General features: G+C 37.6%; 3 protein-coding genes across 9 annotated transcripts in view; 2 read left to right on the forward strand and 1 right to left on the reverse strand.

Moving 5' to 3' along the window:
- Window positions 1-1,125: 1,125 nt before the first annotated feature.
- si:ch73-287m6.1 (RIMS-binding protein 2) lies at window positions 1,126-74,964 on the forward strand. Of its 7 annotated transcripts, XM_036139822.1 has the most exons (22): window positions 1,126-1,296; window positions 28,766-28,888; window positions 36,512-36,616; window positions 41,247-41,297; window positions 45,558-45,762; window positions 46,864-47,021; window positions 47,153-47,232; window positions 47,339-47,448; window positions 52,933-53,742; window positions 54,743-54,766; window positions 57,056-57,207; window positions 58,804-59,553; window positions 59,807-59,962; window positions 60,206-60,352; window positions 62,841-62,943; window positions 64,744-64,872; window positions 67,351-67,520; window positions 67,815-67,983; window positions 68,538-68,638; window positions 68,935-69,006; window positions 71,217-71,381; window positions 73,649-74,964. In XM_036139822.1, exons 3-22 carry the CDS (start codon window positions 36,515-36,517, stop codon window positions 73,883-73,885), a joined length of 3,891 nt encoding a protein of 1,296 aa, XP_035995715.1. In that variant the 5' UTR covers window positions 1,126-1,296; window positions 28,766-28,888; window positions 36,512-36,514; the 3' UTR covers window positions 73,886-74,964. The 7 variants fall into 7 exon arrangements, with proteins under 7 accessions (XP_035995715.1, XP_035995719.1, XP_035995716.1 ...); XM_036139826.1 differs by lacking the exon at window positions 64,744-64,872 and having other exon boundaries at window positions 67,474-67,520; XM_036139823.1 differs by lacking the exon at window positions 54,743-54,766.
- A 19,696-nt stretch (window positions 74,965-94,660) lies between these two features.
- si:dkey-1d7.3 (transmembrane protein 132D) lies at window positions 94,661-143,021 on the forward strand. The gene is made up of 10 exons (XM_012871155.3): window positions 94,661-95,035; window positions 97,969-98,875; window positions 111,628-111,774; window positions 118,278-118,449; window positions 124,341-124,484; window positions 128,884-129,092; window positions 134,631-134,811; window positions 134,963-135,076; window positions 135,163-135,354; window positions 140,011-143,021. The coding sequence occupies exons 1-10, from the start codon at window positions 94,972-94,974 to the stop codon at window positions 141,463-141,465; spliced, it is 3,585 nt and encodes a 1,194-aa protein (XP_012726609.2). The 5' UTR covers window positions 94,661-94,971; the 3' UTR covers window positions 141,466-143,021.
- A 50,407-nt stretch (window positions 143,022-193,428) lies between these two features.
- Window positions 193,429-288,358, reverse strand: part of si:dkey-112m2.1 (transmembrane protein 132C) — a 226,139-nt gene continuing 131,209 nt past the window's right edge. Inside the window, exons 5-10 of the mRNA XM_036139828.1 lie at window positions 255,074-255,263; window positions 236,664-236,807; window positions 224,063-224,271; window positions 210,750-211,059; window positions 197,346-197,537; window positions 193,429-196,931 (exon numbers count right to left, since the gene is read on the reverse strand). Coding sequence (XP_035995721.1) covers window positions 195,858-196,931; window positions 197,346-197,537; window positions 210,750-211,059; window positions 224,063-224,271; window positions 236,664-236,807; window positions 255,074-255,263 — 2,119 coding nt within the window. The 3' untranslated portion in view covers window positions 193,429-195,857. The remainder of the gene's footprint in view (window positions 196,932-197,345; window positions 197,538-210,749; window positions 211,060-224,062; window positions 224,272-236,663; window positions 236,808-255,073; window positions 255,264-288,358) is intronic.

Consider the following 288,358-nt stretch of genomic DNA (forward strand, 5'->3'; position numbering starts at 1 on the left):
ATATCGTCCACTGTACCTTAACTTTGCGTATCTTCATTCGCCATAGAGGAAGAAGGCAGATACACAGGTGGGACCAGACTGCCAGTACAGGAAATTTTTTTTTTTTTTTTACATTTCAGAAACATGCCCATATTTACATTTTTTATTTATTTATTTTTTCTTTATTTATAGTTTCTATTTACATTTCACACTCTATAGTTTGATTCACGGCTGAAGTTGGGACCAGTTATGGCTATCTGCATGGTTCCACATGAATCTCAGTTAAAAGTCAAAATGTTACCTGTTGTCAGCGAATTAAATGAAAGCCATGGTGAGGACATGAATTAGGATGTCCTCACCATTATTGCTGTGATGAAGTATTATCCCCTTTAAAGATTTTTTTTCTGCTTTTGTTTTTGTCACATTTACATGTTTCAGATTATCAAACACATTTTATTATCACACAAAGAGGATCTGAGTTTATACAAAATTAAATTCTTAAATGGCCATGTATTTACCTAAAATCCCATGGTTGATATAATAAAGTTTCATTCTAAGATATGACAAATGGTCAATGGCAGCGATTTCGGCTAGGCGCGCCCTAACCGTGTATTAGGTTCTGGACTCAACTTTCCCACACTGGACCATGTTGGTTTGGTGAACTTTTTCCTCCCATAGTAAATAAAACAACCATTGAAAAACGTCTTTTTGAAAATTTACCCGGGCTGTCTTGGTCTGACATTAACTGTTAGTTTGATAATCTTAAGCATTTAAATGTGTCAAAGAAGCAAGAACAGAAGAAATCTGTGGCGTTGGCAAATCCTTTTTCACAGCACCGGATTTCAAGCTCTCTTTGACACCTTTGCATGTAACCGAGGCCTTTTGATGTTACTGATGCTTTTGACAGCGGCGAGAGCTGATTATTTCAGCCAAGTGGATTTATGCAGCTTTCTATACATTGTTCGAAAGAGAAAGGAGGGGGGGAAAGTGAGCAGAGGAGCGAGGAAAGCTTGTAGAAGATGATTGAGGCAGGGTGTTAAGGGGGAGGGTCTTTGGGGGAGGTGGGGAGATAGTGAAAGCAAGGAGAGGGCAGGGAAGAGAATGTGTGGAGAGGGGGCGGAGGAAAAGGAGGAGAGAGAAAGAGAGAGAGAGAGTATGAGAGACAGGACCCAGAGCTGCTGCTGCTGATGCTGCTGCTGCAGCCGTTTGACAATTCCCCACCCATCCAGAGCACAGAAGAAGGGAAGAGACTACAGCAAGGAGGAAGAAGGGAGCGACTCCTCAGTAAAGATGCTCCTGTGCTAGCCAGCACACACGGTAAATACACACCTCTTTGGTGCTGCTGTTTGTCTCTCCATCATTGTGCCCCGGCGTGTTTGTCTTTGATCTAGCTCTGTTGAGTCCTAAATATAGTGCACAGGGTTAGCATAGCAAGCAGCTGGGGAAAACCTGTGTGTGCAGTTGCTGCAGGAGGAGACAGATGTGCACACAGTGAGGTGGAAGCGAGATGAGGATTTGCACATTTTGTCTTTTCCTTGGGCTAAACGAGGAGAAAGCAACATCCAGCTTTGCTGTTTCTTGACTGAAGCCGAGCCACCTGTTCGGGGATGTGTGGGTGTGTGTGTGTGTGTGTGTTAGAGGGATGAGGGGTGGGGTTGTAGTGTATGAGTCTATTGGTTTTGTGTGTGTGTATGTGTGTGTTTTTTTTTCTCTTTTGGTTAAGTACACAGAAGAATTTCCGCGTCTGCTGAGATGACTTATATATAGTAGCTTACTGCAGCATTTTTGTGGGTGTCAAATGATGAATAATAATCTTTCCATCTGTAAAATCTTGAGACAAAAGCTGACATGATCACTTAGGGATGCAGAGAGAAAGACCAATGTGTGGTGATCAGTCAAACAAATTGACGTGTGTGTCTGTGTGTCTGTGCTTGTGCGTTATAGGCTCTGGTAACTTGAGCTTTTCCTGGTTTCTGACTACTAAAGGGTGGTCAGGTGCTGGTGTTGAACATTAACCCACTCACTGCTGTGGGTTAATGTTCCCACCCATCTATTTGGAGTTTGGTGTGTGGGGGCGCATATGACACTCCAGGTATACTCCGACCTGCATTCCTAGTAGAATGGTGCCATTAATTCAGCTGCAACGTTCACATTTAGCTGAAACAGGTTTAAAGGACTGTTGACTCAGCTGCATGTCATTTTTAGGAATTGTAATATTTGTATTTCTGAATTAGGGATTTATGCAGAGAAGTTATGGTTCTGTTTCGGCAAAGAAACAAGAACATTTATCTTCAGGTCTTGTTACATGTCTGGCTGTTTGTTTTAGAAAATAAATGTAGGAAGTAAAGTTGATGTGTCTGTGAAGAATTTTTCTTGTGGAAAGGCAATGCAGTTCTTGCAAAAGATACAATTGCGCATTTTCTATATGAAAAGTGAATATTTTATGTGTAATTGAATCGGACACTTTGTGGTGCCTTACTCGATGTAGTAGGATGTCCAAAACTTGATTTCTTAATTTTTTTAAGAACAATAATGGAAATTTCCCGGTCTGATGCTTAATTAAAATCTATGCCATGCATATGCTTGAAAACCACAAAGCTTCCAAGTGCAGTGAAATACCACGTTTTTTTCATAGTATTACACAACCTACATTTGTATTGTTATTACATGAAATTGAACTCACTAATTGCTTTTAGGATCCTTTTTTCTTTTCTTGACCGTGGCAGATATTTTGGACCTACAGGGGTAGACTCAATATGCTGTTCCGATACCTAGATTAAGACAGCTAATAATAAAACATCAGCATTTTCTTCCTAATAATATCTCTGACTTGACATAAACAGCCACAGTGCTCAGTGAACTCAGGTCTTCTTTTGGGTAACATCCTGCTGAAGGGCTAGGCTAAAGCTAGGATGTTTATCCTCTGTTTTGATGTGACTTGTTGATAGTTCAGCTCATCAAATATTTCAGCGTGAACAGGGGCACTGCACATCAGCTTTTTGTTTCAATTCAGAAGTTGTTGTGCAATATACATATATGACTGGCTCCAAGTACGGTGTGTGCTGTAATGTTTGTGAATGCTGTTGTGGCAAGACGTTTTAGGAAGGAGACAGATCCTAGTGACAGGAAGTAGGATGTCGATGTATTTAGCGTGACACATGTGTAAGTAGTGTTCTGCACTGAGCATGAATAAAGACATGCAGCTGGAAATACTGACAAACAACAGGTATTTGGAGTTAGGTTTATTATTTTTTATACAATACCTATTATATATATTAAAAAAAAGCCTTTGTTGGGATCTGAAGGCCACTCTTGGGACTGGATAGCGACGTCCCTGCTAACTGCTACAAGAGAGCACAAAAGTATTTTCTTCTGCCTACCACAATTTAAAAACTAATTATGTGTACATGTCTCATGGTGCATGTATGGGAAAGAGTGAAATAAATAAATAAACAAAATTGCTTCATCACTACTGACTAAGCTACTGTCAGAATGAAAGTGCTCACTACAATGCTACAAAATCAGTATATTTTTTTTAACCTTTTTTGGCTGTATGTCATTAAGTGAAAGTAGTCTAAAGCGTGTTACAAATGTATATATTCTTAGGCGGTCTAATCTCTCCCTGAAACATATGTCTGAATATGTGACTGTGTGGGAGGTTAACACACTAAAGGAGAAATACTGTATGGCAAAAGAGATGGAAACGAGGCATGCACAACAGTTCTGCTTATGTCTCATTTCTAAGGACCTCACCTCTGTCTTTCTGTCTTTATATCATTATACGTCTACATTTTTTTTAAGATGAAAAAGTCCTACATAATTTTGTCTCTCTTGCAAATCTCACCGGCCCCCCTTTTATCTTATTCTGTTTCCACTCCTTTATCTCCATACATCATCCTGGTTGGCAATGCCAACTGATTTCCAGTTGGATGCCTGAGGGTGAGAAGAAAAGAGAGAAGCGAGAGAAGATAGGCAAAATGAAACATGTGTTTTCAGTCCCATGACAGAATTGCTCCTCTGCTCGTCGCTTGAAATGAAGAGGGAACCTGGCAGCCAAAAGAGACCAAAACATGCAGGTGCTGCAGTAATGCCCACAGTAACAGCTTCGAGGGGATCTGAAAACACAAGCCAATAATTATAAAGAATAGAGTAGAATAATCCCTCAAGTGTCCATAACTGGAAACGTTTTATACATGATACCAAACATAAAAAAGCAAAATGATAAGAAAGTGAAATACATACACATTAAAAACAATTATTACAACAATTAAAAGTGTAGTTCTCCCAAACATCTAAGTAAAAACCTATTATATAAAATAATCATTAAAAATACAACTGTGTGGAGATAAAAAAGTACCTGTAGAATTTGTGCTTTTTCATATTTTTACAAAAACCCAGCAATTTGGAGATATATTCTGGCAAATAATCCTTCTTTTTTTTTTTTAACACTTTCATGCACGCTTCACTTTTCAAAAGTTAACAAACACACTTTATGCGTGTAACTCATAAGTTTCATGCTGTATGTTGGTACCAGGTTTAAATTTGGACTTCCCTGAACGTGTACATGCATTTGTTTTAGCTAATTGCTGTTTCTAAATTGTGTTGTTTCAACCAATGTGGATCTCCGTTAGCTCCTGTGATAAATTGACAAACTGTCCAGGTTGCATACCGCCTCTCGCCCGATGACAGCTGGCTTATGCAGACCCGAGTGACTCAGAGGGCTTTTGTTTGCGCTGCTTGTTTGCTGGCTTTCATTCACGCAGTTCAAAGGCATCATCAGATATGTTTTGCACGTGATATTTCGTTGCTACTTCTTTAGAATCCTTGCTCCAACCTGAAGGAGAGCAGTTTCTATGGCAACCCCCATCAAACCCCTCCCTTCGCTGCTACTACTGCTGTATTATGTGCGATGTGTGTGTGTGTGTGTGTGTGCCCAGGATGGGAGCACGCGCCTGAGTGTGAGTGAATGCTGTATTGATTGCTAGCATGAACCCCCCCCCTTCCAAAAAAGCATTGTTGCTCGGCTGCTGAAGGGAGCAGAAATCGGAACATTTCCTCCTCATATTTTCAGGCAACCTCCGAAGATGCACAGAAGTTTTGATAAAAGGAGAGACAAAGCACTGCAGCGGGAGAAGGCAAGAAAAAGGTGGGGCAGAGAAGGAAAGGCAGAGGGAGAAGAGGAAGTCAGAATAAAGACAGCATTTTTTAATTACTTACCACTCTGTGTTAGTTTTCCAACTTTTTTTTACTCAGTCCCCTCAGAAATGTTTTCTTTGACCACAATAACCAATTTCATGAGCGAAATTACGTTTGCATATTTTTCCTGATAGGATTTATCATGCATGCGTCTCATGTTTAATTTAAGTTGTTTGAATAAACATCAGAGAAAGCCTTGCTGACCCCAACCTTTGGTTGAAATGGGTTGGGCTGTGTCCATTCTTTTATACCTTTCATACCTTCCCAGAAATAAAATTCTAGCCTAAATGGCATCACAGTCTATGGCTTGAAAAGTTGCATGTTTACTAGAGTTTTATGACTGTTTTTAGGCTTTTACTGTTTTTTTAAAAATCACTTTCTTTGAGTAAAGACACAACACTAAATTTGTTTGACTGAAATTGCTTCACCAAAGTAACATGATCTGAACAATACAGTAATAGATTACATGTTGGAAGAATAGTTTTTAACAGTTTTTCTTTGTTTGCTCTACCAGTACAGATCTTTGCCAACTCCTATTACTCTTTAAGAACAGCATAGTGTCCCTGAAGAGCAGCGCTCACTAAAGCAGGGGTGATAGCACAGAACTGCTGCTGTAAAACTGGTTGAAATGAAAACAAAATGATCATGGTTGAGAACTTAAACATGTCTTAGCATCTTAAATGAGCAAATTAGAGCAGTTAGCATAAAACCAGTAAAGCATTTTTCATTTTTAAATATGTAAAAAAAGGAAATCCTTACCTAAACTCTGACATTTTATAAAGGGTGACAACATTTCTTGATGCATTGATGTTCTACGGCAGACAGAGGTCAAAGCTGGGGATAAAACCGATGAACTTTCCTGTACTCCATTAGGCCTTCCTGTTATCTGCTGAAAATGTTCATCTTTCTCTTTGGGCCAGCCTGCTTGAGCCTCATACAAGTGATAGAAAATATGTTGATTTTAAACGTTTCGCTCCGGCTCATCCAAATTGTTTAATGTCAGACCAGCCAGGTCATCGATCAGGGCCGTAAATCAGAAAATCTTAGAATTTTGGTCATCAGCTGATTTCTCAGGTCATCATTGTTCTAAATTTACAGCAAGTTTTCAGAATTGAAGAGTAATCTCTAAAAAAAAAAAAAGTTAAACTACAGATCTTGGGCCCTTTGCAAGAGTAATGAAACATGTGGTATATTCTTGTTTCAAAAGACAATTTTTCCAACTGATAGAAGTTCAGCCGAAAATAAAAGCTTGATTCCAGTCCTTAGTCATGCATTTGTATATGGATCCAGGAAACTGTAGCTTAAACCTGGTGCCGCTGCTGCTCACACCTGTGAATTGTATCATCTGCAGTTAATCTCCTAAACACAAGATGTAGTTATTAAGGAAATAATGCTGGAAGTTGTCCTCATTCCCCCCCCCCCCCCCCCCCCCAAAAAAAAAACAAGCGTTTAAATGCGGGTTTTCATAGCTGACATCACATTTGCAGCAGTTTTGTAATTACGGCGTTCAGAACAATCCTGTTGCTATTTATGGATATCCCAATATACTGTATTACTGCCCAACTTCAAGTGTGTAGCTTAAAAGCTTTAAATTAGCCTTCAAAAACAATATTATCATATTGTTTTGCTGCACGACGCCAGCATGACACAGGCAGGCAAGGTGAGCCCTGGGGCAAATGAGCATGCTGATAATGGCCTGTTTAATTCCACATCACTAACCTTCTCTCTCTGTGTCTCTCTTAATTGTTTGCTTTAGGTTTTTCTCCCCCCCCCCCCTTCCTCTTTCCTTCCTGATTACGCATTTCTCTCACAGTCAGGACTTTCCATTCCTCAAAATAACCCCCTGAACAGGGTCTCGGACCTAAATACCTCTCCGTCTTGTGCCTCCGTCATTGGCTCCATCTCCTCTCGCTCTTCTCTCTCATTTAATCCCAGGTGTGTTGCCGCTAGAATGACTTGAATGATTAGGACAGAACAACTAAATGAAGAGGGGGGGGGGGGGGGAGGGAAGAGGAGTAGACCATGTCAGGAAGGAAAGGCGACATGACAGGACCTGTGCTCCTGTAACCGTCACTTATTGCTCTGTGCTATGGAGTCCTGCTCAGCAGAGACAAAGGCGTTTCTCTTGTTCAGTGTTTTGTGTTTATGTTTTTTTTTTTTATTCAGAAATTCCCACGGATTCCATGTTGCATCTGTTTGTTAAAACTACAATTTGAGCTTGAAAATATGTCAGCAGATGTTCTACTTTTAAGAGCAATATATGCTGCGCAAGAAGAGAAATTTGCTTCTCTCCCATGGCTGCGTGAACAAAAATGTGATTTTCCCATTCGTGCAGCTCTGAAATAACTTTGTTCTTGTTTTTGTCACCTTGGGTAAAATAACAATTTCCTCTGTTCTCGCAAAGTACTTGAAGGCCTTTAGTTTAAACCCTGCTATTCAATTTGTTTTAAATTTGTATTGCAGACATGTAGGTATTTGAAAACCTATTTATTCCTCTTGAACTTTTCCACACTTTGTCACGTCATAGCCACAAATTTTAATCTACTTTAATTGGTTTTATAGTAGTTGTATGTGAAAGACAAACATATAGTGCAACATGATTGTGAAACGGAGGGGAAAAGATGGATTCCTCCCTATGTCTTTAAGAAATAGTGTGGCACATTTGTATTTAGCCCTCGTGAGTCAGGCGTTTGAGCAACCAACTTCAACCATCTGCAAGCCTTTTTGGGGTATTTCTCTATCAGCCTTGCACATTTAGAGACTAAAATTGTCTCTAAATGCTTAATCGGGTTGCAGGAAGATTATTGGCCTATATCTGTTTACAATGCAAAAGTAAGATTCAATCAACACCATTCTACTGTAGCTCTGGCTGGATATAATGGGACATTTCTAATACCAAATAGAAATGTCGTTTGGGCAGATTCTCCCACCTGAGCAATGGATCTCTGCACCTCCTCCAGAGTAACCACGGCCCTCTTGGCTGCTGATTTCAGTTATGTTCTCTTTGCCCAGGCTGTCAGTTTTAATGAACAAAACTAACCCTGTTTGAAAGCGCCTCAAATTTCTATTCGGCTCCCCTTTCAGGTTTTCATTTGCAAAATGTTTGACAGCCATGTTTGACTTTCCTTCCAGTTCACAGTTAAGCACTAGTTTGTGTTGGTCTGTCACATGAAATCCAAATGAGGTGGGTTGAAGTTTGTAATTGTGACTTAACAATCTGAAAAGCGGAGTACTTTCGCAACACGCTAAAGGTTTTACATTACTGCTGCATATAGACTCAGCATTTTAGGAGTGCACTGGAGAGAGCTTCCCCAGCCAGTGCATGATGGGTAAGAACTACAATATTATAATGAATTCTGAGCTTCTCTTGCAGTGGAAGGAGGCCAACAATAGCATAACATATTCTCCGAGCGCTTTTGTTTGTTCTGCTCAGATCAAATAAGGGGAGAAGCATCTGCTTGAGACTACAAACCAAAAAAAAAAAAAAAGCATTTTCTCATTCCTTATAGACGGGGTGGTTATTAGAACGTTTTAAGAATATGCTTGTATGTAGTCGTAGTAAAAACATCTACTGCATACGGCTCCACTGGTGTGTCTCCAGCCTACTGTACTGCTAACTGTGCAATAAGGTCACATATAAATTATTTAACACGTGTGCAGTGTGTTTTCCTTCAGATTGGGGTCATGCGAGTGTGTACATGTGGAGGCCAGATGTTAATGTCTATGAGAGAACATAAGTGGAAGCATTGCACATTTATTTGAAGTATACGCTCCCCTACTGCCATGTGCCTTTTTTGTGTGTGATACCGAGAGCTTTACGGGAATTTTGGCAGCTTGAGAGTTGGTGTGCTGACTCGTCTGTGCCTGCTGGAGGATGTGTGTTCTGCACACGAAGGCCCATTCAAGCATTATGTGAGCACGAAGGCCCATCCAAGCACATGTAATCCCTTACCAGCTCCCAGGCTCTTCATTAGAATTATTCCGATCTTGCTCAGAACTTATTTTACGCCTTTCTGATATCCTCTGTTTGTCCTCCGGGAAACAATGGGTCCTCCTCGCATCAAATCTGTTGTGGCATCAGTGAGACTTAAAGCTTCGCTGCCCACTTCAGTCGAGGCCAGTTTCACTCTCGCGTTCTTGCTCCCGCAGTCTGCATTTACATCACACATTAAATTCAGTGCAGTGCACAGCCCCGTTTACCCTGGGGAGGATGGTGTTTTTCCCAGGAGAGTTTTAGTTACTCCACACAGTCCAGCTGGATCCCCTCATCTTATCATCTAAGGGTTGAACGGACTCTCTCGTGCATTCTTATCGTTTTATCGTACAAACACCCCTTCTGATCGTTATAAAACTTTTCTTTCAGGTATTTTTGCAGATTGCGTTGAATTACAAATCATTTGTTTATACAGGGCGACTGCGGATAAATGGACAGCATTCAAATGGGAAACAGATATTTGATGACACGGGAGGAACTGCATCCCTGTGCTGTATGCGGTGGCATCCACTTGAATACGCTGGTTACATTTTTCCCTCTTTCCCCTTTCATGCAAAGCGGTGAGTGGACAGGTATTAAAGAGCGGTTCTCTTGTGTGTGGGTCTTGATGGTGTACTCGCATGCCAGCCACTTCATTTAACTCCAGTTTGTTGCAACTGTGCACTCCCTCCTACTGGCAAATGAGTGTGTCCACAAAAAAAAAAAAAAGTATTCGAAAACTGCATGGCTGGGAGACAGCCAAAAATGCTGAGTAAGGCGGCCAGTGTTACTCTGCTAGAGAAATCTGTTGCTCTTCGTTTTAATTTTAGAATTTCTCTATGTACCTCTTTTATCCATTTGATCGATTATTCAACTGTATCCATAAACCTATACATGTGTCTATGTATATAGTGAAACTGCATTAATATTTGCAATGCCCCTATGACTGGGCCCTGGCGAGCTGACCGAATGGCTCTATAGTCGCAGGTTTATGCGGAAACCTGTTTAGGTTTAAACTTGTCCTGTGGGGAAGCCTACGGGGATCGGTAGTAAGGGGGAATGGTATCACTATTCCTCCTCTAAATGTATAATAATAAACAGCAAAATATAACAATGATAAAAATACAACGATTGCTAAAAACAGATAAAACGAGACAGAGCGGTAACCCTCCACTTCCCAATGAACAGGCTCCCTCATGGGGGCCAGAGAGCTTTTCTGGTTAGGAATGTCAAGCCGTGGGTGGGTGAAGTAATATCTAATTGAACATTACAATGATGCTAATGATGTGGCCAGTTGACGTCATTCAGATCCCCCCCATGATTAAAAAAGGAATCCTGCTCGAGGTTAACATCAGTCTTGCACGAAAGCGTATTCGGTTGTATAAATGACACCCCCTACCTATATTGGCACAAATGAATGTGTCAAACTGTAAAGTAATAAAATTAATTTTCCAAGCTGTGTCTGTCATGTTGCACTCGTTTTGAGGTTATTTACCAGCACAAGTCATTAGCTTTCCTTCACAAGTAGTTTTTTTTTTTTTTTTTTTTTTTTTTAAATTAGCTTTAGCAAAGAAAAGGGGTGTGCCATAGTAACCGTAGCCTAGTGCAAATACATTAAAACAGAATTGAGGTTAAGGTGAACGTGCCCCACGCTGAGCAAATGTTAATTTCTCCTGACAGTGGCAGCGCCAACCTCTTCCTGCCAGTTCCTTAGACTTCTCCATCCATAGAAATACTGACCTTTCTCTTGCACAAAGAAATGCCGAGGACATGAGCACACGCTTGCAGACGGAGACTCCATATCGCAGCGGGCTCTTTATTTGAGCACCAGATTTGTTTGTTCACTGAAAAATAAGCACTTGTATTGCTGCACAAAAATAAAACAAAATAAATAAATAAAAAAAAAAACAATCATAATTATTACATATATTGGCAGAAGAAATTACAAAAATAATTTATTGAGCATTTATTTTAGACTGTGACTGGTGAGGTGTTGGGGGTCTGTGTGAGAAGATTTAAACCGATTTTGAAAAAATTACTTTGGCCGACCCAACTTTCTTTGAACATTGGCAGCTTTTTGAAATAATCTCTTTCTAGTACTTCACCATTTTGTGATTTTTTTTTCTTTTTGGTCTTGTTTTTTAAGCAACTTATATCTGAGCTAGGAGTAATCCAGGCCAAAAAAGACTCCCGACTCCAATAAATGAGCCAGTTTTGTGTCTAGTTGAGCCAGACAAGTTAGAATGGAACCGATTTTGAACGAATCTTTGTGGCGGCCCACCAAAAAGACTGACTTTGTCCTAAAAAGCTTGCCAAATGCAATATAGTATTCCAGCACCAACAAGTTGATCCCCAGCTGTAAACTGGACATCCAAAAGATGATCCACTGCATGGTGACACATCTCTCAGTGTCTGTCTGGTATTTGCAGGATTTTTCTTTGTATCAAGGACTTTAGTTCTGGTACAGATTTCTTGTCATTTGTTTTTCAAAACGGTGCTATTTTTGCTTGACATGTCCACTATCTGCTTTTCAAATGACACAGTGCACAGTATTCCAAGCTGACCAGATACATGACTACACAGAAAATTGTGAAAAAAAGCAAAAAGCAATAACTTTGAAAGAGCTGCAGAGTTTAATAGTGTAAAACTGTGTGGCTCTCTGGTAGAGCAGGTTTACCACACACAGATACCATATACAAAGTCCTCCACACAGGTGTCCTGGGTTCAATTCTAGACCCGGGCCATTTACTGCATGTCTTCCCCCTTTTTCTTCGCCATTTCTTCTTGTTAAGCTACTAATGAATGTCCTCCTGTCACACGTCAATCTACCCCTGGGCAAGGCACTTAACCCCAGGTTGCCTACCAATCTGCCAATCTTTGTATGCATGTGTGCATGTTTTATTTGTAAAGAGCATTGGGTGGTTGGTATGACTATAAAAGCGCTTTATAAATTCAGTCCATTTACAAAGTCTTAAAAGATCTATGACACTCTGGGAGTTTAATGATTCTCTTCAATGTCGACATATGTTGAACTAAGGTATTTATACAATTCCAGTTCACTGAAAAAACAACTTAAAACTGAGTGCTAAATTACTTAGGCAATGATGTGAAGCCAGAAAAGTATGTTCTAAAACTTGTGGATTTCACCTTATGGCGTTCTTATTTTAGTTCTTGCCAACTTTACTAAAATTTCTGATCAATCATCGATCAATCAATATTTATAGAGCACTTTGCGCACCCAAAGTGATCAAAGTGCCGTCCAGGTCCATAGAATACAAGAAATAGAAAAAACAACAACAACATGAGGAATAATGTACAGCATCTACAGCAAAATTAATAGCATGATAGCAAATATAATAACAAACAGATACGAAAAATAAAATACTATTGACAAATACTATATGCCTGATACTCCTGCACAAAATAAAACCCTAGAAATAAAAGCCTTAAGTCTTAAGAGTCCCAGAGATTTAAAATTATTCAAGGTATTGGCCATCCATAGATCCTTCCAAATTTTAGGAACCACAACAGAGCAAGCTCGGCTCCGACGAGTCCAGGGAACATCAGAAAGCAGCAGGTAACCTGCTACCATTCTGTTAACTTTACTGTAGATGCTGTTCTTCATTCCTTACGTAGTTTTCTTTATTTCTTTTATTGTATGGCCTGTACAGCACTTTGATAACTTCAGGTGTGCAAAGTGCTGTATAAATAAAGCTTGATTGATTTATTGATTGATTAAACATTTTTAAAAAGTTGTCAAGTACTGAATTAAGAAAGCAATCTTTCGCATCATTGGTACTCAGGCTAGGGTTCAGCTTGAAACATACTTGTGTAAGAGCTCCAATAAGTAGAGAGGTGCCTGACCGTTCAAACTTTTAAAAAACTAAAAGTTAAATCTTAAAAAGAAAAACAATTCTAAAACTCACAGGCAGCCAGTGCAGAGAGGACAATAGGATTAATATGCTCATGTCGCCTTTTACCCGTCAGCAGACGGTCAGTAGTGTTTTGGACCTGCTGCAGATTTGGAAGAAGAGAGTTGCAGTAGTCCAGTCTAAAAGTAATAAAAGAGTGAATCACCCTTTCAAAGGCCCTGAGAGGTAGATAAGATTTGATTTTGGAAATCAAACTCAAACTCTTATTTATACAACCATTCTAAGCTCCCTTCCTCCCTCCATAAGACGAACACATGTAAATGTCCATTCACGCTTCACTGTGGTGATTGTACCCACTGCCATCTGCAGCCACTGTTTACATTGTGCAAATAACCTCCGGGGGTCACATGGCTGTGACGTACATGCGTGTGTGTGTTGACGCCTGGACCGGGACAAACAGGACTTTGCGTCCTAACCCTATTTACCACTCATCATTTACCACTCATGTTTAATGAATGAGGCACCTGTAGAGACACATTAAGTCCACGGGCTGGGGGAATGTCAGCAGATAATGCTACGACGCAACAAGGGGAATATTTTATAAGGATGTGATGCATAATCCATCCATGACATTACGGTGGTAATGTATGGGCAGGGTGTTGCCTATACACTACCACCGCAAATGGAAATAATTGCTCTACACATATCAAATGATCCAATTTTTCTTGCCTGGTGTCATTCTTATTCTGTTAACCATGCGCCGTAGGGACATTATTATAAACGACTGCGCTTAAAAACGCTTCTTTAAACAGTCTGGCAAGGAGACCGGTGTTTGGCTGCGGATCAAGAGTGTTTGAAGTCACACGCCCTTGTGAAAAGACAACCACCTGCTAAGCCCTTCAGAGGACAGTGTCTGAGTAACATATATCATACTGGCGTGTAGACCTGGCTAATGCTGCTCAATAAATCCTCCAAAATGATCCTCCTTTTCACAGCCAATTCCTTAAGTGGGAATGTACAGTTTCAGTTTACTGTCCTCTTAAAGTTGCCATCAACCTTGACAGTATGTCCTATGTCGAAAACAGCTTTTTTTGTTCAGATGTTTGCTGCCTACAATTAACACTAGTTTTCTTTTATTTAGCTCAGACGTCTTCTAAATGTCTCGGTGCAGGTCACTGAATCTCTGTCGTGTCTGGAAATGCAGGAGGAAGACTGTTGTGACCGATTTTTTACCTCTTTTCTTAGAGCTTTGGCCTGCCAAAACCTATATTCACTGATTTTCATTTCTCTTGAAGATCCAATGCTGAAAATACATTTTTTTTCCCCAGACTTCCTACTGTGAATGGTCATTATTTATTTATATTAGAAGCAGAGGTGAAATTACGCTGTCTGTGGGAGAGGATTCACTGCGAAGACAAAATAATTGCACGGCTTGCATTTTAAGCGGACTTGGCATCCCATGTTAAAATAACTTTTAATTCAAGGGCTCCATAATAGTGTAGCTGCTAGCGCTGTAGCCTCACAGAAGATTGTAGGTGCAAATCCCAACCGGGACCTCTGTGTGTGTCGTTTGGATGTTTTCCCTCTGCGTGCATTGATTTTCTCTGAGACTTGCAGCTTCTTCCCACCAATCCAAAAACATTTATGGGAGGTAAAATGGCCACTTTAAATTTCCCTGTGTCAGTGTATGGGTCTCTTGGTGTGTGCCTCCATGCTTCCCTGTGAAGGACTGTCCAGTGTGTAACCTGCCCCTCAGTCATTGACCCCTGGAGATAGATCCCCCTCTACCCTACAATGGATAAGTAAGGGATAATGCCCGACAAGGTGTCCGTTATCAGAAATTAATGGCTGACATGGAGGTGTGACCCGTCTGACGCGAAGCGTAGTCCATTAATTTCTGATAATGGACACTTCGGAGGGAATTATCCCGCTTATAACATGGTCACTTATGAAATAAATAAATATAAAATCAATTATTAATAATTTGATGTTTTTTTCCCCACTGTGTAAAATTGTAAGTTTTTCACAAGAAGCGGCTGAGAGAAAATATTTAATATCTCTCGGTGTGACGCATTGCCAAACTAACCCGCATCACTTGTCTTGTCGTTACCAGCTAACATTTGAGCCACAGTAATAATTAAGAACAATCGGGCATTCTGACCAGAACTTTTTTATAGGTATCCTATAACACTTTTTAACGGACACCCCGCAGCCAATCAGAATTGAGAACTTACCCAGACCATGGTAAGTAGCAATAAACAATGGATTGAGATAGATTTTTTTATTTTACTCTAAAGAACACTAGAATAAATGTATATACATACATACATATATATATACATACATACATACATACATACATACATACATACATACATACATATATATACACATATATATATATATATATATATATATATATGATATATATATATATAATATATATATATATATGATATATATATATATATATATAATATATATATATATATGTATATGTGTGTGTGTGTGTGTGTGTGTGTGTGTGTGTGTGTGTATGTTTTAAGCAGAAAGGTTGAGAATTCCACTGCCACAAAAACGTTGTTACTCCCACTATACCTATGGCTGCTGACGTTTTTGCAGAGCAGGATTTATGTTCACTTATTTTCACCCAATGGAACAGACTACAGACTGTTACAAGAAGAATAAAGGAGTCATAGTGTTTCATTGTAAAGGTACAGGCCGTGCCGGACCACAATATCAGCTATGCTGCACAACGTTTTGAAAGGGCTACCTAATTATTATAAGACTGGCTAACAAGAGCCATTCCTTCACATGTTAAGTAAGACTAAGTCGCAGTCAGCCATTTAATGTTTTAAAACCCTTTTTTACAGCGGCGGTCACTTTTCCTGCCAGAGAAGCAGAGCACATACGGAAAAATTTGCATGCCTACGTGGGTGCTGTTTGTGCATTGCTGCCTGTCAGAGCTGCGTCCAATAAATACCCCTGACTTCACTTTGTGATTTATTAACATATGTATACATTCTTATAAAAAATTTATTTGTAGAACATTGATCATTTGTAGAACAATACCTGTTTACAGGGTAATTAATTTGATTTAAAAAAATTTCATTTAAAATTCAGTACAGACATTCAATTTAAGCATTAATGCAAAGTGGAAAACACATTATTGTACAAAAGTAAAACAATGAGCCACCAAGGTTTGCACCTTTTTTGTAAACCTAGCTGTATATTTATATATATATATATATATATATATATATATATATATATATATATATATATATATCTGTATAAGTAATCTTTGTAAACGTCATGCTTTTATTAATTGGAACTCTAGGTTCATATGTGTTTCAGTCTTTGCTTGTGTCCACGTTGTAGAGAGTTGATGTCTGCGTCTTTCCACCCACGGTTTAACTGGAACAAAATGTTTCCTACATGACATCTAATTAATGACAATCCTCCTGGGGAAACAGGAGCGATCCGCAACCCACAAAAAGCCCATTTAAACTCAGCAGCAGGCATCGCACAAATCTGTGTATGCGGGATTTCATCCTTCATCAATTCTTCATCCTAACAACATAGCCTGTCACGGTTAATAATATTAGTATATTTTAAAAATCGCCTTGGATTTATAAATAAAAGCAAACTTAACATCCCATCCTCATAATCCTCTGATGGACAGAAAGAGAAAATAAAATGAACAGTTCTTTCACATTCCTGCTTGATTCCTCATTAATATTTATTGGACATATTCACAGTCTAAACAAATTAACATTTCCTTAAAAAGACGACATTTTGTTTGACTAAATAATGAAAAATACATCATATTCATGTTTTAAATGCCAAAAGAGTAATGAGAATTACTGCACTTATGCTAAACTATAGCTTAAAATTTTGTTTCTCTTTTGGACTTTGATTTTCTGTTTTGCCTTGTTGGTTGGAAATTACACACATACACATATATTTTATATATATATACACATATATTTTATATATATATATATATATATATAATTATAGTAGTAGTTGACACTTCTGTAGAAGTATTTTAAACCCTAGTATCTATACTTCTACTTGAGTAATAGAGTACTAGAATACGTTTGACACCTCTGGTTATTATCGTAGTTTTTCAGCAGATCCCTGTCTCCAGTCAGCCTTCCTCATCTGTCCATCTCAGCCTCTCTCTTGCAATGTCAGTTGGTTAGACTTACCTGTTTAATGTTAAACTAATGCCTCCTCCTAGTCTATGTAGTCTCATTCACTAATTCCTTCAAATTTTGGACATTTTTATTTTGCCTGCTCCCTGCCTGCATTTAGGTCCTCAACAAACACTTTGCAATGACAACTTTAATATTTACTTAAAATAGATTGCTGTTTGTGCTTGTTGATGTTAAAAGGTGTTAAAAACAATACTGTCACTTTAACGAGCTCCAGTGGAAGACTAGTATTCAAAAGAACGTAAGCTTAAGGGCCAATTTCACAGTTTTGCATTGTTGCTGCAAACCAGGTTCTATGTCACCAGATATGACTCAGGGGTGTGTCTTTCTATGGTGAAAGACATTCTAAAAGCTGAATAAACTGACTTAAGTCAATATGTTGTATTTGTGTTCCATTTCTAGGAGTTAGATTGATATCTGATAAATGTGGGGACAAGTTTATTGAAAAAAGATCAAAATGTACATTACACCTTACCATCCAGCCATTCATCCATGCATGAATGCATCAGGGTCAAGGTCATTGGAATAATGACCTGACCAGAGATTGCTAGAGCCCACCTTTGTTTTTGGGGAAATTTATCAATTTCACAGATGGCAAAGGAGTGCAAACATAAGGACAGAAAATGTCACTCTTAGGGACTCATTGAGCTGCAGCATGGTGGTGAAGGCCATGAAAAATCTCAAAGCAGGGGCAATGGATACTGTGGTATTATGGTAGCGCTTTATTGAGTCCTGAGGTCCCCATGTCGCTTGGTGGGTTGCATAATGGCACCTAATACACGGAGGTCACCAACTTCCTGCGAGGTTTAGTTGCTAAAAAACTCTAAACTTCATGTTGCCATCAGATTATCTAAGGCGTTGTGGAAAGGCCAAACGGCTGCAGCCAAGCGTGACATCACCAAGTGTTAAAGTGTCGGATGCTGCGGTGTAAAGAACACCACCAGTGCAGTTTAGTGTAGACGTTCTGGAAAGATTAATCATGCCTCTCTGCCTGGTAATCCCATGGATATTTTTCAAGAGTTGTGCTCAGCACCTTGGTTCCAATGAAATGTACTCTTAATGCGTCAACATATCGAGATAGTTTGGTTACTTTCATGTTCCCAGCATTGTGTGAACAGTTTGGGGATGTCTGCTTCCCAGTGGCATATGACTGTGCTCTGTGGGGCAAAAAAAGGTTTATAAAGGCATGAATGAACAACTTTGGTGTGGAAGAACTGAACTGGAATAACCTAAACCCAATGGGAGCGCTTTGGGATGAATTGGAGTAGTGACTGCAATTTCATTTGTGAAATAAAACTCACATTTCTGTTATTTAGAACACTTTCTTCTAATTTAGTAAATGTTTCTCACCTTTACTGCATAATCCTTAGTATAAATGTTTATTCCATATCTAAATAGTATATCTGTATTTATATATTGATACATGAAATCAATTTCTACTTCCTATATCTACATATAAATGACATTTTTATCTTAATCTCAAATCTATATGTAAATCTGAAATTTTAAATGTTTAATCTATATCCCAAATCTAAATCTAAGTATATACTTTTTCTAAATCTTAAATCCAAATATCTTAAATCTTTAGTCTAAATCATGTTTGATTATAATGTTCTCTGTAGGTTTTCTTTTCATAGTAGTTACACCTAGTCTAACTATTATATCAGAGAGCGATCATCTGCTATTACCATCTAACATAGAAAGGATTTCTGGATCAATGTGTGCTTTTGTACTTTTTGTGTCTCTGCTCTGTCTTCTCTAACCGCCAGTCGGTCGAGGCAGATGACCGTTCACACTGAGCATTGTTCTGGTTCTGCTGGAGGTTTTTCCTCCCCGTTAAAGGGGAGTTTTCCTCTCCACTGTTGCTTCATGCTTGCTCAGTATGTGATGGACAGCTGTGCTGGAACTGTAATTTCCCTCTGGGATTATTAAAGTATTTCTGATTATGAGGAATTGCTGCAAAGCCATCAATAATGCAGACGACTGTCCTCTGTGGCTCTACGCTCTTTCAGGAGGAGTGAATGCTGCTTGTCAAGACTTGATGCAATCTGCTGGATTTGACCAATTTGTCTGATTTGATTGAATTTGACTTTGTGAAGTACCTTCAGATGACATGTGTTATGAATTGGCGCTGTATAAATACAGTTGAATTCAATTAAATGAATATATATATATATATATATATATATATATATATATATATATATAGAGAGAGAGAGAGAGAGAGAGATAGAGAGAGAGAGAGAGAGAGATAGATAGATAGACATAAATATGTCTGTAACTTTTTATCGAAATCTAAATTCTAAATATATAGCCGCTTATATATTGAAATCTTAAATCTCAGAGTACAAATTTCAGAAGATATGCCTAAACCTCTTCCCGATAAGGTTCCTATATGCTTGGGGTAAATTGAGATGTTGAAGGAGTGTGGTTAATTAGCATATTTCTGAAGATTTAACTCTGAGATTCAAGATTTGAGTACACAAGATACATATATGTTTAGATGTAAGAAAATATATACATTTAGATATGGGTTAAAGATTTAGGATGTACATTTACATATAGATTTAGGATTTAGATATGAACATAACATGTCTATAGATATGGGGTGTAGAAATAGATTGCATGCATTAATAAAGATGTAATGTTTAAATATGGATACAACATTTATATTAAGCAGTTCTCACTGTAATATGAGAAAAAAATGCATTAAACGTGAAAAAACTGCGCTAAGTAACAGAAATAGGATATTGAACATTTTTCCACTAAATCGTTTACATTTCTGCACTCCATACAAGCCTTACCTTGTTTGGTGTCAGCATCGGTGTCTAACCTCCCAAATATGCTTCTGAAAAAAATGGTCAAGATGCTCAAACTCACATGTCGAGAAGAGCTGAAGCTGTTATAGCTGCAAGAGGTGGGCAGACATCATTAAACCCTGTGGATTAAGACTGAGATGGCACTCAAGTTCATATGTGTGTGTGAAGGTAGACTAGCACATAGTACAGACGCACATAACCTCCTGGGAGGTTGTCCACTATGAGCAGATTTAGTGTTTTTTTTATTGGTTATTGGGTATAGCATTCTTATCCTGGTTGTGCTAGAAGTAGATGCCTCAGCCTGGGTGTGTAAGGATATAGATGGAGAGGAAAGATGAAGGAAGACAGAAGTTGTCAGAGGGAATTAAGCTTTAGTGGTGTTGATGCATCTCCCTCTAAGCCTGTTTGCCTTCTCTGAATGCACATATTGATCTTAAATTTCACAACCATGCAAAGATTCCCACATAACAATTTTCACTTGGAGTCCCCGTTGTGCCGCGTTTGCTAAAGAGACACCCTTATTAGCTCCTACTTTATATACTGCAAACAGATTTCTATGTTGATTTGTGCACACTGAAGGTCTGAATTGGCACAGAAATGTGCGTGTCCCTTGGCTTCACAGTCTAACAGTGTGTTTACAAGATGTTACAGAGCGCTAAGTAGAGCTGTGAATGTGTGATTTGCTGGAAGTGAGAGGAAGTACAGAGACAGACATCATTCTCACAGCCCTTAAAAATAGATTTTTAAAGGTCATTTTTTTGTCATTTGTTCCTTTCCCCCCCCCTGTTTGTACTGAAACAACCTCAGCTGAACTTATTTGTGGTCGACAAGAGGGGCTGACTGATAGCATGAGGTTCGCCACACCCAGTGATTCAGAGTTAAAGGCAAAGGTACAATGTCCTCTGTTGTTTCTGCCGCACAAACCAGAGGGGTTTTCTGTAGTTTGCACTCGCTCTGTGTTGTAGAGACAGATACACAATCAGAGCAGAAAGTGGGCTTACTCACCGTACCCCATGTCTTCCTATCTATGCCAATGTTTTGGCTTGATTATGTCTTTCTTCAGCATCCCTGCTGTATCTGCCTGCATACAAAGAGATGAATGAGCCCAACTGACCCTCCCTCCATACTCTCTCCCTTTCTCTTGTCTCGGCCGTTTTATTGAGCTCCTCAAATATACTGATAAATTACATCAAAAACCCCTGAGCTGCTCAGTCTTTTCTTGCGCAGTAGAGAATTGGATTTTCTTTTTGCTGCAGGTAGGTTCAAGAGAGTAATGTAAAGGGCTTCATAAAACTTGTAACACTTTACACACTGCAGCTGTTGGCGACAAATAAAACAGCTCTATGCATCAATTTCCTGCACAAAATTTTCATCAAATCTGACATTTGTGTTTTATCTCCACCCTAATAAAGTTGCACTTCTCTACAATGAAGTTTTTGAAACAAACGGACAAATGGATACTTAAAAAAAAAAGAAACTGAGAAGAATACAAAAATAATAAAAAATTACCTGATTCCAAACAAACGTTTCACGTTTAAAAATGTATGTAAATTGCTTGAAATACTGATGCAATATCATTCTATCATAATAAAATCCATTACGTTAGGAAATGTACTTGTAATGTGTTGGTTAGAAACTATAACCTCTTGTCCTTTTTTTTTTGTTACCGTTTAAGGACCCAAGCATCACCTCCCATACCCACTCTCCAAAGATTTATATTTGGAAAAGAAAGTGTTCTTTTCTTATAGTAGCATAATCTCATCCTAGAAAATGTAGAAAAATTTAACTTTTAATTTGAGCACATTTACCCAGTAAATCCCCACATTAAGAGATTTTACCTATCACGTCCTACATTAATTGGTAAAAATTTCATGGAACTGTCTAGTAAATAATTGTAACCCATGACATCTTTTTCACTTGAGTATTTATATAATGCAACAATATGGCCGCCTTCTCTTAGCCACCGTTTCAAATGGGAGAGAGAAGAAAATATGCCTATCGAGTAAGGCTAAAAGAAATCTGCTCACCTAAATCTGACCCAAAAAACGTTCAGACCAATAATTTAAGAGTAAAAAAAAAAATAATTAAAAAAATGGAACCGTGACAAACAATGAGAAAAGGACCCAAGTTGATCTTGCCACTACGCAAAGTGAATAGGACGGTATGCGAGTCAAAGACATCTCCGAAAATCCTGGCAGAGCTGTAGCATTAGTGACCTCTTGGGATAGCAAAGTATCCGTTGTAACCTTTAGATGCTATCTATGTGCTAACTGGGTGTTTCAGAGGCCTGCCAAGAAAAAGCCTTTTCTGTTCCACTATGGCGATCAAGTGGAGTTTGCTCGATTTTACCTCGACTTTACCTGGAACTGTGCGCCTATGTATGTGTATATTTATATACCTATTTATGTAGCATATACCTTCTCTTGTTGCAATACGTCTGCACAACGCAAACACGGAATAATTACAATACAAGCGTGAATGTTTTAAAAAATGTTAACCCCCATAATTTTACCTCCATAAATAATGCACATGCAAGTATCTGCTACATTGTTCCTTGTCTGCAAATAGTTCTTATTCTTATCTATTCATGTCTTAATCTTATATAACTTGCATCTGTTTTGCTTATTCCATATTATGTGTCTCTACATTTATTTATGTCAACTGTACGGTTGACTATGTGTAGAACCTTATCCCAATATCAAATTCCTCGTACTGGCAAAATACTACTTGGCAATAAAACTCATTCTGATTCCTATTTTTGACATATGAGACCAAAACTTAGCTCTTCAGTAAGAACCTCTTCCAGTGGTGGAGGATCTAAAGTGGTGTGGGCGGGTTTCTCTTCTGGGAACATTGTTAGACTGTGTAGCATCATGAAATAAAGGAAATACCAGAACATTTTACATAAAAATCTTGTAAAATCCACAAGAATACTACAAATGGCTCATCCCTGCGGCTTTCAATGGGTCCATTTTTTCAATACTTATGGTCATATCTGCGGAGAAAGGGTACACAAGACCTCTTCTGTGCCCCCCCTACTTAAATCCCATTAAAAATGGCAGGAGTTACCGAATTCAGACTATAAGGCACACTTAAAATCCTTAATTTTTCTCAAGATTTGATGGCACGCACCTTATGGTCCTAAAATACGGTATGTTGAAGAGACAAGAGCATAAGAACGGAACTAGGAACACAGATGCTTTAAAAGACAGCATAACAAGAATTGGCCAAGGATCCCTCTTTCAAAATACGCTCCAACCTTGTTACACATCATAGGACACGATTTCAGAGGGTTTTAGAAATTCAACAGCAGGGATGCCTGTAAGTGGGAGTCCAATGTCTTTCTCGACATGGCAGGGTTTTTCTCCATGGAATAGATTTGTTCTAATTACAGGTTGAAACTTTCCAAGCTTTGAGTGTGAAATTGTAAAACAGCATAAAATATATGTATTTGAAGATAGTATAAGAACCTGTTCATTTGAAGTAATATTTTCTATTTTAACCAAAACACGTTACAGCATAAAACCTAAGATGCAACCTGTTATTGACTCCTGTTGCTCAAAAGCTGATTAGCGAAAAGGCCCGACTGCTGCTGCTATTAATGGCTCTTTTTAACGCGGAGATGGCTGAGAATAGCCATCAGCAGAATGAAGTGGTATTAGGAGTAAGGATATGGTCAGTCACAGTGAAATCACTCTTGAATGCTCATAGCTGTGAGAGGAGGAGAGCGATGCCCTACTTTGAGTCTGGCATAATTACATAATGCTTGAGTACCTGCAGCACCAGCAGCATGACAACTTCTGACTGTGGATGTGAACTGTGGGGAGAGCAGACAGGTTCTACACACCTCTCAATCCCTTTTTTTACGCCTCGCAACTTAATTTCCTCACGGGAGTTTTTCTACACCTGTTTACGTTCCTTCGCGTTTGACTGACAGGCTGTCAGTCTTTTAGTTCTTTTTTTTAATCTCTAACTTGAAACCTCTTTTTCACATTTGTTTTCCGCTTTTTTTCCGTGCCATCAGAGTTTTCCCCTCCTCTTTTCCGTCCACCCATCTCCCCCGCTCTGTCCTTCTCTCATCCTCCAATTTCATTGTCTTTTTTAGCTTTCCTCTTCAGCTGCCGGTGCCACATACCAAATAGAGGGTGACAGCATACAGCTGTGTGTTTTGTACCCCAGACAGGATCTTAGCGTACACACACACACACACACACTGGGAGAGGGAGAGACGGATCAGCACTAACCTGCGTCTTTTATCTGTTGCTTATATAATCACTTTAAGATGGAGTGGCTCTTTGTGGCTTGAATACATTACACAGTCAGACATGAAATCATTAGAGTAAAAAAAAATGGGTTGTATGAAAACATGACAAGACGTTTAACTCTTCTCTTGGTTCTTGCTTCCCCCCTCCCCTCCTCCCCAGAAAGCAAAGCTCCATGCTGCCTTGCAGGAAAAAGATCGTCTGAACCTCGAGCTCATCAACCAGCAGGTTAAGGAATCCAAGCATGAACAGGTGAAGAAATTCACACATTTAATGTGCAAATTGTCCACTGCAAGTACACACACCCATAGGCAGAAATGATCCATGCTTCCTCAGGAGATGATCGGTTGGAAAATATGTTTCATTTTACATGAGTCATGGGCCGGTACCAGTATCCAGTAGAAGTGCACAATATCAGGGTGATATAACAGGTGATTGCAATCCTGTTGTTTAATATTGTGATGATTATATATCTATTAGTGTAAACCCACAAGGAGTCTATTATTTCATTTTTCATGATCACAATGTCTCCAGTAGTTATGGTGCCAGTCCAACAGATGTGGTATTGGTATGCAGAATTTGCATGGATGGCAATTGAACTATAAAATTACCAAATGTCCATCCCAGGAGTCCTTAAAGGTTCACATTCCAGAACTTCTAAATCTGTTTAATGTCATTTTAATGAGATGCCAGAAAAAGTACCAAAGAGGCCAGGCTTTTCACCTGCCCTTGTAGAGCTCGGAGTAGTAAAATGCTGCTCCGTACGTTTCGCTGAACACTGCCAGTCAGCTGGCTGAAAGTAGATCTTGCTTAAAGGAAAGACCAATACATTTGTTTTGACATATTTCATGGTTTGTAATGTCAATCGGCACCACCCGTCACTGAAATTAAGGTAATGCTGCTTTAAAATAGACTTGGAAAGCTGCGAGCAGCAAGTCTGTTAAGCAGCCGACTGCAGGCTGGCTGTTCAGGCAGATAGCCTGAATGCTATACAAGCTAACACCAGCTTGTTCTATTTGGACTGGATTATAAAAAAGGAAAACAGTAGGACACCAGAAAATGACTGCCAGCATTAAACTGGTATTTATTCTGTTTTTCTCAAGTTTGTGTATCCCATTCAAAATTGTAATGACTAATACATTTTCATAACATTATAATCAATAAAAAATTTTTTGTCAGTTACAAAAAGCAATGCATTTCCACTTTCTCCACATTGACAAGGTAAACCTAGTGTCTGGGTCTTTATCACAAAAGTTATGACACAGACCATTTTCTCTTGTCGACTAATCTTTACTTATCTTCTGAATATTGATTTGCACTGCTGACTGTTTATTCACAATTTTTTACATATACATTTGCAATACCGTACTTTAACTGTAATATGCAATCACCTTTCACTGCACTTTAATTTAAATAGCTTCTGTCCAAACTTTATTTATACATTTTATAGTAATAGCTACCTGTATATCATGCTCACAATTCTGCCTATAGTAATAGCCATCTGTACATATATTCATAGTACATGCAAACTCTGTTATAATAATCATCTGTATATTATGCTATTGTACATATCTGTAAAACTCTACTCATAGTAATATCCACCTGTATATTATATTCGGTACATATCCAGCTGTAAATTATTTATTTTATTTTATTTTATTATTCAATTTAGTTCACAATACTGGTTATTTATATATACATATCTGTACATATCTGTCAAACTCTATAGTAATATCTACCTGTATATTATATTCAGTACATATCCAGCTGTAAATTTAGTTCACAATACTAGTTATCTATATATTATACTCATAGAACAAATCTATCAGTAAAATTCTGTTTATAATAGTATCCATCTCTATATTTATTCAGTAATAACCCATGTCCTGTACTTATGGAACCATTGTTTATCCTGCACTTGCTGCTATTGCACTTATGGTTAGACCTAAACTGCATTTCGTTGCCTTGTACCTGTACCTGTGTAATGACAATAAAGTTGAATCTAATCTAATCTAATCTAATCTAAAAAGCTGTCCGCTTTACACTTTAGCGAAACTGTGCAGCTTCTTGATAGTCCAGATACTATTCTCTATTTTACTTTCTTGTCAACCAAACTGGACTCTTTTAAGACAATTCCTCCATTTCAGACTAAAATCCAAGTAATACTTCTGCATCATCTACTTGTGGCAGGCAGAAAAATTATTCATGTGTTATTTGGGACTTTCAGCGTAATTTACCAAACATGGTCTTGTCACGTATTTGCAAGACCATGAAAGTTAGAAAAGTTACACGCTTTAGCTGCAGATTTTCTGTGCAAATACAGTAATGGCATGAAACTGTTGTCGTTCTACTCCAGGTTAATCATACTCTTGAGAGTCTCCTATCTATTTTAGAGTCTGTAGTGTGTGTGTATTCATATGATATACACAACGCCTTATAAATGGGTTAGTGACAGGGGTAATTCCCACAGATCAATACGGCTGCACCAGTGCGGTCATTATCAGATTACACACTTCTTCATTTAATACTGCTTTGGGCACTTCGGATGGTTTGTTATGAATCATTATTACTACATCTCCTGTCTTAATCATCTCTGTTTGCGTAGACCTTAATCTTTAGCCCCTGCGCACAATCTTGAAATTGACACACATCTTTAAATTGAGACAATGACCGGCTGGAATTGTAAGCAATTAGCTGCTGCTTTCACTAAAACGGGATTTCACAAGGTGGGTTGGGGCATCTTGACATGCGTCCAGGAAGCCCTGCTCAGACCTCTTGCTCCATAAATGAGGCCATCTGTGCACAGACAAGAAGGGGGCTAAAAGCATGGTCGGTCCTGCCAGAAATGCAGCACGAGCGAGGGGTTGGTGACTTGTAACGACTACTGTGACAAAGGCAAGGGTAGGAGCTTGTTTGGATGATACGTTATTATTGAAAAAGACATAAGAGAAAGAAAGATACTTGAGGGATTGAGACAGTGTTGTTGCATAAGTTGAGAAAGTTAAAATAGTTAACTTGATAGGAGTTAGCTAATATGTCTGTTTTTCTGGCGGTTTAAAAATAAATGTGGTAGGATTTCAGTCAGCAACACTTTCAAATGGTCCACTTGGGGCGAAACAATGTCATGGTTATGTTTTGACATCTGCAAAATTTTGTTAGAATAAGAAATTTTCTAGTCTAGTACCTGTAGTATTTTTGAGGTGTCACCAACTGCTGGAAGCCTGAGTAGTACGAAGGGGGATCTCAGAGGGCTCGGTTTGCAGTTTGAGCTGCTAGATGTCACTGATTATTGTGCACTGCGCATTTAACCCTCATATATTTATAATTTATTCTATATTTATTTTTCACTGTGCTAATTTGTCTGCTGTTATTGTGTCTGAATCAGATTTGTTTATCTCGACAGGTGGTCAAATATATCTTGCCAGATTTGTGGCAGGATCTCACTGATGGCTAAAAGTCTGTAGTTGAGGTGTTACTTGCTAGAGGACACTTTACCAAACCACAGTAGCATAGTTTAATCATTAATGCACTTTAAACATATGTAATTGCCTCTTGTTTTTAAGAATCTCTGAAGTTATGAGAAATATAATCATGTCACCCTGAAGAGAGAATGGTTGAAATAAATCATTAGATTCTGAAAAATCATGACACTCATGCCTGGGTGTCATAAATATTGGATTTTTAAAATGAATTGTGATTTCATTTTTCTATATAAATGTGAAGTCCTGGAATATGCATTTCTAACAAAAGCTGAATGTAAATTGTTAATAATTTCAATCATAATGAATGTTAATAAATGTTAATCTGCTGCTTTTTTTTTCTGTGCACACATTAGTTGGTTCCCTTTAGCAGCTCCAGCTACTGTCACAAATCACACAAAATAAATGATCTCATTTTCGTTGCCGCAGTCTAATTTTGTGCGCTCTAGGTGTGCGAGCTTATCTATTGTGCACTCCTCCATTTTTTAGTAATTAATGAGAAGACGAAGGGTGCATGGCTGATGGGGGGGGGGGGCTCAGCTCAATCTTGTAAGGCCACCTTTAGAGGAACCAGCTCAAGGCTGATATCAAAGTGAGAGGCGTTGTGCTCAAGTCAGCAGCTGAAAGTCATCAAGGATAAACGGAAATGTCCTGATTAATTTCTCTGCAGATTTGAGAACTCAAAAATCAAACCTCAAACCAACAAGACAGAGCACGTACTTCATTATAAACTTTAAGAAGTAGGTCTCCTGCAAAAGCGGTATCCAGACATTCATTCTTTTTTATTTATTCATTTTTCATCCATTAAAAAAAAAGTTGGATGGCGGCATTTCACAACTCCCAGTTCTTATTTTACATTGTCACATGTTTGCACGTCGTTAAATTATGTGATTAACCTTCTGTTATTATTACTGGACCTTTCCTGTCTAATACCTGAAATCCGTTTGTGATTCATGTCCGTGCAGGTGCGATGCGACTATGTCCAGCTGAGACAAACGTTTGCCACAGTGAGCCGGGAGAGAGACGTGGCCCAGCGGGAAAGGAGCCAACTCCAGGCCAAAGTCAAAAATCTGGAACACGTGCTAAAGGTGAGACATGAGTCCTGTATTGCTAAGCTACTGCATATTAATCAACAAAGCATTGAAAATACAAGCAACCAACAAGTGTTCTAAATTATCTCAAAAATTCTCTGAGTGTGTTCGCACATGTCTTACAATTCATCATTTCATCATTTAAGATCAAAATTTCTTCCTGGAAAGTCTTTTCTTCTCTACTTATAATCAACAAAAAAAGGTTTATTTACCTGCATTTGTAGATTATATATCACATTATGTCTTTGACTGTAACACTGAACATTCAATGAGCATTTGTTCGTGAACATTTAGCTCTACTCTGTAGACTAAGCTGCAAATTTGTAACAATTCAAATACATAAATACATAAATCATCCCAACATCCCTCTGAAGGCAGCAGACAGCACTGAATCTTATTTTAGGGTAACCGAGTAAAGAGGAATTAGTACGAATGCACACCACTTCTCTTTTATTTATTTACAAGGAATTATTCAGTTATACTAAAGTCTATAATTGTATTTATGTGTTTATTTTCTATGGGGGGTGTTTGATGTCAGCCACAGTTAATAAGTGCAACATTTACAGCTTAATTTAAGTTATGATGTCATTTTGCACACTTTTCTATAGTATTTGGAGGAATTTAAACTTTGACTTATGGCAAATGTTTTGGGTATATACGTACACAGTAATTTGATGGTTTTTTTTTTGGCCCATTTCTCTTGAGCGAATGGGTGTAACTGAGTCAGGTTTGAACTAGGCCACTTTGCTTGCATGCAACCTTTCATTCCTAGCAGCACATTTTCTATGGGGTTGAGATCAGGGCTTTGTGATGACCACTCTATACAACATTGAATGTGTTGGCCTTAAACCACTTTGGTACTAATTTGGCTGTATGCCTAGAATGTTTGTTGACATCCATTTTTGGCCAAGGTTCAACTTCCTGAAGTTATTATGTGGATCGCACCACTCCCTTCTACAGCTAAACACCCGGAAGATGATGCTAGGACCCCTATACTTCACAGCTGGGGTGGTGTTTTCAGACTTGCAAGTGCCCCCTATTTCCTACAAATTTACCAATGGTTACCATTTTTTCAGGGCATCTTTCATAAACAGAATGTGATATTTTAGCCCGTATAGGAACAGGATTTGTTTTACTGTAGCTCTTGGCATTTGTTTACCGACATGCCAGAACCTTCACAAGGTCTCTTTGGTTTTGTCCTGGGGTTGATTTGCAAATTTAACACCAAAACATGTTCATTTCTGGGACACATAATCCGTCTCCTTCCTGAACAGGCTGGATATTCCCACGGTGCTTGAACTATGAACGGGATACCTTAAGCAAAATTGTAACCAAGGAGGAGCCAATCTTCCTGATATCTTGGATAATTTCTTTTGGGTTTCCCATGATGTCACAAAAGAAACATTGTATTTGAGGGGCTGCCCTAAAATACATCTTCAGCTGAGCCTCCTGTTAAATAATATGAATCCTACAAAACCTAAATTTCATCACCTGGGCTTTCACACATTAAGGCCCTTCTGAATTGAAGAAACCAAAACAAAAAAAAATCTCACCTTTTTTTTCTTCTCCCAAGTAAAGACTTGTTCTTTCCTTGTGTTCCTATCTTCCAATAGTAATCAGACAGTCTCGCCTCTCTGCGTGAGGCTCTGTCATTACAAATCCCCGTCTCCCTGCATCTTCCATCGATTGTCTGTTTGTCAGGATATTCGAGAGATATGCCCATATGAGAAAAGCTGACCTACTCCCTGATACAGCAATGAAAGGTTTGTCACTTTCTCGTTTGGCATTGATTACGGAGACAAAAAGACTATTTAGAGAAAATTACATTGGGCGGTGTGGGAGGAGAATGCGCAGATAATGAAACACAACATGAAAAAATAAAATAAAAGCTGGACTTTTTAAAAAAAAAAGGATTTCTGCTGCTCAAACCAAAATGGGATGAAGCATTATAAATCTTATTTTGAATGTTAAATAATCCAGTAACAAAACGGTTTTCTTAACAGCCCCAAAGTAATAATCAATTATAAATGTGTTTTTCTTGGTCTATTTCCCTAAATAAAAGAGCTTTAATTTTAAAATAAATAAACACTTTATTTTACTCTCTTAGCTTTGCAAATGTTAATAAAACTCAATTTTCAATCTCAGAATATCATATTTTAATGCACTTGGTACAATACTTAGTAATTTTATGACTACTAATGTGGTCAATAAGATTTAATTTATGAAGAGTTTTATCTAAATAAAACATATCTTTATTGTTTTGTTAAATCTATACAATTAATAAGACTTGAATTTTAATACAAAAATATTCTGGCCTTTGAATTAGAGTTTGTTAAAAAGGAAATAGTGAAATAACAGCTTTGATTTTCTGCAACATGGCCTTTACTCTGCTAAGGTGAGATCCAAGATCTGCTGCTTTTGCGCTGGTTCTTTGATACTGCAATCTCAGTCCGTTGTATCTAGTAAGAATCTTTAGTATCTTATGTTTGTCTTGTATGCTGTTGTGTTTTTTCTGTGTGCATTTTCAGTTGTCTGTTCCATTACTGCTCAATTAGTGCTCTTGAGACTGTTAGCACAATATATATATATATATATATATATTTTTTTTTTTAAATATCCTAACACTATTTAAACTGCAGACATAATGCTACAAACATATATTAGCATTTGGTGTGTGGTTTTACTTTGCAAGCTCCAGCTTTGGTGCAGGACTTGGGCTGGTGATGCGTTACTGTGCTGGCTGCGCTGTTGTTTATTCGCTGTTGCTCATTCAGACCAAAACACGGTGGTTATCTTTTGCCTTGTCTTTTCCATTGATGACAAAATATTTAACATCAGTATCAACTGTAGACTATGAAGGAAACCCTTGAGTAGCCAAATTCTAACTGAAATTGGTCAATAACAAGCTTGGGATACATTTATACATCCCTGGATCTGTGTTCTATATTAATTAATATAAATAAAAAACCATAGATAACAATTTAGATCTGTGTATTTAGGAAGTATCTTGCTGGCTAACAAACATGAACAATCTCTACACCTTGTAGTAAAAGTCAAATACAGATTATACAAAACAGGTTTGACGTTTTTGAGTGGTTTGAAGTGATGGATATATTTATTATACATGGTTCAGTATTTGTTGAGTCTTATTATAGGTGAAGACATTTGACATGCCAGCGCCATTGCTTCCATCAAAGGTTTTCTTGGAGACAAAGATATTTTAGTTGTTATTCATCTGCGCTGCCAATATTTCCTTTTTTTTTTGGTAAGACTTTGGTCACCCATCATTAATTATATCCAGCATCAAGTTTTAAACTTTCCAAGGCAAGCATTCATTTCTGTTCTAAGTTATAAACAAAAAAGCCCAATTCAATTAAATTCAATTCAAATCAATTCAATTCAATTCAATTCAATTCAATTTTATTTATATAGCGCCAATTCATGAAACATGTTATCTCGAGGCACTTTACAAAGTCAAATTCAATCATATTACACAGATTGGTCAAAAATTTCCTATATAAGGGAACCAGTTGATTGCTTCAAAGTCCCAACAAGCAGCATTCACTCCTGGAGAAGCGTAGAGCTACAGTGAGAGTCATCTGCATTGTCCATGGCTTTGCAGCAATCCCTCATACTGAGCAAGCATGAAGCGACAGTGGGAAGAAAAACTCCCCATTAACGGGAAGGAAAACCTCCGGCAGAACCGGGCTTAGTATGAACGATCATCTGCCTCGACCGACTGGGGGTTACAGAAGACAGAGCAGAGACACAACAAGAGAGACAAAAAGCACAGAAGCACACATTGATCCAGTAATCTGTTCTACATTAGATGGTAATAGCGGGCGATCTGTCTTCCTTGGATGATGTCACAGTTAACAGAACGTCCCAGTAAAGAAAAACTCCAAATGCAAATGTCTTGTCATTTGAACTTTCTAATTTTAATTAAAAACGAATTGTAAAGGAGCTATAAGTAATACTGACACCTAGTGGCTCAAATCGGTACAACAGCTTGCCAATCACAACAATCTCATATGCCGTTTTTACACGGCGTGTTCCTGTTGTGAATTTTTACTTCCAGAGGACAGGTATATAATGTTGTATTTTGTGCTATTACTGGTCTACTTCTCTTAATGGCTTCCATGTTAGCAGGCTGCTGCTCTTTTGTCACAATAAAATACCAAATGCTGCGTTCTGTGTTGGGGATCCTGGGAACTCTCATATGATTGGCTCAGGAAGCAGAAATTAAACACGAGCTACACTCTGAACCGATTTAGTTCCAGACCGTACATCTAGGTTTGAAAGGAGAAAAATGTGACTAAGACATTGTTAATAGAAAGGACTGATTGTTTGTAGGGAATGTTACTTCCATCCTGGGTGACAGGTGAGAAGGATTTAGGTTGATTCTACAGTAAATATCTTACTTATAGCTCCTTTAACTAGTCAAATAGTTATGTTCCATTAAAAATCCCATTTGACATTATTATTTTAAGTATGGGTCTGCATGTCAAAATAAGAATAAAAAGTACATTAGTTTTGTTTTCTATATATGTTTTGTTTAAAAACATTACAACAATGTAATTCTAATATTTTTACTTTAGCCAGAGGCATTTCACTAAGGTATAACCCTTAAGAACATTTTCTTGTTGCACCATTACCAAGATGGGCCATCGGAAAGAGAAGCACTTCAGTGGACAACCTCAAGTTGCAAAGTGAGCGATGTAAACAATCTGATCTATTCACGTGAAGAACTTCTCATGGTCTATTTCTGTTTAGCAATGTCTGGACTGCATATTTTGCTATAAATGTAGGATTACGCATTACCAAGAATAACAAAAAGCCGTTTTCGCTCAGGTTCCTCAGCAGCTTAGAGCTGTTCTAAATATGCAAGCAACCTCTTGATCAGGACACCCTGAAGTCACTCTGAGGGGTGAAGAAGAATTTCTTATTTTTTTGAATGAGAAAGAACATGAGGGTAGAAAAAAATCTAAATTTAAGAGCTTTCCCACCCATTTTCCTAAACTTGAAGGAAAATCTTATAATCCTAACTCAGTTTCTAAAAGAAGTAGATAGATGCTAAAAAATGCACAAAAATGTTAGCAGCGGAAAGATCTCTGTACTGTAAACGCTTCACAGCATTCAGACAATGAAAGTCTGATGCAGGTTTCTGCATATAAGAAGTTTAATAGTTTCAGTTCATTACAGGAGAGGAGGAGAAAAATGGACCCAGTGGTGTGTTTGGATTTTAAAGGTTTTAAAGGTTTAAGCAAATAGATGCAGTTGAAAAAGCTTAAAGGATTTATACAAACATTTTAACAACTTTTCTTTTTTACATTTGTTCAGGCTTGTACTTCCTATTACATAGTTCATTTCCATTACTGAAATCAAGAATTGTGTATATAAGTGCTGAAGAAAAGTAAGGAGTAACACAGGGGATCAATGCATGATACAATCTCCACCCAAGTCAAACGTAGTGTTTGCAAAAGTGCCGGCACAAATGTGAGTTCATACGGTGATGGTTTATAAGAAGATTTATCCAGTGAGTAGAAAGGGGGAAGGAGGCCAAACAAATAGGCACCCTACGGATTGACTTAAAAGCAATCTCTCTAGTGCAGTCTGCCACCAAATAACTGCTTGTGACAAAACCTTCCATTCAAAACAACACAATTCTGGCAGCGTGCATGTTTCTCTTTAGTGTACACTGCAGACATGTTTTTTGCCCATACAATTCACTTTTGAGGTGGCATTTGGCAGAGCCGGCTCCCCAAATATGGAGGCTGTAGACCTTGAGAGAGCCTTCTGGGGTTCAAACCATAGATATTATATAGGTAGACGCCTCATGGACATTTCAGCCCGGCTGCCATTTGGGATGGGTCTCTCACGTGACCCCAGTGTATTTATTTGTACTGAGGAAGCTTTTTGCCCATCCCCATTTTCACACGGTTTGGTTTGTTACAAACAGCAGAGATGTGGTTTTGATACAGGATGCTGTTACACATTAAAAAAAAAACATGTTTTCATGCTGAAATACTTTGTTTTATGTTATTTAACAAAGACAGACATTTGGTATGGCATATTATTAAATATGCACCATAAATAAATATGTGCTTTCATGCTGAAATACTTTGTTTTATGTTCTTAAAGAAATAGACTTGTGCTATTACAAACCAATACATGTATAAATTAATACATTTTATATTGTAGTAAGGAAACAAGTTCCTTACTAAAATAAATATAAATAATATTTATTTTAGGACTTTTGTTAACAACACCAGACATTTTCCAAAGCAAAGGGCCCATACAAAGTAAAAATCACAAACAAAAGCATTATCTGATGAACTTTATGTTCACAAACAACAGCTGCAGTCACTTTTGGTGTTGTAGAAATTGAATCTATTATTTGTCCTTGCCATAACAAATGTCCTCTTTCCAGAGAATGCTTTTTTTGTGGCTCATTAAAAATGTGTCCTCCTCACCTGCTTGGTTTCTTCCATGGAGCTAAACCATACCTTCTGTATAGAATTTGCATATAGCTAAAATACAATTTCTATTTAGTCAATTAACAGGATTTATGCCTTTGACAGGTTCTTAGGAAAAAGTTCTGTTCTGTCACAAAAAAACCCACAGTGTTTAACTGTAAGAGATTTCCAGAAGGTGCTGTTGTGGATGCTACATCATCATCTACATATCAAAGTGCTTTGGGTGTGGGAGAAAAGGCTTTTCTTTTCAGGAAGGGGTATAGAGTTGTGGGACCCCCTAAAAGAGCTGAAATTAGCAGGTTGGAGGTTGTAAAAACATTTTCCTATTCCATAGTATCTGTAATCATGCATTTACAAAAAGGTTTATTAAAAAGATGCGTGGACAAACCTTGTATTAGGCTTTCATACCCAGATTATACCAATTCTGAACCAGATGTTGCTGTAACCTCCCACCATTCTCAGCTTCACTGGTCAGACTTCAATTAGCCATTTAATTTGGATAAAACACCGCTTGCAATTATATATATATATATATATATATATATATATATATATATATATAGAAGGCTGATTTCTACATTATTTCAGCTATTATGCTTGAATTTTACTTCAAGACTGAAATAAGGTGCCAATTCAGTGTATGAGCAGCTTTGAATTACTTTAGGATATTGTTTAATTAACTCATGTCTCGTGCAGCATGATGGCACCTGGGATGTTCCTAATTTTACTAAAGAGCAAACTATTTATTGGTAGCCTGATAGGTATTAGGTACATATCAGATGGTTCTCCAATGCATACGTTCTTGATCGGCTACCTTGCAAACAAAAATAAACAAAGAAACTTGTTATAAGAAGATAAAAGAAGGATTTATTTAACTGATTTGAAAGAGCTTACAAGAAAGTGCTAGAATTTTCCCTTTGGTAACATTTTAAAATCATATCCCTCAGTAGCTAGTGGACAGAAAAGTACACCCACACTTTTGGGCCAGTGCTATAGCTAGCCTCTTCCTGAGAAACCACTGAGGCATGTAAAGTCAAGCTTTCTGCCACTACTAGTGAAGAAAGACTCCTGCTTGTTAAATCTTTGGACACGCTGTCAGAAACCATCTCTAAATAGCATCCTTCCTCTGTCTGTCTCCCCTCAGCATATGCATGAAGCCTTACAGCTGAAACAACAGTTGCAGACAGAGTATGAGCAAGCATTGGTGGCCGTTTATACCAAACAGAAGGAGATCAATCAGCTACAAAAGGTATGGCCATGACTAAGAAGAAAGCAGAGAATTAATCACTGAAAACCTGTTTTGTTTTTCCAGTATAGATTTTGTGCAGTGACTTCATGCCAAAGCTTCTTGTTCAGTTATTGATGTATTAGCAGTGCATTTTTTTTCTGATTTACACTCGCACAGTAAATAGCACTCAACTAGAAAATAAGGAAACCACAAAAGGCTGTCCAATTTCCGGCCTGATCACAAATGCGTGTTTAGCATTAGTGACTTTTAGTCTGTGATTCATAGGAAAATATACACACCCTTGTTGATATTTTCAGTTTGTAGTATGTAGTTTGTTTGTAGTAAGTAGTTTGTAGTATTTTAAGTAGTTTCATACTATTTTGGAAATGAGTGGCATTAATTCTCACAAAGGAACAAAGCTGTTGTTCTATATAAAGATCAATTTCAGAACAATCTGTTACTATTTCTATAATTTCTTGGTCTGGTCACTTGATTTGATTGTGCTTTGATTAAGTTCTAGAGGATTTGCCAAAAGTCATCACTCGTCCATCCATAGCACCAAATTCAGGTTTTTAATCACTTTAGCTTTCATGTTATCTAAGCCATTACAAGGCCTTTGTTTGGGCAGTAGTATAAATCTTGGTACTCCACATTATTCCAGACTTTTTGAAAGCTTCCTGGAGAGGAAGTGAACGACCATACAAAAAAATCAGATTTCACAAAAAAATCGGAACTGAGCATTAAGCGCTGCAGTGTGAACGTAGCACAAGTGTCTCCATTTACTACGTGTCATTTATTAAAACCACCTGTATGACATATGGCAAACTGCAGTACCACTCCAGTCCAATGGGTGGCAGGAAGAAGACAGCAGTCAAACAGACAAAGGCAGAGAAGTTGTATCCACGTCCTGCCACTCATGCTGCCACTCATCTACTCCTTTTAGTAAAAAAATAAAAAATAAAAATTAAGCGCCACCTATTTCTACCTGCGCAGCACGAAGACTGCAGTGTGTGTGTGTGTGTGTGTGTGTGTGTGTTTGTGTGTGTGTGTTGTCGGTCTGGCCGACTAAACGTGGCAGCAATGAGGGTTTCCCACTGCAGCTCCCCAGCGTCACCAGCCTTGGCAGCGGGTCTCTGCTGTTCCCAACAAGTCCAAGCAGAATTAAAATTGGCTCATAGCCCTGATGAACTGACTGCACCGATGAAGTTTGGAGGTGCACGTTATCACCTGAAAACATCTTAAAACTACTTTTTTGATAAATTAAGGGTATAAAATCAATCGGTTTATGAACTAGTCAACTCCCTACTATTTCTTACTCACCGCAGTGGTGGACTGTTTAGGTGTGCATCACATAACCTCACCCATTGAGCAGAGCCCCAAGCTTTTTAAAAAGTCCTACCCCTAGAAGAGGGTCTTTTCCCCTTGAAAGTAAAGCTTGGGGAAAGTGAAATCCCACAAGTGGAAACTCCAGGTGGGCTTTTGAAAATCCCAGGCTTTTGAAAAGTTTTGGGCTGTAGATGTCTAATGGAAAAGGGCCTATTTAATTAAGAAACATTCTCTTGATCAAGATGACTTAATATTTAGAGACCTATATCCAGTCTTCCTTTCTTCTCTAAAATTCAAGTATGTGAACATTTACACAGAGATGGCCTGTTTGAAGCATTTCAGTCAGGTTTCAGACCTCATCATTGATTGCACTGAAACAGCTCTGGTGAAAGTCACTAATGATATTCTATTGTCCTCAGATAATAGACTTGTGTCTGTCCTTGTCCTGTTAGATCGCAGTGCTACATTTGATAACGTTCATCACAGTTTTCTCTTTTAGAAAGGCTTGAACCTTTCTGAGTTCTGATGAAAATTAAAAAGAGAGATCATACTGTAATTCTCCTATTTTAGATTTTCTTAATTGGCTCTCCTGTTAAACTCAGAATGTGATTTAAATGTCTGCTTCTCACATGTAATCAACAAGATGTTAATAATCAACCTCCATCATATATCAGAGCTCTGATTACCCCGTATGTTCCTAACAGAGCACTTCAGTCTCAGACTTCAGGTCTACTGCTGGTTCCTAGAGTGCCTAAAAGTAGAATGGGAGACAGATCTTTTAGTTATCAGGCTCCTCTCCTGTGGAACCAACTCCCAGTTTTGGTCCTTGAGGCAGACACCCTGTCTACATTTAAGACTAGGCTTAAAACTTTTGTTTTTGGCAAAGCTTATAGTTAGAGTGGCTTAGGTTACCCTGAGCCATCTCTGTAGTTTTAGGCTTAGGCTGCTGGAGGACATACAGACCACTTTTCCTCACTCTGCTACATTCTCTCCAGTTCTTCATTATTTGCTGTTATTTAAATTTTTCAAACGATGTGTTTAAAAACACCAAGTTATTGATGTTTTCTGTCTGCTTCTCACCTGCCTTTTTTTAATTTAGCTATGATACCTTCTTGTAGAGGGGTATCGGCTAAGCTACCGCTACCAATAGCGTAACGTTCTCTTTCTTTATGATACATTACCGTTGTCATTCAGTGTTTAACCCTGACCCCAGACAAAGCATTTGGCTAAGCTTTTACTGCAACTAACTGTGGTCTCTTAGACTTGAAAACTGGCTTGCAGCTTCTCTATTTAGCCCTGTGTCTTTCCTAAATGAAGCCACTAAGAGAGCTACTCATGCCACATTCTGTTTACATCTTCTTTAACACCGAAAGTACTCCTGGATCAGTGCTTTGGTGTTCTTTTTGTGTGGATGCTCCTTCTTTTCAAACCACCAGTTGGTTGTAGCAGTTCTGCTGAAGTTTTTGTCTCGTAAAGGAGAAATTTCCTTTCCGCAGTTGGTACGTGCATGCCCAATATGAGAGATTGCTGCAAAGTTAGCGGCACAATGAAAGCAACCGTTCACTCTCTATATATGCTCATGCAGAAGGAGTAAATGTTGCAAGTCAGTGCCTCAGTACAATTAGGTATTTTTTTAACAGTTTCAACAACAAACTCAACTTGACTGCATTGTTTGAGTACCAGGATCAAACTAGAATGTTTGTAATTGACTCTGAATTTGTCTATACAGCTGGATTGAATTGTATTTTTTCTTTGTAAAGGGCCTTGAGACAGCACCATTTGTAAATTGTCACTATATAAACATAGTGAATTGAGAAAAAAATCAAATTTCTCGGCCCCCACTTTATAAAATTCGGCATTGCAGCATGGAGCAGTGATAATGTGCCTCCTGTGCAATAAATCCAGTTCCTCCAGACTAAATATCCCACGGTTAACTGTTAGCGGTATTATAACAAAGTGGGAGCAATAGGGAGTGACAGTAACTCAGCCACAAAGTGGTAGGCCACACATAATCCAAGAGTGGGGTGAGCAAATGCAGAGAGGTAGAATATGCAGAGGTTGCCAACTTTCTGCAGAGTCAATAGCTACTGAGGTCTAAACATCATGCAGCCTTTAGTTTTGCTTAAGAAAAGTGTGTTGAGAGTTTCATGGAATGAAACCTCATGGCAGCTGGATTCAAACTTACATCACCAAGTGATATATGGTTTGCATGCAAAGGTTCAGATACCGTGGTGCCAATTGATGAGTCTGGGTTTGGCAGTTGGCAGGAGAGCAGGATTTCTCTGACTGCATTTTGTCAGATTTAAAGTTTGGTGAAGGTGGCATTACATTGTGGGACTAGATTTCTGGAGTTTGGGTCGGCCCCTTAGTTCCACTGAAAGATACTCTTGATGCCATAGCATTAACCTGGCAAGCCAGATTGATAATCAAGAATCAAGATTATTCTTAATTCTTGATTACAGTATCAAATGAAAATCTCGCAAGTAGCAGGTGCCATGAGAAACCACGAGTTAAGCTAGTCAAAGCTAATCACTTATTTGGATAGTGACCCTTGTGACGATCGTGGATTCTGACAAAACAGAGGTGATAGCAGCAGCTATGTGTGCGTCCTCCTGCGCCGGCATGTTTATTTTGGTTTGGCTGTGGGCTCGGCACCTCTTGCGTTCATCACAGCTGTATGTCCCGCCTTAAATCATAAATACCGCAATGTGATTGGCCCGACCAGTTTTGATTCAGTCACGAACGGATGAGGCGAGAGTGGGACAAGATAGATTCTTGTGTGTTTGAGAACATACAAATGCCCTGAAGATTCAGCTTGCAGGCAAGTTTACTACACCATGCCTTGCGAAGACATTTTGACAATTTCACACTCCAAACTTGGTAGGAACAGTTTGAGGATGGCCATCCTTAACACCATTATGAGAAAAGAGTCATTTTTTTTCCCCTACCTATAATAGACGTGTCAATAAATGTGGCTGACCCTATAGCTTTTTCTGTTACCTAGGTTTTACTTTTACTTACACAATGTGTTTTCTTCCTGCCACATAGTGTGCTTTTATTTGTATTTAAAGGCTTTATGACCTCTTTCATAATAATTACCTGACTCTAACATTCCTAAGAATAGATCAGCTACCTTTCACTGGAGCTGTGGCAGCAGGAGCAGGCAGCTACTCAACTACCTAAGCGCTACAGAACCAGTGAGCCTCTTCCAGGCTTATCCACAGTACAGTGTAGGCAGTATGTCAGCTGTGTGATGTCTAGTCCACCTTACAGACTGTGATCACAGTGTCAGCTGTCACTATGTGTTCCTGTGTGTTCTCTGCAGTCTTGGGATCAAACTGACCAACAGCATGAGGAAGCAGTACAGTTATTAGAGGTACATATAGTTAGTCATGTCTCATTAGGTCTATTATTTTTTTTTGTGTGTATGTGTTTTGATGGGGGCTTGACAAAAAACAAGATACTAATCATGCTGACGTCCTCCATTTTTCTTTACTAAGAAAGTCTTATCTACATTGCAGGAGGAACATTAGTGAGGAGATTAAAATATATATATTTTTTTTTCTGCTGATGGTGCTACAAAAAAGTTAGAAAATCAGCTAAATCTATCCAGCTCCATCCTCTGGGGTTCATGAATATCCATGGGGTAATTCATGCAAATACATCTTGTAGCTCTAATCAGGCACAAAATAGTTCACTGACCAAAACTGCCATGGAAACCATGCTGCAAGCAAAGTTTAACAAAAGCTCCCTTGGTTGTCAAATAAATACAATAAACTGCTGACAGCAGAGAAACGGGGGTTTTCAGTGCTCCAAAATGACTCTGTTGGCAATATAATAGTGCTGGTTACTTAAGAATCCAAAAGACTTGGTATTATTTTCAACAGTAAGACTGAGAAAAAGTGCAAAGTGTTTCTTAACCGTAGCAATAAAAGCAACAAATGAAACCTTCCAACATGGAACTGAGATTGAAGCCTCATAAAACCAGCTTTTTAGACTTTAATGTTGAGCTACAAAAAGCTACATGAAACTGGTTTAGCATAAAAATTGCTTAGCTTCCCAGAACAAAGCAAGAAAACCAGGAATTTACAGGATTCTGTACTTATTTTTTTCTGAATTTGAGAGATAAATAATCATATCACAGTTGTGCCTCAGTCAGTGACGGCTTGTCAACAGAGGCCGCTTGGGTGCTACCCCAATGAAAATTGCAAGAAAAAACTGTAGCCATGGTAAACACAAATTATGAAATAAAAAATGTAGCATCTGTCCTTTTATAAAATGTGTCTGACTTGATTTTTCAGTGCTCCCTTTACAGTTTGGGCTTATTTGAGGTTAACTTTGTCCTATAAGTCGCAATGTGATGCCAGACAAATTGGTGCATGGGTTATCTTTGTAACCTTTTTGCTTCCATGTGACTTCTTTCTGGTCTCTAATTGGTTACTTAAAGATTCTCCTTGGAGCACATCACTCTACACTTGTAGCCAATCAGCACTTTTTGTGTCATCTTCATCCAATCAGATTAATTCATAAAATCAATCCAAGTCCCTGGAAGCGTAGACACACAGGCACAAATGTCTCTCAAACATACGGATGCAAACGGAAGAGTTAGACAACAACAGCAAGACAGAACATGAGAGAACTGGGGCAATTATAAAAAAAATCCTAATTTATTTCCAAAATGATAATTTCACAACACTTTCACTGGAGGAAAAATTGGAATTTAGAGGAATTTAGACCAGACCGACCAAACTCCTGCAGCAGGCAGGTGACTGCGGACACCAGTTTTCTTTTCACTACATTGCTTTCCCTTTCCATGTTGAGTGTTGATTTTAAATTATTTGTTTTTAAAGCTCTTAGCCTTGCCCCCACTTCTTTTTTATCCAAGTTATTGAGCTTTTCCAATCGCACCAGGTCCTTGAGGTCCTTGACCAAGCTTTTCTGTGGCTGCACCTCGTCACTAGATCATCAGCTTCCACTAGGTCTTCGATCGATAACTGAACTTGGGCTTTTTAAATCAAAGCTCAAGACTTTTTAATTCAGGCAAATGTTTAATAATAAAACTGTGGTTGCATTTCTTGTAAAAATCTACCTTGTTTCATTTATATTTTGTTTCATTTACCTTGTTTTTAACAGGTTTTTAATGTTTCCTTTTACCCCCCTGTGTTTTTTTTTTTGTTATATATTGATTTTGTTAAGCATTGTGGACACCATTATTGTGGATGTGCAAAGGGCTATACAAATAAATGAGTGATTGATTGATTGTGGAGGAATTTATTTATAAGTACAGTTCATTATTGTGTTGTAAATCTCAAACTCTAGTGCACCCCCGCAATTTTCTTTTTATCACTGACCTCAGCTGACTATTTTCTTGATCCTGATCTGCTGTGTAATTTATTAAAGGCCTTTAAAGATGTCACTGCCTCATTTACAGAAAATTATTTTCTCCTTTTACCCTAAATCCCACTGTGATAATGGGTCTCAGACTTCTATGAGTGCAGTTCAAGTGAGGTCATGTTATTAGTCATCAGAAGCACTTTAATATGATTTTACTGGGCAGGCAAATAGAGTTTGGTGAGGGAAATTAAAAAGCTGCAGTGATGAAGTTAGTACTTTTTTTGTACTTCAAATTTGTCAAGTCATTCTCTTTTGTTTATGTCTTCACACATTTGTTTATCCTAAACCAACATGCAGCCATCCGTACAAGAAGTTAAATTTGGGCGCACTGTACAAAAATGATAAACTCATGTGTACGTAAAGTCAAAAACCTTCATATGTTTTCCATCTTTTAACCAAGTCTTTTCAATTTGACAAGCATTTAATATTATTATTTTTCTGCTGATGCTAATTATTTGTTGCATACATACTGATTTGTTTCATGACTTATTCCCTCTTTTATATGTATGTTCAATCATCGCTAACACTTCTCCCTTTCACACATTATTAAAGCACCTATAGTATCTTCTGTTTATATGAAAACTAAAATCCGTACAAACATGATTAATTTCTCATCTGTTAAAAAGTTCAATGTCTTCAGGCTGCAGAGAGTTTCAATGTACAGCAGAGAAAGTAAAGGTATGCTGAATGCATTTATCAATATAAAATTCACACCTGATTTAGTTGACAACCCAGCATGCTGTAAAGAAATTATACAGATCTGTACCAAAGCAGAAAAACAGTGTAACAAATACTGAACACATGTGGAAAGAAAGTTGTAAAAATGCATATGAAGGCAGTAATCCATCTGATATTAGTCTGTATTTAATAAAAAATCCCATCGATATATACAACATTTCATGTTTTCTGGTTTAGACCTTTTCATGGCATATAAGCCTTCTCATTAGATGAATAAAAGCAAAGAGCTTTCTCAAAACTTTCACAACCTTGTTGTTACAACGTATTGGAAAGGCACTTGATAGGCTTATTTTAAAATTTCTTAATTTTGTAGTGCATACTATTCAAGCCTTAATCTCGAAGTGAAACAAGATTTTTGCCAAAAACCTGCAATAACCAGGTACTCCAAACAAGATTCCTAACCTAGGAGACAAAATAAATAAACCAATGATCAAAAAGTTTATCCCAGAGCCAAGTACTACTTGCAGAAAGACCTGGAAATAGCAGCTACATTTTTGATTGGAGCTTTTTTCATTAAGTCAAATGAAATAGCATCCATCTTCAATTTGACAAAACATGAATGGGACAGCCTGAAAATAAGAGCGTGTAGAAGAAGTCCACAAGACTTCCAAGATATGAAGACAGTTTTGGTGGAAGCATAGGGTCAAACTACACCAGAGCAACACATGACAGCAGTTTCCATCAGGAGGTGTTTGAAGCTGTCATTACAAAAATGCTTTTCTGCTACATTTTACATACATTTAAATGGTACCTATAGTGCAAAATCCACTTTTTTTTTTAGCCCTCGAATTCATCTTTTTGTGTACTTGGAGTCTCTTCGAATGCAGAAAATGCAATTTAGTCTGCCCAGGAGCTATGTATTATATTTTTATATTCTGTTTGGGTCATATTTTTTTAAGTCGTTCAGTTTTCTCTATTCTCTATTACGTTTTTGAACAATTATGTCATGGACTTCCAGGTAACCAATTTTGCGATTTCCGACATTTTTATTTATTTTTTTTGTTGCAGTTTTATAGTCCAAGCTGAAGGATGCTGAAGCTACAAGTGCATAAGTGAAAAGGTTCTGTTGTTCGGTGTATTTAACCCACACTATTCACTAAGCATGATATATGTCCCCTTTAAGTAAGTGTGTTCAATACCTGTTCTCTCTGCTATTCCACCCTTTTAAACATAATTTATGGACCTGTTAGATTTGAATTCTTTGGATTACCAGGGTTTTCACTGCCATTTCATATCAGAAATATTAGAAATATATGTACCAAGGAAAAACCTTGATGTTCAATACTTGTTTTCTTGATTGCAACATTAGACCCAAGCTCCAAAGTTGTTCTTTAGAGATTTTGTTATGTATAATTAGGCCAGTAGTCAGTCAGCAAGTATAGATTAAACAGGGGGTCTTTAGAGGGCTAGAACCTGTAAAATAAAATAGGATGAATTATTATCTTTGTCATTCCCTCCTTTTGTCAAGCACATCTCTTTCTGTTCCCTCTCTTCCCTGTCAAAGGTCAAACTTTGTGACCTGGAGCAGAAATGCAGGTCACACAGTGAACATTTCCACCAGCTGTCGAAAAGGCTGCCAAACGTCCGTTTGCAATCAGAGCCCGCGGAGTTCCCTAATAGTTATTCCACCTTGGGGTCCCAGAGCCCAGCCTCATCAGAGGAGAAACTCTCCCAGGCCATTGCTGAATCTGAAGCCCAGTTGCAGAAAGGTTTGTCGATGATTTCACTTAAAGGCAGATCTTTTAGTTGTTTATTTATTTAATCAATACTTTTATAATACTATTCAAAACTATAGGTACAGTATCTAATGTTTTATTTTTTGCAGATTATGCCTCCAATCACTCAGACCTTTTTAAAGCAATGTTTTTTTTTTTTTCAGGGTGGTCATAAGTCTTTAAAAATTCTCCTTTGATTCTACCCTCATTTTACTCTAATACCTCACCATTTCTAAAATAATATTTTTTGTTGAACCACATTATAAAGATCTATCTTTTTTTTCCCCAGGCATAAAAAAAGGCTTTTAATTATACTGGACGGAAACAATTATAAAAGAAAAAAGAAGATGTAATAGAAAATTCTTGTCAAAAAGACTATTTAATTCAGCTTATAGTTGAATCTATGAGAACTATAATATACATTATATATAATTTAATATTCTATTTGGTGTTGGTCATGTAATATCATTTAATATGAAAAATAAGTATATCAGTACCATTGAGGTGATTCCCAGAGAGCTTTTCCCTTCATTCATCTGTCAGGAACTGATGGTGTTTATTTAGGAAGCTAACTTTCAGATGGTGCTGATCTGTGATGGATTGATAGGTCTTACACTTTTTGCCTGAAATTACTCACCTTCTAATCTTATAAGTGCATACAGCTAAATAATAGTGAAAGATAAGGAAAATACCTTATAAAAGGGAAAAAGCGGAGCCAGTTCAGTGAAAATTTTTAAAGACCCTACATGATTCTGAACAATCTATTGATCATGAACACTTTATAATATTTCAACAAATGCTGACTCCATATAAACTAAGCATGTTATTATTAATTATAATTCCCTCAAGCAATTACGCTTTTTTGCCCTCTTTGTGTGTCTCCTAATATGCTGTATTTCATCCGAGTGTTATTAAAAACCACATATGTGCTGCAGATGGGAATTACTGACAGAGATAGAAAAGCCTTTTGGCATGAAAGGTGTTAACTGTACCATTGCTTAACGAGGGAATCAATAGGTGTGCAATGAACAGCTAATGGGATCCACGAGGAATGACAGTCTCTCTTTATTTGCTATTTAAATCAATGTCTCCTAGGTGATGAGAGTGCACCAAATGCTCAGCTTCTGATCCCTCAGTTTTCGCCCTGCCCTCTGCAGACTGAAGACAGTGAAGCATTCAAACTGCTGTCTGTCAAATCCAGCACCGTAACAACGGACCGCTCCAGCAGCCCCCGACAGCATCCCCCATCAGAGGTGAGCGTGAGTGACACCGCAGTGTCACATAAACTTCTCGATGATCCTTTTAAATGTTTAGAATCGATCTACTTAAATCCCAGCTTCTCTCTGGGTGGGATTGACGGTGTGTAATTTTTATTAATCAATAGATGGAGGATGAGACAAGTTCATCAACAAGGTCCAAACCTCGCTACACTGGCCAGGTCCGCCTTTGCACTGCCCGTTACAGGTGAAAGAGACAGGCATCAAAATACATGCTATGATTTTCACGTGTGCAGTTTTGACTCTTCAAACTCAAAATTTAACACATTTTTTTATTATTTTTCTCTTATAAGCTATAACCCTTATGATGGACCGAATGAACATCCTGAAGCAGAGCTCCCCCTTGTGGCTGGAAAGTATCTGTATGTGTACGGAGACATGGATGATGATGGCTTTTATGAAGGTCAGGAAATAAATGTTAAACTGTGTTTGATGTTGGCTGCAAATGTAAAGCTAGAACAAATATTGACGTATATTGTATAAAAAGACCCATATCAAATGTTTTGTTACTGTCTGACATTTAATCACACTAGACGTCTCCGTTTTTTTTGATCAGTTATGATTATCATAATTATTTATATTTGCTAAATGCCAACGCAATTAGCAAAAATATTTTTAGGAGTCTCTTAATAACTTTTAAAATTTAGATGTGTAAAAGCTACCATCTCTTGTCGGCGGTGAAACGCCTCTGTGCCCTTCTGGTCAAGGAAGTGATCCCACATTGAAGAACTGCTTTTGATGGAAATGAAACTATTCTTCAACACTTTTATTCCAAACAAGCCGGAGGAATTTTTACAGAACAGCGCTGAGGCTCTTGACAGGTATCGACACGTGAAAAAGGGATGAGGAAGAGTTTCTATGAGTCTTCATAGAAGCCAAAAATGTCTTCTATGCTCCTCCCATTGTCGTTAATAGAAAATATTTTCCTGCTAAGTATTATCTACTAGATTGTGCAATGCACAGTGTCCAAGACTGTCTAAGTGTACATGCTGCCCCGAGATAACCGACATATCCCTTTGTCCATATCTATGTATGTCACAGACCTAGTGTCTGCACCAATCCTCTGGTGTTTTCCCACTAACTCCTTTCAACATCTCCAACAACCTGTAATTTCATGTAACGTCTAATAGACATTTACATGTATTTCTTTCTTAGTTGGTAAAATAGCCTTTTAAACTTTATCACTTTGGTCACATGCTTTGGGAATCCTTACACAAGCTTTTCACAGTTTACTGGAATTTTTTTTTGCCCATTTCTCTTGAAACAACTGATGGAAGATAATCAGGTTTGTTGGCAACATCGCTCACACACAGCAATGCCCAAAAACAATACAATGTGATTCAGAACCAGTACTTTGTGATGGCTACACCAAAACATTGACTCGTGTCCTCGCGCAACTTTGTAACAAATGCTTAGGGTCATTATCCATCTGGAAGACCTGTTTGTGCCCAAGCTTTAGCCTCCAATCTGATGTCTTGAGATTCTTGCTTTAATAGTACCTAATAATGTTCTTTCCTCACAGTGGCATTTATTTTGGGAAATGCACCAGTCCATCCTGCAGCAAAACAATCCCCAAACAGGATGCTGCCATCCCTGGTGTTCTCGGGCTCGCAAATTTCTTTCTTTTTTCCTCCAAATGTGACACTTGTCATTTTATTTGACCACAGGGCATGTCTCCAAAAATGAAGATTTTAGACCCTTGACTCCATTTGCAAATTGTAGCATAGTTTTTCTGTTGTTTTTGGCTTCTTCCTTGCTGAGTGGCCATTAAGAACGTGGTGGTACAGGACTACCAAAGTAAAAATACAATTCAAATGTTGTGAGTTAACCTATACAATGCTTGCTTAGCCATAAAATCACCATCTGGACTTTCCTAACATTTTAAAGGTATATGACTCTTATTTTAGGTAAACCTATGAGTTTTAAGAAGTAATTGAAAATAATCTAAAAATAGAATCTCTTGTTTTTCTGGCATCCTACTTTCAGTTAGGATTAAACCAAATGTTTTTATTTCCGTAATCCTAACTGACCTAAAAGAGGGCGTTTGCGATATCAATCAGTGTCAGTTCTGTGTCTTTTTACATAGTGTATGTGAACATGTGTCTTCTGCTGTATGTAAGAGATAAATGTAAGCATTAATGGGAGGCTACCTTTCTATGTTGTCTTATGTGAATGAGGAAAAGACCAAACAAACTAAACAGTGTGTGCATTACTGATAATGACCGAAAAATTAAGAAAAAGGAAAAAGTGTGCCTTAGATTTAGAGTTTTCTGCTTTGCAATGGAAATCTACACACACAAAATTGTTTCACATTGTGTCAGTATATTTGCAATTCAATGCAAAGTTTTAAATAGCTTAGATCTTTTTCCACTTTCCTTTTTTTTTTTTCCTTTCAATTGGTTAAAAAATATTTTAAGTACTAATAAATAATTCTTTAGACTTTTTTAAGATCCTTCACAGGACACTACTTTTATTGGCTCATTTCATACATGGTATGGCCAATAATGACCATCCAAAAATGGTGTTTGTATCCATGCTGAGTGAATCTCAGATACCTGCTTTGACATACAAATAAAAATACATGATTAACAGCTATATTGACTTTTTCCTAATATCACTGAGACATCAGAGACTTGATATGCACTGTTATTATGACCACTGAGATGCATTTAAGCAGCAGGTTTGACACAAATTTGCCTAATTATTATCCTACTGGCTCGATTTTTGGTAACTCCTCGTTCATTGGGATTCCTGCAAAGAATAGTGAGGATCTGCAATACATCCAGACCTATGCTGCAAGAATTGTCATGAAAGTTTACAGAGGGGAACACGCCACTCTCATTCCCAATAAACACCACTGGCTCCCCATTACCTACAGAATCCATTACAAAATTGCTCTTATCACCCACCAGTGTATTCATGGTTACGCTCCAGAATACCTAAAGGACCTCCTCACAGTCAACTCATCCATCCGCTCCCTCCGTTCACACAATGCCAACCGCCTCCATCCACCTCGCACTTCATTATCACCTTTGGATCTCCCTCCCTGAACACCTGAGAGCTCCACACACATTTGCTGCTTTAAGAAAAAAGACTTAAAGACTCCTTTTTAAACAAGCCTGTCTCACTTATCCACAAGTTTTTTGTTTATTGTATTTTTTATTTAGGACTGTTTTATCCTGTAATACTTTGAGATTTAGTTCAAATGAAATGTGCTTTACAAATTGCATTTTTTCTTATTTTCTTTTGTAAGTTTAATAGATGCAATATGAGTGAGAGTAAAGAAGATTACAGGTACATAAGATTATATATTTGTTTTTTTGATTGTTTATAAGCCATAATCATCAGAATTACAAGACATTTAAAGCTTGAAACATTTGTCAATATATATATATATATATATATATATAGATGAGTTTCCCTTGTTCAAATGAATCACAAAAAATCCTGAATTTTTTTTATGATTTAAAAAAGAAATGACTTTTAGATCTACCTGTAACTACACAAATTCACAAGGCAAAATGCAGACACCTAAGACTTTAACCTGTGGAACGACATACCACCAGCCATAAGCAGTGTGACACACCTATAATGCATTAATAACAGTGCATAAATGCAAAAGTGACACCGCTACAGGTCTTCATATTCTTATCTGATGATACCAAAGTGAGTGGCCTGCTATCTACTAATTTATTAGAATAAATGTCATTAAACAGAGAGAACTTATCCATTACATGCCCTGTAATTCACTGACCAATATTATCCCCACGTAGTGAAAGCATTCATTGTCTTTCATTAAGATGCAAACTAACAAGCAATTAATATAACTTTTTACTTAAAATAACCCTGTCTTTAGAATAGTCTCCCAGGTGGATAATGATTTTCAGGTCAGTGGATGTTTCACCAGTGTGTGTTAGGATGCATTGTGTTCTGATGACTAAAATAATTCAGTTAAATGCTTCCAAAAGTACCTCTCAAGGTGGTCTGATGCAAACTGTTTAAATGTGTTCTTTTTCCGTTTATGCAGGAGTGGTTAGTGCAAAAGGACTAAAATTAGTTTAAAAAAATCCAAAGAAAAATGTTGAAAGACCTTGAAGGAGCCTGAAAAAACGCAGACCAAGATTACGAGAATTTCTGCCTCTTTGGAGGCACAGAAAATAAATCAACACCTTTGCACAGTACTCTCTGTGCTCGTACATATATACATCAACTTTGACGTTTTTTTTTCATTTAGTAAATTTCCCTTTTTGTAATGAAGTGACTTTGTTCTACCAGGCTTGGGAAGGACAACACAACGTGGTCCGACCTTAATGTAAAAGAACTGTACTGCTGATTAAGTCATTTCTTCAAACACTGGTACAAAGACGTCTCCTGCTCCTACATGGCAGTTTGCATGACTTGTCATGCTCATATTAAAAATGCCCATCATCTGCCTTCTGGCTGCGTCCATTCTGTGACCTCTGCTTAGTCAGCACCGGATGTCACCATGAACAACTTTCTGCATACTTTCTCACAACTGCTGATTGGAGTGACTCTCTTTCTAATCCCTGTAGAATTATGGAGGCTTCTCCATCAGACGCAGTCCTAATCCCCCTAGCTACTGATCGTGTGGCCAACGCGGAGTTGTCCTAGTCACGGTGGGACTCATCTGCAGTGATTCATTAGCCGTGGGCGGTCAGATCACACGGCATTGTGGAGGAGCTCTGTATTTACAACACAGGAAGGCGACTTGGGCCTCAGACCAAGCTGTTGACAACATGGGACCGTGGCCCCTTTTAGTATGATGACTAATCCAATGGGGCTTGTCTTAATCATCGGCACACACAAGCAAAGCACACGCCGTCACTCGTTCCTTTACACATGAGCAGACACATGCAAATAGTCTGAAGGTTTCCCAGTCCTCATGTGGGAAAACGGATTGAAGGAACAAGACGCTATTTGCTGATTGAGGTGTACTAGTATGGATAAAAAACGTGCCATTATTTTCCTTAATCGAGCAGATCGGCTATTTACTCTGGGGTCTTCTTGAAAATATTTTAGAAAATGTATGCTAAAATCTACATTGAAAAGGGCATATTTTAGTTTATGTCCTTAAGACACAGGGAGAGGATAAATTAAGGAGTCGATGGTGAACATCGTTTCAGATTGGTAGATACGTATCGGAACATTCCTGTCATTAAATCATTCCTCATAGCTTTAACATGGATTTTATTAACTTTAATGCATAGATTTTGCCTTGTTTTGCCAGAAATTTATACATTTCACAATTTCAGAAGCGATCACCTATAGATGCTACGCTTTTCAATTGATTTTTTAATTTATTTTTTCCCCTTAGTATTAATTAAGATAATCTTTTAAATTTTATATATTTGTTCTGACTGGAAGTATTGGAGTGGCTCAGCCAAAGCCCTCACTGGGATCTGATAAATAATCTGCAGAGCGAGCTGAAGATTAGGGTGATGGTAAGAAGTCCTTCCAGCCTCAAAGATCTAGAGCTCATCACCAAAGATAAATCATCAAAATACCAGGGGAAACATGCAAAAAAACAAAAACAAAAAAAAAAAACTGGCCGGCATTTATAGGAAGGGTTTGATTGCTGCAATGCCAATGATTTAACATAATTGACATTACTGGCAATTTACTCTTTGATTTTTGAAGAGTACACATGGTTTGACATTTCATTGTTTTAGCAAAACTCTTTTTTTAAATTGCTACTCCTTTATTTATTTACTTATTGCAACAGATGCCTTTAACCCTAAATCCAGGAACAATATTTTTTCCTTGAATCAAAGCAATTTTACATCTAAATCCGCAGAGTGTAGAAATCATTTTAGGCTTAACTGTAGATGCTTCTCATTTAAAATTTGTCCTCCTTCCTTTATCACAGGAGAGCTGCTGGATGGCCAAAGAGGACTTGTTCCTTCCAACTTTGTGGAATTTGTCCAGGACAAAGAAAAACTAATCGGGGAGGGCGAGGAAGACTTAGGCCCGCGGGACCACACGTCCCTGGCCCTGATGACTGTGGATGGAGGTGCCTCCCAAGATGTCCTGCTGGGCTCAAGCAATGCCCTGGTTCCATATAGTAATGGGACAGGGGGAGCCCTGGATCCCGAGGACCTAGCGGAAGACGTTGTGCCTTACCCCCGTAAGATAACCCTCATCAAGCAGCTGGCACGGAGTGTTATTGTGGCATGGGAGCCTCCGGTAGTGCCTTTGGGCTGGGGGAACATCTCTGGCTACAACGTGTTGGTCGACGGGGAGCTTCGTGCCAGCATACCATACACCGGCCGGACCAAGTGCTTGCTGGAAAAGCTGGACTTGGACAGCTGCATTTACCGCGTCTCCGTGCAGAGCGTCACCGACCGCGGCTTGTCGGACGAGCTCCGCTGCACCGTGCTGGTGGGAGCCAACGTGGTGGTGGCGCCGTGCGGCATGCGGGTGGACGACATCCAGCGGGACACGGCCGAGCTCTCCTGGCTGCCTAGCAACAGTAACTACAGTCACACTGTGTACTTAGATGGGGCGGAGCATGCTGTCGTGAAGCCCGGCAGGTATAGACTACGATTCCACAACCTGAAGCCCCTGACGGTTTATAAGGTCACAGTAGTGGCACAGCCCCACCAGGTGCCATGGCAACTGCCTCTGGAGCAGAGAGAGAGGAAAGAAGCTGGAGTGGAGTTTTGCACTCAGGCAGCAGGTCAGTAATGTTTTTCTCTTTATTTTTTCTATGCAGTATAAGCAAACAACGTCCACGCTCCTTGGCCTGGTTCACATTTCCTAAAATTCCAACTAAAAAACAATGCATATTTGTAGGAATTTGTTGTAGAGAAACATAAAGAGCCTCATAATTATGATGGAAAATTACACGTGATTGTCTATGTTTAAAAAATAAATAAAAAATAAAACAAATTGAACAACATGGTTGAACAGCCTTCCTGCAATCGCAGCGGCACATCTAGGGACCTTGGTTGAATTTCCAGCACAATCTTAATTGTTTTGAAGCCTGTAACAGGTTTTTCCCCTTAGGATTTACCCTGCATTTAGCTCCATCCTCAATCTGAAGGAAAGCCACAGCATCATCCTATCATCATCATGTGGCTGGGGTATTCAAGCTAATTTGTTAATTTTCTGCCACATATAGCCTTTTGCATGTGGGCAAACTAGTTACATTTTGTCTCATCTTAACAGAAGCCCTATGTTCATGTGTTTGCTGTGTCCTGTACAAGACCCGAGGCTTCTCGACAATTTTATCGCTGATCTGTCTGGAGTGTTTATTGGTATTCAGTTAAAATGGATATCTATTTACTAATTAGGTGACATCTGAACGCTTCAGATTTATAAAAAAAAAAGAAGAAAAGAAACACATGTATCCATTTTCCTCCACTTAACAATTATGCATCACTCTGTGTTGGTCTGTCACTTTACTTTGCAGTAAAATACATTAAAATTCCAGAGATATGAGCAGTCTTGCAAGATGCTGTATAATAAGGCATTACAAAATAAACATTTCTTTTAAACAGCTTTTAAAGCAATGTTATTGATATTGAGTTTACAGTCTGGAACCACTGTTTATTGTATTATTCATGAACATCTAATTGACAATGTCTCGTGATCTTTAAGTCTGTGTGCTGTGCTGTAGAAGAGTCCGATCCCACATTTTGATCTTATGCTATTTTTGTGTATTGTATTCCGTCCAGGCCCTACACCATTTTGCAGAACAGGTCAGAGATTAAGCACCAGTGCTTTGCTGGTTTTTCAGTGTTTCCCCCCTGACTGTTATAAAACACTACTCAGCTAATTTGTCATTAGTATCTACAAGAATCTTTTCATTTTGGCCAGAGGATGATTACTACATGTTCACTCAAGGCATGCGGATAATCTTGCATTTATTTTTCATTTAAAAGCAATAAATTGACTCGAATGCCTTTTTCAAATTTTAGCACCATTTTGCTGTTTGCAATCAAATGCATTCACAATTTTGCCCATGTTTGCCACATAGAGCACATGACCAATTAGAGGGTAGTTGAATAGTAACATGATACAGTTCACATGATTCATTTTCCCATCTTATAAACTACATTGCAAAGAAATCCAACAGCTTCATTTAAATTAGGGCCTCTTGACTGCTGCCTTTTTTGTTTTACATTACATTGAATTTTTTTCATTTAATTGTTTTTTGTTTATCAATTATATGCATGAATGATCCAACATTTCAGGGAACGGGACAAACAAAAACAGAGCTGCACTGTGTGTCTGCTTATTATGCCCTGCATTTGGAAAAGAAGGAATCAAAGCCCAGATTGCTTGATTTATTTTGGATAGAGTACAGCTTTGTCTAATCAATATCCTGCATCTTAAGTAATAATATTTGGCATGATGAAATAGTACACTCAACTACAGTTAAAATTAAATTGTTATTATGCTTGAATAATCGTTTTGTTTTTGCCAGAGATGAACCTAACATCTCAAAGACAATTATTATGTTTTTGCCAATAAAGCAAATAAGTTAACAATATATTCAGAACAACCAAGTTTTTTGTTTTACTTAATTAATAAGATGATTAAAAAAAACAAAGCCTTCAAGGTTTGAACTGGAACAATACCTGAAAGACTAAAAGGCATATCTGAAAGACAGACTTAAGTCCAAATCAATGCTAAGACAAAAAACACTGATATTTGTATTAGCCCCTTTCAGATCATAACATCAAAAAAGACAACTAATTCAATTCAGTTTTATTTATATAGCACCAATTCATGATACATGTCATCTCAAGGCACTTTCCAAAGTCAAATTCAATCAGATTATACAGACTGGTCAAAAAGTTTCCTGTCTAAGGAAACCCAGCAGATTGCATCAAGTCTTGACAAGCAGCATTCACTCCTGAAAGAGCGTAGAGCCACAGAGACAGTCGTCTGCATTGTCCATGGCTTTGCAGCAATCCCTCATACCAAGCAAGCATGAAGCGACAGCGGAGAGGAAAACTCCCCTTTAACGGGAAGGAAAAACCTTTATAGATCACAGGTCTTTTTACACATAGCAGAGCATGTATTTTTATAAACTACTAATTCTAAATTATTAGAAGGCTTTAATTTTTGATGTGATGTTTGTAGACTTTGCCAGAATATGTATTTATAAAAGTAATACTTGATTTTTGCTAACTAAAAGTCAGATTTGTTACACACTGTCCCTTTAACCGTTACAGCTCAAAATGGTTGGCTTTTTCTTTTTTACTACCCCTCAAGGTGGATCTGAGTTGTAATATTGGTGGATTCAATAACTGTTCTGTTTCATGACCTTCTGGTTGATCGTAAGACAAACAGTCGTAGATCGCAGAATGAGAGGAGGATTTGAAAGGGGCTAGTGTTTGCAAACATAAGGCTTATGCAAAATCTGTAAAGATTTGTCAAAAACCTTCACAGACACATCTGCACAACTGACGGCAAACATTTTTTCTCTTCTTCGTGACATAGTGAGAATTTCCTAATACTCAGGTCAGACTCGTTTGGCTTATAATAAACACATTTCTGGCTAAAACATAGCTAAATTATCGGCAAAAAACAAACGTATTTCTACAGTAAAACAGCTCATATTTGAGAAAAACAAAAAAAAAGCCTTCGGACCTAAGAACACCTTAATTCTGCTGGCATTTTTCTGACTTTGGCAACACAATGTCTTGTTATCATCTACTTTTGTAAGGCACACTGAGAAGTATCTGCATGTGTCTTCACAAAGTATTGATTAGCGTGTTTTGAAATGATTTCATAGGTTGATATTTTCCTTTATGGTTGCGGAAGTATTAGATTTAAATATTAAATATCCATGCAAAACAATCCCTGCACTTCCATCACTTCCTCATTTATAGTCATATGTTCCTCTGCATGGTTGTATGTATACTTACTTACATAAGAGGAATGCTTTACATCTTTCCCATCGTTGTATACTGTCAATAGCAGGCCAGTAAATCATATTGTGGAAGGTATTTTCTTACCTCTGCCTCCTCACCTTTCAGGTCCCCCACAGCCCCCGCAGGATGTTCAGGTGCTCTGTGGGCAGGCTCCAGGGGTCCTGCAGGTCCGCTGGAAGCCTCCTATCCTCTCGCCGACAGGCACATCTAATGGGGCAAATGTAGTCGGCTATGCAGTCTGCACTAAAGGACAAAGGGTGAGTGAGCATGTCTAAGTAGTATTAACATAGACTATGCTCTCTATTTAGCTTTGACAGAATTGTTAGTGATAGTGAGGTGCTAATCCTAATTTCAAGGCTTCAGTCGAGATTTTTGATGGAATCTTTTATGTGCATCCAACAGATGCAGGGTTTAAAACATTTTAGTAAGTGTTTGGTCGTGTTGAATCTATCTAAAGGATAACATATATCATCTTTCAAATAGAAGGATGACCTAATATATTTGGTGTACACAGCAATGCTACCTGCTTGTAATTACTGTTCAAAGCCTGACTCACTTTCTGGGACAAGTTGATGTCTTGGAAAGGTCTCTCACCCCCTCTGGTGACAGCTAAATCAAATCAAAACACCACATCTAAAAGGTTAAATCCTCATATGTATTCACCTGTAAAAATAAATGTAATGGATTCATATAAAAACATGTCTTTTTATCTTGTTTAGGAATAGTAATTTGAGGTCCACAAAAGATTGTTAATGGACAGCTAGCTTGTTTGAGCAAATTGTGATAACATGGTTGACCCGATTCCTATGCAGGTATTAACTTTTGAGCTAGTGCCATAAAAGCAGGCAAAAATTCTGGCTAAAAATATCAGGAGAACGTGTGATAGTCAATATCTTGGTGAAAGTAACAGTGATGATATGACTTCAGATAAATTAACAAATATTTAAGTATACTGCATTGCCTTTCTGCTTTATGTTTACTGTGGACATTGATCCCATATACTAAGAAAAATATACTGTTAAAAAATTAAATACTTTATTTCCATTAAAACAACATGGCTTTAATAAAACGTACATCTGACTACAGCTGCTATATTGGGATTTAAACAGCTTAGTTGCCTGGAAATAAAGTTTCCTTATCACTTTAGCAAAACATCGCAATGACCTTATTAAATATCTTTTGCTGCTTTAAAAGATTAACATCAAGAGATATATTCTTGCCCTACAGAACATGGATCCAATTTATATTGCATTCCAAACAGTTCTCTTTGATTGTGATAATCGGAATGCTGATATTGCAACCATAATACATTTAGGATGTACAGGTAAGCCTCCTTTGAATGCAGCCTAAAAGGGGGCAAAGTTTCCCTTGTCCTATTTGGGCCGGTCCCATCAGTAGCATGATGCTGAAGCTGGAATTGCCAGGCAGAAGGTCTAGATGAAGACAAACTAGGATATGTATGGACATAGAGGTAGTTGGTGCAAGAGAAGAAGAAGCAAAAGATAGGGTTAGCTGCTGGAAAATGACTAGCTGTAGCGACCTCTGAAGGGGAAAAGCCAAAAGAAGAAGAAGGTTGCAACTTTTTTTTTGTTATTGTTGAGACAATGCTATCAATAGAAAATGGATACCATGGCTGTAATTTTTTTTCAGCAAAACAAGAAAACTTTCACAGTACTGAGATGTTCTAGAGTTACAAAGGTATAAGAAGATCCTATTGAACAAAAATTCTGTATGGCAGTATTATAGTGAGAGAAACAGATAATCTTTCTTGCAAGATGTCTGTAATGCCATAAACAGTTATTACTGGTTCTTTAAATAGATAAACACATCTTTGTTTTCTTTCTTCAATCCAGATAGCTGAGGTGCTGTTTCCGATGGCTGACTACGTTAGCATTGATCTGACAAGGATTCAGTGCCTGGAGGCCAGAGAAGTCATTGTTAGGACACTGTCAGTCCAGGGAGAGTCCCAGGACTCCCATGTCGCCGTCATTCCAAACAACCTGCTTGTGCCTCTACCTCCAATACCCCTACCACCCCCCATGCACCCGCATGCAGGCCCTCCTCCACTTCCTCATCCTCAACCTCACCTCCTATCTCCTCACCATCCTCATCCCACCCCCCAGCTTCCTGCTCCGCCCCATGGCCAATCACTCCCACCTCACCATCCACATCCCCAACCCCATCCCAGACTTCCCCATCCAGGCGGACCCCCACATCCCCAACCACAGCCCTTACACATGCAGCCTCACCCTCTCCACCAGGGTCCCAGGCCCCAGCACCAACTGCCTCTGCTGCCCCACCCTCACCCCCACCCTGTACCTCAGAGACCAGTAAGTGCCAGAGACCTGGATGCCAAAGAGCACACAGCCCACCATGGAGGAGCTATTCCACCCGGCCAACCTGGATGGGACCCGGGTCGATCTCCTCTGCAGCCTCCTGTACCCATGCAGGGCCACACTCTGGAGGCGCCGCCCCCTGTCCATTTGCGCTCCCCCTCCCCTCAGAGGATTCTTCCTCAGCCCCAAGGCACGCTCATCCCAGACACTGTGGCTAAAGCCATTGCTCGAGAAGCAGCGCAGAGGGTGGCAGCAGAAAGTGGCAAGGTCTGGAAAGAGCCTCAAACAAAGTTATGAAATATTGTAGTATGACTTTACACATTCTTTTTTCATATTTGTTCTAGTTTAACGTTAAACCTTACTTATTTGATTTAAGATGGTTAAGGGAACAAACATAAATAGAACTTTGAAAAAAAAAATACAATGACAGTATCCAAAACTGGAAATATACAAACGGGATTGTAAATGTTGCTAAAACAACAGATTTGCTCGAATTTTTACACACTTTTCTCAATTTTAGGGGGACAGAAGAACAGGGAGATATGGAGAGCAGGGCCATTCATTTCACCAGCATCACTCTGATGAGGAAGAGGAAGATGAGGAGGGATTTGCCCGAGGACGTCGGAGAGGACCCTCAGTTGACGAGTTTCTCAGAGGCTCTGAGCTAGGGAGGCCGGTAAGAACGGAGCGTTAAGTACCGACTTTCCTCTTCTTTGAACACAAATGTTTTTTTTGTTTTGTTGTTTTTGTTTTTGTGGGAAACGTCTTAAATGTGTCAGGTTGTGTGTTGTGTGTGTGCATGTACATCTGGGTGGCTGCATGTCTACACTCCTTGGCCCATGTCTCTGTGCGTGCTTAGGTATGTCTGTGGACTTAAACAACTGCGTCTGTGTGTTTGTGTCTTTGTAATGACCACAAGCCTCACTATAGTCACAATGAAGATTATCACAGCGAAAGCAGCCGGGGCTCTGACCTGTCTGACATCATGGAGGAGGATGAGGAGGAGCTGTACTCTGAGATGCAGCTGGAAGAGGGACGACGACGCAACTCGCACAACACACCCAAGGTGCAGTTCTTTGCACTCACTGTGAACTCCTTGAGTCAAGCATCCTTGTTCATTATGATGTAGTGAACTGCACAGGCACAGATACTTTAAACGACTGTTGCCTTGGCTTGCATTTTACTTTGTGTTGTTAGTGCGTGTGCTTAAGATGTGTAAATGAAGGCAAACTTTGAGCCCACTGAACACATATGCACCAGATGGTTTGGATCTCAAATCGATCTGGGCAGCTCTGTGTGAGTTTTAGTTCCAGACTTGTAGGAACTTTTTTTTTTTTTTTTTTTGTCTTCGCAATCAGACGAGCTCGTTTTGCAAGGAGAACCAATAAGTGAGTAGCAGCTGCCATTGAGCAAGACTGACCCCACCGAAAATGTACCTTAACTGCGGCGTCCACCACTTTCACTTACTGACACTCCAGGTTAAAAACATGTGAGAATTTTTTCAAGTACTCCACTCTAGTCAGTTCTTGACTATTGAAGACTGCCACATTTTCCTCGATCTGGATGTTATTTTGTCTTTCGCGTTTTGAGGAGCAACGAGGAGAAATGTGCTCTTGTGTCATGTTATATATTTGTACCACAAGGAATCATGGATTATGGCTTGTACTTGTATAGCGCTTTAACTAGTCTTGATGACCTCCAAAGTGCTTTACACTACAGTCAGTCATTCACCAATTCACACCCTGACGGTGGTGAGCTATGTTAGTAGCTACAGCTGCCCTGGGGCAGACTGACAGGGGCGAGGCTGCCATACACCGGCGCCACCAGGCTCTCTGACCACCGCCAGCAGGCAATGTGGGTGAAGTGTCTTGCCCAAGGACACAACGACAAAGACAGTCAGAGCGGGGGAACGAACCCCGCCAATCGTCCCGCCAATTGCAGGACGAACTCCCTAACCTCTACGCCACCATCGCCCCACATTATATAATAAATAAGCTATAAATGAATAATAGGAAACTCGGGTACTAATGAAATACTTAATAGTTAATCAGTAATGCATTCTAAATTGTTTTTGAGGTATTTAGTAAATCATATATATTTAAAGTTAATGAACACATTTGGATGGTGCTGTAATTTTATAATAGCCTATTACTCTGAACTATATTTGAAAAAAGAAAACAACATCAATCTGATACTCTTGAGGATAAACATATGGACTCTCCTTTGATTTTGAATCAAGCTGCTTTCACACGGACACACGGATGGGGGAACATCGGGAGTATTGTATAGTATACTATAGTAAGAGTAGGAGGACTCTGCCTTCAACTGACAAAGACAGAGAATGTGACAGTCTGGGTTTGTTGTTGCTATTAGAGACCCGACAGGCAGGAGACCTGAAACTTATCCAGATACGGTGTTTGCATTCGAAAGGTTTATCAACAGACACCTGCGTCAGGCAGGAGACCTCTGCAGGATCGAGCTGGGGATGTGGCAGTGAAGAGAGCTGGCTTACTCACTGCAGAGGTAACAGGCAGGATGGCTGAGGCTTGATCAAAGTCCGGAGAACAGGCGTGGCTCTGTGAAGGCAGAACCAGGCATGCAAATCCAGGAGCTGGGCAAGGCTCATTGTTCGTGAAACGAATCCAGGTCGTGGTCCAGAAATCAGAAGCTTGGTAGATATCCAACAAGGTAGGACAATCCAATGAACGTGATTGAGGTCATGACAAGGCAGGCATGAAAAGGAGCACTGGACATCTGCTCACTAAACCGTTCAATAATCTGGCACTGATCTGCTGCTGACTGCAGTGAGCATAAAAAGAGCAGAAAACAGGTGTGAGCTATGAGCCTCATTGCATTCCTTCACTTAACTGCTTTAAAAGCTAACTTTAATAACACCCACTGTCACTCTCACTGTCAGTCCAGTGATTTACTCAGGCGTTTGCACTTCCTCTTACCTCCTTTATTGTAGTCATGCCTACCAAAGAAATTACACACAGTTGTGGAATCTTGTTTCAGTTAAGTGTTTAGGTGCATGAATTATTTCCCTCGCCAGCATTGAGGGAAGAAGAAAGGTAACTGGAGCAGCATGGTCAAAGTTTGTCTCTGCACTGCGGGAAACCAGCTTTTTCAGTTCGCAGTGGAACTTTGAGAGGCCCAATGTGAACCACATCCCATGCTCACTAATGTCTTTGCATAGTGTTTTATATGTGTTCACAATTGATATTTCAGGTCTCTGTTACCAGTATCAGCTTCCAGTCATTTTTTATTGATATTTCTCACTTGCTTGTGTGTGTTTGAGTGTGAGTCTTTGTGTCCTTGTTTCAGTGCCTGCCCGTGAGTTGTGCATGGTTTTGTTGGTATACAATGTCTTCATGTTTGTGAGTTTTTATTTACACACATAGTATATATATATATATATATATATATATATATATATATATATATATATATATATATATATATATATATATATATATAAAATCAGCTCACATTTGTGTGAGCAGATAAGGAATACCTGATATTCGTAAATTCTGCTTGGTGTCTGTATATTTCAGTCAAACAGTCCAGGTGGAGGCCGCCATGACCGGGACAATGGCAGACGAATTCAGCATGGCGGATCCCATCCTAAGAGGCGTCCTCTAATGGTCCCATCCATTGGTCAGTATGTGCTTATGGCAATAAAAAAAAGGTGGCAATTGGTTCATAATTCTTCCGTATTTCTTTGTGACATAGTAATTCATGTAATTCTACTTTACTACAATTTCCTCAAGCTTTGCTCCTTCTCCAGATCATTACTGTGCCAATGAACCGTCTTTGTTTCTTTTCTCATACAGAGTTTGATATTGCAGAAATTATTAGGATGTGACTTTACGAAACAGCGCTGCTCTCTGTTGCTGCACAGACATGCATGAATCGTATCTGTCACTGTTGAGGAATATGTTCACCATTTTTAGATTTTCAAACAGTACCTGGAAAAGTATAGTGAACAAGTAAAATTTCCCTCTTTGACATGTTACAAGGACAATTTTCCATGTATTTTATTAGGGTTTTGCATCATAGACCAATATAAAGTAATACATAATTGTGGAATGGAATTTAATAAGAACTAAAACATGGATTTCTTTACAAGAAAACCATTTCTCTTTACAAAATCGCCTGAGTTCAGTCAAATTGGATGAAGATATTATGTGAAGAGAAATCTCCATGTCTTTATTTTGCCACAGATTCTCAGTTGGATTTAAATCTGGAATTTGACTCATTCAAATATGTTTTGCTCTAAATAATTAGATTATAGCTCTGGCTGTATAGGTCCTTGGTCAAGAACTTTTCCAGTCTTAAATAATTTGCCCGCTCTAACAAGATATCTCCTAAATTACCCTTTTTATTAAAGAATTTCCATAGTATTTTTGGCATTAGGACCAACATAAAATAAAATAAGTATGAAAACCACAATATCTAGACTGAAGAGAAATATTCCATACTGAATGCATTATCTTTAGAATAGTTTTTGGTTTGTGAAACCTTTGCTCTACTTCTCAGGTGTCAAACTTCAGTTCTTGAAGGTTAATGTTTTAGGACTTTTGGATTAGTCCCAAAACCCAGATACCTGAATCAAATAACTTAAGTATCTCCACGTGTACTGAAGTTTTGCTAATGACCCAACTATGTGATAAAGTTGTGCTTACGCAGAGACACTTAAAGGTTGCAGGACAACGACCCTTGAGGACCGGATGTTGACACCTTTTCTCTAATTGTAATAAAGTAAACTGGATTCTCAGTTTTTCCAGAAACTGTCACAAACTGTCTTTCACAAAGCACTGAACTGTGGGGTGCACAACTAGTAGCTGTCCTGTCAACAGATTGTTCCACCTGAGCTGTGGATCTCTGCTAATCCTTCAGAGTTAACTCGGCCCTACTCTATAGTTAACGTTCTCCCTGGGATCATTTTTTATAACCTACACTCCTACACATTTCCTTCCCTGACCTTTCTGATGTGCTTTTTTTTCTTCGTGATGCTGTTTGTTCTGTAACACACATCTGAGGCCTTTCCAGAAATGCTGCCTTTATAATGAGGTTAAATTACACACAGGTGGATTCTGTTTACCAATTAGCTCTCTTTGGCCCTGGACCTTTTCTAGTGGTACCACATTAAATTGGGCAGAATACAACTATAAACATAACAATTACAATTATGCATCCTTTTCCTTCCACTTCACAGCTATGGACTACTTTGTGTTGGTTGTTTTCAATAAATGCACTAAAGTTTATAGTTGCAGATAGGCCAAATGTGAAAAAAAGTTTATGGGGTACTAGAGCTTCTGCAAGGGGTTTTATTTGCTAATTCCTGTTTTTTTTTCCTGATTACCTTTCGCAGCAAACCTATTGATTACACTTTAGGAGCAGAAAAGTTTTAAGTTGCTTTGTAACCACATCATCTTCAACTGGTATTTCTCATAGAAGTAACCTCTGAGAATAACAATGAGGGAAACCCCTCCCCCATCAACGAAGATGTTAACTATGGCAGAGTAGCTCGACACAAGGCGTGGTCATCCCGCAGGCACAAGGGCGGCACCAGGTCTCCCCATGGTATGTGCCTGGCAAGCTGTTTCTACCTCCCAAGCATGGCAGCAAAGATGACCACCAGCACTCTGCAAATAGAAAGAAGTAGCTGTGGACACTTGGAACTGCCTGTTTGTTTGTCTTACGGAATAACCGTTAAGCTTACATTAGAATCGCATGACTGCACTGCAATGGAATGGAGTGGTGGACACACTGGCAGGACCAAAGGTCTGCAAAAGAAGTATCCACAGCTGCAATGGTCAATGACTGATAGGCTGTTTAGAGAATGTCACGCACACCCTCTCCGTTCTGATACAATCACATCCTCTATACTTGTAATTTGGACCAGTCAATTATAACCATTGGAACTGCTACTGATAAATAAATAAATAAAAATAAAAAATAGCCTTCCTAGGTTTGTTTTGTTTTTCTTTTAATATTTTAATTCTTAGTTTGAGTTTGTAAACTGCATTTTAAGACACCGGTGTTGGGCAAAGGCTTTATAAGTATTTAAAAAACAGTGACAACAAATTCTACTATTAGTTAAAAAAAAAAAAAAAAAAAAGATCAGCATTAAAAACCTGAAGGGACTTTAGGGAAGGGACTGAAGGGACTAAAATAAAAAATGTTATGGATCAAAATCTCGTTGTGCTTAGTGCCAGGCAATGAAACAATTTCATAATTTTATTTAGGGGCATGAGCTTACAATAATAATGATGAAGGTAGACTAAACAACTAAATAAGACAGAAAATATATACGCCCCCACTTTTTCTAAGTATTTTTACAAGATGGAGAAGAGAAGCAACCTGTGAACTGGGTTTGCATACTTAATGCTGGTAACATATTTACATTGTTAAACAATACTGCAAATTAGTTGTGTTCACCAACATATTGCTAGTTCAGTATTTTTGTTTTGCCTTTCGACTTGCAAATCAATAATGTGGCACAATACTTCAGGGAATTGTATGTTTTGATTGTGGTAATGTTTTGAGACAAATACCGTTAGATTTTTTTTCTCCATATAATGCAGGTTTAGTCTGAAATCATGAACAACTTTAAAAAGTATGTAAAGAAATCTTAAAGTCAGTATGAAAATAGACAGGAAGCCATTATAAATCTGCAATCACTGGGCTGATATGATGATGCCTTCGCATACCCATAAAAGACAAGCTTTATAGATTAACTGGAAGTGATGAATAGATGAATGTTTCAATCCAAAGTATAAAGAATTACAAGAATCACATCTAGAAATGATGAATCATTTTTCAAGTTTTGTTTGGGTAGAAGATAATATTTAGCTTTGATGTAACTCATAAAAAAGGACTTTGCAACTGCCATGACATTAAATTATAACTTTGGAGGAACAATGAAGCAGAAAAACCAAAGATATCAATTACCTTATCCAAAAGAGTATTATCTCCAAATCTAATAATTTCAGTCTTGTTTTTATATCCTTCACAGTATACAGCAGCCTTGGGGTATAACTATCAAGTTTAATGTAGCAATCCATTTATTGTCTGGATAACAATGAAAGGAAAACAGTCCTGAATATTGGTGTCAAAAGCAGCAAATATAATAAAACGTAACAAAAAATAACCATTAAGGAACACCACAACAAATGACAGATAAAGATGAATGTTTGACTTTAATGTCAAAGAGGTCTCTAAATGTAACTACACTTTAAATGTAGTCATTACTCTTTTCCTCTCCAATATAAAAAAAAACAGTTGCATTACTTCAGAGCAATGCTTTTATACATTAAAGTTGTCCTTTCCAGCTACTAGTTAAGGTTAGCATGAATCAGTACATTTGACAATATTGTTAAACTACTCCCCACAACCCTGCAAAGATTAGCGGGTATAGACAGTGGATTGATGGATGGATGGATGCTTCACTACAGGTTTTAGGTTGATTTGTTTTCAATTACGTACAATGCATGTCAGAGTCTTGTGTCTTGTCTCATTTCCATGAATCACGTTAATGTGTTTCACCCTGGTTTCCCGCCACACTCAATTCCTAGCGCATTGCAAGCTGAAAAAAAGAAAGAAGCAAGACCTGTTAAAAAAAAAACAAAAAAACACATGCAGTGTCCATGTATGCCTGTTTGTCGTTGTGAATGCATGTGTGTTTGTGCCACGTTGTTTCTTTGAATAAATAGCTGGTCACAGCTATTTCCTGCATGTTTACAGGCACAAATATGGCAAGTTAAGAGAAACAAATCAATCATGCAGTGCATGATCTTATCAGTAAGGATTATTACGACGCCTGAATCTACTCACCGATTTCAATTTATTGGGGGCATGTCTTGGATATATACTATAAACATGCTCATTTCATCAAGAATAGTGAGTCAAGTATTATATACTTTACCCGTGGCTCAGCAGTCTGTTCCATTTGTGGCCAAATCCCACAACCACTCCCTGTGCCTCATGTCTGTTTTTATGTTTTTGTCACATTTATTAGTTTAAGAGTTTTTATGACTTGTCCTTTTTTATGTGTTTAAGACGGCTACAGGAATCGGGACCAGCGCTCTCCGACATACTATGACGAGTCAGAGCCCGAGGAGCCTTATCGGATATTTGTGGCCCTCTTTGACTACGATCCTCTGTCTATGTCCCCCAACCCAGATGCTGCTGATGAGGAGCTACCATTCAAAGAGGGGCAGATAATTAAGGTGGGGTGTTCAATGTTGCATTCGATTTAGAGCACTGCTGAAATATTAGCGTTCAAAGCTGTTAATAGGAAATTTGTGGTGAAATGCAAGAAAAGTTGTAAAAAAGATCAGCCCGTATTCGTATGTAGCAGATAAGGTTTTGCTGTGTGCCTAACCCTAACCCTAAGATACAATAACAGGAAATCAAATTTAAAATAGTGACAAAACCCCCCAAAAACAAACAAAAAAGTAACCTTTTACCATTTCGGCTCGTTTGTGTTACTCTGCGTCCTGTTTCACCCTTATGTCTGTCAGGTTTTTGGTGATAAGGACACAGATGGGTTTTACAGAGGAGCAATAAAAGGCAGGATGGGACTGCTCCCCTGTAACATGGTGTCAGAGATACGAGCAGACGATGAGGAGACCTTGGATCAGCTCATCAAGCAGGGCTTTCTGCCTCTCAGCACACCCGTGGACAAAATAGGTACTACCGAAGCAAGGCCGTTATGAGGAAATGTGTGTTTGAACAGTCAAAATGGAATTTCTCTTTATTGGTGCGCACAAAAAAATATAAAATCATAGATAAATTTAGGAAACACAAACATTGCTGAAACACAGATAGCAATAATGACAAAAGAATTAAAATGTTTATGAAAAGCAGAGCTTTAGGATAAGTAATTCAAGTCTTTTACAAAAGGGAAGACCATAACAAATAGTTATGGAAAATTCAGATGTAAATTGGTTTCTAGCTAAATTTATTTTGTTTTTTAGTATTATGTCATTTTTGTACTTTTATTTTTATCTATTCACTTCTACAAGCATTCTTTCCTCCTCGTGTTCTTATTTTTTTATCTCATTTATTCATCACATTTATTTATATTTTTATGAACTAATTCAAATCATTTTTCTTTAACTACTTAATTCTTAAGCATTCTGTTTAGCACTCCAGTGCCACCATAGGGTATGGGTTAAATGCTTTGATGCAAGTCACAGGAGGATATTATTCCTTTCTGAGTTGTTCCGTGTCGTCACCCACAGAGCAGAACAGAAGAGGTCTTCGCCGAGATCAGGCCTCCAGGAGGATGGTGGCCCTTTATGACTACGACCCCAGAGAGAGCTCCCCTAATGTTGATGTTGAGGTACTGCTAACCATTGAAGGGATGACAACGACCATAACCATCACCATTAACACTTTTGTCTTTTTAGAATGGTTTACGATGCAAATCTGGAGTTTGTCAAAAATCAAATTAATCTAAATTATGTTCTAATGCTCAAATATAAAAAATAGACCTGCATAATTCTGTGAAATATAAAAGTTAAGTTAATTTAAGTAGGTTAATTGTTGTTTAGTAAACTGTATAAGCACAGAGCTTCTTGTGAAAACAACTACATTTTAGCCATTTACATTTTCTGTTTTATATCTTTCTCCTGATAGGCTGAGCTGACATTCTGTGCTGGTGACATTATTGCTGTTTTTGGGGACATTGATGAAGATGGGTTTTACTATGTGAGTAGATGACTGATTGAACTTTGAGACACGGTGCATTGTTCTGCTGGAAGTAACCATTAGGGCATAGTCAACCACATGCTTCATGGTCAATATTACAACTTGATGGGCTTATTCTTAGAATCTCTGTATGGGAATAACTTTTAAACTCAGGTAAACAGGTTGTTTTAAGCTTAGAGGCTGTATCCTTTGAGCTAATGCTTCTAAAATGCATCCTGCATGGTAAGTCAATATTATCAACTACTGACCCTTTCTCGGGTAGAACACATGGGGGATATTTATCAAGAATATCGTTAGAAATCTTAAACTAGCTTCCTTAATACATTTCAGACAGATTGATTGATTTAAGAAGGTCTAATAGAGTAACAGAGAGTAGATGTTTTGCAAACACTGTACATTTTCCTGGTTTACAAAGAAAAATTTTAGACACATTTCTCAGTAAGGGGACATTTGGGTTTTAGGGAGATAATCTATATCCAACTATCTTTGCATTGCCCCTGTACTGAAATGTGCTATATAAATTTTGCCTTTCCTTGCCTTAGAATTTTGATTTCACAAATGCAACTATAACCCCCGATCCTTGGTACATTAAGAATAATAGCATGCTTAAAACAGTTAAGTAAGAATTAGTGAAGTTAAGTGGTGGGCACAGCTGCGATAATACGAAAATAGATAATTGTTTGTGGCCTAGTTAGCATCTATTTTATTGGGTTTCGATAAGTATAGGTATGATAACGTTCACAAAAAGATATTCAGCCGGCATTTACTTCACTGTCCTGGCTCTCAATACACATCCTAACAGACTTCTCCACAACAGTAAGAGTCACAGCTCCACAAAAAAACTACAAGTTACCCAGAAAGTCATGATTTATTATGCATTTGTTAAAGAATGATGATAGAAAGGGACCTCCAGAAATGCTCTGCACTGTGTTCCAGGCTTCCAGCAGGGCTTGTTTCTCTCTACTGTTGACTATTGACTGAGAAGGAGACTAATGACTCAGAAGGATCTGGAAAAACTAATCCATGCATTTATATTTAGTCAAATTGATTACTGCAACGGTGTTTTCACAGGTCTGCCTAAAAAGTGGATCAGACAGCTGCAGCTGATCCAGAACACTGCTGCCCGCGTCCTCACTAAGACCAAGAAAGTAGAGCACATAACCCCAGTTCTAAAGTCCTTACACTGTCTCCCTGTATCTCAGAGAATAGACTTTAAAATCCTTCTGTTAGCTTATAAATCTCTGAATGGCTTAGCACCTAAATACATTACAGACTTGTTATCAGTGCATCAACCCTCCAGAGCACTCAGGTCTTCTGGCTCCAGCCTGCTCTGCATACCTAGAACACGAACCAAACACGGAGAAGCAGCATTTCTTTCCTTTGTTCCACTTATCTGGAACAAACTTCCAGAAAACTGTTAAAGTGCTGAAAGCCTGAGTTCTTTTAAATCAAGATTAAAAACACATTTGTTTAAAATTGCCTTTGAATGTTCCAGTTAAACTGTTTTACTGTTTTTAATGTTCTTTTTTGTTTCTACATTCTATCCCTACTTGCTTTTATTCCTATGTTTTAATCATGTAAAGCACTTTGCATTGTCTCTGTACTGAATTGTACTATATAAATAAATTTGCCTTGCCTTGCCTTGCCTACTGTTTACAAGGTAGAGGTAATAGAGCTGGTTGCTTGTTTCTCTCACATTTAACGGCAACAGTGGAAGGGCACGGAAGTATAGTATTCTCATAAGCTTCCACTGCCATGTAAAAGTTAAAGTTTAAACATAATTTATCCTGAACTAAAACAGCTATCCCCTCAAACTGCGTACCTTTGTCATGTGCTATGTGTCTGAAGATGTGTGACACAGACTGACAGTCGCTCGTTAGCGGCTAGCAGCTAGCAGCTAGCATTAGCTTCCTCAAAGTTCGTTATTTGTCATCATTTTAACAGCTGTGAAGCTAATATTTTTTGTTTGCTGAAAATGTGTTTGCGAAGCTAACTTTTTGGTTAGCGGTGCTAAACCAATTAATAAAGGCATAAAGGCATAACTCCTCCCTCAGACAAATTTTTAAAAATGCCACCAGAGTAGTAGGTTCCAAGAAACACAAGGCTAAGTGTGGGCTGAGCATGGAGGGGATTAAGGGGGCTTGTTTTCAGGGGATCCTCTAACTTGCATCTACTGTCTTATTTTCCTTTTACACCATCTATGTCCCTAGGGTGAGCTCAACGGCCATCGTGGCCTGGTGCCCTCCAACTTCTTGGAAGAAGTGCCTGATGACGTGGAGGTCTATCTGACCGACACCCCGTCCCACTACCCCCAGGAAGAGCCCGCCAACCGGCCCCCTACCAACTCCGCTGCCACCGTGTCAGAGGGAAAACGGGTACATCACCATCGCCGCTCTCAGCGCTAGGCCCTATGTTCATCCATCCTCCGTCCCCTCTCCTCTTGATTTCCGTCTCTTGCTTCCTCCACCTGCAGTCTGTGTGCTGTTCATTGTGTGTGTTTGTCCATGTGGTGACAGTGGTGACTCTATACAGACTAACAACTCCCCCCCACTCCCTTCACCCTTCGGATAGGGAGCAAAATCCAGTGTTAACGCCTTTCTTAATCTCAGAGAAAGGAAGAAGCAAAGCCTGTGGACAGAGAGAGGATAGACTGTGGGAACCCTGCATATAGGACTGGTTGAGGAGGACATGTAAAAACGAAATGCTCAACTCATTCCTAACACAAAGAATTTGGTAACTCTTTGCACTAAAACACAAAGTCAAATTGTGGTTATTGTGTACAATTCTATTTAAAAGTGCTTTAGAAACACATTGCTACCCAGTTTAACTTAAAATCAAATTATTTAAAAAGAGATGTTCTAAAAGTAAAGAAACGCATGCTTTTTTTCAGACTTGATACATTTTCTAACTTTCTTGGCTCAGCTTGTGTATTTCCTCAAAGAGGCTTTGTTTCTCTTGCCCACACATCAGATCTATTTTTCAGCCCTGTTGACGATGGATATGCCATGTTTGCTCTGAGCTCAAGAGAACCGCAGCACTGAGACATCCATTCTGTATTGTTACGATGAAACAATAAAAGAAAGAGAAAAAAAAAGAAAAAAAAAAGATTGGATATTAAAACCATTCTTGTTTGCGCCGTGTGTTCATGTGTGTTGGTGTTGTTGTTGCTTTCAGTTGTCATAGTGATGTGGGTTTTTCTCGATAGTAACAGCGCTGCCACATCTGATTTCTTTTTTTTGTTTTTCCTCACCCGCTTGGCAAAACAAAACAAACAAACAGAGGAAGATTGTTCATTTCACACCATAAATGGCTCTGTCTGCCCTTGTACAGTAAGTTGGCAACTGGAGATATCAGACTCGCAGCTCTAATGCAAACAGCTTGTGGGAGAGGCAAAGGCTTTATTTGGCGTTATGTCCTGCTGTGACTCAGATGTGTCAAATCTGTCTTTTCACTTGGTTTTGATTCTTCAGGTTATTGCTTTAATTCTGCCAAAGCCTCCAGGGAAATCCAAAATTAATCCTGGAAAAATGTTTTATATTTATACATAAAAAGAAACCAGTTGGAAATAGCAGCTACTGCATTAGAGCAGAAGCCTGGAATCTACATTTGCGTTCCCTGGGTGTTGTAATGTAAATTGATGTACTTTGTTTCTCCTTATGGCCAACTGATGGTGGAGGTCTCCGCTTTTGTGGTGTGCTGATGTTGTGTTTAACTTATTTTTTGGCTTCCTCCTTTGTCTCTTCTTCATATCTAACATGTGTGGTTGGACGTTACAACAATATCAATACAATGTTTAAAGTAATGAACAGGGGCAAAAGAAACTCTCGACATGCAAACAGTGCAAAAAGTGTATTAAAATGATATTTATTGGTAAAATCACAAGGAAAGGGAAGGTGCACCCAACTTTCAGTTCTTAAATGAGTTAAATCTAACCTTGAGTATAAGAAAAAACAGCTTCAACAATGTAATTACTGACATTCACGTGAAATCCTTAGGGCACCCTGTGACCCTATGACAGCCCACCTGTCATCTAGAATATTTGGACATGTGGCTTTTTAATATATATATTTTTAAATATCTATCTTAACAATAATAAGAATTTCAAGCAGGATAAATGCACAAAAAAATAAATGAAAGAAATTTTAAAAGTATCTGAACATTGAAGAAAAAAAAAGCCATTTCTGGTCAGCCATGACTTAGAACGCCCCAACATCTACTTCAACTTAAAAGAGATACATTTAACTCAACAGACATTATACAGTAAGATTATTCACAAAATGTAAACATTTAAGGCAGTTGTCAATTTGTCCCAGGGGTGGACGTCCCAGCTGCACTCTAAAGGCCTTACTTGGATGATAAAGGTTAAACTTTAAGACAAGCAGTTTGCTAAAAGACTGAAGAGGCTTGCTTGGAAAGATTGTCAAAAGAAAATAGCTTCTCTCTAAAAAGCATGAAAGATTTGAGCCATTGTATTTGAATGAAACACAACACTTCTGGATTAATGCCCTTTGGTATGTCAACTGTGTTTTGGGGAACTGCTTTCAGGACATTTTTAAATCCATACATACATAAAAGAAAGAATAACAAAAGCCTCATTTGCTGCCCCGCTGCCTCCAAACATCCCCGTCACTTATCTCCTCAGGTCACCGCTGAAAACACAGACACGACTAACAACATCACCACACCCGTGCGGGCGCCATCCCCTATCGTCCGTCCCCTCCTCCCAGGAACTATGAGACCACTCAGCCCTCCAAGGGGTCACCATGTCCCGCTGGACCCTAGGGACCCTCACAATCTGGCAAATAAGAAGAACAAGAAAGGAATACTCTCCAAGGGAAAGAAACTGCTGAAGAGACTTTCCCCTGTGAAACAACAATAATGATAAAAAAAAAATAGCATAAACATACAGTACAATACATTTATCTCTGTGGGGCTCTGTACATAGCATCCATACAATCAGCTGTGATGTGACGGTACATTACAGCGAGGTCATGTGATTCACCTCCTTGACTGCGTGAGCCTAGCAAGTGATACAAATGTGTTCAGTAATGGATAAAAACGACATAGATTTTGTACAGTTGAGTGCCAAATTCAAGAATGAAGTGACTTTCAGAAACAAGCATATTACTGTGATGTATTTGAAATTAAGGGATGCTTTATTTAAAATGAAAAACTAGGATTTTCATGACATGTATTTCTCCTCTTTACCTTTGACCCTCTATGGTACCATGTTGCCCATTTTTTTCCACTACACATCTCAGTGAAAGGTGCAATACTTAAAAAAAAAATGGGGAACATTCCGGGAAGCTTTATTCAAGTTCTTTTTTCAGTTATTCAAAGAAAGGTATTTCACTATCTTGCTCCACAAACAGTCTAAAACAGTCTAAAAGTAAAGTCTGTCTAAACTTCATCTGTAAAAATAGATTAACACCTATAGTGATAAAACCTTAAAGGAGCATAAATAATAGTGAAATCTACTGTTTTAAATCAGAACAACACACAACCTCTTAACTTAATTTTACTTATTGCTCTGTTATTTTTTTTCTATCATGCAGTTTATTAATATTATAATATAAACTTGTTGATATGCATCTGTAACGGTGAGGCAACAACATTCTATTATGGTCAGTTGCACATGTTACTTTAAGGCAACAGTCTGGCTGCATGCAAATTTAGTGCTGTGTGTTTGGATTTATGTAACGTCAAAGGCATACCATTCAAAAATAGTTTTATTTCATCTTTTAAAATTTAACAAAGCCTGGCTAAAAGCTAAACTAAAAACCCTGTACCTCCAAAAATAGAGCTGTGAATAAAAAACAAAAGTATTTTGTCTAAATGTAAATTTAATACCGTTTGCTCAGAGTCACGTGCTGTTTTGGATACTTTTCAATTGACATATATCAGTAATGCCACAGGCAGATTTGAAGGGTGGTCAAAAGAGTTGATTTCCACAAAAAACAAAAAAAAACAAAACAAAAGGAGATAAAAATGGAGACACAAGGTTTTTGTTCGACAGCAACCAAAGATAAATTAGATGTTGGCTGCAGAAAGGTAAAACTGAGGCTGCTACTATGGTCGCTAGGTCATTTTCTAGTTTGAACTTTGCCCATCGTATTTATTAGAGTTTCCTTGCATTTTTTTTTCAATTTACAGAATTAATCCAGCCTTGATCAATACCTTTTGTAGGAATAACACGGTAGAAATCACACCTCCAATTGAGCAAGTAGTGATGAAGATCATGAGCTGTAAGAATAGTTGTCAGGGAAAGTGAGACTGGTGAGGATGTGAGCGATATCAGGATGAGGATGAAGGTAGAGTGGGTGAAATTACAGGGGGAGGTATTACATGCACCAATAAATAGATGGACAATATGACTTCTACTCTTCTTTGTTTTCCTTAAAGGGGATTACAATGAGGCTGAATTCATTCTTTAAATGAATGGAAATGTGTAGAAATGATAAGTTTAATGTAATGGTAAACTTTGGTCTTTAGTAATATCCTGGATTTAACTTTACTGCTACCAACATAACGGTTATCTTTGGTGACATATAAGAATTTGAAGTTAATAGTTATGACTGACTTTGGAAGACACTAGTTTTAAAGTGGACATATCATGCATAATCCACCTTTTAAGCCCTTAAATATATTTTGTTGTGTACTTGGAGTCTCTGGGAGTGCAGAAAAGTTGAATGTAGTCAGTCCAGGTCCCGCATAGATATCTTTATATTCTGCTACAGCCTCCTTTACATTTAAAGAGACAGCACCCAAACGAGTGACGTACCTCAGAACAGGGGTAGAAGGGGGAACATGGGTGTAAATTAACAAGGAATTCAGACCAAAGGATTGTAGTTCTACTTTATGTAGACCGCAGCTGAATGATTTAAATGTGAAAAAGAAGAACTAAAAAGTATGATATGTCCCCTTTAATTGATTGTTAAGTTTATTCTCATAACATTGTCTCCATGCAACACTATAAGAGTTGTTTTGAAAATGCTTTCATATAAAAAAAGGCCTGTATTTTCAGCCCTGGAAGCAAATTAAAGTATGTTTATGAATTAAATAATATTCAAACCAAAACTCATGCATCACTTATGCAACCTTATAAATTGGTTTAGATTATGTTTATGTGTTTTTTTTTTAACTGGCAGCATAATGTGTACCATAGAGGGTTAATCAGCCAAAACCTTAAATCCATTATTTTCCCAGGAAAGAAAACCTGTTCCTTTTGAGGAAATCTTAATTACACTACACTGTTATTATATGTTCTGTTGAGCAATGCTGGCTGCGAAATATAATCTTTTCTCTGTGCAATATTATTATACATAGTAGCAGATATTGGAAAAGGAGACACACTCCTATTTTTACCAAACTTGCATTCAAAAGTGTGCATGTTTCAATGAAAAAGGAAATTTTACAGAAATGACCGCAGATCGGCATCAGGGCATTAAATGGCGGGCAAGCGCAGCCGTCTCAGTGGCCTTTTTCAACACAACACGACCACGACATTCTTTGTTTGATTGCAAGACTGACTTACAACGGGTTTTTGTTTCATGACTGATCCCCTGTGCTTTGTCACTTTTAGGATAAATAACTTAGAGCAGTAACGTTTTGTCGTCTTGGCTGTCAAACTGTCATGAAACGCCTAGTTCAAGAGAAAATTCTGTGTCTATCTTCTTATTGCACAAAGTGGATGTTTTCCTTGACTGGATAAAGACATAGTTTGTGTGCCTGTGGACATGTGATGCATTTGTGTTTTGCACTTTAATTTTTATATATTTTTTCGTATAGTAATATTCTGCTACTCTCATTGAATGCACTGTGTTGTTTGTTGATATTGCGCAGATATAGAGTGTGTGGGACACTGAAACCACACAAAAATTCTGAAATTAAAAAGAAATCGAGGCATGCATTGCTCTTTGATTCTGTCATGATGTCTTTGATGAAATATGGTCTCAATTACATTGAATTTTGTATTGTTTAGGTTGTTTTACTTGCAATTGAAGAACCTTAACTAGTATACTACCCATAATATACATGTTAAACAGCATATTAGTGTGATCACATAAAAAATCTGGTACAAAATAACTTTATGCTTTTATTCTTATGATCTCTGTTGAGTAAAATATTTGTTACAGCCATCAGATCATTTACATTTTTATACAGTTGCTCCAAAAAAGGCGGATCAAAAATATGTGCTCTACTACCAAATTTCTTTGACACTCCCGATAAAAATATGTAACAGCATAAAAACAAATCAATTTCTTGCAGTAGCATAATTTCAGACATGTTAGTCATTATTCTAACAGTGATATTTATATTTATACCTATCACTGATATAAATGTATACCCTTGTCGAGAGTTTTTAGTCATAGTTCCAGTTGTTTTGAACTTTTTAAGCATCACTCTGACAGGACAATTTTAGGCAAGTTGCAACTTTCTAAACCCATTTCTTGATATTAAAAGACCAATGCACGTGCCCCTTAATTGAATTGCATGTTTTCTTCTCTTTCCTGCTTTGAAGAGCGGTTAAGTGGAGAAAAGCCTCAAGGTGGTGTCATATCCATACCCCAGATATAAATATGAACTTCTGGAATATCTGCTAGATGTTTTTAAGAATTTGTTAAAGCTAAAAAAAAAAAAGTATAACAGAAGTCATTTATTTTATACACATTATAATGGGATAACAAGCACCGGATATTAAAACAGCAATCAAAGAGTATTTTTAGTTTTACCCTAAAAATAAACAAATAACATGGGCGGCAACAAATATCAAGGGACATCCTGTATGAGTATATTCTCTTCTAACTCTAGATTTGCATTTCTTTCTCATTTCACAATGTCAAATTCAACTCCAATAACATCTGATAATCTGACAGCCACATATATTGTAAAAGGCATAGATCTGCAGCAACATGAAACTGACAAGTAAATAAGAAAACAAGCAAGAAAATTATTAAGATCCTGAATTTTTAATTACTTTCATCATAAAGGAGGTTTAACACAAACACATATTGAGCCATCGTCGTACCCTTATTGTTGAATTTCCATGAAACATAACTTATGCATTTTGATGAAAATATTGTGAAAAGGTTATTTTTAAAAAACATTGATTGCACAAGAAAATGCTCCGCATACTGTATCAGGAGTATCATGTCATGAGGATGACAAGCAGTTCTCAAAAACTGAACTTCTACTTGATAAAATTGCATGAGTCAGAGCTTTAACTAAATGCAAAAAATAAATAAATAAAACTTCACCATGTCCCATTTATCCTTGTTTTGCATATGCAGTTGAATGGTGTACGTTTATTGTTTTTATCCAGGTTCTCACCATCATTCTTTCTCCATATTGTCACTGACATGCATTGACCATGGGAAGCATTTGGCTTGCAGCAGATTTATGTTTCATTTCTTCTGTTCTAAAGCTGCTCTTTGTACAATTTGAAATCCAATCTATCAAAACTGTACAAACAAGATGGTCATAAAACCAAAATATTCCCCGAATGGGTGAATGGGTGTAGTGTCTCCAAACGCTGTAGCTCTTTTGTACTTTGATCCATTTGTAGATAATTTCTAAATGTTTCTACTTTTTTTCCCAACAGCCTTTTATTTTTAAATTGCACTGAAATTTCCTCTCTGTGTAAAAGACTCCAAGCATTCTCAATGGTGTCCTTTGAAATCACATGTATCAGTCCACCGTACGTGCTTGCTTTGTGAAAAAAAAGAGAAATCGTTATAGATGGTATTTATGATAATCATGTGTGAGTGTACATGTGGAAAAATACATCTTTTATAACCAAATTAAATTTGATATTTTTCAAAAAAAAAAAAAAAGTTTTATGGTATTTTTATTTGAATGTATTGTATTAGCATAGTAGCCAGAAGTCCTCTTTTGACTCAATTAAGCCCGTAGTTATTCAACCACCTCACAGATTTACATTTAAATATTTTTTTATTTAACAAAAAAGTTTGCTTCTGAGTGGAAATGAGATAGAAATACCTAAAAATATAATAAAGCAATGTGAAAGGAGTATCAATACTGAAAAAATATCCTGCACATATGGTACTGTTTCCTTTTTCTTTGGGTGTCATTTACAAGTATGTGACCCTTGTTTCTTGTTGATTCTGTGGTTTTTGTGCTTGCACCTAAACAATTTGAAAAGAAAAACAAATCAAGAAAGCTTAATCCGAAGGGTTTCATTCAGTCTGATCATGAATCTAAACTACAAGCCAAATCACTGATTTACCAAAATGTATTCAAATTAAAACATTAACAAAGAGACAGTTGAGTTTGGTGTTTCCTGCACTGATGAGTTCGTCTGATCAGCATTACTGTTATTAGAGAAATTTGAAACTTATAAGACAAAATTAGCATTAAATGATGTTGACGGCTGACCCCGAGGATGAGCATTCTTGTAAACACATTTTCTGTGATTTGCACTTAAGGGTGAGAAACAAAATGCTCCCAGTTGATTAGCTGATGATGCGTTAAGCCACTCAAACTCCTCAACAGAGCAATTTATCCCTCCTTATCTCTGATGAACAACTTAATAAACAGTTACTACTTACTTCGGTTCACAAATGATCTCTCTTCTGCAGTGCAGACGTTTTTTTTTCTGTTTATGAACACAAACCGCTGGCAGGTGGGGAAAACAAGCTTTGTAAAGAGGTTGGACGTTATACAGTCATATTCAATAAATTAGAATCTTATTTAAAAGTTAATTGATTTCAGATACTCAATTCACTAAGTGAAACACATTATATAGATTAATGGCACACAGACAAATGCTTCCAAGCCATTTTCTTCAGTGAAGAATGATCATGATGATTTTCTGTTTACAGCTAATGAAAACACGACTCATTAAGTTAGGATACCACATCAGACTAATAAAAAAAGATATTTCTAATACAGTAATGTGGGCTTAATACTTGCTCAAGGGTGATTATTTTAAAAAGGTACTTTTAATCTGACTAATGAGCCTCATTAGAATTCAATTTATTGAATATGACCGTATATAAAGAGCCAAGCTGATGCCAGTATAGTATGATCTGCTGCTGGAAAGCAACATCAGAATCATATAAGATAAGCCAGCACCTTAAAATTAAAAATGTAAATGCTGAAGGTGGCACAGAACAAAAATCTGATGAAGAAATGGATCCAGCACTGAAATATGCATTGATTGTGTGTTTGTCCATAATTATATCTTCTTGGTCAAACTCTTCAAATGTTCTTTGCACCAGCTGATTTCCGTCTACATGCAAATTTTGATTGGGTTCATATAAAGTTTTGGGGGTGTAGGCTGGGTGGTTGGTCAAAATGCTTTTGTATTTTAATTTAGGAATCTAAATTGACCCTAAGAGTTTGTAAAGCTGTGTTGTGATTTTTATTTTTTCATTTGCTTTATTTTTATATTGACTCTTTGTGTTAACTGACCACAGCTGGAATGGGTTTTATCCCACCAGCCCCCAAAACCTGTACAGTACAGGAATAAACGGATGAACAAAGATGTAGTAGTCACAAGTGGCCACGGAGGGGAGTCATCACAAGGAAATGCAACGAAAGATACTACTACGCAGTAGAATAGTGTCAGCACTCTATAAAGAAAGAATGTAAGATCAAATTTAAGAGTTCAAATAAACAAAGTAGTATCAGCAGAAAGAAATACTGAAATGCTGTGAAGAGGAAACTGTGGTAAGATGTAATTTTCTCTTATAAACCACATCTAAGTGTTCTTGCACCTAGATATGGAAAAATAGCAGTGTCCCCCATATTTAATCAGTAAAACGAAATAGTCTGAAACATCCAGCTTTCCTGTGAATCACTGAATAAAAAAATAGCTGTATAAGCTGCTTCTAATTCGTATGTATGTTGCATAACATGCCAACCAACTCTTGGCACCTGTAAAAAAGCTATTCCGGCTCAGGTTGATGGGGCTACATTTCACCAATTCTCTGCATCGCTTGGCTTTTTGGTCTTGGTTTGATGACACGCCACAAATTTTGTAATAGTTTGGGTTGGCCACGACACAACATTGATCATGTTGGTCTGGAACGAACGTGCTGCTCACAGTGGGTTTGAGGTCAATATTATGTGCAAAAATGAATTTCAAGGGCATTTCCTCTCTGGCATAAGGCAAAAATGATCTCAGTTTTCTTGTAATGAACTTAGTCTGTATCCCAGGTTTGCAATATATCGGCCCAACACCATAGTATGAGACACATCTACATATCATGTACCACCATACTGAAATCATTCAGTTGTGATCTATAGCGTTCCACTCCACCCCGTTCTTCCATTTTTGCAGTATGCTGGGAGGACGGTGTAATGAACAACTGATGAGTTATCCTCTTCTAGCTTTGGCAGCCTTCAGCTTGGACTACAAAATTGCTCAGAGAAATAAAAATGGCAGATTTGCGAGACCAGTAAGCCAAAATTTCATCACCTTGTTTAGCAGTTCCACAGCAAATGCTGTGATGTAATAGCTAAAGCAGCACCATCTAAATGTTAGGTACTATGGGGGCGCTAGACCTGTAACTTCGAGGTTAAGTGCCCCTGAAAGCCACTGGCAATACTGCACTGTTGTAAAATTAAATAGTTTTCCTCTGTGTTTTGGAATGGGTTGGCAGACCACTTGGGACCAGCAGATTGAGAAGTCATAAAGTTACTTATAAAGACAAGGCCACACTCATCCCTCTAGATTGTCCTCAGTCTCCCATTGAAATAGGGAGAAGGAGAGGACGAGGCAGAGCCAGGGGGAGAGGGAGAGGGTGGGGGAGCTTCAGCTGTGGGAGAGGAAGACGAGCAGACCACGGGCTCAGTCATTTGATTATTAAAGGCTGCAGGAACTTCAACAGAGGAGAAGAGCTGACATGCAGGTTTGTGAACTATATTTACTTTATCTCGTAATAACCATGGCCTTGACAGACTTTGACTCGAGGATGAGGAAAAAATGGAGGCATGTAGGGTTAGTTCTCGTGTTTACAGGAAGCTCAAGCCGCAGTACAGCGGCATTCTGGGTCACATGGATCTGACCCTCTCCAGTATATAGCCGAGTTTTTGAGAAGGATGTCCCGCACGGAGCATGGAAACATGCGAAGTGCAGTATATTGATCTTAAAAATAATTTAATATATCACAAATTAAACTAATACTCGGGACAAAATTTCGACGGTGATGCTTTATAAAAAAACAAGCAATAGAAAACAGAAAACTGAATAGCTTGAAAGATATGACCCAAAAAGAATCTAAATATATCTACATAGCTCCTGGACCGACTACATTTGAATTTTCTGCACTGCAGTTTGCCTGACATGTCCCCTTTGCTGCAGTGTTTGGTGTTTGTCTGACTCAGCCCTTCAACCCATAAGGAACAATCTTGGTTTCATCGATCTATAAAATTAGCTTTTTTTCTCATTATCCCAATCAGTACGTTCCCTGGAAAACCATAACCTCGTCAGCATTTGTTCAACAATTGGGACTTTGAGGGGTTTCTAGTTAACAGCTTGGCTTCAAATAAGTGCCACCTAACTGCTCATATGTAACTGTAGACCTTCTTCGATCACCTCGGAGCTGATTATTATTATTTTTTTATTATTATTATTATCTTTAGGGCTTTTGTTTCTTTTTTAAAGCCTATAAATACATTTTAGCTGAGCAGCCCATGATTCTCTGAACTTCTTTTGATGTTTTTTGTTCTCCACTTTTTAATCAAAAACGCTGAAACATTTGTGGCCTTCTACTTTAAATAAGAGCAACCTGTTTGACAGAACAAAATACTCTCACTCACTGAACTCAACATCATTATTAATTTGAACATCCTCCTTTCAATAAATGATTGAGTTACAGACCATCAGCAGTGTGCATGTCAGGACCGTTTGAGCTCTCAGCCACCTATTACTGTATTACAGCAACTAGTGAATTATTTACCATGTAGGAATCTACCCTCTATCAAAACAGTGATAAGCCTGGTTAGTGATGTTGGACTGCTATTGTTTAGACCAGGAAAAACAATGCTACAGTTTTCACTCCAGATACTGATTAATGATAACTGTGTTGTTGAGAGAAAGTGAGCAAAAAAACGTCAAAACCCGATAAAAACCTTTAATTTTGTAATAATAGTCAGAAAACGGATGCTTATCATCCAGACCTTTCACTTGCTGTTTCTTCTCAATCCTCTGGAGGGCAGCAGTGGTTTTCCTGTGGCTTAGAGGCGAGGCAAAAATCCCACATTTAGTGGCAAACCTACAGGTCTCTAAGTTATAGCAGCATGTATATAATTAGATGTCACAGACAGGAACACCATGTCAGAAAAAATACATTTCTAAAAGCTTGAACTTGAAAATAGTCATCCAGGCACTTTTTTTTCTTCCTTTTTTACATTCTCCTCGTCACACTGTGCATGTTTGTTTTTTTGCCATTTGCTCAGTGTGGATGTTGATTCATACAACCTCAATCACTTCCACACCCCTGACTGTCTCAGCAGGGTTATGCTGAAACAATCATTCTGTTCTCATGGTGGTAAAGCAGAAGGGGAAAGAAATTGGTAAAACATTGAAAGATTTTTATTCCGCTGCCCCTTCGCTGTTCATCCTCCTTCCCTCTTTTTCTCTTTCTATCCGCCAGCTCCTCTTCTCTTCTTCCACTGCTCACCCTTATTTTTTTCCCCCTCACTTTCCAGCAGATCTATATTGAGCTGTAAGTCCGAGGCGTCCCTGCGGGCCAATGGATGTTTAAAATTCTTTCCCGTTGTAACCTCTCTATCACTGGCTTTTTTTTTTTCTTGCCTACCATGTCACCAGAGGGGGGCACGAGGAGACATCCATCTCTTGCTGGCCTTTCACGAAACCTCAAAGTGCCAGTTAAACACTGGTCGTTCATTTGACCCTCATGCTGCCAAAACCACAGCAGGGATCTTCCAGGTAAAATATTTTAATTTGACTTTGATATGTGGAGAGGCCGTTTGAGACTGCAATATATCTCTATAGGCAGGCTGGCTGGCTGAAATGGGTAGAAGGCCTCTTCTTCATATATGAATAAAAAAAATTCAAATACATGCAAATAAAATTAGCCAGAGGAAACAAACACTGTAGCATGTGTTACTGGTTTCCATACAACAGGTAACCTTCAGCAGCTTCTGCCAGAGTTAAATATTTATTTATGTATTTTTTTTATTTTGGTTGGTTTTTGATGGCCTCTTCCCACTTTTGTAGCTAAAGACTGGGAGTCTGACCCCAAACACACCACTGGTTGTGCCAGGCACCCTTACCTGCTATCGTTCCCTGATCCAATGCATCACTTGTCCTCTGCAGCTGAGTTTTAAATCACACCCCACCAGCACATGTATATCTTCAGATGTGAAATATTTCCCGTCTTGGGCATTTTGCAAATGCTCTCGCCAATATCTCCACAAAATGCACAAACTGTCTAATTCAGATAGATCAGGTGTTTTGAGGAGACGTTCTGCTATAAGCATTCACTGTCTAATCTTTAGTGATAAGCATTCAATCATCTAAATGTGGATTAAAGTTATATATCCACGTCATATGCTTATAGAAGCGACAAAAATCGTTTTGATCATGATAAAATAAAGATATAAACACCAAGCCTCCATCGTTTTGACAGTGCTTTTTGAGGATAGATAAGAATCCAGCGGCGGGCGTGATGAGCACATATAAAAAGACGCGGGGCCGTCTAGCGACGGTATCCCAGAACTATCATAAAGCCTTAAATAATAAAACAGCATGGGGCAGCTCGGCGTGATCGAAGACTGTTATAAATTAAATAAATTGATCTACAGCAACTTTAAGAGCCTCATATCAGAACATTTACTCACGTCAATCAACTCTGCGGTCACATCTGAGCCTTGTCGGCTTTTGCTTCTGCTTCAGTGAACACCAACATTCATACTACATTCCCAATGACATTCCAGTATTTTCCCTCTTAGAATAATTCTTTCCTGTTTTCTTTTGTTTTTCCACTGGATCTTGGACCATTCTGCATTGTTTCGCTGGGAGATGCTTAGAGCCCTTAGCCGCTTCTTTGTTTTATCCCCTGCTACACATGCGCAAGAGTTGTACTTCCTCTGTTATTAAAAATAAACACGAAAGGCTTTATTTACTATCAAACTGAGCAAAAACAAAGCGTAAAAACACAAAAATAATAACTAATACGCCAGCAGGATGTGATAAAAACTCTGTATGTAACCAGAGTGAGCTACTGAGACATACATTAAAAAAGTCAAATTATATGGGGCTATGCACCTTTAATATAAGGAAGTCACTGTGATTGCCTGTCCAGGGTGGACCCCGCCTCTCGCCCAATGACTGCTGGAAATACCATTACTGCCGACCCTGCACAGATGGGCGTAAAAGGAAGTAAAGAACAGAAGAGTAAAGTTTTTTTTGCTGTACTGAACGGTATCAATATCTATAGTGATACATTTTTCAATTTACAATCCAGTTTCTAATCTAATTCAATGCAAACTGAACGAACCAGTTAAAGCAAACATCACTCACAACTAATAGTGTATTTTTAACAAATGATTCCCTAAAGCATTGTCAAACATTATTGAGTTGAAGTAAACATGTTACATCAACTTAACTAGTTGCAGAGCTGCGTAAGAGTGCAAATATGTTGCAGTACAACCATAAAAAATGCAAATGAAGTTTATACTACGGACCGCAATCTCTCTTTTCCATCTTCAAGAAATGCTTAAATTATGTTTAGGAACCATTTTCTGTTCCTAAATTTAATATGGCAATTTATTAATTGCTTGGTTAAGCTCACAGCCAGTTAGAACAGAACAAGTTCCAATGCTGATTTCAACCTTTATAAAATAACTGCATTGTCAAAAATATAGCAGTTTATGCTAATGTTATCCTACTTTATAACATTCAAACCACCATTACTGATGCAGAAGATGATCATTAGCGAGTTAAGTCCATGGTTATTAAAACAAAAGACGATTCAATCTGTCACAATATTTCATCTGAAAGATGGAATGGCAAATTAAAAACATGCAAGAGAAACAATTTTAAAGTAAAGTTTTTTTGAATCACTGTAAATCTTTTGATGATGATTTGATAGCATTATTTCTGGTTATCCTCGAGTGCTTTGTTGTTGTTTTCCAGCCCATGTTTCACAGGGAACATTATTAGTTAAAAAAATCTTAGACCAACTATATTTTGAAAATATTTTTATATATTTTGTCATGCAACCTGTTCAAGGTGTACCCCGCCTCTCGCCCAGTGAACACTGGAGATAGGCACCAGCAACCCCCGCGACGCCATGAGGGATTAAGCGGATCAGAAAATGGATGGATGGATGGAAAATGGATGGATGGATGGATTTTGCCATGTTGCAAAAGCAGTTTAGAAAATGACATTTGCATGAACCACTAAGATATTTTTGTAAATCAGTTAGTTTAGGGTGGCAGAACTTGTGCTTTGAAACTGACTCTTTTCTGACAGGCCAAGGCAGAAAGCTGTCTACTGCAGGTAAGATACTGACTGCTGATGAAAACCCCTCTCCTCAAAAGTTGAACGAGATTAGGAATTTGCCGAAACTGAATCAATTCCATGTCTATGCTTAGCCCCCTGTGGTGAATAGCCTGCATGGGGCTAAGCAAATTTGTGGTGGATTGATTAATCAAGAACTGCTTGCCACACCTGCAACATTTCAGGCCACAGCAGGGTTCTTATCTCTGTGCTCCATTTAGATTGAATGAATTTACCCACATTTGCAGTGCAGTCGTGGAATAAGGCCTCATGTTTGTATACTCACATCCAGGAACAACATTTTTATATGTATCTTTTGGTCCTGTAAGCAGGGATATTTTTAACACATTTTTAACATTTTTTTGTGTATCACCTCCAGCACTTCTGCATTACCCGGCAGGCAGCACTAGCCTTCCCTCAGTACCTTGTGGGAAGGCTGCTGGTGGGATTGAGGACACATCCCCCCCCCCCCCCCCCCCCCCTTTTAGACACTTCCCGCAGGGGTCGGAAACTGATGTTCAGCCATGATCCGAAAAGAGCATTCATTCATCATCGTTGGAGGAATGTGAACTGAGGAAGTTGGGCCACAGGTCCCGCCTTGGTGATTCATCTTTGGCGGAGACAGCTTGGAATGGAAGGTGTCCACAGACTTCAACTGAGGGGTGTTAAAAGACTGGCCTTTGTCTGGTTCGCTGTGTTGTTAAGTCTTATTATAAAGGTGTAGCGACAGCTTTATGTTCAGAGACTAGACCCCAGCACTCCCCTGAGATCAGAGAATACTGAAGCCGTTTGAAATGATTTCTACTCAGAGAGCTTCTTAAATACTTATGAGTGAAATAGACGCGGGCACTTGCTCTGTAATCAATCAGTTCACATGATCCCTGCCATTTGCATGCATCACCATCAACAGGATGATACGGAGCCCATCTTTTCTGGATGGATGCATGGAAATTAATGTATTGCCATCTAGCTGATGGGCAGTATTAAGCGGTATTAAGGAATTATTAAGATGGAGTATTGGTGTGGTTCACGATCCATCACAGAGCTGGATTACTGTCTGTAAAGGGCAATAGATCTACTAATCACAGGACATCTTCGGTGAACATGGAGGACACAAAGACCACTAACGGTTCATGTGGATGTCAACCTTCAGGTAAAAGGTTCATCGGGTCAAACGTGACATCAACGGTAACACATCAGTGTTCAAATTTGTTTCCCAGTTGGACTTTTAAGATGTATTTGTGTCACGTTTTGATGGGGGTTGTTGTAGGACCCAAATGTGGAGAGACCAAGGCAGGGAGCCGTTATGGTTGAGCTTAATGAAAAATCCAAAAACAACGTACAAACACTGGAGAAAACGCAGGAGCCATAGCAAAGCAAAAACGTAGACCTGGGGTATGCACGAAGAAACGATCAGGCAAGGCGACAGGAAGAAACAGTAGAAACCAACAGGGAGTGGAAAAAGGAGCGGAGCTTAAATACTAGGAGGATAGGAGCTGGAAGAAAGGCAGGGGGAAATTGACTAATTGGTCACAGGTGTGAAGAAGTGGCTGGGAGACAAACTGAGGAGAGAGAGAGAGAGCTAGTGGCAACAGGGGGAGAGAGAGAGCAACAGAGGAACAGGAAAACCAGTCTAAATGTAACTGAGGAGAACAAGATACCGGGAATCAAACTACAAACAAAAACCAATAACTGTGACAACCATGACAATTTGCTTTTTTACTGTATTATTATTATTATTATTATTATTATTATTATTATTATTAGTAGTAGTAGTAGTAGTATTAGTATTAGTATTGCTGTGTTTTTAAGCTGCTAAGTTCCCCTTAGAAAGTACACAATTTTTTACACCCATTTTGTGCTATGCTGAGTTTCATGGGGGCCATTACCTCTTTGTGTGTGTTTTCTTTCCCATAGAAACCAGTTCCATAGTTTGTCTGTGTCTTCCTGCTTTCCTCTCATCCTGACAAAGCCACAGTAGGTGGCTGCTTTTGCTGATTCTCAACGAGCAGAAGGTTTCTTCCTTTTACAGTAAACTTGTTTCTCTCCACTTTCACCATATGCTTACTCAGGACAAGGAATTACTGCAAAGTAAATGATTGGATACAGATCGCTGGGCTTCCCTTGATAGTTAACTTTTTTATCAGCTGGCATGAAATCAGCTACATCTGAATAACTTTGCACTGTGGGTAATTGCATCTGAACCAGACTGTTTGACTTTAATGTGTTGGAATAAATTAGATTTGAATTGAATTGAGGCCAAGCTGAACTCAAACTGCATACAAATTGGACCTGATTGTCTTGTAAACTGCCTTGAGATGACAATAATTGTCAACCGACTAGTAGTATTGGCATTTTACAGAATGAAATAGATAGTAGGGAAGAAGCACTGTTAAATCTCTATAAGAGAACGTGTTGCAGGAATGTGGTTTTATTTCATTTTAGTATAGTATATGTGAGACCATAGAGAGAGGATCTGCTTATTGGCTTTCTTATGTTGGTTTTCCAACTTCTCCTTGTGCTAGGATGGGTTTTCTCCAGGTTATTGTCCAGATATGTTCAGGTCATATTCATTTGTTCTGTAGATGAGACTTACAAGCTTTTTTGTTTTTTTTTTTTTTGTAACAGCTTCATGATAAATTTGTAGTTGGCACCCTGGTTCTCATTTTTTAACAGGTGCCATGACCTGTGACACAGATAAGATACGTTTGTATGGCCGTGAAAGAAAGTGCTTTCTTTAAACTATTTATGTATCAGTGATGTTTCAATATTAAATACAGTATAGAAACACTAAATGTACAGGGAGTTTAAAATATATTGCAATGTATTATTGTCATCTATCAAAAGGAAAGTTTTCCTGGAATAAAGTAATGTACTCTCAAATCCTTTCCAGTAACATGCTGCTATTTAAAACTATGACTTGGCAGAGCCACTACGAATAAATTATGGCAAATTTACAATGTGAATTTCTGTTGTCTATTTCCTAAATCTCTCACTGGGCTTTGGCTTCCGCCAGTAGTGACTCAGGTAATTTATTAATCAGTTCTAACTGCTACATGACTCACAGCTTTCTATTTAATTTCATAAATATTTACAGGATTTAGGATCTCGACATGTGTTGCTCCATATTAAATGACCTCCAAAGCCTTCTGAGCCACCTGGCAGCAGCTTTGCATTCATAGCTGCAGCCAAACAAAGTAAGTCTGATCACCGCTCTGTCATCTCTAATAGTACCGGCAGCAGGTTGCATGTCTGGAACAACAACTGAGATTTGAAGACATTCCCAGACTCGGTTGCCAGTGGCCTCTGCCACCATCAGCTTTATTTGTATCTTCAAGCCAAAACACATCGACAAACTACTCAAATCAGAGCTCAACGGCTTCAAAATGTAGTCGGTGCAATACTCTGGCATTGCAAGAGCTCACAACTGTCTGTAAGTTTCTCAAAACTTTACGAGCATTTAGAGATCACGTAATATCTCACTTAAGTCCCATATTTGTTCTAATTAGCCTCCGCAGTCAAGTGAGAAAGCGTTTACTCACCTCATATATGTGCATGCTTAACGATGACACCCTGGCACTCTCGCCACCCTGTAATGAAACAGGCACCAGGTACACAGGGCTTAATTGGCACATAATGCGAGTAGTTTGTTCGGAGAACGGTTGCTTAGGGGCAATGCTGGAGAGTGGAGAGGCGAAGAGGCGAGAAGTCATACCAGGCTTATTAAATAAGACGCTCCTTAGAGTGGTACAAATCTCAGATCAATGTGCAGAACAAGAGTGGCTGGATTCCACATTTATTAAACTGAATCATAGCAAAGACTACTCAGAATCAAATGTGTGCACACAAGACAGCAGCGTACCACTGGGACAGACTCAATCCGGGTTTATTTAACCCAACGAGCTTCGAAGCTGAAGTTTTTTGATGAGTTTGTTCTGCTGTGGGTCAAACCCACACAAGCAAATAGAATCACATTAAGCCTCATACAATAACGTAACACACCTCGCCATGATGGAAACAACCTCAATCAGATTTAAACCACTCTGTGAATATTCCTGTCTACGCACGGTTTTGTACGTCTGAATTGTTTTCTGCTCCGCACTTATTCGGTAAGATCACTGTCAAAATAAAACATATGTGTAGGTCTCTGAATTTCTAAATAAAAGTGAATAAATTTAAGATGTGTATTTATTGCTGGCTGTCAACTAATACATACGTGTGGAATCAGATGTTTCATCTGGGAGAATACAAATCTGGAAGTTATGATTACAAATTACCAAATTACAACTCAGCAAAAATACAAGTACAAATCACAAATTTATGAGAACAAATCTACAACCCTTGATGAAGCAATTACACACCCTACCAGTTGGTGGCAGAAATGACATGTGACAACAGGTGTTTCATCTGTGAAAATGTAAGTACTGTTTTCTTCGTCTTCTTTCTCTTACTCATTGTTTATGGCAATTGATGAAAAATAATCAGGTGCATTACTGCCACCAACGGGTAAGGAGCATAAAACATCTTAATCAGGGGCTGTAGCTTCATACTTTCATACTTCATACTTTAAATTCGATGTTGTAAACTTGTATTCATAACTTCTAAACTTGTATTCTCACATGAAACATCTAATGTCACACGTATGTATGAGTTGAGAACCAGGAACAAATACAAATCTTGAATTTATTCATGTTTATTGACTTATATTTACAAATTCAGAGACCTAAACATACATTTATATTGACATTTACCTTACCCTATACACATGTTTCAGGATTTCTCCATACCGCCAACATTTAGTATGAGAACCGCAGACTCTTTTGCCCCAGAGTACAGAGGAAGGTGTGAGGAGATCGTCAAAGCATGTGGTGTGTTGCACAACTTGGCACTGAGGCATGGCACCCTGGCCTCCCTCCTCTTCAGAATGATGACCCTGACCTACAGCCTGCTCCCCCACATAAAGAATTTTGACACAGAGCACAGCTCTGTGAGTCATGTTACGTTTAATACAGCAATAAGGTTCACTTTTTCACAGGTTTCCAGTCTTTTGCAGCCATGGTGATGTCCATAACCTTTTGTCATTCTGGCCAAAATCATCAAATAAAATTACTCTTTACTCTTACAAAAACATAATTTGTATTAAAACAATCATCTATGAAAAGAAATATTTTTCTGTGAACTTTCTTTGGTTTTTCCTGCAAGATGAAAAACACAATCTTTTTATGCAACCAAACAAAGTGGGCAGATTTTTTGTAGAAAATGAATCGGTGAATTGTTTGGTAAATCCAAAATATAAAAATTATCTTGCACCTTGAGGAAGTTAGAAGCCTGGATGAAATTACAGAGGATTTGTTTTTTAGTCCCGGGTCTCCAGTGGGTCATCAACTATATAGCTTGGTCCTCTGGATCAGTATCTAAAACCCACTATCACCAATCATGGTGTGAAAATGGACAATGATTTTAATCTTGACAGCTAGATTAGTTCAGTGGTGAAATTCAGTTTATATCAACTGAGACAAGGTGAAACATACTCTTTTAAAACAGGACTTTGAAACTGTAATCCATGCTTTTATTTCAACACGCCTTGACTACTGTAACTCTTTTTACTACGGTGTATCCCAGACAACCCTGTCTCGTCTCCAGCTGGTGCAGAATGCAGCTGCTCGCCTTTAACTGATACACGGAAGAGAAAGCGCATAACTTCTGTTTTAGCCTAATTGCACTGGTTGTCTGTTCAGTTTAGGGTTCATTTTAAGATTTTTTTATTTGATTTTAAATCTTTGATTGGTCGGGCTCCTACCTGTCTACCTCTCTGAGCTTCTGCAAGTGCATCGCCCTTCCCTCTCACTCAGGTCAGCAGACCAGCTTCTCCGGGATGTGGCAGAAGCTCAGAGGGGACAGAGCGTTTTTCTGTGGCAGCTCCAAGGCTTTGGAACCTGCTGCTGTTACACATCAGACAGGCACCTTCACTGTCCATGTTTAAATCTGCTCTGAAAAGCCACCTTTTCTCATTAGCTTTTGATGTATCATGACATAGCTCACCTTATTCAATTTATTTACATTTTTTACATCTTTTAAGTGTTTTCTATTATGTTTTACTCAAGTTGCTTATAATATTCTTACATGTTTTATATTGTATTTCACTCTAGTTTATTGTAACTTATTGTATGCGTTTATCATGTATGCTGTTAATTTTTGTTCAGCACTTTGGTCAGCCATGCTGTTTTTAAAGTCCTTGGCTTGGCTTGTCTATTCCAATTTCCACTCTCTTGAATGAATGAAACCAAAAAATCTGCTCGATAAAAGATGAATACTCAGTGTTGTATCTAACATTTGTCATTTATAAAACACACCATGCCCTAAATAAAGCTACTTCGTTCTGTATTATGTATTATGCACTTCTGAGCCAAAGTTGCATCATTATTCTAACCTGACAACAGCCAGATGCATGTATCGCTCCGCCTAGCTTCACTCACATACATCTGGGACATCGCTCATTGAAAGTGATTTCCCCAACCAAATTTTTGGTCTGGCCAATCAGGACGCAGGGCGGGTGTTTCATGGATGTGACGTAGTGGAGAAGCCACCGTGAGATTCCAACAACAATGGCGGCTCGCATCGAGGAAGCAAGCGTTAGCATTGATGCTGCTATTTCTTCCGTGTTGTCCAATCTATCTGATATTGTTTCATTAAAATACATCAGAGAACGGCTCTGAAGGCTTTTGTTGGTGGAAACCATGTTTTCGCCCTTCTCCCGACCGGATTTGGCAAGATTTGTTTTCCGGGGCGCGTACGCGGACGCGCAACGCGGACGCGCCCCGGAGCGGTTAGCGGTTAGCGCGAACCATATTGGGAGGCCTTTAGTCCTCGACGCGGTCGGCCCGGGATCGACTCCGACCCGCGGCGCTTTGCCGCCTGTCTTCCCCCCTCTTCCTGTCAGCTCACTGTCAATCAAACGCGTGCCACTACAGTGTTTCCCGCAGGAATTTGCTTATGCGAGGCGGACCGACTCGCTGAGCGGGGGGGTGGACGACACGTTTTCCGCGGCCGCCTTGCCAAAATAGCGCTGCGGGAAACCCTGCACTAGAGCCGCAAACACATAAAAAAAAAAAAAGTTTTTTTTTTCCTGCGTCGGTCTCATCAGCGTCATGGGTTAGCTTCGGTGTGAGTGGTTGAAATAGCACGTCGATAAAGATGACAGACAAGTGGCTTATCCAATCATATGCAAGGAGTTTTGATAAGGCCCAGCCTTCAGTAAAGGCAATTCCTATGGCGGTGTCCCAGATGTATGTGAGTGGAGCTAGGCGGAGCAAGACATGCAGCTGGCTGTTGTCAGGTTATCATTATTCTGCTTTAATAGGATATCTTGCTTGATTCTCCTGTATTTTGCCCCATTGATCTTCATATTACCTCTGACCAGCTTCCCTGCTCACACATAAGACAGCCATTCCCACAGCATGATGCCTCCACTACTTTGTTTCACCATAGGTTCAATGTGATGTAAAATGTTAATTATGTTGTACACATTTTGACTCTATTTACTAATTCTGTACCTTCTCAAGGCAAGTGATTGCACTGCATTTTATTAAGGGGATGTCACAGCAAAGCGGGCTGAATTTATATGTGTCCATTTCTAGATTTTTGTTTAAATAAAAGAAAAAAACATAAACCATATTACTTTCTGCAAAGTTCAAGTTGGCTAGACTCTTGACACAGTGGTAAAGATGAGGAATGGATGGATGGATGGATGGATGGATGGATGGGTGATCCTTCATTTTCCAGCATTCAGGCAGACTAGGACTGTGTGGAATGAGAATCTGAAGCCGTTCCCGTACACTTAAAGGCAAGGCGAGAGAGAGAGAGAGAGAGAGAGAGAGAGAGAGAGAGAGAGAGAGAGAGAGAGAATCACTTTGCTGCTAAACGTGATTCATATAAAATCAAAATCAAATTTACTAAATGCAAAAACATAATATTTTGGGATGTTGGTATAATCCTCGTTTCTTAAATCAACAGTCATGGAGGAACCACATCCTTCAACCTTGTGCACATTTCATTTGTTCAAGTCCCTTGCCCCCTCCCCTTCAACACTCCCCCTCATACACCGGCAGATTATACCCACGTGGGTCTGCTTAATCTGACCGACTATTTACTGATTTTCTATCATGGAAAGTCGTCTCTGATGCTGCCCTGTGGTATCAGTCATCAGTGGCACTCCCAAAGGAGCAACAAGAAACGGGACTCTGCATTTAAAACTGTTCCACGCTTGTCAGGGACCCGGTTTAGGTGGATTTGAAAGGGAACCAACAGTCTCTTTTTTTTTCTCTCTCTCTTGTTTCATCCTCTGCAATCAGAGGGAGTGACCTTAACCGGACACCAGGCGATGTTATGACTTCTGTCCTGCACTTTCTTTTAACCGTGTGCGCACTGGAGCTGAGAGCAGAGAGTAACCACAAACTTGCAACCTTTTTAAAATGATGTTCATCTTTTCCTGCAGGTCACTGTTTCCAGTTGTGGCGGTTCTTACAGCTATTAAAGGTGAGATCTTTATAAAATAAAATCTGTTCACTTGTTTCAACAGATGTCCTTATCTGAAACTGACATAAGATGAAAATTTCTACACTTATTGGAAAAAATGGGCAGAAAGTGAAGGCTTCAGCTGTGTTTAAAACTTTTGTACAAGCAGCATTATTACAAGTATTTGTCTCCTAAATGAGCACCATTAAAGACAATGGAGCAGGCGTGTGCTTTCCATATAGATTCTTTGTGGATCATTCAAAGCGTTTTTTTTTTTTTTGCAGACAATCCCAGATTTGTGTCTTTATTCTATTGGTTTATGCGGCTATCAGGTTATGAGTTCCTGTCGGGCGTGGGTTTGTGGTTACAACCCGTGGCCTCGTCCCATTTTGTTATCCCTCTGTCAAAATGAAAGTGACAGCAGGCTCCCCAGTGTGCATCAGGAGGTTTCATCTGTGGGATTAAAGAGGCCTGGAGCTGAGGTTGCACAGCTGTTTCTATGCTTGTTTAAAGATAACCTGCATCAGCAGCTATGAGGATGCGGCGATCTGGCAGTCTCCATGTGGTGATGCTGCTCCATGATGCAAAAAGTATTATATCTGACCCTGGTTGTGCATGATATGTGTGTGCACAGTTTTAGTCATGCATTTTTGCTACTGTGTAGAGTGTTCTCACTCTAAGTTTAAGTAATGCAGTTCAGCCCTTTATGCTTTTTTAAACGTTGAATGTAAACGGCTATATATCCCAACAATGGCACACTATGTTATCGGGTCAATACGCTGCTCATCTATTGATCAGCAGCACTGTTTGTTAGCACTGTTATTTAGAATTACAAATTATAGGCTAAAACAAAGGCTTAGAAATATACTAATCTCTGTTTGCTTCATTCCACGAGTCAGGACTTTGAAATACTGTGTAAGCATATAATAAGTTATGCGTTCATTTATTTAAACAGCTGGATTTACAACCCTGCACACTCAGACACAACTCTCATGCTTTTTGGGGTGGAATAATGAGGGACCAGGCGGCGTTTCCAGAAAACTAGACAGCACAAACATCTGGCAGCAAAGAATAGTTCCCAAATGCTTAAAGCAGCATTCATTAAACTTTTACTTTAAACAGTTTTTTTTTTGTTGCCTTTGTTTTTACTAATCATTACTGTAAGTAAACAATTGCACAAGACAAAAAAGAAAACTTGGTTAAATTCAGCTCCTAGCAAACCAAATCCATCCATGGATTTCAAAAGTTGTGTTGTTGTTTTTTGTAAAAAACAAAACAAAAACAAAAAATAAATAACAAAATAAGTAATTACAATCCTGAATATGTATTAATAAAAGCAAACAAATCAGCAATAAAATCGTATTGTTAACAGCAAATGGCTAATGAACATTTATGCACTGACAAATGGTCTTTATATTTGGTTTAATTTTATCTGTACTTTATTCAGTGAATAGCAATGACTATATATGTTTTATCTTCCTTGAAAGTCTGATCTGTGAAATAAATAGAAAGCAGTATACCCCGGTGAATCATGTCTTTTTATTGTTTAGATTATCATGTGAGGAAATGTTCATCATCACTCTGAAAAATGGCATTTTTACTTTTAAATGCACCTATGAAATCATGCTTAAAAGCCAGAAAAAGAGAAATGCGTATAAAGTTTTCTTGAGTAAAAAGAGGTTTTGGTTTCACATCTTTTTTAGATAACTAAAAGTAGCATTCAAAAACAAATTCTGCATGTTTGCAAAAAGGATGGCAGATGTGGAATTGATCAAATAAAACATCAAGGGATAGACAAACAACAATCACGCAAAATAAAGAACGGCTTTTCAACACTTTGATTCTGGCTTTGTCTTTGCTTCTCCTACAGTATAAAGCTTAGCAGCAATCGGCACAGGGTAAACATCTCTGTTTAGAGATAAATTTAGCAAAACTCCCAGTATTATGGAATATGATGTAAGAATTTATGCTCCTATAATTAAGTCAATTAAGTGTTACTAGGTTCACATTTAGGATTTTGCATAAAACTCTTGGTGGCTTGTAGATTTATTTTTCAAATACCTAGAACCACTGCATTGTCTTTGTCTTTTTTACTGCTGTGCAATTCTTTAATTTTCTTTGTGGTGACGCAAATCTCCCTTTTCAGCTATTGTAGAAAGATATACCAAATGTTTGGTTGTAATAGCCTTAGTCTGTCTTCCTTTTGCACTTCTTCAGATACTACATCGGAAAACTGGTTGCCATTATTTGCCACTGTATTAGGCATATCACCCTTGTTTATTTTATTAGTTGAGAAGCCAGTGCTATTGTTATCTTCCAATGTTTTTTTGTTGTTGTTGTTTTCAAACTCAACCCCTTTGAGGCTGAGTTCATACCACCCAATTATTGGAATATTAATTGTTGGTCTTCTTAAACAAGAATCTTTTGTTATGCAGGAGTTTGAAGAAACTCTCTGTGCAAGAGCTTGGATCAGTGTTCAGCTGTCATTCAGTATGACAGCTTTAGCAGCCACCAGTACAGCGTTCTCTTTAAAAAAAAAATTTGGGAGGAAACCATGAAGTGTGACTGCTGCTGAGACAGACTTCTGGTTATTGTCCTCTTTCTTCGGGTTATTAGCACTTCCACATGTGTCTCCTGTTCCCATCCCACTCTCAGTCTTGGCGGAGTTAGACTCTAATAAGAAGAGCATTAACATGGTTACACAGCGTGACATGTTTAAGTCCCATTTGATTTTTTCAAATTGTGCTGTGTCTGCTGGGCTTTTGATCTTCTGCTTTTCCAGCCATGATCCTTTCTCAACACATTTTATTACTAAAATCATTTGAATTTTTGCTCGCAGACTACACTTGTGATTGAAACCAGCCAACACCTTGACGAAACAATGGTTCATGCTGTGGTTTATGCTGTGATTTATGCGATTCCTTGCAATTCTAATCAATCCTGTTTTCTTTTAGCTGCGGGGAGCCAGAAAGTTGAAGATGCTGGAATAACTACTCCTTCACCTACTTATCCGTCCATCAAATTTCAAATCTTCAATGCAGACCATGTGTTTCTTGGACAGGGTAGTCCAGGGACATCCAGTAATTCAAGCCTCAAAGTTCAGGCCAAGACTTTTCTCGTCACCAATCCCGGAGCTCTGACGCTGCAGCCAGCCATCAAGGCTTCTTTTGGCCCCCTAGCTGTAGATGCTACTATTCCCCCAGACCTGCTCCTCAATGGACAGAAAATTCTTGCAGTGATTTTGGTCCGTCAGGTTCGATCCTCATTCCCGTTTGTCAAGATTCTTTTCCACATGCCCACCGAAAGCAACATAACTTTAAGGAAAGAAACAGCGGACTCCAACACAGATGATGACGCTAAGGCCAAGGATGAAGCTCACTGTGTGACGGCTTATGCCTTCTGGGAGACGAAGGAAGTCCGAGGAGCTTGCCTGGTTTATCCGGGTGGATTCTGTGTGGCCCAGCTCAAGCCAGAGCCATCGTGGTTCAGCTCGGGCAGCAGATCTGGAAGCTCGAGCAGGGAAACAGAAAAAAACGAAGGACTCAAGGGGCCGCGGGGAAATCTTGTGGAGGTCTACTTCCAGAGCAGAAGGGACCAGTCTGGTCAATGTGCTCCACAAGACAGTCTGCAACGAGTGGGAGTGGGGAGAGGGCGAGACTCTGGAGGAACGGGGACACCTCTGCGGAGGATTGGAAGCGTCACTCTTATCAAAACTCAAACAGGCAACCCTACTTTCCTTCGGCTTAGGCTGGGAGGCGCTGTGATGATCCAAACTTCTTCCAAGCCCTTAAAGAGCAAGGACGTGGGAACATTTTACATCTTCCTGGCTAGTGCGTCTACATTGGGAAATTTCACTTTGAGGTGAGAGATCTTCTGTTGCTTTCTCCGTTGGCATTCCTTCAAACAAATCGTACTGGTATTTGCCCTATTGGGCAGCTCCTGTATGGCTATTGTGTAGAATTAAAAATGTTGAGATCAGTTGTGAGGACTTTATAAGCAGTGATGATATTAATTGTAAATAAAAAGCATTTCTTGAATGACCCCCTTCATGAAATGTAGATGATTATTTACTGGCTTTTTTGTTCCCAGTTTATGGGCGTGGTAGAATGGAAGGGGGGTTATCTTGGTGCAGTTTAAGTTATGGGCCTGCAATTCTTAAAGAGAGCGTTTTGGATCATCATCTGTGTGTCCTTGTCTGTCTGACCTAATAATGCATGATATGTGTTTGTACAATCAAAAGTGTTTCTTTGATGGCTTTGTGTTCGGCAATAACTGTGTTTAGCTGAGCTGTGGGTGTGTTGACCAATGTTTTATTGTCTTTAACACAATGCTCACTTTGTTCTTGACTCTGTTCTAAGTTGGTGTTTCAAAGGTTTTTCTTTAAAGAGAGCCAAAGTTGGAGAGTTGATTTCTACCTTTGGACCAATAACATGAGTGACGTCCTTGACCCTTTCGGCTATTTAGAGCAGAGTCTTTTGGATGTCTGAGTTAACTGAGTGGGTTTGTTTTTGTTACATACTTTACTAAAAAACGCAAAGCAATTCAAAACCAATGTCATTATATTCTTCTAACACTTCCAGGGTGATTTGTGGAAACAATTCAAAAGTTCCCATCTTAATCTTTCACAGTTACGAGGACTGCCTCTTACTTTTAGAGATTGTTGGCTGCCTTTTGGTTTCTCACGCAAATTCTGCCACTGGGGATGTCCCATTAGCAATTCGGTCTCTAAACTCTATACCAGGAGTTGATCCAACTTGCAAAACATATTATTGGTCTTGAAAAATCATGGCCAACTATTTCTTTTTCAAACTATTACACTCCCAGTGTTCAAACCGGCTTTGTTATGATGACTGCAATTTGATCAGTGACACATCTCTAGTGGGTCTATTTACAGTGCAGAGCTGCAGTGCACACGACAAGCCGTTATAGATTAAAAGGTGCTGAATGTGTGCTAAGACAGGGAAATATGGCGAACATTGAAGTTTTGTTTTACATTTAATTCAATAAATGCTAAAATTAAAGCATAACACTTGCTGGACAAAGTCTTTTTAGATAAAGTTAAATAGATCTGTTAGATAAGCTTTGTTGCTATTCACACAATTCCAAGTATTGTTTTTGTCTTTCTTGAACAAGCAGTTTACACAAAGTCCCTTATGATGAAAAAAAAATACAATAAGATTTAAGTCTGTCAGTCCAGATTTAAAGTCAAGAACAAGGCTCCTGAGGAGAAGACTTTATGTAGTACTTAACAAGCAAATTCAGTGTGCAGAACGCAGCTTTCTGTGTCGTTGATGGCAGATAATTAAATGGAGCATTTATTTACATTTCATTTTCAGCTACATAAATTGCATAGACATAGTTAACAGCTCCGATGAGGCCAAATATGTAATGATCTAGCCATTTAAAGGCTACCCACAAGTGGTTAGAATCATTCATGGAAATCATAATAACCACTGTTCTGTAAATCCAGCCTTACTGAGACAAGAGCTTAGAGGGTATTACATGAAAATTGATTGTTTATGAAATACGTGAAATATAAGAAACCAAGCAAGTATAAGTGGGATGTATACTACATATGAGCATATTCATGAGGGATAAGCTCTATGCATTTAAACGATTACTTAAGGCACTTACATACTGATGAGACTCCACCATCATGGCCATGTGGTAATATGCATGAATGCTGGAGTGACTTGTGTTGTCTGCCAGTTACTGGCTGCATAAATTGTCTGACATATCCTTGCTTCTGCAGTGTCACACTTAGTGGGGGAGTTATGAAGATCAGTCTTCCATAACAAGGGAAATAATTGGCAAATGATTCACTGGTTTTCATATCTCAACATCCAACAAACATTTCAACAAGGTTTTGTGGTTATTTGGCTTCATAAATAATGCATCTGTTTAATGGAGCAGCAAAACAAATAACTAATCTCCCTAAATCCTCTGGGTAGAACTGAGCTTAATATAAAAGCATCCCTGTCACTGAGAAAAAAAACACACATTTCAATCTGTTTTAAACTTTTTCTTTGATGTTTCTAAGATGTAAATAACAGGTCAGGGTGGGCTAAACTCCTGTTTATCAAAATGCTGCAAGTCAATGAAAAGGGTCATATATATATATATATATATATATATATATATATATATATATATATATATATATATATATATATATATATATATATAAAAGGATATTGTACTACTTTTTTTAGTACAATATCCTTGACATACGAAAATAGAACATTTTATATGCATATTTTATAAGTTCCTGTTACTGCAGGTTTCTAGTGCTACAGGGAGAAAAGTATTCCCAGAGCATCACTGAGCCACCACCATGCTCCACTGGAGGAATGCAGTTCTTTTCAGCCTATCCTTTATTCTTCCTTGTAAGCAAATACTTATGATCCATAGGCCCGACTAGTTCGAGATCTGGTTCATTGCTCCACAGAATAGAATTTCCCAAACCTCCTGAGTTGGAGGACATTTTTTAAATACTTTTGGGTCAGTAGTAAAGCACATGTTGGAGTTTGGGAGGGACCTTCTTGGTATTTAGTACATGTCCTACTGTTGAAACTGTGACCACAGTGGCTGCTGCCACCAAGCCTTGCTGCTATGCTTTAGCTATTAGTCAAGGGATTTTGTCTGGACCAGCTGCCTAGTCAGAAATCTGGTTGTCTTCTCTCTCTACCGTGTCCAAGTAGTGCAACCACTGTTCCTTTAACTTGACACTTGCAAACTATTCTTTCCAACTGTAGTTCTAGCATCAAGGGCCTTTGTCATCTATTGGCATCCTCTTCTTTGTTTAATCTCTTATCCAAACTTCATGTACTATTCTCTTTACTGAGCCATATTTCTAATATGCAATGAAACGTTAATTTTAACAGTAGAGGCGTTCTTGATTGGTTGCATCCTCATTTGCAGATGTGTCCTCTTCAGAAAATTTTCATTCATAACGTTAAAGGTGCATGGCACAAGTTTTGAAGTTGAATATTATTTATTTTCTTTCCCATACATGCCCTTACAATTGCCTGACGAGTAAAATGATTTATCCTCTCTTTACTGCCTCTATATCCTGGATTAGCCAGTTAGTAAGAAAGCGATTCGGGCCGAATTCTCTGGCGGTGCGCATCTGTGTGATATGATGCACGCTCTCGTTCACCTAACCCACTTTGTCGAGTATCCGCTGTAATTGATGCATTAGCGAGAGAACACGGGCAAACTTCAAGATGTAACACTTTCTTACCTCAGAGGACATCACACCTCTAAACAACAGACCTGTGCAGTCGCAGCGGCAGATGCTTTTCAAACACTGGTGTCATTTTAACTTGTCACCAGAGGGGGCAAACTTGTGCAAAAACTCTGGAACTTGAGCTTTTACGACTTTAAATTTGAGACATCAACAGTTTTTGAATTTGGTAATTGGTGTTTATTTCGGATAAAATCCTTATAATAACACTTTTTTATACTAATTAAAATTTTTGATAATTTTGTGTACTGTATGCAACTGAAAAATATTTGCTCATGAACCTAATATGTGGTGTGGGTTTAAACATTTTAGGAGCATATGTAAATAAAAAAATTCCAGCGACAAATCAGATTAAAATTACAACTGCGGCAATAGATGTTAGTACAGATGTCAAAAAGCTAGCCATGTGTGTACGTACAGTACACTACTCTGATTCCTGCTTGTTTACATACTTGACTGAATGTTAAGCTTTGGGTTTAGTTGACACGTAGCAGGATATCTAGATTGGCTGAAATAAGTTTTAGTTTTGCAGTACACTGCCCCCTATGCATCTGCCGTATTAAACAAAAACAAAAAAAAAAAAACGCTCAATGGCGTTTTTCTGAGGGTTGGTTTGGATGAAAACTTTTCTAAAAAACTCCTGTGTGTATGGCATTAGTTTTAAAAATGGTGTAGGGGAGATATATATATATATTTTTTAAACCCTGCTACTTGTGGACTGGGCCTTAATCAGTTTGTTTGAGACAACAACAAAAAGAAAACGAGGAGCTATTGCTCCCTGTTATGTGCTGCAGCTCGATTAAACAATATGCACTTGTATATTGGGTTGTTGCGTCTAAATTTTAACTGTGCTGCTTTGTTAATGCTTATTTTGCCATAACACAAATAGGCTTGTCTTTGTATCTGTAGAACTGAGAAGTTTAAAGATATGACTTACTGAATTGGATTCTCCCACAGGGGTTCTAAATAATCCAAGGTAATAAATCTGACCCATAACTGTTTGGGATCTGAAGTGGATAGCCATGACCATTTCGAAACCTAACTCCTACTTTTTATTGTTGCATTTACTGGTTATATACCTTCATGTTTTTTTTCTTATTATTTCCCTCCTTTACAGTTTTCAGTCTTTTGTTATCACACCATTAAATCCAGCTCGGTGTGCTCACTGTAGGCACATTGTGGGATAATGATTGTACGCGATGCAGTGTGATCACTGAGCAATGTGTATTCCATTGAAATAAATAAAGCATCAAAGCAAAAGCTAAAAAAAGATTACATCTAAAATCATAGTTACTTTTCATGCAGGACGCTTTAATTTACTATGTTCAATTGTTTTGCAAGGTCTGTTAATTTTGGTCGATTCTTTTTGATTCTTTCACTATTTTAACAGTACAAATTATAACTTTTTCAAGATTACATTGAAGGGGGCTCATACTGAATGCTTAAACCTTTCACATTTAAACAGTATCTGTCAATACTTTGTTCAAAATTAGTGATGCAACAAAATGTTTCTCAGCTTCAGTCTTACACCCCCCCCCCCCAACAATATTTTTTTTTATTTACAAATTATGGGGTTGTTATTTGTGTTCTCCAGGCGTCCACCTTTTATGCCTGTGCAAATTATAAGTTATCCGGGTCGTTCGATTTAAGCCTGTTTGCTGTTCACCTTTTACAACACTAAGTTTTTAGAGGGAAGCTGCAAAGCCTGTACATCAAGCTTTGTGTTCGCTATCTCTACTCTACTTAATTGTTAAATCTGAAAACAAAACAATTTCCTCTCTAATCCCACAGTTTAGTGATATCATACTTCAGTCCTGGTACAACACTGTAATCTCTAAAGGATCCAGGCAAGCAGAGGATATGTCAATATACGCAGATTTCACATGGTCTAACCTATGAATAAAAGCTTTTCTACAGCCTTTCTTAAATGTTTTATCTGACAAACGCTGGCATTAATCAATGAAATATAAAGTGGGTGACCTGAATGCTGCTCTCTGTTGAAAATAATTGAATGAGATTCTGTGGGCAGACGCGGAGGATTCAACATCTGCTGTTGCTTTGACTATTTGTCAAGGATTTGTGGCCTCTTTCACCTGAAATTCCCCAAATTTGTGTTTACCGACCAGACGCCGAAAATCCTCCGGTTAGGTCAGTAATTTCAGTCTGTGTGTTTCTGGCGTCCTGCCACATTCAGCATACAGCGGGACAAGACCAGCCTGCTGAGCTCTGCGGCTAAGTCCGAGTGAAGGCTAGCTCTGAGGAGCTTGGCAGAGTGATTGATTCCTCCTGCGAGAAATCCCTGCTTTACTTCACTCTTTGGGCCAAGATTGAGTCCACTCCAGCAGGGTTAGGCCAGATAATCTGTGGCCCTGATTGAAAAGGAATGAAGAGGTTAACCCTTTAGTGTAAAGATGATCTGGGCTGCCTGCCAGGATTAACTGTGTACATTCGTGAGTTAGACACACATACCACTTCTAACCACAAGATTTAGAAAGACAAGGACAAATGTACATTTCCGGGTCTTTGGCAACACATGTACCAATAAAACAGCTCTACAAAGCATGCAACTTAAAAAAAAACACACACACACAAAAGGATTTTTGCAAAATAGACTGAGGAGTTTAGTAGTTTAGATCCTCTCTGCTACCCACCTGTGTTCACAAAGTCTGGCTAGCGACTGACAGTGACAAAGAGCGAGAAGCCCAAGTAAAGTTTCCCTGCAGGGAAGCTTATGTCTGAGTTTTGGACAAGAAGCTCAGTGATCCAGGAGGATCCTTGTATTGATTCGCTTTGTCCCCCTTCTCAGTAGGAGTCTCCAGAAATGATTGGCTCTGTTGGGATGGATGGCCATTTGGTGATTCTATCACTCCACTGGAAAGGCTAACAGAAAAAACAGGGATACTAAAAACAACACACACACACACACACACACACACACACACGAAGTAATATAATGATATTTATCCAATTAGCATTCTCCTCCGAAGATTTGTTTCTCCGAAAGGTTCATTGTTCCTTGATTTGAATTCTGATCTGTCTGCTAGTATCAGTTTTCACATTTAATTATCAGTGAAAACATGTGGATATTTTGGCCTTGGCAATGGCAGGCTTAATCTTACATCTGGCAGCGGGTGCACTTCCTGTCGATGATCTGAAGAAGACGTTTCAGTGCATATTTGTGTCTATCTAGCAGACCTTATTTAGCTTTTACAAGGGATGTTACAATTAGCTCAGTTCCACTGGTTATTATTGTGCAAAAGTCCTTTGAATTAAAATCAGTAGCTTTTATCTAATGGATTTTATCTCAAGGAAAAAGAAAAATGTATTATAATGCAATAAAAACATTAAAACATATTGACTTTTGTGATTACAAAGATGTTATAACGTTCATCTATCTAATGTCTATACCCACTTATTCGTGCAAGGTGGTGGAGGAGCTGGTGCTTATCTCCAATGGCCATTGGGCGAGAGGCGGGGTACACCCTGGGTAGATCGCCAGTCCATCACAGGGCTGTTATATATAACATTTATTTGGTATGTTGGGTTTGAGAAATAGACTGAAAGAAGAATGTGGAATAAACATCTGCCAATCTTAGTGCAAAGAAGTATGAAAAATCAAGTATACAAGCTCATATAAGCTGTTTACTTAGTTAGGCTAGTTGCTCAGGTAGCAAGCCTGATAAGTGTTACCTTAATAAGAGGGATAGATAAATGGGATTCTGTTAGCTTTAAAATGGCTGTCCATGTTTTTTGCTGCTGGAAATATTGTCAGACACTCTAATTTGCCTATGTAGGTGAAACAATGTGTAGCAGCGTTCGTTCAGCCAGCTGACTGAAAGTGTTACACCTTTCTTGCACTTCGCAGTGTAACATTTTTCTGGTTTTGGAACCACATCCGATTAGAGCCTTGGTTTACCTTGATACTGGAATATGGCCCGTGCTTAGTTTGTACATGTCTGCTTGTTTTTCTTACACACAATGTTTTTAGTTGTCTGTAAATAACATGGGCCCTCACTGACAACTAATTTCATTATACCTTTGCTTTATTTCCTTTCCCCCTTTTACTGTTTTAGGAAATTGATGTACATATTGTCTCTATAGTTTCCAAGACAATGAATTGATAAAAAGGACAAATGTTCTCTATGTCTTTACCTGTTGGGAATTCAATTTTAGATGGAAGCCAAATCTTAATTTTAAAGACTTGAAGATTTAATGGCATTTTGATTGAACGTTTAACTTGATTCCTTTCATGCACTTCTTTTTCTGTTTATGCATCAGTCTTGTAGTGTGTGGTGAGAAACGTCAAGATTTTTAAAGACAATTTATCAAAATAGATATTTTTCAGACAAAAATTAGACAACATTTGCCAAAGCTAAGCTATGCTTTATCTGCAGCAGGTTATTTTTCTGCATACGAGCATTTTTCTTCTGAACCTGACATTATTGATACTGAAGAGGTAAAAGAAGAAGAAATGGTAAATGAATTCCAGTTTAAACTCACAATTTTTCTCTACTTTGTGGTGTGATACATTATTGCCTCTTATGTACAGCTTGAATATTTCTGCATAGTTTTTTTTTCTGAAATACTAATCTTTTTTGAAAAACTAATCTCTTCGCAACCCAAACACATATTCCTAGCTAGTCTCAGTGGCAATGAACGAACCAATTGCCATGTAAACCATGTCTCTGGTTGTGATGGAGACTCAGTGTCATACTTTGCTACAGTCCTCCACCATTTGACCATTTTTACACCTCCCGTACCTGGGGCTCACACTGACTACGGTACGGGTTACGGTCCTGATCCAGTTCCAGTTTGCTGCAAACCCCCACTCACACTGCTCCTAGGGAAACAGCTGCGGCTCCAGCAGCGGAAAGGGTGCTCTCAAAAGCAGACGTTCACATGGTCCTTTCTGTTGCTGTCCCTCAAAAATGATTAAAAAACAGCTGTGGTTTTTGTTTTCTAGGGTAAAACCCATTATTTGTGCGGCGTCCGGTCAAACTTCCCTATTGCAGAATTTTTGCATCATTGCACAGCCTCGGTAACCAGACCCACCAACTGCACGTGGCTGATGCGGGTGAAAACATTTTTAATGATTTGGTTCCCTTGCAGCGCCGGAACCGTATCTGTACCGTATTCAGTGTGAATCCGGCGTGAGCCCACGTTATCCTCCCCGTCACTGTGTGAGTTAGCAAGATGAATACAGATCCATGTTTAATTTTTCTTTTGTCACAGTTCCAGTTGTCTGAAATATTTTTACTGTTACTTAGGTTGTAGATATTGTCAAGTTTAAATGAATACCTACTGTAAAAAAATAGATATTTCCTAACTTATAGAGCTCAAGGCACATTTGCTAGACTTAGACCATGGTCTCTTGTTTTTCCTATTTTGAAGAGCAAGCATGTCCATCCCATTTTTACTCCAAAGAAACGGGAAATTATTTTTTGTAAATTAATCTTAACCACTCTGATTAACTTGAAAAAAGTAGAAGTAACACATATTTCAGTTACATTTAATTACAGTAAACGTTTTGGGTGTCAGTACATGCGGCACTGACTGAATAAATGCAAATAAATTACAGGTTGGAGTTTTTCGAAAATTTTCCTTGGGAGATTATTCACCTCCTATAAAATAATTTAATAATAACGATGCACATTTTTAATAGAGGTGTGAACAAACGTTTAGAGCATTTAACTTCCTAGTGGCCAATTCCTTGTCATTGCCCTCTGCACGGGCTTATGTTTGTGTTTGTGTGTGTGTGTGTGTGTGTGTGTGTGTGTGCGGTCCTGTCCCTTTCTCTCTTGTTTGTAACCAGTTTCAAGCTTTATGTTCGGTATTTTTCTATTTTGGTACTTTTTAGTACTATCTGCCAGTTTAGTGACACTTCTGTTTCCGTGAGTATTATTACAGTCTCAGTACATCCTTCTATCTCTCTCCCACATTTGAGTCCTTCACTTACAGTTCCACATGATCGTTTTTCAACCAAACTGTTACTCATATGGAAAATGTTGCTGACACAGCTACAGACATTAAGTGACAAACTTGAGCTGGTGTGGGTTGGAACCTCTGCTGCATTTTTTTTTTCTCCCGTTTTACATCTATGTCATGAAGAAACTGGCCCTTATTTAAAAACATGTGACAGTCCCACTCAGTGGTTCGGCATGTCCGGAAAAAATAAATCCACCCTGCTTAGCTATGAGAGAGAAACATTTGTATTACTTGTATCACTTTTTAGGCTTTTGACTTAAATAATTGCTTTCTGATCCTGTGCACTGATGTGAGACTCCTCTTGATGCAGCAGATTAACCGAGGAACAGAAAAAAAAAAAAAAAGGCCTGGCTGGATTTGTACGACTGTCTGGTCCAATTATATTGTCTCTAATTAGCGATCTATCTCCCCCATCAGAGATGTGTCTGAATCAGAGATCTGATTAACTGATTCCCAGTTCTCCCCAGGGCTGAAGGGAATTAAATACCCCTGCTGATTCTCAGTGGGTAATCTGCTTGTGACACAACCGACTGTTTGTGACCCACCTTGTTAGACACAAACAGACAAACTGAAGATGACTGCAGACAAAACATGGCCACAATTAGAGTAAAATACAAAAACATTTATCAAAGTAGGTTCAGAGAGAGAAAGAGTTTTCTTAAACCAAATGCACAGAAAACGAATACAATGCATATAAAACTTTTAGATAATACTGCATTTCCTAGTTGTGTTAAGACCACACTTTAAAGTATCAGTTTGGTCTCTGTCTCAATGATATTTTTACTCTGCCTTGTCTCAGGACTTAATCTCAAGACCGCAGCTGCAACCACTTTTTTTTATTTTACCACAGCATAATATGAAACTCCTGGCTGTATTTAGGTACTCAGGTTTTTAACTCTAAAACTTTGTAAATCCATTTTAAAGACCGTTGCTTTAATTATAATAATATATTTTTGCACATTTGCAACTTGTGCAAATGTGGATTTTCTCTGGTCTGGTGTTGGTTCACAATTTCAGGATACATCTTGGACTTCATCTAGATGCTCTCAAATTCTTAGTCTTTTTCTTCAAAATCTTATTGTTGACTCAGTCTTACATCAGGTGGTCTTGATGATTTCCTGGAGCACATATTTGTACTATGAAGACTGGAAGTCCCTGGTTCAATCCACATGCTGCCCATCGGGGTCCCTGTGCATCATAGTGTCAGTCTGCTGCTCCCCAGGGCATGGGTTGAATGCAGATGATAAACTTCATTAGAATGTACAAAGTTGCAATGACAAATAAAGATGATAATTATTACTAGAGATAGGGCATTCAGAATTGTCTGCTCTCCAGTTTTTAATAAAGATTTCTTTCCCATATTCCTTTTAGTTGACTCAGATGTCTCTTTAAGAACTACCTTTTAAAAAAAAAAACTTAAACAATTTTCTAGCCTGTTGAGAGAGATTATTATATAATAATATTATGAGCAGTGAGAGGGCAGTTGCTGTTAAATAGGGCTTTACTAATCATTTGAAATAAGGACAATATTACTGGAGTTGACATTTGTCTGTTTTTAGCATCTTATACTAGCAGTTGGCCCAATTAGCATTATTAAAACAGCAGTGTCTGTGTGGATTTCCTCGAGGATGTAGCTCCTTACCTTAAATGTGATATTTCAATAATGCTATGGTCATTTCCTAATATTCTATTTCCAAAAACAGACATGTTTAAATTTCATTAGGATGAAACATCTTTAGTGTGCTCTGTTCAGCCTTCCTGTTATTTCTCAAATACCTGCACTTGCTTCTGCTTTTGCTGCTTGAAAAACTGTAAACATGCCTTAAAATGTTGTAGAAAATGTGCTTTTCCTTTTGCAGGGTTCATACAGTCTTTATGTGCAGCAAAGTGTAAAACTTACTTTTGCCGTGATCCGGGCATTTTTCCTTCTTATATCTTTCTAAGTGATACAATTCTATTCATTTTAATACAGTGGCTTTATATAGATTTACTTTAAATTGACATGCTTTTCTTTATGATTTGCCATAGCTGTAATGAATCACGGCAGCGGACCCAGAATTCAGCCAGACCAGCAGAGGTTCTTAAAAAAGGGATTTATTAAACAAAAAGCAGAGCAATGCAAAAAGGACTAAATAATCAAAAAGACTAATAAAAAAACAACCACAACTTCATAGGAACAGAAACTGACTGGTAACATGACAGAATAGCTCAGGTTCTCTGGAAGGGAAAAACTAGGTCAAAATTCCAAAAACAAACATCAGATCAGGATTGACTCACCCGAAAAACATGACAAGACCAACAAGACGACCTGGCACTGATGTCTGGTCCCAACAGTATATATGGAGGTGGAGGCAGGTGGAACTGGTGAGAGGTGATTGCAGCAGGGGTGGAGTTAGGCAGGTGTGCAGAGTAAGTAATCAGACCAGACATCAGTGCTGAGGCTCAAAACAAGAACAGATCAGAAACCAAATCTAAAAGGCTGAGAGGACAAGTGGACAGAAACAAACTACACCAGACCTGATAAGAAACAAAACAACCCCGAAGTATAAAACTAAAACAGAAGATTAAGCTAAGACTAAAACGGATGACCAAAACAGGATAAACTAACTGTAAACAAGCAAAACAGGAACCTAGACAAGACAAAACTCAAAGCAGCAGAGAACCTAAGGCAGGAGAGTAAACAAACCAAAACAGAACCTAGAATATTACAATAGCAAGTTGATTGTAACATTTTAATTAGTATTTTTTTTCCTTTCTCATACTGAATACACACGCAGTCATTCATAAGACAAGTACCACCCGTTTGGACTGAACATGATCTGTGGTTCTTAAACCGAGTCTAAATAAAGCTTTGTAATTGCACACTTTAGGAATTGTTACAAGCACATTAAAGATACCAAAATCTGCAAACGGTGCTTTAAGCAATCTGCTTTTAGTCTAGGATACTCCATTCTTCATTTGGTAACTCAAGAGGTATCAAATCTATTTGAAATAGACTTTATTTGGTCCAGATGTGACAAAAGCAGTGGTTTTTCACTGCAATCCAAAAGACCACGAAATTGGGAGAAAACTTGATGGGGGTGCGGAATGACTTCTTGAATATTGAAAACCAAAGATTTGTAAAGTCCTGTTTTTAGGTCAGCTTCTGTTGACCTGAATTTTAAAAACCTCGTTGATACCAGAAAGAGCTGTAAGTCTTGTTTCCACCCGGTACCACGTAGATATGATGCTCTCGCTAATCGGAAAAAAGTTTCTGGCCAGGGCTGATCATACTAAAAATTTGGTTATTCTGGTCAATTGATTTCTCAGTGGATCTGTAATTTGTACTCCACACGATGTTATTATGGTTTAATACAAGGTATTTCAATTCTTTTTCACACAGGGCTGCTGTGAAATCAGGCTTGTCCTTCAGTGCGGCGCGGCCCAGTGACCCCTTACTGTGGGACATCGTTGTTGAGCCTGGGAGAGGAGCAACCCCCAACACTGTTGTTGTCGTCTGCCGCAGGAAGGCTCCCGTCACCGCAAAAAGGTCGGTTTAAAGCTGATAAAGTCTGTAATTTATGCAGTGTGTTAGCTGTGTCTAAGTTCTCACCATCCCATTTAAAAGCTGCTCTTTCTACACAACAAAAACAGTCTATTTCTAGTGCTAATTAAGGTTGTGTTTGGCCTTGTTTCCATAAGATAGCCTTTTTCCTGCCACTGCTTCAAAGAAAAGGCAACAGATAGATATAAAAGAAAAAAAAATCTTGTTCAATGTTACATTTGGTATGCCAATGACCGTATGGATATTTCATCTAGTCAAGTTCAGTGATTCACACGTTTTAGATGGCCAAGGTATGTAATTTAAACTGTGTAAACACCAATAAAACACCAGTGTAAGATATTTATTTCCCACCAGCGGTACAGCATGAAGGTAATGGAAACAATTTAAACATGTTTGCTAAATGCTCATCCTAAAGGAAATTATTGAGATGGTAAGATTTTGTGACTGTTGCCGTACTACTGGACCAATCAGCTGTGCTGTGAAGTTGGATCCGAGTTGGTAAGCAAACTCTGGTACGGTGATAGACGCCAGATTTGTCCAGGTTTTAATTAGGAGGATTTGGGCCAATATAGGCTGACAACACCCCATTTGTTGTGCTTTTTTGTTAATAATAAATAGTGTATAATGATCTCAATTTGGGCAATATTCAAACTTTTTGCCGGGCTTTCAGCCAGTTTTTTTATGTTTTTGTTTGACTTGATAGTCTTGTGCCATCATAAAGCCAAAGAAGTGTGGCACCCTTAGAAGTCAGTTCTAAAAAGTGTTTTCTAGGCATGCAAGGGCTCTGTAACCTGATCCAACCGGGAGTGAGTTTCATGAAAACACAATTTTTTTTCACAAGTTCAATATCGGCAGACTTCAAAATGGAAAACTATTATCCCTAACCTTTTTGTGAGAGAAGATAAAAATCCCTCCATTTTAAATTCCAGCTTCCTGCTGCTTGTTGTAAAACGTGTCAGGTTGCATCTTATCTCAGTTAACCTTTAGAATGACATGGGTTAATTCCTGGGAAATAGGCATTCATGCCTAAACCTTTGGTCTACTTAGTATCTCTACTTAACCTAACACGAACAATCCAGTGTTATCACTGATAGATGATCTAAAATCATCCTCCGTATTTCCATGTTACGATCGTTGTTTACTTGAAGCCTTTGACCCAAAGGTCGCAACGTGGTATAAACTAGCTGTCCCCTGGCAATCCACTGATATTCCAAGTTTATCATGAATAAAATTAATATTTCATGCATTTTTCTTCTATTTGCTCTTTGAAGTCATAATTATTGACATGTTTTATGCATTTTCTGGTGGTGTATCATGTGGCCTTTTAAACCGAAAGTGTTTTATACTAATTACTACTACAAGCCCTAATTCTAACTGCACTGAATCCAGGAACATCTGGAGGGCTCAGGGCTGAATATCAAACCATCTACCTAGCGCCTGCATCTGGGCCACAGAGGATAATAAAATAATCCAGTCGGTGTCGCTAATTGATGGTTATTTCTTGGAGCGTGTAACAAGCAATCTCAGCAATGCATCTCTCGTGTGTAACAGCATAGCGTCCGATCCACTGATCCAATCTAGATGTGACCTTTTAATCCTCTGTGCATTGACTTTCTTCATCTGGTTGAAAATTAATTTTTGCTTTTTTCGTCAGGGCCTTTCGTGAAATTGTGTAGATACATGAGACGTTAAGTGTACTGTATCTTGTAAAAAAAAAAAAAAACGAAAAAGGAGAAATATGTTCGAAAAGATGGATATTGAATTTCAATGAGTTATGTGAAATTTCTGTCAGATTTTAGTCAATTTTCCTTGTACAAAAGTTTTTTTTTTTTTATAACTGACCCACAAGGATCAAATCAAATCAAGCTGAACTGAAACTTAAATTTCTGACATTAAATAAGATGCATTGCTATTGCACTTCCTGTAGTTTGTGGAATATGTATTTTCCTCCTCTTTCTATGCCTATTTTTTTTTTACCTCATTGTTAAACCTAGATGATGATGGTGCGTACCTACCAAGCTCCCACCCACACAGAGGCTCACTGCCACCCGTCGTCCATCCGACCCACATTTCCAGAGTCATCCATAATCACGGCTACGTTATCCAGGCTTATGTGCTTGCACGTTTCAGAAACGCAGATTAGAAAGCGAAGATATTTTGTCCCCTGGCTTCAACTAGAGCTCACACAAACAAATAACAGACAAGCAAGCCCATCAATGCACACAAACCTTCACATCCCCACTGCTGAGCTTTAAGGTTGATGACAGATGGATTCCCAGTGAGTAAAAGCATTAAACTCCCCCTGTGCGCTCTTTTCTTTCAGGTTCAGAATTGTCTTATTTTTTTATTTTTTTTGTATGGATCATTTTCATTTAATGCATAGGAGATAGGAAACTGAGACATGCAGATTGAACAGTCTGTTTTTAATATATGTGACTTTTTACACTGTTTCCAACAGCCTCCCACCCTAACATTGTCAAAAATCTTAAAACATGTATTGTTTTGATGGATTTAGTAAGGTAATACAGTAAATTACTTAAAACAAACCATGTTTCTTTTACAGTTGTCAGGTAAATTTAAAAAAGGTCAGCAAATGTTTAATTTATGCAAAATATAATGTTCTCCACATTTATTGACACTGATGGTAAACAAGAAAAATAAGTGTTGAAGTAGCCACATTTTTTTCCCTTTATTCCACAAGCGTTATTTCACATTAAGAATTTCAGAAAAATCTGACCTTTTAATTTGGATATTTAGGGAAAAATAAATAATTTGCTTTATACAGTTGTGCTTTTCAACCAATTCACTGGTGTCTCACTTAATGGCACCTTTGCTATTAATATGTTTTACAATCTGGCAGTCTGACAGCACTTAGTCCAGGGGTGTTCAAAGTGTGGGCTGTGAGTCATTCGTGACATTTTAAATTGTTTTGTGTGGCACTCTTAATGCAGCTTGAGAAAGGCACACATTTGCCCCAAGAGCACTAGTGGTTTTAATGCAGAATGTTTTAGGAGCCAGATTTTCCCAAACAAATTAAAATCTTCTCCAAATAGAAAATGTGAGATAAAGAAATGTCTCTTTTAGTAGCCATGCTTTTTACTTTCACTTTAATTCAAAAGCAATTAGGATCATGCACATGTAGCGACTTTTAGTTAGTTAGTTAGTTAGTTAGTTAGTTAGTTAGTTAGTTAGTTAATTAATTTGTTTCAAAACTGCAAATCCATTGATTATACTTGGCTCAATACAACAAATGTTTGTACAGTTGTTACATGTCTTGTAACTGAAAATAAAATAGGAAAGATAAATCTGGACATGTAAAAAACAAACTATTAAAAAAGTTGGATACATTGTATGCCATTTATTTTAATAAAACATATTTACAATACTCTTTTTAATTTTTTTTAGGATTTACAGATTTTTGACAAACGTCAGACTTCTTTCTTTTATTTAGATTTTGCATGCTTGTTTTGTATTTAGCATTGTTATTGTTGAGCAGGTACAAATTAATTTCTGAGGCCTGTGAATACTTACAACGCGACAATTTTAAACCCAGGAGGTAAAAAGTTTAGACACCAATGATTTAATCTTTTCCTGTAACATTTCACAAGGTTAAAGCATTTAAGGAGATTTATTTTTGACCATTACAAAAAATTCATTTGACCAGAGTTTTGGGTCCTTTTGTTGTGCTAACCTCACAGGATATTAGATGCCCATGTAGGAAGACTGGTGGCCACTTTTGTTTTGATTTGGTTGCATTATTTTGTATCATAATTCTGTTAAAAGATCCAATAATGACCCTTTTCAGTTCACTGAAACAGACCACCATATTCCTCTTCAAAATATCCTAGGATTTTAAAGAGTTCATGAAGCCACACACTCTAACAAGGTTTCCTAGGCTCTTCTGGAAAGAAGCAGGATTACATATTCTCCAACAAATTTAACATTAGGCATTAAGTGCTTTTTTAACTTATTAATCTTTTATTTTATACCAGATTGATTTGCAGTATTTGTTGCCAAAATGGTCAGTCTTAGTCTTATCTGACTAAGTCCAGTTCCGCTTAAAGGAGCTCTAAGTAAGATATTTACTATAAAATCAACCTCAATTATTCTCATTTTTCACCGGGGATGGAAGTAACATTCCCCATAAACAATCGGTCCTCTTCATCAACAATGTCTTAGTCACGTTGTTCTCCTTTCAAACCTAGAGGTATGGTGTGAACTGACTTCGGTCCAGAATGTAGCCTGTGTTTACTTCCTGGTTCCTCAGCCAATCTTATGAGAGTTCCCAGGGTTCTCAACACAGAGCGCAGCATTTGGTATTTTATTTTGGCAAAAGAGCAGCAGCCTGCTAACATGGAAACCAGTGTGTAAGTAAAAATTCACAACAGCGACACACCGTTTAAAAACAACATTAGATTATTGTGATTGGCAAGCTGTTGTACAGATTTGAGCCACAAGGTGTGAGTATTACTTATAGCCCCTTTAATATTCCATGAAATTATTACAAACATCACATCTGCATTTGTGATCGCAAGGAAAAAAACAGCTGTTTTCTGGATTTGGAGATTTTTTTCACCTCACTTGTCATCTCCCTCAATGTCTGTCGTGTGAAGATAAGTTTGAATTTCAGTTGTTTTTATCAATTTCCTTTGTTCATTAAGATCAACACACTTACTTTGTTGCAATGTTTTCTTGTCTTTCACATTCAATAAAGTAACCAAGATAAATGGCCCTCTGGATATCATATGCTTATACAAGAGAGAAACAGGGGTACAACACAGTTAGTAGGACTGGTGCATCACAATGATGAAGTTATGGGTTTCAGTTTGAACTTTGTCCTGTTAGGTTCTCTCTGGGTTGTATTACATCTTAGCTCAATTATCGTCTCTATTTGCCTCCAAGTTTGTCTCTTGGTACTATTTTTTTGTCTTTGTGTTGCCTGTGATGGACTGATGGCCTATAAAACCTCTCACCAGTTGACAAGTGGAGATAAACACCAGCCCCCCTAATGATCCTGCAAAAATTAAGCAAGTATACAGAATGGGTGGATTGAAACTGGAACTGTAAGAATATGAATTTAAAGTTCTTATGAGGCGTAATACATTTTTGAAGTGTATAGAAATTCTTTATTTTATGGGACCTGTTGGTTTCAAATATGTACATATGTTGGTTTCAAATATGTACATATGCGTTAAATTATTGACTAAAAAAAATCAGCATTACTGATAATTGTGGAGGATTCTGTAAATCAATAATTACAATATGATGAAACTATTTTGTGGTAACTACAAAGTCTATAACTGCTCACTCTTGCAGGGTTGGGGGCGGAGTGGGTTGGGGGTTGAGTTTTAGGGGCAAACCCTGGACATGTCACCAGAGACCAATTAACTTAAAGTTGTGTTTTCGGACTGTTGGAAGAAGCTGGAATAGCCAGAGAGAATCCATACTTACTGGTACTGTTTTAGTAATACTAGCATGTGAGCACAATTTGCATATCATTATTACATATTGATGTGTGTTACTTTTTACTATGATGCTGCTGTTGAGCGAAGCTGACTATGCAGCCATTCAGTTAGCCTTTGAACAGGATTCGACGTTAGGTCCATTCTGTACTGTAGGTTTTATGGTAAATGTTACAGGTAATAAATATGGGGAGTAATACTTTTAATTTCCTTGTTTTTCACTGTTTTATGGAAGTTTGATGAGTATTTCTTAGTATGCAAAACATTTCTTCTTCATTTGTTTTAAGGTATAGCTGAGATTGTGTTTACCTCATTTTACAATACGTGAAGAACTTTCTACATTTTGACACTGTCCAAAAATATGATAACTACGACTTGTGCTTTGCATGTTTTTTAGTCTTCACTATCCCTGTAAGATTCACCCAGATTTATATTGGATTTGGCTCTTTAACATAAGCTTTTCAACGACGCAGAGGGTTATTGTTTAGCTCCGTGCAAAGTTTTGGTCCACTTCAAAGTGTCTCAGCTCCATTCACTTACTGCCCTATTTTTCTTTTGATCTTTTCTTACTGGCAGGTATGCCTACACGCTCTCAAGCATCAAATAACATCAAACGCAATTTCCCTGACAGTCCTTTGACTAGGATTGTTGGCTGAAGCTTCTGACAGCTCACCTTATCTTCCCTTCACACTCTTACACCCTGGTCCTCTATCTGTTTATAATAAACGTGGACCCCTGTGTCTTTGCTTATGTGAAAATTCAACAGGTGGTTTTCCCACAAATGTGAGGGTATTTTTTCTCTCTCTTTTATCGTCATGATTTAACTGGTTAATGCTGTTTTTTTATATTTATTTTCTAGATCTTCCTGCTGGAGGCAGCCTATTGTTTTAGAATCCACTGTATGGCTTTGAAGCTACACTGCATAATATCTGATGTTAAATGCATGAACCCAGAAGCATTAAAGCTCAATCAGTTGAACAGATTTAGTTTCACATCTCCTTATGTGCCAATTCATGTCTTAAACAGGGGTCTTCTGGAGATTTTGCAGCTAGACTTTGTGCCAAAAGATGTCTCCGAGCAGATTGAGAGTCAGGCCATCTCTTGGCGTCTGGAGCTGCCAGGGAATGTCAGAGATGTTGGCTTAATGCGGATCTACACCGCCCCGAGAGACTTCATCGGACTGGCACCTCTGGTGATGGTGAGCGCCACACTTGCATCAGTTCAGCGGAAAGTTTGAGTGCAATACCTTTACAGATGAGTGTACGTCCATCAGACTGAAGGAGGTAAAACTGAGAAAGCATACAAGCGGGAAAAAAACTTTTGATGCTTTAGATAAAAAGAAAACTCTTCGGAGAGAAGGGATTACAGTCTTAAAAACATCAGGAGCAAACTCAGATTGTATTGTGTGTTGCTTTACCTTGTTACAAACACAAGTATTTGGAGAGAGAGAAAAAAAAATTCTATACTGAAGGTTTAACTTTCCTTTGAAAACCTCTGCTGAATGAATAAAACAGGGTTAGATAAGCAGGAGATTACATCTTCATTAGAGATGCAATTATTTGAGTTTATTGGCTACTTTATGATCACCAGTTTTGTAAAGTTTTGACCTGCTAATACCAGTTTCGGCAGGTTTCAATTTTGATATACTCAACATGTCTCTAAATAGTTCAGTTTTTGCTTTACATGCAAAGACTGAGAGAGAGTGTTTGGTCTTTTTTTATTTTTAGCAATTAGTAGACGGTGTGAATCCTTAAAGCAAATAGTTTGTCAGCTCGCCCTTGAAAAACAGATTGTTAAGCTCAATGGTGACTTTCCTGGTAAACAAAGGTTTAATGAAAATAATAGAAATGTTATTTTTGCCCTGGCTTTTCCTAAGTAAAATTTCTCTAGAGTTTCAAAATGGCTCTTGGTTAATTTGCCTCTAAACCAATTTATGGGGCCATTTCAACTTTGTACCTGTAAACCAACCATGTCGCATTGATGTTCTTCAACCAATGCTATAATTTGATTTTCTTTGGAATTTGGTATTTTGATTAATCCAAGAAAGTAATAACCAGACAAGCTCAAATCTCACATATATTTAAATTTTATTGTACTTCTTTGTTTTATTTTTTTTTTATTTTTATTTTTTTTTTAAAAACTTGGATCAATGATTAGCTGACTCTCATGAAATCAAACCAAAGTAATTCTAAGTGACTCTTGGAAAATATAATTTCCCTGAGTCATAAAGCAACATCGCCTAACAGCAGACTAAGAGTAGATTATAAAAACGAGTTTAAAATGTCTGTTGTCGAAATTGGTTCAAAACATCCCCAAGGCTGGGATGAACTGAGTCATGGTGGATATGACACATCCTTCAGCAGGTGCCTGTTAAAAAAGTCAGGAACAAAATGAGCAAAACTGCAAAACTATCAAATATTGAAGCGGAGGCAGTACCAGTGCCAGCAAAAAAAAAATAAAAACCACAGTTCAAATCCTTTGGAAGATAGATATAAAGTTTAATGTATACTTAGTGCAAAAGTCTGCTTGTTTTATAGTTAATTACACATGAATATTTTACAAAAATAAAGATAAAAAGATTTTATTTACGTAATGTTCTATATTTATAGAAACAAAGGGGGAAACAATCACAGAATTTGAAGCTTGATAATAAAAAAAGTTAATGATGGAATAATATATTCTATACAAGTATTTTATGACACAAAATGTAGCAAAACTGCAAAAACTAACTTTTTTGTTCTTCTTTATGTTTAAAAAACTCCCCAGACCTAAATAATTTCAGGCCGAAGATTTTAAGAGTCACTGTGGAAGACTTAAAAAGCAACATATGGCTCCAGGGCTTTCAGTTCCAGACCGCTGCATTAGAGAATTGAAGCCTTAATGCTGATATTGGCTTGTGTGTTTTCTTCTTTGTACACCTCACTGACATGAAAATAACTAACTTTGAAAAATGAATGCTCTCAATAGACACTTTTGTAAAAAAGAGCATTGTTATTAGTTTAAGTTTTTAGCACACTAACTTGCAAAATCTGCAAACTTTCATGAGCAGCTAATGTAATGTGACAAAAACTGTCCGAAAAAGATGCCAAGAAAAATGCCTAACTGCCAGAACCTACAAGTGCACACTTTAATGCAATCTGAAAGTCTCCACATTATGTCTTCCAGAATGTTTTCAACATCAGGTTCAGTTTATGTAAGAAAGTAAGTTAAAATAAATCCTTAAGGGATCATCACGGAAACCATTTATTGTTTCTGAAAAATTTTTCTTCTTCTAAACACCCCAAGTTTCTTTTTTGCCACCTGTCTCTGAGAATTACCTATTGTTGTAGACTTGTCTGGACTATGCCTGGTTTTGACTCAGCAAGATGTGTGTGAAGATAATTGGATGCTAGTGCTGTAACGAGTGATTCATATATTTTTGTGACTGAGAGCTTTCTCCTGTTCGGAAATAATTTCTTTAATGGGAAACTAATGAGGAAACCTTGAATCTAGGGTAAAGCTAAAAATAATAATAATAATAATAAAATATTACAAGGTGGATTCATAATGCAACAGTCGAAATAAATTAAACATCCATCTGTGTAGAAATCTGTTTGATCTCAGTCAACAAAAGGATTCACATGAAGAAAGATCTATTTTTCCTGAACAAACTCAAAGAGAAACAAATGTTGCCGTCATCTTTAGGATTTTGGCTGCCACAGCAACTGCTGCTTTTGTCTTTAATTTTTGCTGAAAAAGTTCTATACCTTACAGCCTCTGTGCCATTGATATTTTATCTATCTTATCTTAGCATTGGTGTTAGAAAGCTGTACAGCTGATGAAGGGATTTTGGCCTCATCCTTGTTTGCTGATCAAGTAAATCTAATAATTACCGGTAATATACATATTTCAAACTTTTCCACAAGATTAAAATCAAATGCTATTTTTTTCGTGGGGTTAAAAGTTAATCGGAGGACAGAAACTTGAGCTACCGGACCGCTGCTGAGCTTGCAGAAAACAGCCTGTGAATTTTTCCCAGCATGTTACTGGCATCACCACAGAGTCCAGCAATTACTTTCTGATTTTCTGCTACCCCTGATCCCTTGGCTTATGTTTGGGTCAGTGCCGTTGCTCTGAACTATAACATGTCCTTTTAGAATTGCGGTCAGCAGCTGTCAAGCCGGCAGGGTTCAAAATGTGACACTGCCCCGGAAACATCTGCCAAAAACTGTCCAATACTTTCATACCATGGAGCACTTATGCATAATAAAAATAAACTCAGATCAGCCCTAACCTTTTATTCACAATTTTAATTTAATTTTCAAAGATCTTACAAAAACGTAAAAGTGGAAGCCAGAAGTTAAAATGAAATATTTGAGTTTCAAGGTGATTTATAAGCAATATGAGCTCTTGAATAATTAACAGAATAAACACAAACAAGACTACTATAGGTACTTGTGAGACAAGAGTGTATAGATAACTGTTTCCAGAACATGATTTATTTTGCATTTCCTTTAATTTTGTGATAATTAGAGACAAACATCTGTATTTTCATTGTTTGATCTGATTTTCAGCTAGCCACAATTAAAACTAAATAAACTTAAATGACATAAAACAAATGAGTGTGTTAGCCTACATGATAGTTTATTATATGTAATATTTTTACAATCTGATATATTTTAATTTAATTTGAAGCTATTTATTTTTTTAATGAATGAATTAAAGGGACACCACATTCTATCGTCTTTTACAATCTAAAGGAACAAGTGCCCTCTTTCTACCTTTTATTCCTGCTCATGTATGAAATAGGAAAACACCTGGAGAATCTGATGTTGATTTCCATGGTAAAATGTGTCAAATTACATCTTCTGTCAACTAGTCTATCCAACAAGAAAAATGGAGAACAAAATAATATAGCTATGTCTACTTACAGGAATATTTGCTCATTTGCAAAGTTATTTTCACTCACTAATTAGCATTTTAATTAGTTTTCATATCTTACTTTAAAGGGGCAAAAGAGACTAAAGGCAATTATTATTATTACTATCCAATTTTGGAGATTTTGTGTTCTTTCTGTATTCAAAGATGTCTTTTTTTAATAAGTGGAAAGTAAACATTAGTAAATGCACAAAGTCAAAAGGTTATCGGGAGAGTTTTCTGTCATTTACTTTGAGACTAATTCTTTTTTGAAAAACTATAATTGTTTCACAATCTTTTTTTCTTTTCTTTATCATTCTCCTATACATTAGACAGTTTTATCCCTACTTTAGTACAGAGACTTGGGAATGGTGACCTAACAGCCTGTGAGATGTGTACAGTGTTTCTGGCCCGTTGTCAGAAGGGTCTCCATGAAAGCTGTCTCCCACACCCTGAGTAGAATAAAGGAGACAAAAATGATCTATTTCCCATGTTGTGGAAGTCCGTGTTTGTAGAACATATTGTTCTTGATTCAGGTTCTGCCTAGAGGAGGAATGGGCTTGTAAAAAATGACAGATATATTCTTTACAGAGGGGTTAATTTACAAATACAGACATAGATGCACTCTCTTTGCCTTATACCCTCATGACACATCAAAATGCTGCAGCAATCTATCACAAACCAACTTTAGCATGAACAAAAATGAAATATGGGTTATAAATAACTAACTTTCACAAGTGCAGAGACAAAACAATATTGATGCATTGTTTAACACACAATTTTTTTCTTCAGAACGTAATTTGTTTGTCATTTCAAATATATGACAAAATTAAATAATGAAATCAAGATGGGAATCTCTTGTCTGTAGTATAATGTATTATGTTAGTAGATCAGACAGCATTGAGAGGTGAGTAGCACCTGACAAATTTGTTTCTCTAAGAAATTAGCGTAACGTCTTTGAGAGCAAAGACTCTACCCTGTCTACGTCCACAGTCTCCATGGTAACCAGCTGCTCTGCAGAGGGATGCTGGCCGCGATGACCACTGCTATGTCCGGTCCGATTCTGAAATGTCACTATGGAGCTGGTAAAAAAACAAACAATAAAAGACAATAGTGTTTTATTTGTAGGTTTAGATGCTCTGTTTGTATAGACAGCAGTTCATCCTGCTGTCCAAACAACAAACATTAGCAAGGAAACAATTTCTAAGCCAGTGGTCTCAAGCTCAAATCCTCGAGGACCGATGTCCTGCAACTTTCAGTTGTGTTCCTTCCCCTACACTCCAGAATAAGATGGCGAAACTGCCCCACAAGCATGCAGTCAAGCTCTACAGAACTCTGCCTATAAGTCAGGTGTGTTGAAGCTGAGGTGCATCTGGAAGTTGCAGGTCATTGGTCCCCAGACTGGAGTTTAAGAGCACTGCATCTAAGCCCTGCTTGGCTCATGGCTCTGCTGCACACACTCACCACATTCTGTGCATCTTCATTCAATCTGCTTCTGCTTCCATAGCAGCAAGTAATGCAGCTTCTCTTCTATAACAAGGTTTCTGTAACCTTCTATACGTCATCAAAGGCTAAAAACCATAAAAAAGAGCAAGACTCTTTATGCAATTTTGTAATGAAATAGATAAAAAAAGAATATCTGAAATTTACTTCAAAAACTTTGGATATTTGTCCTTTTTTTCATCTTGGACTTTTATTTAGAAAATTGTAATTGTATTTAGAAAAAAAAAATATCCAATACGTTTAAATGTATCTTGCTGATATCAAATTAGTATATTATATGCTAAAATCTCTTAACAAGATTGTAATAGCAAATAATATTTTTAAATAATTAACTGGGAGTCTCTCTCATTCTTTTTTATTGTCTCCTTGGGAAATAACATAGATGGGAAAAAATAAAATAAAAAATGGAAGAGGATATTTTGGTTTATACATATATTTTTAATATTTCTTTAACCAGCATTACAACACAGCTTTTGGCCCACAGCACAAATTAGACACAGCTAGGTCCTGTTGTAGGTAAGAAAATGTCTACAAAAAAACAAAACAAATGAAACAATGGACCTTTAACAGACAAATTGATTGGGTAACTTTTTTGCAGATACTCAAACCACTGATTTGTATGTTTTCATGTACATAACAAGTACACTGTGCAGCGTATCACCAGTTTAATATGCTCTTCTTTCTGCCCAGACTACAGATATTCTGAATACTGCCATGCTGACAGGTAAAATGGTGTCAGTTCCTGTGAAAACCCTTGCTGTCGACACCAACGGCACCGTTACAGATGTGACAAACTACACCAACTGCAGATCAACAGAGGTGGATGTGCTCAAGGTGGGACAGAAAAACAGTCAACACTAGGATTATGTTGATCTTAGTTTTTGTTTGACAATTTCTTTCTTCCTATGTAGATTTCTCTTTGTTTGGAAAAGTTTCTTACAAGCATTTAACCTTAAAACAAAAACAATGAATGTATAGCCCAAACAGAGCTTTGGCATCTCAACAGGCACCTAAGATGTCACTTGTTGCAGCAGTTTTACTGCAATGAACACAATTCTACAAGCATGACAGCCAGTAGCTAAAAGAAATGGGCCTCTTTGTGTCATAATTATAAACCACAGAGACTTGGACCTTTGTCTTTAAAAGGCCTGATTGACCTAGAAAGTAAAATAGATAAAAGAAAATGCTTCACTTATCTTTTTTATGGGTTTCAATTGTTAAGTGCACCTCCAATTGTGCCAATAGCAATTTAGTTAAAAACCGATTTCTTACTAAACAATTCTTTGCATGCACCTAAATTAAAATTTAGCTTTTTCTAAAATGTCACTGCCTCTGTAAATATGTATATATAATGGTACATATCTGTATATATGCAGTATATCTATATGTGATCTGTACCAGAAAATATCTTCTCTTATTTGACAGAAAAGGCTTATAAACTGATTAATTCTGACAGATTAAAAGAGTGAGAAAAGAGCTGGGAGGAAGGCATGGGGACAGACTAAAGTGATTTCCTCTTTGGGCAAAAGGATTTTATTTAGTTATTATTATAATATATCTTAATCTCTTTTTAATGTTTTTTGTGGTCAAATACCACTATTAGAGCCTTCCAAGGAATCAGAAAAGGGAAAACTACAAAGCAGCATAAATGTATCATTTAAACCTTTAAATGCAGCCAACTAAATTTTTATGGTAGATTCATTTTACATGAAGTAAATGGCAGGACAAGACTTGTATGTGTATGAACATCACATGGGCACAACTAAATGTGTGCTTGTTGGTTTGTGGTCATTAAAGCAGCATTATTTTTTTCTCTCCTCAAGTTTTGGATAAACAGTAAATAGGAAATTTGCACTCATTAGGCGTTAGGTTGGAAGTAGTCATGAACAGAATCCAGAAATTTAAGTTCAGGTGCTTCAAATTTGTCAGTCTAAAAATCATAAAAAGAAAAAGAAAATTGCACTCTGTTAAAAAAAAACAGGGACAATAACTTTGTGTTTACAGTGTGCAACTGTACACTTATTTTCATAATTTAACAAAATCCTTCACTGAACCATATTACTGTTCTACATTAAACAAGACATTAGTCCAAGAGTGTGCTTCCAAAAAAGATAATTTCCAGCTAGTGCAAGTGAATCTCAGTAAATTAAAATGTTATTGAATGATTCATTTCTTTCAGTATTTTAATTCAGAAAGTAAGTCTACAGATTAATTCCATAGAAAGTGAAATATTTAATTTTAATGGTGTTGTCCTTTTACATGCTTTTAAGTTATTTAATGTTTAATAAAATAACACTCTGTCAGTTATTGTCCAGTGAATATCGGCCCTATTTGCCTTTGATAATAGGACAAAAGGGGAAAGAGGGATTCAAGCTCTAGCATTCTTCTTACAGCAAACTCTGCACACATATGGAATAAATGAGTGACAACTTCTATACAAATGCAGTATAAGAATTTATTAACATAAATTAATTCACATAGAGGGAACACCATTAATAATTTTGTTTACCTGAATTAACAATATATTTCAACGATTGTTCTTTAATGGGCTAGTAACACTTAACTAAAACTACTAAACAAAATTAAGATTAAAGAAGCTCAGGAACTATGTACACACAAAAGAACAAAAGGACAAATAAAAATGGTTGAAAACCATCTCCATAAAATTGTTCAATTATTTTAGAGTTTAGTGAGGATCTTTAAAGTAGAGAACCAATGTTCGTCTTAAAGAATCTGGGATGAAGTCAAATTAGCTTTAGTAATTTAGAACATTTGGTATGTGTTCAACCCATTCACAATGCTACTCCAAGTTAGATAAAACATTTGAGAAAATTACATTTTAAGGAATGATTTGCTAAATAAAAAAAATAACATTTAGGGCACTCAATTTTTGATTAATGTAATTATTTATCCAGAAATAAGTAAGACTTGAATTGCTAACTTAAAATGGTGGAGGGGTGCTCTAAGAAGATGACGACCAGAAGTAACATAGATGGGAAAGGACATATCTGATTCTGGGTCACATAGATGATAGCATAGCAATTAGCTTGATAGTTTGCTTTTAAGTTACACAAAATATCATTAATTAAGATTCATGTTTCCTATTAATGCTGTCCCCTTGAGACACTATCAGACGATTGCAGAACAAAACAAAAACAAGCATTATGATTAAACAAACCATAGTTATGTTTCACTTGTCCAGTATGAAGGCTAGTAGGAAGCTAATAATAGCTAATGCTAGCGGACATTTGAACATGTTTTTAGTCAGATTTTGTGTAATGAGTGGACCACAAAACACAAATATTAAATAGGACATATCATGCTTTTCAGTTATTCTCTTTCATATATAAAGCGGATATAATGCGTTGGTCTAATTCATGGTTAATTTAGCTCCACAGGCCCTGAGAACAGGCCTGTCCTGAGGTGCACCTGAGAGCAACTCGTTTTGGTGCGGCCCCTTTAAATACAAATGAGGTACTTCACACCTCACCCCCCTCCAGGTCGCAGAGCATTCCATTCCAACTCGTTTAGGCATTTTTGTAGAATGCTGAGGGACAGTGTAATGGATTGTGTGGATTAACAAACCCAACAACCAAACATTTTGACTTATTCATTTGTTGCTTCAGGCATTGGACAGCAACATAAAACAATGGCGGATTCATGAACTTGATTAGCCGGATGTCCATGACCTTGATTACCAGCTCTGCAAAAAATACTGTGATGTAGTTGTTAAAAAAAAAACAGAGAACAGAGGAAACTGAATGGCTTGAGAAATATGACCCAAACAGAATATAAAGTTATCTATGCAGCTCCTGGACAGACTACATTAAGCTTTTCTGAATTCCTGGAGACTCCACATACGAAAGAAAATGTATTTAAGAGCTAAAAAGTGGATTTTGCGTTCTGTTTAAAGCTCTGACTCTGCTGTCTGTCCTAAACTGTTCAATTGGCTTTGCTGCACAATCTTCTCAAGACTGCAGGTGTCTCTAGAGGTTATGCATCTTTTTCAACAAAAGTTTTTACTTCCACTAAACAACCCTCTGTTAACACCCAACTTCTTTAGCGATAGCCTTGTGAGGCTTAACTTCATTGCGGGTGGTCTTCGTGACTGTGTGCTGGATAACTGTCAGGTCAGCAGTCTTACTCATAATTACCTGGGCCAGATAATTTCTGAATTACAAGTCATTTCTAATTGGTTTTATGTAATCAGATTTTCTGAGGAATTAAATTAAATGAGAGTTTCCATTAACTGCAAGCCATAAGTATCAACATTTATAGAAAAAAACACATGAAATACAACACTGTGTGTTATAAGTCTATGATATATGAGTTTTAATCTTTAAATTTGCATGTCTTAAATAAATCTATGTTTTAATGTAATATACTGAGATGTAACTTCATAGTTCCTGTGGTATTGAACTTATCCAACGTTATCCCAGTGAAGCCACCAAGGAATATGTGATTCTTGAAAGAATTGCAGAAGAAAATGCATTTTATGCCTTCTAGAATTTCCATGCATGTAGTTAATTTAGACTGTTGATCAGTGAGCTTTATAGGAAAAGGTCTTCAGATAGTGGTCACAGTCTGTATTTCTGCAAGAGTTAAATTTGACTTCCTCTTAGCATTCACTCCTCCCCCAGCTTTTTTAGGCCCCCCAATCTACCCTTTTTTTTCCATTGCTTCACTCTATTCTCCAGTCTAGTGCTCTCCAATTACCCCAGTGGAGCCACTGGTTTGTTAAGATAAGTGAGGCGGCTGTGGAGATAGGCCTCCAATCTGAAATAAAACACACCAACAGCTGTGTCTCACCTCATTGCTCTTGCTGGTGGGGATTGCATGGCTCCTTCCTGCAGAACATCACAGGAACAGCTGTAAAGTAGGGCTTATTTACATTCTGTAACAGCGGTGTCTTAAGACCACAGACACAACTACTCTGAGATCCTTTGTTCACACTTTGGAAGTGGTATAAAATTCAAGAAAGTATTGTTTTTTTCCAACCCCTTTAAATTTTAAATTGCTCCTCGGCTTCCTGTTTTAGCTTCTCAGCCATCCCAAAAAACAGTTCTGTCTTGCTTATTTGAACCTTCACATTAAAAAACAAACATCTAATACTCTAAATAAATCTAGAAAAACATCTAAAGACAGCAAAGCCACATTTCAAATCAAGTGTGTACTGTGAACTTTTTTAACAACTTTTCCTCTACTTCTATCTCTCTCTTTCTGTTTTCGTCAGGTGTCAGAGCGCTGCAACTATGTTTTCGTAAATGGGAAAGAGACGAAAGGCAAAAGCAGCGTGATGCTCAATTTCACATACGGTTTCCTGAGCGCGCAGCTGGAGATGAGTGTCTGGATACCCCGCTTGCCCATGCTCATCGACATTGCTGACCCTGAGCTTAGTCAGATTAAAGGCTGGAGGGTCCCCGTCACAACTGGCAATAGGAGGTAAGGCAGAGCCGGTCCAAAGCACCACCAAACCAAGCTGCTGACCAGGGTCTCCTAGGTCAGCTGTAGGCTGTCAAGAGCTCATGAATTTTCTCAAGGAATATGCAATTTAAAGCTAGTTGAAAGGAGGTGACTAATTTCAGGTATGGTTTCGTTAAGAGATCACGATGCTAATTTTTCAAACTTCACACTTGCAAATGTCATCTTCTGAATAAAATGGAGCTCATAATTAAACTGCATCCTTCAACCAATCATACAATGCACACATAGTTTCTTTCAATGACATAATTCAATAAACTGAAAGTTTCCAAGTCCTCTTGTAATACTGTTTTAAAATATATATCAATATGGTGGCATTTGGAAAACCTTAACTTATTAACTGAATATCTGCTTCATATGCAAGGCAAGGCACACAGCGAACCACACCACAGTCCGATCAAAAAGGAAAGTAATTCAACGGTGTTCTTCGGTGCTCTTGTTTGACCTACAAATTTCTTAGTTAACTGTCACTCACTGTCAACAGCTTTGTGGAGTTCGCTGAACATTTTAAATTCACACAGAGAGGTGCGCATTAAAACCTGTTCATTTCTGACACAGGCCACAGCTAAGCAGATAATTTCCATATATTTTTTGTTAAGCTTAAAAAGTACAAGCAAATTGGTCATTATGCTTTTGCAAGTCATTTCCCATTGTCTCAACCTTTCCCAACCTCCTTTGTAGACATGACATTATTTAGTTTGCAGAATTTAAAGCCTACGTTAACCTCAAAAACATTCTGTATCTTTTCAGTTTTGGTTACCGCTGTGACTTCAAGCCATTTATAAAGCTGTAACACAATAGTTTGTATGGATGTTTATTTTCTTTTTTTTTTATTTACAGAATCCAAAATAGTAGTTTTACAGGTATTGTTGTACAAAATTAACAGAATAGAATGATTATCACAAAAACTTGGTGTCAAAACAAGTCCAGGCAAGGAATGTGTCAAAACAGATAAAAATAGTTTTTTGTCTAATTTTTACTTACATAAATAAAAAAAACAAAACACAGATTTTGTAGAAAAACGATCGCGCTGGTGGCGCAGCGGGTAGCGCGACCCATGTACGGAGGCCTTAGTGCTTGACACGGTCGACCAGTTTTTGCTGCATGTCTCTGCCCCTCTTCCATCCGCCTTCCTGTCAGCCTACTGTGTTAAAAAGTGAGCCACTAGAGCTGTGAAAAATCCAAAAAAAAAAAAAAAAAACATTTGTAGAAAAACATCTACCTGTGATTCACTTTTTAATATCTGTGTGAAAACACATTTATACATACCAAATTGTAAAGTGTTAATATTAGTATTACCATGCGTAGCCAAATTAGGCATAGAGCTGTCTGGACAGAAAATGTGTGGACATATTAAATATGGACAAATGGATTTTCTACTGAAGACGCTGAAGCCAGCTGCCAAGCAAAGTAGCTGAAAGTGTCATGGGTTTAGGTTACTTTGACCCTACAACTGTGTAGCTTGCTGCCAGGGATTTACCTACGAGTCTTTCCTCACAAATAAGGAGTCTTTTTTACAAGCAATATAAACAGAAGGACGCAGAGGAAATGGAAGGCAAAGGCTGGAAAACTCATACAACATTTTATTGTTACATACATTTTGTGGGAGTAATAAAACCATAATGTCGGCGAAGAAAAACTCTTAAAAAATGTTGAAATAGTCTTGGGGTTTGTACACTGCCAATGCAGTGTAAAAATAACCTGCTAAAACCTAACATATGAGGGTACAAATTCCTTTGAGCTGATACTAATTCCTTTGAAAAATATTGAAAAAGACCTAATCGTCGCATTTTTCTTTTAAAGAATTCCACTTTTAAGATTAATCAATGCTTCACAGGGTATCGTGTATAAAATACTGAAATCTACAATGGTGCTGTGGGTTTTTGTCACAACTGTATGTTGTCAGCCAGAACCAGATTAACATTTGTGTTTACTGCATCGGTGAGTGAGTGAGCATTAGACACAACGCAGATGTCCTGGAAATAAAGGTTAGTAGGGTTTCAATCGATATGTACAGTAGAGTCATTATTTCCCCCACTCGATACTCTTTGATAATAGCTGCCATTCCCCTCCCCCAAGTTCAATACCAAGCCCCAGATACATACAGATTATAGGTCAGAAACGTCATATTTCAATAGTAATTGTACAGGAAGTGTGACAGGGCTTTACAAAAGTATTCAAACACCTTGAATGTGTTTACATGTAATCATGTTAGAGCCACAAACAGTGCGGGATGTTATTTTGATTATATTTTATAGATCGACACGAAGTAGTGCACAATTATGAAGTGGTAGAAAATTACCGGTATACGAGGTTTTCAAAAATGTTTAACAAATATTGATATTTAGCATATTTGCTTCGACTGTATGCTTAGGTTTGTATTCCATCTGGAAGATGAACCTCAGCTTCAGTCTTATGTATTTTGGAGACTTGCACTTGTTGTCCTTCCATGATTCCCCCGACTCTGACCTGCTTCCCCGCCTCTGCTGAAGATGTTTCACATGGTTGGTGTGTTCAGAGTTAGGTGCTGTGTTAGTTTTCCACTGTTGTTAGCTGTGTCGTGGCACATAGGATTTAGGTCAGCACCACCCACTGTGTGAGTACAGGTGGATAGCCATGACTTGGTAGGTTACAGTTCGTTCGTTCACTGATGTTATAAACAAGCCTTACAGGCCTCCAGAATAGTTGCACTGGTTTTTATTTTGATAATTTCCTTACTTAGGGGAAGCAGAGTAATGGCGGCTGAGCACAAATGCATGTTACAGTTTTAAGGATTTCATTTGTAAAAAAAATCATAGCGCTTGGCTCCATAAAAGCCCTCAAAGTATAGAGACATTTGTGGCAGTAGGGTGACACAATGTGGAAACATTCAAGCAGTATCAGTGCTTTTCAAGGCTCTTTATGTGTGTGTATATGCATGACATGGGGAGAAAAGGGCTTGCAGAATATCCTGCATATTCATTAACATTTAATAAGTTTGTTAGTTGCCACACATTTCCTGAAGTGTTTCCTGAAATATATATGTATATATTTAATAAAATAAGTCTCAGCATGTTAACTTTACAAATAAAACACTGAGGTTTAGCTGCTTGGCAATCTTTTCAAAGTGGAGCCACTCTTGGGTGGATGTAACAAATCCCTGACAGTGTGTTTTTGAAAATGGGTTCATTAAAATTAAAGCTAAATATCAAACCAATACCTGACAGAAGCGCAAGTAAATGTGTTTACTTTGTTGCAGAAAACAAGCGACTGAGGTGTCACTAAACACAAGTTGGACAAAAGGTTTTAGCCAAGAGAAGCTTTTTTTTTTGTGGGCGGTTGTTGAATCGCACTGATTTAATTCATGCAGCATTCCCGTCGCATGTTAAGCTGTGACCACAGGCTAAGTAGTAATGATGTTTATTTGGACTTTACCTCTTGACGGGAGCTTTCTGCCCGCAGTGTAAAAACATTTCCACCAACCCTGCAGCACACCTGAGGTGTGTGGCTGGACCAGCTGTGTGTATGATAATTATATGATCGTTGCTCAGAGGTTCACAGCTTAACCTCTACCACATATAAACAAACCACTCAGCCGTGGGATCTTGGTTAATTTAAGTTAAATTGATTTTGAGGAAAAAGGTCACTCCACATGTGCTTTGCCTCCAAAGCAGCCACAACAACGCTGATGGGCTTTGCTGCTTTTCTTCCAGAAGTTCACAGATTAACAGCATGTTTTTGTTATGCTGTTGTTGTCTGGAAAGGGCTGGAAGCAAGTGGAAATGGCCAGCCTCGGTCTGTGGTTAGAGACGGAAACAGTAGTTTAGTTTGGTGCTAGAATATGTCTCTCAATAAGTTACAAACTGCATACACAAGCAAATCTTAATAAATAAGAATATCAGTTAAAACATATTTCATTTTGGTGTTTTAATTCAAAAAGTTAATCCATTAAATCCATTAAAAAGTTACATTTATTTAGGAAGTTTAATAATATTTAAGTTCATTATGGTTTGTCACCAATGGAAATTGAAGATTTGCCTTAACCTAAAATTTGAAATTAACATATGACCAATAAATAAAGTTTTAATGCAAAAATATATATTATTGCCATGTTATGGCTTACATTAACTTTAGGAAGGCTGGTGTCTTGCCGGTTGTCCAGCTGACAGTCACTGTCACCCCCTGCAAAAAAGGGTAAGCCACATAAAGTCCTTGTTAAAGAAGCCGGCTTTTCACACAGTGCCATATCCAGGTATATTAATGTAAAGCTTGGTTGAAGGAAAACGTTTGGTAGAAACAAGAACACACAACAGGGATAACTGTACGCTTGAGAGGATTGTGAAGCATCGGCCATCAAAGGGTTTGGGGTAGATTCACTAAGCGTGGACTGGGCTCCAGTCAGTGCTCCGATAGCAACCAGACATGAATGTATCCACGACTACAGAAAACAGAGACATCAGAAGCTTCTCACCTGGGCTAAGCATGAAAAAAGGCTGAACTATTTCTAAATGGCCCAAAATTAGAAATACCTCTATTGTCCAATAATGGGGAAATTGGGGCATGACAATGACAAAAACACTTAGACAGTATACACACTAGATTAAGTAATATGAAAAAAAGATATAAAGTTATGTTTTAAAGCAGAAGAGAAATTATCGGAAAGGGGAAAAGAAGAAAATATTGTAAATATTGCAAAATATGAATTGATAATATGGCATATTCAGGTAAAAATGCATACATTAATTCAGAAGAAAGCAATATTCAAGTTAAATAGAGGAAAGACAGCAACCAATTCACAGTGGACTTAAATTTCCAAATCATTTTCCAAGTGAGGATGAAGATTAGAGAGGCACAGCATCCAACTTGCTTGAAGTCCAGTATGAAGTTTTCACAATAAATCTTGATTTGGAGTGCCATGTCTTCCGATGGTGTTGGTCCACTGGGTTCTATCGAGTTCAAATTCAGTGCAGCCTGCAAATTTCAAAGCACCTAAAGCTTCTTGAGCTTGACAAGCTTTGTAGAGACTGATTCAATTTTCCAGCATAACTTTGCTCCTGCCTACACTGCCAAAAAAATACAACACAATGACATCACTGTGCTCGTTTTGCCAGCAACCCCATAGAGAATGAAAAACAGCAGACACAACAATCCAGACCAGCCGACAACCGCTGTTAAAGCTTCCGTCACACCTCAGCGGAGCTACAGGCTAATCATCTTCATAACGCCTCACTTATGCAGTAATTCATGCAAAAGGATCCCTGACCAAGAATTAAGTGAATACACTGTACTGTACATGGACATACTTTCCAGATGGCCCACATCTCTGTCTTAGAAATTGTTATTATCCCTGTAATACTACAATATTAAGGCAGACAGTATTTATAGTTTTCATCAGATGTAAGCCATTACCATCAAAATTAAGTTTCTGATAATATTCTAATTTAAGATTCTCCTACAGTTTTCGTTATAGCTGTGTCGCGATACGTATTTGACTGATTATTCGTTGTCTTTGTGCGTCAGATCCACATGGGACAGTGAAGAAGATGAGGACATGCGGAAAGGCAGGGGATGTATGTTACAGTACCAGCTCTCTGCAGTGAGGGTGCTCACACCTTTTGTCGCCCAGCCTGATTCTGGAGTTCTGCCCGGCCCATTTACTGGAGAAGAGCCTGTTGAATACTTTCTAGGCTCTGACTGGCAGGTAAAACAGAGTATTCCCTCACCACCTGCCAGCCTGTAGAAATACCATTCCTACATTTTTGGAATGTTTAAGCTTTACATGCAGATGATGATCCGGTTTGTGCTATTTTCAAGCATTGAGAGTGATTGGCTGTATTTTTTTCACCTTCCAGGTGGATGTGACCAACCTCGTGCGGTATTCTCTAAAAGTAGCTGATCCTGATGTCGCCAGGGTGCAAGACGGCCTGGCACTGCAAGGACGAGCTGTGGGGACCACTATTGTGCAGGCGAGGCATCAGTGGTCCTGTGCGTGCATCTTAGTTTGTTGTGGTTTTATAGCAACCTTAATGCGTTTCTGTGTTTTTGGTTGCAGGTGCTGTCCCCGCTGACGTCGTCGGTCCTGGCTGAGAGGACCATCAGGGTGGTGGATGATAAAGTGACCGTGACAGAACTCGGGGTGCAGTTGGTCTCTGGGCTCTCTCTGTCTCTTCAGCTCAGCCCCGGGAGCAACCGGGCCATTGTCGCCACCGCCACCACGAGGGAGACAATCACAGAGCTCAAGCAGGTAAATCTGGAAAATGGTTATGCATAAAATAACTGGAACGGGTGATGGATTCTTGTGAATGTTTTGGTTTGTTTCCCTCTTTTTTTTAGAACAGATGATTATATTCATATTTGTATTATTTTGATTTGATTTGTTAAAAGGGAAAAGTTATCTAAACTAACTTGGAACCTTGGTGGAACAAAAAGTAATTGCCCCCTAAGCCTAATATCTGGTTGTGCTATTAATTGACATCATGAGTCTTACTAATTAGAAAATATAGCCCTCTTTTTTAGTAGAATTCTTTATAAACTCACCAACAGCATTCTGGATGCTGCAGTATCTGTTATATTTCACAGCGATTCGTATTTTGTCAAAACCGGAGCTTTAGATAGAAAGTCTTCTAAACTCAAATTTGTCTCCATGCATACAGCTACTGTGTTTAATAAACTCACATCTTGCTAATGCTGCTGACTAGTTCACACGGAGTAGTTTACTCAAAGCTAATTTTAGCTTCCATTTTAGTTAACTGAATAATAATTTAGTTCATAACATATTTCCTTGAGGTTGCAAAAATTTCTCTGAAAATATAAAAAAAAGACAAGCATTCTTTTCGTGTTTTATATTGTATTTGTTTGACAGGAATATTTGTCAATGTGTTATTTGTTACATTATTTTGTCTAAGATTTTGCTACTGTGGTGCAAAACCAAGTTTGTTTTCCAAAAGTCACATTTTACACCGTTCACAGTCTAGGCTTTTTACCCGAGGCATTCCTCTGCTGATATTTTCCTCTCTTTAATTAGCTGCATCAGGTGTGAATCACTCACTTGGGTGCATGCATAACAAAGCATCAGAATAAACATGATCATCTTTAGACACACTAACAAAATGAATACATTGCTGTCTGCACAAGGGTTCCTACTCAATTACTTGAAATCAAAACTTGTGCACATGTTAGAAAAAAAATGCCTTTCAGCACATTGATATGCATTGGAAAAAAAAACCCAACTCTTTAGTATTTGCACACACCAGTTATGAATACTTTTATTTTCAAAAGAAGGGATTTTTGAGTCTTTGAAGAAACTTTAGACTTGCAGTATTTGGGTTATAGTGTAATAATGAGCAAAGAAATAAATAACTCTAAGGGCTATAGGGGATTCCCAGGAGCACACAAAATGTGCAATATGCTGAGATAGCTGGATGTTACCACATAAACATTGAATTGCATCATTGATGGTGACATTAATCAGTAATATTAGTTCTTCCATTATGAAGCATCTTAAAAGACAAACAGTGCAGGTTTAGTCTCTGGCACATTTATGCTTTCCACTGTTCTAAGGCAGTTTTAGTAAATGGTAAAGGATTTGTGCTCATGCTGAATTTTCTAGTCTTATTGACCTTCTAGTCTTACTGACCTGATCTGACATAACAAAAGAGAAGTCCTAACTTATGTCGAGGATAATAAGAATTTTGTATTTATGGTAATTTCCATGTCTGTTGAAAATAAATAAAATGCATAAGGAATAATGGTATAAAGGGATGTTATGGTATGGTAATCAGATTTTACCATATTTTAAACTACCAGACTGACAAGAAGCAGGCCTTTGTTTTCTGTTTCAGCAAGAGTGACCAAGTAGGTCTTAGTTTTGATGTCTCAAAATCTAGTAAGATGCAACTTTGCAAGTTTGCAATACCCATCTTACTTTGGTTTTTCTTCACAGCAATTTGCCACAAGAACAGTATGCTGCAAAATCCCTTTTTTAGTGACTTTTCAGGAAGCGCGGTATAGTACTGAATGACAAGAGGGTCAATAATTAAAGTAGAAATCATATGTGTTTTTTTTATGGCAGTGTGAAGAGCCCAGTTTTGATCTTTTCACTCCCCAAAATGTTTTATTTGTGCCGCTTTCATATCTGGTACTAAATTGGACATGTATCCGATAGTTTTCAAAGCATCTTCAGTGTGAGCGGTCACGTCGCATTTCACCCATCTTTTCTGTCAATGTCCTGGTTCCGACTACACGCCCACACAGACATCTCTACAGCAGTGGCAGTCACAGCTCATGTTTTTTTCTTACTTTTCATCATCATGCTATGATGTGTTCTTAATATGGTCAGCTCCCATTGCTCAACAACTTCAAAATAACACAGAGACGGCAGTATCGACGACGATTTTTTTTTTGTTTTTTGTTTGTTTGCTTTTGAACAAAGCTTTATTGAACACTCCCAGTAACAATTACACCTGTTATTACTTCCGTAAACTACTCTCTCCTTCTGTTATCAGCGCATGCGGGTCACTTTGGGGTCTTGGACCATTCAGACAGAAGTCTAATGGCAGTCGCATTTAATTAGTAGTATGTACGACCACAAAAAAATAAATAAATAAATAAATAAAATATAGGATTTCAGCAAAAAATCAGTTAAGCATCAAGATCTGCAGTTTGAACATAGCCTTAGAGGGTCATGTTTAGTACTGAGTGTGAGGGCTTTATCTATAGAAAAAAATCTGAGTTATATGTAATAGTTTCTTGTCCAAAATATGCAATTCTTGGGCTGGTTAAACGTAAACTAAATGGATCAACAATACAAAAAGATTTCTTCCAAAACACAGTTTGAGATTTATAAAATCTTTATTCTATCTGGAAAAACATGTAAATAACAGTGTCAGTGCTCAGTGCATGCAAACATAGGCAATGAAAGTGCAACCCCCCCCCCCCCCCCAAAAAAAAAAACAAAAAACAAAACATCAATAGGATATTACACAATAAGGCTGTAATTCTTGGTTTCTTTTCATGGTAAAAACCTAATGCACATATTGCAGAAAAGCAGCAAAACATACTTAGAGTCATGGCCATTAGAACTATAACAATAGCTTGACTTCCTGTAATTTTCGGTCAACATTTAATGGAAAGCCCTGCAGATAGACTTATGAGCGACAGGTGGCTTAAGAGTCAATCTTTTTTTCTGTAACGTATATACTTCTGTGCTCTGGTCTGTCAATCAGAGCATAGGCATTCAATATTTACCCCAGAACATAAAAAAACTAACTAAAATAAAGTCTGAAAATTCAAATTAGAGTTTTAAAGTAGTAGCATTTTTCCAGTAGAAGCAATGGGTGCAAAACAAATAACTTGGACAGCGTTGTAATGACACTGAGCTTTCTGTAAAACTGAAATGATTTATATATATATATATATATATATATATATATATATATATATATATATATATATATATATATATATATATATATATATGTGTGTGTTTAATACCAAGTGATCTTCGTGTTTACTTGTTTGAATGTGAACGTGTTCTCAGTCTTGACCCTAATCAGCAGCTCCAGAGCTCTGCGAGAGACCAAAATGAGGTAGACAGATGATCGTGTTAAAAACTCTCACACATTTAGCTGTGGCCGTCTGCCCATCGGCGTGCTCTCTTTTACATTCAGCGCACTGCCACTGCTGCTCTGCCCCAGTCAATAAACCTGCCACTGCGGATGACCAGCCAATTGTGTCTGTGATAGCAAGCTGTTATGCTCGGGGCGATTCACAATGTAGTCAGATCTAAAATATAGGTTAGGTTTGTGGCGACCCAGTAGCTCACATTAGTCACAGGAAATGGGTCATTTTGTGGTAATGTCATTTCATTGCCTAATTCTACTCTTGATGTGACCCTTAACGCTACCTATTTGGCCATGTTGAAGGACATCTGCCATACTATTGGATGATTTATATTCAGACTTAAACTAAAGGTCATAGTTACAAATGTATATTTTTTTTCCATGTTTTTGCAGAGATCAATACAGTTTGCAGAGTTCCGAAGTAGTTTGGAAAAGTACACAATTTTATTGTAGTCTTTTCTATGTCTGAGTATGTATACATAAAGACAATGGGAGTATGAAAAGCATTTGTAGTTCCAGACTTTATTCCCAAACCCATTATTAGAGAATTTCTCCTTTTCTCACTTTATTCCTTTTGTACGATCTTCCTTCATCCATTTCATTCTTTCATTGTGATCTTCCCTTCCTTTCTTTTTATTTATTTCATCCCTATATCTTTTATGTGTTTCTTCCTTCCTTCTTAGTGTCTGACTCCTCCCTTTCAAGTTTCTTTCATTCTGCCTTTGCTTCCTTTCATTTATCCCATAGGGCACAATGAAAGAAAAAGGACATAAGAACAAAATAAGGTTGAACCAACCTTCTTTTCCTGTTTTCAACATTTTCTTCCTTCCTTTTGTCTGACCCAAGTCTCCCTCTATTCCTTCCCCTCTTCTGGCCTACAACCCTTCCCTTGTCCTTCCATTTTGTACGTAATACCTTATTTCCTTCCTTGTTTTCTTGTCCCAGACATATTTCTTAATTCCTTTCAATTTTAGTATTTTCATGTTTTGTGTTTAAAGCTTGCCTACTATAGAAATATCTGCCATCCATTCATTGGGAGCGTCATTATTTTGTATTTTAACCTGAATATTAAAGGGCTAAGGAGTAGGAAGTTAGTTTGGATAGAATATTTACATAAACGTGAAGGAATGCTGAATTCAGTGTTATTAGAGGAAATCAAAATAACACGCAGTGAAAGATAAGGAATATTCATTGTCTGCCCGTTTTTTTAAATTACATATTCATGAACTCTACATGCCTCGCTTCATATTTATTCTCTTCCCCTCTCTGTTTTATTACAGGAAGCAGTGGTCAGCTGCTGGGTTCAGTTCAGTGACGGGGCGGTTGCTCCACTGGAGCTTTTTGACCGCGGTGTCTACTCTCTCACAGTCTCCACCAACGACGAGAGGGTGGCCACCGTGCGGCGTACACCCCTGTCCACATTCGTGGTGGCACAAGGTGAAGGCGAAGGCCGTGGGAGGCAAGTGAGGGTGGAGCTGAGGATCTGCGAGGAATGCCAGAAGTCCAAGAGGAAGAGCAAGTTGGCGGTGGGCGCGGCGATCCTCAAGACCAACTTCCAGAGCGGCAGAGGAGGAGCAAATAAAAATGTGGAAGCAGCAGGTGAAGTTAAAACAGCAGTGACGTCGCAAAAAATTGCCACAGTGATGAATAAAAGACCAGTCATTAGCACAGTGACCACCCAACGGTCTAATGGGGCAGAAAGCAGCATGACAACAATGCTACCAAACAGATATGTGCAAACACCTGTCGTGTGGGTTGGAAGAACCAAACCTACAGTAGGTACTGCTTCTACTGTCATTAGCATGGCCACTCCAACAACAAGGAAGAAATTATGGTCTGATACACAGCTGAACACCGTCAAACCAACGGGGAGTTTGGTCAGTAAAGGAGATGGGAAGAAGAAGCGTTACGGGAATATGCTTGACAACTCTGTCGCTAATTCCAATTCATCTTCTAGCAATGAATTTCCTGCAGATGATAAACCTGAGAAAGAGTCCCCTAAAGCTAAAACACCTAAAGTGATTGAGAGCGACCTCATCAGGACTTTCAAAGCCCTGTCCGACTTGGAAATTGGCATGTATTCCTTGATAGGGGTCTCCTGTATCGCCATCATGGCATTTCTGCTTAACTGTGCTTCGCATAAACTGTGTTTTCGCAAACAGAAGACTCCCGTACAGAAAGGCCCAGCTCCCACTGCGGACCCAAAGGATCACAAGCATGACTGGGTGTGGATGGGGGGCAACAATCACAGCACCCCTCCACCGGGTGCTCCAGCTGCTCCGGCTCAGGCTTCAACGCTGAAACGGGAGCCTCACCGCCCTCTCGAGTCCCACCATTCAATAGATTCAGCGGGTCCCAGTGGCCTGCAGGGGTCTTTGCCGACTGTGAGTGTCCCCGCCGTCACAGAGAGAACCGCTACACTGGGACGCTGCAGGAGCAGCTCCCAGCAACACCAGTTTCAAGCAAAGCCCATTGACCCCATGGCAAACCGATCGGCCACTTTGCTGGCAAGGCCGCACCGCAGCGAGCCTCTACATTCTCCCACCAGCAAGAGAAATCAAGTCCAGTTCACCACCTTCACAACGCTGGACATCAAGCACTTGGCTGCGCTGAAGAAGAATGGTGTGGACTTAAACTGGGCTAACCAGAAAGCCCAGCAGCCCCCCGCTCAGCCCCAGACACCTTTACCCGACATGCCGTGGCCTGTTGTCACACCATTAGGAGAGCCCCAGTGAGTGCACTGAGGTGGCCATATATGTTTGCATACGTAGTCAGGAGGAATATAGTGCCTTTTAAATATATTCATACCTCTTGATCTTTCCCCATTTGGTCACGTTGCAACCATATTCTCACATGTATTTATTTATTTTGTCAATTTTGTGTAAAAGAAATCCACAGGAATTATCCGACGTGTGATTAAGGGAAAGGAACCATGTTTTTTTTTTTTTAAAAACACATTTCATTTACAAATAGAATCCAGAAAAGTGTGATGTGAAATTGTGTTGAGTTTCTGTGAGTCAATGCTATGTTGAACCATCTATAACTGTAACTACAGCTGCAAGTCCTTTTAGGTTGATCTCTACCAGCTTTGCACATCTTGAAGCTCAACTTCTGTGTCCATTCTGTGCTGATACTTCTTTGCAAACTATTTCATGCTCAGACTGGATGGAAAGCAACTGTGAACATGAATTTTGAAATATTTCTTAATTAGATTTAAAGCGTGACTTTCATTGGGCTATCTTAGCACATGAATAAGCCTTGATCTGAATAATTCTATTTTGGCTCTGGCTGTATATTTCAGCTTTTAAATCTGCAGTCTCAAGTCATTTGTGAACGTGTCACAGTTGCAGATTTGTTTATTTGTAAGCCATTTTCAAGACCATGTGTCATTTCCCTTACCCTTCCCAATTATTCACTACATACTCTTGGTCTTTCACATGAAATCCCCAACAAAACACAATAATGTTAGTTATTGAAACAAAAACAAAAAAGTGTCCAAGTGGTATGAATATTTTTCAAGGAGCTGTATTTCTAAACGAGATGGCCATTCTGAAAATGAACATTTCAAACATAATAATGGTCAGTAACCTTAATGTATTTATACAAATAAATTATATAAAGGATATGTTTAAAATATTTATTCTCGAATCAGATTTGCAAATAAAAGACTTGGAAATTAGTTTCTATTAAAAAGAAAATCGGTCAGGTAAATATAGACATGTATTCTATTTTAAATATTTATACATTTCTTTGTAAAAAAAGAAAAAAAAGAAAAATATAACTGATCCCTATTTACTTTTGTACAATGCTCTAGTTTCTGTAGGAACAGTCCTGACTTTGTTAGTCATCAGACTGGATGCAGTATAAGATTATTCTCTTCCTGTAAATAATATTTTTATGCTAACTAAACCTGTCAGAAATTATACAAGGATTATTATTTTCCTCCAAAAAAAAAAAAACTATCGACAGTCTTCTCCAAAAACCAGCGTATACCTTGTTGATGTCTGAGCAGAGTGTGAGATGGGCATTGTTTCTCAGCATTTTGTACAAAAAGGTTGTTAAACCTGCAGGTCTGTCCTGAGGACGTGCTGGTACTACGTGTAAGGACAAAAATAAATAAATAAGGGAAATAAACTGTCAAACAGTGCAATACATATTCATTTGAAAGATTTTCATATGTAAATACAATAAATGTGATGCCTTTTTTAAGTAATGTTCTCCTGTTTTTAAACATAAAATGTGACGTGAATTTCCTGCTAAAGTCCTGATAATAAAACATTACATTCATTTTCTTATATCTCAGTTGAAGTTTTATTGAACCAATGTTTTTTTAGATTGTGCAGCAATTCCAAGAAGAACATATTTAATTGTTTGGATTAAGTCTCTGAAGCTTTGCCAGGAATCAGTGGGATTTAATTTTGTTTAATCACTCCTGAATGGGATTTAAATCTGATGTCATCATTCTCCAAAATGTCACTGTGTTGGAAATACCCGCCAGTGTTGGGATTCAGTTCTGCTGCACTGTAAAAAACACACACACAAAAAGACATAAATTGTCCATCATTTCCTGCATCCAGACTCCATCCCCAAATGAATTACAGGTATCTTATCGAGGATGGAAGCCTACATGTGATAACTCATGGTTCATTTTTCTTTCCATCTCTACTCCTCCCTGTGTCTCTGAGGTGATCACAGCTCAAAATTACATTCTACGAGCTGCGATGAATAAACACCGTCTGCAGCTTAAAGAAGACTACATAATCTGATGCTGCGTGCAACGTGAATTTGGTTCTGTGGATGTGACAACACACGGCATCCGCTGCAAAGAGCTGCAGAAGGATTCACAGGTGTGATAAAAAGCAATTTTAATATAATCTTAACCAAATTCCCTACAAACCTGAATCTTTTGTGTAATTTCCCTCTTCCTTTCCATAGGCTGTGGATAAACAAAATAAACTCACCCAGCAGAGGGGGAGGGATTCAAAGTTAATGTTTAAAATCCTTGCATTTCAGATGCAGGAATAATAATGGGATTTATGGGGTTAATAAAAAAGGTAAATTTTCTGGTAAAAAATTAATAAAAATAACACACTATCCTACTTTTGCCTTTTTTATTCCAAGGATATATTATTATTTTTATTACTATTACTATTATTATTATTATTATTATTATTATTATTATTATTATTATTATTATCCAAACATCTCTTATCTTTTTAGGTATTTTGGCTTTATCACATTTCTGGAGACTGCCTCATTTAATCACACTGAAAAAAATGTTTTTAACTCAAATAAATTGATTTTGAGTGTTGAGTTATGAAGTATAATTAAAGTTACACAATTTATTCACAGTCGGCTGCAGACCTAACGCTAGGCCTTATTAGACTTTTACATATAATAAGGAATTTAATATATAAATAATGTGAGAGTTTATGGACAAGAAAGGAGAAGAGTCCCCTGGTATCATTGCAGCTGGATCTCTAATCTGGAGCATCAGCTTCCCTGTTGACAGATTTAAAGGATTGGGGTCATTTTGTTGGAGGATTACTGTGCATTAGTGAAGTGTCTCAGCGGCTGAGGTCCGTTAATGTGGGCCAAAAGAGGCAAGGTCACTTTTTTCTAAAGTCTGTGGGTTTGTTTTTATTGCGCATGTGGGATATGCTGTCCAACACGTGGTTGGTAACCGGAAAGCACAGAAGCAATGCAAAAAAATCACTCTCACGACCTTTGAATTTGAATTTATGGTATATATTAGATGAAAATAGCTACATGGAATACAACATCAGGCAACAACCAGGTTAAGTGTAAAAAATATTTTAAAAAACAAAGCATTTTCTTTGTCTCTTTGATTATTATTCCAGAATACAGAAAAACGGGACATACCATGTGAAAACAGTTGCAGACATAGAGGAGAGCACTGCTTTGTGAATTCTTTCCTGAGATTGGAAAACCAAGGAAAGTTTGTTATCCAGGAGTGATATGTTTTCCAATCCCATCCATAATCAAAACAGGATACTTTCCATACTGCACGTTACAGCCGGACTCTGCTGTCCCTGAGGGTCAGACTGAACTTGAATTTTTGTCCCAATAATAACAGCATTAGAAGTCGAGACTCCTCAAAAAAATAAATAAATAAATGCAGTCATAATCAGCCATTTTACTGTCTCACAGCTGTTTTGAAATAATACCAACAAAAAAATGATTTGGTGCATCTCAGGCCATATTAGCACACCTGCTAGTCAAATGTGTTTTGGTTGTGTTTCTTGCAAAAGTGACGACGCTGGCAAATTCTTTTGGTCTCTGTCATGGGAAAATTAAATTATCCAAGCATTTTTTTTTTTTTACTTTCTTCTGTCTGCTATAAAGACCACTTAGTCAGATTTATTAATTGAATCTTGCCCAAAATGATAGCAAAGTATCCATCAATGTGTCAGAGTGTTTGCTTTGATGTACAGAGTTAGCACAGTGCTTTTATACTCAAGGACAGGAGGGGCAAGGCAGACAGTGAGAACTCTCTTCTCAGCAAAATCAAATGAGAAACTGACTAGTTTTTCTATCTCCTGTGATGCTGCATGAAACCAGCTCTGGCAGATGACCTTCAGAGTAGCTAAGCAAAGAGCCGTAGTCTAGGCATAATAAAGGCATAACATCACCATATGTTCAACATAGTCATAAGACTTTAGAAGGTAAAGTTCAAAGCAAGCTACAACATTTTCCATGGCCATATTCAACACCAATTTATTTCAAAAACAGAAAAAAAAAGATGTCAAGACAGAAGTGTTCTTTTAGGACTGAATAGTTCAGTCCATGCTTGACCAGTCTGCGTTGTGGTTGTCAAACTTGTCTCAGTCCTAATGCCAAAAAATCTATATACATTCTATTTTAAGTATGCATGGACAAACTAAATAAAATAAAGGTTTGATCTAACACTCTTAGGAATACTTATACAGTAAAAAAACAAAACAAGGTTAATGTTCTGGACTTTCCCTCACTGCACTCCTCACCAATCAAATAACCATGCTCACCTGTGCCTGTCTATCTAGCTCCAGCTGAGCTCCCTAGGATATGAGCTCTTAGTACACAGTCACCCAGTGGGTGGGCATGGATGAGGCAGAGTAGGGGCTTGGGTTGGAAGTGAGGTCTGAATACTCTGTAGGGACTCTCCCCTGGCCTCTTGGAGAACTCTGGGGGGATCCCTGGCCTCAGGTTGTGTTTTATTGGTGTGGGCACGGGCAGGACAAGAGGGGCGCCAATTAGAGAGCTCAGCCCCTGGGGGATTGGTCATGGCGCCAATCCCCTCACATCAGTGGGGTCTTGATTTGTGGGACAATGGACCTTGCAGCCATGGCGGGTGCATCCATGCAGTGCTGCTGCTCCTGTGATGCCTTGTGTCCACCTGTCCTTTTATGCTCCCGGGTGCTGTGTTTTGCAGTCCTTCTACAGTTCTCATCACACAACACTGATCACTATTAGATCCATATAGCTTGTCTACTTTGTTGCCAGGTCCAGTCGTGATTTAATAAAGTCAATCATTATATTAGGATTCTGTCTTAAGATGTTCTTTTTGTAGAGCAAATCTGTCCTGGAACATGTAGGCATCCAGCTTTTCTTTATGGTATACCTGAAACGCTGCAAAAAAAAAAAGGGAAAGTGAATGAAATGGGACTCGGTGACTCATTTTATTGAATCAGGAATGTCCCATTAAGCCACAATACCTCTCCTGACAGGGAGTCAAAAGAAGACATGCATTTAAGGGAAAAGTGCAGAGTTTTAACTTCAGCTTATAAAATGTTGTTCAGACCGGCTTAAAACGTTTTTTATTTTATACGTCTGAAACCTGTTCTGTAAGTGGTCCGCCCTGTCTACCCTGCCTTCCATCTGCAAATACGTTTCCCATCTTTCAACAAACTGACTTCAGATTTTAAAAATCTTTCCACAGCTGGGGACGACAGGTACCTTTACAGAACATTACATCAGAAAATCTGAGCTTCAACTTTAATCATTCTATAACAACTTTGGATAGCTTACCAAGATTAAATTTTTTGCATCAATCTATTAATCTACACTGAATATACTCAAAACTGTTTAGTTTCAATAACGATAATCTAAAAATTTTCTCGTGTTTGATTTACTACATGAGCAAAAAGGGGCAATCTGTTTGCTTTCTTTCCTTCTTTTTTTAAAAGACAGCTTAATACAGAAACATAACAGAGTACAGTCGGGTGCAGAAACCTGTTCCAGGAAGAATAAAGAGAGATAACTTGTATAACAGGTGGAAGAGAGCTCAAACTGTATGGCAGCTCATTAAGACAAAGTACCTTGTGCTTCCCTGCGACACTCATTGCTGTCATTGCTTGACAGCAGCGTGTCACCACCCAGTGTGCATTGTCAGATAGCGTCACCATTCTCACAAAGACGAGAACTAAAGAAAATAAAAGTTCCTCTTGTTAATGAGACAGATTTTGGGGGGAAAAAAACATTTTTGTCAGAAGACTAGTTACAAAAGAAGAAATGCAACAAAATGAAGCTGGGAACATAAAATAGCTGAGGGCAAAATGCAGATTTCTTGAGCAAGAAAGCATTGTGCAGAACATGCATGTAAAGGTTATCAGTGGACAAGTATTGGAAAATGTATCACTACATGGGACTGAGTGAAAAAAGAATGACAAGACAGAGACTGGGACACAGGTGAGAATAAGGATGACACATCATTGGCAATCTCGTTGAAGTCAAATTCCTCGTGTACACCTACCTGGCAAATAAAGCCGATTCAGAGTATGGATCCAAAAAATAACTGCATCTTTAAATAATCCTAGCTATAATCTGTTCTCAATCAAATTGGGATGTTGGTTTTATACTTCCTCTAAGAATTTCTGAACCAGATTCTTAGATTTTTTGCGATATCATAATGAGATGGAGAAATGTGGCCATGTAAACATTGTGAAACTTAAAATGTGTGACTAGTGGGTTTTTGAGTCCACGTAAAGTAAGTGTCAAACTCTGAGGTATGCTTATTCTGAAGATGTACCCAGAGTCTTAAGAAGTGGAACAAGTTCTGCCATGCTTTCGATACAGCTTTGACAGACATATCTTAAACCATCAATCTAATGGCAGTTGTTTGTTCAGCAGATATTTGATTAGAGAATTGGATTTCAAACTAGGGTAGTGCTGCTCCAAAATGGATGCCACTCTAAATGTCTTGATTTGTCTAAAGCTTATTAGCAATTTATAAATCCATTGGCCCGCAAGAGCGTTAAAACCATTGGTATCAACTGTTTTAATAAAGTGAGGGACAACTTCAAAGATATTTGCATATAGCAAAATATGTGCAAAGCATAGTGTGTGCACCTCTCTAATTCAGAGGATATTGAACAGATAATGGGAGATTAAAGTCATAATGTCTCTATATAAATAAAGTATTGTATGTGCCTACCGACATATATATATACACATACATACATATATATATATATATATATATATATATATATATATATATATATATATATATATACACATATATATATATATATATATACACATATATATATATATATATACACATATATATATATATATATACACATATATATATATATATATATATATATATATATATATATATATATATATATATATATATATATATATATATATAAATACACATCCATCCATCCATCCATTTTCTAACCAGCTTAATCCTTCATGAAGTCGCGGGGGTTGCTGGTGCCTAGCTCCAGCGAGGTCCGGTTTGACACAGAAGGTAGAGTTCATCTTCTCTACCACTGATGCTTCCCTATCTTAATAACTTCTTCAATTAAACAAAATCGCAAGACTATGCTTAAAACCCTCTTGTTGATTTCTTTTTTTTACAATTCACAAAACAAATCACATAACGTTCAATGTTTTAAGAGATGATCGAGTCACATGCAGAAGTTTAAAAAAAGCTAAATCAAATTAACTCTATAAAAATATCTGTTCACATTTTGCGACATAGCGCACGACAAGAGCAATAAAAGCGCACTACAGAGCAATAAAAACATAAAAAGTTTTAAAAATACGTTGATTTAATCAAGGTCAATATGAAACAATGTTTTTTCTACAACAATCTGATACGATAAAAACAAATAAATAGATTATGCTCACTAGCTTCTTGAGATTAATGTGAACCATGTGTTTTATAAAGATTGCATAATCACAGAAAAAAGGTTAATCAAAACCACGAGAGATTATAAAAAGTAAAATTTCCCATGCAAGTGTCATTTAATGACACAGTTATGACTGTAGTTTACAGGAATAAGATGTGGATACCATCCGACTAGAGTCAGGCACCTTTCACTACTCACTGAGTTTTGTTTGTTTTACCTGCAGCACCTTGCTTATGCATTTCAAATATCCTTTCTGGTGTTGCCAACATGTTGCAGAAAACTAAGCCCAGCTTGACAAATTAAGAAAAGGATTTTTATAGCATTTTCCTTTGGAATACATATTCATTGCTTGCTGTTTATTCTCCTTTGTAAGTTGTAAGCTGGAAAGTCTGGACCAGATATAATGGTGTTCCAGCCCTCAAGAGAAAATAAATTACGAGCACAGCAAGTCAGATGTACCATGACAATATTAAAATGTGTTTGTAATGGAAGAGTTGTATTCATCCTTAGGCACCTGACTGGTTCATAGTTGATTTTGCAGTTCATTTTAGATCTGAAAAACAGCAGTGCATGTGTCTGTGTGTTCGTGCATGTGTGTGTGTGTTTGGTACTTTCACATAAGAAATAATTTTGGCCGATACTGTGGTTGTTTGTCAGAATTAGGAAACCATAACATTGATATGAAAATTCTCTTGAGGCCCACACAAACCAAACATACATTTGCAATATATCTATCAGCTTAGTAAATAGCACACATGAAACCAGAAAAAACTAATTTGTTTTGTAAATCTGGTACATTTCTATACACAGCAAACACCTCTTGATCCACTTAATCTTTGACAACTGTTTTGTTCCCTTCGGTGTCTCTTTCGTCTTCTACCCCCCTTTGCTTCACACTTTGTGAACATGATGCATTTATTTTGCCTGTCGCCCTTAGACTAAGACCGACTGTCTAACTATTTTCTACAACTCTCCTTCCTTCCCCATTTCTTTTTCTTTTTTGACATTTCTTTTTCTCTGGAATACCCAAAATGTGGTCAAATAAAAGATACAAACATTTTGGATGCTTCTTCAATACCTTTATTGCCAAGCGTTTCAGCCATCCTGATAAGTCTTTATTGCCATTGGTAGATGGTTCATGTCCTGTACTTGTATAGCTCTTTATTAAGTTTGACGTCCCCAAAGCGCTTTACACTACATTTAGTCATCAACCCATTAATTCACACATTCACACGCATTGAACAGGGCACAAAAGTGATGCAATCCTCCCCGCCCATGCCTGGGTGCCATGTGCTGTCTTGGAGCAAAGTTGTGCACCTCTGTGTTTTTGTAACTTGGCACAGACCGCACGAGCAAGTTTCTTTCAAAATGGGGGAATTCAAAGGATCCCCTGCCGAAGATCTTCACTTGTACTGGCATCAAATGGCACAACTTTGCTAAATGCTATGTTGCTACTGCTAATTCTATGACTGAAAACATCACACACATAATATTAGCATAGTCTCAGTGGTGAATTTATTGGCCAAGTTTGTAGATACAAACAAGAATTGTTACTTCTGTTTCCATGACTTGCAGCAAAATGAAGCCTAAAAAAGCGGGAGAGCAATCAGCTATTATTCAGTAAAGCAAAGTGCATTTTTAAACCTTTTATTTAAAAAGGACCCATATGGGCTTAGCAGACAGGCTGTATTCATGTCTTTCTGTATACAACAGGTGAATGTACCATTTTGTTCTACGTCTCTAACCCCTCGTTTATTTCTGTTTAGCAGCTATTTCTGATTGATTACAATACCGGAGGAGGCCATTTTGGGGGTGTGACATCAACTGTTTTTTCTGTTGTTTACTGCATTTCCTCTCGTTATGTTGAGTACTGCCCCCCAGTGTTTTTGCCGAATACTGCACCTACATCCCTGTCAATTTTAAACATCTACAGTGCTTCTATGGACTTGTGCACAGTCTGCACAGATCAGTGTGACAACTTTAGTATAACTGAGTATAACTCAGCCTTTACATTGTAGCCACAGCTGCCCTGGGGCAGACATACAGATGCGAGGCTGCCATATAATTGGTACCACTAAACCCTCTGACAACCGGCAGCAGGAAAAGTAGGTGAAGTGTCTTGCCCAAGGGCACAATGACTGAGGGTTCACACCGGGAAACCATTGGTTACAGGGTAAAATTCGAACTCCTGCATAATCACCCTTGTAAAAGTTAGATATTGTATGAACATTAATATATAAATTGTTTTGTTATCGTTTTGTAACTAACACAAATTTTTATACTGAACTTAGATGTTAAAATTATATGCAACATGCCAAATAAATATTCATTTTAAATAAAAATATGTATACAAATTATTATTAAAAAAAAAAAGTTATATGCCGCAAGTACTTATACTGATTTGGTTTATTTCTAACACTATTTTAATCTTAATCTAAAGGCAATTTAGAACATGGTCAAAACATACCACAGATATGACATTTTTATCACAAACCATCTGTTGAACCAAAGCAGTATTTACTGTTAACATTATCTTCATATTAAACCCAAATCCAACAACTAGAACTCCATCTGTTGTTTACAGCCACTTAACCGCACAGGAGGTCTAGTGCCTTTCTCCAGTGATCATTTGACAGGAGGCGGGTCACACCGTGGAGAGTTCGCCACAGCATCATACACTACTGCAAGTATTGGACCAGTATTTCTCCACCTTGGTCCTCAGGGCCCACATTCACAGTCCTTTCTGCTTTAGAGGTGGTCCAGCACAACAGATTCAAATGATTGATTTACCTTCACAGCATGTAATCGTGTGCTGCAAAAGCATGTTAATCAATCATTTCTTTAAGTCAGGTGTGTGGCGGCAGGGCAAAACACCTAAACGTAAGACTGTGGGCCCTAAGGGCCAGGGTTAAGTCAAACTGTGTTATACAGTAAAACAATTGAAGAAATCAAGCCCAGTCAGAAGGCAGGGAAGGGGATTTACAAATGACTTTAGTTTTCTTTGTCAAAGTCTTAAATCAAGTCATCAGTGTTTAGTTTAGAATAGAAAGAATAGAACATTTAAAAAAAAAACTTGTGGATACTTTTCCACAAATAAAACATAGATTACCAATTCAACCTTTAAAAGTCAGACCACAGGTTCACAATTTTACTGACTACACAACAAACAAATGCCACCCCACCTTGAATATTTGTTTAACTTTTTGTCTTTATATGTAGTTCCCTTTGAACACTGATGCAGATTCACATCTGGGTAGACCCAAAGCTGCAGTAAACATTCAGTAACCAAACTTACTGAACTTGTTCAGATGTGGGTGCTGGTGGACTTAGGTGAATGCTATGCATCATGTGATTTGGTTGCTCTGTTAGCAGCAACACTTACCATCCCCTTTTGACAACACCCTAGGCAGCTGCCCACATTGTCCATATTAAAAACCGCCAGTTTATTAGCAATCCTCTGTCAAGTCATCTCAAGCTCATTTCCTCTCCCATTTTTTCTCCAGCACACAGATAGTTGTAAGAACTCAACCCCCAAAGCTGAAGGACATCTACAGCAGACTTTGCCTCAGGAAAGCTAAAAGCATCTGCAATGAGCCTACTCATCCATGTCACAACTTATTGGAACTGGTGCCAATTGGAGGGAGGTAAAAGTACCTCCAAACACACAAGCATACTGAAAAATAGAATTGTTCCCCAGAACCGTGGCTGTTCTAAACAACAATAGTGCTATACACCCAAAATATACACAACAAAATGATTTGTACCCAATCGATATGTATAATGTCTACATTCCAAATATGTTCACTTTCACTTTAATTAAATTAAATATGTTCACGTTAATTTAATTTCTGCACAAATAATACACAACCCTCCTCTCAAATCACCCTAGCTACTATTGTCTTACACTGTTCCAGACGTTTTTTTTTTAATGACTCACTTTCCCTTCCCTTTTTAACAGTTTTAATTCCAGTGATTTTGCTGTTATACACGAGGTCGTTGTACTGTGCTCTTGCACAATGCAATGACAACAAAAGTTTTTTTTTTTGTTTGTTTCTGTTCTCAAATAAGTGCCCTGCTGAAGATTTCCATCTTCCAGGCATCTAATGACACTTTTCAATTATTTCACAAGAAAAAAACAAGCTGTTGACACAACTGGATAAGAATTTGATGATTATGGTTTACACATAATGAAAAGGCCAAATTCAGTGTTTCAGAAAAAAAAAATTAATAATTCATAAGCTCAATAAAAAGAATATTTTAAAGAGTAATGTAAACCTTTTGATAGGTCTATGCACTTAATACTTGTTTGGTCCTCCTTTTGTATGAATTACTGCATCAGTGCAGTTTGGCATGGGGGTGATTACCCTGTTGATCTGCTGAGGTGTAATGGAAGTCCAGGTTGCTCTGACAGTGGCCTTCAGATCATCTGCATTGTTGGATGTGATGTCTCTCATCTTCCTCTTTACAATAATTCATAGATTGTCCGTGTGGTTCATGTCAGGTGAGTTTGCTTGCTAATCAAAAACAGTAAAATTATAATAATTAAACCAGCTTTTGGTCCTATTCGCTGTGTGGGCAGGTGCCAGGTCCTGCAGGAAAACTAAATCAGCATCTCAATAAAACTTGTTTAGGAAAGGAAGCTTAGAGTGCTCTCAAACTTCCTGGTAAATGGCTGTGTTGACTGTGGATTTTAAACAGCACAGTGGACAAACAGCAGATGACATGGCACCCCAAATTATCACTTTGGGACTGTGGAAACTCGACACTGGACTTCAAGCAACATGGAGTCGGTGCCTTACCACCCTTTCTCCAGACTATGGACCCTGATTTCCAAATAAAATGTAAACTTTACAACCCCTAAACCTTTTTCTCCTTAGCTCAGGTATGACGTATGAGAATGCTTGGATATGGTTCTCTGTGAACAACCAGCTACTTCGACAATAAACTTTTGTGGCATGTCAGCAGTCCATCTCATGGATGTGTAGGCAACAATATGGCCATTACATAATTATTTAAACAAAAAAAATTGGTGTTATGTACTATTCTAATTTACCTAGACTCTGAATATGGGTTTTCTTCATCTGTAAGCCATTTCCATTAACATTTACAAGAAATGAAAGTCTGAAATATTTCACTCTGTGTAAGAAGGCTAATAATAATCATCTGCATACTTGATGATGAAGCTGTTATCGTATTTACTCCGACATTCATTTGTGTATAGAATAAAAAGTAGAGGTGACTGTACGCAGCCATGAGGTGACCCAGTGGAAGTATGTTTAAAATTTGAGAACTATTAATACAAATACTGTGTACTATTAATACAAATAAAAAAAATATCTAAAATCCAACCAGCCAGATGATTGCTAAAGGCAAACTATTCAAGGAGCCTTTTGATTGAAATGCATAATTCTTAATGTTGGAGAACCCGATATTCAGCAGGACACAGAGCTTCGTTTTAAAAGGTTTATTGCAAGAAGTGACTAGTGAAAGGTGAGGCAGGCAAGCTGAACCAGACTTGACCAGATGCAGGCTGACTTGTGCAGCATGCAGACAGAAGCAACTTTCAACAGAGGAGTCTAGATGACACACAACTGGTAGAGGCAGCGCACATCACAAAAGCGAAGATGAGACATTCTGGCAGGGATGAGTTGGCTGAGGCAGGTATATGTAGACAGAGGAACAGGTGAGCAGAGTTGGCTGTAATTACTGGCAGCAGGTGGAGCTGATCTGGGCTAATTCACTGGTGACTGAGGAGACTGAGCTGATAGGATAGTGGTGGGCGGCTGAGAGGTGACAGGCTGAAACTAGAAAAAGTCCAAAACAAACAAACAAAAACCTAAATCATGACAAAATGTGAGATTGGATTGTATTAAAAACTGAGGAAAAATCCACAAATAAAAATCTGAAGTGCGTGCCATTAAAATCCAAAGCCCAGTTTCCTGTGCAGGGATTAAGCTCTAGTTCTATATTAAATCACATTATAAACCAGGATTAATTGAAACAGATTTCTTAGAAATGGATTATAGTAGTACCAGATTTGTCTTAATCTTAAATTAAATAATCTTCTGTTTTGAAGGATTTTCCAAAAGAGAGTTTTACTAGGTCTAAATGAAGATTTCAATTAAACCTGGCCAGAGGCAGGTTTAACTTCAGCGTAAAGGCTGTATGCTTCACTGTGGATGGGCTAAAATTGACTTCAATTATGCTGGAAGACAGCCACCAAGACCAGAAGGAAGATTTCTCAGAGACAGAAGTAATGAATTTGATGATACAAATTTCTGTGACCGTTTTCGTATGTACAAAAACACTGCAGCTGAAATAATTTGTTTGTTGCAGACAAATATTCTCAGTAAGAGTAACTCCTACACCTCCTTCCTTACAAGTACTTCTTGCTTTGAGATTTTTTGGCATGTGAAACTTTCCACCGTGAACTTTTCATAAAGAAAAAGAAAAGAAGTGGGATACTGTTGAGTAATCCATAAGAGATCAGTTTGATTTTTTTTTTTTGGATCATTTTGAAAATGGTTAAGATTAAGAGAAAATATGGTTCATTACTGGATAAATTAATAAGGAGAACAATCAGGATACAATAAATAATTTAATTAAATATTATTTGAATCTGTTTGAGGGTCCTGTTGGTAACTTTTTCATTTAAGTTATGCCCATACACAATTGCAGTCCGTGCATTTAATTTTTTAAATTGTTATTTATGTGGTTGAATCATGATGTCTGTCCTCAATTATGGGATATTATGGGATAGGACCACCAATGCAACACCGGGCCAAGGCACCAGCCAGGGAGCAGGACGGGGGATGGCTCCACACTTAGTGGAGACCTGAGATGTCCTGGGAGAGGGGGCAGTACAAACCCAACCTGACAAACGAACAGAAAACTACATACACAGTCACATTCACTTGTTCCCACCCTAGTGCCCCCATACGAAACAAAAAACAAAAAGGGACGCAGTACACACACTTGCACTTAACACACACATCCTACATTCCCAGGTCCAGGCGCCGGCACCCCAAAGGGGTACCCAGCCCCCAAACCCGGTAGGTGAACCCTAAAATCAAGATGGGGGCACCACCATAACCCAACCTACATGGTTCATGCTTCGGTCCTGACCCCCCATCCCAGCCCCATACTAGATAACCCACAGGCCCACCCACCCGGAGATGGGGCCAACATGAACTGAACGGGTCAACCACCCAGATCCCACTGGGTGATGCTACTCACCAAAACTCACAGATCAGGCCAGGATGGCATTAATCAGAGAGGCAGCACAGGGACCAATGGTGACAGAGTTTCAGAGCTCCACAGCAGAAACTGGAGTATTTGTCCAAAGGACCACAATAAGCTGTACACTCCATAGAGCTGGGCTTTATGGAAGAGTGACCAGAAAAAAATCCTATTGCCTTGTGTTAAAAAAGAAGGCACAAGTTTGCGAGAAGGGAGAAGGTCACATGAGATCAAAATTGTCTTGCGCAGACCCAACACATCCCATCACCCCAAGAACACCATTCCCACAGTGAAATATGGTGGTAGCAGCATCATGCTGTGGGAAAGACTTTCAGCAGCTGGTACTGAGAAACTAGTCGGAGTCCAGGGAAAGATATACAGTGCTAAAAACATGGATATGCTGGTGCAAAACATGTCTGTCTGCCTGTGATTTTACACTGGGGTGGAGGTTCATCTTCCCAAAACATTCTGCAAAAGCAATACCCGAGTGGTTTAAGTGGAAACATTTAAATGGGTTTGAATGACCTAGTCAAAGTCCAGACCTCAATCCAATTGAAAATCTGGGATTAGAGTTAAAGAATCATACCACATGAGAAAAAATCCGAATGACAAGATGTGGTATGCAGATAAAGAGACTTAACAGGCATAAGCAAGCTAAATAATCCAGTTATTTTGGGCTATAGGTTGTTTGCTTCTCACACACAAAAAAAAAACATCTTCAAAGTTGTAGATATGCACTCTAAATGAAATGGTACAAACTTACACAATCCATTTTTATTTCCAGGTTTGAGGGAACAAAACATGAAAAATGCCGAGGGTGGTTAATACTTTTATGCGAAATGTGGTAGGATAAAATGCAGGGAAAGAGGTGAGGTGAAAATGTTTAATTATGAAAATGTAAAACCTTACAACGCTGGCACAAAGAGAATGCAACAAAATGCTTAGAGGAGAGGACACGAGAAATAAGTAAGAAACTAAACACAAAATAATGAACTTCATGGAAACACACAAAAACAATAATGAGAAACAAAGATAAATGAACGGTATAAGAAAAGCCTTATACAGAAGGAATAAAAAGAAAACAAGAACAATACACGACTCAAAAAATATCACAAAGTAAACTGAAAAGTAAACTAAAACACAAACACCAATGGGTCATGAAGTTACTAACCTACAAATACTAACCTATCACCATCTGTTGAGTCAGGATCTACTTTATACTGTAACATAAAGGCACAGTTTTTGTGGCACTAGTTCTTAAAGGTAATTTTGTTACTTAAACAAATATCCACTGTTTTAATCCACAATGCCTGTTACTTTTCTTTGTAAGTACCTTTCTAAGAACCTTGGGAAAAGTATCTTAAAGCATTTTTTCCCCTTGTGTTGCGGTTCATCAGTCATGGCAATCATGAAGATAATTAATCCCACCTTTCTTTCTTGATTTTTAAATGGTCATCCAGTGAAGAGGTGTTGATTGGTTGAATGGCTTGCTGTACAGCTCATCTGACATTGGTTCACACAAAAATGGGAGATTGGGATTTTAAGATTAGTTGTAGTCAGTACTGGTTCAAAGACAAGGATGACAGAACTGCATGGCACTGCATGCATTTTGAGACTTTAATTTCTCTGCACACATAGTGAAATATAGTTTTATTGCTTTATCACTTTTTCCTTACTGATTGGATTACGTGAAGATCAGAAAAATACATTTTGCTTTAAAAGTTGGTTGTTTGTTTCCTTGAAATTATAATTCTTCAATGTTACAATTTTAAAATTTCTTTCAACTTTCACTTCATTTGCGTATCTATGTTAATACGGATGATTTTAGACAAAAGAAGCATTACCCAATGCTGATTATATCAAAATAGTTTTACTCAATCGTTGATATAATCTAGTTTTAATTTCTGCAGTCATGGAAAATCCTAAAGTGAGTGGAAAAGCCACACATGCTTCTCAACATTCTGACTTTTTCACACAGTTGGCATTGCCTGTCAAGAGTCCACTCACACTATTGATTCTAAGTAAATCTAGTAAATATTGAAGGCATTTTGTGGACATTCATCCATTTTAGGATGGCTCTGTTGCAGTGTAGAGGTCCAGGTAGCTGTAAAAGAGAGAGAAAAAACAACCAACTTTTAATTCATCTGTGGTATGTCAACTGCTTGCTATGAACCAATGCTTTATGCCCCATTATAAAATCATTTTCTTAAAACACATTCAGCTGAGTCCCAGGATATTAATTGTTCTATGGCACTAAACTTGTCCAATCCAGGTCAACAAAAAATAAGAGTGACTCTATTAAAGACTACTAATTAAGCAAGAGACTGTTTACAGCTGCAGCAGTTATGATTTAGTTTGCTCTATTAAGGTTGCAGAGCAGTTCTTAAGCAAACTCCTGGGGTGTAGAAGATCATGTTTTCAGTATAATATGGTGAAGAATTTCTCTTTAGGGCAAGAGAAATCATTTGAGTCATTAGCAACTGGTTTGCATAAATTGGACAATAAATCCACTTATCGGCTACTTTATTAGGCACACCTGTTCAAATGGTTATTAACAGAAATAAATCAGCCAATCATGTGGCACAGGCTAAATGTATTCAGGCATCTACACTTTGAAGTAACTTGATGAAAGTTCAAACAAGGCTTCACAATGAGGATCTTAGGGAGACGTAAGTGACTTTACGTCTGCAATTTTTGTTGGAAGCAAACAGGCTGGTATTTCAGAAACATCTAATTAACTGGGATTTTTACATGATTTTCACACCAACCTTCTCTCTATGGTTTTCCCATAATGTTCCGAAAAGAAAAAAAAAATATCCAATGAGCAGTAGATGTTTTTCCAGAAATGCCTTCTTGATATCAAATTTCAGATCAAAATAGGAAGACTCGCTCAAGATAAAGAACAGTAACAAAGGGCACCGGCACCCAAATTCAAATTGCCTCATCAAGCCTGGATACTGAGAGATTGGGAAATCATTCCCAGGTCTGATGAGAGTCAACTTCTTTTGCAACGTTTAGAATGGCAGGATCCAAGTTTGGCAAACATACCATGAAAACATGGATCCATCTCTTCTCTGTCTCATCTGTTCTGGCCGGTGGTGTAATGGTGTGGGGGCATATTTTCTATTATCACAATTTGAGCCTTAGTACAAAAGGGAATTGTTTGAATGTCACAGCCTACTTGTGCATTCCTACCAACCTTGTCCATCTGACCACAGTGTTCCCATCTTCAGATGCCTACATCCAGCAGGATAATGCCCCATGCCCTAAATCAATCTCAAACTGGCTTCTCAAACATGACAATGTGTTTACTGTACTCTAATGGCTTCTGCAGTCACCAAATCTCAATTTATCTCTGTCAATGTCTCTCTGGGCCTGGGTAAAATGGTGCATTTGAACCATGCACCATGGATGTGCTGCCAGTATGGGCAAACATCTCCAAAGAATGTGTACAATGCATTGTTTGAATCTATGCAACAAAGAATCAAGGCAGCTCTGAAGGAAAAGGGATGTCTTATTCAGTACGAGCAATGTGTACTTAATAAAGCCTTGGAGAGTATTTTACCCACAATTGTCTCACTGACAACCATAGTTCTTTAATCTTAATCATTATTTACACAGATGCCTTATCCATCCTATTATTTCAAAACCCTTTTATTTGGTTTGTTGATGGTTCTAGATAGATGTTAAGTCTGATTGTGAGCATGCATGGTTGTCTGCCTTCCAAGTTCCCCACTGGATATGCCCCAGTGTCCCAACCACTATAAGAATGAACGGCAGAGCATTAAGAATTGATGGCTTAGTGCCAAAGAGAGCTCAACAGATTTACTTTCACAAGTGGAGCATTACTGCTTTCACCATAGTGCTCCACTTGACTTAAGTGTAAATGCAAATAGTTTCATTCAATTTTATTCTGGGACTATTTATTCATGACCAGCATGAATAAAGGAGTAAACATTGCCGTCTATAGCCACAAGAAGGCTCGCTAGGTTTGTGAAAACTATTCTGGTCATGTACCACTTAAAATAGGGTGACCAGACGTCCCCGATTTGCGGGGACTGTCCTCGTTTTTGATGACCTGTCCCCAGCAAAAGCTGTCCCCTGAAATGTCCCCAATTTCAGTGTATCGTGATGAAGTAAAAACGTTTAGCGCAACGAGAGGTATTTACCCGGTCCTGCCACTGTTCCAACGTAGTAGAAGAGCTTAGCCAAACGCGCCTTCCCCGCTGCATCTGTGTTGCCGATCATGCAAAGCAAAACCAACCCCCCAGACAGAGATTCTCAACAAAATCGGAGATGTTCCTAGTTTTCATAAGAGAAATCTGGTCAGCTAACTTAAAAGTAATTGAAACATTAACTTATAGACAACAAAGTCTGAACACATGTTTGTATGTTATTTCTCTGTTTTAGTATGGATTCACGCAGGGGAGTGTTGCGTGGTGCAGTTCGAAGAGCCCAGACCGAGACCGAACCCTTTTATTGGGCTGTCTGTGACCCCATTCATCCCCCCAGGTATGTTCCATGTTATTCAGCTGGTTGTGGATACAACTGTGTAATTTCATAAATTAGTTTACCAGATTAAATGTCAGTTTTTAGTCTTAGATTGTGTGAAATAAATGTCTAAATAAATGTGTATAGTCCAGTGCGACTTATGTTTTTTTGTCATTATGACGCATTTTTTGACTGATGCGACTTATATTCCAGAGCGACCTATAGTCCAAAAAATACGGTAGTTCGTCAAACAATTTATCAAAGTTGTAAAACAGATCTTCAAATATATTGTTAATGTAGTCTAGTGACCATTCTGTTCTTGCAACATGTGGTAAATGTTAGAAACCTGAATTTTAAAATGGAGGTAAAAGCTACGTCATAACTGCATTGGTAGGATAATGAGCGCAAAGTATTAGACAGCATTACTTGTCTTAGCAAAGTACAACTCTACTGCCAGAAATCTGAAATATTGAGAGGCTGTGTCAGTGTTCTTCTGTGATGCACTCTTTTTTCAGTTGTTCAGCACAATATCAGGGGTGATCTAAAGACTTTTTTATCACTTGCCAGAAAAACCCATCTGTCTTGAGCACATTACATCCCATACCAGTTTGTGATGCTTGCAGTTAAAATGCTCACAGGGAATATTTGGACAAAGTTTTTAGGAACTTAACCGGAGTTCACTCTCTCAGTTTCATGAAAAAAAGTTGTTTCTGAGCTTTTCCCCTTTTTTGAGAGTTGTACGTTTTTTGTATCAGATGGCATATTCCCTCTTCTCAAACCTTTGTCAGCAATCGGGGTTGTCCTTTTTCAATACATTTACTCAGCTAAAAAGAGATAATTCAGGCACAAATTCACCTCATAAAGCAGCTCAGACTGAATCACCGAGTTGGCCCTTGTGATGCAAACAAAGTGTACCTTAAGCATTTTATTTTTATTTTACAATGTTTAAACTCCAATAGTAAAAAACTTAAGGAATTTTAATATGTATCTACTTTTAATGAGTGCAGTTTACCCCATAACTAAAATTGATATGACCAAGAAGAATAAATGTGCTGACGGTGAGATGGAGACACTGTTGGGATTTTATTGCAATAAGGACACCCAGAGCAAGTTGGACACATGTATCAACCCATGGATCCTTTTAATCAGCCACTTTTTATTTGATCAAACTCAGAACATTACGTCTCGTCACATAAAGGATGCATCAAAATGACAACCCAAAGAATGCTTTGAATAGAGTTATTGACAATGCATCTTCTTGGAATATGACTGCAAAGCAACAAAACAAAATCCAAGAAACAAAGTTTGCTTCAAAAATAACTAAATTACAACAAAAAGCAACTCTTGGGACAGAACTTACTAAATAAATGCAAAAGCAGAATGATCCCAAAGAACATAAAGTATGCAATCAAACAGGCCAGAAGCAGAACCCAAAACCAGCGGTTCAAACCATAAGAGTGAAAACTGTTCACAAATAGTCTCAAGCCAGCAAATGTCACAAAGGCAAAAGTCAAAGTCACTGAAGCAAAGCCAAATACACAAATAATGGCATACTGCACATGAGGCACAGTGGTCTGGATTGAAAGGCAAGGCCAGCTTTTAAATCTCCCTCCCATCCATTATTGGGTGCAGCTTCTGGGTGGGTGGCACAGTTCATACGCCTTTGAAAAAGTAAACTCTGACGGCTGTTCTGGGGGTCCACCAGCAGAGGAAGACAGCCAGTCAGCAACTTGAGATGTACAGTAGGTAACTTCCCACATTTAAAGGCAAGACAAAAAAAAAAAAAAACAACCACAAGAGGTTGGAGGCAGTAAAGGCCCAATGTAAATTTGTACTCGCAGCTAATCTTTTTAAATAATCACTGTTTCAAAGATGCTTAACGTTGGCAAAAGTCAAATGACAATACAAGAATACAACCTGTGCAAGAGAAAGACACCCTTATGTTTCCATGTTGAGTGTAGCTATTGATTTCTCATGCTTTCAGATTTAGCTGCATTTCATAATTTTGAGCACAGCATCCTTAGTTCACATCTGGACCATTGTGTGAGCGTTTGTGGAGTAGCTTTAGACTTTTTTTACTCTAGTCTTACAGACACAAGTTTCTCTGTTGAAATGATAGCCTCTTTTGTACCTAAGTTTTCATATAAAATGTGATGAAATATTGAGTTAACCTTTTTGACATCTACAAAAATTAAATGTGACACGTTTGAATGAAGTGGTGAAGTGGGAGAAGTAAAAATGTATATATAAGTAGTATGAGATAAATGTACTGCATCCATCAATAGTAGTACATTTGTTATTGTTGTTAGTCGACAATAACAAATTTGGATAACATACCAGTGCCAAATTGCAACGTTTGAAAATTCTCAGAGGTTTACATTTTATACACAAACATTTAACAAGCAAACAAAAAAAAAAATGTCTCCAGGTGATTTACAGGACAGTATGAAAATTCAATTTAACTTTTAAGGAGCTGTCACATATTAACTCCAACCAATCATCTTGTTGTGAAACCAGCAACCCTGGAGAAAAACAGGTTTATTTAAAAGGCCACATGTTCACCTAGGGTATCCATCTGGCAGTATCTGCATCAGTGCCTTGTCAGCAGCTCTAAACACTGCTCCGTCAGTGACAGCTTTCAGATCACGGAGAAGTTGCATCAGTTTGAGACGTAGGACTTTGTTTGTCAGCATTTGCTCATGTCTGAAATCAGGCAGGATCGGTTTTCGCTGATCAAGCAACGACGTTCAGGGGCACACACAGCAGGTGGCTGACTTTCGCTGCCGTCTGATGTCTTGACACCCACAGGAGGAGGTTTGTGGGTTGGGCACTGCTGTATCAAACGTTGATTGAGTGGTAGAGGGCTGTAGTTACACTCTGTTGCGTGAAAAATAAAATGAAAGAGACAGAAAAAAGGTTACGGTGGGGGTTGGTGGGTGGGTGGGGGGGGGGGCAGAAGAAGAGTGAGGAATGAAAAAAATACCTTTGCAATGACACAGGCAAAGATGGAGTGCCTTTGATGGTGGGCTCTGTCTCCATCTTTTTGATGTCAAATTGGAGATCTGAGGATAATTTATTTATGAGTCTACATCTCTAATGCCCACTGCTTGGCTAAGTTGTTTGTAATGCTTGCCTCAGGCTTGTGGAGTTGCTTAATTGCTCCTGAATAATTTCTGTTGTTTGCCATTGTTTCGGGTCTATTTGGCTGCAGAGAAGGAATTTGCCACTTCGTCTTCAATTTTATCATTGTATTTGTTTCCCTCCTTGTCTCTCATTGCTTTTTAAAATTCGGCCAACTAAAGGCTTTAAAGGTGTGCGCAGACAGAAGCCAGTATAGTGGTTTCCTCACTGGTGTAATTTGGATGCTTGTTAGGTGCAGCATAAAATGTGAAGAGAACTGAAGCACAATTCTCAGCAGCTCAGTTTAATGACAACCAAAGGACAGGTGGCATAAGAAGTCCATTCTGAAGAAAAATAAGATGAAATAATAAAAAAAGTTGCAAGACAAAACTTTTATTAAAATGTGAATCAAAGAAATGGATTCGGTTCTGTTTGTGTATGCAGTAAAGTCATTATTATATAGTTTTAAGGAGGTTTGTGCATTGATTTTTTTAGATAACTTTTATTATAAAAAATGGCTGGCATAATTTTCTAAGATACATGTCAGAAAAATACATGTTAAACCTTCTATTTTATGTCTGCTAGGTATTTTCAATGTATGAGAATCCAGATACTTAAATGTGTGTCACACAGCATTGGTCAAGCTTTGCTTTGGGCCATACATTTCATAGGGTTACATCTTTTTTTATTTTGTTACATTTTTTTGAGGCACCGGTTTGACGTGGAATTTGCTTAAGTGGGTCCCTCTATATTTTGACTGGTATAAACCCCAAGATCTATACTGTTTCTGTGGCGTTTTTGGCTTCTGCAATTTTTTTCTTCATCAAATTCAATGTTTCTTGCTCTTGCAATTTATTTCGCTTATTTATCATTTCTAAGGGGTTCTTATTAAGTTGATTTACTTTATAGCAACGAAAATCAGCAACAATAACTACTTATTATAAGACCTTTAAAAATCTGAGTTGTGTATGACAAAGTGTACTCCCACAAACATGAAATTGGGTTTTATAGATCCTTGCTAAGTGGTTAAAACATTACACATATTCATATCAGAACATAATATCATTGATATAAAACACCTCGATCTAAATTGCTTCTCTACTGTTGGATCCTAGGTAGCTATTTAGAGAAATGAGTAAACAGAACAAACACATAAAAGACTAGTTACTGTTCCCTCTGACCACACAGTATACAGGGAGTGTGAATCACAGTAAAGAGGAACAGCTGAGGTCGAAATAATATGATGGTGTAGCTTATTTAAAAGACTAATGGCAAATGGAAGAGAGGAGGGAACCTTTTATTGCTGCCTAGAGGGAGATTGTACAGTTGCTCTGATGGTAACAATTAATATGTTGGATTAAAAAAAATGCTGCCGATATCAAGTAATTGACGGTGCCTGTGAGATGAACCCAAACCTGTTCACATTTAAGCAGAAATGAAGTAATCGGTTCACAATGGTGTGAAAAGGCTTTTGAATTAGGTTTTTAGGCTCTCTTTAACCGATCTCTTCCCTTCGTGAAACCATAGCAATTTAACCAATGATCATCTACTGAGGCCACGCTATACTTCATACTGAGCCTTCATTGTAAACTTGAGTTTTCTGGCAATCCTTTTATGAAATTAAATGTTACAGTAATTGTTGAGGAAAGTTTGTTAAGTTTGGGTTTCTACAATTCACCTGTAGATCTTTTTGACAAAATAAATGTTTTTAAGCTCACGTAACACATCAATGTGTTATTTTTTTCTCCTTTGGGATTCATGAAACATGACAGGTGGGAGAAGATTCTTTTGAAACGAGTGTCATAATTCTTGATAATTCAGTCAGGTACATGCTCTCGCCCTGTCAGAGGGCATCAGCATTTTCCTTTCATAAAGAGAAAAAAAAGTGAGTAGGTGGAAAACACGCAGGTTAGACAAAATTGAAGTACCACTATTTTATTAATTGTATCTTCCCTTCAAATCTTTGCAGTATTCTTCTAATTTACCGTGACTCTGTGACAAATGAGCTAAGCTGAATGTTTACCAAATGCAGAACTCAAGGAAGAAGCTGGGTTCTGTGTTACACCAACAGATTTTCAGATTTCTCACTGCTTGCACTGGCAAATGTCAAATAGATAAATAAATAAATAAAAGAAATGTGTGCCAGTGGATTGTGCATATATATTTAGGTATTTTGTCAAAATTTTCCTGGTGGTGCTTTTCTTGGTGGAAAGGAAAATAGTTCAAATTTTGTTGGATTTAAAATTCAGTCTTAAAACTAAGAAGTTTAGCTATTTCTGAGATAAAAAGGGATCATTGAATAATAATAATAAAGCTATCTTTACATAGCATGTGTTTATTTACCCTTTTCTCCCTCACAATACTTTTTATAAATACATCATTATATATATATATATATATATATATATATATATATATATATATATATATATATATATATATATATATATATATATATATATAATAAGAATTTTTCATTGTTTTCAGTTGAGATTATTTGAAGAACCCCGGCATTAAACTGGCATTTGTTTTTGGAAACAATATTTCACTAACATGGTAAGGAGAAGCAGCATCTATGCTGTTGGATTCCAATCAAAGATACTTAAAGATACCTGTACTTTGCTATGAGGTGGCAACATTTAATTAATTAACTTGATATTACTTACGTTAAAACTTCAAAAGAAAAAGTTCCTCAGCAATCGAGGTGGGCTTTTTGAAGCTCTTGTAGGTCTATTCGTTTTCAAAGAGCAGTTATATTTGATCATTTTTAATAAGCCAGCCAGGAGAACCTCATTTCATTTAGGAAATAGTAATTGGCAAGAAGGATAACGCAATATTTGGATCAGAATGACTGATTAGAACAACTTATTTTTTTGTATCAAATAACTTGGTAATTCTTTTGTATTCTTCTTCTGACTGATACCTTTGATGATTAGATCCCTCTAAATTTTGTTGGACGCTCTCTACAGACCATAGCTATCACTGGGAGATGTGCTTAAAGTGGAGGACACACCAAAACACTACAAAACATTCATAGTCTTAACAGATATTGAAAAGGCTAAGGTCCTGAGCTTCACAAATTTCAAACAAGTAGCACTAGATTGTGAGGGTGGGGAACAAAAAATGCACAAGCATTAAGTGGCCTTGTTGCTGGTGGTCTGCAAACATGGCGTCCACAATTGCTAACAGGTGCAAAAGCAGTTTGGAACGCCCTATTAAAATGGGAAAATTGCGTGTGCTACTTGTTGTAATCATGGACAGTGTTGAAGACCAGAGCAGCCGTAAAAGGAAAATTAAATTTGAAGCCCTGGAGTTGGAAGATCTTGGTTGAAGAGGCAAACACACACCTTTCCCACAATAAATCTTCTGTGCATAAAATAGATGGGGGGGGGGGGGGGGCAGCTGAAGAGATCCTTCTCTCTCCAACTGAGCTGGAGATACACACAAACATTCTGTGATGGTTAGATTGCTAAAATTAAGGGATATGACTCGCTTGACTAAAATATAGTAAACTAAGGTAGGCCCATCATAACATATTTATGTTTTAGTTTTGTTGAATACAGTGCTATAGGATTCCATGCATCAAAAATGTAATCATTATGTAATTATATAATTTAATTACTAATACGTTTCTGTTCATTATTACCAATAAACACAAACATTCATCCCTTCATTCTTAACAGCAGAATCTTTCTCAAATGTCACCACTGTGCTCCTCCAGACTCCTTAAACCAGTAAACGCCCAAGCCGAGCCCCAAAGGTGTCCTGACTGTAATGCTATTGATGGATGCAGTACAGGCCATTGCGCAGGAGGTCAGAGCTGCATCCAATGTCGCGTGCGTCGTGACACCTGGGTCATCACAGTTCACACAAGCCAGCAGGTCAGGGCTGTGTCTGGCCTGGCTATGGCTGTCAATGCCCTAGCAGCAGTCGGGGAATCATTGAGTTGGACTAGTGATCCTTCAGCTGTGCCACCGGCGAATGAAGAGGGAGGAGAGCGTACCGGCAGACACCAGCGCAACCTGTGAAAATGCAAAGCCCCAAATCAGGACATTGTTTCAAAGAACAGGAAATAGAGACCCAGAGAATGCCACAGTGACTATGTTTTACATGCATTGCTTTTGTTTCCATTTGGATGCTAAAAATTAGTTTTGTTTGTATGAAATGTGCCACAATTTATAATTTCCATCAAGGTGTTTTCATGGGTTCAATAAAATGCATACAACAAATGGCTCATGAGAAGATCCTTTGAACCACCATGCCTGCTGCATTAGGCTATCCCACAAGTGGGAAAACAACTATAATCTGTGCAACCTTTTCTGGGCTGTGTGAGAGTGCACTTCCAGTGTGACCGAGGAAATGGAACCACCTTTTGAGCATGCCAAAGGTGATCTCCACAATGTTAATAGCACATATGTGACACTAATATGAACTTTTCACAGACCGTAAATTTCAATTTACCAAACCTCCAGTCATTTCCATATTCTCCAAACTCTCAGCTTTCAAAACAGCACACTGTTTCTAAGGATAAAGGAGTCATGCATCGATCCTGGGTATTTTGCCACAACGTTTGTAATAAAAAAAATAAAAAATCTAGGGGCGACAGTGGCGTAAGTATTAGGACGTTCGTCTTGCAATAGGCGGGTTGCCAGCTCACCTGTTCCGACCGTCTCAGTCGTTGTGTCCTTAGCGAGACACTTGACCTGGATTGCCTGCTGGCGGTGGTCAATGGGCCCGGTGGCGGCGTTTTATGGCAGCCTTGCCTCAGGTCAGCTGTGGCTACAAACATACCACCACCATCATGGTGTGTGAATGGGTGAATGACTGATTGACTGTAGTGTGAAGTGGTTTGGGGTTTCTGTACAAGCCATTTATCTGAGGGGGGAACTTTGCTCCTGTTAGGGAAGCCAGGAGCTTCCCTGCTGCGAGCTTCTCTAGTGTGTGGGATATACTTGCCTATCCTGCATGGCATTGTATTCAGGACATGGGACTGCATGTCTGACACACTGCTCTGAGAGACACTGGCACTGAATGCAGTTGTGTGCTAGAATGACCCGGATGACAGGAAATGTAGAGTTGCAAGAGGTTTATGCTGACACCAAATCAGCCCTTAGTCCATCAAATATGGCATTGCTCGATAGAAGGTATGTCTCTACAATTTTGATTTCAGACATTTCATAAATGTGAACAACCACACAGTAGTTTCTCTGTCTCATTCCTGTGTTATTGTTTATGTCTCTTTCTTATCATTATTACAACTGCTATTTTTGCGCGGCTTGGTCATCAGCATATGATCTGTATATTCATGTGGGCACACGCGAAAATGTTTGTGCCCAATGGTTCGTTAATTTTACACATGCAAATGACTTCGCACCTGGTATGAAGATCCTCTTTACACACGCTAATTAGTTTGCACCTGTTTTTAATACACTCAAACCTTTTGAACATCAGGCCCTTCGAGTTCAACTAGCAGGCTGGCTTCTGGGAGTTTTTGCTTCACAACCGAAAAATTGTAACCTTGCCTGGAAGCTGAATTCTCTCAGTATTTGTGCATCTACAAATCCACAAGAATCCATCTTGTCCCACACCCACCTCAACTGTTCGAGACCAACCCAAAACAGGTCGGCCTATCACGTTGCAGTATTATGGTCTAAGTCAGGACATAAAGCTGTGATGAAAGCAAGAGGTGCCTAGCCCAAAGCCAAACCAAATTTAACATTGCAGCACAGAAAAAACACGTGTAGCTGCTGCTATCACATCTGTTTTATCAGGAGCCACAATTGTCTTGGGTGTCACTATCCAAATGAGCACCCCTTGACCAGCGTAACATGTTGTGGTTTCTCATGGTGCCTGCTGCTTATCACATTTTCATTTGATACCATGATTTGTTAATATTAACCTTTGGTTAATATAGATAGTAAATCTAAAGTTGGATGAAAAATATTGTGTAAATCCAGCTTAAGAAAATACCCAAACACAGATCTTGTTAATATATGCAGAAAATGGGAAATCATCATACAATTAATATCAGAATCCTTTTTAGGTGTAAAAATAAAGTTAAGTCCATTGCTTAGCTATATTTTATTAAAAATAAGATTTTTGAAAGTATTTAGATAAAAAATAGGATCCTCATAAATTAGTTAAGACAGCAACCAAAACTTGATCGTGATTTTTATTTGTATTTATTTTTTTGTTCTTGTGGCACTTCACATTTCACCCTTCTTTTCAGGCAGATTTCATTACATTCCCAACAAATATAAATCCCAACAAAGCACACCCACACAGTTTCTTAGTTATTTTGCCTTTTTCAGCAGTGTGTGGGTATGTGAAGACACTCCATGATTGACATGTCTCTCACTTTCACTCTCTCCAGAAAGCAAGATAAGTTTGGTGGTATTTAGTTTTGAGTATTGTTCTCCCTTAAAGGGCAAAGGTCAGCTTGGCAGTGGTTTTCTTGTGGGGAAAAAAACCCCTTACCAAACACGTAAAATTACTTCAACATTGGATATCTAATAAAACAAATTCATTGTGACTGTTGATTTGTAAGGGATCACACTGCCTAACAGCAGTAGCAGCACTTTTATTTTTATCTTGTTATCTGGCTTTTAGATGCAACTTTCTTACAACAGTAAATTCAGCAAGACAGAGATTTATTTTCCTATTGAAACTTTTTTTATATTTCCCAGAGAAATAATGCTTCTGCTTCTGGAGAATTTCTTTCTCATGTGTTTCCCAGAATAAGTTTATATGAGGTTTTCTTATCTCTTTTCCAAAGAAAATGCGTTACTTGGAGGCACATGTTTCTTATCAGTTGTAGCAGAACCATGTCAACACACAATCCAGTTTTTTCCCCCCTTATATTTCTTGAGTTAAAAGAAAAGTATTGGCAGTGAATCAACTGCACCATGAAGATGTCTTGATTGCTGAAGCATTTTTTTTTTTTTTAATCATTGAACAATTTTGTTGGCAAAACTCAAAAATGCCTGTTGGAGTCAGATGAGAAGCTTTTAAAAACAATTTCATTAAAAAAAACATTTTTATATTCATCATATATGGAGTTAAAATTAATATACGATATAAAAGTAATTTGTATAGTCTGGCTTAAAAGCGCATAGCCATGTTATTTGACTTTTTTTTAAATTAATATGTCAGTAGTTCACTCTGGTTGCATACAAAGTTTTTGTGAAAGAGCATCATGTCCTGCAGGCGTATTAGTTGTTATTTTGACGTTTTGCACTTTGTTTTTGCTCAATTTGTTAGAAAATAAAGATTTTCGTGTTTACGTTTAACAACTGAAGTACGACACTGCGGATGCACAGTAGGGGATAATAAAAGGAAGTGGCTAATGGCTATTAGCATCTGCCGGCGAAACAAGGAAGAAAGGTCCAATAACCAGTGGAAAAAAACAACAAAAAAACATATGATTCCTAGAGGGAAAAGACTGGAATGTCGCTGGGAATACAGTTTGAACGTTGATGTTCACTGAAGTGGACGCTAAACCTGCTGATTGCTCAGATGTGTTCTGATACGAGGCTCTTAAAGTTGCTGTAGATCAGAGCGAGTTGCCGCTTTACTGGGAGGCATTGAAGAGGCTCAGAATGGGTTCGGCATTATCTACAAGTGATTTATTTATTAAGCAGGCATTATGATAGTTGTGCGATACTGCAGGTAGATGGCGCCTTGCCTGTTTATATCTGTTCATCGCACCCGTTGTGGAGCTATATTTTGCCTCAAAAAGGACCATCAAAACACTATGAGGATGGACGCTTGGTGTATATAGCCTTATTTTATCATGATCAAACAGTTTTTGGTCTTTTTTTAAAGCATATAACGTTTTTCATTAACGTAAACGATGTTCAATTGCTTTTATGTGTTGTATCTTTTCCATTTAGAGTTTAATATTCATCTTAAAAACATGATTTTTTATTTTAGTTCCTCTCACTGCCTTGAGCTGCCTCAGTTTATAATCTGTTGCTTGATGCCTTAAAGCAAGGCAAAGCTGCGCAAAGCCCATGAAGCCTGAGAGGGCAGAGATGTGTGGATAACACCACTTAAGATCATAGAGTAATGCCTAAAGGCAATAAAATGCATCTACATAGTAGTTAAAGCATTTAAAGCAGGCCTGATAAAAATAACTTTTTTCCTAGGATTAAGTTGACAGATAATTCTGATCAACCTTAAATGTGCAGTCATATTCATTGAATAAGAATTAAACTATACAATGTGTATACATTTGTGAATTACAGTAACTTACTAAAATGCATGAACTTTCTAATTTCTTGAATATGACATTAGTTGTTTAAAAGAGGCAGCAAATAATCATGCTAAGTTTAGAAATGCATAGGAATATTGAATTGCCTAGTGGGATAACTGCTGGTTTACATGTAAGATTACTATTTCAGAGTCAACATGTATGTTTAACTTTGGGGTTGCCTCTAAAAGGAGAGTGATAGCAGAACAAAAATATTTGTGTCTTATTACAAGACTTTCCCATCATTAACCATTAATCCTTTTTGCATCACCATATTTTATTATTAAAAAATATGTGAAATGTACTCTGTGCTTCATTGCAATTGTTGCACATTCAGCTTGGGATCCATATTTAAATAAATATTTCTGCAAACTACTATACGCCGTCATTTTGCAAGACACACACCTCCTGGCCATGATTTAAGGGTTAAACAAAATTCCAAAAAAAGTCTCACTTCTTGCTTTTGGATTCCCACAAACTGATCTAACATGTGATAATCAAGAGCATCTAGAAGTTTAAATGCACAATGATAAGATCCACACAATACGATCCTAATCATATGGGAATATTCCACGCCATTAGAGTTGACACATATTTTTACATATTTATAATGAAACACACACAAAGACATGCACACACTCAGACCTACAGGTTAACCTAGCGTCCATATTTTTGGATTCTGGAAGGAAGCCAAGGCAGCCAGAGACAACGCATGCACGCACAAGGAGAACATAAAAAAACATACAAAAAAGACACTTGCCATGATTCAAGAAGTGCACCACTGTACAGTCGTAAAGTAAGCTATAAACAAAGCAACAATCACACCAGAGAAATATAAAAGACCCCAGAGCTCTGGGTAGTTCCCTGTCAATGTCTTTTTTTTTTGTGTCACCTTAGCCCTGGCAGGCAGGGGTGGGGGAGTCGGGCCGATGCGCAATGGCTGCCCTCTGCAATGGAATGAAAATAAAAACAGGTCCTAAATCCTGTGTGCACTCCCCTGTGTATCTTCTACATCTGACGAACAGCGATGTAGAGATAAGTAACGACAAGAGGGGCTTATTTGTAGGAGTGGTGAAGTGGAACTTCACAGCACCAGTCTTCCACAAAGTGTTGAACACTGAGGCGTCCTACTGTCTACATCCCTGTACACTGGCTGCTAACCCCACGCTGGTGTCCCCTGAGGCTCCTTTGCCATCGACCTTCCTCACTCCTGCTACTACTACCAGCCCAAAGCAGTGTTCACTTGGAACACCTTCCCCTCAACCATACGCTCTATTTCTACCACCTTCAGCCCCGGGCTGGCCTCCTGTCCACCTCTTTCGCTCTCTGGTGGTTGTTTTATGGCACCCTGCTTATGCTTCCAGGGCTTGACTGGTGTATTCATGACATTCTACTTCCTATGTTGAACATGTTCCCTTGCTTTCTCCTTCATGCAGTCATTTTATTCTGTGTGCATACCTGTGCTTGGTCTACCAGGTGTGCATACATGCATAGTCTGCCAGGCATACAACTATTACCGGTTTTGTTTACCACTACCCAATGATGACAACTATTAAGTGTGAAGAGATGTTTCAGGCAATATTGTTTCAGGTCATAGTAGCAGTAATTATTTTTTAAGAGGTTTAACAACCACTGCTTTTGAAAATCAGCTGGAATTCGTTAAATAGGAAGGTTTACCTGAAAACAGTAAATGAGGAAAAAGAAAATGGAAATTAAAGAGATGGTTCCAAGCTTTTACCCAGCCAGCTAAAATCCAATCCATGGTTTTTAATCCCCACCCCCCCAACGAAGCAGATGATACGGAAGCAGAGAATGGTAAGATAAGAACGATGTGACAAAAGAAAAAAGAAGAAAAAAAAACTAAACAGAAATGAAAGAGACAAACTTGTAAAGAGATAAACTTTTCCCTTGTACAAAAGCTTAGAGGTGACAGTGTACAACTTTTGGAGCTCTGGCATCTGGATAAAGAAAGGTGGAAAAACGGATTTGCTCTTGTAGTATGTATGTTGCCTCCAAATGTGCTCTTTTTCCTTCTTTCCATCTGGAGAATAGAGGAAACATGTGTTGCACCGGGAGACAGATGGTTGAAAGCAGATTTGTTTTGGCACCAGGAAGGAGATAGCAGGAAATGAATGAAAAATGTCATACTACGGTGGAAGAGAAATAGAAGTGAAGAGATTATTTTCTGTATCTAGACAATATTCTTGGATATTCTTTGATTAAAATTGCACAGCTATTAAACTACGTTCAAGAAAAAATGTTTATATGACGATACATTATGACCTGAAGTGGAATAGGTTTTCCTCTCAAATACATCAATAAATTAATTGCTCTCTAGTTGTTTTGAATATTTATGCTAGCATAATTTGAAACCCAATGTTACCAAAGTACTGTGAAAAACTAATAGTGCCTCTTTTTCACTTTCTGTAACTGTACAACCCCTAACCTCAGTATATTTAAATGTAAGTATTTTATAATTATACAGTAGAAGGAAAATAATGATATATGATTTTTATGTTTTGACAAGGAGTCTGTGTACTCCTGTCTTCTTTTCGCTACCTCTTACTTATGACCATTGAACAACGTTGACATCGACCTTCGTTAACTTGAAAAGTGTTTTTCAGCTCTATGCTTACAAAAAAAATAAAGTGAAGCAGAAAGCTCGTTGAACCTTTAATAATTAAAGGGGACATAAGTTTTAAATCCTTCCTTTTTACATTTAAATCACTCAGTTGTCGTCTATATAAACTTCACATCCCTCCATGTTGCAGAACGTTCCACTCCACCACATTTGGCCATTTTTGTAGGAGGTTGGGGAAGGGTGTAACGACTTGTGTCAGGTAATACACCCAAAAACCAAATATTTTGACATGTCTACTTAAAGTTTTGGCATCCTTCAGCTTGGACTATAAAATTGCAGTGGGAAATAAAAATGCCGTATTTGAGAAATTGGTAAGCCGGAAGTCCATGACCTTTTTTAACTGTTTCGCAGCAAATACTCTGACATTATCAAAAAACGTAATGGGGAGAAAACTGGATGGATTGAAAAATATGACATAACATAATATAAAGACATCTACATATAGCACCTGGACAGACTTAATTCAAATGCTGCATTCCTGGAGACACCAACAAAATATGTTTAATGGCTAAAAAAGTTGATGTTGCATGTGTCCCCTTTAAAACAGAGCATCAAAGGAATAATAATTAATAATTGGACTTTATTGATCTCACAATGGAGAAATTTACTTCTGCATCTTAACCCATCCCCTTGGGGAGCAGTGGGCTGCCACTGTACGGCGCCTGGGGAGCAATCGGGGGTTAAGGGATCTTGCTCAGGGACCCAGAGTGCAGGCAGTGGGGGTCGAACCGAGTACTTGCATCCTTCTCAGAGCGCAAGCGCACTGCTCTAACCAGTAGGCCAACACCTCACCATGCATCAGTTTGAATGTCATCTAGTGTAATAAAAGTAAAACATGGCAAAAGAAATTAGGGAGGAAACCAAAACCAATCTGAATGATCTGGCATAGACTAAATGCTGGGATTACTTGTTAACATAGTTTTTGTAACTTATTATCTAATGTCATATCCTGATTTTTACAAGTATGTACAAAAGACTGAATAAAATGATCATGTGACTTAAGCCATGTTGAGACTATAAATTTAGCTCTGACTTTTCAAGTGTTGATCTGTGACCATGAATCAACTGAGCTGTTGTTTGTGTGAACTGAACTTAGAATCACTTTTTGGGAATAACAACACTGTTTTTTTTTAATCGGGCTACCGATAAACATATTCTGAATAATTTTTAAATCAACAGTAATTGTTTCACTTCTCAGTGTCACTGCAACATGCTCTTACGTGCTCCGTGGGTAAATGACATTTCTGTGCTGTTTTTTTTTTTCTTGCTCCCTTGTGCCTGATAAAATGGCACCCTGAATTATTTCCATATTTAACACTTTTAATTGAGTTGCTATGTGCCCCAGAAAGTGTGTTTCCCATCTGCTGCTCAAGTCTCATTCCGGTCTACTATTTGCATTATTAGGATATCTATAGGCTGGGAGGCTAAATGCCTGTCTGTGATAGGAACTGCCTACAGTAAGAAGGTTAATTGAATCAGTTATCTGTTTACACTTTGGCCTCAATTACTGACTTAATTATATTCTAAATGATTGTGCAAGTCATTTGGAACCAAGACTTAAAGCAGATAGATACTGCCCTTACATAATAAACATAATTTAAAGCATCTCTTTAACTATGTTGTGCCATTACACACGGTTTTAAGTTAATTAATATTTATTAAATAACACTCAGTCTGTTAGGTATTGTCTGGTGAATATCAGCCAAAACAGCTGATATTAGGACAGTAGTTGAAAAGGTGATTGGAGCACTGGCCTTCTTTAAACAGCAAACTCTGCACTCATATAGAATAAATGAGTGAAAACTTATCTTCAAATACCAGAATGTATTAACAAACATAAATGAATATCCAGAGTACACCACCTTATAATGTTTATCTGAATTAACCATATATTTCAATTAACAATTCCCCTGTACTTGGCTAGTCAAACTTAACTAAAATACCAAGCAAAATTAAGATAAAAAGAAACCAAGGGAACTATGTACACACAAAAGAAACAAAAAGTCAAATAAAATAGTTGAAAATCATCATCAGAATGAGTCAGTGAATCCTGGTTCACTGCAGATCTAAATTAGAGAACCAAAGTTCATCTTAAAGAATATGGAGTGAGGTTAAATTTGCTTAACTAATTTAGAACATTTGGTATGTTCAACCCATTCCCAATGCAAATCTGAGTTATATAAAACATTATTCGAGTTCGAGGCAATGGCATTTTAGAGAATAATTTGCTCAGTAAAAATCAATGCCTTTAGGAAACTTGATTTTTTTAAATATATATATATATATATATATATATATATATATATATATATATATATATATGCTACCATATCAACACCACAAAAAATAGACCTTTTGCATATGCTGGCTTAGAGAGTATAATCATCTACAGTCCTTTACAGATTTAGGCTGTGAGGTCATTCAGTTGAAAAGCAGGCAAAAGCCACATAATCGACAGATTTCTGTCAAATTTAACGAATTGGTAAATGGACCGTATTTATATAGCCCTTTCTAGTCATTCCAACTACTTAAAAAGCACACTAGAGCTATATTCCCCCAAAATGCACTCTGAGAATTCATACACCAATATGCAGATCAATAGGGTACTTGAGGTTAAGTGCCTTGCACAGGGACATATTGACATGTGCCAGGAGGATGCTGGATTGAAATCCATAACTTTCAGATTGCAAGACAACTACTCTTTCCACTGAGCCAAGTCGCCTACAGTTGGTAAATCTCACCTAATGCTCCTACGAAGGACATTTGATTGCAGTACTAACAACAGCAAAAGCACACAATTTAACCAGAAAATGTAATATATGCAAATAAAGTAAGTCTGACCCCGGGTTTCCACTGATTGTGGAACTGGTAAGGCTGCACCGTGCTTTCTGCCAGGTCCCCCATTTCCACTGGGAATGTTTCAGAGTGGAGCGCCTCTACATGGTTGGATTCTGATCACGCGAGGATAGCGATAGTAGCGTACTTGTAGGCTTTAAATAGAACAATACAGTGTAAACCAGTAAAGGGGTTATTTGGCCAGTTCTACCTGCGTCTTGCGTGTCTACTCTTTAGCCAATCACCTTATCTTGTTTACTTCTGATCTATCATGGACGAGTTCAAATATTTAGTTTTTCAGATATTTTTTAACTCAATGCTCACTTTTATTATTATGGCTACTGATTACCTGTATGAACAGCATTTGTTATTACACATAAGAGTCCAAATTGTACACAGTATTGGCTTTGTTATTAAATCTTTGATGAAACAACTCTCAATAATTGTTTTGTAATGTAGTATTAAAATGAAAAAAAAAAACATGTTCTCTGTATTTCAGAGGCCTGTTAACCAAAGGAAAAAAATTGCATTCCTTCTCCTACTTGCAAGACTGCAGAGCCTCACAATCCAAAATCTGCACCTGTAGTCTTTACTTGTAAACTTGACCGCATTCACTTTGCTTTTCATCAACTGTCTCATTTGGGACGCATCAGAAATGCACTGTGGCTGCAATTAGCTATTAAGGCGCTGTGCAGACGCACCACAGCGCTTCTACAGTGGAACCCCAGGGTAAGACCAGCAAATGTACTGTGAATGTAAAAATGGGGTTTTAACTGTGCATGGGATGTGAACATTGCTTTTTTTTCCTGTTAGAATATATCTTACCCAATTATTAGATCATTCATAACAAAATGACTGAACAGAGTTACAAAAACAACCAGATTTTTGTTGGGCAATCTGTGCGTTTGTTTACATTTTTCAAAAGAGAATTGCAATTATTTCAATGAGAGTATAGGCTTCAGTTAAAACTAATTTTAAGTTCCAGATGTTCATTGTCTAATTTTGGATCCAATCTTATAGACTTTATAAAACTTATTATGAACTCTGACTTTGTGTTGGAAAGTTTTGCAAAAAAAAAAAAAACAACTAGAAAAGAGGTCACATATCACCAACAGCAGACCTGTAAGCTGCTGAGCTATCAGTACAGTAAGCCCCAACTCACTGACAGACAGTGAGAAGAGGCTTGACATAGAATGTCAGGGCGGCAAATAAATGTTTGATTGGGAAAGTGGGCCTAAAGAAAGGAAGCATGCAAAGGCGGACAAGTTGACACCACCCAGATAATGGAGCTGCCAAAACCTGTCCTACATTATATTTCACCTAACCAAAACACAATCACAAGAAAACACAAGCAGCCCATGCACAAATCGGAACACACAAACACAGTCTTTTCTCATGCACCCTTGAGATGGGTATTGAGCTTGAGAATTAGACAGCTGAAAGAAAGACAGGAGGGAAGAGGGGGAAAAAAACAGTAGCATGTAGGATAAGGGTGAGAAGAGTAGACTTTATTGATTGGAGGCTGAGGTGTAGGATCCACTTAAAAACCACCTCTTCCTCACCATGTACCACTAATCTCAGTTGTAAGCTCCTACAGCTGGGGTGTAATTTGATAAATCACCGCCCTGAGATGAAGTGACAATTGACTTGACAGCACAGGCGCCTCCCAGGTTCTGACACCTATCATCTAATTCGTTTTTACACGTTAAATATAGAGTCCCTTTTCACTGTGACCTTTTGTTAATGATTTGTGTTGCCAGGAAAACACTGGGGTCATAGAAAAAGTAGGCACCATTGGAGCAAAATGGTGGGGGAAAGTGCACTCTTGAGGCAAATGTTAAATTGGTCTGGAACGATTGAGAGCAGTGACCTACCACCTTCAACCAGTTGTCTGGATTGATTATGCAGCAAAGTGCCTTTTTTATCATGCCAAACTTAATAAAATCCATCCTTAGGGGCAGGGAATGTGTTCTTCATGGTAATTTTTCACTCATGCACCTGGAGAGGACCACATCAATTGCACTCAACACAAGACTGCAGAAAGATGAGCAAGATTAAACATGTTGTTGCCCAGCTGCTAGATTTGCAAGGTGTGATCTAATTACTCTCCGATTGCTTATAATAAAATGGGATCAATTTAGTAAGATATACTTCCCATTAAAGCTTGTTGTAATCTACAGTAAAATTCAGCTATGACTGTAAATTAAAAGTACAATTTCAAAATAACAATAGAATAGAATGGAAATGTCATTGACATTCACAGTCGGGAAATTCAGGTATAACGGCAGCAAAGGAACAATAATGGAAGCATGCAGATACACACAAGGGAAAAAATATGAAAACAAAAATGAGAATAGGAGACTCTACAGTAAGGGCAAAGTTACAACATAGGATACATACTTTACAGTTCTTAAAAAAAAATAGGATACTAAGACTAAAGAAATGTACAAATGAGTAAGATAATTTAAAAAATTTACAAAATGTGCATATGTGTTGTAGCTTAAAAAGCTACAACATACTATTTCTTCATTCGGCTTCCAGGGGCCATCAGAGCGAGTTACTTCTCCAAAATATATAATTAAAGTCACACTGTGTAAGTTTTTTACCCAAGTATTAGCTTAAAGAAAGAGTCTGCCATTTTTCCGGACGTTTCCCCAAGTCCCTTTTTGAAAAACTGTTCATGCGTAAGACCATCTTATTTATCTTCCACTCTTCAGGGGGTGCACGTGAAAAAAATCTCCCAAATCCTCTCTGGTCTTGTTTCTTTCGAATGAAGCCTTCCTCTTCTTCTTATAAACATGAATGTGTTTTGCTTCTTGTGATTCTCAGCCATGTTCAAAGTATAGAGTGAGAGCAGCGGAGCTACAATGAACGGCTAACCACTAACCTAGCCGCTAAGCTAACTGGATACATAAACATTAGAGGTGTGCATGTGCAGCCAGCAAGCGGAAACTAGGAAGGAAAGAGCATGACCATTCGGTCCGAAGGGCATGGATTTGGTTGTTTTTACACACCTGCAGCTTCCACAGAGAACAATTTATTAAACCTCTATTTTGTGAATACATAATGTATTAACCACTTTCAGGATGGAAGGACAATTTTACTCAGTATAACAAAAAGTGTTTCTAAATAGGATAACCAACTATAGCTTTAAAGGTGCATAGCCACGTTAATTGACTTTTCTGTTATTTATGCGTCAGTATAACTAATATGCCAGTCCTCCTGGCATATTAGTTATTTTGTCGTTTTATGCTTTGTTTTTGCTCATTGTTAGTAAATAAAGCCTTTCATGTTTATTTTTAACAGAGGAAGTACAACGCTTTGCATGCACTGCAATGGATAAAACAAGGGGGCGGCTAACAGCTATGAGCATCTTCCAGCGAAGCAATGACAAGAGAGCTTTTACATTTCTCATCCTCCAGTCAAAATTTCTCATGGCTGAGGGAAGTAAAGGAGAAAAACTATTTCTGAGGAGGCCAAAAACAGAAAGCGAGACAGGGATCACTCCAGAATGGATTTTACAAAAATAATTTGCTTATTGGTGTTTAATGAAAGAACAATCAGGATTCAAGACCCATTCTCTTATTGCATCATCATTATTAGACTAGTAATGTGTGTTTTTGCCTGTTGTATACGGAATATGTCTATATTTCTCCGTTTTGTAGTAGCAAAATGCTAACCTACCTGGCTAATTATTGCTTATAGGTAACAAAACAGATACTTACCTTATCAGACATATTTTTGGTTCTTTGATTTAATAATCCAGAGGGGTGAATGTGGCCCTGTCTTTAAGTAACTCCGTGACCTCTAAATCCGCTGGTCTGAAGTGGTCTGATGTCAGATTCCCAAACACAGGGAGAAGCTGTCTAATCTTGTGATGATGCAGTGTTGGCAGTGGCCTTCATGGGAGCTAAACCTTACAGGTCTAAACGCCCCTAGTGACTAAAAGACTGTTTACACAAGTGGGGAAAAAAAGTGAAACATAACCTTCAAGGAGGTATTTTTGACCATGTCCACACTTAATTTCATAACATACTGTTCAATAATTCCACACTTTTATATCAAAAATATATATTTTTAATATATTGGTCTGATGTACTATTCTATTCTTCAGTGCTGTGATTTCATCAACTGTAAGGTGAAACCATCATAATTAAGAGAATTAAACACATAAGTCTGTATGTAAATAATATACAATATATAATGTGTTTCACTTAGTTACTGAGATAACTAAATTTCTCAATAATAGTCTGTTTTATTGAATGGTTCTGTAAGTAGATAAATAAATATTTACATTACTTTGCTCAGGTATCAGACGGGCAGTAGGACGGTGGCTTCTTTGGTTACAGAAACAACCAACTCAACCATGAGAGGAATTGTGAAAGACAATGGAGAAGGCTTCATCCAACAGTCAGGTTAACTTGTTACTCTAAAATGCCCCCAAGTATTCATAAAATATTATTTGGTAATTCAATATAAAGTTTAAAAAAATTAAAAAATATTCTGTTGTTTTTTTTTCTTATCTTGAAATAGTCTGTAGAACACCGTTAATGGTTTTATTGTTGAAGAGCTACTTTAAATGCAGCTTTATAATAATTCCTCTCTCGTTATGTCAATGGTGATACTCGAATGTGGTAATTTAAGTAGCTCTACTCTTGTATGTTGAGTGTCTGAGTTTTTGAGAGTTTTGCATCACAGCAGTTGGTAAGTAGCACCTTCCCACCAAGATTAATTTGTGGTTTAAGTTTTATAAACTCCTAAGCAGAAATACAGAAAATAATTATTCTGGAAGGTTTTACTACTTAGCATACTAAGTATTGCACATGTTTTCTTTTATATTCTTTAAAAAATTTACTAATAAAAAAACCTGAACATAAATTTTAATCTCTTATTTGTGGATTGATCATAATATAATTTCACTATTTTCGGTTGTGTTTTGTTCATTTCTAACACATTCTTTTACCATAATTTTCATATTTGTGTAAACTACATGCCTATAAGAGAGAAGCTTTTTGTTTAAGTTGGAGCTACCCCATTAAATATTGCATATTGCTCTTATTTTTTACTGCAACAGAGCATGGGAACCCTGAGAATGTGTAGAGAAGTCTTTAATCTCCCCTCCTTTATGAATTGAAGCGTCATTCTTTAACAAAATTCCCATCTAACAGCTTCGTAACATCTTCAGCTTGAGATAAAGATCTGATTTCTCTGATCTGATTACATTTAGGAAAAAAGTAATACATGACTCCTATTAATATATATATATATATATATATATATATATATATATATATATATATATATATATATGTGACTATTTTTTACTGTATTGTTACACACTCTATGCTTGCAGTTTAAATCTGTGCTGTAAAACGATATAAAAAATAAGTTGCAAATCCAGGTGTTCCTATGAGTAAGTTTATCCCCAAGACAATATTAAATCACTCTCATGAAATAATAAGCAAAAATAGTTAAAAAAAGTAGCTCAGTATATTATACAGATCGGAGCATTTCTATCCCTTTGGCAATGTGAAGTTTAAGATTTGTTCTAATTTTACTGTATATTGTGTCACATTATGGTGTCATCCTTTTTGACATAATCGGGATAATGAGTTCCACTATAATAATCTGCCCCATTAAAATGTTCCCATTTTATAGTTTTACTGTCTTTATTTCAAAATGAAACCTTTGCTCTGTTAAATGGTGTATTCAGTGGACATGTTAATGTGACACTTGACTGTGATTGAAGCCTCTTCTGAATCAGTGTCCTAATGTGCATATTAATCTATGATGGTCTGTTAGAGGGTTTGATAATAGTTCATCAAACTTTCTCTTTCGGCCTTTCATTATCAAAGGATGTTAGAAGACAGCTGTGATTAATCTTGGAGAAAAATTAACTTAAATATAAAAAAGAAAAAAAAAACTGAGGAAATGGAAAGTAAAAATTTTGTCGGGAGATGAGAAGCAGCCGTTTATCTAACATCAGAAGGCATGACTTTTTGGGCACACTTAAAGTGCCATGTTTATTCAAAGTATTAGGTCAAAGTCTACAGGTAAAAAGATGCAGTCTTTCAAGGACATAAATCACAGATTTTTCAGAACTTGTGAGGAATTATGTCCCATATAGACCTGTCCTGATTGGCTTTGTCAACACAGTTCATTTTGTGAGACCTTCAAATCAGTGTCATCAGTGGTCAGGCTTTGTTGGAGATTTGTTTTAATCATTCATGATGAGATTCCAACGCTACATGCCCCCAGCTCATTTAAAAAAGACCAAAGCAGCCTAACAGGAGCAGCACATATTAGCGCAGTCACAAGCCAGTCGACCCGTTAATGATCAGGAAGACTGTAATTTAGCAACAACTCAACGTGTTCCTTTTGTTGCTACAACACAGGCCACATTAGCTGTTGATGTATCCGAGATGCACCATTCGGTTCCAATCAATGGCAACTTTAATGAGTTTACTCGTGGACATCATTAAGTTTATTGTAGACTACCTGAAACCACCTCAAAATGTCCCTAAATTCTTCTATAGTTGTTGTAACATATATTCCTATAATGATATTAAATACATTTACCTAGGCCTAGAATATAAGGTAAAACAAATATTTATACTATTTTTTATTATTTGATTAAAACTATAAATGGGTCCCATGCATTTAACCCATTGTGATCCCTGGTCCACTCAGTAACAATACAGAGGTGGCCAACAGACACATGTTAGCAGGCATTGGCGTAATCTTTTGCCCTAAAAAATTAGAAAGTTGGAAATTACTAAAACCAGGTAGAACGCTACATGATGTTGAATTATTGAGGAGAATAAATATGTTGTAGGAAATAATACATACAGCATACATTTGGGATTAGGAGTCCATGACCAGAAATTGGTTAATTTAACCTATATTTAAGAGAAGGAAATTGTTTTTGCTGCAAAGTTCTAGCAACTGCTTGTTTTTTGGTATTGTGTCTCACTCACACACACAGACACACACACACACACACAAAGATCACCAAGCTCAAGAGAGAAGCGAGCGACTTGATCCATGAAAACAAGCCCCAAACCTGCTTTAATTGATCAGGCAGACCACAACAATGTGAAACAGAGGCCACTTCTAATAGTTACTAATGAATGTATTTATTATGGTGTTTATACACACAGGCACTTTTCCTGCTCGTAAAATAGTTGCCAGGGGAGGGCTGATAGCTGTTGTTGCGTGGGGTGATAACCAGAAAAATGGATTTGTGGCAAAAAAAAAAAAAAAAAGCCACGCCCAAATGAGCAACTTCATGTTAAAAAACAAGCCAGTTACAAGTTACAAGCAACATTTGAGGAAAAACAAGCCCAAAGTTGCTTAAACACCCCTCATGGATTGTATGATGATGTTTTTATTCCGCTGAGAAAAAGCTAAATAACGTAACCTACCTGCGCAGACGCTACAGTCCTTATTAAGTCTGGACATTCAAGTGTTGGTAACTTACCACCGACAAAGTGCGGAGAGCACACAGGTGTCTTTGGTCAGTTTCCACAATAAAGTCCTCTTGTGAGTCCCTCTGGCAGATACCAACACAGCAGTGTTTTCTCATTGCCATTATGTCTGTTAAGGTGATATTCAGGACAAGTCTGTTTACCATTTGACTCAAAATTAAACTATGCAAGCTTTACTGCTCTACGTTTGTCCGAATCTAATATAACCACGGCACATGCGCACTGGGCTGTTCTACATTTAGCAATTTGACGTCATTTGAGAAAAATCCCATTCTGTCATAATGATCTTCTCTACGAGACTTCAGAAATACAGTGAATACTCTGTTCAACTGCAAACTAATACAACATGTTATGACTGTTATCTTCGCTTGTGTGGGATGTGCTGTGCAACTGTACAAGAAAAAGAAGAACAGTTTATCACCAGATGGAAGAGAATGATTTTTCTGTAATTTAAATTGGAGTTCTTGTCCTGCCAAGCAATTAAAATGGCAAGCTAAATCTCTGCCCTTTTCACTTGTCACCCAGATGTTAACTACGATGTTGTATCTATCAGAAAATACAAAACACTGGAGTTATTTTTTCAGTTAATCAATTTATTCTTTATACATCCAAAGTTGATTAATGTAGGTAAAATGTTCTTTTCATTTCAAAAATACAATAAAATAGCAACAGGAAAGCAATAAATCTGAGATGGTAATACAAAGGTGAAATAATTATCACTCCCGTCTCACAACAATACCCATTCGTATTGTGTTCCTGTCATAAAGACATGGTTTCCCAATTCCTTCATTAACCAAGAAGGACGATAAATAGTGAATACTATTGGTCCTTACAAACTGAGATATTTCATATGTATGTTTGAAACCAATTATATTTAACTTCAAAACCTCCCTTTGTGCTCTTTTTGACATTGAACAGATAAGGGTTATGAGTGTATCACAGATATATTACCAACAGGGAAATGGCCTGACGATCAGTGATAAAGATCATTATTATAACTGACTGAGGTTCATAAACGGTAAACAATCTTAGAAAATAAAGCCAACTTTAATGATACAGTGCATGGATAGAAATAAGCATGAGTTTTTGGTTTATTGTATTTTCATTTTCTTCTCTTTATATTGTTTAGTCCTGCAGTACTTTGAAATATTTTCTTAAAAGGGCTTTACAAATAAAATGTTTCATTATTCATGTTTTTTACCATTTTATGTCTGTGTGGACTATTAATATTTAACACGTCAACTCTAACAAGTAAAGCAACAATGCCTGCCTTTCAAGAATAAATGGTGGCGGGTTTTACAATTAACGGAACCATTGCAGAAAATCCACCATGTACACTTTAGGAACCCCAAATACTCATCTTATTCCTGAACACTGGAAAACAATAGATTTAAGAACACTTACTGATAGAGATAGATGGGCACAACTGATATCACAGAGCACAACGGTTTCATGTAGCACAAGGAAGTGTTGCAACCTCTTCTCATGTTTGAGCTCAATAAGGCCATTACCATAGGGATTTCTATTGAGCAGCTGCACACACCAGAAAATGCCACACTTCCTCCTAATGAGTTAGTGGTTTCCAGTTCATAGCTACAAGGTCATTTAACAACTTTCCAAGTTTAATTGAACTTGCTCCCTGTTTGTAGGTGCTGACACAGCCAAAGTTGAAGGAATCTTTTTTTGTTATTGAGAAAAGATTAGAAATAAGTAAAATAATAATACATTAAAACCTAATCAATCCTAATTGATAAATCAGGTTAAAAGACAGGCTCATACACAAAGGATCATTGTTCTTGGTTGATCTACACAAAATCATTAGCAGGTAAGAGGCAGGGCAACACAAATTTATACTGGCCAGTGTTCAGTGAGATAAAAAAAAAAAATTGATACAACTGAAATAGGTACCTGAAATCAGAACTGTACTGTCCTATCTTTATTTAGAACCACGATGACAGGATTACATCTCTTACTATTGGATCTTTCAATAATTTCGATGGACTGTATAAGATCGATCCCTTTTTTTTCAGGGAGCCGAGGACACACACAGGGATTCTGTGACTTATATGTTTACCTTCACAATAAAATCTAAAGTTTGATAATAGTTGTACAACCTGGATATTCTATGTATGATGATTACATGATACTCTGACCTGAAGTTGTTGTTCAGCTGAGGTTGATATCCACCGCCGCCGTTCCACTGCTGCTCCATTATACTTGCGCGTAGGGTTGCCACGCAGGGCTGTGCAAACTGGGTGCAAGCCCATAGAAGCACTGTTAATATTTATACTTGACAGAGCGTAGGGGTACGCAACATAACCAGTGGAAATGCAGTAAACAAAAGAAGAAACGGCCGATGTCACACACCTAAAATCGCCACATACAGTATTGTAAACAATCAAAGAATAGTAGTTAAACAGAATTAAATGAAGGGTAAGATACTTAAAAGATGGTATGTTCACCGTTGCATACAGGAAGACATGAAGATGGGGAATACAGCCTGTCCGTAAAGCGCTTTTTTTTTTAAATAAAAGGTTTTCAGAAACACTTTGCTGTTGTTTTAGACTTGATTTACACTGCAAGTGTTGGAAACAGAAGTCAAAATCCTTGTTTGTACCTACAAACTTGGCCAATAAACTCACCCCTAAAAGTATTCCAGTAATATGTGTATGCTGTTTAACAGTTAAATAATAAACAGTAATAGCATAGCCTTTAGCAAAGTTGTACTGCTTGAAATGACTGTGCCATTTGGTGTCAGTACAAGCAAAGTTGTTAGTTGTTTTAATCCCCCCATTTTGAATTAGAGTTGCGTGCGCGGTCCGTGCCAAGTTACAAAAACTCTGAGGTGCTTGACCTCATGGCGCAACAACACCCGCACATGGGGGCGGGGTTTGTGTCATTCTTGGTGTGCACACTCTGGATTCCTGTTCAATGTGTCGAGTATAAAGCTAGCTTTAGGAATTGCCAGCTGCCTAATGGCATCTGATTGAGTACAAATTCCCATATTTCATATTTTGATTAGCAAGAAATATTAAAACAACCTTTTCCTTCCACTTTCCAGCTTTGCAATACATTTAATTCCCTATAAAATATCCTGATATTTGTGGTTATACTGTGACAAAATGTAAATGTTTTAAATGTTATGAATGTATTTTAGGACACTGTGTGTTCCTGACTAAAATAATTACAGGGATGTTTTGCTTAGACATAAAAAGCAATCTGACTCAATCTTTGCCCAGTTTCATAAACATTTTTTTTCTGGCATTCCTTGATTTCTTTAAAATTTGTTATTGACCACCTGGATTGTATTCTTGTGCCATCAACAGGTCAACTTCTTTGCATTTTAAGTGAAATATCACTCAGTTAGATAATCTAGATTTCACTTTTTCAAGTGTGTTGCTTAATTGAAAATTTTAATATTTAAAAGTTCAACATTTTTATACCAAAAATGCAGAGATGTTTTTTTTTTTTTTTTGTTTAGTTTTTTTTACAACAGATAGGTTAAGGCACATATCTAAGATATAAAAATCTGATTTGGTAACAAAAACATTGTTATACTGTATGGCTTGTACTGAAAAAAAAAAAAAAAAACATTCAGTTGTGCACTGCTGATTTCAGCAGTGTAATTGGTGATGTACGTCACACAACATGTCAAAAGAGTGAAATAGGAACGGAAGAGGGCTGTGTTCAGGACTGTTGTCATAGCAACAGTGGGAAAGTTTATGAAATGAGGAAAGTAGTGATACATCGACATGGCAAATGTCAGAGGACATGGTGCATAATGGTGTAAGGGTTGTGTTCCATTATACCTGACAGGAGTTGCCGGTTACTTAGTGAGTTGGAGTGCAGACTCAGAGATCTTTGTGTCAGCAGGAAAAATACATAGCACTTGAGCATGGAGGACACAGGCAGATGTCTAAATTGGCAAGAACTGAGGAAGGAAAGGCAGCAGTAGCAGTTTGGAGCTCCTCAGTGACAAATAGACAGAAAGTGGAGGAGTGTGTATTTTTCGTGGCTCAAGCTGATAAACGTCTGAGCCTTTTAAATTGCTGTGGAGTATTTCCCCCCCCCAATTTTCATCGCAAAATTGTTTTAATCCAGCCACATTGAAGCGTTTTCTCCAAAATCTTCATTTCGTTATAGGTTTATTTGGAGCCATTCAGAGGTGGGTTTGTTGGTGGGCTCTAAATTAATGTCTTGCACCACACAATGATCACACCAGATATATTCTTAGGCACGCCACAGAATATACTGTATTTTCAAAAGGATTGTCTGTATATTGTGACACACACTGTTGTATATTCTGTGTCTGTGTCACATGTCTTTGTGTGCTTAATGGAGATTACGTCTATTAAACTCCCCTATGGATGCCATATTTTCAGATTATTGAACTGACCTTAATCAAGCAAACAGACCAGCAGTGATTTAGATCAGTTTCTGTCTTGTGGGATTTCTTAAAGAAGTCCTTGATCTTAAAGTAATTTTGCCATGCCTCTTTCTCCTTAAGATATTCACCAGTGTTCTGTGTTTTCTCCATTTGCTGATAATAGCTCTCACCATGGCTTGCTGGGGTCCCAAAGCTTTAAAAGAGGCTTTGCCTGCAATTTAATGCTGATAGATTTTAATTACTTTATTTTTCTTCTGTTCTTGGATTTCTGTAGATCAGGGCATACTGTGTTGCTTTTTAAGATCTTTTTGGGCCTACTTTGTGCTGTCAGAGAGCCATTGAAGGGGTCTCTTGATTCGACTGTTCTGAAATAAATAGCCTTGGAGGTGGTTAGTGAAATTAAAACAAAAAAGACGTTAGTAACAGTTTATTCATCATCTATCAAGGGCAGCAACAATTTTTTCCACATAGAGCCAGGTGAGTTTGGATAGATTTTTTCCTTAGTAAATGAAATCAGAATTTGAAAATGTCTTTCTGTATTAACTCAGTTTATATTTGTCTGATACCAAAATTTGTTTGATCTTTAACAGTTAATAGTGTCAAGCAGGAAAAATGCTGGTAATCAGGCAAATACATTTTCACATTATGTTTGATGTTTTGTGTAGAAGGAAATATGTATATGTAAAACTTGTGCCCACAAAATAAAGTGAACTGGATAGACATGCCTCCATAGAAATGCAGAATCAAATCAAATAAAAATAACTATATAACCAAAAAATAAAACAATTAAATATATTAAATATAAGCGCTCACCCTCCAAAGACTGTTAGTTAATGAACTGATTTCTGATAATCAGATTGATGTAGTTTATCTCACAGAAACCTGGCTGCAAGAGGACTACATTAGTATAATTGAGTTCTTTAATGTCCATATTTTGACACGTTTAATTGTAACGTCAGGACTCTGCACTCATCAGAGCTGCATGTTCCCAGGACTAGGTGCAAAAGACGAGGTGGTTGTTCTTTTGCTGTTTTTGCTCCTAATTTGTGGAACGCTTTCCTACCAGAGCTATGATCCATCACCGAGCTAGGAGTCTTTAAATCACGGCTAAAAACACATCTGTTCAGACAGGCCTTTTACTCTTAGCTGTTCACTACGTGCAAACCTTTTATATCTATGATTTTTTTTTTTATTTTACATGTGATGTCTCTCAGACTTTGAAAATATATATATTTTTTTGTTTTTTTATAAGCATGCCACAGGTTCAGCCTGCTTCCCTTTGGATTAATCTGTCCAGGACAGATCTTTTCCCCACTAATATTCTGTTGGTATTTGAGACAAACCAAATATATTCACATGCTTACAGACCCTCTCTCCATCATGTGTCATTGTACCAATGCCTCCTTACTGGCTACTTTGACCAAAAGAAACTTTTGTGTGCACATTTGCCCCTAACTTTTGAATGAGCTAAATATAGATACAAAAGCTGCACCCACAATCAGTTTCAGATGTGATAAATGGCTTTGTGGGTGGTAAATATTTACATTTGCATTTCCTCCTCCCATATAAATGTGCGCGATTTGTTCAAAAACATATGATTTGCATGTTGCTAATTGATTTCATCACTGCAGATCAGCCCACTAAAAACAAAGTCCCAGGTTTCTATGGGGAATGGCCTTCTGTGATAGTCTGTAGAAGTTTTAAACTTTGTCTAATAATACATTTTGCAAAACGCAGGAACAAAAATCCGGAAGTCTTTCTTAATGATCCGGCAGCAAACCAAAACAGTACCATTTTGGCTAAATTTTGAAGACATCTCACCAGAGCTGAACTGAGCCTGAGTGAATGTAATATGAAGGCTTACTGTACTGACGAGAGGAGACGTGCTGAACTGAATGACAGTCTAGTCGGAGTGAGGCTGAGGTGAAAGGGTTGCCCAATTATTGCTTGCAGCTTTAATTACTAAAAAAAAAAAAAAAACACAAAAAAAAAAACTAATACTCAGAAAAGAAAACTCGCTTTGATCAAGGTGTTTAAGATTATGCGATTACAGATGCTGGAGATGCAGAAAGCAGTTACTGGAAACAACAGATAACTCACGGATGCCGAGGACATCATCAATGTGGCATACATAGACAAATGGAGAGTTATCTCGGGGCAGAATGGACATGAGGATTTCCCATGCTAACATGTGACAAGTGACATTTTTCCATGTCTAACAGTGACAAGTATCCCCAAGACGACCTGGGAGGGATCGACCACTCCTGCAGGGGTGTGTCCTTGCTGATCCATATAAGTTGATGTAACCGAGACCTTGGCACTTTCTCACGTCTTGATTTTACCTTTTTCATGCATCATGAATTAATATGAGTCCAGTACTGAGCTGAGCCATTCCTCTGACTTGTTAGATTAAATACTGTATATTAAAGTATAGTTTCTGTTTCAGGAGTCATTTCTTACTATAGAAGTCATCAGTAGAAGAAAAATGCTTCTCCAGGGTAAAGAACTGGGATGACCGTAACAGGGTGTGCTAAAATTTTTACAACTGTCGTTTCCACCGGACCTGGAGGTGGATCTTTTTTTTCTTTTTTTCTTTTGGCTGAGGGGCCACAGAAGAGATGACATCGTGTGGGCAGCAGATGCTCACAGCGGAAATTACGTGAGGAGATTCCTTTTAAATATATCCAGGGGCTGTGATGTCAGAGCCTATTTGAGCTGATTTTGTTTGTATTTTTGAAGGCATTGGAATGGTTCAGCATAATTATTTGTAAACGTGTCGGTAAAACGTTGCATGTGACTATAACAGTGGAGAGAACTGGAGGGATCCGGAACCAACGCCTAAAAGACTGCTGTAGCCTAAGTAAGTAGGTTTTGATCCCCCCTATGTATCTGCATACAATATTAAAGCTGCCTTTCTGAAAAATTAGCAGGGAAATCGGTTTTGGTTTAAAGTACATAAACTATCATAAAAAGTTAAAGAAGCATCAGTGGAGTCAGATTCAGGGTTTCAATGGCCCCCAAGCTCTCATAAAGAAGTTTAAAAGCCTCTAGTTCGATTATATGTGAAGAGGGTATATGTAAGTGAAGTTAAAAAGAAACTGGCCAGTATAAAAGAGTGTAAAATAATAGCAAAATATATAAAAAGAAAAAGGTATGTGAACATAGCGGAACTGAACACAGGCGCACCGTTGCAGGGGACGCGTTAAGGTGGCAGACTTCCACTTAGCCACGTTGGCTAACTTGTTAAATTTATTATAGAAATTGCTGTAATATGTTATAATAGGAATAAGGGTTCTGGTGTCTGTGAAATAAAGAAATTGATTCTTATGGAACCAGAGTGTAGAACTGCGTGTGAGTCCAACAATGGACCGACAGTCAACAGACCCCCTGAGGGTTAGCTGAGGGTTATTAAGATCTTAACACGTGCGTTACGTTCAGCATTTATACTGAGTCGAACATTTTGAAAATTTAAAAATCACAGATCTGTGTAATGTTTGAATATTCTAACAAATAATCTCTTCTGTTTCAGCTGTGAGCCACAGCACAATTCAATAATGGTGACAAAATGCACCATTTAAACATGGTAGAATGAGATTTGATTAATGAATCACACAAAAGGACAAGAATCACCTTCAACTTTAATTAATCAAGCAGCAAATTTTCAAACAGAGACACAGTAGAAAAGGATGAACCTGACTAATAGGGCCACACAAGTAATTGAGTTTCAAGGTTTTAAACATTTTTCACTGCAATGGCTGTTTTTTGGGGATCCAATTTAGTTGGAAATAAAAGTCTAGATCTTAAACTTCGTTTTTAACATATTTTTTTTTTCACAGCCCTCACAACAATGTGTAAATGTTACCCTTTTTTGCAATAGCATAGACTAACACTTAAAAAGGGAAATAAAAAAAATAAAAAAAAACTTATGTTAATTCATTCAGTGTAGGTTGAGGGGGACTTTATAATAAAAAAAATATTTTAAAGAGAATCATCACTGCCACAAGTAGTTGCAATATAAAAAGTTTCGCAATGGCAGAGCATAAAAATGAAAAACACTTAAATCAAGATATAAAGTCAACAAAAATAAAATGGAAAAAAAAAAACTAAAAGATATATCAAAAAAAAATACGAGTGATCAAAATATTTATAAACACAATTAAAATCCAGGTACATAGAAACTTTTTATAAGTAATCCAGGACATCTTTTTTCCCCCCTGGGGAATAAATATGATGTAACACAGAGCAGCTTTTCAAAATAGGAAAAACGGGAGACCATGTTATTCTAAAATAGGTGTGGACACGATGCAAGACTTTCCTCATTTTCAGATTTTGAAAAGACTAGATGTTTACATTAAATGACTAGTTTTTGTTTTAGTTGAAAGAGTGGGGATAACACGCTTAACAAATGCACCTGGTGGTGAACAATCACAGACTACAAAAATTTTAAACCAACCAAAGCCCACTGAATGTATGAAACTCTCATGGTAATTCTCAAAAGTGCAACAGTTTGAAGGAACAAACATACATTTTGTTGGCGGTAATAGAAGATAATCTCAGAATTGGAACGGGTTATATTTCCGTTTCAAGCCACATAAAAGTAATAAAATGCAATTAAAGTGAAGATGATTTAGATAGCATTGACAGCTATTTTGTTATACTCATGTTGGATGTTTGGTTCTGGTATTTGAGGTTAGAAGTTGGTCTGTGATTTGACAGCTAATGTTGACTTTGATCCAAATGTATTATGATTTGGTTCTCAACAGATAATATAATATGTGGACAGGCTCACACAATTAAACATTAAAAATGTAGGATAAACTTGTTTATTCTAATTCCAAAATATTTAAATCAGAATTTTTTTTTATTAAATTAACTTAATTGTTAAATTAAGTCTGATTAGAATTATTTGCAACATGTGAATTGTTTGGTTATTTCAACAGGCCATTCTTGTTTTTATCACCAAGTAATTGTAATTAGTTGACTATTTTTATTATTCCCACAGCCTTTATGTTCATAATTTTGTTTAGTTACAAATGAAAGTAAAAAGAAAAAAAAAGGTCCTTACATTGGTTGGAGTGTCCCAGCCTCTATTTTGATTCGCTTCTTATAATTCAGTTCAAATTCAATTCCATCTAACAAATATTTAAACATGCTGTTTTTGAGGTGGGGTCGGCTCCGCTCTCAGACTTGCAGACTCCTGTCATCATCCCATCTGAAACAAAAAGATTTTTGTGGCAACTCGCCCTGTTGACTGAGCACCACTAGTGCAGAATGACCCCGGCTTTCGCCTGCGTGAAAACGGAGGTAAAATAAAATTGTGGGGGAAAAAATGGTGTAGTCGGTCCCCGGCTTTAGTGAGATGTGAGTTAATGGGTTCAAGATTGCCGCTTTAAACTTGCACCATATCCACATTTAAAGCATTTTTTCCCTCAAAACAAGTGGAATTGAGACAAAAGAGGTTTGACAAGGACCCAAGATTATTTTGCCACCCGACTCAAAGGGAAGATTGGGAACAGGAGGTAAAAAAGAAGCCCCCAGATCTTAGGCCTAAAGCTTTTTACATATCTTTACCAGGGGTGTCCGTAAATGCGGGGTGCACTGTATGTGATTGTCTTTTTATGCTTTTGGTAAGAAACACATTTTTCTGCTGCTGAAATTCTAAAAGAATTGTAAGATTATGACACTTAAATTTAGCAATAAAGCTGCTATTGTATATGTAGAGAGGGATGATCACCAATAAAAATACAAAAAAAAAAATAGAAAATGAGGGGAGCAGGAAAAATATTTAAATAAATATAGACATAGAAACCCAGAACTTAACCATGATAAGGGAATTTAATAATACAGTTCTAAATTGTCTCCAAGAGTACCGGTATTAGTTATCTACATATTTTGAGATCAAACACACATGGCTCCTCATAAATAACATCATGCATGGATCTGAGTTTTGGAGACTAAACAGAACTAAAACCAAACCAAACAGCACCTTACAAAATGTTACCATACATATAGTAACTCTAAATAAAACTCTGTTTTGTATATACAGTACAAAACTGCTTCAGAATTTTGTCTCATATGCTCTATAATTGCCAGCTTGTGGCAAAAGACCTACAATCAATTTAGAAAAATGAAAAAAAAAAATCTGAAATAAATGTACAACATATAGAACAGTAAAATATGATTTAAGAAAAACTAAAACTAAAATCAAACAGAAATATCGAGCTTAGTAGAAGACAAAGAACATACATTTAAGCAACAATACAATTTTCACTTTTAAACCTTTTTAACTATGCTGTTGTGTGGAAATTCAAGTCTTGTAACGTGTCACCCAGACCGTGTCTGAGAATTGTCATAGAATCAAAAGCGACAGAGTCATCTATTCAGTTTTCAAGGTGAGGTCTTCCGTTAAACTACAGCAGTCAGATTGTTTCCTCACCCTTTCATTCATATCTTTCCATCCTCTCCCTCCTTATTATGAAGGCATTCAGGTGAGTTTCTCTTTAGTCCAATGAAAACACCCAGAACCTCTTATGCTGTGTTCTTAATTCCCTTCTCATTAAGCTTTTCCATGTAGTTCCTAAGATCCTTAGAGTCCCCAAGCTCAATGTCTGGACAAACCCATTTTATATCACTGGTCTGCACCAGCGGCAATGGGCTAAGCACTGGGCATCCATTACTGGACTTAATATTGGAGAAAGTGGAGAACTTTACTCTCTTTCTCTTGGTGGTCGGTGAGTTAAGGGACTCAATCCTCAGATCTCTTCCACTTGAGCTACATCCGCCGCTGTCCGTACCACTATGCAGGATACCTCCGTTTAAAAGCTGACTACCTTCCTCCAAGGTGCCGGTCAGTTCTTCATGCTGCTGCTGCTGCAGACACAGCCCCTCCTCTTGGCCAAGCCAAACCCAGTCATGGGCATGGGGCATAGTCTCTGGGGCCTCCAGAGAAAGATGTTTACTTCGGTACTTGTATGTGTAAGAGATGCAGTTGATGAGAAAAACCAGGATGGCTAGGCAGAAGACTCCCAGCAGTGCATACATACCGATCTCCAGGTCCGTCAAGCCACGCCGCGATGGCAACAAGTCGTCATCAGTACTGCGACTCCGAGGCAGCTCTGGGTATTCAGAGAAGTCATTTAAGTTCCTGTTCCCGCTGTCGGATGATAAGCGACCCCCATTAGGCCGCACTGGAATTTGACCTCTTATAGTCGTGGCCGCACGGTTTATTAACCCAGTGTCCATGTCAGAGATAGAGCCACCATAATACGGAGGATCCGGACGTGTCCTTCTGTCTCCTGGTTGCTTGTACTGGTCTTCTGACTGACCAAACCTTACCTGTACATTCACCATTCCTGTGGCTAATGCAGTACGTCGTTTGGACTTCTGGCATACCTCCGATGGATTCATCTCAACACGCACAAGCAAACCCTGGCCTTGACCCTTTGCGACAATGATGGGCCACTTCCATTTTGCACTCTGCTGCACATTGACCACCTTTTCATCCAGGGACGTGGCTGCCAGGGTAAAATGGGCAGGGTTGTAGTTGTCCAGAGGAGTCATTGATCCATCACTGAACTGAAGCCAGGCACTGATGAGAGATTCCTGTGAAAACAAACGCAAAACATATCAAATCTAAATCGGGGCGATATCAGTAGTGTGAAATTTAACAACAAAAGCACAAGTCTAAATCTTCAGATTCCTCTCAAATGAGGACCAAAATAAACCACAGGCACAAGGGAAGCTATAGTGTTTCTTAATTACAGTGAAAAAGCTAGAAAAGACTTGGAAAACTCTCTTAGGGGGTGACTGATTCCTAAATTTAAATAAACAAGAAGAAAACAAATTTATAAGAAATATTTTTAAAGAAAACAGCAATAACATAGACCAACCAAAAAAAATTCTGATTCAACCATTAAAATCTATTTTTGTAACAGGTAACACAACAACTTAACATTCTTAACTCCCATGGCACAATATGAAAACTGAAAAGAAGATCTTATTTGGATGGGATTTTACCTGTGTCAGTGATTCTATGACTTCCTGTGTTGCTGCAGTTGCAACAATGGCTCTGTTGCTTCCAGGGCTCAGTTGCAGGGACAAAGAGAGTCCAGAAACCAACTGCACCCCAAGCTCCGTCACACTCACTTTATCATCCAGCACCCTGATGCTCCTTTCACCCAGCACTGATGACGTCAGAGGGGACAAGACCTAAAACATTCAAAAAAAAAAGAAAAGAAAAGTGATTCAGTTTTACGGTCTGGTAGTTAGGTCTGGTACAAGCTAACAATTTCACAAATGTAGAACATTATCATATTGTTGTGTCTAAACTAACAATATTTATCAACTATCCAATCTAGTAAGTCAAAACTATTGTATGTAATTATTGCAGATGGATAGGAAATACAGTTTTTGATATGTGATAGCCTGTAACATACTGCAGCACTTTGACGTTAAGATAACAGAAAACACATTTCCTAAAATTACAGTATCTGCAAAACGTATCCTTAACCTTTGAAGCTTTCACATAAAGGAGTAGTTGAAGCATTTTTAGCTTTGCGTAACATCGTTCGATACAGACAATTATATTTTTTTCCTTTCAACATCATCTAAATGTAATTGTCGGCTAGCACACCTGCTTGATATGTTTTAAAACCAGCTGCAATGCATTAAAAGAGCAGATGTTTGATCTAGTGGTACAAAGTGTACAGCAGGGTTTAAACAGGGTATTAGGCCCTCAACTGTTTAGTCTTTGCATTTAATAATATTCCGGATCACTTGATGCAGATTTGCAAATGTATGCAGATGACTTATTTGTACATGTACAATGTAATTCGGCTGAAGTTGCAGCCAATAAACTAGCATTAAAAAGGATCACAAACTGGCTTGATCAGTCATGTCTGAGCTTGAATGTAAATAAGACTAAGTGTATCTTTCCCTAACATCATGGGACAACCTCGTACAGTTTATATATTTTTTTATACTTCTTTTTATTCTACTTGAACAGTATTTTTTATATAAATATGTGGATCCAAATGTGACTTAAAAATATGTTAAAAACTATTAAAACATAATTTAAAACACATTAGACAAATTAGAAACTGCCAAGATGTCTGCATCTTACGACATTGTCTCTAATGTCTTACTCTGTCACTATCTGGGACCCTGTGTTACTACATTAACTGTTGAGTACTTACACAAACATTTGAAAATCCCTCAATCCAATGGAATATCAGTAGAATTCTAAATGAACACAACCTACTTAACATCCATAATTTGAATTATTCACAAAGTTCTCATGTTTTTTTTTTTTTGTTTTCGAATTTTATCACGAGTATAACTGTATTCATACTCATCCACTAAATGTGATTAGATCCCTCAGATCGACACACAAGATTGCACCATACTTTTTTGCTGTGCTGTTTTTGGGCAAATTACCTGTCTCTGTAAAAGCCACACATCAATTATACCTACTGCAAGAAGATGAGGTGCTTTAGCTTTTTTAGATCCTCTGAATGTATCTTAAATAATTTGCTAAAGACTGCTCAGAATTTACCATGGATCATGATGTTTTAATAATAATGTGCATTTTTGTGGGTTTTACTGTAGCCTAAGATAATACATACATATGTGATGTAACTGGATTATGGCTATTTTATTGACAATTTCTATCTCAATTCTTAACTGTTCTTAAGCTTTCACAAAATTTCTTAACCGGCCAATGACTGCAGATGTGAATTTGCTAAAAGTTATAATCTTGTGCAACACATTTACGTTTGAGGTGTCCCTTTTTAACTAAAGTCAGGTTTCAAGGTTGTTTTTATCAAGTGACAACCACAAACCTCAATGTGTTTCAGCCATGTTTTATTTGACTGACAACGCCTGCAGTGAAAAGATTTGTCAAGTCTTAGACATAGTTTTGAAATTATTCACAAATTAAAATGGGGAAAGTGTGGCATGTATTTCAATTCAGCTTCCAATAGGATTTAAGACTGGACTTTCACAGGATACCACTCTATCTGTATGTGTTGACAACACACAAAGCTTGATATGGGTTAGGATAGTTGTTTCTGTTGTATTTGAAATAAAGTATCACAGTATTCTCTTGAAGTTTATGCTAGAAAATCTGTACCCTATTTTAATTCTCCATTTTATCATATCCTAATCCTAAATTTCAGTGCACTTTATTGGGATATTCTATGACAGTTCAACACAAAATGGCACATAATTGTAATATAAAAGAAAAGGTTAGATGTTTTTATATCTTAGTTGTTGTTTTTTTTTGTTTTTTTTTTTTAGACAACATTGTTTTTTTTTTAATGGTTACATTATTTCTTTTACAGCTGTATAAGTTACAAATCTTGAGTTGACACAAAAAACAATATAGCATTATTAATGCCACAAAGAATTAGAATAATAAAACAATAGATAAAATAAAAAAGTGAGATAATAACAAAAACCAAGATAACATATGTCAATAAAATCTCCTGAGTATGAAGGCTTAGTATGTAATTTTCTCCATCAGATAAATTTACCATATCTTCTGGATCCATGCATTGTATGTGGGAGGCCCTGGTTTTAGCCATCTAATGGTTACTCTTAAATAACATATATGTAAAACAGTCCTACAAGGAAAGGCTGGCACATCCCCCCCTTTTTTGGCACATCCTTAAGTTCAAACATTTTGTTCAATAATTTAAAGGTATAAATGTTTTCACATCATTAGCACCAGATTAAAACCAGAATTTTCCTTATTTTGGCCCTATAGACTGAGTAAAACTGAGTGATGCCAACCTTTTTACAGAACACATATCTATAGAAAATTACAGTGGAGCTATGCAAATTCATAATGATGACATTTAAGGGTTTGCATACTGTATCGCCATAAATGGACACCTGTCACATATGATTAAACCCTTCTACATCGGATTTAGATTTAAAAAAAAAAGAAGCACATGCATGTTAAGGCATACAAAAAAAATCCACCTAAACCTACAAATAACAACTGCATTGTAATCCACACCTTCAGTAGGCATGCCCCAACTTTCAGAGTAGCCAGAGGTGTAAGCATGTAAATAGCTGTGATATTGTTTTGAGATGAGAATCTCTTCCATCCGCTCCAATTAGGGCTCCAGTATTTCCTGCAGCCTCCCCCGCAGAGCTGCATTTACCAGCCATAATGAACTGTCAGCACCAATCACCGCCTCATTTGTCCAGACCCAATACCCCGTTTTTCTTCCCTTTGTATTTTCCCTTTTTGCGTTTCACACAGTCAAAGTGAATGGATGAATACCCTTGAATTGTCAAAAGCCAGCAGTGTGGCCTCTGAAACAAATATAAATGTGAAAATGTCTTTGTGATTGGCTATGGTGTTTAAGCTTTGTGTGCAATTTATTTGTTGAAAGAAAAAAAAAAAGTATAACCATAATAAGAAAATGGCATGTTATCAGCGCTTCTTAATTATTGGTAGGTTCTAAAACAATAGTATATTCTGTAACTCCAATGTTATGAATGTCATTATTAGAACCCACAATTATTTATTCATACATAATGCCATTTTACATAAAGCATGTAAAATAAAAGCAAAACAAGCTAACATCAAACATTAATTTGATGTTAGCTGCATACTGATAAAGTGACACTTTAAAGTAATGTATAAGAAAATACAAGATGCATTATGTACCTTTTTACAGATAAAACACCTCAAGCATCTTTCGACCATGACAGGAAAGACTTTTACTCCCGGCCCATCAGAGAGAGCTCTGCTGATGCTATGTTTCTCCCTCGTAAAGGATCATCTCTTCTTCCACCCAAAGCCTGAGTACCAACTACCACATGTCCATGAATTCCTGGAGCTCTTATCCCGACATGTCAAGACTCTGTTCCAAGATTCTGTAATAGTAGTCGTTGTAGCAGTCAGATTACTTCTCGTCCGTTTACCAGAGCTGTGTCTCGCCTCCATCCCATCACATAAACTGTGGATCCTGACTTTCACCTACGTTCATAATTGTGAAATTTTCGCATAAGACTTCCAGGTGTGTCAAGACCCTATCCTCTCAAACCAGTTTTCAAGTTTACAGCTTTATTCCTTCTGTCCCAGAAGAGCAGTTAAAGACCCTTTCGAGGCTTTCCCTTTTGTATTCAGACCTGTCAAATTCTTGTCTGATACCTTTTCTATCTACATCAAGGAAGCCCTCACTACCAAAAAAACCCTGAAAATCCCTTTTAGACCTAGATCTAGGCATGAGCTAGCAACAATATAACAAGAAACCCATTATTACCCAAACCACGTGCGTCTGACTCACACACTGATGCTTGCAAAGGTTACCAGCACAATGTGTTTTGCATGCAAGTGTCCCATCCATAACCTGTCAGAGAGCGCTTAAATGGATTTATTCCCTCTTCTTGCTAAACAATAAAACTTTCAGCACAGTAAATTAATTATCTCATTATTGAATCAGTGCACACAATATAATTTTTCACATCAGGGGTCTGCTGAAATTCTAGGCTCAAGTTATAATGTAAAAATGCATTTGAAATTGTGATTCTTCACTGAATTAAAAGAAAACTCCAAATGTGTTTGTTTAGGTGTGTTCAATGACAAAACCTAGAAAATGTAAAAAGTTACTTTTGCAGATCTTGGTTTAAGTGTCCATAATGATATAGAAATTGAAATAGAAGTAGAAAGATAACGTGATGAGTTAGAAATTAGAAAATTCCAAGCGGCAGAGGTTGAATTGTATGCCCTGTGTTTCAACAATGTATTTCTGTTGGTTGTGTTGCCTTGTAAATGTCAAGCCGGCGTTGATTTATGGAGTGAGAGTGACGTCTGTAGTCCCCTGAGCAAGGCCCTGATTGTATCATTAAATAAATAGAACTGGGATTGTTTGTGCATCTTTGGTGTGTGTGTGTGTGTGTCTGTGTGTGTATGTGTGTGTGTGTGTGAGAGAGAGAGAGAGAGAGAGAGAGAGAGAGAGAGAGAGAGAGAGAGAGAGAGAGAGAGAGAGAGAGAGAGAGAGAGAGAGAGAGAGAGAGCGAGAGAGAGAGAGAGAGAGAGAGAGAGAGAGAGAGAGAGAGTATGTGTTACTGAGCTGCATGGTGAAAGAACGAGACATGGCACAGGTGTAAGCTTGATAGGCTTAAGTGTTTATGCCACACTGGGATCAATCTGGCTGTTTTTCAGTCTCGTTCCTTTTTCGGCACCACATTTGTTATTTACTTGCTAAAGTCAATGTCTTCATGTTGTAATTTCTTTTAATAAAACAATTGCATTAGGATTTTTTTAGTTAATTTAAAGGGGGCATTTCATGCTTTTTAATGCCTGCCTTTTGACATTTAAGACATTTAGTTGTGGCCTATATAAAATGGAGCTGCAATGCATTGGTCTCAATTTCTTATTGTTTTTGCTACACATGTCCTCTTTTACCCCTGCTCTGAGGTTCCTCTGAGAGCAACTCGTTTTGATGTGGTCTCTTTAAATCTAAAGGAGCCACTTCATACTCCACCCTGTCCAGGTCACAGAGCGTTCCCCTCCATCCAGTTTGACCATTTTGGTAGTATGCTGGAAGCAGCTGATGTGTACCGGCAGTCGAAGCGGCAGGCGGCTCGGCTGGTCGCCGAGGCAAAAACTCGGGCGTGGGAAGAGTTCGGAGAGGCCATGGAGAAAGACTTCCGTACGGCTTCGAAGCGATTCTGGTCCACCATCCGGCGTCTCAGGAGGGGGAAGCAGTGCAGTACCAACACTGTTTACAGTGGGGGTGGTGTGCTGCTGACCTCGACTCGGGACGTCGTGCGTCGGTGGGCGGAATACTTCGAAGACCTCCTTAATCCCACCAACACGTCTTCCATTGAGGAAGCAGAGCCTGAGGACTCTGGGTCGGGTTCTCCCATCTCTGGTGCTGAGGTTGCCGAGGTTGTTAAAAAGCTCCTCGGTGGCAAGGCTCCGGGGGTGGATGAGATTCGCCCTGAGTACCTTAAGGCTCTGGATGTTGTGGGGCTGTGTTGGTTAACGCGGCTCTGCAACATTGCGTGGACATCGGGGGCAGTTCCCCTGGATTGGCAGACTGGGGTGGTGGTCCCCCTATTTAAAAAGGGGGACCGGAGGGTGTGTTCCAACTACAGAGGAATCACACTCTTAAGCCTCCCTGGTAAGGTCTATTCAGGGGTTCTGGAAAGGAGGGTCCGTCGGATAGTCGAATCTCGGATTCAGGAAGAGCAGTGTGGTTTTCGTCCTGGCCGTGGAACACTGGACCAGCTCTACACCCTCAGCAGGATTCTTGAGGGGGCATGGGAGTTTGCCCAACCAGTCTACATGTGCTTTGTGGACCTGGAGAAGGCATTCGACCGTGTCCCCCGGGGGATCCTGTGGGGGGTACTCCGGGAGTATGGAGTACCGGACCCTTTAATAAGGGCTGTCAGGTCTCTGTACGACCGGTGTCAGAGTCTGGTCCGCATTGCCGGCAGTAAGTCGGACTCGTTTCCGGTGAGAGTTGGACTCCGCCAAGGCTGCCCTTTGTCACCGATTCTGTTCATAACTTTTATGGACAGAATTTCTAGGCGCAGCCAAGGTGTTGAGGGGATCCGCTTTGGTGGCCTTAGGATTGCGTCTCTGCTATTCGCGGATGACGTGGTCCTATTGGCTTCATCAGGGCGTGATCTACAGCTCTCACTGGAGCGGTTCGCAGCCGAGTGCGAAGCGGCCGGGATGAAGATCAGTGCCTCCAAATCCGAGACCATGGTCTTGAACCGGAAAAGGGTAGAGTGCCTTCTCCGGGTTGGGGAGGATGTCCTGCCCCTAGTGGAGGAGTTCAAGTATCTTGGGGTCTTGTTCACGAATGAGGGGAAGATGGAGCGGGAGATCGACAGGCGGATTGGTGCAGCGTCTGCTGTGAAGCGGGCGCTGTACCGATCCGTTGTGGTGAAGAGAGAGCTGAGCCAAAAGGCGAAGCTCTCGATTTACCGGTCGATCTACGTTCCTACCCTCATCTATGGTCACGAGCTTTGGGTCGTGACCGAAAGAACGAGATCCCGGATACAAGCGGCTGAAATGAGTTTTCTCCGTAGTGTGTCTGGGCTCTCCCTTAGAGATAGGGTGAGGAGCTCAGTCATCCGGGGAGGACTCAGAGTAGAGCCGCTGCTCCTCCACGTCGAGAGGAGCCAGTTGAGGTGGCTCGGGCATCTGGTCAGGATGCCTCCTGGACGCCTCCCTGGAGAGGTGTTCCGGGCACGTCCCACCGGGAGGAGACCCAGGGGAAGACCCAGGACACGCTGGAGAGACTATGTCTCCCGGCTGGCCTGGGAACGCCTTGGGATTCCTCCTGAGGAGCTGGCCCAAGTGGCTGGGGAGAGGGACGTCTGGGCCTCCCTACTGAAGCTGCTACCCCCGCGACCCGACCCCGGATAAGCGGAAGACAACGGACGGAAGGACGGACGGTAGTATGCTGGGGGATGGTATAACTAATAACCAAATATTTTCCCTTATCCACTTTTAGCTTCGGCATCCTTAAGGCTGGACTAAATAATTGCAGTAAAAAAAAAAAAAAAAAATCAAATGGTGGATTCTTGAATTTGGTAAGCTAGAAGTCCATGACCTTGTTTAGCAGCTCCGTGATAAATACTGTGGCATAATTGTTCGAAAAAATGTAATACAGAATAGAGAAAACTGAATAGCTTGAACAATATGACCCAAACAGAGAATAAGGATATCTACAAAGCACCTGGACGTACTAAATTCAAATTGTCTGCACTCCTAAAAACTCCAAGTACACAATAAAAATGTATTCTACAGCAACAAAAAGTGGATTTTGCAAGATATGTCACCTTTAATTTCATTCATTCCTTTTTGTTTGCATCCCCTTACTGTCTTTAGTTATTAAGTGATCTTATGTTTGACTTTCCAGTTACTTTTAATATACTTCTTATGCTTTGTGTGCTTTGATAAGCTTTTCTTTCTGCTGCAAGTTTATATTTTTTGAAAGACTGAGTTGCTTACCTTGTTTGTCTTTTTCTAAGTTTTGCTTTATAACACTGGTTCACACCAGGTCGTGGTTAAAGAGCGCCACAAACTTGTTTTGGTTTATATACCTTTGTATACTCAGGGCTGCGAAAAAGTATATCCACCCTTAAAGATTTGTTTAGCCCTTTTGTTACACTTAAATGTTTCAGAATATCAAACATATTTAAGATCACACAAAGGAAGTACAAGTTGCAGTTTTCAAGTTATGATTTAATTCACTGAGGGAACAAGCTATTCAAACCAATTTGACCTTGGCTGAAAAAGAAAGGTCAGTGAAACAGCGTCCTCTAGAGTCAGCATTGTGTCGATCAGGGAAAATAGTTTAACATTTTTATTGTCACATAAGTAGCTCCAAATAAATCTGTTTTCCTTTTATAATAGCTGCAGTGTTTTCTTTCTTGAGTCTAATGTGCTTCAGTATCCTCATAAGGCTCCATCAAAAGAGGTTGCTAATTTGGTTTGAAGATTGGCACACGTAACTTCCATTGAAGATTGGCACACGTAACTTCCATTGTAGCATCAGTGAATCTGTGATCAACCTCATGGTCTTTTGTAGACAGCCGGGGAATTGCATTTAGCTGGATTACTTACACCTGGCTTGAGATAGTCACATTTCCTGAGCCTGGATTGAGTTTTGTGAAACAGATAAAGCCAGAAATCGCTGATCACGCTATGTCAAGCCTGGCTCTAGCGCTAACCATGGATTTCCAGATTCGGCTTATGTGAAATAGGCCTCTGGAGAACATTTACACTATAGACCAGTTCATTGTTATTGTTTTGATGTGGGTTTTTCGCGCATGCGCGCCGGACTGGTTGGCAAAAGACGAACACAATGGCGGACGCAATCAGAGAAACTGACGAGTTCTCCACGTATTTTTCTTCTTTAGATAACGTATCACATGATCGTTTTAAGAGTAAGTTGATGGTTGATGGTATCAAATTGCCAGATCCACACAGCAAAAGCATGAAGGGACGGAGCAAGTCTGTGAAATGCTGGCCAAGTGTTCCATACCGCGACATGAACAGCTGCCTTATAAACATGGCAGGCCAGTACAGACGAGAGAGCACGAAAGCCCCTGAAACCACTGGACGGCTACAATTATTTTATATCGGGAAAAAGGCTCCGCGATGCCATGAGGGAATAAGCGGGTCAGAAAATCGATGGATGGATAGATGTTGTTCACACGTTTGTGTAACAGCAGAAAGCGGAGTCGCACACAGGCCGCGTCTCAGCAGAGAGGAAGACCCGCCCGGTAGGTTGTTCTCTACGGATTATTTAGTTGTTTTTGTCTTGTTAAAATGGGTGGGGGTGTCAGCGACATTGCAGCGTAAACACAGAAGTACTAGCGCCCGTGAACGGGGGCGTAATAGCAGCAGCAGCAGCGGCTTCTCCGGCCCATGTAGTGTTTACGCAGCAGCCGCTGGCTTCTGCTGCCGCAGCCCGTGAACGGCGGCTGCTGCTACCGCTTCTCTGGCCCGTGTAGCGATCGCTACCTCCCCTCCGCCGCTATTTAAGTAGAACAATGACTAGAGCAGAATTAAGTTGTATTTACCGGAGATGAAGTGTAGACAGCAAATTCTCTCTTAGTATGATGGCTCCCCCAGTCCATTGGGAGTGTCTGCCTGCTCTCTTTTCATTGAAAATATCCATTTCTTTCTGCGTCCTTCCTCCTTCGGTAAACGACAGAAACGTTCATCCAACGATTTGGAATGCCTCTGTGTGCAACCGGGAGCACAACAAGTCGTAGGCATTGTTTAGATTCCAAAAATAAACTAACTAAAACTACGCTCTAAATCACCCGTTTTGTCATGTAGTAGACGAGAGCAGCTCTGTTTTTTGTCAACCACAGTGCCCGGATGTAGCGCTGACGTCACGCGTGAACTTGCAAAAAAAGACCCCAAGCCAGGTTTTGTACCCAGGACAAAGGCAGTGCTGCCAACTGCATCACTGTGCAGCCCACAGTGAGTCATTATCCAAAAAAATTGAGAAAACATGGAACAGCAGCACACTGGAAAGCATGGCAAATGTCTGAAATGTGTTCTAAAGGTGAATGTGATGTATGGTTTTTTAACCCTTCAAAAATTAATGAACAGTGATTGCTTCTCGAAGGCCACTGGTAATATTTGTGCACTTTTGCACTGTGTTAACTCACACCTACTCTCTTCAGAACAGCAAAATGACAAAACTCTTATTGCCTTTATAGAGGCTCTCTCATTTTTGGATCATTTAATCAAGCATATTTGATTAACAGTGCCTGAGTGCCACTTGTCCTATGAAATTCTAATCAACAGGGAAACATTCTTGTTTCTTCCACAAACAGCTTTGGCATTTTGGTTTACTTTTTGTTAAATAAATCGTGGCAAAATGAGGTGAAAAATTTGTACTGTTCTTGTACACTTGATATTAGATTTCAATTATATTTAAACCTGTTACAGACCAGATAATCTTCTTTATATCTTTGATTATATCCATTTACGATTATGTTAGAACTGAAAAAGGGCCACTTTCATGTTATTAAAATATAAAAAGGCACTCCCTTTAGATTAAGTTGCTGTTTCTGTTGTAGTTGTTTTAGGATCACATGGACCAGGGGTAGTCAAGCCAAAACTGATCAGTGGAAATAATATGTAAATATAATTAATAAACACAGCGCACAGTAAACAAAAACTTGTTTGATTTAGTGTGAAAATAAACAACTGTCTTTTGCAAAAATTAAGAATAAGAATATCACCAGTTGTGGTAAAATTTACTTTTGAATGCATTTATGTGTTCATTAAAGTTATTAAGTACCACAAGTAAAACATGCAACCGGTTCATAACATTCCAATAAGTGCTGTTGCATAAATAGTTATGAGTTTTGAGAAACTACATTTACAACTTTAAAATACCTCAGCTGAGGTCACAAGCTTGCTCACCTTCAACTTCAATCGGTGCCATATAAGACTTTTCATGAGTCCTGACATAAAAAGCTTGCAATAATCAAAAGACAAGCTATTGCTTCCAGGCAGAATAAACGTGATGTTTAACTAGCTCTTCTACCCAGGAAAATGCTCATGTTGAAAACGGCCTTCAACACAGCAGTAAAGAACAAAAGCCCCGTAAAAGGCTGACATGAACATTACATCTTACATTCGTTCCTGTCTAGACCTCAAAGTCACAGTTTTTCATTAAAGGAGTGTTACTGATAGTTTTGTCAGTAACATTCTTTGGCAATAAATTGATGGAGATTTTTTTGTTTGTTTTTGTAGATGTGAACACAGGAGTGTTTCAAGGGAACAAGGTTGGAAAACACTAATGTTGGACTATTTATATAAAGCGTACTGTTCACACACCAAAACAGTTTATGAGGTTGTATACGAGTCTTGTTAAACTGCTATTTAGTTTGAAGACAACTATGAGGCAGCTATTGTTTTTACTTAGTTCTCTTCAGCTGCTGCTTTGCTAATGGTGAAAAGTTTCTGATTAGCACTTACAATTGAAACTGTTAAAACTAAGCTGTAAAATTAGTTGGTGGAAACAGGAAAAGGATAATTTCTTGATGGCAAAATTTAAAAGACATACTTAAAAAAACTGTCCTTTTCTGCAACACATTAACAGCTAGGTAAAGTATAATATGGTGCATGGTCAAACCCTAACCCCTGGCACCAATATACAACCAAAAAATATGACTAAGAACAAAGAGAAGTTGTACCTCTAGAGGCTGGGATTGCTGCTTTTAGTGTGATTTAATTAGGTTAAAACAGGACTAAGCGTAAGAATAAATGCAAAAGGCAAAGCTAATAGAAACAAATCTCCTCTTTTTCCTGCTTCCATCTTACTCCATCCCTAGCATTATCCTCTATCCAACCAACCACCAGCATACTCCTTTCAATGCTTCCAGTAAACTTATTGGTGGTCTTCCACACTTCCTCTTCCTTGGCAGCTTCTTTATTCGGCATCTTTCATCTTATTCTGCATCTTTTAAGTGTAGCACCTGTCCCATCTTTGCAAATGCTTTAACCATCTCAGTCAAGTTTCTTTAATTTTGTTTCCACACTGCTCAACCAAAGATGTACCCTATATGTACACTAGCTAAATAGTGAATTTCACTGATCAAATATGAAGCAAAACGTCAACAGAGCCAGCTCCACCACTCCCTTGCTACCTGTCTGCTTCATTTACGCCAACCTGGGTTTTAGAAGGACAGTTAAAATAAATGCAAACGTGTTTTAATGTCGGAAAAAAGTTCCATTTGGATAGTTTTCACACATTTCCAATTGTTGCCATTTTAGTCTCTCCTAATAAAATTGTAACATCTTTAGCACCCACTTCCTGTCTTTTTTTTCACTGTCCCAATCCTAAAACCACCCATCTTAGCTAATCTCTATACTATCTTGTACACTTTCTAAGTCTGTCCCTCTGTCAGAAATGATGTCAAAATTCATGTCCAAATCTCCAGCCTGCATCTTTGCATCGTCTAATATTGTTGCTTTAGACAATTGATCCAAGATGTACCTTAAACTCATCAAAGTACTAAAGCTAAGATTAACAAACCAAAGAGCACAAAAACAGAATATAGAGAGCACATAAGAAACCAATAAACTAAAAGTCAAAACCCTAACAAAACATCCACAGACCTTGATGGGGTGAAAACATCATCATCCGACCAGCCTTTGATATGTTTTAATTTCGTACAACAAAGCAAAACTTTCATGTATTAAAAGTTGGATTTAATTTATGCGTTCCGTTGCACTTTTAAAAAAATATATTTCCAATTTCCAACATTCAATGTTCAAGAACATAGACGCTTATTTTATTAGTAATTATTAGTGGCTGTGAAAAGATTTTATGGCACGAGTTTTTGCTCTGAAAATGCCACACATGTTTGAGCTGACTTTTTATGCTGATAGAGCTGGCAGATAACAGATTAAAAAAGTCACTGAAGAAGTTTTACTTTTGAATCGTTTGTGTTTACAATTTGTAGGCACTGATAGAACTGTGTATTTTTACTGATGTCGTCAAACTCCGAAAGACCAGGATGCACTTGTCATATGAGCTGAGCTGAAGTACAGAAGGATTTCACACATCACAGGGAGGCAGATGAAGACTGGGCAGAAGGTTTACACAGCACATTTATTCATTCCTATTTATGATCATGACCTGTAAAGGCTAAAAACATGCCATCTCATCTCTTCATCTGAGACTGCCACAGATCAGAGATGCTAATTTGCATCAAAATAATCACTGTGGCATAGCTTCAGTATCACTGCCTGGTTATTGCTCTGTCCTGCATGTCCTTTAGAATGGCAGGAGGTTTGCTGATAATTATTGCAACCATCGTATTCTGCTAGTGAAATCACAAATATCTGTTTGACAAGCTGTATCAACCGTAATAATTACTCTCCGTGGAAACTACTACTTGTACTACCTGTAGTTTGGTGGTTCCAGAACTCAGTCCAATAAGCACTTGACCCTCCAGTAGCTCAGCAATCTTCGGATCCTGCACTCTTAGAGATTCCTTGACAAGCTGTGTGACATCCACATGCCAGTCTGTACCCAACAGGAAGTTCTGCTGACCCGGTCCGCCCTCCTCCATGGCTCCTCTAAATTCTCCTGCATCTGTAACAAACTGTGTAAGGACATGCAGAGAGGTACTCTGGTACTGGGCAACACAAGCATTCTCTGTCCTCTCTTCTTGTCCATAGGCACCATCGTTGTCATCGGTGACCCTCTCGTATCTATATGGTGAAAAACAAAAAGTGGAATTGATTGATTAGTGAATGAATTAAACTAAAGAATTTTAGGGACCATGAATATATTTCAAACTGATTTAGAGCTATACACATAGTAGCAGAGGATTTGCAAAGAATTACCAAGCTAAGAGAAGCTAAATATGTATTTTTGCTATTAGAGCTCATAATGTCTAACAGTTTTATGGTGCAGTCGTGGATGCTTGCATATTACGGTTTTCTGCATGCTTGCCTGGCTTTCTAAAAGCCACTCTGCCAGAGTTTAAAAAAAAAAAAAAAATCTATTAAAATCAAATTGTAGAGGAAAACTGCTGCCTAGCTTGCTTTCTCATTTTCTTTAAAAGGGCAACTGATGTTTCTCAATATGTCTACCATTTATGTGGCCCTCGGCAAATGCTTTGCAGATACAGCCATCTCAGAAAGTATGTTTTGCAATAAATTAAAATTCCTCTACTGAAAATGCTTTCAAACTCTGCAGATGAATTTTGGAAAAGATTTGAGATGTATTTTATTGCTTATGTAGGTTAAATGATCTCTTATCACATTAGACGATAATCATTAGATTGTTACAGGTAGAAAAAGGAGCTATGATGGGGAAATATTAATGCTGCAAAGGATTTGAGTGTACATGTTTTACCCCATTTATTTCAGTTCTGCACATTTTATTCTCTTTCACTGCTAATGTTAAAGCCATCAGTCATATATTCATATATATATATATATATATATATATATATATATATATATATATATATATATATATATATATATATATATTGCTTTGAAAAAAATATCTTCTCCTTTTGCTATGTCTTCACTGAAACATTTTAGATCATTGAGCAAATGTTAATTTCAGATAAAGATAATCTGAGTAAATACAAAATGCTGTGTCCAAAAGCTGATTTCATTTTTTAAGGGTAATGAACTATCTATATCGACCTGGTTCTATGTGAAAAATTAATTGCCTTGCTAGGTAAATTGCTAAGTGTAATTAATCTTGATCTAACTATGATTAACCATACTGGATAACTACTGGGCCTGTAAAATCAAGAACATAATTTAAATAGAATAGAAATACCTTTATTGTCTTATTTTGTGAAACTGTATTTTAACCACTGATTGCTAAGCTAAATAAAATAAAATCGAGGTAAAAACAAGTCAAATATGGAGTAATTTTATGTCATTTATCAGCTCAAATAACACTATTGCTTCCACTGTATAATGACCAGGAATGTGCCATTTTTATTTTTGTTCTTATTTTATAGAACTGTGTTGTTATTCTTGTATTCTATGCTTGTTTTTGTTGTTTATTTGTAAAGTAAAAATTAAGGTTTGCTAAAAACTTAAAGAAACAAAAAACAAAAAGAAATACCTTTATTGTCCCACAATAGGGCATTCCTCAAATGATGTCAAATTACTAAATTTAGAACAACGCAGTGCAAACGCCTCACAGCCATTTTGTAGTCGTAAAAACAGAGCGGTAACGAATAGTTTACTTACTTCCTTGTATGAGCCAAACAGTGAACGTATCTGTCCTGAATATTGCCTCAACAGACCAATATGGCAACAACAAAACACCGCTGCGTTGGTATCTGCTGGAGTGACTCTCGATATGATGATCGTGACCATATGGAGTTTTTTCATTGATTTTTCAAAACCCAGAAGGATTCCTGAAAAATGTCAGTGCTGGATGCGAGCTTGTAACCGAGATGACTTTTACTACGGAATCTGACCAAAGACACCTATGTGATCTCCAACACCTGAAAGTCAGTGTCTGTGCAGGTAGGCTATGTTTATTTGGCTTTTTCTCAGCTGCCTTAAATCATACAATCCATGTGAGCTTCAGTGTTGATTGTTTCTCAAACAGTGATCTAGTCTGTGTGTGTGTGTGTGTGTGTGTGTGTGTGTGTGTGTGTGTGTGTGTGTGTGTGTGTGTGTGTGTGTGTGTGTGTGTGAGTAAAGGTGTGATGGGGTTTGAGTTTAATTACAGCAGGATGATTGACTTTGTAACTTTAGAATATAAGCTGATTTTAAGTCTGTTTTAGCATAAGCCCCATAATAATTTAAAGCATAGGCCTGTAATAATACATATATTTTTTCTTAGAATTAGCTGTAATCCTTGTAATGCAAATTCAGTGGGTTTGATCCATTGTGAGAGAGGAGAGGACAGCCTTTCCTACCTTTCAACTAACACTGCTTTCTTTCTGGTCATTTTGAGGCCTCTACTATTCAACGAACGTTTACGCTGTTGAAATGAAGTATCTGGCACGTTGTCATCTTCCAAAATGATTGGTATTGCGATTGTTGCCATTATAGTTTGCACTCTACTTGTCCTACCATCCGGGAAACCCGGGCTGTCTGCTGGCAAATGTGACGTCATTTGAGGAATGCTCTATTGGGAAATTCGGGTGTGAAAGTGGCAAAAATACATAGACAGGATAAACCAGAGCTACACTAGATTAAGTAATTGAATAAAAAGCCAACTAATTTAAAGTTAATTCTAAAGCAAAATAGAATTAACTCAGCAGACAGGAAAAGGGAAAATTGTGCAATTCAGGTGAAAAAGCATACATTAGGTAAAAAAGAGATGGATTGTTCAAGTTAGAATAAAGGAAAGACAGCAGACCATTTACACAATGTTGTGAGACAACTACGCAATATGCATGGCTGTACATGTAAACACCCCCATGTAGCTAAAGCCTGTGCAAATTAACATTAGCAATCTGAGAGGCGACGTTAATGACACTTGATCAGATCAGAACCCGTGCAACCATTGGCATGTTTGTAAACACTTATTAAGTTTGTTGTGAGCAGCAGAGATGATAAAGTCTAACAGCTTCTGGGAAGAAGGACCTGTGGAACCGCTCCTTTGAGCATCTAGGAAGCAATAGTCTTTCACTGAAAGAGCTGTCCAGAAAAATAACATTACTGATGGACAATGTTGTAAGAGACATTGTCCATCGGTAACGTTATTTTTCCTACTTCTGACTCCGACCATGACACTGGGTCCAGGGTGCATCCCAGGACAGAGCTGGCCCTCCTAATGAGTTTATCCAGCAGCTTCCTCTCAGCTACAGATAAGCTGCTGCCACAACAAACCACACCACTGAAAATGGCTAATGTCTCCACAACATCAAATATCAGCTATTTAAGAGCACAAACAGCACTTTTTGGTGGTAGGCTACGTTGCTGCATCAGAATGTGGACAATTGTCTGTTATTTATGGAACTATGAATTCTGTTTTCTGCTAGAAGATCCCATGGAAATATATCTGGATGGTTTGTGGGCTTAAGCTCAAGCATTTATCTGTCATCACCATTACATAATTGCTAAAAAAAAAAAGGAGCATTTTTTTGAACGAGCTTAGTCAAAATCTGGGCATAAATCTGACTGAGATGCTGTCTAGGCCCTAAATTAGGTTGACCATCCACTTTTGAAGGGGGAATTACTTTTCATGTAGGGCCACAGCCATACTATAGTTTCTTTATTAATGTGAAACATTTAAGTGTTAAAAAATGAAAAAAAAAAAAAACGAAGAAATCTGAAAGAGCTCAAATATCTTTCACAGGAATGTCTATGTCCCTTACTTGTCTTCTAGGTTATTTTCATCCAACTTTATCTGTGATGTAAATCTCTTTTGTTTTTTTGCACATCGTCAATCTTATTTATTTCCCACTTGCACGCTTGATTCTCAGTCTCTTCCCATAATTTGCCTAATATTTTCTTGTTCTCTTTCTATCCTGCACCTTTAATTTGCACTGCTCCAAGCTTTACTTGCTTCCATGCTGGTCAGAGGACCAGGGGGAATGACCGTGACAGTTTCCATTAGGTTTAACGAGGCATGGCTTGTCAGGGAGAAAACGTGCTGACAGGTTAACATGTTGTGGCCCAGTGACTTGGCTTACTTCCTAACCTGTTTTTACCATACCCCCCACCCCCCAACCCCTTCCTCCACACGAGTTGAGGTGACAGCACTCCACACAAAGGTGACATTAGTGGCTGGCAGCAGAAACATGGGGGTCAGAGCCTGTTTTTAGCAGTAAGTGACAGGTCAGCCAAGGTATCAGACTTTAATGAGGGGCCCTTTTAACTTATGTGGAAATGCCTGAGCTTTCTTGTAGCTGGATTGAACACGCACACGCACACACACAATGCTGTTCATGTTGTTGTTTGTCTCTTATTTAACTTTTATATCAACAATATGCAAAATGAAAAAAAAATACTATACTATATTCAGGAATTGTTGCACATGAATTACATAATGGGTCATTTGTATAACTGTGAGACTCATCAATTTGCATATATTTCAGACAAGGTAGTGGACTATATCTTAAAATATTTTAATTTACAAATATGTTATAAAGGATTGTTTTAAGTATTGGGCTATATTTTTAAATATTTTAATGTATAAATACTGTGTGCTATAAAGCATTGTTTTTTTTAAATGCTGTGCAAAGTTTGGCAATATTTAGAATATTTGCAGATGGTTTTAATATATGCTTAGCTTGCTCAAAATTCAATCAATATAAACAACAACCAGACTGAAATATTGGCTTATGTTAGCTCACTGCTGAAAATGAACATCAGCATTGTTGAGTATTGGCTGATGAGCAAGAAAATGCTGCAATGTAAAATTGCTTACATGTGCATATACACAGTCATAGAAAAAAACAATCCCTTTCAATTCACAAGACACTTACATATAAGGACAAAATATACAAGGGCAAACCTATCTGGTGCTTAATGACTTAATGACTGTGGAGCACTGAAAAACATACCAAATCCCACACTGTCCGTTTTTTTTTTTTAACACGGACAAAAAATAATATGTGAAAAACAAAGAAAACCATACTATTATCCAGTAGTGTGCAGCAATACCTTTTGCAGCAATAACTTGAGGTGGTTGTATTCTTTGTGAATTTAGTCTCTCATTAAGCCCAGTCCTCATTACAACATTGCTTTGGTTCAGTTTTGCAGAAATTAATTCAGGTGCAGCTATCTTGAAGTCAGTAAGATTGCAGTCTGGCCCTTTGACAGTGTCACTGAAACACTTGTTAATTTTTCAACTGTTCTGTTGTAAATTATTTGTTGTTGATGGATCCTTATCATCTTGATTATCCAGTTTAAGCACATACTTAGTTCTCTGCTAGATAGCCTCACATTTGACACCACAATACTTATGCTATGTATAAATAAAATTGATAGCTGACCAAATGACTAAACTGTGAGCAGACTCTTGCTTGCTTTCTCATTTTCTTCAAAAGGATGACTGAAATTTCTCTGTATGTCTGTGATTTATTTGGCCATCTGCAAATGCCTTGTAGATGTAGTAATCTCAAATATGTGCCAACATTGGCACATATTTGAGGTACTCTATTACTTCTGTAGGTTAAATGATTTCTTATCACATACACATCCCTCCAAAAACACGTTTGACAGTTGGTATGAGATGTCTGTGTTGATATGCCACATTTGGTCTTACTCAAATAGGAGGATGTGCATTATAGCTGAACATTCCTACTTTGATCTCATCTCTTCAAAGGACACTGTTCCAGAAGTGATGTGGTTCATTAAGATGCAACTTTTTTAACCCCAAATCATGTAAGTTATGTTCTTTTAGTAGAAAAGAGGCCTTCTCTTGGTGCCCCTCGGAGAAAAGCTATCCTCTGTGATAAACTTTAACATTTCACAAGGCAAGCAAGGGCCGTAGGGTTTGAAATGTAGCTCTTGAGTTGTGTGCAATCTCTGAGAAAATCGGACAGTTTGAAATTGACATAATCTGCTGGGAAAACCTTCTTAAATGTTTGTGAATAAACTTTCTAACAGTACCATCATGGACTTTAGATTATCTCCGGTCATTACTAAGGTCATTCCAACCTGGGGACATGTTGACATTTATTTCTATTCTCCAGACCAGAAAACGGCCAAATTTCTTGTTTTTATAGAGGTAGTCACAATTGCTGATGGTCATTGAATCAATCAATGTCCAATCACTTTACTGCTATTTTAGGCCCTAAATTATCTTCTTGGTTTGTTGATTCAAGTGGTAAGTGCTTTTGCTTCTACTGCTTGTTGCAGATAGCCTCGGGATGATGGTGAGTGTTAAGAATCATTTCTCCCTCCAGAGGCTGCAACAAGCTTAGCTTTCACCTTCCCACAGCTTGTGTTTGTGACTGGTTTTTCTATGTGACGTCAAAGCAGGATGAGGGTGAGAGTGCATAAAGCTTCTCAGCAGGCAAAACAAAGGCCACAGGATGCACCCATCCCAAACCAAACAAAAACACAGATAAGTGGTGTCATATACAAAAACTCCACCTCAAAAGACCAAACTGTGGTGTGACTATCAGCATAACTCTGCTCACTCTCCATGTTTCAATATGGCAAATCGAGCTTTCACGTAAATTTGCAAATAACACATAAAAAGTCTTTTTACTCCTTTTCTGGGTTTTTACAGCACTAGTGGCTCGTTTTTCATACAGCAGACTGACAGGAAAGTGGGCTTGAGAGAGAGGAGAAGACATGTGGCAAAGGAACTCAGGCCGGAATCGACCCAGGTAAGTCACGTTGAGGACTAAGGCCTTAAAGTGGCCTCGAAGAGCTGCTGTCTCAGAAGTACGTCACGTCAACCAAAAACAATACAAATTCAAAATGAAATGCAATACCACTGTTTAACCCTAGGTGGGCACCACACTCATGATTTTAGACACAAAAGCAAGATTTCAACAAATATGCACACATTTTTCAAAATAATGACTAGGATATGCAGACCGCACTATAAAACAACCATGCTAATAGTTTATTGGCAACAAAAGTTGATTTGGGTGTGAGTTAACCTTTAAAGAAAAAAAAAACAGCAAAAAATGGAAAGCTGTTTGATTCAAAAAGTATTGGAAATCATTGAGTGGCTTATCACCTAAATACATCACAGACTTGTTGTCCCTCCTGACTGCAAAAGTGCTGAGTTCCTTTAAATCAAGGTTTAAAATCTACTTATTTAGGGTTGCCTTTAAATGTTCATGTTTAATTCATAGTATTGTAGTTAACTGACACTTCATTAGATGAAGTTTTTAGTCCAACGTATATTGACCTACTGCTATTATTCCACTACAAAGTACTTTCCTTTGTTTATTTTCTTTGCATGTGTTCTGTTCGTCTACAGCACTTTTAATTGTCTTGTTAATGACATGGGGTTTACAAAGAATCCTGCCTTTTCTTGCCTTACAGGAGGTCCAGGAAGACTGAACACGCTCCTCTCGGCATACAGGGGAAGGTGGTAGAGCCAAAGAAATGCACTGTCCCACTTCCATCAGGGAAACGATTCAGGAACATCAAATCAAAAGCTAATAGACTTAAAAACAGTTTTTTTTTTTTTATCAAAGCTGTGAGGTCTACCACCCCCTGCTGAAAACCAATAAACCACCAGCCCAGTTCATAATTTGTAACATGTTATAAACACACTACTGGTTACACAGATATGCACATTTGCACAATTTTGCAACAAATATTACTGTGCAGTATTATAGACTGCTGTCTGACTTTTGAAGTCGAACATTAGTCCAATAGCTGCTAAGTGCAATCAACTGTTTCAATAAAAGATTGTGTCTGTGTGAACTGTTTAATTGTTGTGTCTGTGTATTATGTGTCATTATGTGCATTCCGAGTCGGTGTCTGCCTCATCAAAAATGTTATTATGGTAACAAATAATGACAATAAAGGTTCTTCATTCTTGAGAAGCAGACGGCTTCCTGGAGGGTAGTTTGTCTCCAACACGACTATTTTTAGAGTGACAAAAGTGAATGTCGTTGGATATTGGTTCACACAAACCTTGTTGGTTTCAGCCTGACCTTAAATGGCCAGTCCAACCTTTATATTATTAATTCTAGGTATTTGTAAATACATATACATAACAGCTTTATTTGGGTTTTTTTCCCCTCAAGGTTTTTAAGTCATTTTAATGTCACTTTGGATTTGAGTATGTACTATTTTGATTCGCTACAAAGTGGTAGGCTAGTGGTTAAAATTGCATTCAGAGAAGACTGCCACTATGGGTCCCTGAGCAGGGCCCTTAGTCTCAGATTGCTCCCCAGGTGCTGTAAACTGCTCCATATGGACATATTTTGTAGAAATGCACAATTGTAATGACAAATAAGGATTTCTTTCTTTCTAAGTATATTTTTACTCATAGCTTCTCTTTTTGGCTTTCTTTACATTCAATATGCTTGTAGTTAGAATAAACTGATTTCATAACCTGGTAAAGTATGGGGTAAGAGAGCTTTCTAAATAGATTTGTACATAAAAAGATAGTTGTGTCCATATCAGTCAGAAGTTGTGCATAACAAACATTTGTAAACTCATAATAATTTAAATCACATTCAAAAGATACAACATACGGTTTAAATAGTTACAACTTCAATAACTAATAAATACAAATTTCAAGTTTAAATTTGTGCTTTACTCTTTATGAACACAAACAGCAGCGGCTGCTTGAGAATACGGATTTTTTCTTTGAGAATACGAATTCACAACAGTGGTCTGACGTCACGGTTTCCAAGGCTGGTTAATGGAGCACAGAGTGCGAAGATAGGAGCCGCGCATGCGTTCTTCAGACTGACCGTCTCAGAATGCACCGCGGCTGCAGATTCAATCCAGACAGCGCAGAGCTCACAGTGGTAAGTTAAACACTCCCTTTTCTGCTGCTGTTGTTCAAAAGTACGTTTTCAGGTAGTTTGAAGCGAGAACATTATACTTTTAAGCTTCCCTATGTGGCCTGTTTACAGAGTTAGTGCGTAATTTTAATAAAAAGTCCGACGTTGAGCGTCTGTGCCAACTGGTAGGTTTTTTAAGACTGACAGCCTAGTTCCTACTTTTATCTTTAAAAAAACAACATTGAGGATGGTATTAAACATGTGATCACGTTGAAATTGTGACTATTTATCTGTAAATAATTAAAATGAAAACACAATTTTTATATATTAGTAACAGTAAAGGAAGTAGAGTTAAGCTACTTTGTCTAACCTTCACAGCATTGTTCATTAAGGAAAAGTTATTTCTGTCTGTCCACCTTTACAGCGATTAATCTATAAATTATGTGCAGTTGGTTCAGTTCATTCTTTCAGTGAAATGGTAGAAATACCAGAGAAGGGAAGTTATTTGTTACATTTACTACTATACATTTGACCCTTTCTTTCTTGAGAACTATAATAATCTGCACGTTAACCACATATAGTTTTATGGTGTGAAAAGGTGAGAATTGAAAAAAACAATTATGGTAACATTTGGCATTTTTTATTTACAGGAAGAAACAGAAACAAAATATGTGAGGATAAACACTTCTGTGCCAATCCTCCAAATATTTTTTAATGAAGGGGACCTGAAACCAGCCTTCAGGCTAAGAAGGGCCACCATCGTCCTCCTCCTTCAGCTGCTGCCCATCCAGAAGGTCCATGGATGGCCACAGGAGAGGAGAGGTGCTGCTGACCCTCTGCTGGCTGGCCTGCGGTGCATCCTATAGGAAAACAGCTTGCCAGTAAGATCTCTTACCTTCTTGTCCTTAAATAGAGCCAACAATGACACACAATTGATACATACATTATATTAATTGGATAGAAGATTAAGACATATCAGCATATTACCTAAATTACAAGTTAATTTTTTATTTGGTACAGGTCAAGTGGAGGCACGCTACAACAGGCACCACGCCAAGGCTGATAAACATCATTGAGCGTGCCTTTGATAGTCTGAAGACACGGTGGCGTTTCATCTTCTTAAGGGTGCTGGAGGTCCGCCCGACGTTTGCCCAAAAAGTAATCGGCGCCTGCTGCATCCTTCACAATATTTGTATAGAGGCAGGTAACCAGCTAGATGAGGAGGTCGACCCAGAGGAGGATGGCCATCCGGTGGTTGAAGACAGGAAGCTGCTCCAGCTGGCTGCATGTTTAAGTGAACATGACTACACTTGACCTAACATAGATCAGTTTTAGTCATGTCCACATGCTGCTTCATTTCATTTTTTTCACCACCTGTAACAATACATAAAATAATCAGTGAATTAATTTCCATTCCAACTTTTTAATTGTATGTTTGTAGGTGTTGTCTATTTGTATAAGATGCTAATAGAAGTTATTTATTTGTTTTAAACCACGTTAGTAACTGTTAATTTGTTGAATATGTTACACCTTCAGTCTGTTCCAAAGTTAAAACATTTGTCTAAAATAAATATCTGTGTTTTTTTTCATATATTGTTACTATTGTTTTCTTTCCCTCTTTCTTCTCTCGATTCTTCGTGTCCTCACTCAGAGGAAACTCACTTAGGAAAAACATTTAAAGAATTTATTTATTTATAGATTTTATATTAGGGCTGGACAGTATAGAAAAAAGCATATTGATAAAAAAAAATGCATATTGATGGATAGATAATTATCAAAAAGATTTAAAACCTGGCTCTTATAATATTGCTAAATGACTTAATTTTAATATATCACACACAAACACTCAATCCCAAATAAATTCTTATTTACCCAACATTTTTAACCATAACTGATTTTTTTAAAAGAAAAATAACTCAACTTAAGAGACCTGGGTGATGTTATTAAAAACTGACAAAGAATAAATTAAAGTGTCCAGCGCTGTTAGAGAAAAACTTGCGTACCAGAACTTTATATCGCGGATCAAGAGTGGCGAGTTTGAAGCCAGGTTTTTCATGTCCATCACTATGAAGCATGTTACTGCATGCGTGATGTCCTTACGCCGCCAGGACGCTTTGTCATTTTATCACAAAGAACGGAGCCCAGTAGCTGCTGTACCTGCTTTGTTTTGGAAGAACTTCCAGAAGAATCCTAAGAAGATGACGCGGAGCCGCGCGGGGCTGACACAGCTCGCGCTGCTGCGGTAGTGAGCGGCTTACGTGATGAAACAAGTTGGTTGCGTTACCAGACTTTGTTTTTACCGGTTCCTTGCAAATGTTACAGTTCACTGTGGTTTATTTCTTTCAGACTGGCGAACTAGTAAAACCCCGTTTTGGGACCGTTTCCCCTGCTGCTCCTTGCTGCGACATATTCACATGCTCTGTGTTGTGGTTTGAGAGGGCGGCGCGCCTGGGTCCGCGATTACGATTGGTTGAGAGGAAGCAGTGACTGTAGCATCAACTAGGTTAAAAGGAAGAAAGGAAAACTGCCTGTATAACCAACTTTTATCGATCCTTTTTTCCCTTATTGTGCCACACGTCTTTCGACTGATATATATTGTTATTAAATTATCGTCCAGCCCTATTTTATATGCTGCTGTCATCCATTTACAATTTATTCCAGCAATTATTGAGTTAATAAAGCAACACGCGTCAGTCTGATAAACACAAAACAAATAAATCAGACTCTTTTTTTAAATTACACACCAACTCTGTAAATTGGGAAGCTTAAAAGCATATTGTTCTCGCCTCAAACAATCTGAAAACGTACTTTTGAAGAACAACAGCAGCAGAAAATGGAGTGTTCAACTTACCACTGTGATCTCTGCGCTGTCTTCTTCTTCTTCTTCTTCTTCTTCTTCTGCTTCTTCTTCTCTTGTTTTTAATGGCGGTTGGAAAACAACTTATAGGTGCATTACCGCCACCTTCCAGAATGGAGCATGGATCAGACACTGCGCTGTCTGGAATGAAGCTGCAGCCCCGCTGCATTCTGAGACGGTCAGTCTGAAGAACGCATGCGCGGCTCCTATCTTCGCAGTCTGTGCTCCATTAACCAGCCTTGGAAACCGTGACGTCAGACCACTGTTGTGAATTTGTATTCTCAAAGAAAAAATCCGTATTCTCAAGCAGCCGCTGCTGTTTGTGTTCATAAAGAGTAAAGCACAAATTTAAACTTGAAATTTGTATTTATTAGTTATTGAAGTTGTAACTATTTAAACCGTATGTTGTATCTTTTGAATGTGATTTAAATTATTATGAGTTTACAAATGTTTGTTATGCACAACTTCTGACTGATATGGACACAACTATCCTTTTATGTACAAATCTATTTAGAAAGCTCTCTTACCCCATAGTAAAGTGTCTGAAAAACATGATATAATAAAGTCATTTTCATTATGTGTAAAAATGTAAAACCTTAATACAAAGAGAGTATTATTTTATTTTTTACTATTAATGCTAAATAGTTAAAACTGTTTCATCACCAATTCAATTGAGACTGCAAACATTCAGCCTCGAGAAAAGCACCTTAATATTCATCTTTACAGGATAAATATTTTTGTATGTATTTTAATCTGTATATGCAATGATGATTAAAAACCTAATAAATTAAGCAACCAAAGTGAAGCAACCTCCAAAGTTTCTCTGTGAACACAACATTTATTTACGTTTCTGTAAGTGTAGACAGGAAGAAGTTAACGTCACACAATAACAACATTTTAGTTGTGATGTTCATCATTTTCATGTTTATCAGAATAAAATGCAGCAGAACTGTTTAGTAAAACCTATATTGTTGTTTACACATTGCTGTGCATTTTATTGCTTCCTGGGTTTGCAGAAGTGCCGTAATGTTCCAAATCAGTATTACTTGTTTTTGATAAGGACTTTTTGGGACACCACCCTTGTGACTTTCTTGACACTCATTATACATGTGAATTTTATGCCTTAAAGGTCTGCTCTACCAGTCAGTTGTTGACTTTTATTAACAACGTCATGATCCTCACCCTGATTGAACTTCTGAGAGATTCTTCTTATTAATAAAAATACCACTTGGCTTGTCACTGGATTATTGTTGTCTCATATTTTAATACATATTTATATAGAGGATAAAATCCCACAGTCTGTTGTACCCCTGAATAAATGGTTAGGCTTTTTAAGAGCAAAAGGCGTTTGTGAAAAAGGGTCAGATAAAGGTTGCTGTGTGGGTATTATTTACACGCCTTATCTTATCTTCCTATGTCTTGCAGTATTTTCATTTAAAAAAGAGGGGTTAGTAACAATTCAACAGAAGAAAAAACAAACATGTCCTACCTCCTGCTGCCAGGACTAACAGGGACTCTCCAACCCTTAATCTGACTGAGTTCAGGGTCAGCTACATCTATGAGCAATGGGAGGCGGGGGATCCATACACTCATCTCCAGCTGTGCGCTCAAAAAACTGTAGGTGAAGTTGAGCGTCACCCTTTTCTTTCCTCTGCTCTCTTTTCCATTCACGTACACATAATCACAGCGCTCGGATACCTGGAGACAGAGAAAACAACGCTAAAAAAACAATCAATTTCAGACAAATACTAACAAAAAGTAAAAAAGATGCTTTTGTATTCTAAGTATAATATTTAGCAATTTGGGTGCATTAAGAAAGCTTGTCTTATGCTTTGGTTGAGTATAACACAGGTTTCTCTCAGTTCTGCTGTTTCTTTCAGTGTGTTTGTTTGAACTATGGTGGTTGGCAAAACTTGACAGGACATCAACTTTCTGCGGTTTTCTTGTAAACCCAAAATCAATTTTACTCTTCAAACTCCAATCATCACATCAGCTTGTTTGACGTGGTAAATATTATTTTATAGTTCTAGAAGACGTGAACACATTGAACACAGTGAGGTTTTTCTCAGTGAAGGTTTTTGTAATGGGGCCATGGACATGAAATTTACAGTAGATTTTTTTGTCTTAAACCAAGTAATATACATAGAAAAAGCAAATCATAAAAACAAAACAAATTACTTGTAATAGAACAGAATACCACAAGACAAAGTAAGGCTAACTCTTCATATGCAAGGCAATCTAAACTACTTTACATGATATCAAAGAAAAGACTAAATGAACCCTACCTTTAAACTTTGTTTAAAAAAGAGAAATGAATGTGTCAAATGCTTAAAAACATTGCATATAAGAAACAAATGTAAAAATACAGATTTATTGTTTAAATGTAATTTTAACTGTAAATCCAAATCTAATCTAAGTCTAATCTTCAGTATCTTATCAATAATCAGACAATTTGTTCATTAGTCAGGTTCTTTTATAAAGATTTTTATTAAACATAAATGTTTTCAGTCCTGATTTAAAGGAGCCAACAGTTTCTGCACATCTCAGGTTTCCAGGGAGTTCTTTTTTGCTAAACTAACTAAATGCTGCCTCCCCTTGTTTTCTGGGAACACTGTCTAAGCAAGTATCTTATGACCTGAGGGGTCCACATGGTTTGTACTTGACAAATAACTCATGAATGTATTTTGGTCAAAGACCACAAACTAATAGCAACATTTTACACACCTATTCCTTTAAAAAAGAGGAGTATGTGCAGTGATTTGAGGACTGGTGCAATATGATTCCTTTTTCTGGGTGATCTGTATGAGCATATTTGTTTTTGTTTTGACAGGAAACCTTTTAGCTTGACAGTGTTTTTAAAATAAGAGAGCTGATTTAGTAACAGACATTATGTGGTTAACATTTAATTTTAAAATGCTCCGGGTTTCTTGCATGTTATGTGATGTTTAGCCCCAATGACTCTAGTTAAGCATTGATCTCTAGCAATGCATTTTTGAGGCTAAAAACAATGACTTCTGCTTTATCTGAATTGGACTGGAGGAAATTCTGAGCCATCCACTTATCAATATTATGGACACACTGACTCTAGTGGGCTATGAAAACATGTAGAAAATGAGATTCAAAAAAGCCCTAGAAAGCCAAGAAATATTTCAAATAAAATGAATAAAATACAGGGAGAATATAGTCGGATAGGTCAGATATGACTAACATTTCACTGTTTGAATTATATTACACATATCACTTTTGGAGGCCAAATGGCAATGCACATCACCTCAAAAGCAAATTCCCAAAGTTGAAGTATGATAAGTAGATTCTGTTTTTCAACATATGGTACAGGTCCCCCAGAAAGTTCATGATTTGAAAACAATTGGTGTGAAAGTATTGGTTAAGGTCACAGCTGAGCAATGCATAAAACCCGTTTCTCCATCTAGGACATGTCTTGAAGTCATCATTTCCAAAAAAAAAAAAAAAGGGTTTAGATATTAGATACATTTTAGTAGGTATGTTCAATACTTATTCCATAATTTGAGTTATTATTCCACTAATTCCACACCATTTCAGTTATCCTATTGATATTACAGTTTACATTTCTTGTATGTGTGTAGTAAATGGGTTGTTACCATCATCTGGTGTGAATGTGGTATCACTGTAAGTAGATGCATTGAGTAACTGAGTACTTTAAGAGTGTATCTGGGTGCATGTGTAGATCTGACATATGTGTGTATGTGCAAGGCATTGTAACATGAGTGACATGAGTAGGGGGACTTTGGTCCAACTGGACAGATGGAGCTTTGCAAAGACACCAACCTGTTTTATCCAACCAGAGAACAAAATGCTCAGAACTAAATAATGACCAGCTGGTGAAGCACAAATCCAATCAGCTATTAAAGTTTCTCAGAGGAAGTTCCAACAAGAAGAATGGTATATTCAGGACATCTAAAGTACAGTCATTATACATATCCTTTTATATAACATTCTATTTCCCATTTAAGGACTATTTGACACGTTTTTGTTAGATTTGACTCTCTCATTGCATTCATTTTAATCCCTAAAACCCTCTCAAATTTGATTGGCACAACTGTTAATTTCAACACAAGTCCTTAATAGTGACAATCGCCTCTTTCTAACAAACCAGTCAAAGGAAACTGTCATCCGTCTCCCCGTCTTTGCATGTGACTTGGCAGCTTTAACTCTCAAATGGTGCGGGATCCTCCCGTCTCTCTGAGGAACAAAACTGACAGCTTTGTGTCTGTCAGTTTCTCCTCCTCCTCCTCACTTTCATTACTTCTTCCTCATTCTCTCCCACTCATCGACTTTTACCCTCAGTCAATTTCGGCATTACCCCTATCTCCCACATGTTCACAGTCTTTCTGTAATTAGAGCAGGTGATTCATAGTAATGTGTGAAAGCTGTGGGGATATTAAAAATGTTACAAAAATGCTTTACTAAAGGACATTTGGCTAAAGGAGATAAATAAAACATCACAATTTAGAAGTTCCTCACTAGACATATCTAAAAGAATGTTTCGAATGTCTAACTTTACATTTTTGTGAATGTTAAGCTTTATCCGTGACATTATCAATGAGTGGTAAACAATCTTTTTAGATACCCCGGACCATCACCTGTTTGCCTATCATGAGAATAGGAGCACTGAAGATGCAGTCTCCATAGTGATGATCTCCGTCCTCTCACACCTGAGATCTCATTTACAAAGCTTGCATACACACGTAACGGGGACTAAATCATGCAGACCTCACTTTCCACGCAAAGGCAGTGATCTATGAAGAAAAGGTTGACGTCAGAAAGCACTCAAGCAAACCCTCAAGCAAACTCTCACTCATTCGTACGCTGGTTTTGGAGACAAGGGAAATTGGTGACCCAGATGGTGAAGTGGTGAATTGCAACCACACTGCATCATGATTTATCTAAGACTTTCAATTTTACTCCATATCAGACTGTAATCATAGATCAACTCTATCATAAGCATTCAAAACTGCTTGTGCATAAATAATACTGCTGTTCTCATCCCTCCTGGCCTCCTTTCTGCTCAAAAGGCCGATCTGGATGCATAGCCTCCTCCATTACATGAGGAATTTCAACACATGAGCACGGCTCAGTGGGGATGCCCTACGACGTGGAAGACAGCAATAATGTTCACTTTTTACCCAAGTTCTTTTTAATGCGGACAATATATGTGATTCAGCCTCTGAATTACACATTTAATAAAGGCCCTACTGTGAATTTTTTTCTGTTTATTTGCTCTTTTCTCCGTGGTTGTCATTGTTAACCATGTTGTGATAATAATCAGCTGGTTCATTTAAATGCACATTTAAATTCATGAGTTGCTTTGCATTGACTATTTACGGCTGAATGTGGGCATGTATAGGGCAGAACATGAGGCGGAACCTGGAACTCAAGTGTGCACACACAACTGATTTATAAAAGGAAATTGCGTCCTGCTGTGTCTGCGCATGCCTTTATCAATCAGGATATTTTTTGTTGTACGCCATTTTTGGTTTTTGGGCATACACAAACCTTTAGTATCGATCCTATGCAATGGGACCCTGAGACATCATGACATATATTCAACACTCCTGTTCATTAACTTCAGCTCAGTATTTGACATGGTCATTCCCTCTGAGTTTTTCAGAGAGAAAAAGAAGGAGAGAAGATAACTAAAGCTCTAACCAAATTCATCGCCCTTGATGGTCAGTCGTTTTCAGTGGCCAATGATATACTCAGTATGGGTACAGTTTGGTATCGAAACTGAAGTACTCGTACTTGTACATGGTCTGAAAAAAAAAAAAAAGGTATCGGGACACCACTAGTTCAAAGTATACGGTGTGAGCAGTAGAGCTACAATGAATGCTAACTTCAAAGCTAACCGCTAACCTAATCGATAAGATGACCGGATACATGAACACTAGAAGTGTGCATGCACAGGAACGTGTAAGGACACTGGACCCGCCTCCGACATACTGAGCTCCTGCGTGAACCATTTCCAGAAGCCATGGACCAATCAAGACCTTCCTCAAACCTTTAAAAGACACTCTGAAAGCCACATTCAGTGGGGCTACATTTGAATAGTCAGCCCTGTTTGCACCCATGTGCTGTTTGCGGATTTTGCCATTTGACTGGTTGTTAGTTTTCGACTTGTTAAACTCGAAAAGCTCAACCTAGATATTTTAGGTTTTAGGTAGGTAATTTTCTCTAAACCTGAAAATGTTGAGTTTAGTGATTTTCCCTTTTTGTGTTTTCTTGTTGTTGGGTTTATTTTGCAGAGAAGCTGTTTTATTTATTAGAAAGCTCCTCAAACAACAAAACATTTTTAAAGTCTACTTTGCTAAATTTAGGATTTACGACTAGAAAGACAGTGGGCATTCTGTGTTAAGGTTGGAGAGGGATTATGTATTTGAATAAATTTAGATTAAAAAAATCATACACATGAGATTATTAAAGCAAATGTTGATAATAATAATCATACGGAAAACTGTAAATCCCCTCGCTTCCCTTTCACTTTGTGATAGAACATTTTGTGTGTTTAACAAAGTTTTACAAATCATCATCACAATTAGGTTGAATTTGTACGCAATAATTCTGATACAGAATTTTGATATATTTTAGCTTCTACTCACTTTACACTAGTTTATGAATTATTTACATATACATTATTATTTACATATACATACAAACAGGCTTGTAATCAAGGGATGAGGCAGCTGTGTGTGTGTGTGTGTGTGTGTGTGTGTGTGTGTGTGTGTGTGTGTGTGTGTGTGTGTGTGTGTGTGTGTGTGTATACATAAACTGGATATTTTGACTGGGAGTCTGTCACAAAAACACAATTTATTTTCTTTCAGTATTAGTTGAACGTGAAATAACACAGTTTGACAGATGGACCATTTGAATTCCAGCTCTAACAAGTGTATTTCTAAAGAGATTTACCTGAAAATTTAATCTTTGCAGGATTTCTATTTCTATTACTAAAGAAATGAGTTTCAGATGCAGTTCATCAACTTTACTTATTTGTGTTCCTTTTTGAATGCACTCTACAATATGTTGCCATATTGAACAGAAAATCAGTGGGGGGAGGGGGGGTTGGGTAAAAAAACAGTCCAAGTCCAAAGAGAATCTTTAAAAAGGAAAGGATGGAAAAGTATAAATAAAATTGCTGTGCTTTAAAACTTTTGTGAAGTACTAGATATGCATATTTCATATATTACATGAATATGTACAAAACAAGATGAACTGCTTGATTAGCTAGTAATTAGATTGTGTTAGAACCATCACAGCATCAGTTATGAGGCAAACTGTAGACTGAATCCCTTATTCATCTTCTGTAATTCTGTTCAGAAATATGCCAAGCAGACTACACAAACACAAATTATTATTTTCACCCATTGCTTTCAGCGAGTCTTTCTGAGCCTCCTATCTCATTTGTTTCCTTTTAAAGAGAATATTCTTTATCTCCCTCTTGATCACCTTAAGGATTTCAAACCATTTTAACATAAAATCTCCAATTTTCGTTAGCTTTGTCTCTGCACTCCAGATCCATCTGAATATTTTTTCCCATAAAGGGTATTGGAAGCGACAGCTTTAAAGATTGAACTCAGATTGTGCCATCTTCTGCAGTACATAAAAGAAGTGAAACTCAGCTTATCTCTGTAACCTCTTTTATCAGTGGAAACACACACACAAAGCAATGTCACTTCACTGTGGAAATTATTACGTGTGTAGCCAGTCCTGTACCTTACCTATCATTACAAAGGAATGAATAGATGAATGAATCAATGACTTTAAGATAACTGGCTAAAACTAAATTAAGGTTTTGATAGGCATGTCATACAGCACAGGGGCATTTGTTGAGGGCAAATCTATATTAAAAAATGTCTCCATGAACCCAGTGAGAATAAATTACATTCCACCCTGCTTTGAAGTTAGTTCAAAAAGAAAGTGTCCAACCGGAAACGACACACTCCTTGGTATATTGCTCAGTTAAATAGCCTCAAACAACAAAATGAGAATGAAGAGGTCATAGCTCCAGATGGAAAGTTTTTTATTTTAATTTAGAAAAGTGTTTTATTACTCCCTATTATTAGTTAAAAGACAAGAACAATTGGTTCTTGTATAGCACTTTTTCAAGTCCCCCAAAGCACTTCACACTATATTGAGCAGTTATACAACTTTATTTAAAATAATACAATTGATCCTGAAGTGTTATATAATTACAGATTATTATTTCTTAATTTCAAAAATCTTTTAAAAGATTGGTCCTAAATCTGTTTTCACCTATCCACAGATGCTTGATTTACATGAAGAGTTTTATGACAGCTTAAGATCACTTTCCTTTTATGCCATTCAAGAACAAAATTATGAAGGACGGCTGTCAAATAATTTAATTAAGACAAAACTGTCTTACAGATTCTGATATATGGATGTTCATACTGTATTTTCCTCTGTTACCAACATGAACATTCTGTTGAATTCTGGTAAATCTGAAGTACTCCTAGTCCTAAAATACTCAGAAATTCATTATTTATTCCTACAACTACTTTTGATGAATATCCCAGATATCTAGCATCATCATTTACATTTGTCCCTAAATAACACTGTCATGTCGACAGCTGCTGCTGTGATTCTGTTTCTGTTGCTGGCGCCGCTCACTGCACTCTGGATTGTTCCAGCAACTTCTCCTGATTGCATGCACCTGTTTCTGCTGATTATTGGCTCAGCTTCACCTGTGTGTGTGTGGCACTATTTAAGCCTGCCTTCTACTGTGTTCTAGTGCCAGATTCTTGAAAACATTTGTGTGAGAAGACCATCCAGCATTCCTAGCCTGCCTTTCTGTGAGTGACCTTGTTCGTGTTTTGGATTCCTGCCTGTTGCCCTGCCCTTGTCTGACCCTCCAGTGGTTATTGGTATCTGGACAAAGACCTGTGCTGGTTTCCTGACTCAGCCTAGCCCACCTGGACTTCTGCCTGTCGGACTGCTTTGGATTACCGGATTACTCTGCATATCATTGTTCCGCCTGTGTATGACCTTGGACTGTCTCAGGATTTCCGCTCCCTTAAAGTGTAACTCTCCCCCAAATCCCGCCACCAGACACGTTTGAAAAACTCCATCAAAGTGGGTGGGGATATGCGGGAACGGGAAGGAGCTGTTCAGAAGTGGGGGTGGGGGGGATATCAGCTGCAAGCTTAATTTTCCATATTGAATCATGGAGAGTAAGCAGAGTTGTACTGGTAGTTACGCTAGCCTCTTCTGGAGAGAACTTCTGTTTGCACCGCAGTCCTCATCTTACTTTGGATTCAGTGGCAGTTTCGGGTCCAATAAACGTCCGTGGCTTTCTGGGCTACTAGATTTCCTCCTGCGCAACCTATCAGCCACTAATCTGTCCCACTCCTCTACAGAGCTGGCAGCATAGACATAATATAAGAGTAGACGCGTCATTGGGCGGGTTCTGCCTATGCTGCGATGTGTCAGAGCGTCCGCCATCTTAAATGTGGCAAATCTGCAGTTACTCAGTCACTTAAACAGTATCAAAGGGATTTTAATCTCTGAATATACTTTGTATTCATAGTATTTTTTTTTTTGTAATATTACAAGTTTATTTTCGTATCCCTTTAGCTTCATTCTCCTGAATTTATTCTCCTAAAGAATAAAAATATTTAAAATAATCTAACCTGGCCCTATTACTCCCAGAGTGAAATAATTCTGCAAACTGTGATTATTCTGGAAATGTTCCCCCTTGATTCTCATAATATGATGTTTTTATCATAACATTATCACTTTTGTGTTTGTTTGTTTATTTTTACTTTATTGACCTAGGACTTTTTTTCCTCATATTATTAATTTTACCTCTTTAATACTCACCCAAAAAGTCTGTTCCTAAAGGTTCACATGTGACACGGCTTTATGAAATAATGAAGACCACAATGTTTAGATTTAACAAATTGATCCTTATATTCATAACACACACACACACACATATACATATATATATATATATATATATATATATATATATATATATATATATATATATATACACATATATGTGTGTGTGTGTGTGTGTATTTATTGCAGCACAGGAATGAGGCATCTTCTCTGATCCACGTTCGCAATAACAGAACTCACGTCTACGTATATGTCTGTGGCTGGCAGTACCAGAAGGTTGCCGCACCGGCTACACTTTCTATTTTAATAAAACTCTTAAATGTAAATTGGTCTTCTGTGAATTATCGGGTCCAGTTCCAGGACCGTTACAGACACCTGGTTATTTTTCTGCAATACCACCCCCCCCCACCCCCCACAAACACACACACACACACACACACACACACACACACACACACACACACACACACACACACCTCTATAAAAGAATAATACAACTAAGCATAACTGGTATCCAGTGTGGTATAGTAACAAAGTAAAAATACTTCACTACTGTACTTAAGTATATTTTGGAGTACTTTATACTTTTCTCGAGTATACAATTTTTTTGATAACTTTTACTTTTACTTCACTATATTTCTGAACTTAATTACATACTTTTACTCCAATAAATTTTCAATGTTTGGTTTAGTTATTTATTACAAAAAGAGAGAGTGACGCACGCAAGTGTTTTGACCCCACCTACTGATTGACTGCAACAAAGTTGAAACTTGCCTGGGCTTGTTCATCACCACCAACAGGATAAGAAGCTGGTTCAGTAGTAAAGCAGGTTAAATTAACCTTGTGGTATAAGTAAAGCCTCTAATAGCAGAGAGTCCTAATTTTCTTAACTAAATGATACCTGCAGGTGTATCTATTAGCAGGTTTACCATTTCCTGGAGGTTAACTAAGCCTGGTTTATCACTTAACCATGTTCTTAATATTCACCCGCTGGTCTAAATTTTGCCAGCACTTGGTTGTGTACAATTTTAAAGTGCATAGCACTGACCTTACTTGAAGAAGGAAAACTGAAAGCTTACAAAAAGGTTGTATTATCTGTCTAAACCTGGTCTAAATTTCTCCTGCACTTGGCTGTTTATATTATTTTAAGTGGATTTGACCTTCAAAGTTTACCAAAATCTAAAACGTCATTCAAACTGCATTTGCTTTGTTTTTCTTTTTACGTATATTTTTTTATTACATTACTTAAGTACATCTATTTTTACAGTAATTTTCATACTTAAGTACACAACATTTCAGATACTTTAAGACTTTTACTCAAGTGACATTTCAGTCAGTGACTTGGACTTTTACCAAAGTCATATTTTGGAGAGGTAACTATACTTTTACCTGACTCTGAGATTTCAGTACTTTATACAACACTGCTGGTATCCATCAGGACAAAAAAAGAAGAGTAATCCTTTAGTTTCTATTTTACAATGTACGAGAAAACTACAATGAAATCTGACTTGATCTTTTCTTGGGTTTCATTGTAAAAAGTAGTTGAAAGCCTTCTTGGATCCAACATGCTCAACACAGCAGCAAGTGTTAGATTATTATGCACAATTCATGTAATTTTAAAAATGGATAAGAAAGAATAAGGAACACTTGCAAAGAAAGAACACAACGTAGATACAGTATGTGAAGCATCTGTTTTTTTTCCTTCTGAAGTTTGTTTATGCCATGGTAAATATTAATCTATATAAAAATTTTTATTTTTTTATATAGACTCCCAATGATAAGAAACATTTTTAATTTTATTTTGGCAAAATATCTGAAATAATACCAACAAAAGACCGTCTGTTTACATAAGTCTGGATGTTTTAAGCTTAAAAGGTAAATTTGGGGAATTTTGCTTCAGAATTACCAAATGATCACACTGCATTTACCGTACAAAGCTGGCTCAGCCTAATTTCAAGTTGATTGTGGGCTATTTGTTTCTGCTCTATCACTTCAGAAGTCTGTGTAACACATTTGGAGTGTACTGTACAGTAGGTCATTCATAATTAATACACAGACTTCTTTGTGCCTGAATGAAACGGTGAGAAATTATTCATGCACAGAATTAATTTTAGTGTAGACACGTCTAAAGACTGAGCTTAAAAGAAACCTTTCTGATTGAGAAAGAGATTTTACTCTCAAAGTCTAAATAAAATAGTGACCTATTGTCAAGATACAAGATCAAAAGTGTTTTACTTTGAGATTGCTTTGATATTAGTAATGTGTGAGCCGTTAGAACACCCAGTCCCTGACCACACAAGGTCAACATTCACAATGTTTCAGTGGATAATGAAACCCTGTGAGAGATGTACACTGTCACTTCTTTTCTCTTTGATCGTCTACACTACATATATAGATATCATATAAATATGTACAAATAGATATACATATTTTGCCAAGAAGCCAGACTATCATGTAATCTTCAACAGCACTACTGAGGAAAATTTTTTTTCAGGTTTTCTGAAGGTCTTTTAAAGTTTTTTTTTTTTCCTGACTTTGATTTGAGTTTCACTGATTTTGAGTTTGTCAGTATGATAGACAAGAGCATCCAAACTATACTTGGCACGAACCAGTGAGATTAGGAGTATTCTTTCTTCTTTAAACCAAGAAGGGCATGCCTTACTAAAACAAGATAAGCTTACAAAGAAAACCTTGCAAATTTGCTCCAAGTAGTGATGATGTTAAGCTATTTGTAGCTTAACATCAGCACCCATTATTTATAAGTCCTGTAAATCATAAATAATAAAAAAGTTGCATCATTACTTGTGAGGAAGCTTAGTTCTCAGTAAATATGAGTCAGATCATCCTCTAATTGGTTCTTGGAAATCACATGACACTTATTCTTGATTTGGTAAGCAAAACTTAGGCTACTTTAATTTCAAAGCAACTATTGTTTTTCCACTTGGGTAACTACATTATCAGTCTGTGTGGGCAACATTAGCTTTATTGAACATGTGAGAAATGCCAGCAAACACTAAAGAAAAAAGTATTCATAGAGGATGTAGTTTTTAACAAGACTTGAACAGCTAAGTTTAGTTTTACCAAGGTCAAAGCTATAGTTGTGTGTAGTTTGGAGAACTGATCGTTGTTTCTAAGGAACACATCTAAAGTCAACATCATTAATCTAAAGATGAGCAATCACAGACTTTTCTATTAAAAAGTATGATATTTTTTTCCACAATTGTTTTCGGGAATGTTCAATAATTATGTTAAATTTATTTTTCAGAGTTTAAGTTCAACAAGAAACGCCTGAACTTTTAATATTTTGATCCTAGAACATTTCAGCTACAGATTTATCCTTGTTATTCAAAAAAAGAATTGCACTACAGTATTTGCATTTTTCCCTTATTTCTATTACTCATAAAATACACTTTGGTAATTATGTGAAAAATCTGCAGATTGTCCAATTTTTTTATCAGATTACTCAATTAATCGTCAGAATAATCTATAGAATAATCGATTAGTACAATACTTGTTTATGACAGGCCTAATATTTTGTTCTCTGAACTTTCAAGAAGAACTGGGACAACAACCTCCGGATCTACAACGCACACAGAAACTCAATAAATTATAGATATAGAGTGAACTCAGGCCATTGGGAGCTTTAAAAACAAACAATAAAAGTTTACAATCTATTCTAGAAAGGACACGCAACCAGTTGAGTGAGGCATAAAGCGGGTGATCTGGTGGTGTCAGTTAAAAGATGAGCAGCTGCACTTTGGACCAACTAAATCCTGTTGAAGGATGACTGAGGCTTAGTTCATACTTAGCTGGATATCTGAGAAAACAAGTACATTTTTATGCGATTTGGCCTTTCATTCATACGAAAACTCTGTTTTACACCACTAAAAATTATTATTTCTGAAACCTCCGGCCAACGCGGAGATTCGAGAAAACACAACTTTTAATGCGTGCATCACAGTCTGCAGCAAATAATGCAGTGCGGACATCACACGTGGGACCATTGTTTGTGACTTGGACAAGCTGTGGAGGAATATTGAATGCTATTTGAGAGGTAAAGATTGCCTATAAGAAAGTCAGTATGAATGCCTTTGAGAAAAAAAAACAAAAAATCTAAAAACATAACCAACCCCTAAGGTATAATTGGAACCCCTAAAACACACAAGGTGAAACCAGGAGCATTACAACCCACTAACCTTGATAACCTGTTCATCTGTTGACTTGCACTCCACTGATTCTGTAACATCTGACACAGCACCATCTGTCCCTACAGTGACCACCTTAACAGGAACAGCAACTGTGCGCCCAGTGAGGACAGCCGTGTTCAGGATCTCGGTGTCCTGGAGAGAGAGAGAGAGAGAGACACAAAGACAAACATTGGGACACATTAGAAATGCTTCCATAAGCTGGTTTAAGCTGAATAAATCATGCCGTGTAGAGCCCTTAGAGAGTGCCAAATCAAATACAAAGAATATGCAGTTTTTCCTTTTAAAGATACTTTCAATTCAGCTTGCACTAACTATACGTTCTCTGGTCAAGTGGGCCCAGTAATATAAAATTGTTTAATACCATAGATCATTAAAGACACCTGATCCCCAAAGTCACATCAGCACACTAATTCCAAAAGAAGTGTAAAACCTCTTTGACAATGTATTTTTAAACACAATGCAATAAATAAATTAATTAATAAAAGTAAAAAAGATCATTGACTTTGTGAGGAAAATGGGAATGTTTTTTGCATAAAAAGTAACAGTGGACTTAAAAATGGGAGAATCCACTTTTCTACGCTGCTAGAATGCTGTTGAATTACTCTCTGCCTGGGCTAAACCAATGAAGTAACATGCTTGCAAGTATTAAGGTATACAAAAGTTATGCTTTCAAAATTGCTGCATTTCTCTATCACACAATTCCTGTGGCTAAAATTTGTTATTATGAGATTTCAGAGAAAGCAAAAAAAATGCTCCCCCATCCCTTACATATGTCAGTCAAACCAAATACAGCTGCTTGGAAATACTATAACAGACAATAGGGGTAATTAACCAGTTAATGTCAGTTTGTTTAGACTCCAAGTGTAAACTGCATAAACAGAAGAACATCAAAAAGGCATAGCTCTTTGCTCAATAAGCACTTGAAGATATGATAAGAAATACCTTTATTGTCCCACAATGGGGATTTAATTATTAAATATAACATTATTATAACTGAAGTAATCAATATGTTTATTGTATAAGCCAAAGTAAAAGTAATTGCCGCTTTTCTGTTGTAATAAAAAAGGAATCAGATTATGTTATACGTTTTAGTCTTAAATTTTCAGATCCAGCAAATACTGATGAACTTAAACAGCATATTTAATTCATAAAAATTGTAAGAATCTTTTACAGACCAATGACTAAATCCAATAAAGAATGAAATTGACCTACATAATCTTTGTTAAAACTACTTATTTTAATATAAAGGAATATATTCTATAAGTCAACAATCGAAGAAATGTTACAGATACTTTATTTCATTCCTTTCAATATAATGTTTAACATTTATATGACGTTGGAACCCTTCAGTTCTCTAGTTGCAGTAAAAGTTTTGCACTTGTTAGAATGTCTGAAAGAGAAGTTTTTGTCGGGTATATAAAGTCACAGACTAGAAACAGTGGAGGAAAAAAAGCTGTGAGTCCTAGCTGCAGGACTGTGCCCTTACACTCAAAGACAACCCTTAAATGCCACACATTTGAAGGTCCCATCTTCTGCAATTATAGACAATAGTCACCATCTGAGACCCTTCACATGAAGTGGCCCTTTGAAACATGCTCAAGTAGCCCAGAAAATGGCAGGTAGTTGTCAGTGGTAATATTTACTTTCACAGAGATGGTATAAAGCAAAAAGGGTGTGTTTACTCCGCGCTTAAAGGTCTTGGGCACCAAGTAAAGATTATTTTTCTTCCCACCAATCGATTGAGAAGAAGTAGTGTGAAAAATGGCAATGACATGTTGTGGACAGCTTGCTGACAGTACTTGTCTTGCAGCTGCATCCAAAAGGAAAAACTATGACGTAAGCTGCTGCATTTACTTCACAAAAAAATCTGTTCAGTAAATGCTGGGACTCTTAAAAAGATGTGAAAATGTGTACAACAGAGAAAGAAAGTGAAATATTGAACACATTAGTATGATGTGAGGGATAAAGACTGAAAAGACACCCAAAAAAAAATCAATTTTACCAGTTTATCACCATCCGCTATCATAGTTTCTTGTTCAAGGGTTACCATTTTTAGAAAAGTTTTAACCACCTAGCATCTATATGCTGCATGTCGTATCCACTGCGTATTTATCGGATTCTATCTCTCTTTGGAAAAGTAATCCTGGTTTCCACACATAATTTAGATCTTGAAAATAGCTCTATTATTTATGAGGCAAATATGGAAGAATTTATGAGGGGTCCAAAGAGAGGAAGGTCTGCAGGTCAAGTGCAAGGAAACAATCATAGGATAGGATGGGGAGAAAGTCCATTTTGGGTCAGACATTGTTTACCTTTTTGAATCCAGCTTGGGCTTCTGCTACCAGGGCCATCCGGTCTCTTAGCCAGGCCTTTCTCAGCTGAAAAGGATCCCTAACAGGGGCTCACACAAGCACTTTCTATTATTGCTATGATACAGCACACACCTAAAGAAGCCCTGATCTGCTCATCCCTAAGAATGTTTAATAACAAGTTACCGGTTCTTTCCTTTTTTCAATATTGTTTGACTTTCCTGTCACCCCAAAATGTTACTGAAACATATATTGCTTATGAGACAACACAATAAAATGATGTATGGAATACCTCTCCTACAGCCAAACTTTGAAGGAAAAAAACTATTATTCCCTTTCATAAATGGTTTAAAGTGAAGTTGAATACTACTAAGTGGCTCTCCAGCAACATCTCAAGTATAAGGAGAAAAAAAAAAGATATAACAAATAGAATGAGAATGATATGTTCAACTAAATTGCAGTCATTTAAGAGATATCACAAGATAGTCTTGAGAGTGAAAGGCCTTACAGAAGAGCAGGAAGAAGATAATGAGATCAATTAAGACAACGGCTGGTAATCCTTGTGCTCCCAGTGCTTTGGCTGTCAGATTTGCTATAACAGTGGATCCTGCACATCATTAGCTCAAAGAAAGACTATCAAGAGGCCTAACTGTTTAAAAGGCAGAGAAGCACTTGTCTTGAGAGTTTGCTTTGTTCATTCTGAGTGTTGCTTTTCGTTGCCCTCAAACTGTTTCTATGGTAAAACAAATGTGATTCAAAGCTCGACTGAAAATGAAAGACATTCATTTTATACAAGAAGTTATTTAAAATGTTCCCTTTGTTTTGTGACATAAAAGGACAAATATGTAGGTTGGCAGCTCATACAATCATCCTTTTGTTTACCGAACAAACTAGAATTAATATAAAAAGGTGAAAAGCAGAAAGACAGCCACTCAAAATCTGTTAAAGGACGACTCAAACATACAATAAATCTGCTCATCCAAGGAGTCTTATTTACTCTCACAATTTCTTTTATTAGGGTATTTATGCCATCTCAGAAGTACCAATAAACATCAATATTTCATGGCAATGAAAGTTCTGCTTTATAAAAGACATTAACATGTTTATAATTTTCAAATGTGTAAATGGTTGCTCATCATATGAATTTTTGACCCCATGTGGGGATGTGTTTGACCAGGAAAACATCTGTTTCAAGAAGTGCAGCTGTTATTTTTCACACACAAAAAAACAACAGGTTATACTAATAGTTTTTATAATGAAATAATTTATGTGGGTCTTACAAGTTAAACTAATTGCAATGAAACTTTGGTAGTGATCTATTCACTGATCCAAACTCTGCAGGGCTACAGGTTGTATTCCGATTGATACTCCACTGGAAATTGAAATTTGTGGCAGAAATTGTCACCCGTTTCACAAATACACAGGAATCTCATAAATGATAAACTGATTTTTTGAATTTAAATTAATGTATTTGCCATATTATAATGCCAGTTGACTACCAAGTCAGCATTTTCCCCCTAGTATGGCCTGTTTTAATAATAAGAGGGGAAAACATAAGATTGCTGTTATGTGTGTTGTGCAAATATTTAGAGCTCTGAAAATGATCTCTGATTATTACAGCAACAATCGGTCCCAAATGGACCGAAGGAGCCTCTGCAGCAAAGAAAGGTAAAAAGTAAGATATGGATCCAGAAGTTGAATTCAGTAATGAGGAGTAGGCGAAAAACCTCCAACAGCGGTGTAAAAGACTTATTGCACATTAATGCAAAAGCTTGATGGAAATTGTACCTTCTACATTGAGGTGGCAATTACTTTTTCATAAAAAAATTTGTCAGTCAAGAAATAAAATCACCTTTAGAAAACTCTTTTTTTTTTGTATTTACTTTTGGTATCTTTGCCTGGTATTAATAATCCGAATGATCTGAAACATCTACGTTTGACATCAAGGAAAAACAGAGGGACTCTCTGAAGGGGTAATACTTTTCACAGCTCTGTAAATAATCATCCTCAACAGGCTCTGTCCTCTGTCTCAACGTTTGAAGAAAAGTCTCTGCTTTTACCTAATGAGCCATTAGGACTGAGGCAACAGTCAAAGAAGGGCTTAATGAGCTCTAGCTACATATGTTATAAGTGCCATGCCACACCGTAGACCTTTATGCAACCGCAAAGACAAACTTCGTCCACGTGATGTCATTAAACATGATGTCTTTTGAGTTTATATTTCTTGAAATGTAGTCTTAAGTAACAACTGAAGCACAAAACAGGTTTGTTTTTCCCATAAAATAAATCCACCTACTCATTCATTGTGGCTTTCCCGTTCTCTCCTTGTGTTGGAGATATGTGAAAAGCATGTCTTATTCATGAATTCAATTTGAACACAACCGCTGATAAACATTCGCCGTCTTCAAATGGCTTCATTATTTACTAATACAAACACATCTTCCACATACACCCACCCACTTATCTGTATGCACATGGAAACAAATTAACTCTGACACACACACATGCGTTGGCACCCTTGATGGCCAGGTTAAAAAACAAGCATGCGGCATCTTTTCTTAACCACCTTTCATTGCACTGCAGAGCACAGGGCACGGGGAAAAAAAGAGAAGAAAGACGATGAAAGACAGGAGAATCGATAAAAGGCCATTATGCTTCTGTGCAGCTGGGTACAAGGGTGGAGCGTGTGGGGGCTGATATGGTGGAGAATGAATCATGTGTTCGGGAGCAAACAACCTATAGACGTGCTGTTCAGAGGATCGTTACTGTATGCGAATGTGAGTGGGCTGAAGGACAAAATCTGCTCTTGTTATTCGCCTCGGAGCAATATTTCCATTAGTTCAGGTGACTTGCTGGCCATGGATGTCAGAGAGTGCTTTTGGATTTGTCACTGCTTTCAAAGTGTAGTGTTGGCCACTCATACATTTACAAATCCACTTAAGACAACGTTGAGGGTGCACTGTAACCGCGTGACATCCCAAATCACAATTCATCTTTCTAGGAAATGCAAAACAGGCCCAAGTACATATCAGTGATTACACTGTAATACAAAGGTAGGCGTGGAACTGCAACACATTCACTCTTTACAATAAACAGCTATTGCAACTAAACCTTGCTCATTGACAGTTGCCATCTTTTCTTAGAGCTAAGAAGCCTAAACATTCCAAAAGTTAATTAAATTAGTAGCTTAATTAAATTGTTTAATCATCTTCCTCTGTTTCTCATTGCAACTTGGTAAATTCCAATCAGTTTGTACAATCATGGGTTCATTTATTTTAATCAGGTTAAATTTTTCAGAATAACTCGGACACATACTACAGTACACTATACATTGTTTAAATAAATAAATAAAAAATCCCTCAACTAGATTTATTTGCATTAAAACTCCTCCTCTACTATGTTGGCAAGATGCATTAAAATTAATCCCATACATTTATTGAAATGCATAAGGGAAGGAGAGGAGTGCTTTGCCTAAATCTGGCTCATGAACTCAGTTTAACCCTGGCTAGCAATTTATTATTCAGTGGCTGAAAATATGCTTTTGATCCACATAAATACTACAGTATAGCCACAACTATTCACTGTCCAGCTGAAGTGGAGAGTTGGCTCACAGGTCGTGCATTGGTCCCTTAATAGCCAAACAGTGCATGTGTAGACTAAACACTGAACATATTATTGCGCTCCTCAATATATTTCTAATAATGTTATTGACGTAGAAAAAATAAAAATCCAGATGTGGACAACCCTAGTAATCCACACAAATGACCCCATGAACATTTTAACTGCATAGGGCAAAAGTATTGAATATGCTTCATGGAAATACATTCAGTATTTCCTAGAAATGCCCTTTTTTAAACGACAACCTCAAGACATCGCCTGTGTGGAGAAGCTATGCACATGCGTTGCAAGGGTGTGAATCTGGCCCATTCTTCTACCCAATAACTCTTCAGATATTTAAGATCCTTTCCTGTTCACTATGATCTAAGTTCTTTCTACAAATTGTATTAAATTCAAGTGATTGACTCATGTTGACTTATTGACTTATATAAAGTCTGCAAATTCCATATGCTAAAAAAAAAAGAATCTCTTACACTACGATGTCGTATCCATTCACATTCCACCTTCAAATAGGGTGTGGACGATCAGTTATATTCTTCTCTCAGTACCATTATTTTCTGTACTAATCTCATACAATTTTAGCAAGTTGTTCAAATGTTCAGCTGCAAAACTAAATTAACTTAATCATACTTTGTCTTCATCAGAGTAGTCTTGTGCATTAAGCAGGAAAAGAGGCCATTGCAGTTGAGTGCATTACTTCTTATTGTGGAAAACCCACGTGCCTGGTCCTTGGCTACCTGACATATTTTCTAATAGTTATTTTTGTTTGTCTGTTGGGCATTTTGGGAGCAGCATATTGTTGTGGATGGCTTATGGAGTAATTTTGTGTCTAATCTATGACCTCAACGGTGCTCATGTCACTGGAGTATTCAGAAGTGACATCAGTGTGTTTTGCAACAAGTGGAAGTCTTGACAGAACGCTTTGTTTTTAGCCATTACTAGGCGTTTGTAGTGCAATACCATGCTAAAGAAAATTGTTTTACTACAGACAATATTATACATGACTTCATTTTTTAACGTATTTGTTTGGACTGCTTGATATGCAAGCATTACCTGAGATGTTGAAGACATATGGTGGGAATTATGTACAGCCCAACTAGAAATGTATTCTTGAACATAAACATTGGGTTTTTCAATTCCTACAGTATGAAATTTTTAGCTAGTACTTTTAGCCAATCAGTTAATATCAATTAACAATGAGAGTGAAGATAGGGGCGGCATACAGCTGGCGCTCCACATGTAAAGGTTAAATAACAGCAGGCTTTCTGCTGTTTATTCATGCAGAATGTTATTTTTGGATGTAAAAAAGAAGAACTGTAGTCAAATTATTTAGTATTCAGATGGTGGAATAAAAAAAAAAAAAATCAGCTGAAGTAGGGTGCAGATCACTGAAATCATAATTGAAGAGAGTGAGAGAAAAAAATAGACTATATTGAAGGTACAATATTTCTAAATGACCACGTTTACTTAAAATTCTAATTCAAAAGGGAAAAATCTTTAAAAAAAACATTGTTATTTTTAACAGGTGGACATATTGTTTTCCGTACAGGCAAAAATCAAATAACTAGTGCTTTATGTCCAAACTGATCCACTGCAAATGGCATGGCAGATGTAGTTGCAGTGTCAGCAAATCAACAGCTGAGGGCAGTTTGGGGGCATTTAGCCATAATCACTTGGAGGAAATACCACTAATGATTTAAAATGAGGGCCTGCGGTGATTTATGCTCTCCTCATTAATTAGATATTGATTTATAACTTGTTTGCCTGGCAAATCGGTTGGAATTTGTTATTGTGTAATCTGAGCTCTAAATACATTTAAAGAGATTAAATATTAAGCCTCTGTTGTATTCCAGCCTCATACATTTTCACACAAACATTAGATGGCAAAAGAATGCCAAAGTCAAAAGTGATAAATCAGCCGTCCCTGGTAAAGCCAGTCTGTATTCTGTAGACCTCTTTCCTGTTTCTTTAGGCTGTTTGTTTAGAATAAACTAGAAAGCTCTGTTGTGCTGGCCTCTGGCCCCTAGCTGTCCAAATGAAAAACTCTCAAAGTAGACTATCAGAGCAGGGGTAAGGGCGAGGAAAGGTAAGCCAGTGAAAAACAAAATCCCTACAAACATATAACGGAATGAACAGGGTAGGTTTCAAAAACCTGACTGACATGGGCCCTGAGTATGGAAAGTGAAAAATAGCAAATCTGTGTGTCCAGTGTACTGAGTGTGTGCTCCTTTTTTTAGCATCTTTACACTCAAGGTTACACACATTAATTAATGCATAACCTCAATTGCAGCATTAGAGCAATGACTTTGCAAGAAATACGGTTTAGCAAAATTTCAGAAGGAAGTTTAAATATTTCCTTAGAAGTAGAGAAAGGAATTAGTTTTTTCTAACGGATACAAGTGTTAGGTAAGCCAATCAGCCATAACAATTTGACCAACCTACTTATTGGTGTTGTTGCATTCAAGACCAGTAGTAGTCTTGCCTTTCAAGACTCGTCTTCAGACCACATGGTCTTGTTACATTCTCAGACATGCTAGACTCTGGATTTCTTTCTCAAGATCATTCAAGACCACAGCTGCAACTTCTTATTGCAACTTAGTGCGAAACCAACACGTGCATTCAAATGCAACAAATTAAATTTTTGACTTGTGCCTACAGTATGCGCCGAGTATGAAAAGATGACAGGGACGAGAAAACAAGAGGAAAAAACATTTTCCAGGGAAAACATATGGATGTTTTTCTGTCTTTATTCAGCTAAATCCTCCGCCTCCGCTTGTCGCCTCCACTCACTCTGCCTACAGCTAACACTGAGTGAATTTCTGTTTAGCTCGATGTACGCGCTCTTCAGAGTTGTCTGGTTTGTTGTCCAGTTTTTACCAGCTTCTTGGGTTTATTGAACAAGGTCTGCTTGCATACAACTTTGGTTTTCTGACTGAAGGTTTGATGTAAAAGCAAGAAATAACTAAAATCTGGAGCCGGATATGTTTTGATAGTGTTAGTTGTTCTTCCCTATCATACTGTATATATCAAAGGAATGGGCTTTGTGAATCACTTTTGTCTGTGTCCTGCATATGGGTTTTTATTGTATTTGTATTGTATTTTTGTTTAGTTCTGCATTTTCTATATTTAGCTCACATTGCTTAGTGCTCAGTGTTAATCCAGGTTTCTGGGATTTCATTAGTCTAATCTTCCATATTTCATAGCCTTGCTCTTCACTAAGCTGGCACTATCCTGTTGATTGTACTTACATGGTTTTCCTATCACAGTCACATCACAACAAGTATTTAAGCTCCTAGGTGTCTGTCTAACACAAATGGATTCCACTGCTGCTCCCACCCTGGTTCCTGTGAGTATTCCTCATGTTTCGTCATTAAACTCTATACTCTATGCGGCTGCCTTTTGGGTCCTTATCAACAAATAACAATCATGACAATAACATTAATATTTGATAAGTGCTTTTCATTTTTCATCTCCTCCAGACAGGCATTAGCTCCTGTTTAATGTTACTAAAATGCTAACATGTTAATATTTTTGGGACAGTACATACTGTAGAAATAAAGAATAGCTACAGGTGTAAAGTAAGCATATAAGGTTCTCTTTACTTGTTTTCTTCAAACAACAGGAACAAAGCTGTTTATTCATTCTCCTAGTTGCCTCGGTAGACTGCCATCTGCCAAGCGCCTGCATGCAGTATGAAAAGAAAAGGCAGAATCTGGCCTACATAAAACAACTCTAGAAGAATGTGCTTACATATGATCAGAGAAAAGTTAATGCAGAGCTTTGTGTTAATGTCCTTCATTATAATATTGTGGGATGATGAGCACGAGGCTAACGATATAGGGTTTCAAATAGAATTAGTTTCAGAAGCTATGAATAAAATGCTAATGATTGCATTTGGGATGTACTGTAAAGAGCTATGGGGGCCACAGTGGCTGTCTCTTCTAATGAGAGAACAGAGAGGCACAGCGCGGCAAGAGGGGGATCAAAAATTCATGGGAGGATGCGGTAAAAAGTGGCACACTCTCTGCTGGCAGGTCTTCCACTGTCTTTTAAGATTGTAAATGAAAAGCTTTCATGGTTTCTTGCTCCATCTGCTGCGTTAGATTCAAGTTGAGATTGTTGCATTTCCGCATCGTACATTTCTTTAATCGTCTCTGAAATGTCAGGGGAAACACATTTTACTTTATGGAAACAATATACATCATTTGTTGGGATGATACAGAGCTGACATTTACAAGGAGACTTCAAAGACCTCGTACCAGTATGGTATGTTCATACTCTTAGAGCTGGGTATTTTTTTGCATCGAGATTGCGTTTTCTCCCCGTGGATTCATTGGCATACTCCAAAAGTCTTAAAGCATGGCTGTATGGTTAATTGGTCTCTCTAAATTTGCCATAGGAGTTAATGTATGCGTGCATGATTTTTCTAAAATCCATTTGGGTCTCTGTGTTTCCCTGTAATGGCTTTGCGACGTGTCCAGGGTGTTCGCCCCCTCTTGCCCCATTACCACTGGAGAAAAGCATCTGCCACCCAATATGGATGGATGGATGGAGGAAATTTTAAAAGATCAGCAATTTTAGGTTTAATACAAAGACAAAATCAAAACATGATTTTTTTTTTTTATCTCAGGATGCTTCTGAAACTAATCAGCCTCATATAAAAAAGGTATTTTAAGTTAGATGCTCATTTTGAACGTTGGCAATAAAATCTATTAGTCTATCAGAACTAATAATATGTTAATACATTATCTCATAACAAAGAAATTAGATTCAAGCAATACAGCAATTATCTATTTGTAATATAAATTCTTCCTGATTTAAAATGTATTATTATAAAACTTGATTTATTTGTTTTTCCTTTTTCCCCCCTGTTTTCTAAAGTCCTTAAAGATCCTGCAGAAAAGCAGAAAAAGGCACAATTGCTGTGATTATTGACTAGACTACAGTACAAATTGTTCTTTGCTGTTGTAAGTTGTCAGTGATCTGGAGAAGAAGACTTATAAGCATAATTAAGAGGAATGAGGTGGTAAATAAATTGCATTTTTTAAAGAAACCTTTTTATCGCACTTGCTGAAAATAGATACCTCGTATGTAGGCTCAGTACAAACTGATAAAGTAAAACACTCCAATGGACATAGAAAACCAAGAGAAATGTGAAAAGAGTAAATTACCAAGAAATGCTAAGACAGCCCAGATGTGGGATGACAGGAGTAAAACGGGCTGGAGTAAACTTCGAAACAGAATCTAGAGATAAACCCAGACAAACGATAATGACTACAAACGATAGAAGGAGGTCAAAAACGTACACAGTGCGGGCATTTTTCCTGAATCAATGTCAACAATAAAACCAGTGAATACTGCATATAAGTGTATTTCATTGGACTTTCAAGCGATCGAGCAACAAAAAAGTGATTTATAAGGGCATAAAGGAAATGATGCCTGATTTAATTTTTCCAAATAAAAATCTGAAAAGTGCAGTGTCCTTACATGGTCTCTGGGGGCGTCTGTCCAGGCCAGCTCAGCCTTGCCTGAGACCCAGAACAAGTTAATGGCCCTCACCCATGACATTCTGTAACTAATGAAAAATAAATAAAAATGCATGTATATATATATATATATATATATATATATATATATATATATATATATATATATATATATATATATTGTTTTTTCTTTTCAAGATATGATTGATACTGTATTCTATCAACTACTCTGTCCTTCATGTTCTCCCTCACTCCCTCATCCCCATCTGCTTCATACTTTTGGATATTTTCCCCCAGCGTTATTCTTTAGAACAGTTTCTAGATGAACTTCCTGCTGTAAAAAACAGAAGTGATATGAATGCCAAAAGTACGTTGTTAAACTGTTACATTTTTCTATGTAATAATTTGAATTAAATTGGAAATATTTATATCAAATAGATACAAAACTTTTAAAATAATGTTTAAAATAACGTCTGAATTTCTGTACTACATGCAGTAAATGAACTAAGAAATCTTATCAAAATCTGAATCAATTATATGGTGAAATCCATACATACCAAATATATTTTGACTATGTTTTTGCTTCCTGTGGTAAAGTGCATCATGAAATATGTTCAAATTGGTGCTGTGTCTCACAACATAAACCCTAACATGTATATAAATGTGTTTATTGAATTGGCCCTTTTGGCTTTCCATACATGTTTTGGTACAAATAGTTCATATTTCGGGCTACTGCTTATGTGACGTTTATATTTCAGCTCAAAATCTCATGGACAGAATCTTTTTTTTTTTTTTTTTAGCAGTTAAGGCTCTACAGCAGTATTTTCATGTCATTGACAGCTGCTCACCTCCAGCCGTAGCTCCTGTGTGCAGGTACAGCGGTGAGGCCGACCCATGTCAATCTGGAGCAAGTTACAAAATACCGCTGCTATTACCGTTTAACAGCCTCCAAACCTTTCCTGTCCCAACCTGTTCTAATTAAAACTTCCACTCTTAAAGATACACAACATGTCTGACAGAGACTAGAGTTTGTTAGTGCCGTTAAAAAAGAGAACACAGGGTAGGCTGCACCTGAAGTTTGAGGCGTCTTCCTCAGGTGACAGTCTTGGTACTGTTTCTTTAGGGATCAGCTTCCTGACCCAGAGTGGAGGGACCAAATGAGGCTACATATTCTACTTGCACCGTACCGCACTGTGCATTTTATACATTGACGGAGCAGCTTAGTTAACTCAATGTCAGAAGTTATGTCACCAGCTAAGCCATTTTGTGGGATGAATGGGCTCTTCTCTACAACTGCGAGGACAAATGGGAGGTAGAAATAATTAAAAAGAGCTTTATGTAAATTAAACATCACACTAAACAGGTGTAGTTTGAAAACAGAAAATCATGTATTCCCATAATTTCATAGTTGCAGGGCCCAGCTTTTGGCCCGGAACAACTGTCCCAGTTTCCCATCCGTGTCTGCAGCCATGCTCGTGACAATCTCCAACATGAGTATTTTGGAACAGTGACAACAGAGAAAGCCATAAGAGGTCCTGCTGACAGTTTGCCTCCAGTCATGCACAGGACAGAGCAAACATCTGCAAGAAGATGCTCTGGCCAGATGAGACCATAATTATAATTGTGCTCTACAGTTAAAACCTTGTGTGTGGCTGAAAACCAACAGCATATCACCCAGAACACATCTATGCTTAGAAAGATGCCGGTCGATCTGAGTAGTGAAAAAAATAACCTTTCATTTTAAGAGTGATTTTAATCGGGTTAAACAGACATTCCCAACTTGTAGAAATTGCCCCGCAGAAGCAAATTCCCAAGAAAGATTTTATAAACATAGCAAACTGAAGCTTGGCTTCTGTTCTGAAGCATTACACTTTTCTTGTGTTTTCTTTCTTGTTCTTGTCTTTGTGATCATTCTCACACTTTCCCTCGTGGTGCCATTAACACAGTTGTCATGGTTATCTCCGAGTGCAATTTTCAGTAGCTGTCAAACTTTGACAACAAAGAAGAAAAACACAAGTTGTTGATTTTACATTTGGCAGACATGTATATGGTGTGGATGTGTACTATCCTCCATGGGAGAGTAGGCCAGAAGCCATACTAGTGAGATTAAAGTTATATTAAACACAGGTGTCTACCATTTGTATGCACAGACAAATACTGCATAGTAACAGGAATGAAGGACGTGTGCTCAAACATGTATCTACAAAGCTGAATAATAATGTTAAATCCAAACTAATCAAACTGTTTATTTGAATTCAACTTAGCTTTCATGTAGTGATTACTTTGGTCTTACAAATCAGTAGTTACTGTAGCCCTTTTGCCCTTTAGAAGTATAGTGCACTTGATGAATAATGAAACACTAAAGTATTGATGCCATTTATCTTAACACAAAAGTCAAGATAAAAATCTGGCCTCCAACGCAAAATTGTGTTTCCTGACGGTATTTTTAAGGTTGACTTACAAAGCAGCTCTGTGTGCTTTACTTTTACTCAAAAGCCTCTGTTTTTGTTCTGATGCATGGAGAGTCAAAGCAGCAATCTGTGGATTGCTGAGTTTTGTAACTACAAAGACAAGAAGGCATGTTAAATTTTCCGATTTGCGTTTTGGTTATTTATTTCATAAATTAAATTATTGTTTAAGAAAGTGCATTTTATTTACCAAAGTAAAAAAAATATATATTAAGTCTGTTGTTTATGTGTTTTTTGTGTTTGTTGTTTATGTGTTTTTTGTGTTAATCCTGAGCTGGTCGGTGTCTGCCTAAAAGTTAATTTCACTATGGTAAAACATGGTGACAATAAAAAGATTCTTGATTCTTGAAGGCTACCTTTGTCTGATAGTGTGACAAAAAAAAAAAAAAAACAACAACAGACAAAATCTGTTAGGGAGCAAATGCTTTTTCAGTAGCAGAATGGATTACTTACACCAATAAGCACATGGACAGCATGCACACTCTCAAATAAGAGATTATAGGTCTGCAGCAAACACTGAATATGGCGGGATGCCGCAAGGAACCCGCAGCAGCCTTTGGATCAAGCTTAGGAATTTCATGAGCCAAATAGGAAAAGTCAGGCGCCAGACAGGAAAAGGTTCCGGTGAATGTGAGAATAAAATCACTCCACCAACTTACGCTACCTTGACTACTGTAAACAAAACGGCAAAACAGAAATAGAAACACGTGGAAACGGAGGAGATTATTGGAGGATGAAATAGGATATTTATGTGCAAGGATAACAAGTTTAGCCCCAAAATAATAAAACCATAGCTGTCTTTTAATCATTTATGAGGGATAGCAACAGCAAGGAGCACATGTACTTCTGTTCTGACGAGCACTGTTTCGGTATCCAGCGCCGCAGCTGGCCGCTGTTTCCCTTGGAGCTGTGTGTGTGTGAGGGTTTGCCGAGAAGCCGCAACAGATCGGGACCATAACCCGCACCGTCGTCAGTATGAAAGATTCATACAGGCTTCCTTAGCAAGTCCTGCTGTTGCACTGAGAGATGCAATAGACCGAGTACCTGAAGTACTATTTAATTTTCAACATAAGGAAATTGAAGATAATTCTTCATCAATATCCCCAGGAGAAGCAATGGCTAGTGAAATAAGTAATTAAAAATACACATAAATGCCACCTTTTGTCGTTTGAAGTAGTAATTAATGTCACGCTACTAGAAATCTGGCCCACAGAGAAAAATAATCACTAGAGCATTTAAACACACAATACCTCACAAAAAAAGAAAAAATAAGAAAACAGTTTGACTGGAGACTGAACTCACCAATTGAAGTGTTGGGGAGAGAGCTGAAATTGGAAAGTTATATTAAATCATTGATGAATGTGGGGACCTTGTACATTTTGTGTGCATGTGGTGGAAATGTGTGTGTTTGTCCCTCCTCTGTTATGATGCACGAGTAGAAATGTAGCATTACTGGTTTATTTCCCAAAGACATCTATGAAACATTTTATTAGAGAAATGGTGTTTTGTCAAACCACAGTGTGAACATCTGTGCAGATATAAGATGATTGCATTAGTTTGAAAACTCTTTGGTCAGTCGTGGCAGATAAAGCATCCTATATAAAATGAATTTGCTCTACACAGTTTTTATTTCTTATTACTTTTGATTTATTTCCTGTTTCCTTTCTTTGCAGGTTCTTTCTTTTTAGACTTTTTCCCAACTTTAAAATAAACTTAAACAATGATTTTTTTACTTCAGAAAATGTTGCAGGAATACTGTTGAATGCCATTTACAACACCTTTGTGTAGTACAGGAAGATTTGAAAAATAAATGTTTGGCTGGTAAAAACAGTAAATGGATATTTATGCATTTTATGCTTTCATTTTTATGCATACAATTAAAAGTTTGAAATTACTGGCAAAATCATAGGTTTAATTAATTAATCAGAGACAAGAATCAGCAGTGAACTGTGGCCTCACCAAATTACTACGGCAAAAGTTCATAGAGTGCTTTGACGGTATTTTCCTTTCATTGACTGTTAGCACTGAAATCATTGAATTATCAAATTTATAAAATAACTCTTATCTCGCTTTAGTATACTGGGATTTTCCTTTAATTTATGGATAAAAAACAACAACTATACAACAGTTTATCATGTTTACAAAGTCATTATCAGAACACAATATGTCTGCTGAGGCCACTTGCTAATTCATCAATATGTGAAAGATAAAAATCCTAATTATATTAACGTCTCAATCAGCAAACTCTATACTTGTATTCCCAAGCTTACATACCATTAAAGTGCAAGGTTTGCACTAAAAAGAACATTCATTGTATTCGTATGGAGGAGGGGTCTGCAACCTTTACAATCCAAAGAGCCATTTTTATGCTCAGTCCAGCTAAATAAAAGTTGTTTAAAGGTGCAAATGTTACATGACCTTTTGAAAAAGGACAACTTATGCTTTATGACAAATATCTACTATACATTTTATAGAACCAACATTTAATTTCTATTTTCAGGTTTTGAAAAAAAGGAAAACATAAAACTTTTGCAAGAAGAGGATCAATACATTGTGTTATGGGATGTTGGTATTGGTGGAAAATGATTTTAAAAATAAAGCACATAAGAAAAACATATTTAAAAATATTTTTGACATTTTTAGTGTCATTCTGTTGTGAAAACCCAATGAAATGATTTAATAAAGACCTAAATTTATTGTCAAATCTATATTTAAAAAAAAAATGTGTGTTAGTTACTTATCATTTAGATAAAGAAAAGAGCTACTCTTGGCTAAAGAACTGCAGGTTACAGACCCCTGGTGTGGAGGGCCTGAAAGGTAAACAAATAGCTAGTCTGTGACTGCAGTTTGTCTCTCTACTTACAAGTTAAATTCTAGTTTTAACAATCCTTCCAACACAAGGAGAACGTTTTGCAATAAAATGTCATGGGACAAAAATGGCTCATTACCAACTCCCTTGTCTTCACTAAAAATGATTTGAATGTCTTCTGAAAGAAACATCACACAGAAAACAGTGTCTAAAAACTTACGACAGGATCACAGATTAAAATGGCTGTTTCAGTTAAATCAAAAGATCTGATCATTTGTTAAGAAGAAAAACCTACAAGTTATGTTTATTTTATTTCTTTTCTAAAAAGAGTGGGCATGAGGTTATTTTTTGCTTATTCAGCCTGGAATGTTTTTTTCTCTTTGCTGAAAAAAAGCCTTCTGATGTACTGAATTTGTATTTCAAAGCACTCAATGTAACACAAACCTTGGCAGATTTCTTGAAACTTTTCTTAAATATGATGACTGTGGGTCTTTGAGTTTTGTGTGATATATTTCTGTTGTGTGTCCAAGAGATTTTAAACCATAACTCTGCTCTTTGTCTGTTTTATTTTGTTGCTGGATTTAGGAGGATGAGGAGGGGGAGGATGAGGATTTAGGAGGATGCCGAACTCTAAGTAAAAGACACAGATTTATTTAAGGCATAGAAGTAGTTAGGTACATATCAACTTTAAAATTTTCTATCTTGTGTATATGAGAGAATTTTTTCCAAAATAATCTTCTAGAATGTTTGTGTCCTTTCTGAAAGGTTGCTTGTACGTATACACAACACCATTTCTAGCAAAAAATGAATTGAAAAAAAACTCAAAATGTAATAGCAGCTTTTCCAATCCGATGTACTACAATGATTAAAAACACAAAGAACAGCAAGAGGCATTGTATTTCTGCTTAAAGATTTCTGTCATTTAGTTAGATATTTGGGGTTAAGAGAGTTGGGTTAAAGGTGTTGCTATGACGTGTGTTTTCAAATGGTTTCATAATGGTCATTAGGTTTAAATGAAAGATAAAGCTGGAAGCCTCACCCCTGCGCACCTACATCCACTGATTGCCTCATCTAGCGTCTGTGCGCCTGCCAATCTTCGTCAAGTTCTCATTCTACAAGACTCTGCTTATAAAGCACTCTACCAATGGATTCCCCTGCTCTTCAGCAGAGCTTCGAACCTCCTCCACTCCATCTCCTACATCACGCTCTCAAACTTCACCTGACTACTTCTTCTACAGCCTCCACCACCAGTGTCCGGTCCCCGGGGGGAAGGCTTCACTAATCCTAATCCTATAATAAACATCCAAGATCAGACATTCACAGCTTTCACATCTTCTGCCGGGGTCCGAGCGCCAAAGAACGTTTCTAATTTATGCCAATAAATCTCTCTAATTGCCTCTTATTGTCTATGTGAGTCTCTCCAGATAGAAATACACATACAAATCAAACATTTGTTATCATGTGGGGTATTAAGTATCCCATTTGATACTATTGTGTTATTTTTGAACAAAACTGTGGTTATAAAAAGTCTGTTCATTAGAAAAAAAATATTATTTTGGGTCTCCAAAACTTCTGGTTCACTGCTACTGCCCAGGTAAGCCCTTGTTAAACTCAGGTAACAAAAACGTGGTCTAAAATTGGCCTCAAAGGTGCATAAAGTGTGCACAGGGGAGTTAAATTTAAACAGCCAAAACAACTTTTTCCTTACCATGGCCAGTGGCACAATCCCACCGAGGTCCTGCGGTGCTAGACGGATGAGAGTCTGCACCTCACTGGTCAGGGTGCGGGTGAGTGGATATTCCACCTGCCATGTCACCTCCCTGCTCCCCTGAGTCACCATCAAGCCGTTCACCTCCAGATCCACCTGCAGAACACGCTGGTAGCCCACTGCTTCAACCCTGTGACAGAGACGGGGAGCAGGCATGAGTTTCTGACAAGAAAAGAGCAATAAAGCAAAGGTAGAGATAAAACAGTCTGAGGCTAAATGAGTATAGCTGTCTTTCAAAATGTAAACCTACAAGAAGTACAGAAGAAGGAAGGAAAACAAAGTTGGAGAGATATACAGCAAATGGGGGATAAAGAGATGTAACGTTGATGTTAAATAATGTCAAAACAAATTTTTAAGACTAAAAACATGTGTACTTTTTCAGAAGTGAATTTCAGCATTCTCTGGTATTGTGTAAAAACGGCACGTTTCCTTGAATTCAAATGTCTACAATCGCATCTAAATCTTATGACATCACCATTGATATTCCTTCTCAGATCAAACCAAAACCCCCATGCTGTCAAAAATAATATTAATGCATTTTTTTCCAGCACAATACGGGACATCTTTTCCTGAGACTGCCAGGACCGAGATAATAATTTTCTCTCTGATGTAAATGCAAACAATGCAGGAAAAAAAAACAATGAATGCAAAACAATATCCTTCAAACATTTGATTTGCTGAAGGCTTTGTATGATTGAGCCAATGCATTTCCCTTAGGTGTCAATGTCAAAACTCAGTTCAACACCTTTTCCAACAGTGACATGCTGCAAGCAGTACTGTAGACAGGATCCACTGTCTTGACAATTACTGTTCATACTCCGGGATCTAGAAGTGGTACTCATGAATACCCAACGGGAGGGAAAAATAACTCACACCTCTTGGATAATTTTGAAAAATAAACAGGGGGAGAGACAATCAGAAAAGCATGTCTTTACTTATATTATGCTTATGCTTGCTTATGTTATAATCCCAAACTGTGTGTTGGTTATTTGGGGGCAAACTAGAACAAACCTGGAGAGAGCTCAAACTGAGCGAGAGGAGGGGGTGAGTTGGGCAGAGACGAGGTCCAAGCTTTTCATTAAACATAATTTGGGTTAGTCTGTATTTACGTCTCCTTCCAGTTCTCCCGTATGATCACACTTTCAATGCAAGCCACACTTCAAAGAGCTTTTTTTTTTAATTTAAGGATGGGCTATTAATAAAAAGGAAAGAGGAGACCACTTATGGAAAATGCAAATCAGTTTGGATGAGGCAGGCACAAACAGAAGTTCTGGGTCAGTCAGAAAAGCTTTTCAGTTTCAACTGTAAATATTATTAATATTTGGTGACACTGGTTCGTCTGGAAAAAGCCACAGAAAGCTTTGGTTTGGGTGATCCAAGGTGAATATTGACAGAATCTGGAAATATGGTAGATTGTAGCGCTCAGTTTTATTTTGAGTTTTATATATGGGTGCTTGAACTGAAACACATTCTCTCCCCCTTCTTTTTAATATTAAAATATTAATACATCTCTTAAAGCCTCTGTTTTGTTAGTTCATTACAAATGTAGTATATCGTACATGCTTTGAGCACTCAAGGGAGCGTTTGAGGTTCAACCCACCACAGGATACCAGTTCAGTGTCGTGTCTGGCTTCAGCAGACCGTGAAAATACAAGATGTTTTGTAACATCCGTGTGCAGACACGGATGTTTTGACTGTTGGGGCTTGGATATAGGGCAGATACATTTCAGTAGAGATGTTTACATAGACCTATTTGTGCATAAATGTCATATTATTCAGGGCTTTGGGTTATTTAGTTTAATTGTTTTTTAAGAGTGCAACAAATACATTGCAACATCACGTGTTTTCATTGTGGAATTTATCTGCCAGACATGGTTACAATTATAAATAAAAATTGCCTTCCAGTACTGTCAGTTAACTGCTCTACAGAACCTCCTCGATTTACAACTACACTCAGTGAGTATTAAATATTTGGATATTAGAGTGTCGTCTAAATTGCCGGATTTAACAAAACTTAACCACATCCCTCTTTTTAAAGAAAATAGAAGAGCTTTTTTCTTATGAATAAGTCTTACACACACACGTGCACTCTCACAAACACCTACAGGTGCTTGGATTCAGTTACTTACAGATCCACCTGTATATAGAAAACCCCTATTATTATCTTAAGCTTTCACTTTATACATTTCTTATTACATAATACTACATATTCTTCTGTGATGGTGTTATTTGTTCCTGTAATACTTTTGTGGTTCTTTTTATATCTTTCTTTGCCATTGTAGAAACAGACTCAGAGGATGTTTTATTGCTCTCTCCCTTTCTTACTGCCCTCTCCATTTCCTCTCCTCTTTTTCTTTAACCTTTTTTCCCTTTTACCATTTTGTCTCATCTGCTTCTCTTTTTTTTCCTCTTCTACCTTCCCATTTCTGTGTCCATTAAAGATGAAATAGTCCCAGCATAAAATTTAATGAATTGTTTTGCATATATAAATCAAGTGGAGCACTATGGCAAAAGTAGTAAAGCTCCACTTGTGAACGTAAAATCACAATCTGTAATTGTAATATGTTAGGCTATCTTTGGCATTAAGACAACAATTCTTAATGCTACACTTCCAGACAAGACACCGAAAAAAATAAGTAAAATAAATAAATAAATAAATAAAAGCTGACATATTTAGAAGCACCTGCACTAATTGTAATAATTCCTGTTTGTTTCTGCCTGAGAAGCTGCTGTGTGCAGTCCAATGGCATCACTCCCTGCTCCCTGTGCTTCACTGGTAATCAGAACTGAGTGCTTACACCTGCGGCAGCTCTAATTACTGAGATGTCACACCTGGGAGGAGCACTATATATATCCCTGATGCTCCCAGTGTGTAACCGCCAGATTCTTGAAAGTCATTGTGTGAGTAGCCCATCCAGTGCCCATCCTCCTGTTACCGGTTCTCTCAATCCACAGAGCAAGTGCAACCTGCCGGTATCTGAGAAGGTTAGTGGTCTTTATTCAGTGTTTCAACTTCTTCACTGAGTTATTCCTGGCTGCTAACCTAGTTCTCCTCTTTGCAGTGATGCTGATATGGGTTCCTGTCAGTTCCAGCTCCAGCAACACTAGTTTTAAAATAAACCTTTTAAAACGTTCACTTCTTGTGTTGGCTGTATTATCGAGTCTCCAGATTCTGAGGGTTGAGCATTACACTAATAGGTCCAAATTGATTTGGTTGGTCTTCTGGCACATAAAAAGCATATATTTTTATTGGGTTTACTCTTGGGGCTTTTGCACAAACTTTCCACATTTTAATCCCAGATTAAAAGTATTGTTTGGAATTCTTGTCCTGGTGGAAATCTGAGTAGTATACAAGTTCTGATTACCACACAGTTGATCTGAGGTAAGTATTTGGAGGATGTCTGTATTGTACATTTTGTCAACCACAGCTCAACGCAGCATGATACAACCACCACCTTGCTTGACAGACGGTACACTGTAGATTTGAATGACTCATTTTGACGATTCCAAACATTTCTTTAGGCATTTTCCTGAGCTCAGTATTTATCCCATCTGACCATAAGACTTGCTTTTAAAGGCATTTGGCTTGCTTACAGACCACCACCAATTTGCACTTGATCTAGTATTCCTACACGTATTTCATTGGCCCATTACTTTGAGGCATTTTTAAAATCTCTAAATCAGATGATAGCAATACATTTTAGATCTGGAATCTTCTGTTTTGTTCAGCACCCTCTCAGTCCATGGTAATGTAAAACTCACTTTATTGTGCACAACGACACCAGTGTTCTGTCTATTTCCTGTTCTTGCCAGGCATCCGCATTGGTGGTTGTTGACTGATGTCTGAACAGACTTGATTTCATGTGACAGTTTAGGTCAGAAGCTCGTTATTTGGTCACAACTGTGTTCCATCAGGACAATGATCCCAAGCACATACCGTTCAGCTTCTGCAATGGCCTTCTCTTAAAAATGTGTGATATTCCAGGTTCTAAGTGTTCACTTATATACAGAAAGCCTGTAATTTATTTTTTTTTTCACTTTCTTTTCTCAGGTATAACTTTACACATGTCAGCTTAAATAATAATACATATGATTTAGCAATGGTATCAAGGTGTTACTCTATTGAATATGTTACACTATGTCTGTTGGTTGTGCTGTTCTTTTTATATCTCTCTTCCCAGGCGATGAAGCGGACAGATGTTTTATCATTCTTTCCCTTTTATCTCTTATTTCTTTCACCTCTTCTCTTTCTTTTTTTTCTCTTCTTGTTCTTCCTTTACTCTCCTACTTTCCCATTGTAGTGTCCACATAATTTGAAATTCTTCCCGCAGGAATCACAATAAAACTATTTACATGCATAAATCAAGCAGAGCACTATTGCGAAAGCTGATAAAAAAAAAAAAAAAAAAAAAAAAGTTTGATATTATTAGAAGACAAACCTGAACTAGAAAAATTTGAAATTTTTGTGAAATGTAACTTCAAGAAAACTGGTAAAATATTCAGCCAGAATGCCATTGGAAGCCTGTTGGTGGCTTTGAAGAAACATTTGGGTGAGGTACAACTTATCAACTTATTATTTAGCAAACATTAGTTAGGGGGCATGTGTGTTTCAGAATGTGTGACTGTGGTTTGGAGAAAACCCAGAATTAAATCAAATTCCTGCATCAAATGTGTCTTATAGTTATATATGGTTCATCCAGTCATCCTGAAAAGAATGGCTCAAATAGATAGAAAACTCAAAATTCTGACGTCGATGCAACAGTGAGGAAATACTTTGCTCAATAAATCACCTGGTAGATTACACATGTTTTAGGATGCTAGCCACAAGTTGCTGCAGGATCACCCTAAACTTAAGACTGGACAAATTCACCATTGTAAGAGTTATGGGCATGTTCGCACACTCCTGCACACACTGCCGCAGATCTCCATGTGGATATCCATACAACCAGAGGTAGATATAACATAATGAACGGAAAAAAAAGAACAAATGGTGCTGCTAAAAGTGAACACTTAAATGTATTATGAAGTAACTGTGACAAAATTGTCTCATCAATAGTCATCCATTAAATTCGATTCATCAAGTTTACCACTTTTTACAGAATTATTGTATTTCTGAGACAGAATGCTGTAGCGAAACAAAGCTCCACTACTTTCTATAGCTTTACCCCTTGCTGAGCACAGGGATAGTGAATGTAGTGATTATGTAGTTTGCACTTTTAGTGTGCAATTACAGAAAAATCAATTATCTGCAACAGGCATTCAAGCTTTACAATGAAGCTGCAAACAATAAGAGCTTTAGTGCTGAAGTCTACAATACAACACTGCTTCTCTTCCTCCTAAATCTGCCTTTTTCTATACTGGATTTCAGTCGTTTTCAACCTCCCTTTGGACATATTTGCTGACCTGCAGTGAATTGTTGCTCTCAATAGAGGGCAGTCCACTCACTTTCCTTCCCACTGCTTTTTCTTTCATGATGCTGGGATGATGAATGCCTGCAGCGTACCGGTCAGAGAGGTCAGACTGCTTTTTTGTGTCTCATTAGAAACATAACTGCTGTGTTTGCCCTGTTCTCTGTGCAATTAAGAAACTATTTAATACAGTCTCTTGCAACTATCATTTTCTCCTCTTTAATAAGTAGATTGTGATCATAGGAAGAAAGCAGACAGAGAGAGAGAGACGTTAGAAGTGAGTGGGAGCAGAGCTAAAGAAGCTGACAGAAAAAGCAAAAAGTCCACGGGGATTACATAAGTTACTGTGCTCTCAAAAAAGGCAAATGGTGACAATGCCCCGGCTGAACAGCAGGGTTTTGGGGATGAAATGAGGTGGAAAATCGGTTATGTCAATTTGAGGAGGCTTTTGAGCCATCACTATTTGTCATTTGTTGAATGGAAAAGCATGCGCAACACAAGCTAAAAGAATCCACTCAGAGGAAAAATACTTGCTTTTTCAATTCTTTAAGATACATTTCAAACACTCTTGTCACAACAAAGCGTCTCTAAGCGAAAAGCAGCAGCACGGAAAAGAGGGGAAAAAGGACAAATGAAAATCCTTTTTTTTTGGAAAACAGAAAAATAAAAAAGTGTTGCCTCGAGAAGCACATAAACCCTGTTAACCAAAAATTGATGTTTTTCCTCTTTTCAATGGTAACACCTCTGTGCATATCTGGATGTCAGAAAGGCAGCAAAAGAAGAAAGAAGTCCGCTGTCTCTCCTGGAATCTCAAGAGGGAGGCCTCTGTTCATACACAACAGTGTTTTTGGTTAGCGCTGATAACGCTACATCAAAGACATTAATCTATTTCAAAACATCGAAATGACAGTGATCCCACTAAGAGATGGGAGTGTTTGTGTGAGTCTGTGTAGTACCGTGTTTACGGAACTATGCAAATGTACTCGCAGGGTATTATCACAAGAAAAAGAACTTCAAGGTATTCAACTGGAATTTCATGCGACAACCCAATACAGAGGAATCCTTGATTTGAAGTGAAATGAAAATGATATGTAGTTTGTCTACAAATAAAAATCTAAAAAGTGTGATGTGTATTTGTCTTTTTCTTCCCTTGACCTGTTCCCCTAACTCTGTTATCACGAAAATCTAGTCCAACAATTGTCTTCAGAAGTCACCTTAATAGCTAGAGAATGCTTGCATGTCATTTGTAAAAATACAGGTGAAGGCTTCAGAGATTTGTTGGAGAATATTAGTACAATACAACAACAAGGTTGATGAAGACCAAAAAAAACTCAGCAGGAAGACTGGGTTATGGTTGTAAAAAAATAAAAATAAATAAACAAAGCACAATCAGGTTATAAAACAACATTCCAAGCTTTCAACATGTTACAGAAAAATGTTGCTGGGTTACTGATTTGCATCTGACTGAGAAGGCACCTCGGAGGATGGGCCTCCATGTCCTTAAAAACACATGTGCACCAACTACAGGTTGCTAACCCTAACCCTGTTGCCGCCAATTTAAACCTGTTTGCTGTATGGAATAGGGTTTAATGTGAAACAAAATTCAATGCCCAATGGTGATGTCAGTAACTATCTTTCTTAGTTCTGGAAATGGCTAAAATATTCCACCGAGAAGAGGAATAAGAAGCATGATCAGTTCTGAGTAATTTTTATTATGTAAACATATATCACTTAATATGATCATGTGTGTTGTGTAGGTAGTTATAAATTATGCAGCAGTTATTTATGATCTGTGAGGAAGAACAATGTAATCCTCATTGTACCTAGGTGTAAAATAAATATATTTTAATGAGATTTCAATGGTCAATAATATATTGCCAATATACAAACACAAAGCATACAACCTGGTATACAGTTGTTTCAAAACAGAGGACATCAAGAGGTGTGATAGTGTTTAAACAAACCTTTTTTGCTTGTTCAGAAACAAACCTTAGAATGCATAAAACTACACATTCTAACAGTTGTCATAGTCAAATATTGTTAATTAAGAAATCTTTAATTTTTACTTTCCACACAAAATATATTCAAACACTTTAAGGTAGATAATCAAGTAGCTTCTGTGCCATTAAAAAGTGTCAAATAATAACATATTTACATTTGGAAGGGGACTTTTAAGTGGAGCTCCTATCCTTTTGTTTACAAGCGATACCCTATTTTTTTTTTTTTTTACGTGTGTTCCCCTAAATAGCCTCCTTTTAAAGGCTACACGGCCACTTCATCTAGCGCTCTCCTGACTGGACAAAGGCAACTGGGACACCCTACCCATGAGAAACATTGATTATATGCTAGGTGTGGCAAAACATAAGACTGAATCCAAATGCATGAGGAATTTCTTTATGTAAAACATTATTGAAATTGTACCCTTTCACTTGACTTTGTGTTTGTCTAATATTTCAAATCCTAATAAAAAGCATAGCAATTACAGTTGATAAAAGGAGAAAGGGTTACTTTTTGCAAGGCACCATAAGACATAGATGTGATGTACCGTTTTTTTTAGGAGACTGAAACGCAAATGATAAGACTTTTTATGATGTATGATTTCTTTGACATATTTTTCCGTAAATTATGTTTTCTTTGTTTCGATGTGCTTTGGACAGGATGTGTCTATTTGTAAGTCATCATTCACATGCTGCATATTTGACCAAAAGTGGACCAAGACACCTGTGTGGCGAAGCTTTCCAAGGAAGATAAGATCGACCTGATGGCTGGAGAAAATAAAATATATGCAGATGGAGAAATTGTACTGAAACGCAGTAGACACAGCTGTCTTGGCCATAATTGAATCCTGACGCGTGAGACCAGCAGTCATTCAAACAAAAAAGGAGGTGTGATGACAGGCCGGATGAGCAACTCCTGCTGTCCATCTGTTCAGGCATAAAGAGCTACCTCCTGTGTTGATGTTGCCTGAATTAGCCACATGTTCTTTTTCAAATTGAAATACAGGTGGAAAAAAAAAATTGAATACAGAGTTTGACATTCTGTCACTTTCTTTATTTAGCAACCACCCCTCAAGCTGTTTGTGAGAACTGCCTGAAAAGCTCATCAGGAAGACTTTGTAGTCAGCAAATCAAAACAGAAAGACTCTTTCTGTTGGATATGCATGTGTGTCGCATGTGTTCAATGAACCTCCGAAGTTTCCTTTTCATCAAAGATGGAAGCAATATGGTTTTATTCCAAACATATTGCATAAACAGCAAATAGCGCAGTGCTCTGCAAAATATTGCGGAACAAAATGTGCAAATAATATACTTTAAAAAGGAGGCAGGCAATCATGTACTTAAGTGTGCTATCTTTGCCAACAACCAGTGGGTTGCTGTGATTTCCTGTAGAGTTGGCTGATTGCCTGGCCAGCTTAGAAGTTCTAAAGTAGAAGTTCTAATTCATTAAATAAATCACAACTTATTTGTATCATTCTTTGTTTGTTCAGCCCTTGCATTGTCATTATTTGGTTTAGGAAGGACCCAAAAGAAGAGCAGTGAAGCAATCGAATTTTAATCAAAAATAAACAGAACATGTGGACATTTTGTGTTTTTATGATCTTTAAGACATAATAATTACATTTAAATATGTGTAGTAAATCTGATATCAAATATGAATTTGTAATCTAGAAGGTGTAAAAAAACTACTTTTTGATGATATATAACAGGATTTATCACTAAATTAGCGATATATCTACACTCAGAAACAGCAATTGTTACAAGTGGCGCCATTTTTACATACCATACCATACCATTTTCTGTGCCATTTGAAAAGTAAAAGTTTAATGTAAAATCTTAAAGTTGAAACCACCTTTGTTAATCCTTGGAGTTGACGGAAGGTTATTCTGGGGGTTATCATATCATACATTGCCATATTTATAAACTATCATATTAAAAACAGCCTAAAATAATATGAAGTCATTAATATTAAAGACAAATTACTGTTACACTACTCTTTCAGGAGGTTATTAATAATATTAATCAACAAATTTTCATATCTACGTTGCCAATGCAGTGGAGCTCTTGTGCTATGAATAATATAAACCAGTTTTGGTTGTAGTGATTGTTTATTGCCCAGTGACGTCATCCATCTTTAGCGTTTGATAACCCTCGATAAACATAAATTCAAACCCCAAATTTGGACCTTGGCAGTAAATCATATGAACACATAACCAAAGTTACACTAGATTTAAATCAGACATTTTAACCACAAACTGTATATTTCTTGAGTACAGACTCTTAGCAGAAAGTAGTTTATTCAAGTGTACTACAAGTATACTTATTTCATTCTTAAAATGAGGCAGTGTAGTTGAAGTTTATAAACTATATTTCACATACCCAACTTAAGACTTAAGCTTATACTTTATTAAGTATACTTAATAAAGTATACTTATTAAAGTATAACCTTTTTTTTCAGACGGTCTGAAAAAAGAGGAAAAAGGGAAGGCTATTCTTGGGCCCACCGCTGTCATTCCTCCCCACTATTTGAAAACTACTGCACTGTAGGCTGAATTAATAAGTTCATGAAAGAGCGTTCCAGACGAATTCTCTGGCAGTGCGCATCGTTGTGTAGCGCAGCATGCTGTTCACCTGCCTACTTTCTTAAGTTTCCCCATAATCGGTGCATTAGCGAGAGAACACAGGCTAAATTCAATATTTATAGTTTTCTTACATCAGAAGACATTATGCCTTTAAACAAAAGACCTGTGCAGTCGCAGCGGAAGATGTCTTCCCTCTTCTCCGATGCGCGTGTACAACACTGGTGTCATTTCAACTTGTTGCCAGAGGGGGCAGAATTTTGCAAAAAATCCTGGAAAATGTGTTATGCTCATTTGATTATTTAATTAGACTTAATTACTTGGGGAAAAATAATACAAAATGGTTTAAGAACTTCTGCAAGAAATGTTTGTTTACTGGTATAGGATGCAAGAAGGCTGGGATTAAATGGCAGTGCCTGAGTCGAGAATAAAATTAAGTCTGACTAGCTCTCCAAATAGACACACCGTTGAAATCTAATCGGTAAAAAGAGCTCAAGGGAAATCTTCTAATTTCTCCAATGAAAAAAAAAAACTGGCTTGAAGAGCAGCTCCATCTTCCTCGTACAATAAGGCAGTCATAAAGGTCACTCTTACTCTAACGGTTCAGCAGGGCCAAGTGTAATGAGGTCACTTAGCCAACTGTAGTTGATGGTCATTAAAGTACTATGATTTATAAATTAGGATTTAGTGTAGCAGAAATCATAATGTGTCTGTGTGTGAGTCACTAGGGAGTTCATGCTTTTCTCTAATGAGTTTCAGTATTCCAGGTCTCATATCAGTCTCTTCTCAACGATGATGCTAATGAGAACTTATTAGAAATAGAAGGTCTCACTTTTTGACACTCCGTGTACCCTACAGGTGAACAGCAGACGTTCAGAGACAAGCCATCAAAGAACTTTTTCAATCTTTGTTATCCAGTAAGGAGGTTTGACAGCAGCTCTGTTTGGGCCGGAAAGAGGTGATGAACAGGGAGGAGTTTGTGAAAAAGTATAAGGTAAACAAATTAGCTACACAATTATATAGAGCAAAAATAGCACGGAATAATGTGCAAGTAATCACAGTTAATTACTCCCAGAGGAGAGCTCACTGCAACACCACAATTGTTATTAATAAGCATATGGTTCTTCTTGAAGACTTGCTCTATAATCCCAACCTCTTGGTTTCTCAGTAACAAGTGGCTGTCCATAGAGTTTCATCTAAAATAGATACGTTCGTTGGAGTGGTATGTATTGAGATAGGAGACTCAGAATAATGAAAGAGACTATAAAATGAAAACGTGTCAAGAGGCAGGTGAAACATAGAACAGCCAATTTATGTATGAAGGAGATTTCCCTCTGGATCTATCAAACCTTCAACGCCAACCCTGTCTCTGTCAGTTCAGATTAGTTCGTTTCTGAGTGAGCCTGCCAAGTGCAAAAGGAGAAGGTGGCAAAAGTTGAAAACAGGATACCGAGAGATATTGATGTTCTTCTCCAAATTATGTTTGGGTCTTTCTCTTTTTTTTGAATATGTTCTGAAATAACTATTCTTGCCTTTTTTCTATTGCTGACCCTTATGTTACCAATTCTTTCCCTGACCTGCTTTTACCTTCCCCCTCCTCTTCTTTCCACCACTCCACTCTACACCCTCTCAACCAATCTCAATTGCCTGCTGGTCTATTTTCTTTATCCTCTTCTTGCCACATTTTTTGTTATATTTCTCTCAGTGTGTGAAATTAGACGATTTGTGCTTCCTGCATCAAACAGATGTGGCTCTAGGCACCAACCAATCGAATGGCAGTTTTGACACTGCCTACAAAAAAACAATCAGAGTCTAAAACACAACACATGAATATACCTTACTAAAATATTGAAAATGGCAGGGTTTTAGGATTCTAAAATGAGTTTTCCTTTTAGAAGTAAGATAAGCATTTTCTTTATTTAAAGTATACTCTAAACTGCTACCTCTTTACATTGTGAGGGCTATTTAAAATAATCTTATCTTTTATAGATCTGTGTCATCTTGCAGGAGTGAGTGTGTGTTAAAATAAATCAACACCCACCCACTGTTTAGGTGAAATTTCATAAAAGAAACATCTTTGGTTTATACTTTTTTGCAACCCAAATTGCATTTGACATCTTTTATGTCAAAACCAGTGTATTTCCTAATTAAAAACAAATGCCTCTGGCAACTTCTTCAGGATAAAAAAATAAAATAAAAATAAATAAAAATAATATATATATATATATATATATATATATATATATATATATATATATATATATATATATATATACGTGTATGATGTATTTCAGAGGTAGTGTAACTTCAGATCTATCTATTTATATATATATACATATATAAAAATAGATAGATCTGAAGTTACACTACCTCTGAAATACATCATTTCCATGAACTGGTATACAATCACCCATGGTAAACAATGACAAATATCCGGATATGCTCTTTTTTCTACTACTACCAATATTTATGCAGGGTTTTTAAGGCTGAATTATGTCTATACAGGTTCACAATAAGAAGGTAATGTTCCAAAGTTGAATCATACCCAAAACCCTAAAACACTGAGTAAGATAAGTAAAATTATGTTAAATTTAGGCGTTTTAATATTTTTACATCAGAAATTTGGGGTAACATGATGGATTAAAGAAAATTATTTGATGTGCAAAATGGCTCTATACATCTATGGTCAAAGCTATACATCAACAGGTTTAGACCCACAAAAGTGCTTTACCTGTAGTAGTTTAAAATTATCCAATGATTCTACCTTGGCTGTGATATTTTTTATATGATCCCCAAAGCTGTTAAAGTAACATTTTTGGAACTTTTTTTTTTGTATAAATCAGTACAACATATTATTTTGTCTTTTGATTCCAATTATCCAGCAAATGAAAGCAGTCTCGAATAGAAGAGAATGAAATTTGTTTTTGCAAAAAAATACAACCTGGTAGTCCAGTCTAGAGTTTGCAAAATGTACAAACCATTGTAACGATTAAACAGAAAATGACAAAGATAGAAACAATAAAATAGCATGCTGGAAAAATAGAAATATTTAACATGTAAACTTTCTTTGTTTAGCTCCCAATGAGTTTTGATAAAATGGAGGATATCTCAGGTAACGCTGAACATCATCTTCATTCTAATGCTATACAACAAGTGTCTTCAGTCAGAGGCTTCTGACCCGCTGTAACACAGACCGCTACAAGAGATCCTTCATACAGCCATCAACATCTATAACAGCTCTCTGAAGAAACCTGTAAGATACGAGTTACATTCAATTAAATTCAATTACATTTAATTAGTTTTGAATTTAATTACATCCTCATGTGTTGACAGGTCCAGTCAGTTGTGATAGCATTTTTGCAGTTAAAGTCAATTAAGCCTCTCAGGAACGTGCCCTTGAAGACACAGAATAACAAACAGCGTAAACATTTAAGCATGAGATCTTCAAAGCTGACACTCAGAATTAGATAAGAAAATATAGAAACTGTTATATATGTGTGTAAATTAATTTTGAAATCTTTCTCAGTATATTGCATTCCTTGGTACTAAAGGGCTCCATGAAGATATTACAATCAAACATATATGAAATGTTGACATTAAAACTGTACTTATTCTGACAACGCTTTCATAATCCGTGATTATCCATTATCAGTTGTAAAACCATGTTGCTGAAGGGATACATAATTAACTAAAAATTGTTTTGTTAAGAACTAAAGGTATCTTTTTAGATGCAATGTGGTATGAAGTTACACACCATCTCACTCTGTGTTAACAATACTCCTTATCAGTCCAGCATTTTACTGGTACCATTATCTATACTTAAAAAAAACAAATAAGAATCACTGACTGGTTTAGTTTTTTTAAACATTTGAAACAATAACAAACAAAATAAATAAATATTTTTTATAGAAATAGAGCAATAAAACATCCTAGAAATAACTTCACGTATAAAGAAAAGGCTAAAACACTATATCCTAAATAAAAAATGTATTGTGTAGGAGAGAGGAATATCAACACAAGACAAAAACATATTAAAAACACTAAATATGGTTAAAAAATAACTCTATAAAATAATATCAAGTATTAAATAATATTTTACCTGAATCCAAATTATATTTATACATGATTTTATATTAGCAATTTTAACCAAAAGATAGCAGAGGCACCCGTAGTGGATGAGGTGACTAAAGACAGAGGCTGCATGTGAATCATATCAGTTACTAGAAAGGATCTATTTAAGTGTAGTAGTCTCAAGAGAAAAAAAAAATATCATTACCCATTAAACAATATGTTTATAGTATTTCTACATCCCGCTTTGTAATCTAGTGGAAGCTTTGCTCATGCGTGACTCGTTTTCAAAGTGGAAACAGACGAGTCGGTCTCGTCTCCCTGACTTCAGGCGATGCTGACTGACTGACTGACCGCCTGTAAGAGCTTTCGAAGCGGGTGGGGCTCACAGCTGCACTCGCGATTTGCTGAAGAGACAGTGAACTCAAAGTGATAGATGCTTTTACTAGTTGCCAAAGTCTCAAACATTACAGAAAAAAAAAAATCACGAGATCGATTGCTTGTCGCTAGCCCATCCCATCAGTCCGCTCACCGTGTGTTTAAGGTGAAGATCGGCAAAACAATGTTGTTTGGGTTGGAGTGTCCCTGAAAAATTAGTGTGACCTTAAAAACACCATTGAGAGGACCGATAAGGCTGAAGATTGTTGGTCTGCAAGGAACGTCCGACGTGGCCCCGGGGCCATTTTGAAACCGGGTTTCGGTACCCATCCCTAAATACTACAACTCAGTCCAAAGCTCAATTTGTCTCTGCTTACATGCAACCCAAGCAGCAAAGCTGGCTGATACAGGAAGTTAGAAAATATGTCATATGTTTTTCTAGCAATTATTATTTATGGGCATAACATTTCCGTATTTTTCAGCATTGGCTTTACTGAGGTTCTTACTTTTAAACTGTCAATTAGTAAGCAACGAATAAGATAGGATAAGAAAATAATTTCTTCAATGTGCGTCATTGGGAAAAATTGGGTGCAACAGTGTAAAGCAGACACAATTATTAGTGATGAGAAAAGAAAAAAGAATGCAAGGAAAGAAAAGTAAACTGTCTTCTCTAAAGTAAACTCTAAGAATAGAATACAAGGGTAAAAAAATAAATTGACCAAAGAAAAAAGAAAGTTATTTGATAGTGGAAAAATAACTCCAGGATATAGAGCTTACACTGGATAATATTATGCAATATTTCTATATCTACAATTTACATAATGTACAAAGCTTATACAATACAATGTATCATAGTCCAGCAGCATCCCAGCTAAGGCATGTGCAACTTACCTTAGCATTTGGGTAGAGTGTAAACAATTAATGGCTGAGTCAAAGCCTGTGCAACGATATGTGGAGTCAGGCCAGCAAATTAAACAAGCACTTACGCTGCAGAAGCACTTGCTCCAGCCATAGAGTAGGGATTTAAATACATGAGACTGAACTCTGACTCAAGTTCTGGAGTTAGGTCTCAAATGTATCTCATGTAACTGAGGGAAAGACTATTTTTAATTAATGCTACCATGATCAAGCAAGCATTTTCAATTAGTTAGCCACAGACTACAGATGACTAAGATGCCCATACTTTCGTATCCCCTGTTAGATGATCATTTTATTTATTAAATAAGGAGGTCCATGAAACGCAAAGTTTTAATGTTTAATAACAAGTTGTTCATGTTATATCATAATATTACAATAATGACCAGATAGATGTATCTTAAACTGAACTCTATAAAAATGACCCAAGCAAATTGTTTAACATTTATTATTTACAGCAATTCTGCTTATACTTCGAGGCTTCCGTAGTAGCCATCATGTCGAAGTTGATTGTAATTCATTTAGCGTACCACTTGATGGTGTGCCAGTGTGGAAATGTTAAACACTGGGGCTTTAACTCTTCTAGAAATATTCAAATTCAACAAAACTTTCATCTCTAATATGGTAAATTTTAAAAATGTATTTAAAGTAGTAAAGTATGAAAATCCAGCCCACAGTTCCTCCGGAAAATTAAAAAATAAAGAGAGAAGGTTAAACTGTTCTTAACTTTACAGTGTCTGTAGTCAGAAATATTAACTTTGAATTTATTTTAAAATTAGAATCTCGCTGACGAGCAAAGCTTTAAAATTTTCCCATTTGAGCAAAAGTGACACCTTTAGTGTCAGATCAGATATTGTGTAATACTCTGACTAGCTAGTAAATCGGGAATTCCTTGACTATAAAGACATAGAGAGACTACACACTGTCTGCCCTAATGACACCCGGTGATATCATCACCTTTTTACTGTTTGTTACTAATCTGTTCTAAAGGACCAGATTATAAACTCTGAGCAAGACAGGGACTTAGATGCAACATAATCAGACAATGTACAAAACCACAATCCCCTCATTGATTTCTGTGAGCTCTAGGCGAGTTAGTAAAATTCTGCAGAGGGCTGCGGCACTCATCCTCTTACCCTGGACAAAAGGGATCAACTCGGTGAGACTGGCTAATCTTCCCCTTGGAGTCTAAACTCTCCACCAGAAATCACTCTTCATGTTTTTTATTGCTTACATGTAGACAGAAAGATGACAGGAATTAGATTAAGTTGTCCTTTTTATCATTTGCCTCCATGTTGCTACTTGGTACTGTTAAATCTCATGACGTGCTCGATTTTAGGCTTTGTGTGTTGTGAATCATCACAGTAAGAGTCTTCGCAGTAGCCGGGTTTTCTTTTGTACTTCTGTCATTTCATCTCACTTCTTTGGCTCCCGCCTCCTGCCTTCAGATATTCTCTCTGCTTTTCTTTCTTGTTTTGACTCACTCCATCTCCCAATGTGCCATAACAATGTGAGAACAAAGGAAATCTACCATTAAATCAAGTTTGCCCTGTTGAAGACATTGTCTCCACTCTTCTGCGCCCCCAGAAAAATTTTGTAAAAGCATTTGGCTTCAAAACAATATGCATTTGAACCTAACCATGAGGATCACACTGTGGATTTTGGACTGGGCGGTTCTAGGCTGATGATATGCTTAATCAAAATTCTGTTAAGAATGCTCCCAAAAATATATGTATATATAACTTTCATCTCTCTGTCAGTATACAGAAATCTACTGGAAAGACTGTCACTGTCATCTTGAAGAGATATAAATCAAGCAGACGCCAAATGATGCATAAGACATATCCTGACATTTCTACAGTCTCCATTCCAGGTTACAAAAAAGTTTTACCTATGCAAATAGGTATATAATTCATAATTTGACAGTACAAATAATGATATTTTACGTAGAAATGACCACTTAAATTTATATTAAATTCAAAAGTTTGGTGCTTACAAAAGGATTTGGATTGTTGAGAAAAACCAAGCAAATATTCAGGATGTTACTGGCAACAATCAAGCCTTTATACTGTGGTCAGTCACATCCTTTAAAGTGTATGCTTGTTCTACTGGAGCAAGAGCTGTATTGAAAATAGTGACAACCTGCCTCCTACTTCATTCAACTTTTTGTTCAGTGTACTACACAGTTCAAGGGGTGTGAACAATTTTGCAAGACTTTTGCAATTTATGTCCTGTGATGTCAGTGACAGCTCATCAACTCCATATAATTGCATAATCGTGGTGCATATCAGTATGTGTTTACAGAGATAGGCATGTTATTGATGACCAGCTGTTGTTCATTGCCTTTGTCATTGTTATTCTTGTTTTTTATATTGCAAACCATAGTCCAACTTTTAATGAGTTCAATAATAATAGCACAATTTTTATAGGATAAGAGTGTCTCTTTTTTTAAAAGAAATCTTGAATGAATTAGGTGTGCCTTGTAACAGAGATTGCATAATTTCTGGCCACAAACCTCCTGTTCATCTTTTGTCCCATCCATAAATGTGACAATATATGAGACATCATACCTGCATGCCTGACCATGACCTTAAGTGAACCAATGAAGAAACACATAAAACGGCTAACTCAACCACTAATCAAATTCATTGAATTGGGTTTTTAAGCCAGGGTTAATAAAAATACCAACCTCATCCTGACCTCTTTGACTTTAAACTTTACTCCTGATCTTTTGCCAATTTATTTGTCAAGAAAAGAGAGTCCTTCCCATCCTTTGAATAGAGGACAAGAGACAGAAAGGCTAACATTTCGTTTTGGATTTGATGTGAAATGGAACAGACAACGATTTGGCAAGAGTATATATATATATATATATATATATATATATATATATATATATATATATATATATATATATATATATATATACATACAAAGGTGTTAATTTATTAAATTTACAGAAACACACATTTAGATAAAGAATTCGATTTTAAAATTTTCCATGAATATGCTATACCAGTTAAAATTCCTATGTAGTTAATATGTCTATAGATACAAGTTTAAGTATAATAATTTCCTTGAAGAATGGCAGATACTTTTTTTTTACCTGTCATGTTTTAATTGCTTTAATATGAGGCCTTGAAAACAAAGCTTGGAAAAAGGTGCACTCAAATATCTCACTTTAATGTGCTTAATTTGTTTGCTCTTATAGCTCAATCAGCTGAAGGTCCATTTATTCCATCACAAATATAATGTCTGGTAGATTTGCAAATCTCCATTTTGCACCCATAACATTTGATGCCACAAGCTAGGGGTTGAAAAAAAAAAAAACTGTTTGAGGGGGATTTCAGAGACAGTTACCAACTTCAGGATGAGTTCTATAACTTCTCCCTGTAAAGCAGGTTTAAGTTGTTAGTGTGGAACTCTGTTCTGGCAATCCTCAGATGACTTCTTGTAGTACCTCAAAGAGAGCTCAAATGCATTAAACAGGGGCTGGGGATTCAGCATATGATTTATTAGAAGATGAAGAGGATCAGAGAGTTCTGAGCCCAGGGTCCCAAGGCCAATAGGCCTGCCTTATCAAACATTACCAGGCTCCATGGCCAATCACCAGCTTGACTGCAGGCAACCCCATCATAGCTGGCTTTGGTAGCTGTGTTGTTTGATAGGTATATCATACAACACAAAGCTTTTTTTTGGGTGGGGTTATGAGAATATTAATATTTTTTATATTGAATGAAAAATGGCCCATCATATGTAGTTTTCTATTTAATTAATTCACATATATCATTGTAACCCGCAGACAAGTTAACCTTGAATTAGTCACAAGCACAATTCATTTTAGCATAGCTAATCCAGCTAATACAGTCAGTCAAGACCTTCACTTATCATCCCTGTAGGCTCAATCAAGAAGATTTCTGAAACAGATGTAGCAGTTGTGTGATAGTGAAGAGTTGAGGGATATCACAAAATCCAGAGTAAATATCTAAGTCATGCTTTGAGCTGCTGATAAATTAGTAGTTTGGTGGATGAAAAGGCAGACGGTGTCTTAGAGGCATAAAGCATTCCCCTAAAACAAGCTGAATGTATGTCATACGCATCTCGGTTAATTAGAAAATCAATGAGAAGTTAATTCAAGTAATGAATTTCAAAAAGTAAAACTCATATTATATAGATTCATTACAAAGAGTGATATATTGCAAAAGCTCGTTTTTGTTGTTAATGATTATGGCCTCGAGCTAACTATGGAGACTGAAAAGGTCTATCTTAGGTGGGCTACAGCCTCCCTAAAACGTTCCTAAACCCACTTATTCTAGCAAATATATCTTTCTGTTTATTAACAAAATCAATTCCAACCACCATGTTATATAAAACAGCAAAACAATGAAACAAAATAAATACTTAGATAAGATATAATTAATTATTTAAACTAAAGTCATTTATATTTAACTTAGGTTTTGTTGATTCCCCTGCAGTTCTCCGTAGTTAGGTGGGCTTTAGGATACAGTTGAAAGCAGTGTGTCAGTTAATCTGCTGACCGTTCAGCAATTTTACTCTGACTAGGGGGACAACTTTGTTCCGAATTTGACACAAAGTGAAATTGTAAGTAATCCTGACAGTTAATTACTTAACTTCATATACATTTACTTAAGGGGGAAAAATGTAACATTGTTGTTTAGTATTTTTAGACTAATATACTTTTGTTTGTTTGTTCCTTCGGTTTGTTGAAAGGGGACCTTGTATAGGTGCATTAACTTTAAAGGGAATACAAGCTTTATACCACATTTTAGCTCTCAGAGATAATTTCTGCAATCTGTTAAATAATTTTTTTTGGGAGAAGCTTATTTTTATTACTTTTATTAACTGACATAAACATTGACTCCCTGTGCAGCTGCAGAGTTGGTTATATCTACTGCTATTTGTTTTTCTCTTGCTGGGACCTGGGAAATTTCCAGCAGACACAGGAGGGTGAGAAATTGTGGAGTGACATCTTGCATAACAAATAAGTGGTATATAACTTTTTTTTGTTTGTTTTATCTAGGGAGAGCAGAATGGAGGAGGTTAGATCGGACCAGGCCTTTTCCAGGGACTGTGTCCGTACTCTTCTCCTTCTCATGAGAAGAAAATAAATTCAGACTTTGATAAAATCACCGATCTCTGTCTTGGTAATTAAGAAAACCAATGGGAAAGTGTTTTTCAGGCTACAGGTTGCTGACACGCAAAAACATGTATTGCAACTAAAAAAAAGAAAAAATATATACTACGCATATGTAGCCCACAATTATGTCATGGAGTGTGGTTGTGGTAGAAGGACCCAGGTGCAGACCAGCGCGGGAACATAATTTATTAGATGAACAAAAAATTTACTGGAACACCAGGAAACAGGAGAAGGGAAGCGGCCGAGTCACAAGTGGAACACAGAAAAGGGAAACGGGAGATAACGGGCTTATCAACGGGAGAATCTAGCAGAGAACGATGAGGAGAGAAAAGCCCACATACAGTGAGAGACCTAGATGTGACATGGGAGGCCGGTGTGTAAAACAGGAGAGAATTGAGAGCATCTGCGAATGAAGGTAATCAGGGATCTGAGGGATTGAGACAAGTTAATTTGAAGAAGCGGAACATGTATATGTGCATAGAATACAAGAATGAATTTAAGAAACTAATACATAATTCCACTATTAAACTTTTTACTGATACAGGGAGTAATGTCAAATGATCAAATAATTGCAGGCGTATCGATTTGTTAAAAAAGAAATCTGTTGTGCAGACAGTTTTAAAAAGCTAGTTTATTTTTAATTCAGCGACTTCTTTTACTATGACGTCTCACCTCTTCGGTGTCTTGATCCAATATCAGTGTGTTTTGTGAGAATTGGTTCTTCTCAGAAAAAGACTAAATGACTCAGTGTCACGTTGATGTGACTGTTCAAAGAATATCCTTACATTTACTCACCCAGTGAATGAAAAATAATGTTTTAATGACGGATGGAGAGACTGGAGGCTGAAAGAGCAACTCAACACCGAATTGGACAAGTGCGTCTTGTTTAACAACATGTTAGCTACTGTAGCAAAAAGGCTCAATGGCGTCTTCACCTGCTGAGGAAACTAAACAGCTAATTTCTTAATTTTATTAATATTAAATAATAGAAAAATTACAAGAAAACTAAACACCTTTAACGCCAGTAAAAAATGTTTTATAACTGAGGAATGATTCAATAAGTGAACTGTAAACCAGTTTTATCGCCTCCTCCCGGTGAATATGTTCATTACGATCAAAGAAAAATCAAAACATTGATGCATTATCAACTAGACCAGGAAAATTGCTGGCATAGGTCACAGTTTGAGCTGTACCATACCTCATTGGTAAGAAAAGCCCACAGGACCAGTAGTCACAAACCCTTCACTGCTTCCTTCGGCTTCTTCCTACTGGAAGGTGCTACAAAGTTACCCGTGTCAGGTACAGAATGCATAAACTATTTGTACTATCTGCCAAAACTGTTTTAAACAAATGACCATTCTGCTGTCCAGTATTTGGTCTACACACATTATATACACATATATATTTACACACACACACACACACACACACATTATATATATGTGTATTACAGCTGTTAGTCAATTAATAAAACATAATTAATTAATCAGAAATCTCTGCCTATTATAAAGTTAATTTAAGTCATTAATCATCAAATCATCAATTTCATCAATATACTTTGACATATTTTTAAAAAAGCTGTAAAATTAAAACATTGGATGGGGTGTGCTCGATGTGGCCAACAATGTTTTGACCTCTGTGCAAAAGAGTGTCCTGAGTCTGAAGAACAAATGGAGAAGGACATGATTCGGGTTGCGTGGGTTCCAATGTAAGGATGTCACAGCGATTAAGTCATCCATATCATCTGCTTGTGTTGGTCTACTATTTTTTTTTTTTTTTTTTCCATCAAGTTCAGAGTCAGAGAAGCCCTCTACAGATTTTAGTGCGCGTCATGGTTCGTTCTACTGGTAGGCTTTATGGAGATGATGATTTGATTTTACAGCAGGACTTGGAACCCTCCCACACTGCCAAAAGTACAACTACCTGCTTCAATCACCATGATATCTCTTTGTGCTTGACTAGCCAACAAACTGGGCTGGAGTATAGTAATATGCTTTATGAAATATAGTCAAGAGGAAGATGATAGCCACCTGATCCAACATGTCAGATGTGCTGATGGCCTGTTTTAAAGGAACAGGAACTTTCGTAAAAACCTCAGCAGAGCCACAATCTGATGGCATACTGCATTAATTGATTAAAGGAATAGGGGTGTATGCACTCCAAGTATAGCATACATCCACTACAGCAAATGTAGATTTTTCAGCAATCTGATATTTCTATATTAAAAATCTTTTATAATCAAATTTTCTGAGAAATGAAACTGAGAAAATGAATTTTGTATTCTTATTAGCTATAAACCATAATCATCAACATTAACAGAAATGATCATTTGAAATATAACACTGTATGCAGTAAATCTATATGGTAGAAACTGCACTTTTAAAACTATTTAAATACATTTTTTTTTCATTAATATCGCTGATTAAATGAGTTGTACTTGCATCATGTTTAGCTGGTTTCCATTAATGAGTATGCTTCAAAGGCTTAAAATCAGACTTATGGTTTTTCCCTTCATGTGCCATTTGTATTATAAGTATAAGAAGCCCAAGGAAGAAGTAGCACTCATGTACCACTCATGCTAATTAAATTATGCATGATCAATAATATAGACACATTTATCAATCAACTAGACATCTAGCTTTGACTGCTTTCCTGATGTAAATAAAGTGTGGAGAGAGAGAGAGAGAGAGAGAGAGAGAGAGAGAGAGAAAGAGAAAAAGAGAGAGAGAGAAAGAAAGAGAGAGAGAGAAAGAAAGAAATAAGCTAGTTGACAAAACACTAGTTTTCATACAATTAGACCCCCTAGAATGGTAATTGCTTCATCTTCCTTATCCATCATCTAAACTACAGTGACTTTAAAAAGATTATATTCAAGGGCATGCAGGGAACTATGTACATTCAAACACTTGCACCTGCAAATTTGCATCTCATTTCTGACTGACACTGGCTATGTCATTTCCATCTCTGAAAGATGTAGTGTCAGTGATAATTTCAAATCCACATAAGTGCATAGTATACATGTGCAAGGACAGATAGCCACAGCAGGAAGGTCATTATCATCCATGGGTCTGGGAGACGTGTGGAGAGTTCCTCCATCGGAATCAGATTGCACTGACGGGACTTTTGATTTAGCTCAAGTCGTAAATGCGGTCCTACAACCTCCTGCTAGGTCTGGCCATTGATTGTATGCGTTTATTCAGCATGTGAGCCAAGCTTGGTGCAATCAGAAGGAACAGCACAAGGCCCTCTGACCTCTCCCAATGAACTGGAAAAAGACTGAATATTGAACACCCCTCTCATTCAATCTTCTCTCATCATTGTTCTGTCAATGACTCCAACTCCTAACGACTTCATAGAATGGAGCAAAACTGCCTTATAGACATGGCCATTATCATGGGCATACTGCAATATAAGCAAAACATTGTGTTCAAACCATTTCTTACATAGCAAATGTACCAAAACTTCATCGATGGATCTTAATGAAAATCTTCAAAATCACATATCGAATATACTTACTGTATTCATTATTAGATGCTTATGTTCTATTTATAAAAAAAGTACTAATTAACCCTAATTACATTTGACAGTATTCACAGAAAAGAAGTCAGATGATTCATTTCATATTAGCGGGTGAAAAAAGAAGCAGAGCTGTCACAGAGGTAAAGAGGAGAAGTGATGAGAGAAGATTATTGTAACCCATACAAAGCCTCAGGCAATAATTGCCATATCACAAGAGCAACCTATAAAATTTGGCTTATAATGAACACAATGTTTCAGGGTCATTAGGGTTTCAAACTAAGATTATACAGCATGTGTATCAAATGCCTTGTATGGGGCACAGAATTTTATAAAATGTGAAGCCATTTTAATTTTCTAATAAAGCTTAATCCGATACACAACTTCATCATCGAGGACAGCTGTGCCACTCTAGCGACATAAAAAAAAAAAGTTCATTGTCTATAGCTGTGAGTAGTTTATGACCTCATTAGGAAGTAAGAGTAAGCTGTTACTACAAGCCCTGGAAATGAAGGGGGACTTTTAAGCTCAACATCCTCTTCTAAGTATGGTGACTGTTGCTATGTTGTATTGATGAATAGAGGCTTCCCATTATCGGACAGGATGACAAGATAAATATAAGAAGGCTGCAATTTAAAGATGCTTATCTGAAATTCTTTTGGCTGCTCTAGAAAAATGATAGTGACAGACAAGACACAAACGATTGGTAAGCTCTCTGCGAATACCGCCACGGTCTGAGCAAGATGGCTTAAAATAAAATCTCAAATTTTATTATACCAAATCTGATTATTTTTGGTCTCCCCTTCATTTTGTACAAACTACAGAAATAAAACTTTTTTTTCAATTATGTTGCCTGAGAGGTAAATTCAGAGGCACACACATTAAACAAGGTGAATAAGTGATTCAAGGTGTGTGGTAGTCAGGTGATTAGTGCAACAGTTGCAGAGAAAAAAAGAGACTTGATTAAAAACTATATTTATATTTACATCCAGCTTTGTAATATAGGGTGGAATCATCATCAGCTTTGCGTTATACATTTGCAGTGGGAAAACAGAGCAGGTCTCCTCCCTGTTCTCGTTGCTCTGACTGCCTGCAGGGCTTTCAGGACGAGGCAGATGTGCTGTGCCTGTGAGAGTTGTAAATTCCTTTTCAACTCTGATTATGATTAGAATGTGTGCAAATACAGAGTAGCTATGATATATCATAGGCTTTACATTGTTTTAATATATTGTTGAATCGATTCTGATGGTGTGCCGGCCTTTATTTTGGTGTGGTGGGGTGCCACAGTCAGATACATGTAGCAAAAACCCTCATCTTAGGGTAAAAAAGTGTCCTCTTTAGGAGTATTTCCACAATATATTTTTTCTAAACATGTATTCAACATTGCATGCCTCTACCAGCAGAAATATCCCCATTTAGGACTGATATATATATATATATATATAATTTTTTTTAAATTTTACATAGAGGCCCAAGGGGTGCATTAGCAAAAAATAAATCTTGATTTTCCAAAAAATAAATCTTCATAAATTGCCAATTCAAATTAATTGATAAAATTCATGTGTTCCCCGGCAGTATTGCTGAGAACACTAAAGTAAGCATCTGTTTTGGAGCTTTCTATTGGAGCTAAACTATGTTTTTATAGTGTCCAGTTAGTTCTTTGACTGCATGATAGTGTGGTAGTGGGGCTCCAGCCTGCACTGTATGCATGGGTTCAGTCCAAAATATGCTTGCTAGATTAATTGGTCTCACTGGATCGTTATTAAGAGAGAATGTGTGTGTGTGTGTGTGTGTGTGTGTGTGTGTGTGTGTGTGTGTGTGTGTGTGTGTGTGTGTGTGTGTGTGTGTGTGTATGTGTGTGTGTGTTTACAGGTGCTTGGATCAAGGTGCTTACACATACACTCTATACAGTTATCCCCAATAAGTTAGCTTTGACTGTCACTACATAAATCTGTGATCTTATCATGGGGTTAGTTGCATGTACATGTGATAACTTTTCTGTTGGTTTTGTTTTTCTTTCTATATCTCTTTCTGCAGGTGTAGAAGCAAACTCTGAGGATGTTATCTTTTTCTTCTTCTCTATTTTTGTCAAGTTTTCTCCTTTTTAACATTTTGCCTCACTTTTTTCCCCCTCTCTCCCTTTCTTTCTCTTTTACCATTTTGTTTCTGTGTCCATTGAATTTGAAATACATAACACCAAAATTATATCCAATAAGTTTTTTTTTTGCACACATATCAAGCGGAGCGCTATAGCAAAACCAGTAATCATCCACTTTTGAAAGTAAATCTGCTAGGCTCTCTTTGGCATTAACAAAGCAATTATTTGTGCTACACTGCCAGACAGTACACATTTGGCCACCTGTCCAAAGACGGCACTACCAGTCCATGTGTGAAACCTTTACTTTTTTCAGAGATTCATATTCAAGCTTTGATTATTCTTTTGTAAAATGAAAATTTTGAAAAGCTGCTGAGTACAAATGTAACATTACACCTACATCATGGTTCACAATTTAACTCGGTATCTGGGTCATGGCTTGCCGCTGTTACAATACCAGACAAAAAAGAAACAAATGCCAAATCCTATGTTTCTATTTTTGAAAATCAAATAAAAGATGAATGTACTTTATATTCCTCTCAAAATGACAAAAAACTTTTGGCTAGTTTCAACATGGTGCTCTACAAGCCATTTTTCACATAGGTTTTTATGAAGACCAAAACTGTAGTGAGCTGAATCACCTCTCTTTTTGGTGAAAAAACAAAACAAAAAGAGATCATCTTCAAGTGAGACTGAACACTAAATAGCAACTGTGTACGATCTATTGGCATTTACCGTCTGGTGGTTCCTGGTGGGGTATTTAAAAACATTTATTAAACTATGAAATGTAGCAATGTGTTAATCAATAGATGGAAATTATGCCTGCCATCAAGAATAGAAACAGTTAAAAAAAACACACAAATTGCGATAAACACACAGTTATTAAGCTTGTAATACATCTTCACTTCCCTCTTGACTTCAGTTCTATCAGAAAGCTGAAACCCCTTTGCAAGATTCCAATTTGAAAAAAAAAGAAGAAAAAGTTCTTTGAAAAATCTGTATGTTCTTTTAACCCACAACTATTCTTGCATTGGTTTGGTGAGGAGTGCTATATACATTAACTTAATTTGCTAATTTTCTCTCAGCGATAGACACAACAGTGTGTTCTCTTCTGAATGATAGAACGATACTAGGAATATTTGGCATCGTTACATGTACCATTACACATTTACTAAGGAATATTTCCTATATCTTGCCATAGTTTTTGCTGGAGTCTGACCTAAGTACAGAAAGAAGAATGGGTGTTTTACTATTTAGGGTAATTCTTTGTTAAAATTAGGAACTTAAAAAAAATTAAGGAAACATGCTTTCCATTGAAAGCTGGCTTGGCAACATGGAGATCTGACAAGAAATAACCAAAACTGACAAGCGTACAAAGGCTAGGGAGGTGGTTAGCCTAACTAAGATCGGGTAGGTCTAATCAACAGAATGCACTCCTGCTGAGTGGGAAACATGACTGTAAGAGAACTGAGGTGAACAATTGAAAATAAAATAAGTACATACAATAACTAAGTGTTTTCCTGTAAACTTCATATGTAACTCACCCCATTTAAAAGTCAAGTATAGCACATTTCAGCAGCAAGGTGGTTCAAAGTGATTTCCATCATGAAAACATAAAAACATAAACACATCAAAACAGTCAATGGTTATGAGACCAGTAACACACATTAACTTGTATGAAGTAAAAACGTCACTACACATCAAGTATGTTGGTCAATGGTCATGTTATTGTGGGCTGAAGGCAACTCTAAACAGGCGGGTTTGTCTTGATTTAAAGGAACTCAGTGTTTCAACAGTCACCGATCAACAGTCTGGTAGGATTTCCTGTTAGGGCGATGAGTGGTCAACCAGATGGATTTGGCAGTGTTGGAGTTGTTGAGATGGAAGTTTCAGCGAGATCTACAATGAATATATCATACACCTGAATGCCTTTCCTGTGGGACAATAGAGGACCTTTCTATTCTATTCTCTAATATGACATGTACATTTTTTAAGAAAATAACTATCTATGTGATGTCCTTTGGATCTGAAACAGAGTAACACTATGCATTTGTCTGGGTCAAAATGAAAAACAGCTTTTTGTAATCACCCACTTTGTCATCAGTATGGACAGTACTTTAAGTTAATAGGATCTGTGCAGTTCTGATTGGTTTCAGTTGAAATTCAATAATACCGTAGCCAATGTCTGCAGTTTAAGTCAGCAGGTAATTTCTTATAACAATGAAAAATCATATGTGGTGCACAAGCCTGGAAGGAAATCTTGCATAGAGATATAATTCTTGGCTAAAGCAATCTTTTCTAACTAGAATCTTTATGAGCTATTTATATGAGAATTGTGATTTTCCACTTCCCTGGGAACAGAGTATGCTAATCATTTTATTCTAAAACAAGACACCCCCCTCACTTGCTTCCTTTGTTTTATGAAAAAAAGACCCTTGGCGGCTCATGTCACTCCCGCAGCAGATGGCTGTGGCAAACACCGAGCGACAAGCCTCGATTTCACAGATGCCTAAAACATGATTCAATTAACTGTCAGAAAACAATCTAAATCTTTAACCTATTTTCAAACCAGGGCTTGCACACTGAGCAAATTCAGAAAACAAAGGACAAAACTTTGAGTACTTTTTATGTAACTTCCAGCAATAAATATTCATTTGCAGTCTAAAACCCAAATTTAAGTAATGCTCTAAAGAGCATGTTTATTTAAAAAAATGCTATAATGTGTTTTCTACTACACACATTAACATATAACTTAACTATATTCATCGTGGTGTTTTGTTGCTTTGCCGGTCAGCGGTTTGTTTTTTTGGGTGCTTGTAGAAAGCAGTTTGGAGTACTTTAGTACAGAGGCTTGCATCATGGTGTAGGTAATACAACACTTCCTTGTCAGTCTTTGAGTAAACCTTACTCCCACATGCTCACAGCAGGAGTCATCTCCAGGAGCAGCAGACTGGCTGTGGTGGCATGTTTCTCGATCTCTTAGACTTTGAAGGTAAAAAAATTGCTGGAGGGTTCTCTTTGTTCACTTGTTTGCTTGTTTGTTCAGGTTTTTGTGTCAGACAGTGCACTTGCTTAGGTGCATTCACACAGGCGGGACAGATCTTTGCAGAGAGAAAAACCTCTCAGCATGCCACAATTGATATTCACTGGCATGTTCATACATGCACAGTAAAGACAGTTTTGCTTCTTTTTTAAATTTGCAACAAATATATTTATGTTAGGTTTGAAACAAGTATTTATGTTAAACTTAAAGACATTATATGTGAAAAATACAATTTCATTGTCCAAAACCTAAAATATCATAAAGCAAGTAAACATTAAGTAGAAATTATTTATTTAATTTAGCAGAAGGATGGTGGCGTATTGTCTCTTAAAAAGGATAAGACACTACTGCTTATTATCATATGAAAAACTTGCGTTTCTCATGTCAGGTGTATCAACTGAATTTGTTAACCTGGTAATGTCATAATGTTGGCCGTTTGTTGTCATTTTGGATAATGCTTTCTTGAGCTCCTTTGACCTTTAGCATTGTTTATGGATTTTGTTATGCTTCAGGTTCTTGCTCCTATTTTGATCCAATCAACAGACTCCAAGTTCCAGTCTCTGGAATTCCAGCCTGGGCAGTCAAGGTCCTACAGCTCATCCAGTGTCGCTGCAAAACTGGCGGGGTATTCTCTACTCTAGGCTGACATAGAAGCTGATGGTAATAAACACAGAGGGAGCGACTTTATCTGCTCCAGCCCTCCCACAACCTAAGAAAAGGACTATGCATTTCGGAAAATTAATGAATGAACGTCTCAAAGGGCAGTTTATTAATTTGTCTTAATCTGAAGCTGAAATATCTGTGCATCTAAATGCTGTTGTCAGTTTACATCCCCTGGTTTGGTTCTCCAGTAAGCACCCACCTAGGAGTAGTCAGTGCTTAGGGGTTATCAATCTGTGGGACAGGGTTCAAATTGATGTCACATAGCAGAACACATTTCATAGTTTGTGTAATTCCTTTTAAAATTAAACTTGACATTTTTTCCATCTTACTGAATTTATTGCTGGTTTTGTTGAAATTCTGCCCAGACTGAGACCTGGTTTAGCAATGGGTTCTAACTGGGTTTGACCTGGTTCTGTCCTGAATGATTCCTGGTTTAGTCCTGAGCTATATCTGGTTATAATGTAGGGCTGTCGTTCTTTATACACAGTGTCTTGTTTTTTGTGTCTGGGTCCTGCAACTATGGTGATAACCATGTGCATAAGTAATCCAGACTCAAGCCTACTCCTTAATGGCATCCTCTCAGACAACTAATTATGTTGCTAACAATATTGAGTTGTCAATAATGCTTAAATGTGCAATAAATCTTAATACATAAGTGGCATGGAGGACCCAATTCTGTACTTTGAGTAAGATTGGTGACACCGCGACTGAATTTAAACATTAGTGGTTGTCCATCATTCAAATGAGAACATGTTAATATGCTATTGGCATATACTAGTATGATTATTACAGAACAGCAGGTTAAATTTTAAGATATGTAAAGGAAAATATTACATTAATTTTGTGACCACATCAACAGATTAAATAATTATAATTATTCTAATAATAATAAAAAAAAAATTGGTGTACCAAATCACCCTCATAATGATTACATATTTTGTAGTCTAAGCCCCTGATGATGAGAATGTCTAGCTCCGCCCCTGATTGCTCACTGGCATAAACATGCATGAGTTAAAATCTAACATGGGATTTGTGATTATTCTATTGTTTCCAAGCTGTCACTTTTTAAAATTTGTGTTTGAATGCATACACTCATTTGTTTCTGTCATATATTCTAAAAGGGGTTGATCCCTCTGAAGCAATACATTCTCCTTTACCATGAGCAGAGTCAAGCAATACAATCAAAAGTGGTGGCAAAAGACAACTCTGATATTTTTAAGCTAATTAATATTAAAAGTGCCGAAGAAGGTATATTTTAGACTTTTTTAAATATAGAATAACCATACACATCATTCATTTACCTAAAATATGGGTTGAGGAGGAAAAAATATTTTTAAAGTGCTTTTTACATGCTAAATACATTTTACTGGTTTATCATTTTAATCTGCTCTTTTATTTTGCTCAGTACTTGCTCCAAATTTGGTAACGGTGGTTTGTCCACATATTTCTGATTTAAATATTTTTACTTTATATTAGTTTGCAGGATTTTTCAATCACACAGTCCAAAGACTGTAATTTTAAGGTCTCTCTCCCAGTTTTCTATTGTGCACAGGGTCAGATCCCGGTGGAGTTCTTACTGCAGGTGTTGATGCTCAATTCCAATTCTCTAATTTTACATACACTGAAAGCTATTAAGTTTTGTCTCTAAAGAGTGTTTTGTTAAAAAATGTGTTCACAGCCCCTGATCAAACCACTGTGTGCGGCTACAGACTGCTGCGGAGGAAGGCAGAGGAGCTGCCTGCTTTTCTGCTAAAGAACACTCCGCCGAATCAGCGCAGCACGAATATCCAATATCCAACCTATAAAAAAAGCATTCCACTGCAGTTAAAAGTTTTGCACTTTAAAGTCCTTATTGTCGTTCTCGCCATGGCTGAGGCAAAAAACCTCCTCATAAAGCCCTAAATCCTAAGTCAGTGATGGTAAAGCCATCCCCAGGACATGTTCACCAACTCTTGGGCCTTACTGGGTCTGTTGAAAACCAACACGAGTGGAAAAGAGTAGTGCTTGGCAGAGCAGAACCAAGTGGACAAATTGGAGTAGGGCTGGCGTAAAAGGTGCTTAACTGGTAAGGGGGGCAATTGGGAGGTGCATATACTGGGAGGGTTAATTACTGGAATGGCAGCAGCTGTACCGACTGACTAATTGGAAACAGATGTGGAGTGAGCACAGAATCCATGAAAACTATACAGTAACCTTGAACAGACTAACCAGAAGAACCCAAGACTGACAAAAATAAAGAAAATCCTTTCATTATGACATTTACTGTTATTATTTCCATGTTTATTTAAAAATAAATCGTTTCTCAAATTGGCTATTTTGAAAATGTCTTTTGTGCAATTTAAATACTCTGAATACTTATTTGCTTCTTGGTGCGCTTTGCTTTTGCAAATCAAAACTTTTGTTCTTTGAACATTTGGCCTTGGATCTCTCAAACACTCCAAAAGGATCCCAATGCCTTTGATTTAATCTTTAGCCATCTCACTATGCACATCAAACTCTAATAGGAAAGAATATAATTTCTCTGTGGATCTTAAAGTTTAAGCAAGTTTAATGTTCAGTGTTGTGCTATTTGAGTAAGGATTATAAGGCATTTTGTGTGTGTGTGTGTGTGTGTGTGTGTGTGTGTGTGTGTGTGTGTGTGTTTGTGTGCGTGCGTGCGTGCGTGCGTGAGAGAGAAAGAGAAGTGGGTGGGGAGTTTACGGGCGGGGTCAAGGTGTGTATTGCACAAACAAAATGACAGTTTAGACAGGTGAGCACTGACAGATGTGCCAAAATTATACTTGTAAATATGATTACATTAAAACACAAACAAACATACCACTACATTACATTATGTGCGGATGAGGGTGGTGGACCCTTAGGTTTCATCCATTTGTTTTAAGTAACTATTGTATTGTGCATTAGACTTAAATGCTTCCAGATAAAATGAACTGTTTTTTAAAACTGTCCACCCACTATCTAACTATAGATTTTGCCCTTGCTATAGGTCAGTCCTTTGCAGAGCTGAAAATTGCAAAGCAAGATACCAAAGTCTACATGTATGACCTTGATTTGGGCAGTCCTGTATAATCCTATGTTTTTCCTCCTCAGTGGGGCAGCAAGAGAGATACATGTAAATGATAGATGACGTGTCATTCATCACTGTCATCACCTTGACACGAAGGAAGAAATAACAACCCAGTCGGGGTGTGCCACTTCCTGTGTGCCGCTACTTTCTTTAACTTAAGTCATATAGGCAGCCTTGCTGAATGTCAAATTCTTCGCACACATACAAACACTTTGTTTTCATGGTCGGAGCCCTGTAAGCAGAAATCACCTGCACAATGTTCACAGCTACTGTAAGTGCACAAGCTGATTTGAATCATTTGAATGACACTGGAAGATCCAAGTGTCAGGGACGTTGAA

Source organism: Fundulus heteroclitus, chromosome 8 (genome assembly GCF_011125445.2).
Source record: "Fundulus heteroclitus isolate FHET01 chromosome 8, MU-UCD_Fhet_4.1, whole genome shotgun sequence".
NCBI classification, from domain to species: Eukaryota; Metazoa; Chordata; class Actinopteri; order Cyprinodontiformes; family Fundulidae; genus Fundulus; species Fundulus heteroclitus.

What these genes read in the sequence shown, in the direction of transcription:
- si:ch73-287m6.1 (XM_036139822.1), top strand. Translation starts at nt 36,515, where the DNA reads ATGCATGAAGCCTTACAGCTGAAACAACAGTTGCAGACAGAGTATGAG. An exon ending in AGATCAATCAGCTACAAAAG is followed by an intron (nt 36,617 to 41,246) that starts GTATGGCCATGA and finishes TGTTCTCTGCAG; the next exon opens with TCTTGGGATCAAACTGACCA. An exon ending in TGATGATGGCTTTTATGAAG is followed by an intron (nt 47,449 to 52,932) that starts GTCAGGAAATAA and finishes CCTTTATCACAG; the next exon opens with GAGAGCTGCTGGATGGCCAA.
- si:dkey-1d7.3 (XM_012871155.3), top strand. Translation starts at nt 94,972, where the DNA reads ATGATGTTCATCTTTTCCTGCAGGTCACTGTTTCCAGTTGTGGCGGTT. An exon ending in GCTCCCGTCACCGCAAAAAG is followed by an intron (nt 111,775 to 118,277) that starts GTCGGTTTAAAG and finishes TGTCTTAAACAG; the next exon opens with GGGTCTTCTGGAGATTTTGC. An exon ending in TGGGGACCACTATTGTGCAG is followed by an intron (nt 135,077 to 135,162) that starts GCGAGGCATCAG and finishes TTTTGGTTGCAG; the next exon opens with GTGCTGTCCCCGCTGACGTC.